This window comes from Podarcis bocagei, assembly GCF_964188305.1.
Source record: "Podarcis bocagei genome assembly, chromosome: 4".
NCBI classification, from domain to species: Eukaryota; Metazoa; Chordata; class Lepidosauria; order Squamata; family Lacertidae; genus Podarcis; species Podarcis bocagei.
In genome coordinates this window covers 99,838,389-100,126,746 of record NC_138128.1, presented here as the reverse complement: position 1 = coordinate 100,126,746, position 288,358 = coordinate 99,838,389, and the positions used below count along the sequence as shown (strand labels likewise).

At 44.1% G+C, this 288,358-nt stretch overlaps 3 protein-coding genes and 2 long non-coding RNA genes across 23 annotated transcripts in view; 3 read left to right on the top strand and 2 right to left on the bottom strand.

Moving 5' to 3' along the window:
• PHF21B (PHD finger protein 21B) overlaps nucleotides 1-82,940 on the top strand; it is a 188,451-nt gene extending 105,511 nt beyond the window's left edge. For 3 of the 12 annotated variants that reach the window (XM_081191695.1, XM_081191697.1, XM_081191698.1), the window contains 11 exons: nucleotides 40,081-40,173; nucleotides 54,969-55,322; nucleotides 58,201-58,323; nucleotides 63,999-64,050; nucleotides 68,768-68,844; nucleotides 70,120-70,174; nucleotides 72,351-72,373; nucleotides 73,669-73,827; nucleotides 75,642-75,717; nucleotides 76,438-76,541; nucleotides 79,783-82,940. In XM_081191695.1, coding sequence (XP_081047821.1) covers nucleotides 40,081-40,173; nucleotides 54,969-55,322; nucleotides 58,201-58,323; nucleotides 63,999-64,050; nucleotides 68,768-68,844; nucleotides 70,120-70,174; nucleotides 72,351-72,373; nucleotides 73,669-73,827; nucleotides 75,642-75,717; nucleotides 76,438-76,541; nucleotides 79,783-80,010 — 1,344 coding nt within the window. In that variant the 3' untranslated portion in view covers nucleotides 80,011-82,940. Of the gene's footprint in view, nucleotides 1-14,077; nucleotides 14,399-15,110; nucleotides 15,133-40,080; nucleotides 40,174-54,968; nucleotides 55,323-58,200; nucleotides 58,324-58,890; nucleotides 58,969-61,440; nucleotides 61,469-63,998; nucleotides 64,051-68,767; nucleotides 68,845-70,119; nucleotides 70,175-72,271; nucleotides 72,374-73,668; nucleotides 73,828-75,641; nucleotides 75,718-76,437; nucleotides 76,542-79,782 lie in introns of those variants that run through there. The other 9 variants (XM_081191692.1, XM_081191696.1, XR_014007554.1 and 6 more) reach the window with 8 other exon arrangements.
• A 17,953-nt stretch (nucleotides 82,941-100,893) lies between these two features.
• Nucleotides 100,894-146,409, bottom strand: LOC308585737 (rho GTPase-activating protein 8-like). Of its 2 annotated transcripts, XM_081191793.1 has the most exons (13): nucleotides 146,242-146,409; nucleotides 135,163-135,267; nucleotides 132,637-132,777; nucleotides 130,992-131,079; nucleotides 130,528-130,659; nucleotides 128,903-128,989; nucleotides 124,540-124,638; nucleotides 120,897-121,007; nucleotides 119,580-119,653; nucleotides 109,635-109,712; nucleotides 108,159-108,287; nucleotides 106,745-106,848; nucleotides 100,894-103,299 (listed from the first exon to the last, which is right to left on the bottom strand). In XM_081191793.1, the coding sequence occupies exons 2-13, from the start codon at nucleotides 135,206-135,208 to the stop codon at nucleotides 103,102-103,104; spliced, it is 1,287 nt and encodes a 428-aa protein (XP_081047919.1). In that variant the 5' UTR covers nucleotides 135,209-135,267; nucleotides 146,242-146,409; the 3' UTR covers nucleotides 100,894-103,101. The 2 variants fall into 2 exon arrangements, with proteins under 2 accessions (XP_081047919.1, XP_081047920.1); XM_081191794.1 differs by lacking the exon at nucleotides 108,159-108,287.
• Nucleotides 145,498-176,839, top strand: LOC308585823. 5 transcript variants are annotated; one of them, XR_014007591.1, is made up of 7 exons: nucleotides 145,498-145,590; nucleotides 149,439-149,640; nucleotides 151,790-151,865; nucleotides 156,669-156,787; nucleotides 161,050-161,957; nucleotides 173,492-173,677; nucleotides 173,952-175,545. It is a non-coding gene; the product is annotated as an uncharacterized lncRNA (long non-coding RNA). The 5 variants fall into 5 exon arrangements; XR_014007588.1 differs by lacking the exon at nucleotides 145,498-145,590 and adding an exon at nucleotides 147,287-147,689 and having other exon boundaries at nucleotides 173,952-175,551; XR_014007589.1 differs by lacking the exon at nucleotides 145,498-145,590 and having other exon boundaries at nucleotides 149,042-149,640; nucleotides 161,050-161,108; nucleotides 161,850-161,957; nucleotides 173,952-175,551.
• On the bottom strand, nucleotides 162,217-230,636 carry PRR5 (proline rich 5). 3 transcript variants are annotated; one of them, XM_081191803.1, is made up of 10 exons: nucleotides 230,506-230,636; nucleotides 208,002-208,124; nucleotides 194,644-194,884; nucleotides 181,463-181,543; nucleotides 178,631-178,679; nucleotides 176,749-176,806; nucleotides 175,558-175,649; nucleotides 173,754-173,894; nucleotides 166,387-166,525; nucleotides 162,217-164,503 (listed from the first exon to the last, which is right to left on the bottom strand). In XM_081191803.1, exons 3-10 carry the CDS (start codon nucleotides 194,772-194,774, stop codon nucleotides 163,950-163,952), a joined length of 1,245 nt encoding a protein of 414 aa, XP_081047929.1. In that variant the 5' UTR covers nucleotides 194,775-194,884; nucleotides 208,002-208,124; nucleotides 230,506-230,636; the 3' UTR covers nucleotides 162,217-163,949. The 3 variants fall into 3 exon arrangements, with proteins under 3 accessions (XP_081047929.1, XP_081047930.1, XP_081047931.1); XM_081191804.1 differs by having other exon boundaries at nucleotides 194,644-194,757; XM_081191805.1 differs by lacking the exons at nucleotides 208,002-208,124; nucleotides 230,506-230,636 and adding an exon at nucleotides 194,963-195,192 and having other exon boundaries at nucleotides 194,644-194,757.
• On the top strand, nucleotides 178,028-190,502 carry LOC308585865. The gene is made up of 3 exons (XR_014007647.1): nucleotides 178,028-178,179; nucleotides 188,454-188,573; nucleotides 189,541-190,502. It is a non-coding gene; the product is annotated as an uncharacterized lncRNA (long non-coding RNA).
• Nucleotides 230,637-288,358: the final 57,722 nt, after the last annotated feature.

The window sequence follows — 288,358 nt, the reverse complement described above, 5'->3', positions numbered from 1 at the left end:
CATCAAAGAGCTGTAGCTCAGCAGTTGAGCTTCTGTCTCACACGCAGAAGGTCCCAGGTTCAATCCCCAGGTGAGAGAGCCATACCTGAAACCCTGGAGAGCAACTGCTAGTGTAGTCTGTGCTGAATTCGATGGGCCAATGGGCTCACTCACTTTGAGGCAGCTTCCTATGTTCCTATGATTTTTCATCCCTTCATTAGTCAGTAGAGATGGGTGAATCTGTCAGTTTTGGTTTCTCTGTGTGCCTCATTTTTCCAATCTTCAATTCTCCACATTTCCACTTCAGATGCATTTTTAAAAGTATGCATAAGAGTTAACCAGTATTTTATTGCAAATTTCTCCTACGTATACATTTTTGTATGCAGTTTGATCTAATAAACAGATTCTTGTGATGTATTTTTCACCAATAGCTGGTTTCATGCACACATTACACCAGTATATGCATTTCTGCACATACTGCTTTACTAGAGAATGTTGTTTGGAGATTTAGAAGGAAGATGGTTGTTTCCAATCAGGCATAAGGAGAGTAGTATTTCTCTGTCTCCCTGCCTTCTTCTTGAGTGCTGGATTTTTGTTTGCTAAGGAGTAGGGGTGGGAGGAGTTTGCTTGGATTTGAGCTACTTTTCTCCTTTGCAGAAATAAAATTAATGCACAGCACACAACCTAGATCCCCCTCTGCTGTGCTGATTGGATCCCCATGCCGATTAAATATTTCACACCGATTAGAGGAAGCTGAAAGCACTCAGCTGGTAATTCAGCATATACATGACTTGTACAAGAACCAACTTTTGGGCTTAAGTCAAACACCCCAGTTTCTGGCAGTTTGGATTAGAAGGCGTCATCTGCATTAAAATCCTTCAGCCCCGTTCCCGTAAAGCCTAATTAACAGAGGCACATAAGGGGAGGGGAAAAGAATACATTGCATTGCAAATGTAACCCTAAGAAGTATCTTCTGAAAACAAAAATCATCAAGAACAAAAATGACTATTTTAGTTCTTTCTTTAATTAGGATCTCCTCCAGGACCCTTCTGGAGCAACGCTTTTTCTAAGATGCCTTATCCTCACCCTGCCATCATCTAGTCTTGCCAGCTGAAGGCCGAGAGAGAGTAAGAGTGAGAGAGAGTGTTACTCCCACTTTGTTTCGGTAGGGCTTTCTGAGTAAACATGCATAGGATCAGGTCCAGTAACTTTTATTTCTGTTTTCACTAGTTCTTGATATTTGCCAAGGTTTCTCTTTTCTCAGTAAACTGGAGGTAAAATATGTATTAATAATCATGCTGTTACCTTCTATGGTCCACTCCATATCCTTTGGTATTGCAGCTAATAATAATAATAATAATAATAATAATAATAATAATAATAATAATAATTTATTATTTATACCCCGCCCATCTGGCTGGGTTTCCCCAGCCACTCTGGGCGGCTTCCAACTGAATATTAAAAACAGTACAGCTTCAAACATTAAAAACTTCCCTAAAGAGGGCTGCCTTCAGATGCAATTTAGTGGTAGGAGGGTGGGGCTTGGTGGAATTTCTCTCTAACAGTGCAGTCCTAATGTGTTTGAAAAGGCTTAAGTGCCCCTTGCTTTGTAGAACACTGAGCCAAGAGGGTGGCTTCCTCCTTCATCTGCACTAGTATGCTGAAGTGGGCTCTCTGGAACCCTTGTTAAAATTGCACCATCACATTTAACAGAAGGTTCAGTTAATTCTGTGCCTCTGATAGTGCCTATTGTCAGTTTGCAACATGCTCTTTCTCCCTTACTGTCCCTTCTCCTGATCCCTTGCCACCCTTCCTGCCAAATTATGTGTGTCAGGCTAAGGATGACTTAAGGTTCAGTAGAACAAGGTCCATTTTTACCCACCTCAGAGCAAATAAATGCCTTTGCCTCCTGCTTTTTTTAATATCCGCATTTAAAAACAAAACATACATTGTTTCATTGGGCCAAACTTCCACCGCTTTGAAGCAGAAGCAGGGCATGAAAGCACAAGCCATATTCTGTCTTTGTCCCCAGCTTCTAACATCCAGAAGTGCTTCTGAACATGGAGAATCCTATTAACTATTTTTGATAACAGCAGCTTATACATACACCATTCATAATTGGTCAAATTGTCTCTTAAAGCTATTTAAACTAGTGGTCATCACTGTATCTTCTGGCACCGAGTTCCATAGAGACCAATCTCTGTCTCATACCACAATTAAATACCAAAATGGGCCTATTCTGGAACAGACCAGGATAGTTTCCGTTTGAAAGTATACATCTGTTTCTGTTTGTGGGTGTTTTTGAGAGATACACCCATGGAGTGAAAGAAGGAAATACAACTGATTGACGGGCCCTTCCCCATGCTTCCAGTCTTGTGTGAAGGGGAAAGCACCATGTTGACTAATCCTGTCTTGATTACGGAGAAGTGGGGCTTCTAAACCCTATTGGCAAAGAGGCCACTCTTGTCTGGTTTAAGAAAAAATGGAAAAACTTTTTTTTAAGATTTATTTTCTCAAAGCCTAAGAAAAACATGTTGGAAGGGGTCCTAAGGATCATTTAGTCCAGTCCCCTGGAATGCAGAAATCTCAACCATACATGACAGGTATCCACCCAAGTGTGGCAGGAAGGTAAATGGCGTTTCCATGCGCTCTGGTTTCCGTCACGGTGTACCATTGTGCCAGAAGCCACATGACCCAGAAAGCTGTTTGCAGACAAATGCCGGTTCCCTCAGCCTGAAAGCGAGATGAGCATTGCACCCCATAGTCGCCTTTGACTGAATTTAACAATCCAGGGGTCCTTTAGCTTTTTTATGATTTTACTGAGAAATTATAGAGGAATCATTTTTAAATTAACAAAGCTAATTGTCAATGTATATAAAGAAGATTATAAGGAGAAAGGAGAAGGCAACAAATTACTCACGGAAACTTCCATATCAAATCCAAATGTAAATCTAGCTCTTGATAGCATCCATCTGTCTCAAGAAACATTGGAGTGCACTTCCGGAGGTGAATCCAAACCGCTACATTAGTTACCTCCCTGGGGCACAAGCCTGGGCAATATGTGTGGAGGTCCTAGACTGCCCAGACAAGAAGACCCTCTTCTGAGCCTCCCTATTGAGGTCCAAAGGAAAGCAGAGCAATATGTTTGGCACCAGCTTGGTTGCAGGAATTTCCACAGCGAGGCATGCAAGGATTTGTGTAGGGTTTACTCCTTAGCCTTTTCTTCTCCTGAAGATATCCCATGAGGCAACAGAAGTTCAGGGTCAGAGTTCCTAGATGGACTGCCTTCCCAGGTTGACAAGCCCCATCTGCCCCTCACTTCCCTCTACAACCGCCGCCTTGACCATTGGACCCACTATTGGTCTTGTCCACTCAATCCACTGGAGCCTATCTTTGCAAGCAGGCTAAGTCCCTAACTCAGTGAGGGTTTGAGACCCACCAGCTACCCTCAATTGGTTTAGCTGCCCAGTAGAAACCGTTTCCCAGGGTGTGGCCTCTGTCACATGCTGACAGCTTCTAGGAGTCACAGGTGAGAGCTGAGTGCAGGGATGGGACCAAAGGTGGACAAACTACCCCAGAAAGAGTACAATGTGTCCCCCACCACAAGTATTACCCCTCCCCTAGCATCCCATACACCCTAATTAACTCCTTTTATCTGTTTTGAGTAGAGTCTTAGGTTTCAATTTGTGGTCAAAGTTCCTTATAGAAAAGATTGTCCCTGAGAGCGTTAGTCCCTTGTAGAGCATCTCTGGCCATTTGATTCACATAGGTCCAAAGAAGACAAAGGGAGTGAGATGGGGCCTCACATACCAAAGGAAAAACCTGCCTCCTTTTGTAGATAGTGTAATAAACCAATGGTGAAAATACTCAATATCAGGTGAAAATGGTCCAGGCAGTCAATCAGAAATTTACTTGCAGGATGGTCCCACCTTTCCAATGGATTTGAACTTCCATTACAAAACAGCAACTCAGTTCAGAACAGCTGGGCTACCATAAAAAGTGGGTTAAACTGGGTAAGAGGATTATTGCTGTCACACCAGGGTTCTCAGTAGGGGTCTAGATGCTCTAGCCCAGTGTTTTTCAACCTTTTTTGGGCAAAGGCACACTTGTTTCATGAAAAAAATCTCGAGGCACACCACCATTAGAAAATGTTTAAAAAATTAACTCTGTGCCTATATTGACTATATATAAAGTAACTCTCTTTAATAGGAATCAAATAAACACAAAGAAAGTGTTTTATAATTACTTTATTATGAAATAGTAAGTAAACAGAAATATGAAAAATTATAAAATACTTTATTCAGTGCGCAACCTGGGCCTGTTTGGCTGAACACAAAGCTGATATTCTGGCTGGAATCGAAGAAATACACACACGTAGCTCTTCGTCAACAGCTCTCAGTCTCTCTCTGTATTTAGTTTTTATAGCAAATGAAGGAAGAGTAAGCAGGCTGGGGTGGGTTAAGTAAGGGCTGAAAGTGCCTAGATAAAGTGGGGGAAGCTAGAGAGGAGGTACATTCTGACGTTTGAGGATAGACTAGGTTCTTTATGTGAATGATAGATGAGTTATTTGACAGATCGAACTGAGAGCAAGGTGTGGCTTGTGTAGCTGGTGTGGACATGAATGTTTGGGGTGCAAACCCCAGGCCGGCCAGGTCCGAGGGGGGGCAGGGAGAGACGGGCCTGCCTGCCTCTGCCTGCGCTGTGGTGTGTTTTGCCCCGACCAACGGACGGACCGACCTGCCAGCTGTCTCCGCAGTAGCAGCGCGGACTGGAGGTCCGTCATTCTCCCCGCCGGTGCCCGGGGAGGGGAGTGTGGGGCGGCCGCTGTGGAAGCGACGGCGTGCTCCTCCTCCTCCTCCTCCTCCACTTGCCGGGCTAGAGCCAGCCGGCTAGCGCTCACCCCTCCTTGCTCGAGCCGACCCCGCCGCCGGGGGCCTTCCCGTCCTCTCAGCGGCGCCGCCTCGCTTCCCTCGTCCGGGGGTTGGGAGGGGGCTGGGGGGGAGGAAGGGGGCGAGGGGGAGCAGCCGCCGCCGCTCCTGAGGAGATTCTGAGGCGGTGGCGGGCGACACGTGGCGGAAGAGGAGGGGTCCCGCCAGCCCCGCGTTTCTCTCTCTCTCTCCCTCACGGAAACCTTCCCCTCAGCTTCTGCCGCTTTTTCTCTTCTTTCCCTCTTCCTTTTTTTTTTTTTTTTTAAATGAAAAATCTTTCCTTTCTCTCTTTTCCAGCCCCCCCCCCCTCTTCACGGAATTTCACTGCACTCGGGCGCCGCGGCGCGCAGGCGCACTGCTCGCTCCTCTTTCCGCGCAGGCGCCTTCTCTCGCTCTTTTGCCTCCTTTTCTTTTTCTCTCGATGGTCCGCCTACAAAGGAGCGAGGGAGGCGCCCGCCATGTTTGGATTTGCATCCAGCAGGAGATACCGCCGCCGCCCCGCCTCTCGCCGCCCGACTCGCCCGCCTCCCTCCCATGGCACACCAGGCAACGTCTCGCGGCACACTAGTGTGCCGCGGAACACCGGTTGGGAAACACTGCTCTAGCCGACACTGTTGTTCTGATCAGAATTTAGGGATTCATCACAGGATGTAGTTGCAGAAATAGAACGTACTTGAATGTATAATGGTCATGTGGAGTCCCAATTTATACCAAACTGCTTTCATGTGGTCACCAGGTGCATGACAGTTCTGAGGATGAGGTGTGCACACTCATGTACATGCTGCAATATCATTTTTCCATAAAGAGGACCACTGGCCTACAAACAATGAATACACGTTGTGTACATGAATATATGATGACCATGTGGTTTTTTTATACGGGTAAATATTTGCCTGGCTCATAGAAGAATGAAGCTTGGGGGAAAAGATCACACTATAGCTGTCAAAGTCACTATTCATCTAAGTTCCAAACGCTGTAATGTTTTGAAAAGCAGGACTGAGAATACGTTTGTGGTTCATTTCCGTTGAAGGACAAAGATTGTTAAAATGTGTTTACTGTGAGTGGAGGGTAAATTAACAAAGGTCAAGACCCAGCCTGGTTGAAGAAATAACTATTTAGCTCTCTCAAAATGCTGAATTAATTTGAATGCTTCCATTCAAACATGATTGCTATTCATTTGTGAGCCTATCAAACTCTCCGAGTTTCACAGAATATTCTTCTCTAGACTAGAGTGTTATGTTCTGCAGAAATATATAAATGAAAAAGAATGGATGTTGCTGTGAAAAGGAATTGAAGGATTTTTATTTCTATTTTATTGCCTCAAAACCTTAGTGTCAGGGGAATATTGTTCTGGAAGGATTAATAGAACCAAGTGCATGTCCAGAGCATGTTGGAGTTGTAATATGGACAGTGATGGACAGTGAATTCTAAATCTCACTTAAACAGATCACTTCTCTCCACCCCCATCCCTGAGCCACGAAGGGATGCTGACAGCCTCACATCAATTTAAAGTCACCACCACAGGGAAGAAAACGAGTGTCAGAAAATAAAGTATTTACAGTGTGATCACACTCTTATTCAATGATTCCTATATAGACATGTGTGCACCGGTATCTGCATAATAGGATTCTGCTCAAATGAAGCTGTTTAGGAAGGATGACGATGTTGGAGTAGAAAACAGATGAAGCTGAATCTCTTTCAAAACATGAGATAAACATAAGCTCAAGCATGGGAAGGAAAATGCTGAGGGAAACTTGAGCATCAAATTATATCCCAAAATGTGGATATAGAACAGTATCGGAGAGCAGTTGGTAAAAACAAGTACTTGCAAATGATAATACAGGTTTGTTAATGTAAGTAATAAATGTGATACAAATTCCATCGTTGCTGTACCACAGTCTAGGACTCAGAGGACCCAACTAACAAGGCAATCCTAACAATATATTCTCAGAAGTCCTACTGAACTCAATGGGGCTTGCTCCTCAGTAAGTTGAGTTAGGACTATATCCTAAGTCATAGAGTAGGCCAATTTAAATAAATGGTTTTAAGTTACTTCAGGCCATTGATATCAAATTATCTACTCTGAGTATGACTGACATTGGACAGCACCCAAAGTCTTTTACAAATAAATTCTTTTCTTGTTGTCAAGAAGTCTAGTATATCTTTTTGTTGTATTTTTTCAGCCACAAAAAGCAGTGCTATAGATTACAACTATTTATGACCTGCAGGGACTGGCCGGGTTTAGACATACTTTTCTTAGTTTATTAAGCCATGGTATGTATGATCTTTGCATTGCCCCATACTTCCTGCATAATTAACCAATGTTTCCCATCACATGTGAACCAGAAAACAATGGATAGCGGGTTCAGAACAAACCAGCATCTTACATCAGCTTCAAACCATGGTTTATTAGGCCAAAATAATGAAATATGTGTCTATACCTCAACATGTGAAATTTGTATTCTCCATTTATGCAAAATACAGCTTATATATCCAGAGAGCTATGCAGACCCCTGTGTACAATCAAACTGTGGAGGTCAGAGTGGAGACCAACAGGCGCAATTTCCCTTTGTCTCTTTGCAAAACTCTTTTGAGTTTATTGGATAATTTTTTTAGCCTTTTTTGAGATGCCACCTAAATGCAAGGCATCGTCACCTTCCTCAGGTACTGACATACCAAAGAAGCAATGAGTGGTGCCCACACAGGCGGAGAAACTGGAAGTGCTGGATTGTTTACAAGAAGGTGTGATCATGTGTGCTGTGGCATGCAAGTATGGCAGGAATGAGTCCAGCAACCATGCCATCAAGATACCCGAGAAAGAAATCCAGGCAGCAGTGGTAGCGAGTGCACCTACAACTGCCAAGGTCACCAGCTATGTGTGGAACAAAGCTCTGGTGAAGACAGAGAAGGTGCTGACCCTGTAGCTAGAAGACATGAACTGCCAGCATGTCCCCACTGATGGCAACACCTTGCGCAAGAAGGTTCTCCATCTGTATGTGCACTTCAAGTCTGCTACTGAAGAGGGGGAGTGGGCCATGAAGGAGCTCTAAGCCAGCTCTGGTTGGTTGGTTCAATGAACTGCTTCAATGATTGCTTCAATCTAAAGAAGCTCCACATCACTGGTGAAGCTGTACCTGCAGACACAGAGGCTGGCGGAAGCAGACCCCTGTGAGCTGAAGAGGCTGCTGCAAGAGGGCTATTTTCCAGAGTGGGTCTTCAGAGCAGACAGAATGGGCCTGTTCTGGAAGAAGATGACTGAGAAGGCAGCCCCTGGATTTAAAGTTGCGAAGGATCAGGTGACTGTGCTGCTCTGTGGCAATGCGGTTGGGCACCTGATCAAGCCAGGCATGCTGTACAGGTTCAAAAACCACTGTGCCCTCAAAGGCAAGAACAAGAACCTGCTGCCTGTCTACAGACAGTCCAGCAAGAAGTCCTGGGTGATTGCTGAAAGCTTTCTGGACTGTCCACAATATTTCAGCTGGGAGGTGAAATGTTACCTGCTGGAGAAGCGGCTGGAGTTCAAAGTACTGCTGCTAGTGGTGGATAGTGCTCCTAGTCACCCACAGGGACTGTAATTTCCACACAAAGTTGCTCCCCCCCCCATACGTCTTCACTCATCCAGCAAGGGTAGCGCTGTGGTCTAAACCACCAAGCCTCTTGGGCTGGCTGATCGGAAGGTCGGCAGTATGAATCTGCATGATGGGGTGAGCTCCCGTTTCTCTGTCCCAGCTCCTGCCAACCTAGCAGTTCGAAAGCACACCAGTGCAAATAGATAAATAGGTGCCGCTGCAGCAGGAAGGTAAACAGTGTTTCCATGTGTTCTGGCTTCCGTCACGGTGTCCTGTTGTGCCAGAAGTTGTTTCGTCATGCTGGCCACATGACCTGTCTGTGGACAAATGCCGGCTCCCGTGGCCTGAAAGCAAGATGAGCGCTGTACCCCATAGTTGCCTTTGACTGGACTTAACCATCCAGGGGTCCTTTACCCCCCCCCTTTTTTAAACTCATCTAGCCTTTGAATCAAGGGGCAATTAACTGCTTCAAGGCTCATTACACCAGACTCACCTTTGCCTTGCAGATCAATGCCATGGATGCTAGGCCACATCTCAACCTTCTGGCATTCTGGAACCATGCTGGCCTGGTTGCAGGTTGGATTGGGCCCTGCTTCCTTCAGAACAGTAGATTTTCCTACAGGATTACATTTCTTTAGAGCCAGTCACAACAATTATCCTTCTGTACTTTGGTCATCAGAACCTCATTTGCGTAAACAGGGTATACAGTTCAGTGTGGACAGTAGGTGAGGTTGACAATTGACTATGTATTGCGCTTCCTCACTCCAAACGGATTTTCTATAAATGCACTACAAATTTTCATTTTCCTAATTTCACCATCTTGAGGCAGTATTCATGGAACCAGGCTTCTTTGATCCAATCTCACAACTTCAAAAAAGCCAGTCCATTGTTTAATAGCTGTGCAATATGGATATTTAACAAGCTGGGTCCTGATTATTCCCTGCTGAGGTTTCATTTTAGCTTGTTTTTCTTCTTCAAGTTGCCAAACCACCATTACTACTAGCAGAGACCTCTGAGATAGAGTGCCTTTTGCTTTTTGAAAGTACGTAAGCAGTAGCAAAGCTATTCGGCTGGAGAGGCATATATTGGCTCTGCTTTGTATAGTTTTAGATTTATGAACAGGACTCAGCCATGTAGAATACTGGAAATCACAAACAAGCAGCTGCTTTTCCAGCACATTGAAGTGTGTTTGCATGTGACTGGCATACATATTTCAAACTCCAGTTTGCCTGTGGCATCCTGCCGTGAAAATGAAAGTTGTGTTGCCACTGAAAGGCGCTGCTTCAAAAATGGGTGTATTGTGAGGACTGTTATGCAGTATGTGAGAAGCAGGGAGCTGCTTCCCAGCATTTATAGAATGTTTTTGATTGGCTCCTCTTTTATGACATTATGTTTTCAACTACAATGCCCAAAGCAAGCTTAAGAGATCCTTATTACTCATTGTTCCAAGAAGAGTCAGAGAACGTGTTCTGCTGACTGATTCCCAAAATGGAGATTTTCTCTCTTTTAAAAGGAGGATATTCTTTTTAATTAAATTTGGCAGAAATATAACATGGCAGATGTAGCTTTTGTTTGAGGATTTTTTCCACCTCTCATATCATAATCTTTGTTGTTTCTGCCAACACCCCTTTATCAGGCTCTCCATAGGGTATGAAGTCAAAAAGAAAGAAGTTCATTAAAGAGGAAAACCAAACTGTTTCTCCTGGCAGGAGAATCTAATTAAGAAAGATGTTCTGCTATGTTTGATCAATGCATTTTTTCATGGAACCTTTCAAGTCAGCCACTGTGGTGGCCTCAGGACTCTCATGTTCCAGTAGGTTTGCCAGCAGTCAGGGTTTGACCCAAAGTTTCAGGATTTCAGTCTGTTTAAAAAGGTTTCCCAGTGGAAAGGAGCACATCTAGGTCTCCCTTGTGGGCCTCCCTGATCTCCCCCACAAAAATATGCCTTACCTCCCGTGCCCATCACGAGTCACCACACACCTGCTTTCCTTTCTCTTAAAGTTACTTAACAGGGAGGTCTCCACTAGTAGAAAATGTATACAAAATCCCCACCACAACAGATTAAAAAGAATGGCAAAAACGCCAGTTGGCGTTCATGCAACGCCCTGTGTGGAAGCATCAAACAGTAGCAGCAATCTATGGTAGAACATTATGAGCCATGGTTGGCATTGCTTGTTTTGTGCCTAGAACACTGTTCAGGAATGTTATGGAGGTTTCGCCGTGAAACCTTCCTGTTGTTGCTGCTGTCATTGCCACTGCCACCAGGAAAGTTTGAATGGAAAAGCGAAGGAGGTGACTGTGTAGACATGGTGGGGTGGAATAGCCTGTTGTATGCCTGGGCCAAGTCCAGAATTCAGAGGTGGGTTTGGGTTCCACTTATAATGTACTCAGCTCAGGGGTCCAGAATTGGAAAGGACACATCTGAATCACCCCCGTTTTGAACTTCAACCACCAATACTAGTTTCTTTTTGTTTGTTCATTGGTTTTTATGTTGGAGACTACTAAAAATGCAAATGCTCTTCCTACAGTCATTCAGCCCAAGAACTCTGCTGCTCTTTCATAAATTTCCATAATGACCTAAAATATAGTGTTAAAAGTAAGTGCCTCATAAGTTTGTTTATTTATCTGTTTAGGCTATAGAACTAAGATTCCTTGCATGTATATTGTTAGAAAAACTCTCTTCTCCTTTGACTTTTCTTTGGCTTTATGTAGAATAAACATCGTAAACCATGATGTTAAGTAGAGCAGACCATGTACACATTTTTGTTTCTTGGTTTCATGGATTTGTGGATCAAGTTGTGCAATAAGCATTTGGGTCTAGTTCTCAATGGGCTATATTAGTTCAGACTACATGTGTGTGCTCACACGATGGAATGCTCACCCACACAAATACAATTGCCGGCAGGTAAAAAGCTCATCAACGAGAAGGTCTCCAGCTTACCTTCTCTCTGGCATGCTGTTCTTAAAATCTTCAAAAGCAGTTGCAGCTTTCCACTGTGTGAATCCCCACCTCCAGTCTGAAATGGTGTGCAGCCCAGACACATGTTTACCACACAGAATCACTGATGCCCATTTATGTTGAAAGACATAAATGCTTGAGTTAAGTCTTTATGAATAAAGGTTCCAGATACAGATTAATTGTGACTTTTTCTAAGCACCGCTATTCTGGCTAAACAGTCTTTGAGTCTGTGCTCCTTTCTCTTCATATGTTCTCCAACATTTCAGAGATGTAAACAGGGACATTTTTGCATACCAGTTGCATCACCCCTGCTCTCTCATTAAAAATTGCTGTCTGAATGCTGACCTCTCCACTCCACTCCGTACATTGTACATTGTTTTTTCATTTGTAATTAAAATGACTACCCCACACAAGTTTATGAGGGAAGGTGAGTTAAACTGAGTGTTTAGAATGCTTAATTCCAACATGGATCTGACAGTACACTAGAGAATTGTTTCATCTCAAACATATACAGCAGCATTTGCTGAATCCATAGGCTGTGCCCTGACTAAAATGGTTCCTGCAGAATTTGATTTGCTCATCATATCCACAGCATTTAAACACATCATGCATTTTTAAAGGTTCCTCATTAGCAGATCCTACTTGTAAGTCAGTTACAGTACATGATTTGGGATCAATTATAAGCAGCTCTAATGCTACTTTTGTGAGTCACTGTTCAAGAGCTTTTCTACCCTGAAAGGCAGCATAAATATAAATCTCTCCCCCCTTTTTTTTACTAAATATATTGAAAGAAATAAACAAAGGAATAGAACTATCACTCTAAAACTGAAATGTGATGGCAGTAGCATTAACATGTAGTGTCTTGCCTACCTAACATGGTCGTTATGAGGATAATATGGGGATAGATACCATGCACATATCTCCCCCCACTCACTTTGGGAGAGTATGATAGGAAGCGTATGAAATAATATGAACACAAGAAGTCTCTAAGCATCAGAGTACCAATATCTGTCTACTTATAAATGTGCAACTTACATAATTTCAGATTTCTGTAGTGGGCCCCCCTGAATGTACAGTGGACGCTTGGGTTGTGAATGTGATCTGTGTGGGAGGCACATTCGCAACCCGCAGTGCCGCATCTGCACACACGTGGGTTGTGATTCGGTGCTTCTGTGCATGTGCAAAGCGTGATCGCCCAAACCCGGAAGTAACCTGTTCCGGTGCTTCTGGGTTTTGGTGTGTCTGTAACCCCCCAAAAAGCAACCTGAAGCATTTGTAACCCATAGTATGACTGTACACTGGGATTTTTTAAAGGGAAAATATTCAAACAAACAATATTTTTTTTTTTTGCAAAACAAAATTCTTATAGCTGCTATACTTTTACAGTACAAAAATATTTAACTTTTTACTGTTCAGTTTTGTGTGCTATACTGTAATAAGCATGTTTAAAGGGGTTGTAAAACTGGAACTTCTGCAGGTGGAAGAAAGAAAGCCCACTAGTCAGAGTTGCACTAGATGACAAAATTAAGAAAACACAGACAAAGGGTCACAGACATTTTGGGAAGGAGGTGTGAAGGATCTACATCAGGAACAAGGGGCAGGGGAGGAATAAAAGATCTATTGCCCCCGCGGATCCTGCTGCCTGAGGCCCTGGGCTCAAGGCTGTGGTCAAAAGGGACTGAAGACCTGCAAGAGAGAATTCGAAAAGATCCCATGCTCCAAGCAGCAGAAATCTTTGCCAAAGAACTGGGGCGGGTAGAGGATACATGCGCTTCTTAACTTCTAAAAGCCTGTTATCCCGGAGCGCACAAATCTTGAGGCTGCCTGGCTCTATCCCATGCACACTTATTTGGGAGTAAGCCCCACAAAACTTAGTACGACTAGGAGGTAAATGTGAAAGGGCAGGCCTTGCGGGGCGCGCTATCCTGGGGAAGTTCTCTCGCGCAAGTCTCATTCCAATGAGCAGGAGCTGCACCGGAGCGCCCGTGCTCGGCTCCCGCGGGTTTCCAAGGGGCATGCGCAGAACTTCCCGGTCGGCCAAGCCGTGGCTTTTGTTTGGCTGCCTTCCCTCGGTCCCCCGGCTGGGGCTGCTGCTCGACGGGCTGGTTTTCCTCGAGTCCCGGCGGCCCCCCAATGTGTGCTGCTCAGGGGAGGAAGGCAGGGTCGGGATCGATAAACAATTAAGGCACGGGCGATCCGAGTCAAGTGATCCCAAGATGCTCCCTCGCTTAAGACTGTGTGTGCGAGGGAGGGAGGGAGAGAGAGAGAGACGCCCTGAATTAAACCCAGGTCCGCCGACCCCGACGGGGCTCGCCAGCGCCCTCCGCTCCCCCGACAGACGGGCCACTCCCAATGGGCCGCGCTGCCCCGCTCTGCTCTGCGCCAAAGGCGAGGCGGAGTTGGCCGCCCCAAAAGGAAGCCTGCCCGGCCCTCCGCCTGCAGCGCCGGGGGTCGCCGACAAGCAGGCGGGCTCCGGCAGCAGAAGCCCCCGCGGAGCCGAAGGCAGCGCCGCCGCCGCCCAGCTCGGGCTGCTCGGCGGGGAGGGCGGCGGGGTTCCCGTCCTGGGGCTGGGCGGGGGCGGGGAGAGGCGCTTTCCAAGGCGGGAAGCCTGAGCGCGTGTCGCCTTCTTTTCTCCCCTGCAGAAGCTGGCCGTGCGGAGCTGCTCGGCCGCGGTGCTGGTGGGCAGCGCAGCAGCAGAGAACGGCGGCGCCAGCGGCAGCACCAAACAGCTCCTCCAAGCGCCCGCCGGCGGAGGAGGAGGAGGAGGCGGCGGCGGCCCCAGCTCCGGCCCTCCGAGCGTGGCGCTCTCCGTGCTGCCGCCCAAGGGTCCCGTGGCCATGGTGACCGCACACCTGAACGGCGGCCTGGGCTGCGGCGCCCAGCAGAGCGCGCCCATCAACCTGCAGACCAAAGGGGGCTGCAGCGCCCGCCGAGCGCCCGCCGCGCCGGGATCCCAGAGCCAGGTGAGCGGGGGGAAGGAGGGCGGCGGGAGGGGGGGTGCTGGGCGGGGGATGCAACGGGAGTCCGAAAAGCTCCAGGTAGACGCACACCTGTGTCTGCTTTGGAAACCCACCTTGCTCGATAGTCCTGGAACTGTGAAACTTTGCTCACGGGCTGGAAGATCGTTGCCATCAGTCGCTAATCGATTTATGATGATTCAAGCAATAAAAATAACTCAGGTGTGGAAGTAAGGAGGTAGAGATGCTGGAGGAATTGACGGGGGTGGCCGCTCAGGTCCGCATTTGAGTACTCAGGGTTGTTTAAAAGGCTCCAGCACTCTGGGTCTCTGAGCATACACTGAATATCGCCATGCAATCTAGTGAATCGCTGGCCAGTCCGACCCAGTTTGGTCAAACTCGTGAGTTCAGCTTTCCAGAGTCTTGGGCAAGACACCCTTTCAATCCAGCTGCCCGAGATCTAACTGAACTGGAGACCCCTCAGCCTGCAGCTTTGTATGCAAAGTATGTGAGGTCTTGCTTCTTCCCAGCTGCAAAATGAAGCCCAACCTTTCCTTTGGTGAAGTGAAGCTGCGCCTCTCTTTGATGGTGTATGTGTGTTTCACTGGATGCAAGATTCAGTGACAGCGAGCACATGCAGAGTGCCTTTTGTCTCAGACGTTACAGACACGGGGTCATGTCAAGGGTGAAGAGAATAGAGGAGGAAGAGGCTGGAGCAATGAGGGAGCAGGAAGATTATGGTAAGAAGGAACCTTCAGGCGGACAGTGATGACAATGGGGTTTGGAGGCTCTAAAGAGCAGCAGGGAACAAAAGGTGGGGGCTACACACAGGGATGTCTGGAAACAGGAGAGCCTGCTTACAGAAAGAAGTAATGGGTAGTCAGTGATGTCGGTTTTCCAGAAAATTGTCCTATGGATAATTTGTATTGAAATATTTTCTGATGCCCTGGAGAGTGATCTAGTTTAGCATGTTTATTTAACTTGCAATTTAGTAAAGAAAGATGTGAAACTACCAGGCTTGCCAAGCATTTATTTGCACTGGCACCAATTCATTCCTACTAATGAACTCAAGAAATTGACACTCCTCCCCCCACCCCAATGTATTGATTATAGAGACCTTTCTAATAATGCTGTTGATTATTCAGAGTTGGGGCTTCTGCTGATTTTATTCATTTTGCTATGTTGTTTTTAATATTTCCTTTATTATAGAGAAGCAATTGATACATTTAAAAATATTTAAATATTTAATTGATTTAAATGTCAGTTTCTGATGGGTTTTCTATCTTTCAGAGGGGAGAATAATGTTCAGTGTAATTAGTGCTGTGTGTAGTGCTGCTTTTGAATAGTCGCAGACAACCAGAGGAATGTGATACTGGGTGCAAAGGCCGGATTCCAAGATTTCCGGTGGTGGTGGTGTGGTCTTCTGTGCCTTGCTCCTCATAACTTGGATAGGAAGTATAAATTATGCAAAATTAAACATGCAAGTAATTCATATGCATAATGTATACAGTTAAGAGAATTCAGATAATCTTGGCACAGAATTTAGTTCTTCTTTAGGTTCAAGTTGTGTTTTAAAGCACAGAGTACATGCCAAACAGGTTGGAATAAACTTCTGTCTTCTTGACAATTTCTTTCTTTTGTTCCTGTCTGCTCATAAGACTGAAAAAAAGAATATAGTTCAGATCATGTTCTGCAAGGCTTCCAGAACCATTTGGGAAAATAACTTTAGGAATATGAAAATCCATTTTGACATCTGGCTAGCTAGAGACGTTTTGCAGTGCACATGTTTACATCAGTCGAGCATCAGTGGCCTCTTTTTAAACAAGCCATGCAAGCCAGTACTTTTGGCTAGGCATTTGCCTGAAGCCTGCTTTCTAGATTCCTTATTCTGGAAAGTCTTGTTGCAGCATAGTGAAATGACAGTTGTATTATCTCAGACAGGGAGTAGTTAACCCAAAAACCTGTGAAATATGCATTGCTATAAGTATAAAAAGTAAAGGACTCCTGACAGTTAAGTCCAGTCGTGAATGACTCTGGCCAAGGGAGCGACGTTTGTCTGCAGACAGTTTTTCCGGGTCATGTATAAGCTTAGATGACCAAAATGCAGCACAAAGTGTCTTAATTTGTATCATCACCATCAGTTCTTATTTGTTTGTATCATCTCAGTCAGAAGAGGCTTGCAGGTTTTAGAGCAGACATAGGCAAACTCCGGCCCTCCAGATATTTGGGACTACACTTCCCATCATCCCTGGCCTTGTCCTGTTAGCTAGGGATGATGGGAATTGTAGTCCCAAACATCTGGAGGGCTGAAGTTTGCCTATGCCTGCTTTAGGGTGACTGTAGTGACAAGCTGGCCAAAAGCAAAAACAAACAAACATAAAACCTGAGACAAGATGGGTGGTTGACTATGGGTGGTTGACTCCTCAGTTCAAGAAGTGGTCAGATCGCTTATTTAGGATGGCACCACCCTCCATCCTAAATGAGCAAGTACATAGTTTGGGGTGCTCCTGGATCCAGCAATGTTCATGTTGACCATCATGGCAAGGAGACCTTTTGCCAACTTCAGTTTGTGTAGCAGTTAGGGCTGTTCCTGGGCAAAGAGAGCCTGGCCAGTGATTCTCGCACTGGTAACCCAAAGTTTGGACCCTGCAGCAGGAGCAGAGTGTGGTGACATTACTATTGTCAAAGAACAGCACTGCCTGGCTGTGTGCTTAAGCCAGGTTCAGTGCGCTCCTTTGACTGTCAGGGATTGGTTGGATGCAGAGAAGTGGGGGGAGGCACAGCTGGGGAACCTCTAAGGGCAGAAGGCTCAGAGCCAGGGGTTGGTGGTGGGACAGTGATGAGCGGTCAGAAGGAGAAGGTGTTGGAAACTGGAGAGGGAACAGGGTTTAGTGAGCAGGGAGAATCTGTGTCAGAGAGAAGTCCAGGATCAGAATCATAAGCTGAAGGAGGAAAGGAGGGAGTCCAGCTGGTGAGAGGCGTGGGTGTCTCCTCAGGCAAATAACTTTTAACATTTCGCTACACCTTTTAAAATATTGTCTGACTCTGTTTTATGGTGCTTCTTGAGACCACTTTGTTGTTCTGCTGTTTTAATTTTAAACTGCAGTTTTATGATATTGTGTTACTCTTTTAATTGCTTTTTATTTGATTCAAAAGCCACCCTGAGGTTTTAGTTGTTGTTTTTTAACTGAGCTAGAAATTCAGTACATAAATAAATATGCTTGTGGCATTAAATAAGTAATGAAAAAGAAGAAGAATGGTTTTATTTGCATTGTGGCATTCTCAGAGCTGTAGCCACACCCACAGAGTTTGCAGTGCTGATTTACACCATGCCATTCATTATCAATCCTTGAAATTTCAGATTTGCCTAAAGGAGGGTTGTTGTTTTTGTTGTGTGTGTGTGTGTGTGTGTGTGTGTGGAAGCAGCACAACCCTGATATTGCCTTAAGCCACAGCATGGATGTTGGTAGCTCAGCTGTTATATCAAGTTATTTAGATTTTCTTTTTGATGAATAAATAGAGGCATGAAGTAAATATGCAAGCTACACTCCATAATATGATTCTAGAAATGTTGCAGTAAGAACCGCTTCTCTGAGCAAAGGATGCTGGTGCAAGCCCAGTAGGCAAAATATATAGTGTGCCCATGGAATGGTGAAATAAGCATCCTTCATCCCAAGAGCCACATTCCATCATGGAGAACCCGGGTTGGCGGGGTGAGGAGGGTCAGAGGCAAAAGCTGATGGGGCAGTGAATGTGACTCTTACATTAGGTACAGTAGGCCAAAATACCTTTTGGCCAATGTAAAAGCCGGATAGTTCTGCACACACAGCTTTCCATTCAGGCAAGCAAGAGGACACATTCTAGCCTGGCAAAAGCTCTCAAGGAAGACATGGAGAAAGGCTAACGGGGGCCGTGGTCCCAGGGAGGTGCATGACTTAGCGGGGTGAACTTCATCACTCCTGGTGGGTAGTTTAGATTTCTATAGAATTATTTCTTTTGTTTAATTTCTATCCCACCCTTCCTCCCTGAACAGTGCCTTGGGTGGCTAACAGCATCATTAAGAACATATCCAAAACCAATCAAGTAGCAGTATAAAATTCTAAAGGGCTTGAATCTTCCAATCTCTTTCCAAAGGCCTTGACCAGGGGTAGGCAATCTAAGGCCCGGGGGCTGGATGCGGCCCAATTGCCTTCTCAATCGGGCCCACAGACAGTCTGGGAATCAGCTTGTTTTTACATGAGTAAAATGTGTCCTTTTATTTAAAATGCATCTCTGGGTTATTTGTGGGGCATAGGAATTCGTTCATTTACCTCCCAAAAAATATAGTCCTGCCCCCCATGGCTGAAAAAGGTTGCTGACCCCTGGCTGAGACATTGTTAGTCTCACACCAAGTACAATGCACAGTACTTGCATTAAACCTTCATTTGGTGGGGTAATACCCCAAATCCTACACTTATTTTTAGCAACTTATTTGGGGCAGCTGTATAAATTAGTAGGCAAATAAATATGGGGAAAGCAAAATGTCACTTGCTACATTGGTATCTTGCTAAAAGAAGTGTTGGGTTTTGGATATTACCCCGCCAAACCAGAGGTAGAAGTAGGCATAGGAGCAAACAGCAGGTGTGACTCTTCACCATTGTTTAGTGGTCTGTGTTCCAGCCATGCAAAACTCAGAGATGTCCTGTATATACTGTGTGTGTGCGTGCGTGTCCGTGTGCATGCACATCTAGGCAAGTAACAGTTATCACAATTAAAGAACACATTCCAGCTTTGCAGCAGCACTAGGATGCACAGCAGGGCATCTCCACCTGGGAATTTGCAGAAACCAAAAGAGGTTGTGATTTTTCATTGAGTAGTTTTAATTAGCGAGTTGGATCCATTGTGTCAAAAGTCAGACAAAGTCGCATTTTGTTCCATCGTCTTGATTCAAAATGGCATCCAATCACCAACAATGACCGCTCAGGAACCCTTGTGCGGAGTTTGGTAATAACAGATGGACAGACAGAGAAACCACTTTCCTAAATACATAGTAGATAATAATTTAATCAGTTGAAAAAATAAAATTGCAACCTGGTACCTGCTTTCCTAGGAGTACCTTCCCAGGGAAACTTCTGAGAAGACATAGGATTGTTCCATAAAATACGTATTGGTTTGCTGCACAGACTGGTGCACAATCCGTGGCACAAGATCTTACAAAATCAGCACAGGCTTACTGAAAGCAGATTCCAGACACTAGATTTTATCACTGTCCACAGTTCTAATTTTTCAGAAATCATTTCATATACATCCAGACCCTCTAAGTGCCCCTATTTTCCAGGGATAGTCCCGGATTTTCAGAAGCTGCCCCAGTTACTGATTATATCACGGAATGTCCTGCTTTTCCTTAGAGCATCCCTGTTTTCATCAGAGAAATGCTGGAGGGTATGTAGCTAGAGACTTAAAGCAACAGAGTAACAAATTCTCAATTTGATTCTTTCTGCAGACAGAAAACTACAGACTATGTGGAACATTTTGGTGTCTGCTTTCCAATATAGAAGTAGTCAACTGAAAATTAAAAACAACAAAGACTCTGCTCAAGGGGAATTTATCCATTTTGATCTAGTAATTTTTCAATTTGTGTTTGTAGTTGATCATGCTGTAGCAAGGAATAATCTTGATTGTATTCATGGATGTCAAGTTGAATTGGGAGTACCCATTTTCAAGTCTAGTTTTAAATTCCTTGCAAGCTATTTTCTTGTCGTTTGATTGAAATAGACTTCTGAAAGGCCATATGAATGCAACAATGTGAACAACATTCTGGTGCCAAGAAATCAGATTAGATACTTCAGAGTAAATTTGCTCAGGGAAACGTAATTTTGAAAGTGTTTCTCAGGGCATATTGATTAGCTTAAGCCAGTTTTTGAAGACTGATAATGAATCTTCAGCCAAGAGTATTCCTGTTTCTATTCTCGGAAGAACAAAGAGTGTATGCTTAAAGATCTATAGAATGGTTCTCAATATTTTATATTTAAAAGAATTTGAATAAGAGATCCTAAAATTAGGGCCCCATTGTGAAATGCTGCAGTGCATTTCCAGCTCCTAATATATTTCTGTTCAGGGCTCCAGCATTGTTTTGAGTTCACAGGGAATGGGAATTCCAGGAAACGGCACCTTTTTTCTCTCCCCCACTGTGCTAAAGGACTCCGGTTTGGGGCTTGACTGTCCACTGCAATACTTATAGCTTATAAACAGGGTGCTATGATGACAGAGGGAAAGGTGAAACTGTTGTTTTTCATAGTTTTTTTAAATACTCACATTAAATACATGCCCCAGACCCTATTTTCCACCTCCAAATTTGTTAGTATAAAGGGCCAGCTCCTTCTTCACAAGGACTTTCCTTTCCCTGCTACCCCGACCCACACCTTCAGCTTCCTGCATTTCAGTTGCTGTTAGTGTTCAATAGGCACTGAAATATCTGTTTACATAGAATCAGCACCTACCACTGTATACCAAATTGTTTTTACCTAAATCTCCATGGATCCCATATTCACTGGGTGCCTTTTCGCTACACCATAGCATAGTTTATGTTTTCAAAATTTAAGCTGTTTGTAGATGGTGTTTCTTTGAGCCGTCCATAGACAAGTATAGTTCAAGATTGCAGAATTCAGTAAGGTTGCTTAAGGAATCTGGATTTACAATATTCCTGGAAATGTCTCCTGGATTGGAATGTAATTATTTGGAATCAGCTCCCACCCAATAAATTGGTTTGGGGCTATGGAGCTCTTTGACTCCCTTGTGCACGTGTCTCCATTGAATTGTATGGGGGGCCGCACCCCCCAAAACTACTAGTGAAGAGGTGATGACTTAGTATTGACTTTACAGGAGCCAGAATCTAGTACTAAAAGGGTATTGGAACTGATTCAAGAATTTGGACAGGTAGCAGGTTTTAAGTTGAATAAGATGAAAACTAAGGTTTTAGAGAAAAACTTAACTGTGAATGAGAGAGAGAAGTTTCAGGAGGAGACAGGACTAACATTGGTTAAGAAAGTGAAATATTTAGGGGTTAATATGACTGCTAAAAATGTGAATTTATTTAAGGATAACTATGGAAAAATGTTGGATTGAAGTGAAAAAGGATTTAGAAATATGGACAAATTTGAAGTTATCATTGTTAAGCCGAATTGCTGTGATAAAAATGACTGTGTTGCCAAGGATGTTGTTTTTGTTTCAAACATTGCAAATTTTGGATAAGATGGATTGTTTCAAGAAGTGGCGGAAAGATATTTCCAGATTTGTTTGGCAGGGCAAGAAGCCTCGAATAAAATTTAAGATATTAACTGATGCTAAAGAAAGAGGTGGATTTGCCCTGCCAGACCTTAAACTTTATTATGAATCAGCTGCTTTTTGCTGGCTGAGAGAATGGCTGCTTCTTGAAAACACTGACGTGTTGGATCTAGAAGGCTTCAATAATGCATTTGGCTGGCATGCATATTTGTGGTACGATAAGGTAAAAGCACATAAAGCGTTTAAAAATGTTTGGATAAGATATAAGGATTTGTTAGAAAAGAAAACCCCAAGATGGTTGTCACCAATGGAAGCGAAGGCACAGAAAAAACTCAATATGGAAGCCAAATGGCCGAAATATTGGGAAATTCTGGAACAAGATGGAGACAGAATAAAATTGCAGAGCTATGAAAAATTGAAAAACAAAGTGCAAGATTGGCTCCATTATTACCAAATAATGGAGGCATACAATTTGGACAAAAAAGTTGGTTTACAGGTGGAAAAATCAAAATTGGAAACAGAATTGTTAGATCCAAAAATCCAGAATTTGTCAAGAATGTATAATTTGCTGTTGAAATGGAACACTCAGGATGAAATGGTGAAATCAGCCATGATTAAATGGGCACAAGATGTTGGACATAACATAATGATGGCTGACTGGGAACAGTTATGGACCACGGGTATGAAATTCACGGCATGTAATGCCCTAAGAGAAAATTTAATGAAAATGATTTATAGGTGGTACATGACACCAGTCAAGCTTGCAAAAATTTACCATTTGCCCGACAATAAATGTTGGAAATGTAATGAGACTGAAGGTACATTCTTTCACCTTTGGTGGACATGCCCAAGGATTAAGACATTCTGGGAGATGATTTATAACAAAATGAAGTTTCCACCTTTGCAGAAGGCCTCAATACTCCTGTTCTGTTTGTTTGAAGGAGATTTTTTACACAGGAGAAGGAATTAACATACTCTCGCTTAGCTACCTTTTGTGCCTGTTACTTGGCTAATTTGCATTCAGGATCATATCATGAAGAATTACCTTTTGGGACAGAAGGATAAAAATGTGCTATTAAAAGATCTGAGGCTGTGTCCATATTTGTTGAGCTGTGGCTTTTAAGTGAGGGGAAGACGCCTCTCAATCTAATAGGCAAGGAGACTGTGGTGGTTGCTGCTGCTGCTGTTGAGAGAACTTTGATTGCCCCTTTACTCTAGGAATGCAATGACAAACTAAAAAAGAAGGAGGTGAAGCATGTGTCAGGACTCAAATGTAACAGTATTTTATTCATCTTTCTATGAGCATTGTTATATAGCACTGTTATCTGAGCAGCTCACAAGCCGAAAAGAGTGAAATACAATCAGAATGCAATATGTTCTCATTGGCTCTTAAAGGCTAAAAACAATAAATTCCTTACTGGAATCTAAAGTGCCCCTGCGATTTAACATTTCATAGTTTAATTTACATAACATTTCCAGCAAGCTGAGAGACAAATTGACAGCAAATGTTTAGATTTTATAAGTGAAGAACTGCCATCCTTCCCTTGTTGCTCTCTGTATGAATGTTGAAGCAACCAGCCTTCACTGTAGTAAATTAAGGTGGCTGTTCTTAAGACTTTGAGACATGTTGACATTACTCCAGACAGAAATGGAGAAATATTTGGCATTTTTGGTGAAAAATATAAATTAGTTAGCAACATGGAAATAGGGCCTGTGTCCCAAACACTGATAACTAGATCATTGTGCATTTATATGGCAGAGCTTATTTGCTCACGATTATCATTTAACTTCCTATGAACTACCCAATACCTGAATCTCCTATGGGCTGCCCTCCGGCCTTTAACTGCAGGAAAGTTCCAGCCATTGTAAGCAGGCCTTCAAATTTCATCAGTGCCTGACTCCAAGAAACTATTTAATATTTATGTAAAAGTGCAAGACATTCTTTCTGTACCTTAGAATTCCAACCTGCTGTCTTCACTGACAAAGTGGAGAGGATACCTCTCCTGTGTCTGAAATGACTGGTTGTCATGGCTCTGTGTAAGTACACTGCTAGGTAAGAGTTTCAAAAGAATGAAAATCAAAAATTTAGGTCCTTTGTTGTTAAAATAACCACACTAGGTAGCAAGTCTTTGAATATTAGAATGATGTAATTTTTTGAACAATAGTTAACTGCCAAAGAAATTAATTTTAAATGTGGATTACTACTGTCCTCACAGGACAGAGTTGAATCATAAAGGAAAGTTCATTCTCCAAATAGTCTATGCCCTACAATTCTTAGCAAGAAGACATTTCCAGTTAGTGATGGACAGGTTCAAAAATAATGGATTTGGAGTATGAACTTTCCAAGCTTGTAATGCAAATATATATTCCAAGGAAAAGTGTCACATCCCAAAATTTATCACTTCAAATTTCAATTGGGAATGTTATATGGTTATATGCTGATTTTGCACCTGTACCATCCAAATTCATCATGCTAGACGCTCAAAGCAATGAGTCATTGCTGGCGCATGTTCAGATGATGATTAGCTTTTAAGTTTTGACTAAGCTGCCTGGCCCTGGCAAAAATGACCCACAAGAAGCAGGTATGGCAGAGGACTGCAGCAGATAGGAAGAGCAGCAGGCCTATAGGTTAGAGCAGCTTTTCTCAACCTTGGGTCCCTGTATGTTGTTGGACTACATCTCCTATCACCCCTGACCACTGGTCCTGCTAGCTATGGATGGTAGCTGCAGTATAACAATATCCGAGGACCCAAGGTTGAGAGAGGCTGAGCTGGATTGTGTATCAAATTGGAGATTGAGAACCAGAAACAAGGGTAATCAAAGAGTCCTCCAGAATCCTGCACTGGTCCTAGGGAACAAGCAACTTGCCCGAACATGCGCAGAATGTTAATTGAATCTGGAGCTCCCGCACTCCTGGCAAGCCACTTTGACAGATGGGTGGGGCCTGTCAATTATCAGATGCTCCCCCTTCCTGCGCAGCATGGCTTAAGTACACACTGTGCTGCAAAGGAAGAAGATCCCTGCTGATCCAAGTGGGGCTTGGACTCTCTGCCAGTCAGTGGATAGGCACCGACCTCAAGCCCTGTTTTTGGCAGGGATCAGCTCCACTTGGGAGTTCATGAGTGGGAACCATTCCTGGCTGGCCTTGCCTTTGGCACCACATTTAAAGGCACCAAATACAAGTTCCACTTGCCAATGAACAATTAGGAGTGCGTTTTAAGTCTCCCTCTTGTTCCTTTGCAGCCACATCTCCACTTGCCCTACAACTGACACCATATATTTATTTATATGTACTTAAATAACACTTAATATTCAGAGTATCTAACTGGTGCACAGAAAATGGTGCTGCTGCTGGTGTTTTTTTGAAAGAGGTGGCTGCAGCATGGGTAAAATGGGAGTGCCGCTGTCTCTGCCAGCCTTCACTATCCCACTGTGATAGAGGCCCAAGCTCTGCTGAAGTAGCCTGCAGGAAGGTCCAAAACAGGGTGCCATGGGTGTAGGGCCCTGGAAGCTTCAGATCTGCAGGGTCCAAAGTGCTGGGGATCCTCAAAAGGCACGATTGGTGGCTGTGCTGGTTCATTCGTCCCTGGCTCCAGTTGGGATTCCTCTGTAGGTCCAGTCTCCTTTGCATTGCAAAAGCTCCCTGTTAGTCAGATGAATTATGACATATAAATTATGTAAAATTTTATCAGTAACTAGCAACAGAGAAATAGCAAGGGAGAAATAGTGGCACTGTGGTCTAAACCACTGATCCTCTTGGACTTGCTGATCAGAAGGTCGGCGGTTTGAATCCCTGTGACGGGGTGAGCTCCCGTTGCTCTGTCCGATCTCCTGCCCACCTAGCAGTTCGAAAGCCCACCAGTGCAAGCAGATAAATAGGTACCATTGCGGCAGGAAGGTAAACGATGTTTCCATGTGCTCTGGCACTCATCACAGTCTTCTGTGAACCAGTAGTCATGCTGGCCACATGAAAGCTGTCTGGACAGACTCCGACTCCCTTGACCTGAAAAGCAAGATGAACACAGCAAACCCATAGTTGATTTTGACTGGACTTAACTGTCCAGGGGGACGCGGGTGGCACTGTGGGTTAAACCACAGAGCCTAGGACTTGCCGATCAGAAGGTCGGTGGTTCGAATCCCTGCGACAGGGTGAGCTCCCGTTTCTCGGTCCCTGCTCCTGCCAACCTAGCAGTTTGAAAGCACGTCAAAGTGCAAGTAGATAAATAGGTACCACTCTGGAGAGAAGGTAAACGGCGTTTCCGTGCGCTGCTCTGGTTTGCCAGAAGCGGCTTAGTCATGCTGGCCACATGACCCGGAAGCTGTATGCCGGCTCCCTCGGCCAATAAAGCAAGACGAGCGCCGCAACCCCAGAGTCGGTCACGACTGGACCTAATGGTCAGGGGTCCCTTTACCTTTTTTAACTGTCCAGGGGTCCTTTACCTTCACCTTTACAGAGAAAGAAACAAAACTGTATTCAGTGCAGTCCCTTAAAGTTCCATTTGCATGGGTTCAGAACAAAATCAGTTGGCTTTCTTAATTCAAGAGGACAGTGATTTGTGTCGGGAAGTTGCAAATACTTCCATGCTGAAATAATCTAGTACTTTTCCCCCCCTGACAGTGGTTTTAAACCACAGCTCTTGAATTAACAGTTACAGAAGTGTAAGAGTGAAGGTGGAATGGGCGTGTTTTCCCCATGAAGCATTTTATACTAAAAAACAGAAACAAAACACATACCTAAAAGGAAACCCCATAAAGAGAAAGTTAGGATTCTTCTGCTCAAATGAATCCTAGGAATAGCTCTTCATTGTGTTGGTGCCAATCAAAATAACCCCCATGGAGAGCTTTGATTCACTTCAGAAAATAAAAGGGCCCTCTTTAAAATGGTAACGCATTGCAGCTGTTTCATTGTACTTGGAGGTTGTTTTATGCCTCATGTAAATTGCCAGGCTAGCATTCATGAAAATGTCAATGTTTTTAAAAGTTAGCTCTGTTTACAGCTCTGGAGGCAATGACAGAAGGGGAATAAATCAACTATATGAAGACTGATTCTGGATGGCTGGAATCTCTAGTAATGCTAAGATGTACCAGCTTTTTGGTTTGTGGCCGGGTGGGGAATCTCTTGAACATGATCCAGTCAGACACATACACTTTTAGGCTGCAATCCTATTCGTTATTGTTCAGATGTAAGCTCCAGTAAGTTTAGTGGGGCTTACTTCCAGATGAATGTGTATAGCATTACAGCCGATTGATTTGCATAAGTTTATTAATCACATTTAAATCTTTCCCACTGAAAATAACTTGTTAGATGAACCCTCCCCCACCTCTTCTTAAGAGCAACAGAGTATGAGATATGCTTATCCTTATTATTCTTATTCTTATTTGAATTTATATACTGACCTATACCCGGAGGTCTCAGGGCGCTTCACATAAAAAGATCACAGTATATAAAAGCAATAACCTAATAATACTCCCCCCAAAAAGAGCCACATTTTAAAAGGGTATGGGATGTTGATCAGGTCAACCAAAGACCTGGTTAAAAAGGAATGTTTTTGCCTGGTGCTTAAAGGTGTATAATGATGGTGCCAGGTGAACTTCCCTGGGGAGAGCATTCCATAGACAGGGAGCCACTGCAGAGAAGGCCCCGTTCTCGTGTTGCCACGTTCCGGACCTCTCAAGGAGGAGACACACGTAGGAGGGCTTCAGAAGATGATCTCCTACGTGTGTCTCCTCCTTGAGAGGTCCGGATCGGTTTAATATGCTCAAGACCGTCTTGCTCCGGTGAGCAACCTGGCCGCTGAATTCTGCACCAGCTGAAGTTTCCGAACTGTCTTCAGAGGCAGCCCTACGTATAACGCATTGCAGTAATCTAACCTTGAGGTTACCAGAGCATAGACAACATTAGGTTATCCCTGTCTAGATAGGGGCATAGCTGGGCCACCAGCCGAAGCTGATGGAAGGCACTCCAGGCCACAGAGGCCACCTGAGCCTTGAGTGACAGCAAAGGATCCAGGAGTACCCCCAAGCTACAAACCTGCTCCTCAAAAGCAGGCAACCTCCCACCCATCTGGTCTAGGGAACAGCCCCTCAGTCTTATCTGGATTGAGCTTCAGTCTGTTGGCTCTCATCCAGTCCATTACCGAGGCAAGACAACGGTCCAGCACTTCGACTGTCTCACTTGCAGATGTAAAGGAGAAATAGAGCTGAGTGTCATCAGCATACTGCTGACAACATACTACGAACCTCCGGATAACCCCACCCAGTGGTTTCATGTAGCTGTTAAACAATGTGGGGGGATAGGATTGAGCCCTGCGGAACCCCACATTGAAGGTTCCACAGGGCTGAAAAGCATTCCCCAAGTAACACCCTCTGGGAACGACCATCCAAGTAGGACTGGAACCACTGCAAAGCGGTGCCACCCGCCCCCCGCCCCTAGTTCGGAGAGTCGCTCCAGAAGGATACACAATTTTCAGAAATGAAAAGCTTTGGAATTTCCCTGGTTGCCTTAATTTTATTGAAGAAGAAGAAGAAGAAGAAGAAGAAGAAGAAGAAGAAGAAGAAGAAGAAGAAGGCGAATACTGCCCTTCATCTGTAGATCTCGTGGAAAAAGGAAAAAACAAATCAATGATCCCCCTCCCCTTATCCAGTAGAGGCCACCATATACCTGCTGGAGAAGGTTGTAAGGGATTTGAATGATTCATAACTGGAATGTTGAATCCTGGGTGCATTTTGGGGGAATTGCAGACATTTCTACTAACTTTCTTTTCTAAGATTTCTTTTGAAAATAGAGGCATGGCGGAAGAAACACGAATCCTGATTCAGCAGTAGTGTGTTAAATGGCTTTGGTTCTGAAGCTCTACCATGGTGTTGAAAAACATATTTAAGTTAATTGGACAATTGTAGTGGGAAACAGACTTTGGGGCACTTGAGAGCCAAAAGGCAGTATCTAAATTATTTTATATATAAATATAAATTACAATCTTCTGTTTAAATTTCATTTTAACACATTACTAGCTGATAGGGGGGGCCAATCCTCCATGTTATGTTATAATCCTCCATGTTTTACAATACTCTGTGCTTTTAAATTTTACTTATTTATTTTATTAAATTTATACCCCTCTTGATTGTTAAGAAAAACCTCAATGCAATTTACAAAAAGATAAAAACAATAATTTCAAGAGAGAAAACCACAACCCTACTTTTAAACATACAAAAGTTAAAATACTAAAACAGGTTAAAATTACCTCAGCTTTCTAAGCATCTGGGTAGACTTGTCTAAACAAGAATGTTTTAGCAGGCACCAAAAAGAGCACATTACTGCTTGATGTCAAGAGGTAGGGCGTTCCAAAGTTTAGTGTGTGCTGACATACTAAATGATCAAGTCCTTAGAAATGTGGAACCGGTATTATGTGGCACCTGTAGTCGTGTCCATTATAAATCAAAAGCAGCCTCATCAGACTATGAAACTGAGCAGGAGGAGGATGGACATGGCAAAGCTTCAGTCTGGGAGTTGCCTTGTACAATTTACGTCACAGAACAGACCACCTGTTCCCATCACGAGGGGGGAAAGTACATGAGCAAAAGAGCACTACATAGGCAAGTACGATGGGGCAGACAAAATGCAGTACAGTGGTACCTTGGTTTACGAAATTAATCCATTCTGGAAGTCCGTTCTTAAACCAAAGCGTTCTTAAACCAAAGCGTGCTTTCCCATAGCAGCAGGGGACTCCATTTACAAATGGAACACACTCAACATGTTCCAAGGCAAATTTCAAAAACCAAAACACCTACTTCTGGGTTTGCAGCATTCTTAATCCAAGTTGTTCATAAACTAAGCTGTTCTTAAACCAAGGTACCACTGTACTGAGATGCTGGGTGATAGTTGTTCAGAGATACGTTGCCTAATTGAGGTTTGGTAGAGGCATCATCCAGTAAACGAGAGAGATCCCAGGGTGTTCGTTGAGAGTTTGGCAATTCTTTCATGGAAACCGATTTAGATTGTCTGGTTATTGACAGCAGCATCTTTGTAGACAAAGAATGGAAGTGTAAAGATCTGTAAAATTCCTTTGTTGAGGAGAACTGTACCTCATTTGAACCACAGGGAAAATTGCATCTCTTCTGTATGCCAAGAATGGTGGTGATAAAAATGCTAACTTAAAGTACCTGAAGAAAAATGTTCAACTGTTTTCAAGGCTTATGGTGAATTGGGATCATGACTGTAAAGCAGTTCTTTAAATATGAGAACTGACTTTTTCTTACGGTGCTCTCCAGTTTTGGTGAAGAAGTAGCTAGTGTCACTTTTAGCAAGGAAGCACATATGATCAGAATCATCCGATCTATTGAAGTTACTGAGATACCATTGTGTACAAGGGAGCAACTCCTACTCATGCTTTGAGTCACACAAGCTATGCAGAGAGTTGCCTTTGACATTTTCCAGCTTCATATCTGCAAAAACCTCATGGAAGCATCTTGACAGGTTGATCATAATATTTCCAACCTCGGCTCCCAAAGGGGTTTCCTGCCCATGTTCTCAGATATTGGGAATGCTACTCAAAAGCTCCTGGGGTTCCAGCCCAATCCCAGAGACAGTAATGGCGGTCGCAGAAGCTGTAGGGGCCACCACAGCCCCACTGGGTTGTGTTCTGCTGCCCCACTGGAATACACAAAGCCTTGAGATGAGAGCAGAGCTCCTGAGGGAGGCAGGACCTGAAACAGTGTACTATACTATAAAGTGTATACTATACTATACTATACTATACTATACTATACTATACTATACTATACTATACTATACTATACTATACAGCAGTGGTCCTCAAACTTTTTACTCTGGGCCACATTTTCAGAAGAAAAAATTGCTTATGCCACACTGAATTTTGAAAGAAGAGGAAACCACTCCTACCAGAGCTTGATTTATAACATAGCGCACAACTATTTTATCATATCATCACAGGACACAGAGAAATTGTGAAACAATGGGGCTACATATGAGCATGAATCATTCCCATAAGGTAATAATGGTTGTAACTTGGATCCCTGACGCCTTGCGACCCGAACATTTTGGCTCCCAAATGCTCCCGAACCCAGAAGTAAGTGTTCTGGTTTGCGAACGTTCTTTGGAAACCAAATGTCGGACGCAGCTTCTGATTGGCTGCAGGAAATGCCTACAGCTAATCGGAAGCCGCGCCTTGGTTGCCGAATGTTTTCGGAAGTCGAGTAAACTTCTGGAATGGATTCCATTCAACAACCAAGGTACGACTGTATAAACAAGCCTCTTACATATGTTCGCATACTCAATGAGAGAAGCAAGCTTGCTTTGGCCAGGTAATCTTATTTATATAGGTCTAATTTGAAACAAACGAGGTCTCATCTCTTCAACACTTTCTCTTTTCTGATCTTTCACATTTGTCAGAGTTGAAAATCCCCATTCACAACAATAAGCCATGGGGAACTGTAAAAGAATAGCCAGCTGTGATGTAATTTGTGATATAATCAGCTAATGCTCCTGAAGAGAGGCGTGGATATTATACTACGCTACACTGAAATGTTTAAATGTTTCTTTGATTGCCCTTGAATCTTTCCACACCTTTTGAGAACCACTGCTGTAAAGAATTTCAACCCTCAATAGACTCCAAATTAGTATTGGAACAACATAAATCTTAACATATAAAAAGGGTTTAAGTAGAAAGCAAACTACAGAGGTACCTCTGGATGCGAACGGGATCTGTTCGCATCCTGAGCAGAACGCAACCCACGCGTGCGCGGGTCGCGATTCACCGCGCATGCACATGATGTCATTTTGAGCGTCTGCGCGAGCAGCAAAACCTGGAAGTAACCCGTTCCATTACTTCCGGGTCACTGCGAGACACAACCTGAAAAGATTTAACCTGAAGCTACCTTAACCTGAGGTATGACTATATACCATATTTTTTGCACCATAACACTCACTTTTTTCCTCCTAGAAAGTAAAGGGAAATGTCTGTGCGTGTTATGGAGGGAATGCCTACGGGTGGCATGCCTACGGATTTTCCTCCTCTAAAAACTACGTGCGTGTTATGGTTGAGTGCGTGTTATAGAGCGAAAAATACGGTACATAAGATTGAATAGTAACATGGAAACTTTCAATCCCAAAATTAGCAAATGATCGTGTTTCTATAAATTTATCAGTTTGAATTTTGCTTAATCACTCAGATTTCATAAGTCTCCATGGGTGGATCAACCTAAGCAGTCCCCTTACTCCTATGTAAGAAGTACATAGGGGAGTTGGGAACTATCACCACCAAATCAAACCTTGCCGAGAAAAGTAAGCTCACAAACTTACAGAAACATGTTCCTTTGTAAACTTTTGAAATGAAAATTTCCATGATAATATTTAACTTTATGTCCTGTGAAAATGCATAGTTTGCTTTTCATTTAAATCCCTGTATAAGTTGTAACATAAGTAATATAAATTGAAAATCAACACACTAAAAAGTTTTTTGTCTCATGCAGATTGCTGTAGTATGTAGCAGATTTCTTTTAAATCTTTGAAAACGCCTGGGTTAAATTCTTTTCAGAATTGGGGCCTGAACTGGTGCTTTCTTTTAAGAGACATCGATATGTTAGTTAAAACTTGAAAATCACGTTCACATTTGTGATAAAGAGGAGGGAAATGTGGCTTTCCACATGAGGGAAAGGAGGAGGGAAATGTGGCTTTCCACATGAAAGGCTGTGTTTTTTTTCTGTGAATAAAAATAGTTGCAATGCTTGTGGAAAATAAAGCTTTCAAAACAAAGGGCGATCACTGAGTTCAGTTCCTCAAGTTTTTAAAAGTCAGCTTACATTTAAAGGTTGCATTTAGCACTTGGCATTTATATAAATCAAGCTCAAGGTTGAATTCTGTGTTCGTTGTAAAATGAATGTAGAATGGGTTTTTTTAAATAAATAAAAAAAAACCCACAACAAAACCAAACACCCTGCAATTACTTCAGTGAATATCCATTCAGGTTAAGAATTTTCATCTTTGCTGTTGCCATAGTAATCTGTTCCCCTGTCAGTACCACATTACAATCCATTCTGTTTCCAATATTGAACATGTAGCAGACAAAAACATCTTTAAAATAGCTTTAGGTGTCTTTGCAGCAGGAAGCAGTATTTGCTTGTAGAAATGTATACATACTTTGAGAAAATGATTAGCAGTCACAACATCAGATTTTTACTACAGTTATTCATGAAAGGTAATTTTAACAATCTCATATTTTTTTTACTGTGGGGAAACACCCTCAGAGAAAGCAGATTCATATACCGGTATATATTTTCAGTAACGGGCTGATAATGAAAAAGTTTGGCAACTAACAGCCCCTTAACCCTTTGGCAGGGAACTGATTTCTTACACCATTGCTGATTATTATTTGGTGCAGTTTGAGGAGCACACTGCTTTTTCCTTGAAATGGATTAGGTTTAAGCAAAAGAGGCACACTAAAATTTATCTACTGTTGCCTTCAGCCATGACTTGAATTTCCATCTTGTAACTGTAGAGAATATATAATCAGTACTAAGTTATTCCTCTCTTTTTGCACCTGATACTAAGTTTATTCTTGAAGTAACTGGAAATTTTAGGACGAGGAGGGATTTTTTCCATTGTATTCTGATATCTGTCTTTTTTATATGTCTGGGTACATTTTTGTATTTGCTTAAATTTTAAGAACATTCATAATTTAAAAAACTTGTTGAACTGGGCAGTATTCAAGCGCTCAATTTTTTAATGTCTATGAACAAGTAAGCATGCTGTTGGAAAGAATAATAGAATCAAATGAGTTTTAGTTTACTTTCACTTTGTTACACAATATAAAACATTTCCTTTATATTCCGTACATTCAGATATTTTGAATTTTTTAAACCTGTAGTTGCTGTCATTTTAGTGTTTTTATCAACTATGGCTGTAATACTGATGTTGAATCAGCTACACTGAACTCACTGGAACTTGCTTCTAGGAAGACATGTATTGGATCACACTTTGATTTTAGTGCTTTTATGTTTTGTTAGCTGCCCTAGGAGCTGAACTTGTGTTGTGTAAATGTAATAAACAGATAAAAAACTAATTAACCTAGAGTAGCACTCTGTCATTTGTGCAGCATTTGCTTCTTTCCCCTTTCTGGTTCTTTGAGGGATTTGCACTGACTTGAAGGAGCTGGTGCTGTCTGTAGCACCAAAGTCCCTTCCTTCCAATTCCAGTACGCTGGTGACAATACCGCCCCCACCCTAGTTAAAAAGGCCTTAGATCAGTGGTGTCCAAACTTTTTTCAAAGAGGGCCAGATTTGATGAAGTGAAGGGCCGTGAGGGCCAACGAAAGTTGTTAACCTTTTCTTAGGATTTTACCCCAAAGTTGTTGAGCGTTTTTTTAGGATTGAATTTGTTGAGTTTAGGATTGAACTTGTTGAGGGTTTTTTTGGATTTTACCCCAGGAAATAAACTGCCACAGGGGCTGGGTTAAACCAACCGGTGGGCCGGATTAGGCCCCCGAAACAGACTTTGGACATGGCTGCCGGCCCCTGTGGCAGTTTATGTCCTGGGGTAAAATCCCCCCCCCCAAAAGCCCTCAACAAGTTCAATTCTAAACTCAACATGTTGATTGTTGAATTAGCCCAAGGCCTGGGAGCATGTTTTTGCCTAGTGCAAACGAAGGGACCCAGCGGGTCTCCCTGGGGAGAGCCTTCCACAAGCTCTCTAGTTACATCCCGTTTGGATTACTGTAATGCACTCCAGGTGGGGCTCCCCGAAACTTCAACAGGCTCAAAGAGCTACAGTCAGATTGCTGACCAGGGCAGCGATCCCTCTTGCTGTTCTGGCTTCTGGGATAGCTGCGCAGCCTGCATTCGCTCCATAAGACGCACACACATTTCCCCTTACTTTTTAGGAGGGAAAAAGTGAGTCTTATAGAGCAAAAAATACGGTTATTGTTTTTAAATTATCATTTCCCCTTTATTTTTATCTGGAAGCTGCCTCAAGTTCCTGTTAGGGAAAAAGTTGAGGTATAAATAAATATATGAAAACTATAATGGCAACAACAGGAGGAGGGGAAGGAAATCATGCTACCGGCACAAGATTGTGGTTAGCACAGGTCTAAAGGTGTAATGCAGGTTTTGTAAAAATAATATATTTAGGCAAGGCTCCAAGCTGTTAGTTTCAGCCCAGATATATTTATGTTTTGAAAAATCTTAAGTACTTCTTAAAACCAATGTATTAAAATATGTATGGGGAAAATATTTTATATATGCTCCTTTTTTATACTTTCAGTTTTGACATCTGCAGTTTCCAAACAGTTTCTGCTTGGGATTATTTTGATAGCGTCCTTCTACCCTCCACTACCATTCCCCCTTCTATCTTTAAAGTGCACGGCAATGTAGACATTTCAAGGGGTCAGTATTGACTGCATGTAGGCTGCAGATAGAGAAGAGATTTGAAGTTATCTTTTGATTTTTATAGTCCTTTTTTATTAAAATGCTTAGTGCCGTAAATGTAGTAATAAGAAACTCATTTATCTTGACGAAAGTGCTGCTATAAACTATTCTGCACTCATAAAATAACCTTTTAAATTATTGTTTCTGCTGGTATCAATAAATTCATACAAAGTGCTTAAAGGTCAGGCGTTGCCAGAAAAATGTCTTTTCAGCTTGTTAATTAAAGGTTCATAAGAATGTGCACAGGTTTGCTCCTTTTGACAAATGTAGAGGAGAGGGAAAATATGCCTATTTTCAGAAACGTAAAACAGAGGTGGAATGGCAGCAAGGAATGACAAAAAGCTGCAGTTGAAATGACTGACATGAGGGAAGTGCCTACATTATTCAGGTTGCCAGGTGGGGGTCAGGAAAGACAGTGGGTGATAACACTCCCCACTCCCTTCTGGGGATGGGACATGACTTGACGTTCTGTTTGATTGCATTCGGATATTGCCAAATGCTCTCTGAAGTTAAGAATGCCTGTGTAGGTGTTGTGTTCCAGACACCAGATACCTTGGGCAATGATGTCCATGGAAATGGGTCAGCAGGACCGCATCTGAGAGTCGCCTGAGATCCAGTCTGAGCAAGGGCACTCCGTAGAGCACCCTGAAGAAGAGGATCTGACACCAGATTGAGGCTGGAGGCTCAGACTTTTTAGATGATGGCGCAGGCTCACCATGTTAGGCTGCCATGATGGTGCTGTGTAGCCTTTTTCCGTATGCATCCCAGGAATTCTTGGGACCAGTGATGGTTGAGAGTATGCTTGTATGTGTGGATGAAAGTGTGTGGGTGTAGATTGATGGAGGTATGGATATGTTAGTGCAGGGATAGCCCATGGGGTGCCAGCTCCCATCATTCCTGACCATTGGCCATGCTGGCTGGGACTGAGGTCTCATCCTCTGATGGTTCCACTGCGGAAAAGGCATTTGGTTGATAAGAAGTTAGTTGCTTGATCTTTCTGATATATTTAGTGCGCAAGGTACTGTGTAGGTAATGTTCAGTGTTATTGGTGTGTTTGATTTGCTTCTTTCATGATGTTATCGGAGTTTGCTGCCCAGCTCTCTCTGTTCTTTGCTATTAATAGTTTTATTGAGGTACTATTGGTTTTAAATGTGTTAGCTGTCTTGGACATTGCTTATGGAAGGGTGGGGTACACATTTTTTAAATAATAAACAAGTAAAGAAGGGGGACTGGAGGGGTTCAGTCACACCTACCCAAAAAGGGGCGTGCACAAATGCTGGGGGCTCACCTTCTCTCACCCCAGATGGTTCTCCTTTCATGCTGATGTTTTGCTGCTTCTCTGCCCCTTCAAAGTATTATCAATCTGTTGTGTCTGTTTTGGACAAATGTAGGACTATAGCGCTTATTATGCCTGAGGTGGGGGGATCAACCATAGTGGTACAAAAAAGAAATAAAGGTGATTTGGACTGTGCAGTCATGGTTAGCACTACACACAGAAAAGGGTTTGTTGTGTTTGCTGTTCTACCAGCAAAAATGATGATGTTTTCCTGTCTCTAGAGATAGGTTACAATTAAGTCCACATTTCCAGGTGACGCCACTCAAAAAAGGACCCTGCAGGAGTTGGTGTGAAGAGCCAACTGGGTCTCATGACTTTGTAATGGTTTTCCTGAATATAATCTCTTCCTTATCCTGTGAGGGAGTGGGATTGAAAAAAGATTATATTTCAAATTTCAGCATGCAGCTTCAGTGTATATTTTCAGAGTACTGCAGTATAAAAATGGTGGCATCTTATCCCATAATTTTAGTTTTTTAGTGTTGCATTCTGGGCAACTTCAATGCAATGTGGGAGTGCATTAATTCAGATTTCTGGCCCTTTTGTCTCTACTCTTTTTCCTTTGACCCTATGTATTGAGGACTTTTGTTTCCTCAATAAAATAAAGTGAGTTAAGCTAACATGTTGCAGCAAAAACTGCTTGGAAATTCTTATGGGAGACTAACTGTATCTGCACTCCCTGTTCTTCATGTAAATAATTTATTTAGTGCTGCCAGAATGCTGACAAATGAATTATTTTGAAAGAAATATGAAAAAACTAAATCCCAGCACACAAACTAAATCTAGTTGGCCCAGAAAGCAGCAGCACAGCTTTTCTCTGGTACTAAACTTAAGGAACATCACACCGACATTAGAGCTCTGCTAGGTATCAGTTGGGTTCCGTAAAACATTTAAAATACGGGTTTAAACCCCAAAAATAAACCCTAGACAACCTTGGAAATACCTTAGGAAATGCCTCCCTGAGTTGAGAGCCGTAAATGGGCCTCTGAAGTAAGACTAGCTTGATACTAGAAATAGAGCCTTTGGGGTAGTGGATCCTTTTTATGGAAATCTCCCTTGTGGGAAGAACACCAAGTCCACTCGATAGATTTTTTTAAAAAAGAACAACAACCAGTAAATACTATTGTCTTCTGTCAGGTTTTGTTACCTACTTCAAGGTATTGTTCTAGCCACTCTGTGTTTACACTGTTTTTGTCAGGGGTGAGTCTGAACATGGTGCTGCGTAGAGCATCCCATGTCCCAGGTCTCATTGGTTCTCAACTCAAAATACTCTTAGGATTGGATCAAGCCCCTGAGTCCAGTCCAGTCCTAAATGGGGCCCACACACCCCATGATATTATCTGCATCACTACCTACCTTTTCCCAAACTTACCTCGGTGGAGAATAAAACTAGAGAGGGCTTCAGAGCGCCACTCTTCTATCAAGGTGTGAAGATTTTGTTACATAGAATCCAGATACTGTAGCCAAATTAAGGCAGTTAACATTAAAAATAAAGAGAACGTGGGATTTCCACTTTTGCAGCATTTCATTGTTTCAACGTGGGCTTGCATTGCCTTTGAAATATTTAAACCATCAAGCTTTGATATTAAGAGGCTGATAAACATTAAGCATGTATCGTTCGGTACTAAAAATTTCATAACTGAGGAATACCATAATTTGTTTTCATTCTCCTGAGAGGCAGCTACAGTACTCTGAACTTCTTCAGGGAAATAAATCGACAGTGTTTTCTGAAAGCGTAGGTGACAGGACTAATGATAGCTTCATTGGAAAACACAGCCAGCACTCCTAGTCCACAGATACTAAGAGAAATGAACTTGGCAGTACAATGAAGCTGTCTGGCTGTTCCTCTCCCCTTCAACTCCCCTTTTTTATTATTTTTGGCCGCTGTGTGTGTGTTTAACAAACAAGCAAAGCTGTTTCTGTTTTATAGAGCTAACCCATGGATGCAACTCGTGATCGAACAGTTTCTAGAGTTATGAGTTGTGCCAGATAAATGCACCATGGTATTGGGGAAAGGAGGCAACTGAAGAATAGAAAGAGGAGATTTGATACATTTTCTGCTTTTTATTAAAGCTATTAAATATTGGTAATTTCTTCTGATTAGATGTGAAACAAGGAAAGGTGGTATGTGTTTCTTAGGGTTGCAGCACACAAAATATTTCTTATGTGGATATCACTTTTGTGTTCTGTGCCATTGCATCAGGTGAATTAACACAAGTCTGTTATGTTGTACAGTGGTACCTCGCTTTACAAACTTAATCAGTTCCAGAGGTCCGTTCTTAAACTAAAACAGTTCTTAAACTGAGGCGCACTTTCCCTAATGAGGCCAGTGCCCTTCCACCATTTGGATTCTGTTCTTAGACCGAGGTAAAGTTCTAAAACCAAGACACTATTTCTGGTTTTGCAGAGTTTGTAAATGAAATTGTTCTTAAACCAACTGTTCTTAAACCGAGGTACCACTGTATTAGAATACCACAGGCACCCACAAAAAATCAGGATTTTCTCCTACAGTGAAACAGACTTATGCGATGCTGTTCTTATGTGTGCAGTAGACATATTTTCCTATGTGAAAATGATACACAAAAATTCATACTGTGTGAGGCAGACATAAAAAAGGTTAAGAATTCAAAATGCAGCATTCCAATGGAAGTAGTATTCATGTTTTTAAACTACAGTCTCTATCTGAAGGAATCCTTTAAAACATATGCAGTTCATAAAGTTTGTCTTTCATTTGTCTAACCTGAACCAGCCCTTCTTCTAGGCAACTTATGGTGGCAGGCAGGGGGTTTATTCTTTTTTTGTCATTACATCACCAAGTGAAGCCTGTGGGGCTGAGGCTTTGGATGGAGCCTTCTCAGTGATGGCCCTCCAGCTGTGGAGTAACTTTGCCCCTGACTGGCACCAACTTCAATTAGTTTTCAGTGCCAGATAAAAAACGACATCTTCCTCCAAGCCTTTGGAAATGGAGGATGATTTAAAGAAGCCACATGTTAGCCACCTGGTTTGTCTTAGGAAAGAACAGAGGGAGAGAACTTAACACCACCATGCTGGTTTTAGAATCAGAGAATTGTAGAGTTGCAAGGGACCCCAAGGGTCATATAGTCCAACCCCCGCAATGGAGAGATCCTGCCCACAGATGTCCTTGGGTGACTTGAACCAGCCATCTTCTGATTAAGTGTGTCACAGAGAGCACCAAAGGTTTCTTTTGACTTTCTGGTGTACGGTGGTACCTCGGGTTACATACACTTCAGGTTACAGCCTCCGTTAATCCAGAAATAGTACCTTGGGTTAAGAACTTTGCTTCAGGTTGAGAACAGAAACCAAGCGGCAGCAGCGGGAGGCCCCATTAGCTAAAGTGGTGCTTCAGGTTAAGAACAGTTTCAGGTTAAGAATGGACTTCCAGAACGAATTAAGTTCTTAACCCGAGGTACCACTGTATTTTTACTGTTGTGACCTTCCCTGGGATCACTTGATGATAAGGGTGGAATATAATAAAATAAATAAATATCCTTTTTATCTTCCCAACAACCCTATGAAGTAGGCTAGACCATGAGCAGCGGTAGCTGGCCCAAAGCTGCAGTGAGGCAAAAACACGTGTTCATGACAACTCTCTTTGGACTATTTCAAATCCTGAAAAATTCATTTCTTCTGGCAGGCTTTGGGAACCATTGCAGCTGTGCCGATTACAGTTCCTCAGGTGAGCTCCTTGCAGAGGTTGGCAGGACAAAGACCAGCAGTGCTACCTCAGGTAAAAATACTGTTTTCGTGAATTGTCTGCCTTTATTAATGGGCTGTGTGTTCTGATATTCAGAGAGTAAATCATTTGTTTAGGTACCAGCAAGTCAACCCACTTAATCGTCCGGGCAGCCATTCACCCAAGGAAGCAAGCTGCAAACACACATAGTCCTAGCCAATCCTGCATGTGCATAATCACAAATAGTATTAAAGCAAGAAATGTGACTGAAAGCAAAAGAGGAACTAACATCATCATCAACAGCAACAAATGTACACAACAGGCTAGTACAACAAAAATAGAAGACTGAGTATGCTTTTAAACACAGAATGAAATAAAACCCATTTGTGCCATGGGTGGGGTGAATCTTAGAGAAGAATATCATTGATAAGCAGAGGGGGGTGGCAGACTGTTCTTCCTTATCGACGTATGTCATAAAATCAATCCAAACCTCTGCCAATCTTTTACATGGTCCCTTGGAAATATGTAACTGGTTGCTCAACTTTTCTAATAAAGCAAGTTCCCAAACCCTGGAATACTAAAAAGAAATAATGCTTCCTTTCAGATCTCTACAGAAATGAGCCAATGCTAATAACATTCATCTGTCATTCTGGAGAGGGTTGGATTTAAGTGTGCGTGTGCCCCTGAAGAAAAATTGCTTGGTGTGATTGTCAAGTATCTGAGAGGCCTGAGTCCAAGCCACTTGCCGGCTGCATTTGTCCATTGTTGGACTAGGGCCAGTAAGGTCTTTTGGTAAATCACTGCATTTTCCTAAACCTCTGGCGGTTGTAGAGTTGAGAATGGTCATGCCTTCCTGACTGGAAAGCCATCACTTAAGCAGCAGTGCTGTTACTATTTAATAGAAATGGCCTTACCTTTGCATGTTCTCTGTAATATGGTTGTGTGACCATTGCATCCACCTTTTCAGTAATGCCTGTGACCACTGGAGAAACACTATGTGCTTTTAATGCTCTGTATCCTGCCAACCTAGCAGTTCAAAAGCACATCAAAGTGCAAGTAGATAAATAGGTACCGCTCCAGCAGGAAGGTAAACGGCGTTTCCATGCCAGAAGCGGCTTAGTCATGCTGGCCACATGACCCGGAAGCTGTACGCCGGCTCCCTCGGCCAATAAAGCGAGATGAGCACCGCAACCCCAGAGTTGGCCACAACTGGACCTAATGGTCAGGGGTCCCTTTACCTTTTTTTATCGCTGCAGAGGCAGCAGCCATTTGGGTTTTTGGTGCTTCTTTTTCTGACCTCCTCGCCTCTCCTGGGCACATTTCTCAGCAGTGAGGGATAGTCAGACAAGACAACAAAGAGGAGGGGGAAAGCCAAAAGTGTTTCATGAGGCTTCATCCTGAAGCATGCAGGTTCAATGGCAGTTCCTTTTGTGAGATAGGCAGCCTGCCACAGGAGGATTTTCAGACTCCTTTGCCACGCTTACCTGAAAACGATGCAGTTTGCCCTATGCAAAGTCATGGAGATTCACAGCCAAGCAACGGCCGGCTTAGGGCCTCTGCCTCATTCTGGGCTGCAGGGGAAGTTTGGGTGCATCTCTCCACGCATGGCAGGCATGTAGCTCACAACTGTCAGCACAGGCTCCTCACAATTTCAAAAATGGTGGTTAGTGGTTCAGTGATGATCAGCGCATGGCAGGCTTTAAGAGCGTCGTTTCTCAACCTGTGAGTTGTGACCTGCCATAGGGTGACTGGCTTTATAAGTAAACCCAAATATTAATTCCTTAACTGCTATGATTGTTTGCTTGTTTATAAACTCACATCCAATATTTCAGCATGCAGGACTCAGAGCAGCTCACTATAATAAAATATTGCAGAAATTTAAAACATAAATTAAAGCTACAAAATTTAGAATCTCGAGAATTTAAAAGAAGAATCAGTTGGTTCTGAAAATACCTTTGGTGGAGTTTTACTAGTATTCTACTAGCCATTTCTGCATTTATAGTTCCACTGCCACTCTTAAAACCGTGGCCACTTTTGTAGCAACTTGTGCAAATACATTGAAGGTCCAGCATAGGATCAGCTCCCTAATAGCCCCTTAGTTAGCAATGGCAAGGATTGTCAGAAGGAAATGTGGGTTGCAATTAAGGTTCAGTCTTTAGCGGAGGCTGTAAGATCTTCTGTAACAATTAGTTTGGGGTCGTAGAGCCTGTTTGTATGATAACGAGCAATTCCTTTTCATAAGATGTGAAGGGAAAATATTGTGGCTAATTAGATTCCTGTCATAACATTCAAGAGTCATACAAGAGGTACATTCTTTTAACATTCAGTTCAAAGTTTTGTGCTTGTATTCAAAAGACTTGGGTCTGGACCCTTTGAGACATCTGAGACATCTGCATCAGTGGTTATAGAAAGCCGGACTATTTCAGTTGTAGTGCCCTTCCTATGAGTTGCCTTGCTTAGAAAATTTCACATAGGCATTTCTTTGGAGTCTTTTGAGTAATTGGTAAAAATCAACCTCTTTAGAAAAGCTTTTATATCTTTGAGGACAGTGGATGGCACTGATATTGATGTTACCTGGCTTTTTGGTTCTTACCTTGTTCTGTAGGTGTGATGTTTTGCTCTAATGTGTAGATTAAGCATGCTCACCCCCATGAGAATATATAATAGGCTGATGTCAGGGCTGCCACTCAGTCCCAGCTCACATAGGACCACGTTAGCCAGCGTTCAGGTTAAAAGAGTCTTTATTGGATTACAGGTTCCATTTCCAAACTACAACGTGCAGCCCTACTTCTTCTAGGTCAGACCGGCGAAGACCCGTCTGAGTCTCCGCCTCTAGCACACCAGCTTAATATCCTAGCCTTGCTCCACCTCCTGCGCCTTTCCTTCCGTCTCTGGGTCCTTCTGCCCCCCGGGGTCTCTTCTTTCCTACTCTCTTCTGACGCGGACCCCCCTGACCCTTCCGCCTCCTTGCGGCGGGCTTTGGGACCTGGCTCACTCTCTGGGCTGCTTACTGTGCCAGCTTCCGCTACATTTGAACTTGGCGCGCGCGCCCAACTCTCCACCTTCCTCTTGATCGTTTCGTCGCTCCCCGAGGTGGGCGTGACTACTCCTGACTCATGCCCTCCCTCCTTCTGAAAGCCTCCGGAACCCGATATCTGGTCCCCTTCCTCCCCGCTGCTCCCGGCTGGGTACGTGGGTCCCGATCTCCAACTGCTGCTCTCTGATCCCTCTCTGGACCCTTCTTCCTGGGGTGTCCCCCTGTTTTCCCCCCTTGCTCTGACCGCTGGCGCTCCCTTCTGGGAATCCTCGGACTCACTGGATAAGCTCGGCGATCTCGGTTCGTCATCCCCACTCATCTTTCCTTCGTATTCCTCCCCCTCGCTCTCTGTCTCCTCCCTTCTCTGCGTCTCTGCTCCTGAACCCCTGACATCCATCCCCCCCTCGAAGCCCCCCCTTCCCCCCTCCCCACTTTCAAGGGTGGTTGCTGGGTGCTCCATCATCACAGGAGTGAATGCCGGATACAGTTCGCTCCTCGTCGCTGGCCGCCAACTGAAGACCTCCGAGTCTTCCTCCTCGCGTTCGTCAACGTTGAGCTGCTCCGCCTCCATTTCAGTGCCGCCGTGCTCGAAACCGAGATCCTCCCCGCACACGTCCATGTCAGTCTCTGCGTCGGTCGCTTGACCTGGCATCTCCAGCCACCTCCGGCGCCACTGCTCCTCTGGCCGATCGTCCCACCAATACGAGGTGTCGGACGCCGAACCCTCCGGTGACCCCTCTGGGGAACGTGTGCACTGTGCGGGCTCCCCGTCCGAGTCGAAGCCATGGAACGTGCTGGAGGAAAGTGTGGGCGTGAACAACCAGTCGTCGAAGAAGCCTGCTGGCATGGGTCTGTGTGGGAAAAGGGCATGAAACTCGTCCTTGAGCAGGGGTTCCTCCAAAGCGTAGTCTGGCACCCAGCTATTAGCACTTGCCCGGGTGCCCTCTCTGGCTAGGAGGTATTCCACTCCGTCTTCCCCCCATCTGGAGTCCAAAATCTCCGTGACTTCGTTGATGGGGTCCTGCTGTGGCAATCTTCCCGCCTCCGTCCGCTCCTGAGACGGACTCGGTGCTGTTCCTGGTTCCTGGAACCTGTGAGGTGTCCTGTAGGGAGTGAGCACCGACCTGTGGAACACCGGATGCATCCTGGAACCCTCCGGTAGCACCAGCCTGAAAGCTACTGGGTTGATCTGCGCTTCGACTTGGTATGGACCGAGTTGCTTGTGCCCCAACTTCTTTTTGGCTAACGATCTGGTCGGCACTGCGTGGGCTGCCAACCAGACCCAGTCTCCCACTCGGATCTCTTCGCCAACCCGCCTGTGTTTGTCCGCTTGCACCTTGTATGCGTGCTTCGCTATCTCCAGCTGCCGTCGGAGTTGATCGTGGACCTCCTGCAACTCAGACGCGAAAGCGTCCGCCGTCTGCGGTTCCCCTTCCCCCACTCTGTCCAGTCCCGGGAAGGTTCTGGGATTCCTCCCATTGTTGGCGAAGAACGGCGTCACCCCTGTGGACACGTGCTTCGTGTTGTTGTAGGCGAACTCGGCGAGCGGCAGGTAATCCACCCACGTCGCCGGCTGTTGATTGGCATAGCATCTCAGGTACTGCTGCATGATGGCATTGACCCTCTCCGCTTGCCCGTTGGTCTGTGGGTGTCTCGCTGATGTCAGGTTGATCTTGACGTTCAGGAAGCCCATCAGCTTCTGCCAGAAATTCGAGATGAACTGGCGACCGCGGTCGGACAGTATAGACCGCGGCAGCCCGTGCACTTTGAACACGTGATCTATGAACAGTTTGGCTGTTTGTTCTGCCGTGGCCACCTTCGCACACGGTATGAAGTGTGCCATCTTGGTGAACAAGTCCACCACCACTAGTACAGCTGTCTTGCCTCTCGAGCTGGGTAGATCCGTGACAAAGTCCAGGGCCACCCTCTCCCACGGTTCAAACGGCGTTTGCAGCGGTTCCAGCAGTCCCGCCGGTGGTTTGTGCACCGGCTTGGCCCTCTGGCAGGTGTCGCACCTCGCGACGTAGTCCGCGACTTCCCCTCTCAGTCTGGGCCACCAAAAGTCCCTTGCGACTAGTTCCACCGTTTTTTCCATGCCAAAGTGCCCGGCCGTGGGTGCGTCGTGCAACTGCTGCAGTACCTTGGCGCGAAGTTCATCTCCCGGCACGTAGATGGCCCCTTTACGTAAGAGCAAGCCGTCCCGTATCTGGAACTCGTCGCTCTTCGCCGTGCCCTTGTGCACCTCGGCCATCTTCGCCTGCGCGAATGAGTCGTCCTGCAACGCCCGCCGCACCGCATCCAGGTCTACTGTGGCTGAAGCGCACGCCCACGCTGTTGGCGCGAAGATGTGCATGGCTGCCGCTGGCGTCGCCTCCTCGAGGTATTGCGGTTTGCGGGACAGTGCATCCGCCATGATGTTGGTGTCGCCTGTGACGTACTCTATTCGGAAATCGAAGTCAGCAAAGAACTCCGCCCAACGTATCTGCCTCTGGTTCAGGAACTTCGCCGTGCGCCAGTGCTCCAGATTCTTGTGGTCCGTGCAGACCTGCACCGTGTGCTTGGCGCCGATCAGGAAGTGTCTCCACGCCTTGAAGGCTGCATGAATGGCAAGCAACTCCCTGTCCCAGATGGTGTAGTTCTGCTCCGACTTGCTGAGCTTTCTGGAGTAGAACGATCCCGGCCTCCAGACCCCCTGTGGGTCCCTCTGCAGCAGGACAGCTCCCACTGCTCTATCGGACGCGTCTGTCTCTACCCGCATCGGTCTGCTGGGGTCGATATGCAGCAGTTGCTCTTCCGACGCGAAGAGACGCTTGAGTGCCTGAAAGGACTGCTCCGCCTGCTCCGTCCAGATGAATTTCTTTTTCTTGGAGCTTAGCGTGTCCGTAATAGCCGCCGTCTGCATCGCGAACCCTTTGATAAACTTGCGATAGAAGTTGGCGAAGCCGACAAACCGCTGGACCTCCTTCCGGTTGCGCGGGCTCTTCCAATCCAACACCGCCCGAACCTTGGCGCTGTCCATGGCTAGCCCCTTGTCCGACAACTTGTAACCCAAGAAATCCACCTCCGTCGTGTCGAACTGGCACTTCTCCAGTTTGGCGTACAGTCTATGCTGCTGCAACCTCTCCAGCACCTCCCGAACGTCTTGGTCATGCGCTTGCTGCGACTCGGAGAATATCAGGATGTCATCCAGAAAGCAGACGCACTTCTTGTAGAGGAGTCCCGCCAACACATGATGCATGAAAGCTTGAAAACAGTGAGAACCGTTTTGCAATCCAAACGGCATCACTCTGTACTCGTAGGTGCCCAGAGGCGTGAACATGGCTGTCTTCCACTCATCGCCCTCCCTCATGCGGATGAGATTGTACGCCCCTCGCAGGTCCAACTTGGTAAACACGCGTCCCTTGCGCACCGTCGCCAGTAGGTCGTCAATCCTGGGCATGGGGAAATCAGAGGGCTTGGTCATCTTGTTCAAGAGGCGAAAATCCACCACCAGCCTTTTTTGGGGCGTGTCCTTCTTCTTCACAAAGAAAACAGGACTGCCCCCTACTGCTCTGGACTCCCGGATGAAACCGCGCTCCAAATTGTGATCTATGAACTGTTTGAGTTCCTGTAGTTCATCCTCAGACATGGAATACAGCTTCCCCTTCGGTAGCGTCGCCCCTGGTAGGAGGTCAATCTTGCAGTCATATTGCCTGTGCGGTGGTAACTTGTCTGCCTCCTTCTCGCAGAAGACCTCCAGAAAGTCTGCGTATTTGTGGGGGACTGCTTGCAACGTTCCCAACTGCAGTTGTGATTCCTCCTCCTCTCCCTCCTGTCCGGGCAGGATGCAGTGTTCTGCGCAGTAAGAGGAGCCGAAGATCAGCTGTCGCTGGTACCAAGCCAGTGTCGGACTGTGCCTGTCCAGCCAACTCATGCCCAACACAATGGGTGTGTCCGACAGTCGGGTGACGTTAAAACTGATGACTTCCCTGTGGTTGCCAAGGCGCATCACCATTGGCGGCGTTTGCTTCACCACCTGCCCCCCCAGCAACTCCCTGCCATCCACTGTGACGACTTGCAGGGGCAGAGTGGCCGGTAATAGCTGTATAGCGTGCTGCTCCACAAAATCCTGTGCTATAAAGTCTGCGTTGCTTCCAGAATCCACAGAAAGCGGCACTTCGATAGTGACGCCATCGGGCAGCTGGAGAGATGCTGTGAGTTGCACTACTGGTTTGGGTGGGAGGGGGTCCGTGGGTTGCAAGATCGCTGGGGACTGCTTCAGTGATGCGTCTGGCTGGGCCCCAGTGCCTCTGTCTCCAGCCAGACATCGTCGTTTCCCTGCTGGTGTTCGCTGTGTTGCGTGGCCGCTTTCACCGTTGCGGAGGCTGCAGTGTGCTTGGAGCTCCTCTGGGGACACTCTTTCGCCAAGTGTTGAGAGCTGTCGCATATATAACACTTCCTGGTCCCTCTAGGAGGTTTAGTCTTGACTGCCGCACGCATCCATCGCTTTGATAAAGGCATCTGCATTCTGAAGCGCCGGATCTTTATCCCTCCACAAATTGCGTAGCCACGCTTTAGCATCCCCATGCAAATGGGATAGTATAAACCCCACTTTCTCTTCCTCATCCCTAAAGTCTTTCGCCAGCAGTTGCAGTGCGCACATTACGTCTGCTCGAAAATTGGGGTACTGTTGTAAATTCCCATCGAAGTGAGCCACAAGCCCTCCTGCTCTCCGTGCCAACCCAACCCCCTCCGGTCTGGGTCCTGGCTGCCCATGCTTAACCAATGCTTCAAACCTGGCGTGGAGATCTCTGTAGGCGGCTGCCGCATCCTCCTCCCTTTTCTTGGATGCCTGTACCTCCGCGTTCAATTGGGTCACTGCCTGTTGCAGCGCTGAAATTTTCTCTGCTTCCGTCATCTCTGCCAACCGTTGTGAGCTCGCTCCCAAACACCAATTTCCTCCTCTCGCTGCTTCTGCCTCCGCTGCGAGGTATCAGGTGTCCGAAGCTTTAATGAGACGGGTCTTACTGTCAGGGCTGCCACTCAGTCCCAGCTCACATAGGACCACGTTAGCCAGCGTTCAGGTTAAAAGAGTCTTTATTGGATTACAGGTTCCATTTCCAAACTACAACGTGCAGCCCTACTTCTTCTAGGTCAGACCGGCGAAGACCCGTCTGAGTCTCCGCCTCTAGCACACCAGCTTAATATCCTAGCCTTGCTCCACCTCCTGCGCCTTTCCTTCCGTCTCTGGGTCCTTCTGCCCCCCGGGGTCTCTTCTTTCCTACTCTCTTCTGACGCGGACCCCCCTGACCCTTCCGCCTCCTTGCGGCGGGCTTTGGGACCTGGCTCACTCTCTGGGCTGCTTACTGTGCCAGCTTCCGCTACATTTGAACTTGGCGCGCGCGCCCAACTCTCCACCTTCCTCTTGATCGTTTCGTCGCTCCCCGAGGTGGGCGTGACTACTCCTGACTCATGCCCTCCCTCCTTCTGAAAGCCTCCGGAACCCGATATCTGGTCCCCTTCCTCCCCGCTGCTCCCGGCTGGGTACGTGGGTCCCGATCTCCAACTGCTGCTCTCTGATCCCTCTCTGGACCCTTCTTCCTGGGGTGTCCCCCTGTTTTCCCCCCTTGCTCTGACCGCTGGCGCTCCCTTCTGGGAATCCTCGGACTCACTGGATAAGCTCGGCGATCTCGGTTCGTCATCCCCACTCATCTTTCCTTCGTATTCCTCCCCCTCGCTCTCTGTCTCCTCCCTTCTCTGCGTCTCTGCTCCTGAACCCCTGACAGCTGATTTTCAAAAGATAGACATTCTAATGTAAATAGACGTTGTGATAAACCATGGCTTACCACGCATAAATGGATCTCATCCACTTTGTTCTTCCCTAATAGATCTGGGGTGAAACAAACCACAATGCCTGATTTAGTGTTAATAAATCATGGTATGTACCCAGGTTTGTACGTTCATGGTTTGATCATGGTTTGTTTGAGTAAAACAAACCACAGTCTGTGGTTTAGACAGGACCAAGAGTGCAGGATCATGGTTTCATTCCTCTGCATGCTAGAAGCCCAGATAGGTAGATTCACATAAAACCATTAACTATAGTTTACTGTGATGTGTGAATGGAGCCAATTCTCTGCAGCTATACAGCACATGCCCCTCCATAGAAACAAACAAACAGACAAAAGCTCAGTTTAGGAAAGCTCTGCTTCGAATGTGCTCTTTCCCGCTGGGCATCAAAATATAGATATTGTTGAGATTTTGATTATTTTCAGCTTCTGAGGCATCAAAACAAATTGAGCTACAACATACTATGTTTGAAATCATTATATACATAAATTCAATAGAGGTTTGACATCTGTCATATCCTAATGAAATGATACTTTGCTTTCTCCAGAAAAGCAAAACCCACACTAATTGCATTATGTCCAGCAGTTGTAAGAACACATTTCTATTTATTGCTGTCCCTTCTCTCCCAATCCTTATGATGCCCTCCTGGGGTATATTCAGTGGCGGAGCTTCATGCTCCAGAACCAGGGGTGGAGAGCAGGCGGGGACGGGGCTGGCACGCGTCCCGGGGGTGGGATGCGCCGCCCAAAGGGGCTTGGGGCGTGTCCTGGGGGCGCGCCGCGCCGCCTGCAGGGGCTGGGCGCCCAGCATGGCGGGGGGCAGCCGCGATGGAACCCCACTGGGATCATGCTGCCAGGGGTGGGGGGCTCCCCCACCCCCCTCTTCCTCCACCAGTGGGTATATAGGGCGCCACTTACCATACACCGTATTTTTCACTCCATAGGGCGCACCGGACCATAGGGCGCACCCAGTTTTTAGGGGGGGAATCAAGAAAAATAATCTTATCCCCCCCCCCAGCCCCAAAGAGCAGCAGTGGATGGATGGATCCCACTGGCTGCTTTGGCTTCCTCTTTAGCCCCACGCAACCTCTCCCTCCCGGGAGAAGCTGCGCGGGGCTAAAGAAGCCATAGCCACATGCAGCCTCTCCCTGCCGAAGCCTGGAGAGCAAGGGGGGTCGGTGCGCACAGAAACCTCTCGCTCTCCAGGCTTCAGCGAAAGCAACGCGGCCGCCATCTGCCTCACTCGAGTATAAGCCAAGGGGAGCTTTTTCAGCATAAAAAATGTGCTGGAAAAGTCAGCATATACTCGAGTATATGTGGTAATTTGTGTTACCTATGAGGCCTGTTCCAATAGGAAGGAAGAAGGATTCTAATTTTGCAGTGAAATTAGATGTTAGGAGAGAATCAGCGTGCAAACCCAAATGAACCCGCTTCATTTAATGCCCATCTGTGATTTGGCATCACATCTAAACTCAGCCTGAAAGTTGATGTTAGTAAGAAGTATTTAAAAATATGAGAGGTTACCATATAACACAATTTTATCTGGGAATAAAATTTGTTGGATTGCCAACTTTCTGTTATCAAAGTGTTTTGGATTTGTTCATGTTGCAGTAGATACAAGCTCTCTTGGTGTGTAAGGAATATTTGTCTGACCCCCTAATTGTTGCAAATAATTTGTTCCAAGAATGGCAATGGTTGGTGCTGTGTACTTAACCTGTACTTTGTATTTTATCATCATCTAGCACATTTTTGCAGGATATACTGCTTAGCATTTTTTCTGCATTTTTTTTAAATTAAAAAACTCTAATCCTTTAATTGTCTGTTTTAATGCTTAATGTTTTGCTGGAGAATGTGGAGATTAAAGCAGTGTGTGGGATAATGGTTTCTTGTTCTATGTTCTGTCAGGGGTTCATTTCTTGTGGCCTGTAGGCAACTGTTTAATTGTTTCTTTAACTTGTGCATGGGGCACAGTTAGCAAGGCAGTATTATTTTTTATTTGTAAAAATGAATTAACTTCCACATTAAGTTAGTTTGAGATTAGGTTAGGGCAGAAGCCTGTGAGGGCTACGTAATTCTGCTGAGTTATCACAAGGGGGCAGAAAAGACCCAGTGTTGCCTTAGCTTAATCCTTCATTTTGAATAAGAACACTTAATTTGGCATTGTTTAACACTGGTATGAAATCATGCTATGTACATTTAGTACACAGTGGCACATGGTGAAATGCTGTGCATTTAAACAGGCTACAACAAAAGTAACTTTAAGTCAAACCTAATTGCAACGCTCACAGTGCTTTGCTATAAATGCAGCTTAATCCAGAATTAATTGTTCTATTATCTCTAATGGAATTTTAAATTCATACTATACTGCACCGAGGCAAGGAAGTCAAAGGTTAAGGCTTCCATTCTGACTACTGAGGGCAGGATTTGACTGTTTTGCACATTCCTGATATGTCACATATAAACTGAACTCTGCCTTTGCTCTGCACTCAGCCAAGACTTTTTGCCATCAATTTTTATTATTTATATAGTGCTGCTTTAAGAGAGTTTCACAAGCAGAAAAGACAGGCTCTTATCTCCAGGGATCTTGGAATCTACATGTTGACAGTAGGGAAGACAGTCAAGCGAAGGAAGAGCAGAAAGGTGTAGAGGTTTGAGGAAGGAGTCTTATTTATTAAAAGGGCAACAGGAGAGAATAAGAAAAGTCTTTTAAGAGAGGAGCTTTGAACAGTAGAAATGTAAGAGACAAAGTTGAGAGCACTGACACAGTGGGACATAAAATAGGAAAAACTGTGGCAAGGACTTTGGTAGTAAGGATAACACAAAATTAATAAAGAATGACAGCCCGTGGATGCCACCATCTTTTTATTTTTACCATGCCAAAGCCGTTTTTGGGCGATGGGCTCCTGGAATCTTTATCAACGACTTGGATGATGGACTCAAGGGCATCCTGATCAAATTTGCAGATGACACCAAACTGGGAGGGGTGGCTAACACCCCAGAGGACAGGATCACACTTCAAAGCGACCTTGACAGATTAGAGAACTGGGCCAAAACAAACAAGATGAATTTTAACAGGGAGAAATGTAAAGTATTGCACTTGGGCAAAAAAAATGAGAGGCACAAATACAAGATGGGGGACACCTGGCTTGAGAGCAGTACATGTGAAAAGGATCTAGGAGTCTTGGTTGACCACAAACTTGACATGAGCCAACAGTGTGACGCGGCAGCTAAAAAAGCCAATGCAATTCTGGGCTGCATCAATAGGAGTATAGCATCTAGATCAAGGGAAGTAATAGTGCCACTGTATTCTGCTCTGGTCAGACCTCACCTGGAGTACTGTGTCCAGTTCTGGGCACCACAGTTCAAGAAGGACACTGACAAACTGGAACGTGTCCAGAGGAGGGCAACCAAAATGGTCAAAGGCCTGGAAACGATGCCTTATGAGGAACGGCTACGGGAGCTGGGCATGTTTAGCCTGGAGAAGAGGAGGTTAAGGGGTGATATGATAGCCATGTTCAAATATATAAAAGGATGTCACATAGAGGAGGGAGAAAAGTTGTTTTCTGCTGCTCCAGAGAAGCGGACACGGAGCAATGGATCCAAACTACAAGAAAGAAGATTCCACCTAAACATTAGGAAGAACTTCCTGACAGTAAGAGCTGTTTGACAGTGGAATTTGCTGCCAAGGAGTGTGGTGGAGTCTCCTACTTTGGAGGTCTTTAAGCAGAGGCTTGACAACCAACCAACAACATTAGGAATCACCTACCTGCTGTAGTGTTAAGCCACTGCGAAAAGGCCCTCCAGCTGCATGGTGGCCTGGAACATCATCTTTTGCTTATTTTCTTCAAGCTTCAGCAGCTGAAAGCTGCTTTTGCTTGCTGAAATTCAAAGCCTTTGGGGTAATGACACGGACAGCTGTTTTCAATACCAGATTATTGGGAAATGACAGGGCTGAGAGCTTTATTCCCAAAGACTGGGAGTGCAAGAACTGACAAGTGCAATATGGCAGCTGGAATGGAAGGAATAGAAGTTGAGCTAACTATGTAACACATTAAATTATTTATGCTTAATCTTGAGGCGATGCTTAACACATTGTTAATTTAGAGCCATGTTGACAGGATGGCATTAATTACACCAGTAGAAGGTATCATATCATCAGAATGCTGTCCTTGGAGACCTTCATTTTAATGTCTCATTTGTAGAATGCAGGCTGCTGCTGCTGCTACTTCTTGGCACATTCTCTAATTTTGGCAAAGTCCCCGCCCCCCTTTTCTGGAAAGCCATCTTGCATTAAAGACTCCTAACTCCAGCGGTCTCAGAAGTGGCTTGTAACTTGCAACAAATAAAAAGTGAAATCTAGCACCCATTTACTGCCCTTCAAACCTAAGCAATCTGCTTTTTGTCATAAACTCATCACATACATAAAGGAAAGATCTTTGCTTAGTATCCTTCAAGGCTCGAGACTTATGGCTTAAGGGGCGGGAGAAATCCTGCAGCTGATTTGTACATTCGTGAGGATCAAGTTTTAAATTCATTCCTAGACCCTACAACTTTTAAGTTGCAGGAATGGGATACAATGTCTGGATGCTTCCCCAGGTGGAAAAATCTCAATGCATTAGCAGAACTTATCAGTGAGATAAAGGCAATCTTCTCTTAGATATGTTGGTTTTCTGTGGGCAAGGAAACTCTCCTCTTCCCCGCAGTGAGGAACATTCAAATTGCTTGTAGGTCAAGGCAGGAGCAGAATTGGTGCTTTCAGGAGCAATACAAACTCAAGATCCGATGGGATGAGCAGAGTTTGGAAGAGGTGTATTTCTGGCTGAGCATGGGGTCAGGCTGGACCACGCCAGCTGAAGCCACTCATCCCGGCTCAGCCAGAGATACGCTGGCATATGTCCTCCATCCCAGCTCAGGAGGAGCTCATCCCCCTCTGCCAAGGCTGGGGTAAGTCATGGACAGTATAGTGGAGGGGGTGGGAAAGGGCAGGAGGAGACTTGCCCCTATTCTAAACTCTGTTCAGCTTAATCATATGACCAGTGAACACAGCAGAAATTGCACTGGCAGAAAGGGTGCTGTAAGTCAAACTATTTCAAAGGCTTCTTTTCCCTCTACCAGATTTGGGGGGCTCAGCCAGCGCTACCCCTGCTTCTGAACGGAACTTGGGACAAGAGTAGATTATGCCAGAATAATTTGTCCCATAGTTTGGATTGCTGTGCCCGTGAGCGATTGGAGAGGATACTGCCTGAACCATAATCTCTAAAAACCAAACTGAATGTGACAGAGAGTTCCCTGTCTTGTTTAGCTTTAGTAAGATCGCTGTGGTCAATAATAGCAGCTCCTAGGTGAGTGGGTGACTTGTTATTATTAAAATTTCTATATTGCCCTTCATCCGAAGATCACAGGGCAATTTACAATATAAAAACACAAAAATACACACTATAATAGCAAGAGCAAACATAGGCTTAAAGGCCATAGATTGCTCTTCTCCCAGGCCTTTGGCTAATAAAACAATATTTTTGTCTGGCACCTAAAGCTATGTAATGAAGGCAGCAGGGAAGAGAATTCCACAAGCAGGGTGCCAATGCAGAAAAGGTCCGTTCTCGTTGTGTTGCCACGCTCTGGACCTCTTGCAGAGGAGGCAGGTGAAGAAGGGCCTCAGATGATGATTGCAGGGGCCAGGCCAGTTCATATGGGGAAAGGCAGTCCTTGAGATATTGCGGTCTTGAGCCGTTTAAGATTTTATCTGTCAAAACCAGAGCTTTGAATTGGGCCCGGAAACTATTTGGTAGGGGAAAAAGCACAGTTGAAAGGGATTAAGCACTCCTCCCCAATTTCACTTCCTGAATCAAAGTAGCAACTCTAGGCTGCTGCTTTGAAATTAAAAACAACCACACCCTCTGCCATGGGCCCAGACCACCTGCACTACCTCTGGTTTTCTTCTCTATTCTTTTAAAACTGAATTGAACATTGTCTTTTCTTCCCTGCAGGTTAGGCCAAAGACTCTGATTCCAGACAGCCTCCCTATATCTCCATGCAGAGACCAACCTTCCAAACAACCTTCTGCGTTCCAAAAGGCAACTGTAGTCAGCATCAAAAACCCCACACCCGCCCTTCCCACTGCCAATAATACTGTTAGCCATGTACAGACACCCAACAGCCAATCACAAAGTGTCACTGAGTCTACAACAACTGTGTCAGCGCCCCTGAGCACCACAGGTGTGGCCTACGCCATCATCTCCACATCCCCCCAAAATGCAGCTCCTATCAACACCAGTGCCGCTGTTTCAGTGGTTAATGAGGGCATTAAAGTGCAACCACTCCTCATCCGGGCTGACAGCAAGGTAAGTTTCATTATTGAACTGCCGTTCTTATTGCAGGTTTACTAACTGCATGAAGGGCACAGGTCTGATATATTTAGCTGCATTTCAAAAACTCTTTCCCCACCACTCTTCTAGTGAAAGTACAGGAAGCTGTGTGAACTCTTCAGGAAACACATGGAAAATAATAACCATTTAAATTATCCATGTGCAGGATTGGATGTTTGTTTTGGGAGACAAGATGATAGAAATATCAGTTGTTGTTTAGTCATTTAGTCGTGTCCGACTCTTTGTGACCCCCTGGACCAGAGCACGCCAGGCACTCCTGTCTTCCACTGCCTCCCGCAGTTTGGTCAGACTCATGTTTGTAGCTTCGAGAACACTGTCCAACCATCTTGTCCTCTGTCGTCCCCTTCTCCTTGTGCCCTCCATCTTTCCCAACATCTGGGTCTTTTCCAGGAAGTCTTCTCTTCTCATGAGGTGGCCAAAGTATTGGAGCTTCAGCTTCAGGATCTGTCCTTCCAGTGAGCACTCAGGGCTGATTTCCTTCAGAATGGAGAGGTTTGTTCTTCTTGCAGTCCATGGGACTCTCAAGAGTCTCCTCCAGCACCAGAATTCAAAAGCATCCATTCTTCGGCGATCAGCCTTCTTTATGGTCCAGCTTTCAAATATCAGAGACCAGCTCTACAGCTATAGGCTTTGCTATTTGGTTCAAATGTATAGGGTGTTATGCTGCTTTGTGGGCATGGTTCCCCTGCTGGGTTCATGAACTCAAAATGCTGCAGGCACAATAGGCAGAATTCTTCCCGGGGTCTAGATACTAAACTTAGCCATTGCATCTCTTGTGCATCATCCTTAGTCCTTCTGTAGCTCCCTTACTTTATGTACCATATACTCCCTTATGACCTTAACTGCTATAATGTTTCTTCAGAGCTCACCATCTGAGTAACTCAGTTTTGTGTCAGTTTCCAAAACAAATGTGCCTTTCTCAAGCATTTTTCTCACCTCACCTTCCTTTTAGGTTTCTCTTTCTCAATACCCTTCCTTCAGCCCCATTCCCCATGGTTTCATTCTTGCAATCTGGTCTCAGTGTTCACCTTTCCCTTTGTGAAGTTTAATTTCAGCTAGTCTGACAGCTTTCCTTTCTGCACTTTAAGCTAGACTGCAAAGTATTTAGTTCTCTGAGCAGCAGAACATGCTGTACCTCAACATCAGCTCAGTTAATCAGTTGCACAATGTAGATTAATATATATATAACAACAGCATCTTTTTACACAAATTTGCCTTAGGTTGTTAACATAGAAAGTCAAACTTTTTAAATCAAACAATTTATTACTTCACTTCAGTATAATGGTTGATTTTCAACTTTACACTCCTGAAGGCAGCATCAAGTAAATGTTTAAACCAGTGAAATCAAGTAAAACTATACAACAGTAAAACAATAACAATTTCTATATTTCCCTCCAAGGGAATAGTGGCTGATTACCAGTGAGTGAAAATATTGTTCTGCCCTGTGGTGGGAGCCCATAATCAGGCCTCCTCAATAAACCTTAGTTCTCTGACAGGTCCACATGGGTATATCCAAGACCCATGCCATTTAAGTGGAAGCCACTGGAACTCTGAGTGCCTCACTAGACAACTATCAGACCAACTTATTCTACATTAACAGAATGCTCTGAGTTGTCTTTGAGTGCAAACCCACGATGTACACATTACAGTAGACAAGTCAAGAAGCTACCAAAGCAGCAAGTTCCTTCTTATCAGTGTGTGCAGCTGACATGCCAGCCAAAGTTGATGGCACACACTCTTGGTCATAGGCACTACATGAGCTGGCTCCTAAGCTCTGCATCTTGGGTGACTTCCAGTGATGCCCATACACTTGTTGAATGGCAATTGGCTCGGGCAATGGAACTTCCAGTCTCTCTTCTTCCCTGTCCTGCCTCCTTCCCAGTGTGCCTCCAAAAATTTATCCAGAAGGTCTCTTAATTCTCCACAGCAGATTTTGGGAGTGTTTGGGGATCTGGAGGAGGGTGAAGAGCAACAAGAAGCCCACTTGTAGCTTCACCCCTTGTTTTCCATGTGGAATGTGATTGCATGTGGCCATCGTGTAAACATAGAATGTGTTCCACCTTTGCTAGATGGACGCAGGGTTTGGGTTGCTTTTTTCACCCTCATCTAGTCCATTACTGACTGTTGCACTGGTGTCTGGTGGAAAGGAAAAACAAAGCAAAGTCCCGTCTTCCTCTTGACACCCACCTCATCACTCTAGATGACCTCTCTTAGCAGTTTTTTCATACTTGGTATAGAAAGTCCTGTTAATGCTACAGGAGTAATAATTATCTTTCTCAAACACAGAGATAAATTTGCACTCCTATGTAGCTCTGCTGAACTCAGTGAGACTTGCTTCTGAGTAAACAAGCAAAGGATAAGCTGAAATTGTGTTGTTGTGGACCATGCCATGGAATTGTGTTATTGTGGACCAGGACATAATTAATAGGCTAGAAAAAGAGGGACCGGAGAGAGATTGAGATGCTAGATTTAAAAAGGAAACTATTCTACCATTTCCTTTTGGAATATTAAAAATCAGGCTGGAGACCCCAGTTCTGGCAACTTCTGTGTTGCGGGGATCCCACGTGGACCACCATTCTGAGACGTGCCAAGCGATTGAATCAACTAGGTGTAAGTGAACAGTCTCTGAGAACGGTGCCTCTCTTGTTTATAATATTTGTAAAGATTCTGACAAGAGAGTCTCCAGATGCCTGCTATATTATTTTATTGTCTCTGCAAGAAAGTAGTTGACAAAGGAGCCCTTTATTTGAAGATTCTGTTTCTCTGTTTGAAAAATTGAATCCCTTTCAGACTGTGGAGCAATCTTCTTTTCATTCACCCATTTGTTTTGCAGGTCATCATCATTCAGCCTCAAGTTCAAACCCAAACAGAGAATAAAGTGGAGACAAAGAAAGCTCCCGAAGAGTCAGCTCAGGGACCCCCTGCTACCAAAAAGAAAAAAGAGGAAAGTCCAGAGGTTAACAAAATCTTATTTTCTTTATAAACGTGATATTTCATATACATAGAGAAGCTCACAGAACGTCTCCTCACTCCAAAGGTTAAGCTGCTGCTTTTAGAGCATACAGTCCCTTATTTACTGACGGGGGGGGGGGGAGGAGCTGCAACATGCTTGCCTTAGTTTTATTTATACCTTTTGCAAAATACAGTTTATTACAAAACCCACAAAATATGCCCAGAGCAGTTTGTCCTTACTAGCCTTAGTTAAGTGTTATAGTTCTGTGTTTTAACAAAGTAATGGAAGTGCCCATTTGATCTGTGTTTATTTACATATTTGTGTAAAACACATTTTTATAATCCAGTGTGATTAACAACAACAACAATAATAATAATAATATTCAAATAATTTGTAAAATCAACCTAAAACATGAATACAATAACATCTACAGAACCAGAATAATGTGCAAGACTGAGTATTAATAATCAGAAAAAGTTTGGGCAAGCAAGTATCTTTTTTAGCCAGTGCCTAAAATTAATTACGTTTCTGCTCCCCTCATTTTGGAGGGGCGGCTCTTTTGCAAGCCAGGTGTCTCCACAGAAAAGGTCTGCTGGTTTACTGAGGACCTCTTCTGAAGATCTTAGTGCCTGTACAGGGACTTTTAAGGTGTTTTATGAACTTGTGCAGCACCGAGGAGAATTGGCTACAAAAAAGAATAAGCAATCAGTTTCTACTTACTGTATGACAAATAGTTCATGTCACACTCTTATTGTTATAAGAAGCAATGGGAAGCAAGTGCAAGGATAAATGCGCTTCTTTTTCATTGTTCACTGAGAATTTTCTGTAATATCGATTATTTGCAAGCCATCTAGATGGATAAGACAAGGTTCAATGAATAGCTTGCAAATGCAGAGAGGAGGGTAGGACTTGATTATTAATATAATAATAATACCAAGCTTTAAGTGGTGCTTTAGGTCAGAGATGCGAAACCTGTGACTCCCCACCCCATGTCAGGTGTTAGCAAACTGCAGTTCCCCTTATTCCTGGTCATTGGCCATACTAAGTGGGGCTGATGGGAGTTGGAGTCCAACAACATTTTGATACCTGCTTCCTGTGATGCAGCCAACATGGCTGCATACATATAGACCTGCTGTTATAACTATTAATGCCACTTCAGTTTCCCTGCAAGGTGTTCCACACACCTGATTTTTAGTGTAGAGTTCACTGCAAGCTAATAAGCTTGTGGCAAAACAATTCCCCTGCTCTTAGAAAACAGACCTGTAGAACTTCTTGGAAATAATACTTTTAAAATTACAGGTAGTAAATAGTAAAATGGGACCTAATGCTGTGAGATATGCAAGAGCATTTCAGAGTACTCTAGGAGATAGTAGAATTGTACCCAATTGTCATTACTCAAGTTGAATAATATTAATAGCTGTCTTTGGAACATTGCCTAGACAGAACAGTCTTGTGCTCATTTTTTCCTCTGTCAGCAAAAAATACTTTACACATAAGACTTGTCCATAAAATTGGACGACTGCACCAACAATATTCTTATTTTTTTCATGGAACAGTACCAACAATTTATTCTTATTTTTTTCATGGAACAGTAACACCAGAAATGACTATAATACAGGATTTATTGCTTACCGTCTTGGGTAACTCTTTGTTCTTTATGTTCTTCTGATGGCAGCGGTGGCTGACCTGTGACCCTGCCAATGGCGTTGGCCTGCAGCGCTCATAATTCCTGACCATTGGCCCTGCTGGCTGATGGGAGCTGGACTAAAACAACATCTGAAGGGGCCACAGGTTAGCCACCCTGGTCTTGTGGATTGTAAACTCTGTTCTATTATTTTCATTATTAGTAAAAATTCTTAATAGATGATGCTCAGCACTGCATGAGCAGACATCATAGAATTGTAGAGTTGGATGGGACCCTGAGGGCCATCTAGTCCAATCCCCTGCAATCTAGGACTTTCAACTAAAGCATCCATGACAGATGACCATCCAACCTTTGCTTAAAAATCTCCAAGATCCAAGGGAGCTCTTAATGTGAAAGGTATTCCTGCAACATAACTTCCCTTTCCTCTCTGCCACCTCCCCAGATTTGCTGCAGAGGGTCCCCCAGCTCTCGGGGGGGGGGCTCTTTGGGGGGGGCATGTGGGGAGGCTGCAGGGTAGAGAAGGGGAAGTTGAGTTCCACCGTCAGACAATCACAGTAAAGTATTACCCAGTGTTTATCTAGAGCTTTATGGCTGTTCAAAGCACTTCATTTAGTCCTCAAAGCAACCTTCCTTCAGATGATTGCCTGCCTTTCTTACATGCACAACCTTGCTGTTTCAGCACTTCTTCCAGTTTTTACATAGCCATTCACTGTAGATTTATACCTCTTACAGGATACTGACACTGTTGCTGTTTTGAATGGCCGCATCACTGGGCCCCCTTCTTAACTGCCTCACTAAAGTAAAATATTGCATTTGGTGAAGAGTTATCAAATATAAAAGAGCACACAAAAGGACGTGCCTCACGTAAAAGAACGTGACTCGCTTAATTTAAGTCCATTAGATATGTAAGAAATCTGCTCAGCTCAGTCCACACTGGTTCAGAGCCTCAACACCTTTTTTTCTGCCCACAGCAGCTATTTTTTGCTGCCATCCAAGGCACTTTTATCCATATCTGAATACTAGCACCTCACTTTTTTAAAAGCCAAAAATGCACTGCTTATATATCATTCCCCCTTGAGTTGATGTCAAATACTACTTACTTATGTATTTCAAAATGAACTGCCCCCGATATATTCTGTTACATGGCTGCTTATCTGAACATTAAAAATCTCCAAGTCTTGAGCTTTGATTTCCTGTTATTTCTGTAAACAAAGCCACTGGGGGATGAGTTGTGTGGCTGTGGTTGTGTTAGAGAGATACAAGTTGTTCAGTGTGGGAGACCAGAGGATTTGCCTAGTAGTTATGCAATCATGGTATAAATGGAGCCTCAACAAACACAGCCAACCTACCCATCACATGTTGCCATAACAATGCTCATCTTCACCCACCTTTCTGAAAACAAGCCTTCCCCCTCATTGTAGCTTAAGTAAGTAAACCATTTCCCTCATATTTGCCTTTGTGTTTTTGATCCCTAGACCCCTTCAGTTCATTCACTCGCATCAGGTATGAGACGTGTTTTTCACTGAGATGCCATTCTTTTTTGTGTGGATCACCAGTCTGTGCTGATTTAATAGTCATTTTAAAGAATACATATTTTCTGGCCTTGCATGAAATAGCATTCCAGGGTGTGGTTGGGAGACACAATTGGAGATTAAGAAGGTATTTTAATATCAGTTTTATTTTCAAATTAGTTTTTTATTCCTTTCTGCATATTAGAGTAGAACTGATGACTTAACAGGAACAGTTCTGCTAGAAGAACCGTGTGGTTATCAGGCAGTGCAGACTTGGGGCGTAAGCATGAGGTCTGCTTCTGTCTTGCTTTCTTTGTGCACTAAAGAAAAAGTATTCATTATAAGGCTCTGGGTTAATTTATTTTGTTCTTTGAGTAAGCTTTAGTTGATTAACATGCATTTATGCAATTAGTGTAATTAGAACTAACTGTGTAATTAGTGTAAATGCATGTAACGACAACTAGAACATATAATTACAACGTGAAATGTTGTTGTCTTTTTTTTTAAAAAAAAATCCTTATTGAACTATGCAAAGAGAGAAGTACTGCAGATTCCTTAAGGCATTTACTGATATATTTAGTATGAACAGAATTCAGAAATATAGATCAAGAAAGCTTGGCATTCAAAAGCAAAAGAATAGGTAAGCAGTAACCTTGTTTGAAAACAGCAAAGCAGCTAATGTAGGAGTTTGAGTTGGATTTGGAGGAAGACGGTGGATCCAGGGACTCCCAGGGACTGTGCTATTGCAGCCAAAGTGCTAGGTGAGCCTTTAATTGGTGTAATGAATGACATTTTTCTTTAATTAGGTTGTTAAGTCTTCCTTTCCCCTTGAGTAGTGGAGGGCTAGGTCCAGACATCAGGCTGGCTCCTCTTTGGTCATCACTGAGAAAGATGTGCCAGGCATGTTGGCTGCTGCTTCCCCTCCATCAAGCAAAGAAAGTGCACAAGTGGTGCTTCCTTTTGCCCCAGACTTGCAGTATCAGGTCAGGGACAAAAGCCTCACCACAAAAGACAGAGACAGGCGGACACTCTGCCAAGGGTCAGCTTTACCCCCACTTGTTGTGCTAATGACCTTCCGTAGAAAAATCCTTCCTCATCTGTGCTTTAATCTCACTTTATTAAAGGCATCATGACTTGATGCAATCAATACAGAGAGGCAGTTCTTTGGGCAATGCATGTTTGCAGAAATAGATTTTCCATAAAGTTGGTTCAAGGCAGCAAATGTTCAGATTTTGCCATGGTTATCACACCATCCCGAGTCTTTTGATTTTTGCAAAAAAAAAAGGTCATAGCTCTTCACACATTAATCCATAGTCCAGAACCACAGGGTATGTTCTACTGAGTCACTGAGTGCAGGTTGCAATTGTTTCTCCATCTGCATTAGATGGCTGAATCAATAGGTTGGTTGCCCCTAACCGGCTGCACATTTTGCTTTATAGTTTTAATTTTAGGTGGGTTAGAGACTCATTCCTCCCCCTCCCCCAAAATGAAAGCTCAGAATCCAGGGGTCTTGCAAGTACATTAGCTCCTACCTCTCAGTGACTTCGGCCATCATCTTCTTCCCCCCTCACGGACCACTTTGTGGCCAGTCACCAGTGTTGGAACTGGTGCTTATTCTATGTACTCTGGACATAGAACCAATTTCTTTGGTATACCTTCATATGAGACGTGAGCTGTAATGTCCAAAGACAGCAGGTCAAGTTCTTGCTTTCTGAGAAGGCTCATGTTGAACTTCACGAAAAGTGCTTGTCAATTATCCAGTGATATAAATGTCTAGACTCAGATTTTCATATTCCATTCTGCAATAGAGAATATTTAAAACGAGTCTCGCTAGGGTTGCCATATGTCCTCTTTTTCATGGGTAGAGTCGTCATAGTGATCCAAAAGTAGAAGTCAGCAAATGTGTCTTCTTTTTTGCTTTTCAAAATATGGCAACCCAGCAGCTGGTGGTTGGGGTGAGGTCAGATTTTTGAATGCTCCTCTTAAATAAAAATCTCTCCACACTTAATTCAACAGGCAGCAGGTTATGCTTCAGCTTTTCTCCCTGACGTGCCAGTCTTTCGTGTTTCTTCATGGGTTTTTTTTTTTTGGGGGGGGGGTTAGAATTGTCATTCCTCACATCCAGTCTGAAGCAGTTACATTCCATTTGACTACTTCATTCTGTTACATGTATAGGCCAGACTCTGTCCACTGTAATTGGGATCAGACAGAGAGTTTATTTTCCATACTGCTCACTTTTAAACATAGAAACAGGAAACCAATGAAACAATATGCACAAATGCAGTACAGTACAAATCAAACTTTTGCAAAAACAAATCTCTGGCCCATCTGCACATGTTTGACACTGCTTTGAGGAATTCATCTGAACATAGATGTTGTGGTTTTTTATAGAGGACTGAAGGTCCTGAGTTAAAGAGTTCATGCTGTTAGTCTTCAAATGGAGGAATTTGTAAAGCCCTATGGTGCAACTGGAGGTCTTTCAGCAGTAATCAAAGTAATGTATTTTTTTATTTCTTCTCTAGAAAATTGCCTTTATGGTAGCATTAGGCCTGGTTACAACAGAATACTTGGAAGGTAAGAACGCTTTTATTACTACAGAAATGTTTTCTGTTTTGGGGAGAAAGCAACTTCTCAATGAAGGTTGGAAACTTGGACTCTTTATTATTAAAAGTCTTGGGGGGACTGGTCCTCATGAAGTAAGGTATTGTGTGTTCTTTGCCAGCTGAAGATCTTGCTCTGATGTTCAGTAGCTTACATATACTGTACCAACAAAATGTCATGACTGGAATGTGTAGAGTATACTGCAAAGAGCTACAGCCAAGATATACTATATAACAAATCCAAGATGGCATTTAATGTGACTGATGTTTCTTAAAAAATAATAGCATCCATGTGTGTCAGTCAAGATCAAGACTGTTGTAAAGGGGGCTTAATCCTTTCCCCTCATACCATGATCTCAATGATACTCACTTCTCAAAGCTTCATCGGGACCATGACACAAGAGGAATGGGGTGACCATTGTGATCTCGTCCCATGCTGGTGGTTAAACATCCACCTCTGTCACATACTCAGCATATTGTGTAACTTCTCTTTTAAAATATCACTTACATTTTCTAGAATGTGAAGAAGCTGAGGTAATAGAGCACTTCAGAATGCAGTCATATCCTTTGTGAGGATCCCCTCCTATTGGTCTTGCTGTTTGTTTGTTTGTTTGTTTGTTTGTTTGTTTGTTTGTTTGTTTTCCTCAGAAAGGCTCAGAACTTTATAGGTGCATTTTGGAAAATGATTTCATGCCTTGATGAATGGAAATCTAAAAGCAGTTTACAGAAAGTTCTAAGTCATCAGCATTCCTAATCCTTTAATGGCAAGAGATTGAAATGGAATTTACAAAGCAACAGTTTTACCAAGAGGCTTGCATAATACAAATCGTGTGGATAATAATCCCACAACTTGCCTGTCTAATCTTTTTTTATGTCAAGAAAGTAAGAGTAATAATTTAAAGCTTGAGCACCTCTGAATAATATCACTGACTATTGCTACATTGAAAATACCAGCAATCATCCAGGCAATTTTTCTCTTCTGCCAGTAGTTTATTAAGATGTTTCAGTATCAATAACAATAAATAGGAATGGGAATGGATATGGATTATAAATATAACATTAGAACAAAGATTTTTTTAAAATATGTTCTTCCTTTAGGTGATACAAAACTATCGGGAAGTGAAAAGCCTTCTAAGCTTGTTACTAGAGGGGCTGCTTTAACTGGGCAGGAGTCGGATTATCAGGTCACAGCAATTGTGGCCAAAACTCCGTATGCCTTTAAATTTGTGCAGGATGCTCCTTCATATGTTGAGATATGTATAGAGATGGAAAGGCCTGGGAAAAAACCCCTGGGAAAATTGAAAAAAACCCCAACCTAGGTCCCCCCCTTTTCTGTTCCCCACCCAAAGCCGTTTTTCCCCGGGGAAATTGAAAAAAAAAAACAACCCACAACAGTTTGATATAGTTTGAATATTCAGCACACTTTTTTCTCTCCATTTTTTCTGGGGGGAAAAAGGGCTTTGGATAATTAAAAAAACCAGGGGAAACATTGGTTTGTTTGTTTTTCCATTTTTTCCAGTTTTTTCCCAAGCCTTCCCATCTCTAGCTATGTATCACTTGTTCTCAAGATGCCACTACCCAGTCATCAATATCAGGTGGAGCATGGGATTTCCAAGCTCATGTAGCCAGTCACTTAGTAACTCTCTAAATCCAAGATACATCAAACTTATTTAGGACCCATGGAACGGAGTAACCAAACCAAGCACCATATGAGGAAATCAAATACAGAAACTAAATTCACCAGGTTCTCCCCTGAAGAGGCACAAAGCATAGAAATGCTCTAGTTCTTAAAATCTGAGAGGCTTCGGGGAAACCAGAGGGACCTGCTATTTGGGCAAGTCCTTTGAGACTTCACTTGTCCCTGGGAAGCCCTGGCATTTCTTGCAGCAAGTCCACATTCTGTGAAATCAAGGAAACAGGCGGCAGTCATTCAGCAGAGTCTTCAGGAAACCATTAGCACAAGCATTTCTGCTTGTCTGGTGGAACCATCTTTCCTCTCCTCGCCCCACATGCTGTCCTGTGGGTTCTCCCAACCCTCTAGAGCAGCTTGGGGGGAGGTGGGGGGAGAAAAGCGGAGGGGGAAGCCCACTAGTGAAATGGGTTGGTTGAATCTGGCCCCATCATGCGTTTTTCCTCACAAGGCAAGTGCTGGGGGAGACACTTGCTGGGGAGGAATTAGCAGGAAGGCGGGAGCACCTAACTTGTTGCTCACTCACTGATTCTCCCCTGCAAATGCCCCCCCCCCCAGTAATAAAATTTTCCCAGACAGATTTTGAAACTGGAAGAAACCCAGCTAAGAGGAAGTGCCTAGTGGGTACATAACATCTGCACTGAAGACTTGGCAGGTGTGGGAGGCGTTAAGCACCTCCTGCCAGTTTGCCTTACAAATGTCCCCACCATCTCTGCATTTGTATCATCATCATCATCACCATCTATTTGTTTGTTTGTTTGTTTATACATACCTACATACATACATACATACCTATCCTTTTTCCCTGACAGGGACTCAATGGGCCTTAAAGATTTTTTTAAAAATTAGGTACTTGAACAGCAGCAGCAGCAGCTGTTGACATCTGCCAGCTGCCATACATTCTGATGACAACATATTTCAAAAGACACAATCCCTTACAGGGTCTATGGGAGGCCAGTCACTGAGGCCAGGTTCAGACATTTCATCCCTTCCTCCATTTGCCATGATGTTCTCTACATCTGCCCTCTTCACAAACTCCAGCCATTTCACTTCTTACAAAATACCTCTAAAAAGGCAAAGTTGATGGCCGTTGTACAGTCTTGTATATTTTTAGTACTTCATTGCAACTGACACACATTTGTTACGGCTGATTGCAAACTGGTTATATAGGCTACCAGTCTTGCTGTTCAGGATGCCTTGCAGAAGTTAGCCCTTCTTGCAGGTGTTTTCGCTTACATGCATATGAATGCAGCTTTTGCAAGAGGGATAGCCATTGCTACCTATAGAAATCTGAACTCTTTTTGTACTTTTATAACTAGAATACACAAACACTGTGACTCCTCAAAACATGACAACTCTCCTACAGGCTGCTTCAAAGAAGAAAGCAAAGCAGCTCCTCAAAGTTAGCCTGTGTTAATATTATATTTTAATGATGTAAGTTGGGGGCATAAATCTGGGTTTCTTCACCTTTTTCTAAGCGAGGTTTTGAACCAAATACGTCTACAAATTCAGCTTTGATATTTATAGTCTTTCTTTCCCCTTCTCTATGAAGGAAACAAAGAAAACTTGCAGTGCCTTTTGCAACAGCCGAGATACAAAACTGTGATAAGGATGTGTTTGTTAATGTGCATAGAGGCTTGAGTGTTAATGAAGCTTTTCATTCTGACCTTGTTGTCCAAAGCGTTAAAAAGCTTATAACTTACTTAATAGCTCCGATCACTGAATTCTTTTGTCTGGATGCCCCTTTAATAGGATACTAGTTGGGCTCTTAGTCTGATTTGTTATTGGGGTATTGCTGGTTTTTGTTTAAAGAAACGAATCCTTGCAAGATTGCAAGCTGCTATGGCTCCAGGAATATAAGGATTGCCTTGGCAAATTAAAACAAGGATTGGAGGGCCCAGTAGGCTGTCTCCAACCGTGGCTGACCAAAGGCTTCTGGGTGCTCAAGAGCAGTGCCTGGTGGCGAGGGCCCCCCACTCCAGTTTACCCCAATGTCTGGTATTCAGAGGCATATAGCCTCTAATATAGTTGTCTAGTCAGGTCTTCGCCGTCTTGTCTTCAGGAGAAGAAAAGGCTAAAGAGTAAACCCTACATAAATCTGGAGTGTGGTCTCCAAGACAGTTGGATGGCGCCTTGTCTGCCTCCTTCCGTCAACTCCTGCAGCCAAGCTGGTGCCAAACATCTTCCTCTGCTTTCCTTTGGACCACATCAGTGGGGCTGAGATGAGGCCTTGTTGTCTGGGTAGCCCAGGACCTCCAGACACACTGCCCAGGATTGCTCCCCAGGGTGCAATATTTGGTGCTGCTAATGCAGCAGTTTGACTTCACCCCCAGAGCTGCAGTCCATTGTCTCTCGAGATAGACGGATGCCAGCAAGAACAGTTTAGGTATTGAGCTATGCCAATTGTTATTAGACATCTGTGAATCTGTCTGATAATCAAAGGATTCTCATTTAGTAGCCATTATACCAGAAGTGTGGAACCTTTTTTCATCCCAAAGGCCACAGTCCTTCGTGGGTGACCTCCTGGGGGGCACAACAGCCATGTACAGAGCCAGGGGCAAAAAGTGGGCAGAGCAAGAGGTGCAATACTTACCTTTAAGTGTAGGTGGCATTCCAGCCTTACAAAATGCCCACCCCTCCATCCATCTCAAGGACACAGTCTAGCCAGGCAAAAGCACTTGAGGGTACAGAGCAGGCTGGTGAAGGGGGTGACCTGGGAAAGCTGCAAGGGCCAGATAAAGAAGGCTTCAGGGCCATATTTGGCTTCAGGCCTGAGGTTCCAAACTGCTGCGTTAAACCATATTGTGAATTTCAGAAATAACTTCAAACACAAAATCTGACAAATTATCAGGGCCGCTGCCCAGACAAGCATTAGAAACTAAACATAAGGTCTAAGCAGACCACAAGCGAAAAGTCATCTGACTAATGAGTTGTATCTGGAAAAAATTGTTTTCAAATGATCACACACATACAGAGATAACGTTTCATCAATTGATTACAGAAATCCAAAGCAAGCGTCAGGAGAGGAAAAGAAGAAGCACAGCCAACCCAGCCTACAGTGGGCTTTTGGAAACAGAGGTACGTCTCTTGTCTTCTCGCTTTTTCATTCCCCTTCACTTCTGGTCCTTGTTCACGTGACGCTAGAGTGACCACCGTAGTTTCCCATTACAAAATAAAAGCACGTCCCTGTTATTAAACAAGACTTTAAAACAGCATAGCTGCCATGGTTTACTGTATTATGAAGCTGTTGAGAGAAACACTTACATTGTCAGTGTTTCCCTGGTTGGGAGCGTGACAGTCTGATCAGTTTCCTACTGGCGTAAATGTATAGGATAGGCATGAATTTCTAAACCCAGTAGCATCTTAACATTAGCTCTGTGCATTTACCACCCACAACTCAAGCTTATTTCATGGGGAAGGAAAGGCTAAATCTATCCCACCATCTGCTGTTTAGGAAAAGTGAGATTTAGGGGGGAAGGGAGACTTCATGGTTTTGATTCGCCAAGGAATGGTTCAAATTAGGATTGGCAATTGCAAGTGAAAGTAGAAAACACTTTAAAAAGTCCACACACACCCAAGCCCAGTAGTTTCTGATGAGTGTTGCATGTTCAGTAAAGCAACCTCAATAAATGTTTCCTGTGATGCCGGTTTTATCTAATTCAGTTACAGCTAATGAACTAGTAATGGGATCACTTATTTCTTTTGTATGTGACTGACATAAATTTAATCTTTGCAGTTTTGGAGAAGTGGAAATACAAATTATGTACATTTCTTCTTTTCATGCTTCTGGCATAACATATGGTGAAATACGTTGTGGACTTTAAAAATACAATTTTGTTAAAAATCCACTTTTGAAAAGCACACATTTATGCCAGGAACTTGGGAAGATGAAACACAAGGCACTGTTTCTTTAGGCTATTTAAAGCTGACATTTGATAATGACGTTAGCTGACATTCATTGAAATACTTATTTATAACAGCATATATTGCCTTTTCTTTTGTAAAAGGCCCTGATTCTCACATCAGCATATATATATATTTAAATATATACCTATCCAGCTAAAACAACTCTCTTGCATGGAATTCCTTGCTAAAAAGGGAATGCTCCTGAAGGAATTTGTGTTTAACCCACAGATTTAACACAGAATACCACAACTGCTCCAGGAAATCTTATGTTAATTTTATTATGAGATCCCCCCAACACTCTGATATAGAATCCCCTTTTTTAAAAGTATGTATGTGCATATTACTGACACCCATGTGTGGATAGCTCCTGATCATGCCCTCTCAGTTGGACTTGGTTGTTGTTGGAAGAAATGTCTTAGTCAATGCTATTCATGTTATCTTTTGCAGAGGAAACGTCTTGCATCAAATTATTTGAACAATCCCTTGTTTCTGTCCACAAGAGGTAAGATCTCTGAATTATTGGAATGGAAATATAGGTTAGTACTCCACACTTGAAATAATTACAGTAAAATTGGTTTTTTTAGCATCAATAAACAACAGGAAAAATAAAATTAATTTTACATTATATATCTGTATCCCCTCCAGAAGGAGTTCTGAGAGGTCAGAGGACACACCTCCTCTTTATGACAATTTACATGAGTCAAAAAAGGGAGCGGCACTTTGTAAAATTTACCCTATTGAAGTTTAGCCCTAACTACTAGATCTGTATGCCAACTTTTCAGCTAACAAGGCAGAAATTATTTTGAGCTAAAATATATGAATATTTGAGAATTGGACTCTAGCCTATGAGAACTCATGTCATAAAAGTTGTTGATCTTTAAGGTGCCCCAGAACTCCTGCTTCCTGAAAAAAAATCATTCTTGCTTCACTTTTGTAAATCCATTTCTTTGGACAAGAAATTCTATTAGGTGTCTTATTGGCCAAAGTACATATATTCTGCACCTAGTTCTAGAAAATGTAGGTTTGTTTCATATTTGAGCTTTTAATGCAAATTATACAGTAAATCATCCTGAAAAATTAGAAAGGAAGAAAACCCTGAAAACTATGAAATGCACTGTAGATTTAAATAATAATTGTATATGCTCCTTAGCTTAGATAAAGCCTGAGTTTTTAATATCTAACTTCATTCAGTCTAATGAAACTGTTACCTGTTTTGAAAATGCATATGATATTGTTGTAGTATCATAGTGGGACTGGGCTTTACAATTGGCTAGTAGAAAATTATGGCTGGCTACCAACACTGATCAAAATGTATGTGCCACTGCTTTGGTCTATCTACCCCAATTCTGTGCACTCGACTGTGTGGTCTTAGGTAGAAGTTTTCCCAAGCTCTGCTCCCTGAAACCCTTTTAGCAAACTCATGAAAATTGAACCCAATATTCTATGTATGCAAAGCATGCACTGCACCCATGGTAGTAACAACAGCAGCAGCAGCAGCGTACTGGAGTACCTAGACCAGCACAATGTTTGAGCAGTGTGCAGCACTAAATAGCAAATTACTATTTAACTCTTTCTTGCTAATTTACAGGATAAACTCAGTTTTCCTATTCAGCCGCTGAAAATATGTACACAATGCTAGTATAGTCTGCACTTCTTTCCCATTTTTGCCCCAGATTAATATTGTGGTAATGGGACACGGGTTGTGGTAATGGGACGTGGGTGGTGCTGTGGTCTAAACCACTGAGCCTTGGGCTTGCCGATCGGAAGGTCGGCGGTTCGAATCCCCGCAACGGGTTGAGCTCCCGTTTCTCAGTCCCATCTCCTGCCAACCTAGCAGTTTGAAAGCACCTCAAAGTACAAGTAGATAAATAGGTACCGCTCCGGCGGGAAGGTAAACGGCTTTTCCATGCACTACTCTGGTTTCACCAGAAGCAGCTTAGTCATGCTGGCCACATGGCCTGGAAAAACTGTCTGCGGACAAATGCCAGCTCCCTTGGCCAGTAAAGCGAGATGAACGCTGCAACCCCAGAGTCGTTCATGACTGGACTTATCTGTCACGGATCCTTTACCTTTTTAATATTTCTAGTTTCTCGGGGCACTTCCATACTAATATTTTTTGCAGATGATCTTCTCCCAAAATCAGAATATTGATCAGCTGCAGGTCATGTGTTCAGGGGAGTTATCCCCATCCTGATTGTTTCTAGCTCACACAAGGGTTGCTATGAAAGACAGAACTAACATTTAAAGCATTGGTAGCTTTACATTCCAGCAGTGGGAGGTTTCTCATTAATGAAGCACTCTTGTTGTACTTCTGGTTATCCCTGCCTTAGATGTTTCCTTAGAGCAAATGTTAGTACCTCATTAAGGTGCTGCTAACCTACTTGGGAATAGGCTGGGCAAGTGTCTGTATAGTCCTTCTCCTTCTCCTTCTCCTTCTCCTTCTCCTTCTCCTCCTCCTCCTCCTCCTCCTCTAGAGGGAATGCAAAAAGCTTAGTATAAGGATAAACTAAAAAGGGGGGAGTGCATGTAGGGTCACTTGGACAGACATAGCCTGGCTGATTATAACCTTCTGCTCATACTTAGTGTTCTTTTATCATAGCCTACCTAAAATCCCACCAAGCTGGGGATCTAAGCCCAGTGCTCCTAACCTGTGTTCTGCCCTTCTTTCATAATGCTAGCCAATGAGGATCCATCTTGGCAGGTATGTTTTACCACACCTTGTATATTGCGAGGGAACAGGGTCTTTGTTTAAGCTTTTTTTTAAAAAAAGATATTGTGTTGTTTTTTGTCACCCTGGGCCTTTTCAGTTGTCACATACCAGAGTGTACATTTGTAAGTACTATTGTCACTTCCCCACTGCTGTCCAGGGTAGTTTTGCCAAAAATGCAGGCAATGCAGTGGTCAGAGAAATGACTGGAAGAACAATACTCGGGTTCACACGTCCTCTGTCCACTGCAAAGAACATTTTGTTTTTATCTCTATGCAGAACCTCCCAGGTTCCATTACTTGTCTCTCCTGACTTATTAAATCTAGCTGAGGGGGTCTGACTGATTTGTCCCTGCTCCCTTGAAACAGCCTAAAGACCCCTTTGACAGGAACAACTATTGACCAGTCACAAATACCCCCTTTATGGGAAAGGTGGTGGAAAGGGTTGTGATGGAGCAGCTGCAAGCATTCTTGGATGACACAGATTATTTGGAGCCATTCCATTCTGGGTTTAGGCCTGGCCATGGAACTGAGTCAGCCTTGGTCTTCCTAATGGATGACAATTGCAGAGAGGTGGACAGGAGAGTGCAACCTTACTCCAGATTCTTGAATTCTTCTGATACCATTGGCCATGGTATACTCCTGAACTGGCTCTGGGGAATGGGAATTGGGGGAACTGCAGTCTGGAATAGATCTGCAGCCTGAAGATTCACCACCGCAGTCTAGTGATCACACACGGAAAACAAACAGACAGCAAATCGGAGAATTCTAACCTTAGATTTCAGTATCCCATCTATCAAGCTAAATGATGCTTCCAGGACCACACAATTATGTTTTTCACAATCACAGATTCTTCCACAGCACTGTACTTACAATCCTACATAGATTATGAGTGATGTTGACAACCTTCATAACACAGGCAAGTTAACATGCTGACAATATGTCCACCATAAACCAAGAGCCACTGAAGACATATTGTTAGCAAAATCAGTTCATCACCATAGAAACAAATCTCTTCAAAATAATTATTTCCCTTCTGTTTAGAATGATGGCCCCTGTCTCCAAGATTTTCATGCTCAGGAACAATGTGTAATAGTTGGGTTGGTGCTGTCAGGCTTTGAACATTGATATGAAGTAGGAGTACTACAAATATACTAAGGTCTCATTTTCATCTATTTAATTGGACTTGTTGGCAAAGTGGTGAGTTTATATGGCCACAGTCTGCTTGTGGAGAGCTCCTTCTGTAGATCAGCTGAACAACCTGCCTCCTTGTGCTTTTGTGTTTCCCAGAATGAGGTCAGCCATGATGAATATTGTTCAGCATGTAAGCGCGGTGCCAATTTGCAATCCTGTGGAACATGCCCCAGAGTCTATCACCTCAACTGCTTGGACCCTCCCTTGAAGACTGTCCCCAAAGGGGTCTGGGTCTGTCCTAAGTGCCAAGAAAAGGTGAGATACGCCTTTACACTGTAACTATTCAAACCAGATCTGGGAGTTGAGTTGTGTACAGATATAAATTTGATGAGCTCTGTAAAGGTTGACCACCAGTGCAGCTGAAATTAGTCTTCACCAAGTCCCACTAAAAGTAATGGAACTTAAATATCACTTACTTTTTATATTGATTTTTATATTGAGTAACTATGCTGGATTCAGTCCTTTTAGTTGGTAAAGTATCCTCCATATCTTATTCATTTTGTAAAAAATCCTAAGTCCATTAGTACTGATGTGCCTAAGGCTACACAGTAAATTCACTATTGCTCCCTGTTCTGTGAATATCCCACTGAAGTAATTTTTGCACAGCAAAGTTTAAATCATTCACTTTTGAGTATTCAGGGTAAGAGGAGAGATAATATCTAAATCTAATCACCTGAGAAATCCCAGGCTGCTCATCTCCTGGAAGAACTTCCAGAAATATGGTCTATGGTGTAGTCAGTGCAACTCAATATCAAATAACCCACCATCTTTATGGTAAGTTGATTTCAATGGGATAACTTTAAGCACATGCTTAAGTCTCTTCCAATGAAATCATTGAGTGACTTAACATTAGCTTCGTAATGATATCATATCCATAGTAGGACAAACTTAGCCCCCCATTCATAGAAAAATTCACTGTTATCAGTCTAATATACCCAAGGAAGCTATAACCAGCACCATTAGTATTAATATTGATATTAAGCATAACACCACTTGCAAGTTAAAAATAATGCCTCCACTGATAATTTTCTCTTTTATTTATACAGTATACAGTGGTACCTCTGGATGTGAACAGGATCCGTTCCTGGAGCCCCGTTCGCATCCTGAGCAGAATGCAACCCGCGTCTACACATGCGCGGGTCACAATTTGCCGCTTCTGCGCATGCGCGTGACGTCATTTTGAGCGTATGCACAAGTGGTGAAACCTGGAAGTAACCCGTTCCGTTACTTCCGGGTCGCCGCAGGACACAACCTGAAAAGATTTAACCTGAAGCGTCTTTAACCCGAGGTATGACTGTAACTGCAAAGAGAGTCATCAGCGTCAGTAATAGCCTACAGTATAAAGCAGTGCCGACAGCTCAACACTTACTCTCCTTTAAAGATAGAACAGGTTCTACTCTAGACATAAAGAACAATTAACTGCATTTGATCCCCAGCCCCTCATGAGAGGGGAAGGACCCCAAAAGCTGTGAGACTGGAAGCATCAGTTTTTTCCTGGGTTTGTGATAAGGGGACTGCAATCCCACATAGTAATTCATCATGGTTGAGGAAGACATAAACATGAAGTTTTGGAAGACTTACACGAACCTTTAATGCATTTTTTTCAGCACTGTCATGGTACACTTGGCTATCACTAGAGGGTTAAGCCATCTTCAGTGATCATGGATGCTAAAGAAACTGCATATGCAATCGTATAAATTCCCTCCATTTGCTGACCAGTTCATGCAACTTTCTGTTTGTATGATTTTGTGACTGCATATGTGAGCATGTGAAGAAATTTGGCGAGGTGAACCAGTCTGGTTGTATTACAGATGACATTTGCCAGACTTACCTTGACAGAGAGTTTTGTTCTCTCTTTGTGGAAAGGCAAAATATAATTTCTAAATATATTTCCATGCTTTTCATTTTACAATTCGGCAAACTAACTACTCTTACGGAGCTATTACATAGTCCTGATATAATCAGCTTTTGAGGAATAAATTGGAGGGTGGCAATTCTAAACGATTGTATGCATTATAACATAAGTGTGCCCTTGACTTGTTTGAATCCGTTATTTCCTGAAATTGTAGGTGTTAAAGAAAGATGAAAATGTGCCATGGGCTGGAACTCTGGCGATTGTTCAGTCCTACGTTACTCATAAAACAGGTACGAACTGTAGCAATTGATTATAAGAAATGGTTTCTCAAGTGTCAGCAACTTCCAAATGGAGTCGCCTCAGGGGGTGGATTGCAAGGGTCTCGGAAATAAAGCATCATCCGAACACATCTGTACTTGTCTGATGGAAGGGTTTCCCAATTACTGTTCTAACACATCTGAATTGAGAGTTCACAAACTCGGAGGTGGACTAGGGGTGTGTGTGTGTGTGTGTGTGTGTGTGTGTGTTTCACATAGGAGACAAATACCGTTTTTCGTTTGTGGGTCAGAGGGGGGAATTCTCACTATAACCTTTCTCCTTGAAAGAGAGAAGGTCACAGTGAATTGAGGCCGTCTGCGAGCCCATTCATGCAACGGCATTCTAATTAGGTGGGTGCTTTCTGTTCATTGATGACTTTGCTTTTTGTCCTTAGCACATGAAAACCCCTTGAGTCCTTGAGCCCAGTGTAAAATATGCACATCCACCACCACCCATTATGAATATTTTACTTGTGTCCTGTGACTTTTGTTGTTTTTACTGTACCTCCTTCAGACTGAGTTGTTAGCACTGTGTGCACTTGTTTATCAGCTTAACATATTTGACAGTATCACCAAATGCCTCTTCACTAGGTGGGTCGTAAGGGCCACTCCCAAGGCATCTCTTACACTCCTCTGTTACATTTTCCATCTTAACAGCCATTCATTGCCTGCTTTCTTGCCTTTGCTTCACAGTCAAAGAAGAGGAGAAGAGGAAGTTATTAAAGAGAAGCAGTGAACTGAGGGGAGAACACAGGAAGCTAGAGGAAAAAGAACACTTTCTCAATAATGCAATGAAGGTATCGTTTCTGGCTTATGGCTTATCCTGAAAAATTGCCCAGGCACTTGCTACTTTTGAAATCAAGAGAAAGTAGCTCAAGTGGACAAATCTGAATGTTTCTTTAAGTTTCTGGACAGCAGGTCACTGAAACCTTACCTCCTTAAACTTGACCTATGGGTGTGTGACAGATGGGTGGGGTCTCTCACCTGTTAAGTCACATGGCATCACAGTGGCATCAGGTGGTATTTATTTCGCCTGTGTGGTTTGAAATCCTACTGCACAGGCAGAAGATGTGTGTGGTGCTTTGCGAGTGCTGACCATCAGCTGATTTGTAAGGCTTGTGCTCAGTGCCCAGGGAGAACTGGGTACAAGGCTGGCAAAGCTCCATGATTGGCGCTTCCCAAACACCAACAAGCAGCGAATCCGTGGTGCCTGAAAAGCCCCCTTTTGCCCGAGCTCTGTCTTTACCTTCCCCATAGCTGGCATCAAGTGTGGGGCAGGTGGCCATGGCTTGGCTGAACCTGCCTCACGGCCCCAATGTGGGGAGCTCCGGGAGGCTTCCCTATCCTCGTTCCACAGAGAGTAAAGAGAACTTTGCAATCAATCACAGGTAGTTGGACTTAAGCCCAACTACCTTTTCGTGCATGCACATGAAAGCTTATACCAAACTTAGCTGGTCTCTAAGGTGCTACTGGACAATTTTTTAATTTATTTCGACTGCGTCAGACCAACACGGCTACCTACCTGAATCTTAAGCCCACTAATTTCTGTGGACATACATGGTAGATTGTGGCTACTTTCTTCTTGTAGAGTAAGCAGGCCCCAATTGGCTAAATCCAGCTGTGTTGGCTAGTAGGCTATTAGGAAGGTGTAGTGCAGCAGCTGTGCTAGTCCACCATCAAGGAAGTCATTATGCCACAGGATCACTGGGAGATTCTCTGATCTTGAACTTTTGCATCCTAGTGACTTTCTCTGAAACATGAGCTTTGCACTGGTTTACAGCCTAAGGCTGCAGACCTATGTGAACTTATGTGAGAGTAAGTCCTGTGGAACTCAGCGACACTTTACAGTTAAACTGCATAGGATTGTGGTGTAAATAAATCCTTGTTCTTTGGAAGGTAGACCTGAGGTCTTTTCTTCCTCCTCCCATCTTCATTGTTTGTTCTCTATTACTCCAGTGGTCACTGGAACCTTAATCCCAAATGCTATACATTCAGCAAACCATATTCTACAACACTTGTTGAATATTGCTAATGCTAGTGAAGGAATAACATGTTTAAATATTTGCCCATGAACATGAGGGAGAAGTAGTATGGGGGGCAATTGTGACTTTCGCACAGATTTTCAAAGAGCTAAGCCCAAAGCACGTTCCAAAATAAAGAAGCTAAGCAGTATTACAAAGGGGACTTCAGTGTTGCGGATTCTTGCAGATAATTAATTACGAATAACACAGATTAGGAAAATGCTAAATTTCTACAATAACAGCAAACATGCTTTAAGGTAGATCAGCCCTAATATTGGAGTTGTTGTTCTTGCTCAAATGGGAATTTGGAAGGCCCACATTTATAGCATAGGTGCACCCCCACAATTCAGAAGACCAGTGAGCAATGTATGAGGTTTGATCATCTGGTGTGTGTGTATATGTATTACATTTATTTTGAAAATTAGAAGTAGCATTTGCATCTGTAGCTAGTCACATTTTGTTCAACTGCTGCTCTCATTCAGGAGGGACACCCATCAATTTTTCATGACATTTAAAAGAAAATGGGAGGCAAAGTAATAATTTATTAGAAGGCGACTTCGTGGGGTGTGTTCCCTTTAACTGTGCAGACTTAGTAATATAACCATGTACATGCCCAAGTCCATAACGGCATGAGCTGAAGACTCAATAGATTTCTCTGTATGTGCGACTGTGTTATGTTAGGTAGAGAGTAGAATTAGAAAATGAAAAGGATGCATACTTCATTGTTCAGATAGAAGTTTTGGCTGTTGACTGCAGCAATGCAATTCCACATAAAGACCTCAACTGATGAGAGCAATCAAAAATATTATGCTACAAAATGGCTTGGTTCCTGAGGTTTTCATTAAATTAAAATGGAGCAATTGAGAGCCTAGATCCAATAAAATGGAGAATTAAATTAAAAAGCAATTGAATTAAGTGGGACACATAGAGACCGAAAGGTAATGGGCCCTGCACTTTGCAGTGTGAAATATTACATTGCAAAATTTTATATTAAAGTATAAAATAAAAGATAACTTATTCAAGGAAGCTTGTGGGAGATTGTGCCTGGATATTTGCCTTAGTGTTAATAGGGGATGCCTGTATTATATTTAAAGTGAATGCGTGCAGATAAATCCCATTTTCACTGATACTACAACTTTTGTGCTCATATAACATGTGAAAGTGATGCAAGATAAGAATTTCTGTCGATGCATCCAAGAGCATGCACACTGTAACCAGTATTAAACTAAATAAAGTTTAAACGGAGGATATTTCTGACTGGATCTAATAACAGGAGGAATATGTTTGTCAATTACATGCACGTGTTTTCGTATGAGGGTGTCATGTCCATTTCACTTGCTAAAAATACTCCTCCTCCTCCATAAGGGTCAACCAATATTCATGCCAAAGTGTGTGGACTATATTAAATAAATTCCATTTGTATGTAAACCGACATCATCTGTTCAGTCTATCCAGACTGAAGGCACAGTCTTCCACAACCTTCCTTGAATAAGTTATCTTTCATTTTATACTTCAGTATAAAATTTGGCAATGTAATATTTTCCCCTGCCCAACCCTTAGAAGAGCAAGTCTCCGTGCCATATCACTAACTGCTTCTGAAGGTCTCTTCGCTTTCAGAAGTGATTTGTCATCCGGTGTTGGGAGTAGTGGGCAAGAGAAGCGGCCTTTTGAGAAATCCCTTTGGGCATGTAGAATTAATAGTGCGGGTCTTTGGATTCCAGCCAGTGGAAATAAATAAAATCATAAATCTTTGTAGATTGTGCATTAATTCAGATTAGACCGTGGCTTTGACTAGAATCCCCCTCTTCAATCAACATAAGCATGCATTCAGGCAGGGCTGGGGAGGGGCGGATGTATCCTTAAGCTCTACCCTTCGAGCCCCCGGCTTGCGATTCCGACAGGGGGGCCAGGGTGCAACTCATTTATTTGAGCTTGCCCACACAAAAGCGTGTTTGCAGGGAGAGTGTTTTGACACCCAATGGAATGTGTTCTTACTCTTTCTTTCCGCCTTTGACAGAAGTGCTTAGAGCGAAAAAACAGCCTATTGGCCCAGCAGAAAGGGGTTCAATCATCGCTGGAACGCCTCAAAACTCTCATTAGACTGATACAGAATGAGCAGATGATTCAGGTTACCATGACAACCACCACCACCTCCTCCCTGCTAACCGTCCCCTGGATCAAACCGTCTTCTGCCTCAGCTGCTGCCGTACACAAAGCCTTGCAGCCGACACAGGGGAACAACTGACAGGGGCTGCCTGAAAACCTGGTTTTTCTTTTTTGAAAGAAAACAAAAGGTGAACTTTAGATAGATGCAAACACAATAGCTGTGGAAACACTGCAACTGCATCGAGAAGGAGACTTGAGGGGAGGCAGGGGAACAGAAAGACTTTGTTGTCAATTTTTATTACACCAGGAGGTTGGGTGAACCACCCGGTTGACTTCGTTGGTGTCATGGCAACTTTCTACAAAGCAGATCCTGCTGCAGTTTTCTATTGCTGAGATATTCTGTACTTAGGATATTCTTTCTTTCTTTTGTTGCATTGGCCTTAAAGTATTCAATGGATAAGGAAAATGAAGCGGCATATGTTGGCCAATGAGGGGAGTGCGGTGGTGGAATGGAATGGAGCATCCTTGGGGAGGGAAGGTGGACTTTAAAAAGTTCTCATTTTGAAGGGAAAATAGTTTTAAAAGCAAAGAGATAGTTAGCTAGTATGCAGGTAGTTGGTAGGGGGGGTGCAGGAATGGTTAATTGGTGACAGTGAAAAATGGAATAGCTTGGAAATCAACATGGATTCCTGATATTTTTCTTTTAAATGAACAAGGTCTGCCACATTGATTCAGGTTGAACTGGACAAGGGGCTATTTGAGAAGAATTGCATTTGTGGGACACTCACAGAGCCTTCAAAATCAAATCATTTTTTCAGTATTATAGTTGAGAATTACAGATATTTAAATAAAAATGTATGAAATTAGCATTTCTAGTGAAATATTGAAGTATTTTCATGCTGATGCTTCTTGTATATGCGTTCTGAAGTATTTAAAGAGGTATGCCTGTAAAACCCCTTAATTTTGCAGGACCTTTCAACTTATTTTGCTATTGATGTATTTTTCTCATGGAGTTTTTTGTGCAAGGTTTAGCATAAACCATAATAGTGACAAATATCTTCAGCAGGTTGGATCTTTATTATTATTTTGAGCGGGGACGGGGTCAGATTTTTTTTAAAGAAAGAAAGCAAATAATCTTTTTTGCTGCTGCTTTTTTTTCCTGTCAAGACAGTACAAATGATATGCCAAAAAACTTTACACTTTTGTACTGCATTTTTATTGTAAAATAGGGAATGTGAAAAATGATTATTCTTTATTTTGTTTTATTTCACTTGCAGAAGTATCTGCTAAATAGTACAGGAAATAAACTGCCTCAAGGGGTTGTTTCATTTATTGGATGTATCAGGAGCTGCGGGGGAGGGGTGGGCTGTCACATTCTAAGTAATCGGTTGCTTTTTGGAAAACCTTTTCTTTTTATATTGCTTGTTGATTTTTACCACATGTGACATGTTTAGCACTAGCCTGAGAAAATACTGGAGAAATGCTTTATTCCCCCTCCCCTCTAGCTAGTCTTCCGATGCAGCAAGCTCAGTCTGGCCCCATCCGACCAAGCGGCCTCTGCTGGTGCCCTGAGGCCTACCTCAGAAGTTAGTGGTGGACAAACCAGTTTCCCCTTAGCATAACTTTCCCATTCTGTAACCCTGTGAGGAGCACCATGTCGGATTCCAGGGGTTGGGGGATTCACTCTTGAATATTCAGGATGCAATCTTATACGTGTCTACTCAAACGTTGGTGCCATTGATTCCCATGGTACTTTTTCCCAGGTAAATTTACATAGCAGAAGCGATAACCTCTGGTTTGGGGGGGGCTAATCTGGCTTCCAAGACAGTTTTTCTGCACCCCAAAGATTTTGCCAATTTTTTCAGCAGTGACAAACTTTGAGAGAGGGAGTGTGTGTGTGCTGAGATGGGCAGAGCTCAACATGGAGGAGGATGCAAAAACCCCTCCCCAGGAAGGGGGCAGCAGCCTCTTTCCTCAGCTGATCTGCTTGGATTAGCTGAGGAGGGAGGCTGCAAGTGTGTAGGACTGCAAAGGGGCCACACTGATGCAGCCCCTGAAGGAGTGGCTATGAGTAAATGTGGCCCTCGGGTCATGAAGGATTAGCCAACTCTGGTGTGTAGGATTTGAAGTCCTATATTACAAAGGAGCAGTGTATTTTAACAGCATTTGTTGCATTACTTTTAGTAATTCACAATTATAGCATCTTTCTCAATACTAACACAGCTTTGTTTGTTTGTTTGTTTGTTTGTTTGTTTGTTTGTTTGTTTGTTTGTTTTAAACAAATGGATTTGTGCCTTTGGCATGCATACCTAAGACGCAGACCCATTTTAAATATATATATATGACAATAGTAAGTCAGCCTGTAGAACCAGCGATTTGGCCAGAAATATAAGTGCTCCTGAGAAATAATTTGTGTGTGGTCAAAACCTCAAGGAAGGGCGTAGGGTACTCTGCCCACTGGCCCTCTCTAAATGTTGCCCCTGTGTTTAAGGAGGTCTGAAGCAAGAATCCATTTCTGCATTCCACAGGTGAAGCATCTCACAATGGCCTATCACACGGTGCCAATAAATCAAGGGATTCGGCTTTTTATTGATTGATTGGGGGGTCACCCAGCACTAGGCAGCACACGGTCCCTTCAACCATTTTCACAACTCCGGGAGAAACTGTGCAGTACTATACAAATCTATTTTAATACACTTAACACTCTGTTGAACAAGATTTTTATATTCTTTTATTGACAAACAAAAGTGAACTAAGTAAAACACGGTTGTGATACATTGGTTATTGTATGCCAATTTATGCATTCGAACGTGGCTTGCAATGTAAATGTTTTCAGGTTTAATGGTTCTTTTTCTCCTTCTAAGACGAATTTAAAGAAAAGGGGAAAGCACAGAAAGTTGATTTAATGTGAAAACTTTCTGAAGTGTTTTTCTGGGACTGTTAAAAGTAGTTATTTTGGAAAAGGGACTGTCCCGTGGATAGTGTGCATAGAAAACAAAGTGTTTGTCTTAAATATACCAATGTAGTTTACTTCTTTATGATGAATTAAAACTTGACTGACAGATTTAATCTTGGTGTGGTCCCTGGAATGTGCATGCTGCTTCCAAACACAACCTGTGCCGCCCTGAACAAGGCCGAAGTCTGTTGCTGGGCCCCCGCATTCCTGCCTCCCCTCACCATCCATGGCAACCCCCTCCAACAGTCCTCATGGGAACTCTGCCCACATGGCATCATAGGTAATAATTTCTTGTTCAATAGAAATGTCATTGTCAAGATTTGGTTTTTCACTCACCAATTTACACACCAGAATCAAAATGGTCTCAGAAATAAACTGTATGCCTTAATTTGCCCTCACATTTAATTGCAGTGCATGAGAGAGGGGACTTCACTACTAAAGACAATAAAGAAAGGAATAAAAATGAAAACTGTCATTATTACAATACCTTTAAATAATTCTGTGCTGCAACCACACTGTACACTCTGACAACCAGAACTGTGCACAGTATTTCATCATCACATCTCAAAAAAGATAATGTAGCACTACAGATGGTAACCAAAATGATCAGGGGACATTAAAGCCACTTGTCATCTCCTGGGCAAGTAGCTCAAGCAGATGTTGACTGTTCAGCTCATGAGGAGATATGACAGCCATCTTCAAATATCTCAAGGAATGTCACATGGAAGATGGAGCAAGCTTGTTTTCTCCTGCTCTGGAGGGTAGGACTCGAACCAATGACTTCAAGTTACAAGAAAGAAGATTCCAGCTATACATCTGGAAGAACCTTCTGACAGTAAGAGCTGTTTCAGGGTGTAGCAGACTCGCCTTCCTTGGAAGCTTGTAAGCAGAGGTTGGATAGCGACCTATCATTTCATGGATGCTTAGCTGAAATTCCTGCATTGCAGGGAATTGGACTAGATGGCCCTTGTGTGCCCTTCCAACTTCCAAGTTCAATGAGACTTAACACACACGAAAGTAAGTTTCTGTTTTGCTATTGCAGTGTCCAGCAGCTTAAGGCACACATTCAACAGCTAAATGTGGATTCTTTATGGTTCCACTGAGTTCACCGGGAGAAGAATCATGAACCTGCTCTTAACTCTCACCTTTGATAAAGAATTGCTTGCTGCTATTAGCATTCCCAGAATGAAGGGCAAGACGATGCCCTTCCTTTTACATACCCCACCAGAGTGTGAGACTCTTTTGCCAGTTTTTTTTTATTTCAGAGTGTTGTAACTATTAAGCTATGATAACCCATCACCACCCATCCTCTCTGTGTATGGATTTTATCGGGGGTGGGTGGGCATCATTTATGACATCATGTCAAATTCTGCCTTGCCTTAATATTTTTTTAAAAAGCAAAGAGCCTGCTGTTGTTGAGGCCTATGAAAATCTCTTTGCCGTAGAAAGAAACAGGGAGCCCATTGCAATACTCTGCATGATGCCTTGGTAATGAATATGGACACAGGGATGTTCCGGCTTATGCTAGCCTTTCATCATTGGCAGTATGTTGCACTACGCTTCTCCTGAGGTGATTTGGGAACCCAAAAACAGCCGCTGTGGTCCAAGACATCTGTAGTCCCAAATGCATCCTTTGAAAGGCAACAAACACCAGCTCTGCCCCCCTGGAAAGATTCCGCTTCCGCCGGCCACCTTCCATCCCTGCCAGGCCTTTGCTTGCTTCTTGTCAGTCAACAGAAAATCCTGGCTGTCAGCTTTTGAATCTTTATGCGTGCTCTTCGTAAGTAAGCACTTTGGGGCAGGGACCAATCTTTTTAAAAATATATTTTATTAAGGTGATTTCAGCTAAAGGAAATAAAGTGATACAGGCAATATAAGGAGGGAAAGTGTTTATATAGCTCTGTAATGCTGACAGTGTTGTATAAATAAGGCTCCATTGGGGGAGGGCAGGAATTGCAAGAAAGAAATTGTTGATCCTTCAGAATTAATGTGATGACAAAACATTGCTAAAAAGATTTATTTATTGTAAATGGCAGTTTTTGTTCTATGTTTCTTTTCATGTCTCTGCTTACTGGTTGATTTCATCTCCCAAACAATCAGGTTGTTGAATTGCACACCTTGCAGCCCTGCCCCCAACCAGACAAGGATATGTGTGCAAAAACCCTTTTACGGCTCTGATTGTTGCCCCCCACCCCAGTCTCTGAGCAGTGCAAGATTCCAGGGGTCCAGGTGCTGACTCGGGGTTCAGGTTTCCTTTGGAAATGAGATATTCAGAGGGTGAAATAGGATAAATTCTATGGCCACATTGCTGTGCAACACCTGAGAAGCTGTTGAATGCCTTTCCTTCTCTGGTTTGTTAACACATCGGAGAGGTTTGCACATTCAAGCAATGAGATGCATGTATGAAGACTCACTAATGATGAAACACTGAAAAAAAATCCCCACATCAAGTCAAAGATGATGCAAGTTCACCATGAACAGAGACTCGTCTGTTCTGCAGCCAACCAGCCATCATGTCAAGAGCTTCATTGCTAATTCTATAGGCAGAAGGATTATTTCCTGACTTTGATAATAGTTTTTTTAAAAAAAAATTAAGTCTGCCTAACTTCCTACTTTCTTCTTCAGAGAGTGTGTTTACAAAAAGGGACATTATTCTGAAATGAAGCAGAAACAGCTACATCAGATGGAATAGCATTTGCTTTAATCAATTTTTACCCCTATGAAATGAAGCCCCAGCTCCAGGAGAGATGGATTGGTGTAAACAGAAGCCACTAGACTGCCTCTCAAGCGACTTTTAACTTAACCAGGGTGAATCCCATTAAAGCCTGAGAATGAGTTGCTTACATTAAAATTGTCATGATGAGAAACTACTTGCAAGACTTTGAAGGAACTCCCAGCAATAAATAAATAAATAAATAAATTTTAAAATTGCTTGTGTTGGGTGTTTTTGGAGTACAGAAATACACCAGGTCTTTGATCATTGGTATTCATCAGAAAGATTTTACAGCTTGTGTATTCCTTCGCTTTACCATTTCATCTATGTAATTTAGACAAAACTTTCATCTCCTTTTCAGGCTTTGACACAGAGAGTCTTTGAAAGAGTTTACGAGTGTTGATATTAGACAAAGTAGCCACATGCTGTTCTGTATTCTAAACGCTGCTGTGCCAGCAATTTTATACTCCTAATGCCATCCCAAATAATGTCCAAATGATCACTTAAGGATACATAGCAGTTTCTTTGATTATGCTTTAAAAAAAAAACCACCTTGAAGGATATATAGATAAAATAAAGTTATTCTTAAAAGCTCACACAACTAGAGGCCTGAAACATGCTGTGTTCTATACCCAGTAAAAAAACCCAGTAGACTTACAGTGAAGTAAGGTGGATGAGAGCCAAAGAATAGCATGATTTCAATGTAGAACTAATAAGTACCCTTACAGTGGCACCAGGGGCGTAGCGTGGGGGGGTGCAGGGGGGCTGGCCGCACCGGGCGCAACATCTGGGGGTTAGGGTTAGGGGGCGCAAATCCACGGGTTAAGGGGCGCAAATTACTTGCCTTGCCCCGGGTGCTGACAACCCACGCTACGCCACTGAGTGGTACCTAGGGTTACATACGCTTCAGGTTACAGACTCCGCTTACCTAGAAGTAGTACCTCGGGTTAAGAACTTTGCTTCAGGATGAGAACAGAAATTGTGCAGCGGGAGGCCCCATTAGCTAAAGTGGTGTCTCAGGTTAAGAACGGACCTCCAGAATGAATAAAGTTTTTAACCCGAGGTACCACTGTATTTGGTTGAAATTCCAGGGTGTAAACTCCATAAGAAGCCTAAGCACTGTGAAATTGCATTTGACGTCAAACTAAAGCCCCTTCTGGTCCAAGAAAATAGAACCAGTTGACTGGTTACCCATGAGGGTCATCTAGTCCACCCCCCGCAATGCTGGGATCTCAGCTAAAGCACCCATAGGAGATGCCCATCCAGAAACCTCCAAGGAAGGAGAGGCCCCCCAGCTTCCAAGGGAGTCCGTTCCACTGTCAAACAAATAAGGGTACTTATTAGTATCACACTCGAACAGAGCATGCCTTTTCAGTTCTCTGCTATTTCAGGCAGTATTTCCCCCTGCCAACGGCCGGCTTACAAAATAGCTGCCCAATCCCCTCTAATGCCATTAGGGGGAATGCTAAGTTAAACTGTTATTGTCAGGACAGCTGGCCATTTTGCAGATTCACCAGGCTTCATGAAGAATGTGCACTTCATCTATGAAGTGGGAGTTGTGCACATTCCTGTAGATTGTACGCAATTTCCAACAAGCCTTGGAGAATGTGCATATCTGAACTACATTTTGGGCATTTTCCAGCCAATTAGCTTGGTCCCCTTTGTACATTCTCTAGGTAACAGTCACATTCTCTGGCCAGTGTGCATTGTCTATGAGAAAATGCATTTCCCCCTGTTTCTAGTTCAGGCATGTGCAGTCTCCCCACCTCAATTGCTTCTGACTCCCTGCTTAATCTTACATGGCCCACAACCTATTATCCCAATGATAAAATTTTCAGTCTCCTTTTCACCATTCATAATTGTATCCTACAGTCATCTCCGTAGCACAAGGAGGTTCCTTGCCCTCCTACAATCCAGATGGAAATAGGACCTGGCCCCACCGAGGACACCTTGCTGCTATCAAGCTGAGAAGCGCGGGGGGGGGGGGGAGAGAGAGAGAGAGAGAGAGAGAGAGAGAGAGAGAGAGAGAGAGAGAGAGAGAGCATGAAGCCCCTCTGGTGCCACTCAGAACCATTTCTGTCCTTGTCCACTGCTGGCAGCTTACCTCCAAGAAAACAGCACTTGACAGAAAAGAATGGCTGTTAACTTCTCTTATTACTGAGGTATTTTCAAGGCTCAAAGATTGGATGTTGGTATGTTAGAAACACTGGCTACGTATGCATAGTCCACGCTGAATACAAAGCATGCCTTGTTTTAAAAAATCATAGGTAAGCTGCATATGCAATGCTCTCTAAGCAGCAAACAAAAAGATGCAGAAATTAACAGATGCAGAAAGTGGCTTATTGCCATACTGTTCTCCAAACAAGTTTTAAACAGGCCTGTGCTTCCTCCAGAATAACCACAAAACAGCAATCTCAACAACAATATGCTAAATCCATTAGCACAGAAACAGTCATACATACTCGTAACGTAATACACGCCACTCAGGATGGACTGATTTAAATCAAAACAATTTAAGACCAGTTATTTAATTCAGTCCACTCTGAGTGAAATTACATAAGCAGGCAGTATGTGTTACAGTTTCTATGCAAATGGGCTTGTCATATTGTTGAATTTGCAGTTTCGTAGCTCCCCAGAGGAAGGATTGCTGTGCTGTGTCAGGAGCTAGTTAATTTACATTATTATGATCAGCATAGACAAAATATCAGTTCACATCATTGGTTTTAATTACTTTTCGCACTGTCTAATTCACACATTTCCTAAAGAGAAATTAATACCGAAATCTTTGGATGTACAGTCCACATGCCTTTTGTTTTTGCTGAGAGACAAAAAAGGGCAATTGTGAAATTAACAGCTCATTATTTGACTCCCAAGTCCATCATACGCACTCAATGTACTCAGGCAACTCCGGGCCCCACACACCCGGACATTTCTCCCAGCATCCCGTTTCCCACAGCAGCTATTGAACAGACAGACTGATCTCACTGAATGTGTCCCATCGCCTCTTTAAAGTCTTCCAAGTTGATTACCATCACCAAACTTTGTAGCAGCAAATAGTTTGGCTTGGCCGTGTACTGCATGAAAGGCTCCACAGGTAGGATCCACAAGGGTGAATCAGAATAAACTAAGCCCCAAATTCAGAAGTAAGGCACTTGCTTATAAAATTTATTTGAAATTAGTTCTAGTTTCACAACTCTTGGCCCCAGCTCTGACCAATACTCTGTGCTGCTGTTTGATTAACTGGATGCTTTCATATATGACATCAAGGACCAAACTGGACAGGATGTCAAGAGATGTCCTCTCACAGCTTAGGAACATAGGAAGCCGCCTTATGTTGAATTGGCCCATCTTGTCCAGTGTTTTCTACACTGACCGGTAACAGCTCTCCAGAGTTTCAGGTGATTCTCTCCCAGCTTTACATCCATAGCATGGTTTCTGCCTGTGCTTCTAGAGGGAAGTGAGGTGTAGGTGGGGCTCATCCACCTGGGAAGTTAGCCCATCTAGGAGAAGAAAGACTCTGCCCCTAAACCTCCACTTGCAGGACATCTTTGGGAGAAGAAAAGACTAAGGAGTAAACCCTACACAAATCTGGAGTTGAGTCCTCAAGATGGTTGGATGGCGCCTTGTATGCCTCCTTGTGGCAACTCCTTCAGCCAAGCTGGTGCCAAATGTATTGCTCTCCTTTCCTTTGGACCACATCAGGGTGGTCTTGTCATCTGGACAGCCCAGGACCTCATAGAATCATAGAGTTGGAAGAGACCACAAGGGCCATCGAGTCCAACCCCCTGCCAAACAGGAAACACCATCAGAGCACTCCTGACATATGGTTGTCAAGCCTCTGCTTAAAGACCTCCAAAGAAGGAGACTCCACCACACTCCTTGGCAGCAAATTCCACTGTCGAACAGCTCTTACTGTCAGGAAGTTCTTCCTAATGTTTAGGTGGAATCTTCTTTCTTGTAGTTTGGATCCATTGCTCCGTGTCCGCTTCTCTGGAGCAGCAGAAAACAACCTTTCTCCCTCCTCTATGTGACATCCTTTTATATATTTGAACATGGCTATCATATCACCCCTTAACCTCCTCTTAAGGTGACCTCCTTACACACTGCCCAGGTTTGCACCCTGGGGAGGTCACTTTGGTGCTGCAAACACAGCATAAACAATGTGGGAGGCAGCAATTACAAGCGACTGGTCTCTGCAGCCACAGCTGGTGTTGAGATTCTCCAGTAGTTTGACTTCACCCCTAGAGGTGCACTCCATTGTCTCTCAAGACAGACGGATGCCAAGGATGATGACAACGATGACAATAACAGTCTCGAGATGCTGGGGATTGAACCTTTGGCATGCAAAGCAGATGCTCCGTCACTGAGGTATGGCTCTTCCCATAGCATTGTTGTATGTGTCTGGGGGAGGGTATCAAATGAGTAGCATCACAAGGTGAGATTCAGAGCCTTTCCTTCAGTCTGTCAGTCCTCTAGAAGGGTAGCTACTCAGCTACCTTCTGCTGGGTTGTGAGACACTCAGAAGCCAAGAGGAAGCTTCTTGCTGCTTCTGAATGTGTCCCAACTGGACATGAGATGAAAGGAGGACTGTGGTCCTGGTCTGAGGGACAGGCTCAACATCTCACCTGGTACTGACCTGGGAGGCACTATGTATTCTATAACCCCAGCTTCTCAGTTTTCATTTCAAACCATGTGCTGGAGGTGACTCCACTTCCTCTCCTCCCGCCACTCATCCGTTCCCCGCAGCTGCTGCTCCCCTTGGGGTCCCTTTCCAGCTCTAAGATTCTATGATTCCCTCATCCCCATGCCTGATCTCCACTTTCAGACAATGTTATTTATCAGAATATTATTATTATTAGTAGTAGTAGTAGTATTAGAATTTATATACCCAGAGGTCTCAGGGCGGTCACAGAACAAAATCAAAATACAAAATCACAAAATACACACAACACCCCAATAACACCCCCTCCCCATAATGTGATGTTTAGCTGATGATATATCACAATGTTGAAAACCATATATCACTCAGCCTTAGTCTGTTTTTTTTTTTTAGTACACCTAAAATCATTTGCTTATTAGGGGCTACCCCACATTTTGTTAAAAAAAATGCATTGCAGAGGTAACTATCTTAGAGTTATCAAAATTTTCAAAAGTAGGGGGTCCGTGGCTTGGCTTTTGAAAATTAGGGGGTCCTCAGTAGTTAGCTAATAGGGAACCACTGTGCGAGAGGACTGGGGGAAGGTGGAAGTGACCACAAATAATGAGTTGGCTCCTAAAGCTCGCCCAGATGGTGGAGCCCATGCTGATCTCAGCACTTTCATAGCTGACATATAATGCTATTTAGTACCGAAAGTTGACAGTTTAGGAGATTTAATAGGTGATTAATTCCCATTCCCTGCAAAGAATGAAGATATCAACAAGTCTGAATGACTTTGAGTCTGAAGTTTGAAATATAGCATCACATCCAATGTGCTATTTCAGATTTTGAGTGCGGACTCATTTAAAATTTGAGACACAAGATTGGAAGCAAAGTAAATTATAAATATTGGTGGATAGTTCACAATTCAGTCCTAATTAGAAACAGCACTGATACTATAAGCACACTCAAGTAGAAAAAAGTGTGTGATTTTTAATGCTATTGGCACATAGGGATGCTTATATCCCAATTAACAGTGTCATCGAAATCTCACATCAGTCAAGTCAACTGTTTCAGCTTCTGCAGTTCAGAGGTTGACTCCCAGATGTGCCGCAGTGCGGATCATTATTGGAAATATATGCCAAAGTTCACCAGGTTAACACCTCCCTGCCCAAGGTAACGGCAGCCCTCTGGACCTTGTGGATCTATAATGACTTTCAAACGCTGTTTCAGCTCTTTGTGGAGCAAACCTGAGCAACCTATTTTTAAAATAAGAATAATGATAATTCTGCTGTGAAAATAAGCAGATATGGTTCTGGAGGTAGCACTAGGATGGACAAGAACGAGGAAGCTGAAACTTAATTCACACAAGATGGGGAAACCAGAATCTCTGAATGGGGGTTTACAAGTCGCCTTGAAGGTCTCACGTTCCCTGAAAGACCAAGCTCAGAGTTTGGGAGGTTCAGGTGGTGGCAGTGGTCAGTCACTGGCCCTTTCTTAACCCCTTCAGCTGGTACACCAGCAGCGGTCCTGTCACTTGGCCGGAACAGCCTCACCCTTGTCATCCATGCCCTGGTCATATCACTAGACTCCATTCTTTGGAGACTGCCATAAAAATGACAGGTGGTATTGTGGCAGTGTGAATACACTCAGAATACCCACAGTATTGCTTTATGGCTCTTGTTATCACTGACTTTTAGGAGAGATGGCTTGTATTGCGCCCCAGCACCCCAAGTCTAAAGAAGCTCCTCAGCTCAATACCCTGTAGAAATGGTGTGTGTGTGTGTGTGTGTGTGTGTGTGTGTGTGTGTGTGTGTGTGTGTATTTTAATGGAAGTGCAGATTGTAAATAATAATAAGAGCCAGCAGAGGTTCCAACTTGAATAAAATATTGGGGTGGGGGCGTATAAGCCCTGCTCTTCATAACCGCTCACATGATGAGGTGCACCCATACCATTTGAATGGAAATGCCGATCAGCTTGGGGGGCAGCCCCCTAAATTTTTTGTGGGGGATGAAGGGAGTTGGCTTCTATGGTAGCCAGATGGTGCAGTTTTTTGTTCTTGATAAAAGATGGTGTTTGTAATCTTGCAACATAATAATAATAGCAACAACAACAACAACAACAACTTATTTATACCCCGCCCATCTGGGGCTGGGCTTGCCACTCTGGGCAGCTTCCAAAAAAATATTAAAATACTGTAATACATCAAACCCGATCTCCACCCAGCCAAGTACCCATGTTGATCTCTGGGTGCTCATCCATATCCAGAGGGAGCGGGGATAATGAGTTTGCTCATCCAGCGCACGAGAAGCAGTGGATGTACAAAGTATGGCAGTAAGGGACAGCAGAACAGAAAGTCTGTAAAAGTATCAATTTACATCACAAATGTTTTAAGAGAACTGTTGCAATGGGGAGATAAAACTGTTGTTTTGCTTTCTGACTACTGGTGGTCTTCTGTCCAAACTGGGGCAGGTTTTTGTTCTGTTGGCAAGGCCCCTTCTCTGAATTAAACCTGATAGCTGAACTGAAGTGTTGCTTACTGTAAGCTGTTTAGAGAAAAATGAAGGAAAAAAATCTTAAGAGTGAAAAAGATTTTGCTAGGCTTCAGAGCACCAGCAGGATTCTAATCTAAATACTGTTTTATTGCATGTTGGAATAAAAATGATAATTCTAATGCAGCTTTCTTGTCATCATGGAAAATGTTTTAATACAACATTATACTTCCTGCATCAGCTGTGGCTGAAATACACATTAAGAATCAGTGTGGTGTATTTTCCAAGACATTGAGCCCTTTGAAGTGAGAGAGAGAGAGAGAGAGAGAGAGAGAGAGAGAGAGAGAAGCAGCGCTCCACTTTTCACACTCATCATAACAGTACTGAGATACTATTACAATAAAAAGTGTAACCTATTTCTCAGAATCACAACCTAACTATTTATTTCAGGGATGGTGGAAATGTGTTCTGGGGCAATTTCATACTCACTCAAACACTGTGGTAGGAAATTTCCTGACAAATTCAAAGCTCTTGAGGTTTTGGGTTCAATTTATTAAAAAATGTGCAATGCTAGGAAGGCGTGCGGGGGGGGGGGGAGAGCCAGAGTGATGCCCTTCTCCCTCTCTCCATGGAAATTGCAGCAAATTAAATGAGTGACAACATAAGGAAAGGGAAAGAAAGTGGAATTAGCAGGACTACTGTTAAATAAATAAATGTTTTGCCTATAAGGAGGATTCATGAAAATTCAAGAAATACTTTGGAGTGCAAAGATTCATGGAACATACATGGTATTGCACACACAGAATGCATGATGGGGGAGTGTAATTGCGCACCTGTGCCCTTTAGCCTTACCTGCCCCCCCCACAGGCCTTATCCACACCTTTCTTCCACTTTTTCCAAGCACAGGCCACAATTTATAGCTCCGTGTCCAAGCATCCTTTTTTGACTCCGGAAAACTTGATTCCGGAAAATTTATTTTGTTGCTCTTATTGGTATTGTTATGATTTTGTGGGGTGCCTGGACTCGCCTTCCAATTTCTGGGTGCCAGATGCAGGATTTAGTGTGTTAAAATACAAGCCAGGAGCCCGCCTGGTAATGGTCTGCTAAATATGAGTTTGTTAGGCAGTGGTTTTCAACTTTTTTGAGTCCATCGCTCCCTTGACCAACCACATCCTTTCAGTGGCTTCTCTATGGGATACGGGGAATCCACACGTGTGTTCCGTACGAGGCCCATTTTGCCCCCTCCTTCTGCCCTTGCCCATTTTGGGCATGCATGTAAGCGGAGCGCACAAATGGGGATTACCCTTTCAGTTCTTTTTACTAGCACTTGCCAAACTAAAGCATCTTTCCACATTGCTTCATTTTAAATTTAAGTGTGGGAGACGGGTGCAAGAAATTCAGGAAGAAGAAGGAATAAAATAGCAGGAAACATTAGGCCAAGAGAGACCCTGGGAGACTGCCTGGAACTCCCTGGAATCTCACACCGCTCAGAGATTGGGAGGGGCGTGTAACAATATTAACGTGGAAATAGTTCGATTTGGCTGTGTTTTATTTATTGTTTACAACTACTTTGTTATGTTTGTTATGTACTGAAGTTCTCACCCTGGGCCAGCAGGGGGATACTGTAGATAGCTATGCAAATGAAGGATCGAAAGTGACGTTCAGTGATTGGATAGTTTGTATGCAAATGAAGGATCGAAAGTGACGTTCAGTGATTGGATAGTTTTAGAAAGTTGCTACAGTAACATTGTACTGGAGCTCTATATAAGCAGGCTGACTGAGCCCTTCAGTTCAGTTCTGTTCTGGCCTCTGAATAAACAAGAGCTGTTTGAAGAATCACTGTGTCGTCTGATATGTTCACCCACAACTTAACAATGTTTGTAGTTTTGCAAATCCTTTCTTGTTGTAAGGTGCCTTGAGCATGGTTTTATCAATGGGAAGGCAGCATACCTGCCTTTGCCATGGTAATGGAAATGAGCTGCAGCCCCACTCAGCCATGAAGCTCATGTGGCCCAATGCAGCCTGAATCACACACACCAGCACAGCGCATGCCTTCTGTTAATGGAATGACTTTATTCGTTACATGCATAAATACTTTTAGTTCACCACTAAGGGCAAAAGTCCTCTCATGGTGGCTTATATCTGTAAGTCAGTGTTTAAATCAACACCAATGCAATTAAATGAAAAAGACCAGCCCAGTTGCTGCTAGAGCAAAACAAACAGCTCAAATACAGTCTCAAAATAATCCACCATACCATGAAACATTGGAAGATATATCCTCAGCTGACATCCCTATTAATGATTTGGAAGAGCAAGAAGCAGCGGAGAACGGAGCAAATATTTAAGTGCAGTACATTTTGCAAATAACACGAGTTGTGCAGCATGGTGGCAGCCATAGAAAAAGCTTAATCTGGATCTGAAAGAGGCAACAGACATTTGGATACAGTATGGTGACTCCTCTAAGCCCAAACATCTCTCCACCTTGAACTGCAACAGCACAGCAGGATTCTAAAAGCACCTTTTCAAAACATTTTCACTTTATTAACTAATGCTGCCACTGGATTTTCAGTTCTGTTTTATCAATATTATTGTGTTTTCACTCTCCCTTTGTCTTATCATTTTAATTCGTATGCTGCTTTGAGACGTATTGTAACAGGCAGCAAATAAACGTATATCTCATTTTGGGGAAGGCAATTCAAGAGATGAGGGTTGGTTGCAGAGGCTGGCAGGCAAAGTGTTAAGCACCCCTTCCTGCTCAAAATTTCAGCTTCCTTGCGCAGCTTTTCATTAAAAAGAAATGCTTCATTACACACATTTGCATGTAATGGTTAGTTTGCCCCAGAGTTCAGGAATTACAGTGTTTGAAGTGAGGATCCCCATCAGCCGTTCTATATGGATGTACGCTTTGTCACAGGACACCGCTGAGCAGGTGTGCAGGTGTGGACTTGTCACATATGATGAGCAAGCTTCTCTCTCTCTCACTGCCCATGCCAGGAGGCCCTGTGTGGCAGCAGCAGCAGCATCCCTCAGTGGGTACACATGAAACCAAACGTGTTTTTATTCACATGCACGGAGAAAGAGTGATAGCGCTTCAGTGGGGGCTGGGGGATTTTGTTAGAAGTAGGTCCGTGGACCTACAACCTCATCCCACCCCAAAGCTGCCTGTTAACTTCCTGATTCGAAGCCTGTGCGGGGGGGGGGGGGAAGGTGGGGGCTGGCAGGAGAAGTAAGAGCTGCTTTGGGCCTTTTGAAAGCTTCATATTGGGGGTGCCAGATGGCGAGGCAATGATTTCACCCAGTCCAATCATGGTAGGAATGTTTAAGATCAGGCATTAAAGATGATGCAATGTGGTAGATTTTACTGCTTCTTTTTATTACCCCATTAATTAACAGGATAATGTTTGCAGGAGGGGAATATGAGGCAATAAACTGCTTTTGTGGGTGATTAAACATTTGAATGAAACTAAGACATTTGATGGTGCAAAAGCAGTTTATTGAAAAGCACATTCCCACTACGTATTAAACAAAGACCAGATTGCAAAGGCGAGGTGGGACGAAGAGGACCAAATTCTGAACTACAGGCAGTTTCAGCATTTTCTGGACAAGCAATAAGGGAACAGATTATTTTATATATGAATTTTCAATCACATGGTATATGCAAGTAAAGGGAGACGGGAAGGATCACATAAGCACTCCATAAACAAATCAGAGTGAATGCTTAATAAAGCCCGGACACGGTCAAACTGCTGTGTAGGCTTTGTGCCAGCAAATCAGGATGAATGTTCAATAAACAGATCCAGGGGAGCCCAAAGATAAGAAGAAACCACCGTTTAGGTAATTTAAACTTGCAGAACGAAACTGAAAGCTGCCATTGACTTTAGCTCAATAGGGTCGCCCCCCCCCCCATTACATACAGTACATTGAAATTTACATTTTAGAGTTGCAACCAGAATTTAATGTCTAAATTTGAAAGTCACCCTGCAAATCCAGGAGGTGTGTTGGGGCAGCTGTGGCTCCGCAATGGTGAAGCTGAGGCAATTCTGCATCTGGTCGTGGCATTTTCTTCTTCATTTTAACACCACACATTCCAGAGTAGATTAGCGGCACCGAAACTACGTTCTCACTGGCCATTAGACGTGCTTTAAAGTGCGGGCAAAAAACAAGCAATGAGTATTCAGGATAAGTTTTCAGTGCTTTGTATAGCTCTGCACTACATATGACTTCATAGATGCCAGGAAAGTTCTAATGGAAATAAATGCATCAAATCTTGGAGAAAAAAGAGCCTTGGTCCATATACAAGTACATATAAATAACAATAAATTTCAGATATATCTTTAAAAAATCTGTAATTATTTCAGGAATTAAATACTGCTGTTTCAAGTCTTCTATTTTTACTACCTATTTTAATTACAATTCTTTATCCAGATATATTAAACTTTACGATTGCAATACTAAGTTTATTTATGCCAACATTTTCTACAGTGCTAATACTGTAGTATTGATATGGCATCCATAATTAATCTATATCCTACTATCTTAACATTTTTTTTGGGGGGGGGGTAATACCTCAATTCAATTTTTTCTTTTGGCAATCTCACCAAATATATCTAAATTTGGTGTGCTCTTGCCCATTTTGGTGCATGGCTGAACAAGAGAGGTGAGCAGATCCTTTCTGTGGTAGGGTAAAAGATTTCCTCCTCCTTCAAATATTCTGATTATTTTTACTTTTAGTTAAGCATTTTTATTTATTTACTTGATTACGGGGGCGGACAGCTGCCCCCTCCCCCGGCCACGCCCAGGAGCCCAACCTTACACTTAGTTACACAGATGAAAGTCCAGCTGTGGTCAGCAGGCTACAAGCTCTGACAGTGTAAAGACTAACGTATTTATCGTGACAAGCTTTTATGAACTCTGTCCAGAACTCTTGATGAACCTATGACTATTTCTTGCATTCGCTTGGCCTTTAGGCCCTACTGTGTAAAAAATTGTTTCTTACCCCCCCCCATCTGCCCCCTCAGTCTGCCCCCATCTTTCTAGATCATGCCATGCTTTTTACCAATGGTTGGTGGGTGTAGGCACACTGTTCCCTTTCATTTCTACTGCAACATACTACTCAGGATACTCTTTAGGAATCAACATTTCTGTCTACCCTATTTGAACTCACAACACAAAAAACCCACTACCGTTTTGGTTCTAGTCTTTTCTAACTGCAGACACAGGTTTTGAAAAGACTGCCTTTTGTTTTCCTTCAGAGAATAGTAAAAGTGTGTGATGTTTTTCCTTGCTGGAAGCATTTGAGGAACAGACAACTCTTGTGAACAATTTAAAAGCTGCAACAGTTCAACTGAACTGCAATATTTAACCCATTTTATTCTCTGCCTATCACCAACATTAAAGGCAAAGCTTTGATTCCACATTTTATGATTCCATTTGTTATTGTCTTAAGCCTGATTGCAGCCTGTGTGTTTCCAGCAGATTATCTCTGGTAATCACTTTCTTTTCTGCAATGGAAATGATCTGAAAATTGCTCTTTGATAACCAGGGATGGGTTCATTGAGGCCACGATGCAAAAAGCAAGAACTGTGCAATAATCATTTGTAAAGAGAAACCGTTATCAAAGGAACTGTGGGGGACATCTCCAGGACTTCTCGGGCGAGAAATTTGAAACATATATTTCTCACACAGGAATTTCGCTGTAAACTCTGAATAATGCATGAGACTTGATTTAACGTCACAGTTAATCCTGGCATTTGCCGCTGGAAAATAGTACTCTTAGGGTACATCAGATTGGGGGTAGGGGAGAGGAGACGGGAGCAGCGCAGAACTAAAATCTGTTAAGATAGTTGTGGCGGAATTCCAAGCAGCTTGATAGGAAGATGCTTTTTGTTGGTAAGAGCCTTCCTTTAATGATGCCCACCACCAGCTGCTCCCATAGCAGGAGGAAAGGGCAGTGCCCACTCAAGTCTGGCTTTGCCGCTGACTGCACCAACTCAAGAAGGTTCTGCTGTCTCCCTGACTAGAGACTGTGTATAGAAAACACAACTGTCACATCCACATATTTTTAAGAGTGACTATTGATGCTTTGGATCCACGGAGTACTTTTCAGAGTTCAAAGCATGTGTACCTTCACAACAGACTAGCAACTGTTTATTGTGCCGCAACACATCCATTGGTGCAGCACTTCTGGCCACAATACAGTTTAGCCTGGAGAAGAGGAGGTTAAGGGGTGATATGATAGCTGTTATGTACTGAGTTGAATAGGATTCAGAATGCAGCAGTCTGATTGGTCCTAGAACAATAGGATTCAGAATGCAGCAGTCTGATTGGTCCTAGAACAATAGGATCCAAATTGCAGCAGTCTGATTGGTCCTAGAACAATAGGATTCAGAATGCAGCAGTCTGATTGGTCCTAGAACAATAGGATTCAGAATGCAGCAGTCTGATTGGTCCTAGAACAATAGGATTCAGAATGTCCTAGAACAATGCAGCAGTATGATTGGTTGGCAGGAACCGCCCAATCATGCTCCAGATATAAGTGAATCCACAACCTGATTGGCTTACAGTAGAATTCCAGAATTAGCCAATCATGTGCAGCCCATTGTGTAAATAATGTATATAAAGCAGATACTTTGAGGGGACATTCATTCATTCCTCCTCACCACTATGAGCTGAATAAAGAGCATGAAATCACTTTGCAACTCTGAGTATATTTCAATAGCCATGTTCAAATATATAAAAGGATGTCACATAGAGGAGGGAGAGAGGTTGTTTTCTGCTGCTCCAGAGAAGCGGACACGGAGCAATGGATCCAAACTACAAGAAAGAAGATTCCACCTAAACATTAGGAAGAACTTCCTGACAGTAAGAGCTGTTTGACAGTGGAATTTGCTGCCAAGGAGTGTGGTGGAGTCTCCTACTTTGGAGGTCTTTAAGCAGAGGCTTGACAACCATATGTCAGGAGTGCTCTGATGGTGTTTCCTGCTTGGCAGGGGGTTGGACTCGATGGCCCTTGTGGTCTCTTCCAACTCTTTGATTCTATGATTCTACAGTATGTATTATTTTTTTCATGATGCAGGTTGGGAGCTCAGGGTAGCAGACATGGCCTTGCCTGAGCTCTGCAAAGGCGTGTGTGGTTGAAATGAGACTGCCTATCCACAAGCAGGACAGACTTCAGCTCTTGCAAAGAGACTTCCCCTGGTGTATCCTCACTTCCTTGTTAGTCTCCCCCCAACATGCTCTAGTGGGTTGGGGGACCCTCTGGAGCAGATTGGGGGGCATGTTGGAGTGCAAGGGGAAGCAGACATTCCAACATCTGAGCAGAAATTGGCTCAGGTGTTCTTGGATATCACACATGGAGCTTAAATGCACTAGGGACGATCTGCTACCCCAGAGTAATGCTGCTGCTTTGATTATGTTGAATTTAATTTATTCACATTTTGATCCTGATCTATTCCTTTGCTGTCTGCTACGTATTAATTCATGAAAGCTTTGTTAGTTAAGCAAACATGAATATTTTTTCATTATAGTCATTCTTAATTTATGAAAGGAATTGCTTTTTTATCTATTCAGAAGAAGTTTAACTGGAATGTTTGCTAGCTAGTTAACGTGGATATACATTTACGGAATGTATCTAATCAGCTGAGTATATTTATGTGTTGTTTTGCTGCATCTACATGTTGATTTGTTTTACTCTTTCCATGAGCCGCTTTGAGTATATTTATGGGAAAGCAGCAAATAAAGACACAAATATAATTAATAGCAAACAGGCACCTGATTCCTGCACTGCTCTGCTGAAATCAGAAGCTCTTGGCCACGCGGAAGACCCTGCAGCAGATGTCTCCTATGCCAGCATTACTCAGGTCTTGAGCAATAAGTGCAAGCCATAGCATGGGCTTTTCACATTACCCAATAGCATGGGAAAGAATCACATTGCAAATTGCTTTTTCCACCTTACAAACATGAGCAATGGGCCTTAAATTACACCTAAAGATGTAACCTGTGAAGTGGCCCTGTATTTACAGCTGATGCAGTAAAAGGATGAAGTTCATCTTAATCAGAAGTTCTACTTATTCCTGCTCCCACCTCCTACATGGGATCAAATTGGAGCAATTCTCAAAGAACAAATCTGATGTCTTCTTGTAAAAGACTTAGAAATGGTAGGAAAATCCAATACATCACTGTAACTTTGCAAACACAAAACGCAAACCCTCACAAAAGATTAATGTGTGGTCAAAGTATATCAATCAATTTTTTATTGCAGTCCAAAGACTCACCAATAGATTCCAGTACATAAAAAGACATAAAACATACTTACTACTTGGACATCAGATAAAACTAAGCTTTTTTCAGACCTTTAACTAATACAAAGTGCTCTCTGATCCTGTCCACCTTAGAATGAAACTTGGCAACTGCCAAAGATACACTGGGAAACCTATCCTCTAATAGGTACCTAACATAAAATTGTGTAGGTCTTCCTGGAAGGTTTGCAATTAAAGGGAATTACTTTTTGTTGTCAGACCTGCTTGTATAGTCTGCAGGACAGTAGAATATGCTGCACAGATTCTACTTCCTGAATTGTACAGGGGCATAATCTAGCAGAGTAAGGAAATACCTGCAAATCTGCCTTGGAGCATTTTAGAAGGAAACACATTCAGTCTGGCCTTGGTAAAAAGTCTGCGGTAGTTGACCACTGTCAAGTTCTTTAGATATTCAGCTATGTGAAATGTCCCGACATACTGTAAACTCACAGCTCTTGGTGAGCAGGATGAGTATGAACAGGTCTGCAGATCACCATAGGCAACGGCCCACAATCTTTGTTTTAGTGATTTAAAGGCTATGTTGAAGCCCAAGTGTTCAAGAAGAGATGGGGACGGCCCAATTAAGGAAGCTTTTTGGGTGTTGCACTTGGACCAGAAACTAACATACTCATTCTGCGCTAGATGTTGTAGTAGTCCTGTCCCCAATATGAAAACACCGACTTTAAGCCAGTATCTGAAGGCTGCCCACCAGGCCCAGGTCAGTAGCGGGCATTCCCAAGTTTCCAAGAAAATGACTGAGGTAGGCACATCTGGGGATCTGGAGGACAGCCCTTAAGAATTTAGCCTGGAGATCATCCAACTCAGATGTTAATCCTCCACTCCAGATATTAGAGGTATATAGTAATTCGGCAGCTGTCCTGAATATTTTGATGGCAGGTGGAATATACTGGCCCCTTTTAGTAAAGTGGCCAATTGACTAACTTGTGCTTTCTGGAGGGCTGCAGATCTATGGGAGATCCATGTCATTATGTGATGGAATGTCAGCCCCAGGTATTGGAAGCTTCTAATCTGATTGAGGGCGTGCTCATCTAGTGACCATTGGCATTGGGAAAGATTCTTTTCAAAAACCCAAATTTTAGATTTCCCAAAGGTAATTTTTAGGCCATTCTGTACACAATAAGGCATGAACCTCTTTAGTTGATAATTGAGACCTGGTCTGGAACATGAGAGAATGGCTGTGTTGTCAGCATACAATAATAATGGAGTCCTCCTGACCCCAGGTGGCCAAGTGGCTCCTCTAGCACATCCTCTCGGTCATTTATAAATTTGGTAAACAATGAGGGGGCCAGGATACATTTATAATTATCTAGTGGCAGCTAAAATAGCAGTATGTACTTGTTGCTAGGCGCCAGTCAGTAGGCTGTCAGCCATCAGTTTCTGAGCCAGATGATGAGAGATCAACTGAATTTAGATTTAGACCAAATCCATCTTTTTAGAGGAGGACTCATGTGACTCCCCTCTATCAACCCATGCCCATGAACCCTTGGAGGAGGGATTTCACATACAATAAACACTTACTCTACAAAAATCCATATATACACAGTTTATACAGCATTGCATTCATAAATGTATAAAGTGTTCCTGAGAAAACATAGCAAAAAATATTTCTTATTAAATTTATATAATGTCCTTCATCCAAAGATCACAGGTGGGCTACAGTATAAGTAATTTAAGACTGTATGCAACTTAAATGCTTTAAAAGGCAGACATTACTAAAGGAATGAAATCTAAATCAACTGTTACACCTTGCGCCCTCAAAATTACTTTCTAAGATTTTTTTGTACTGATAGCTTTGTAGATGTTACACAGTCATGTGCTTTGAAAAATTTAAGAGAAATTTGACTGGGAGCACAGCTCAGTGGAAAAGTGCCCTGTCTTGTATGTTAGTGGTCCCAGATCCAATCTCTGGCATCAACCAAGGGAACAGAGGTAGCAGATTTGGAAGACACACACACCTGGCACCTGGAGTTGCCAGTAGGAATAAGCCTATTTTGTACAAGGCTTCTTCATGTGAAGCAATTCATTTCTGTATGCACTGAAAATAGATTCAGTGGAGTCTAGCGCAGAATAATGAGTGTCCTTCCTAGGGGTGCATCCCAGTACTGTATGTGTTTTCAAGGTAACTGCTCACCAGGTACACTTCGAGAACTGAAGATTGAGGGGTAGAAATCTATCAGTAACCCAATGAAAATATTTATCGGTACCAGAGTACTGAAAGAAGGAGTGCCTTTGGGTGACCAGATTAAATTCAGGCCGAAGACGCAAGCCAGGTTGGAACCAGTCATTTTGTTGAAAATGCTTTCCTGTGACACCTGGAAAGAGGCAACACATGCAGATCATTAAGCACAAAACACACAGAGGACCAAACTGCTAACTATTCAGAACTGGAGGCACAGCTGCCTCCACTTTAAAGATTTCATTCTGCACTCTGCTTCCCTGCCAAGAAGTCTGCCCAGCCTCTTATTATTTTACAATAAAATAAGATAAACAATTGACGCAGCATTTGTTTACTAGCAGGTATAGTGGAATTGGTATACATAACTCTGACAGTCATCTGATTCCAACTCTGAACAGCAAAGTAGAGATGGAGTTAGGGGAGTTTGACCGGTTTGCCTGCCCATGAGGGCACTGCAGGGAGCACCACAACAATGACAAACAATGGAAGGCGGGGGGGGCACTGAATTTTGGTGTTGCCCGGGATGCTGCTGAAATTTGGAAACCCAAAGCACCACAGCCAGGATACGAACTCCGCAGGTTAAGCCAAACCCATTTTCAGCCCTGCCCACCTGCCCAAGGCCAGTCCCGAGGAGAAGGTTGGCTCATGGAGCCCAAAAGGTTCCTTAGCCCTAGACTACGGGGATAGAGAGCAGGGTCGGCCTACGTGAGCCAGGTCCATGGGTGCGTACAGCAAGCAGAATCCACATTCACAAGGGGGTAAGTTGCTGAAATGCCAAGGAGTTCTTTGGGTTCTCAAGAGATGAAGAGACATGTGGTGCTATGTAGGACACCAGGGGAAGGCTCCTTCAGAAGCATCAAGCTGCCTCATTCCTTCTCCTCCTTGGGGGCCAGGGATGGAGGCCAGAGCCAGGCCCTCAGCTTTCTCCTACCCCGGGGTTCTCAAAGTGGGGGTCCATGGACCACGAGTGGCCTGCTAGCTTTATTCCGGTAGTCTGCAGTGGCGATTCCCAGGGATGGGAGTCCCTGGGATAACTCAGTCAGTAGAGCTTAAGATTCTTAATCTCAGGGTCAGGGGCTGAGCAAGAAGATTCCTGCACTGCAGATGGCTGGACTAGATGACCTTGGTGATAGCTTCCAACTCTACCATTCTATGCTTCTATGCTGGTTATACTTTTATGTTGCTGTTAAAAATTTAGTAAATTGTGGTGGTAGTGGATGTTTACTTTTCAGTGTGCCTGCCAATAAAATATATTCATTACAAGCCAGATGTGCTTGTACTGATCTCATTTGTAGCCATGCTCACAGAGGTAAGAATGAGATTTATTAGTAGGCTCTAGGACTTGTGGGATGGGAGTTGTCTTTGGAGCAAGAGACACTCCTAAGTAGGCGAAATCCTTTTCTGAACTGAGACAGTGTCCAATGTTTCCATCATATATATCAGGAACATTCTGCGCTCATCACCTGAGTCCACTGCGGAGGACTTGCAGCTTTTCATTTCAAACAGCTGTGCAAGGGAGGCTCCCTCTCTCTCAAGCCTTCCCACATGAGCACCTTCACAGCGTCCCTTTTGCCTGCCTCAGACTTCCCCAAGAGCCCTGCTTAAATCAATAATGCCCCCGGTGCTGGGGTGATGGCGTCCATACCCATCCTTTGGCTTGAAATGTCTAACTTTATTGACCACCAATGTTGCTGGCCACAAGCTGAACTGCACAAAGCCGCCTGGTGTTTATGTCAACTGGAAATCTTCAGCTGCCCTCCCAGGATGTTCACACTACCTTGACCTTTCCAAATGTAAAGTGTTCCCTCAGACAGTGAAGATGAAAAAACAAGGATCAGCAAAAACTGCAGATCTGAGCACCAAAATCAACTCAAGTCTGCACTTTACATAATAAGGGACACTCAAAAATAATTCTATGTTCTGTTATCCAATTACCAGAGACATCACAGAGTACTTTTGCACACCTCATTAACACCTTGAGCGTTGAGAAGTGTGTTGAAACGGCATGTCTATTACTGGAACAAAAAGTCACTTAGATCCATAATGCTGAGGAGAGATATTTGTAGCTAAAATAATAGCAAATGAGGTGAGGATTTTCATAATAGCTTCTGGAGATTATATTAAGCAATGACAGATGAAGGTATCTGATGCATTCTGTAGTACTGTGTAAGCAGAAATGGCTCTATTATAAGGGAAACTGAGGCAGAATGAAAGAATCACCTTGCTGCGTCACAGGGGCCACTTAGTCTAGTTTTATATATGTTTTATATATGTTGTGAGCCACCCAGAGTGGCTGGGGAAACCCAGCCAGATGGCCAAGGTATAAATAATAAAATTATTATTAGTAGTAACCCGTCTGCAACATGGTCCACGCACTTCTGCTTCTTAAAAAGGTGCAGCCTCTCTGGGCTCAACAAAAGCAGAGGCGTTCAATGTGATGAAGGAAGTGTGAATGCCAGCAAGACAACTGCCTTAGGAGGCAGGTTTATTAGCCTCCCCCCATTTACAACAGAGAGACAAACCCCTCAAAGCAATGTTAATATTATATCACATGCAGCTGAATAAATGTGTATAGAAATGGTGTGCATGCTCTGGGCAACTGTGACGAACTGGAGCTTCACAGCCATGTGTATTTGCAGCAAAACTGTCCCTTGCTATGATCAACATGTGGATGTCATTCTTTTTTGAATGTGAAAAGACTTCCCACACTGGAAAAAGTGGTCAGAGTGCAGCAGATTTAAAAGATAAGCACACATACTTCAATAGGTGCCACTGGAAATTGGATGGTTGCAGGTCTCCAGACTGCTGTTATTTTGTTATTTGGCTAGATATGGCTTTGAAGCTGGATTAAATACATGTTATAGTGGTCACAAGGAGGCTGCTGAAAATGAGAGCCACACAGTGAGTTAGTTCTCCACCCACCACTAGCAGGTGACTTGCTGTGCAGTTGGCCACTGTCCCATGGGAAGACAGCACACCCCTTTTGCAACCTGAAGCTTAGGTTTTAGGAGGAAATATCTTGCCACAGAGACACTTTTCCTTGTGGCACCCTTGCAGCAACTTTAACATGCATTCCAGATCTCAGTCCAGATCTTCTGAACATACTTAACAGTAGAGAGTAAGTTAAGGCAAGGCAAGGTACACCTGACAATTCTTTGCATTGTATCATTTAGGCTGCAGCATCCTTTGACAGACTTTATAGTTTTGTTTTCACAGTGGAAAAAGTAATATTTATGTTCACACGTTTAAGGATCTAGCCTACAAATCAAGGGAAAGCTTTAAGAAGTAAACAAGAGAGGCTTGTAAATGCTTCTTTTAAGCGGTTCAGTGGATTATTTGATTTTATTTGGATTTACATGGCACTATGGGTTATTTATGAAAGGGGTTTATACTAAAGTTATCATTGGGGTCATTAGTCTGCTCTGACTTTTATTATTACTGGAGACAGCAGCAGTTTGTAACTGCTGTTTTGGCAATTAATGTTTCACAGCCTCCTTGCAATTTTTAGAATTAAAACCAGTTGTTGCACAACAGTTTCAGAATTAAACAGCAGCAATCATGAGGATTTAATTCCTACTCACCATATGGAGAAAGCATATAAGAAACTTCAGAACAGCATAATTTTGCTCAGGAAGTCCATGTACAATTTCTCTGCAGTTCATCACCCGTAAGCTACTTTCTACACCTGCAAGAACACAGAATTTATTATAACTAATGTTGATAAAGAGTCAAAGAGGTGGCATTGCCAGAGAGGAACAGTATGTCTTTGTTTGATCCCAAATGATCTAATCTGTCAAGGCTTTTGTCTGGTACAGGCTAATAAAGGAGGACAAAATGCACTTGCAGTTCCAGTTTACACCCTCTATTGAAACTGCCTGGGAACCCTTTGTCCAAACCCAAATCTCTTCCATATCCAAAGTCAATCTAAACAAGACTGCACCACTTATCCATTAGCTAGTGGGAACCTGAGTTCTAATGTGATCTTACCAAAACACACGCAAACACAAGCTGCAACCCAACACACCCCTCACCCTACTTCTCCACACAATGCAGAAGAGTCACAGGTTCACTTCATGCCAAGCAAGAGTGACAAATGACATTCTTTCCTCTAATCATTTGGCAGATGCAGAGCACTTGGCACCAAGGAGGGACCAGCTTCTAATTTCGTACCACCCTTTGCAGACGCTTCGAAACAGCAGGGATAGAGTTTGGCAATCTTTTGTAATATGGCGCCCTTTGTGAGGCCAAACTTTGGTGTCCCCAAATGTCTCTTCTCCCTCTTGGCTTGGCGCCCTGTGCGGGGAAAGCATTTACACTGCTCTAAATCCAGCACTGGAAACAGCAAAATATTCTTGCTTCTTTCTCGGTGTCTGCACAGTCCCGTGTGAAATGGTTGACTCCTTGCCTGTATCAAGTTCCACGACACTTGAGGGAGGATCAGGGCTGACTATAAAGCCCAACCAAAATATGTGAACCCCTGCAATGGGAACTTTGATTTCACTTGTAGGCCTGCAAAGTCTTTCAAAGAAAAGCATGTGTCTAACTCTCATGGTTCATGTAGACAGATTTGAATACTGCATCGCATGTCAACTCTTCCACAGAAATCCATGGGACTTGCAAGTGCTCAGTTCTGGCAGTGTTTTTTGGACGGCAGAAATCACAGATAAATCAGAACCACATTATTTATTATTATTATTACAGTGGTACCTCGGGTTACATATGCTTCAGGTTACAGACTCCGCTAACCCAGAAATAGTGCTTCAGGTTAAGAACTTTGCTTCAGGATGAGAACAGAAATTGTGCTCTGGCGGCGCGGCAGCAGCAGGAGGCCCCATTAGCTAAAGTGGTGCTTCAGGTTAAGAACAGTTTCAGGTTAAGTACGGACCTCCGGAACAAATTAAGTACTTAACCCGAGGTACCACTGTAGTAGTAGTATTATTATTATTATTATTATTATTATTATTATTATTATTATTATTATTATTATTTACTCACTGGTAATTCCAATGATTTGATCATAGGGTTCAAAGGTCAGTAAAGGCTCTGGGAGTTCCCTGAGTAAAGTCTTAAGTATGACAGCAGGAATATGGATATCTCCATAATCATCGAAATTAACAGATTTTCCTACGTTAAAAAAAAGCCAAATTAGCAATATAGTTTTACAACCTATTTACGGTCTGTAGGCAGACCAACATTGCATTATGAAGATGTCTGCAAACATAACATGAACCCTGACCGGTGGGAATTTCTTGCAGAGGATCACAGCACCTGAAGACAGTCAGGTCGTATATCCACATCAGTGACCAGAGGAAGAATGATCGCTGGGAGGAATGCAGAGAGAAGCAACCAGCTGCAATAAAACATGTCTCTCCTGTATTGGTCTCTACAGCCACAATAGGCGCTGTAACTCTCCAACCAATTGATTTCACCCCTTTCATGACATCAGGTAATTATTCAGTATTCTAAACATTTCAAATGCCTACTGTTATTTCACAGGTTGTTGCTGCCTATCTTAATGTTAGGATGACATATTGCCCTTACTTCAACCAGTAGATTTGTCAGCTATAGCCTGGACCCACAGAACAGCTCGTCCCAATTCCCAAAGAGTCTTTTGATTTGTGTTTATGCAAAAGCAGCCCTCATGCACTTAAGAAACATAGAGGACCTTCAAATGGGTTTGTGATATGGAATGTAACTTTGCCATTCAAAGGCGGAGTGAGTCAAGACATAGAACTGCCTTATAGTCAGACAACTGATTCATCCAAAACAGTACTGTCTACTCCAGGGCTAGCCAGCATCTTGTTGGGCTACAACTGCCATCTCCCCTGACCATTGGCCATGCTCACTGTTGCAGTCAAACATTTCAAATTAACTAGTCTGTGAAGTAAGGGATCCTCTTAAGTGACAATTCTAGGGACCGAGCCTGGGACTTCATGGATGCAAATCTTGTGCCCTAGCAAGAGGCTGCCTAAATCCAACTGAGTACACCCATTGTAATTCTTTTGAGCTTGGCTAAAAGTTTCAGTTGATTAACTAGCATGGACCAATTTCAATGGATAAGGCTAAAAATTAAGATCCTGCTAGTTTATCTATTAATTGTTTATTATTATGGTTCTGGTAGGTTAGTGTAATACTGAATGGGAAAAATAATTAAGGGTAGCCTTTACTCTTGACAATGAGCTATAATTTATCATTAATTTATCATTTAGTATACAAACACAATCTCAAATTTCTTTCAATTTCCCCAAAGGAATCCATATCTGGTAATATGCACATCTATTTAAATGTCATCAATTAAAAGGCAGATGATTAATCAACTACTCACTGAAGACAGCCTTACACAACATGACATTTCATGTTACAAATCAGCTTATCATTAACCAATAGAGTAATAAGGAATCTATGCTCACCAAAATAAACAATATTTTAAAAATCATTATTATCTTTTGATTATAGCAGATGAAAACTTACCCTGATTATAAAGTTTCTGAATTTCCTTAATACTTTGTATGCTAGCTGACCGTCTAAACAGTCCTTCTGCTTTGAGTCCTGTAAGGAGGTGGGGGTGGGGAAGCATTAATAGGATTCCTCATAAAATTGCTGTTCACAAACATCTTTCTGCTGGTTCAGATCCCTAAGACTCCAGTGCAAGAGAAAGGGATGTCTGACTAAGTATGCTCACAATCACAGGAGCTGCACCCTGGTGGTGGTTCACGTGAGTACAGGAGTGTATTTTTCAGTTGCTCTGCTTATGTACACACTGCTGTCAGGAAGGGTCAGGCTTATTTATTATGACCTGGTTTTCTGGATATGTACCCTCACAAGAAAGTTTGCAACATAATCACATAGCAACGATACCCTAAAATTCTGAATTCTAACAGTTAAAATGATGTTAAAAGATGGCAGCAAGAGATAAAACATTTGTTAAAACACAGCATCGTAAAATTACTCAACTGGATGAAAGAACTCTTTAAAGCTTTCCTAAAGGCCAAATATACAGGATCAAACCTATTTCCAGTGTGGTGGCGGCTGTGTTCTGCAAATGTGGGGTTGTCACGGAAAAGGCATCGTCCCTGGTACTCACTAATATAACAGCTCTCAATGGTGGACTACAAAGCAAGGTCTCAGATGCTAATATTAAGGCAGGGCCATAAGGGTGAAGATGGTCTTTCAGAGAGGCTGCCCCAAACTTTAGGGTATTCATAGGATAATACCAGTAGCTTAAAATGAACCTGCAAGTGGGTCAGATTTAGCCGGGGAATTGTTGAATCGGCATGCCATGCACTGCCCACCAAAGCCTTGCTTACCCGGGTTGTGCAACTGCACCTTCCAGGTTCCAGTGAGGCCAGGCCTCCTCAATATTCCTCAGCTACGTGGGCTGCAGTGGGCCCTGCCCTGGCTGCACCAGGCTCCCTCTACTGTGAGGAGGGCAGCCGTAGCAGGCCCCTCTGGGCCTTTGGGAGGGCGCGCCAGGGCTCCTCCCAGTGTGTGACATCATGTGCAGCATGCGTGACTTTGTGTGCACCAGGCACCCACAATATTGGGTGGAACCCGGCACTCCTGGCAAGATCGCACAAGAGCCCCATGAGATCACATGGAGGCTTCAGTTTGACTGGGTGGGGCCGAAGTCTCGCCACAACCAAGAAGCTGTCATAGCTGTTTCTCCTCACTTCTGTGGTAGTGGCAGCAGTGGGCATGCCTGTGGAGGCACCCCTTCAATGTTGCAGTCTGATACAGCTGCCTCAGTCTGCTTCATGGATGGGATGGCCCTGACTGGGAGTTGTCTCCATGTAGTTGGCTCATTGGGCTACTCTAAACAGGCATCTGAGTTGACCCATAAATACAAGAGCGTTTCCATCGGTCCTTAAAAGATTGTGAACTGATTCTGATGAGCATGAGAATATTCAGCTGCATGAAGAAGCCACTCACACAATCCATCTATTCATGTGAGCTGTGCAGCACTGGAACCATGAGCTTAGCAACATTGCGGCTCCACCATGCATCTTTTAAAAAGTAGAAATGGGAAGTGACTTTGTCACCAATACACAGCTTGTGTTGTTGTTGTTGTTGTTGTTGTTGTTGTTGTTGTTGTTGTTGTTGTTGTTGTTGTTGTTGTTGTTCAAATGAGTTCTCTTTCAGATTTCCTTGCTTGGGTCCAAGCTTTCTTCTTTCCCAACTATCTGGAAAATGTGGCCTTATTCTTTTTCCTGTCCCAAATGACAACTTTCATTCTCATTCTCCCAATTTTGTTGTGGGCAGAATAGTTTGCCCTTATCTTCTACAGCCTAGACAAGTTTCACTTGGGATAGATTTTCGAGCAGTCAGTCCTTTGGTTCACGAGAGTTTATATAACAGTTAATGCTCTTGTCTGTTGAAGATCTCCTTGTGTAAAGTGCTGCATAATAAATGTTTCCTTTTAGCAGGCTGGGTTTTTGTTTATTTTTTCCCGGTATGCTTTAGTTTAAAGTGACTTGCAGCAAGCCTTAATTGAAGACATTAATCTGAATTACAGACAGCAGCTGTGCTTGTCTGGAACGGTTGTTTGAGACTCACATCTTTCTTACTTTAGCAGTGCCATAGCATCAAACCTTTGCCGGGTAGCCTTCCTGCCAGTCTTGAGGTCAGAGCAACATTTAACTACAGCATAGAAATATGAAATAATGGTCTGACCTATTATTCATATCAGAGATCGCATTAATCAGGCAGCCTGAGATGTGAGTGGATATCCCTTGGTCTTTTTGGAAGATAAATATACAAAATGGTTGATTGGTTATCTGAACACGAGCTTTTCTGGGTGTGGATTTTAGAGGTCTGTGTTCAAATTCCTGGCTAGACATACAGAATAGCCTTGGGCAGTTCAGTCTTCTGCCTTAGCATTATACGTATTCCAACAAACCCAAGGTAGCTGAAACTATCAACAGAACTGTATGGAACAACCTTACATTTACAGAGCAAAATATCCTCTTGAATTATATCCCCAGCACCTGGAACCTTACAAAAGGACAATGCGAGTGGACTCTCCTTACCACAGCAAAAAGACTGATACTGATGAATTGGAAAAATTTAAATGCTGCTCCCTTCTACGATTGGATTGGGGACTTATACAAACTCACAACATTTGAACAACTTGCATATAAACACAGACTTGCCATGGACAAATTCAATGATATTTTGAACCCATTCTTACAAATACTGTAATAGCTTAAGATCTGGTGAGGCACAATAACAACTTTGTAAAGTATACAGTTTTGGGTCCCCCCTTTATTTTCCCTTCTTTTTCTTCTTCTTCTACTTAAGAATCATAGAATCATAGAATCATAGAGTTGGAAGAGACCACAAGGGCCATCGAGTCCAACCCCCTGCCAAGCAGGAAACACCATCAGAGCACTCCTGACATATGGTTGTCAAGCCTCTGCTTAAAGACCTCCAAAGTAGGAGACTCCACCACACTCCTTGGCAGCAAATTCCACTGTCGAACAGCTCTTACTGTCAGGAAGTTCTTCCTAATGTTTAGGTGGAATCTTCTTTCTTGTAGTTTGGATCCATTGCTCCGTGTCCGCTTCTCTGGAGCAGCAGAAAACAACCTTTCTCCCTCCTCTATGTGACATCCTTTTATATATTTGAACATGGCTATCATATCACCCCTTAACCTCCTCTTCTCCAGGCTAAACATGCCCAGCTCCCTTAGCCGTTCCTCATAAGGCATCGTTTCCAGGCCTTTGACCATTTTGGTTGCCCTCCTCTGGACACGTTCCAGTTTCTCAGTGTCCTTCTTGAATTGTGGTGCCCAGAACTGGACACAGTACTCCAGGTGTGGTCTGACCAGAGCAGAATACAGTGGCACTATTACTTCCCTTGATCTAGATGCTATACTCCTATTGATGCAGCCCAGGATTGCATTGGCTCTTTTAGCTGCCGCGTCACACTGTTGGCTCATGTCAAGTTTGTGGTCAACCAAGACTCCTAGATCCTTTTCACATGTACTGCTCTCAAGCCAGGTGTCACCCATCTTGTATTTGTGCCTCTCATTTTTTTTGCCCAAGTGCAATACTTTACATTTCTCCCTGTTAAAATTCATTTTGTTTGTTTTTGCCCAGTTCTCTAATCTGTCAAGGTCGTTTTGAAGTGTGATCCTGTCCTCTGGGGTGTTAGCCACCCCTCCCAGTTTGGTGTCATCTGCAAATTTGATCAGGATGCCCTTGAGTCCATCATCCAAGTCGTTGATAAAGATGTTAAATAAGACCGGGCCCAAGACAGAACCCTGTGGCACCCCACTAGTCACTCTTCTCCAGGATGAAGAGGAACCATTGATGAGCACCCTTTGGGTTCGGTCAGTCAGCCAGTTACAAATCCACTGAGTGGTAGCAGAGTCAAGACCGCATTTTACCAGCTTCTTTACAAGAATATCATGGGGCACCTTGTCAAATGCCTTGCTGAAATCAAGATAGGCTATATCCACTGAGTTCCCTTCATCTACCAGGCTTGTAATTCTGTCAAAAAATGAGATCAGGTTAGTCTGACATGACTTATTTTTCAGAAATCCATGCTGACTATTGGTGATCACAGCATTCCTTTCTAGGTGCGCACAGACTGTTTGCTTAATGATCTGCTCCAGAATCTTCCCTGCTATTGATGTCAGACTGACTGGGCGGTAATTATTTGGGTCCTCTCTTTTCCCCTTTTTGAAAATAGGGACAACATTTGCCCTCCTCCAGTCTGCCGGGACTTCGCCTGTTCTCCAGGATTTCTCGAAGATGACTGCCAGTGGTTCTGAGATCACATCTGCCAGTTCTTTTAATACTCTTGGATGCAGTTCATCTGGCCCTGGAGACTTGAATACATCTAAACTAGCCAAATATTCTTGTACTATCTCCTTAGTTATTCTGGGCTGTGTTTCCTTTGCTGAATCATTTGCTCCAAATTCTTCAGGTTGGGCATTGTTTTCTTTATCGGAGAAGACTGAGGCAAAGAAGGCATTGAGGAGTTCAGCCCTTTCTGTGTCCCCTGTTTGCATTTCACCATCTTCTCCTCTGAGTGACCCCACTGTTTCTTTGTTCTTCCTTTTGCTATGAACATACCCATAAAAGCCTTTTTTGTTGCTTTTAACCTCTCTAGCAAGCCTGAGTTCATTCTGTGCTTTAGCTTTTCTGACTTTGTGTCTACACGTTCTGGCTATTTGTTTGAATTCCTCTTTGGTGGTTTCCCCCCTTTTCCATTTTTTGTACACATCCTTTTTTAATCTTAATTCAGTTAAAAGTTCTTTAGATAGCCACCCTGGCTTCTTTAGGCACCTTCCATGTTTCCGTCTCATTGGTATTGCCTGACGTTGTGCTTTTACTATCTCCCTCTTAACAAACTCCCAGCCATCATGAACTCCCTTTCCTTTTAGTATTGCTGTCCATGGGATCTCACCCAGCACTTCCCTAAGTTTTATGAAGTCGGCTTTCTTAAAGTCAAGAAATTGAGTCCTAGTATGCTTGGCTGCTCCTTTCCGCTGTATAGTAAACTTCAGAAGAGCATGATCACTCGCGCCTAATGATCCTTCCACTTCTACCCCACTAACCAGGTCATCAACATTGGTTAGGACCAGATCTAAAATGGCTGTTCCTCTTGTTGCTTCTCCCACTTTCTGGACAATGAAGTTGTCTGCAAGGCCAGTGAGGAATCTGTTTGACCTTATGCTCTTGGCTGAGTTTGACGTCCAACAAATATCCGGGTAATTGAAGTCCCCCATTACTACTATCTCCCTTCCTTTTGCATGCTTGGCCATCTGTTCCAGGAAGGCATCATCTATGTCCTCCGTTTGGCTTGGGGATCTATAGTAAACTCCCACAATGAGGTCTCTGTTATTCTTCTCTCCCTTAATTTTGACCCAAATGCTCTCACATTGGCTTTGAGGTTCTAAATCTTGGATCTCTTCACAGGTATACACATCCCTGACATATAACGCCACTCCTCCTCCTTTCTTGTCTGGTCTGTTTCTCTGAAATAGATTGTATCCCCCCATTATTACATTCCAATCGTGGGACTTATCCCACCAGGTTTCAGTGATGCCTATTATGTCATATTTAGTTTGCTGTACCAAGAGCTCAAGCTCATCTTGTTTATTTCCCATGCTTTGCGCATTAGTGTACAGACATTGAAGTCCATTAATCATTCCCCCGTGTCTCTTATTTAAGGATTTTATCCTCCCACCACTAGGTCCGCGTGCTGTTTGCTCCATTTGGTCTATGACATTTGGATGATCATCTTCATTAATTGATAGACTTCTACCTTCAGGAGCACTGTCTCCCTCCCCCACATTAGTCAGTTTAAAGCCCTCCTGATGAGGTTTCTGAGATTTTTGGCAAAAACATTCCTCCCAACCGTTGTGAGGTGCAGCCCATCACTTGCCAGAAGTCCATCTTCAAGAAACTGCAGTCCGTGATCTAAGAATCCAAACCGTTCCTGTTTACACCATTTGCGAAGCCAGCTGTTCACTTCCACTATTTTCCCCTCTCTCCCTGGGCCACGTCGTTCAACTGGGAGGACAGACGAGATGACAATTTGTGCATTTAGTTGCTTCAATTTCCTGCCGAGAGCCTCGTAGTCTCTTTTGATCTTCTGGAGGCTATTGCTTGCAGTGTCATTGGTTCCCACATGAACCAAGAGGAAGGGGTATTTGTCAGTGGGTTTTATGATTCCTTGCAGTCGTTCAGTTACATCTTGGATCTTAGCCCCGGGGAGACAGCACACTTCCCGAGACATCTTGTCAGGCCCACAGATCACTGCTTCTGTTCCCCTCAGTAGGGAATCCCCTATCACCACTACACGCCTCCTCTTGGGTTTGGTCGGGGTTCTTCCGTGAGCTGTCCGTTCCAAGGTCGCCTGCACATTCCCTGAGGACTGACTTTGCTGCTCGTCTTCATATACCTGATCGACTGTAATGAGGGAGAGATCCTCAAATGGAGTCTGCTCTTCGTCTTCCATGCTAGGGGAGAGGACCTCAAAGCGATTGTGTATTTCTAAACAATCAGAGTGAACCCTGGGCCTCCTACTTCTTTGAGTCACGTTTCTCCATATATCTGGCTCCTGTGTTGATGAACTAGCCTCCTTCTCAGGGGAGTCCCCTGTCTCCTCCTTGGTGGGGACGGTGTGCTCTGTTGCTTCCAAGAATAGCTCCAGCTCTCTAATTCTTTGGAGCGTAGCTACACGTTCCTCCAGTTGCTGGACTTTGTCTTTTAAAAGGGCAATCAACATGCAATTGCTGCAGGTGAAGCTGCCTGCAACCTTTGGCAAGATGGCAAACATTGCGCAGGAATCGCAGGCGACTGCAGCTGTTCCCTCCCCTTCCATCTTGAGATCGTGTTGTTGGGGGTGGCTACAGAGGTCCTCCATCATAAAAAGCTTGAAGACAGGACAAATAACTTCGCCCACAAAAAAAAAAAACCTAGGTCTCCCCCAACAAACGTTTGAGACTAGCTCCCCTAAATCTAAAAGATGGATATAACTGCGCGCGCCGCTAGGCGCGCACCGCTGCCCTACAAACTCTGATAAGCTCCTCCCACAGCTAATCCCCTGCCTCAACAGAAACCCTGCCCCCTCTGACCTTTACACAGGGAAAAGAGCTAATCAGCCACAAGAAACACACACACACCAGAAAACCCTTTTTGCTCCTTCTTCAACTGCTGCCCTACAAACTCTGATGTTGTTTACTTGTTGTTGTTTAGTCATGTCCGACTCTTCGTGACCCCATGGACCAGAGCACGCCCGGCACTCCTGTCTTCCACTGCCTCCCGCAGTTTGGTCAGACTCAAGTTGGTAGCTACGAGAACACTTGTCCACACGGGTGCTATTTCTTTTTGTCTCATCATGTTTCGTGCACATATAATTATGTACTTTTTGAACTTTCAATAAAGAAGTCTGGGGGGAAACAAAACAAAAAACCCCTACAAACACACCCAAACATTGAAATCCTGTTGAGCTCAGTGCGATTTACTCTCAACTGCATGTTCTAGTTCCAGCTCTGGATATGGACAGAATACTGGCATAAGTTCTCACACATTCAAAGATAATAAGGAATTTTTAAAATGTACATTTAAGAATGTAATTTCAAATGCTTACACCCCCCCCCAATCCTTGACACAGGATAGGGAAAATAAATATTTACGTAAATGCAATCCAAATCCAGCCTGCCCTAAGACTGGACTTGGATGAGAGTGAATGAGGCTTGAATGTCCCCTCTGGCCAAAAGCTCACTGGGTGACCTCTCTGGTTAGCTTCTCTCTCTCTCTCTCTCTGCCTAGCCTACTTAAAAGGAGTGATGTGAGAATAAAATAAGCCCATGTTTACCACTATGATTAAGTATCTGAAATATAATGGGAGAGCCCAACAGGACAATGACAATAATCCACCAACAGCATACAAATCAATATGGCTAACCTGATCCAAAACACCCACACACCTCACCCACACACGAAAACAAAGATCACCACAGCCAATCACAAGCAAACAATCACACCCTAGGCCAACCCCAACCTCTCTTACCACCAAAGGAACACAAGTGAACAACACAAGCACGCTGACACCAAACTCTACATACATTAAACATAATAGAAACACCGCCACCCAACCCCACCCCATCCATCTTCCCTCTCTCCACTCCCCCCTTTCTTTTTTCTTTCTTTTTCTTCTTCTTCTCCCCCTAATGCCTCAACAAATGAAACAGATTTGTAAAAATGTTACATGGGGGGAAAAAACACACACGAGGCACTACACTTCTGTAAAACAAGAAAATCCTTAATAAAATATTGAAATATAATGGGAGCAATCTAATACCTGCTTCACATTTGCTGCTTTTCTGTATGTCAGTTTAACCCACATTCAAAGGTGAAATACAAATACAGTACACAGTATACACCGCATATACACAGCGGTTCTGAGTTGTATCTATAACAGGACTTTGCTGGCTGAGCAGCTAACAAATGCACCAAATAAAGAAATAAATCACCACTGTGGATGTCTGAAAACAAGCAAATGACATTTGCATGTTGACAACCCCAGATGAAATTTGTGACGGTCCAAATACTTAAAGGATGCACCAGTGAACACTGACAGTCACATAAGCTTTTGAGGGCTGTCCCAACAAATGAAGACAAACACCAGGGAATGCCAACGTTCACAAAATTTGCCTGAGATTGCCAATTTTCAGGTATGAATGTTGATATTTGCCACATTTTGAATACTCAAAGCATTGAGTGGTAAAGCAGCTTCCAGTACACCATTGGCAGGGGAGGGTAATTGCTGAGCTGAGTGATGCCCTGAAATTTCACCTTGATAGCAAAGGGATGGAAGGATTCCGTGAGATAGCAGAAGGTTGACAGAAACTGCTGAAATGCTGGAGGCAGGGTTTTCAGAAGTATGAAAGGGTAGCAGAGAAAGAATGACAGTGTTGGCTCTGAGAAGGAAGGCTCAAGGAGGATACAAGCACCTTTCTAAATAACCAGCGGTGGTCAGTGGGTGTAGTAGTCCCTGCTCCTTTCTAAGACAAATTTTGTGGCTTGGATGCAAGGGCCAAGAGAAGAATGAAAGCAAGGGTGTGCTGCTTAATAGCACATGAACAGAAACTAACGACTTGGGAATGGCTCCTGTGTTTAATCAGCAATATGCACATGAAAAACACATATACAGTAGTACCTCGGGTTACAGACGCTTCAGGTTACAGACTCTGCTAACCCAGAAATAGTACCTCGGGTTAAGAACTTTGCTTCAGGATGAGAACAGAAATCGCACGGTGGCGGCACAGCGGCAGTGGGAGGCCCCATTAGGTAAAGTGGTGCTTCAGGTTAAGAACAGTTTCAGGTTTAGAACAGACCTCCAGAACGAATTAAGTTCTTAACCACAGGTACCATTGTACATATTTTACAACATTGCATTAACAGAGTAGCCAGGAACCACAGTCCTAAGTCCAACTGACAGGTATGTGTATGTAACTCTTTTATTTAAAAGCATATGCAAAGGGAAGGGAGAGTTGGCTACAGACATTTCTATTTTGGAAGCAGAGTTCCTCATTGATTCTTACGGGAAGTTCTACTTAATAATCAATGGAACAATTTAGCCCAGGATGTGAAGAGAGCTTCACTTGCCATTTCCTGACCTTATAAGCAAAAAGTCACTAGTGCATGGTGTGTGGGTAAATGTGTTGTATAAATATTCAGACCACTGTAAATACAGGGCCTTTATTCAAGGAAGCAGTGAAGCTAGATGCTTAGAACAGAATGCATTTTGGGTTCTTTCATTTCACCCACGTGGCTCTGTGGTCTGATCCACTCCATCCCTACAGCTGCTTTTCACCGTGGAAACTTAATGCTGGAATTCCCTCCCCATCCCAGATATTTATCACAATTTTTTTTGTCTAAAACCAAAGTAAATCCTTACCTTTCCTTTTTAGATAAGACACAGTGTGCTTCATTACTGGTGGGATTAATTCACCTTTGTTTTTAGCTTTGAGACTGTTGGAGGAAAGAAAAACAAATCTGAACAAGTTTTCTCACAGGGTTTCCATACCATTTTCTTACAGGGACAGCTCATATTTGAATCAACTGATTACTGCAGCATTGTGTCCTGTGTGAATAAGCCATCTCAAATAAATTACAAATGAATGAAAATTCAAAGCATTTCCAAGCACCATGCTGCTCAATGGAGTCTGTTCACACGCTCAGCTGTGACTCAGCAAGCGATGAGTAATCAAACTATAACCCAGCTCATCACTGAAACGCTCCTGATCTGTTCTGTAGTATCCAGATACCAGGAACATTTCTGTAGCTAATCTTGTATTCCACAGGGGCCCATAATGGTCTTTCCAAGAAAGCAAATCTTTATTACCACCTTGCGGTAAAAAAGAATGAATAGGAAGGAAAGGGGTTTTTATCCAGTGTGGCATATGAATTGTGGCAGTCCTAGATGAAGGCAGAGGTAAGCCCTCTCATCAGTGATGGATTTCTGTGGCTGATCCAAACCTGCAAAACAGCATCTGTTTTCTGGTTCTTTAAAATAAAAAGAAATTTGGTTCTGTATAAGGAATGTAGGGGTAGCTCTACCTTGAAACTAATGAAGCTTAAGCTTCAGCGCCCCTAATCCCGGATGGGCCCCAGAAGTGACTTTATTCCAAGTTGTTTACATATTTTGGGTCTAGTAGACCCAGTTAGTTGCATGACTCAATTTGATAGGTTCCTCAGCAGATAGGTCCATGTGGAAAGGATGCTTTCAGGATCTGGCAATGTGGCATCAAAGCCAGGAACCCAATGCAAGCACAGTCTGAAATCCAGTTGGCCCAGACCAGTTCCAAAGTCAGCTGGGGGTTGGTCCACACATAATTAACAAAATATACTAGTGTAAAAATGGTTTTGCCTCACATACAAATGCCTGGGATTTCTCATTCCTATAGATTGTATTCTACAGATTACTGAATGATTTCATTCAGTATGTAGTCATTTCACAATAATTAAGAACAGGCTTCCTTACCCTTCCTTTCTTTAACGTCTCAAAAATAAATCTGTTTCTGAGAAACCGTAGACCATGAATGTTCTGAGTTCTCTGTTGTAATGTAGGCACTCATAACTGAAGGAGTTTTAAGCATTGTGAGGAAGAGAGACTGAGAAAGAGAACAAAGAAACACATGGCGACTCATCCAGATTGAGTAAAAAGAAAACTCCTTTTTTCCAATAACATGTGACAGAAATTTGTGTGGCTTACTATTGGAGGCTGACACCAAACTGCTGGGTTGGAAGAGGGGGTCTTGGTGGAGGGATCTTCACTGCAGTAAGTGGCTTTTTCTTTTGTTTAGTCCGAAGATTTTCATCATGTCTAGTGGAGAAAAGTACACATAATATTCAAGAATGATGTTTGAATCATTCATGTTTCTCAAGAAAAACTTACAAAGACGTATAACAAGTTCTAGAAGTTCAATCACATTGAAATCTTAATTTCAGACTGTAATCTCTTCACAAAATATTAAAACATAAAATATCAACAAAATGTACCACTTGCTATTCTCAATTCCCCACTTGCTGGAGTACACTTCATCTTATCCGATAGCTGACATCACTTGGTATTCTATTGTATTGCACCAATAAGGAATACCGTAACATTACTGTTTATCTTCAGGTTAGAGTTTGATTTTTTGTTTAAAGAACATATTTTAAGGAATATTTGTGAGACACACCTTAGATTAGGGCTGCCATATTTCAAAAGTGAAAATCTGGGCACCAAAGTTGTTGAGCTTTTTTGATTTTAATCTCAACAAAAAAACAAAAAAATGAAACTTCTGACATGGGTTGCCATACGTCCAGATTTTCCTGGACATTGAAGTGATTCCTGCCCAGACTCTTGTTTCTGATGGCCGAATCCCAGTTATGTCTGGGAAATTCTGTACATATGGTAACCCTACCTTAGATGAGATTAACCACCTAAAGCATGCAAAAGTGCAGCCATATTGTGTCTACATGGATTCAAGGCCTAGGTGAATTCTGCTAGAACACTTTTCTCATGGGTACATCAGGTCTAAATAATGTTTTTGTTTTACAGTGGTACCTCGGGTTACATACGCTTCAGGTTACAGACTCCGCTAACCCAGAAATAGTACCTTGGGTTAAGAACTTTGCTTCAGGATGAGAACAGAAATCGTGCTCCGGTGGCGCGGCAGCAGCAGGAGGCCCCATTAGCTAAAGTGGTGCTTCAGGTTAAGAACAGCTTCAGGTTAAGAACGGACCTCCAGAACGAATTAAGTACTTAACCCGAGGTACCACTGTAGTTTGAAAGCTGCAACACTAATGCTGGAATCTTGGTTCTCGCAATGACCTTGAGGAGGGAGAGTGTTGTATTTTGCCTGTTTATTTTGACATCCATTGCCCTGAGCTCTTTTAAAGGGGGGAAGATCTATAAATATTCTGAGTCAATAAAAATAGAAACAAAAAAGTAAATAAATGCCTTTAGCCCTTTAAGATCACGAGAAAGAGAGAACCAGGAATGCAACAGCACAACAGTGTCCTGCGTGTGTCCTGCCCTCCCTCTTTTCTGTCATTAAAGCTCCACAAGAGTAAGATGAGAAATAATTTAAGAAGAGCCCGGCTAGATCAGACAAAAGCCGCATCTCCTCCATCATCCTGTACGCAGGGTGACCCACCAGCTGCTCACAAGCCGCATATGAGCACAACAGCCCTCTCCCCGCTGGTGCTCTTCAGGAACTGATACTCAGAAGCATATTGCCATTGATCCTGGAGGTAAGGATTAGAGGCCACTGATAGCCCCCATCCTTTAAAAGCCATCCTGGTTGTCCACCATAACCACATCTTGCAGGAGCAAATTCTTTTGTTTAATTAGGCTTAACTAGTCAGCTTGTGCATCTTGGTTCAGAGGCTTCCAGTGCTGGATTAAACCCTGTGGAGGCCCCAAGGCAGACAAAATCTCGGGGCGGGGGGCTGCCAAATTATCTCCAGATATATTTTTGTAATTTTCTGTCAAGATCAAATCAATATTCTTTGGCTCTTTTGTCACAGGGCCCCTAAAATGCTGGTGCCTATTCTGGCAACCCGGCACTGGGGGCTTCTAACAACAATACGTTCTAACTCTCCTCCAAATGCAGTACCATGGCAGCTGCAACTGCAATTCTTAGCACTCTTTGACTCTATTCCTCTGACTTTATGCCCTTCATACACCTCACACTTTTGAACATCAAGAAGAGTGGACCTCTAGATTGCTCTCTCATTTCCTCAGTTGTGGGAGGTCAGCTTCTGGGCAGAAAACCTGGGAAGGTGACCACTGTGCAAGGCTGGACCAAAGGGCCATATCATACACCGCCATTGTTTAAGTGGACAGCTAAGATACTGTACACATATATTTGAATATTTAAAGTCGTAACAACAAGCATGCATGGGCATACTTGTATTTACAAATACACTTAGCATACATAGACACAACGCTTGCTAGGGAACCAGATTGGCAGCTTCTGTTTGCAAAACAGCTGAGTTAAAATCGTAATTCTGTCACTTTTACAAGATGGAAGTATAACTCCTCCTGTACATTAACTGCATGGTTATTTATTAAGCAGGGAGGCATATATGAACGTTTAATTGTTATATATTTACCTACTGGTGTTCAAAAACCCATTTATATAACAGTGATGCAGCACCAGTACATTTTGTTTTATTTTATTGCTATGGCTAGTGGCTGATGCAAATAATGATTCTTCTGATCCGATCTGCAACACCAGCTTCTGTCAGTCAACCAAAGCATGTAAAATACTCTCACGAAGCATTTTATAGATACTTCCCTCATCTGGAGAGTCAAAGTACTTTAAGGAAAATAACAGTGGCTGCAACTGGGAGTTCTGGTGACATGAGAATTGCTGGAACACTCCACTGGTAATCTATTGAGGCTTCTGGCCTTTATGGCTGGATAGGCTTGAAAGTGTGAGTAATCCCTGCTGAAAAACCAGAAGTCAGAGAAGAAGCTGGTTGCCCGTGGTTTAATGCAGGGGCTTAGTGTGCTCTGCAACTCCCCTACAAGGAAAAGTTGCTGCATTTTGGACTTTTTAGTTTAGAGAGAAGACAAGTCAGAGGTGACAGGATAGAAGTTTATAAAACTATACATGGCATAGTGAGAGTGGTTAGAGAAAAGTCATTAGCATTAGAACTTGTGAAGCCGATGGCCGGGAGATTCAGGACAGATAAAATAAAGTATTTCTTCACACAGTGCAGTGTTGAACTAATGGAAGATAAGGCTGCCCACAGCTACTAGCCACGATGGCAATGTTCTGCCTCCAGGGTCAGAACCATTATACGTCTGAGCACCAGTTGCTAGCGATTGCTCATGCCCTGCTTGTGCGCACCCCACAGGCATCCATCTGGTCAGCCATTGCAAGAATAGGATACTGGACTAAATGGGCTGGATCCAGCAGGCTCGTCTTACATTCATATCTTATCACAATGAAGTAAAATAAGTAAAGTAGGAACACATTTTGTCAGTTCACATAATTTGAAGAAGTTGCAAAAACCAGCTTTTCTCGGTCCACGGTTTGGATTACTGGAGGCAGAATTTCCTTTTCCTTTTCAACGCAGAATAAATACAGCCCAAATGATATTCTGGTCCACGTGTAACCCCTGCAGATACCTATTTACTTTCTCTGTGGTGAATCATTCAACATTTCTTAGATGTAATTACTGGTGACAATGCACTTTGTACGATAACATGTAGCCAAGAATAGATCGGGTATATCAAACATTTAATCAGACAGAAATTTAGTGAAGTTGTCTGAAAAAGGAAAACAATATAATATAAGACCTCCCCCCCCCCCTTTTTAAAGAAGAACCTTAAGGACTGTTTTGAACGTGTTACATACCGAATAACTTCTTGAGGGATCTTAAGTTGGTCGTATTTAAGATGGTCTCTCAGGTCACTCAGGTAATTCAGATAGATTACCTTTTTTCCAAACTTGTGACTAAAAATATAAGAAAATGTATACAAACACAGGAATTAGGAATATTTCCTGAAAGTGTTACTTTAATATTATGAAACCTGAATGTCAACGTGAGTGCCAAAAGTGGACTATGATTAAAGCAGCCAAGGCGCAAGATGCATTCATTTTCATTTGATCAAACATAAACATACCATGCTTGAGTCCAATTTGAATAAAAATGACTGTCTTCCATCCTAATGTAACTGCTATTTGCATAGATATAGAAACCATTGTTTTGAGAGGGAAACAAAAACCTTTATTTTAATGCAGCATTAAAAATGTATGGAAAGAGTATGTTCTGTTAAGCTTTCTATGTCAATAGTTAAGTGGAAAAAATAGACCTTATTGCTGGCAAAGCAATTTGTGCCTTGCTTTATATGGAAAGATTAAATTGCATGGCAGCAGCTTCCATAGGTCCAATTCTTCACTGCCTTGACAGAATGGAAACCGCCTTCCCGCTCCTGCTAATATCTGGATGTAGGTGTCAGTGCTGGTTGTGTAGTTTCCATTCTGCTGCAGCTCGGATTCCAATGAAAACCAATTAATGTTGCTATTATTAGGATATTCCACACTATTCTTTTCAATGCAAAGGAAACCCAATGCAAATTAGGGGGGAGGGGAATTACCAATTATATATCATTTGTGGAATGAAAACAGCAATGAATACCAACTGTATTCACTGGATTGATTTGTGTGCCAGATGCATGATGAATAAGTAAACACTGGGAACTTCCACTCCCATTTCCATTGGAATTCTCTGACAATCCCACATGTGTTGCAGGAATAATTTGATGTTGTTGTTTTTCTGACGAGAACTTTGATCCCTAGAAAGGGCTACACTTCCCAAGCAGAAATGATCTTATCTGCCCCTTCCACATGGTTCCTGCAGTCAGAGGGGAATGGGATAGAAGCTTGGAAGCTTTTCCCGTACAGTGGTACCTCAGGTTACATACGCTTCAGGTTACATACTCTTCTAACCCAGAAATAGTACCTCGGGTTAAGAACTTTGCTTCAGGATGAGAACAGAAATTGTGCTCCGGCGGCGCGGCAGCACGGCAGGCCCCATTAGCTAAAGTGGTGCTTCAGGTTAAGAACAGTTTCACGTTAAGTTTGGACCTCTGGAATGAATTAAGTACTTAACCTGAGGTACCACTGTATTGCTGCGATAACATACGCTACAGACGAACTTGATGCAGCACAACACAGTCTTCTCTCTTTTTTAAAGATCGTGTCAGAAGCAGTTCATCCAGTATTCAACGGGACTGAGCTGAAATTGTTCCAAGAAAGATGATTAAGGGTCTGGAAACCAAGCCTTATGAGGAACAGTTGAGAGAGTTGGGTGTGTTTAGTTTGGGAAAGAGGAGACTGACAGGAGATATGGCAGCCATCTTCAAATATCTCAAGGGCTGTCACGTGGAAGATGGAGCAAGCTTGTTTTCTCCTGCTCCAGAGGCTAGGACCTGAACTAATGGCTTCAAATTTCAAGAAAGGAGATTCCGACTCAACAGCAGGAAGAACTTTCTGACAGTAAGAACTATTCTACAGTGGAACAGAGTCCCTTGGAAGGTGGTGGACTCTCCTTCCTTGGAGGTTTTCAAGCAGAGGTTGGATGGCCATCTGTCATGAATGCTTTAGCAGAGATTGCTGTATTGCAGGGGTTTGGACAAGATGACTCTTGTGGTGCCTTCCAACTCTACGATTCTATGATACTGGGATGATTCACATCAAAATTTGAGAAAATGTTTGCCTATTGGTTTCCATTACATCCACTCAGGATAATAATAGCCTCAGCACTCCACTCCTGTATGGTGTGTGCTCACTAACCAGACATTTACTCACTGATATTTGGGGGTCTGTAAATCAGCAGAATTGGCTCCCACTGCTTTTGGGATCAATATCCCAAATTATCATGATGCTTTGTCCCTCCCACAGTTGTCCCTATGCGCACGGGACTCTGCGGCTGGCAGTCTGTGCAAGAGCATTTCACACAGGGAAGCACAAATCTCTTTGTCTCTTGAACTACACGTCCTAGATTAACAGCACACTCTCCCTTTTGTAGAGAAGGATTTGGGCCAGAAACTCACTGTTCAAAATACTGATCATTCTGTTCAAACTCAGCTTCTGATTGGCTCCAGCATACCTTACAAGATCCAAACACTATGAACATAGGATAGGATATCCATAAACATAATCAAGCATGATCTAGAACTTAATGGTAATGGAGGTAAAGTCTCAGATCTCTGGGCCCCAGAGAGAGTACCCTTTCATGTATCCCTTACTTAGACCCTGAAAATAAGACACAAATTGGACTAACATACTGTTAATATTATTCCCATTTCTGTAAATTATTCTGCAGAATAACATTGAAAGTCCAGCTCTCCATGCACCAGCACCCTCTAGTGGAAGACAGCAGAAATTTTAATTAGCAGAAATTAATTAACTCAAAGAGTTGGCTTCTGCTGTCAAGGAAGTACTTTTACAGAATTAACACACTTGATCCTCAATGTGTACAAACCTACTTAGGCCTTCCAGGATGCTCTTCCATGATAAAATGAAGCATTTATGCCAGCCTATTAGCGAATTCCAAAAGAAAAACACACACGAACAACCAAAAACAGATTGCGTTACCCATGGAAGCAGTGCCTTAAATAATTTGCTCTTCACCTCAGGAGGGCTTCCTGTTCTGCAGAATCTGCTACCTTGACATTAACGTTTTATGGTTTTGCTGCTTTCTAATGGCATGAAACCCAGCCCTTTCACTCTCTCCCTGACTGGAAAAAGCCAACTTCAAGGATGGGGTGGAGATAAACATGAGTGTTTCCAATCACTACTTCTGGAAAAGGCACCCGACTCCTACTCCCATGAACCTCTAAACTATTCTTCCTCTCAGCTTGAAACAGAAGAAAGCAAGCACTTCTTTTCAGGCGCCTTGTAAGTTCTTGGATTTGGAAACTTCTTGAACATTAAACACACACACACACAAATCTTCTCTGAATCTCAGCCCACCAGCTGCAATCTAAGGGAGGGGACTTTTAGCAAAAGGAGCTCTGAAGATGAAAAGAACTCCACTAGATCCCATATGTACCTAAGCACCACACTAATGGAGAGGATCTGGACCAGAGTGGTCCATGTTTTCATACCAAGTGGGCTGCAAGAGTACTTTGACATGGGACCTGCGGGCCACACACTGCCTTGTTGTGTGGGAGGAGAAGTCATTACCTGATGCCCCAGGGCTTTGGGAAGGAGGTGCAAGGCTCTGGCAGGGTCCTAGAGCCCTCTCACCTCCCCCCCAGCTAGGAAAGTGCTAACTAGGCTTTGGGAAGGAGGCAGGAGTACTCTAGGACAGTGTTTCCCAACCTTTTTTGGGCAACGGCACACCTGTTTAATGGAAAAAATCTCGCGGCACACTACCATTACAGCCCCGTGACGTCAGCGCGCAGCGTCACGCCGGGAGGGACGCACGAAAGTGAAAGTTTTTAATTTTTTCCCCTCCCCCTTGCCGGGGAACCTCCAAGCTTTGGGGGTGGGGGGGAGGAGGCAGCAGAGCGAGGGACTGAGGGACGGCGGCAGCTGAGGCGGCGGCGGCTGTTGTGGTGGTGGCGGCGATAGCGGGCGGAGGAGGGGGCGGCGGCGGGAGTTGCTGCTGCTGTTGTTGCTGCTGCTGCCCGGACATGCCGGCCTCCTCCTCCTCCGCTGTCTCGCGCTCCTCCCTTTTGCAAGCGCTGCCCCGCTGCTCGGCACCACCACCGCGGAGCCGCCCCCGGCTCGATGCGGATCCTCGCCGCCACCGCCTCTCACCGCCCGACTCGCCCGCCTCCCTCCCACGGCACACCAGCCGACGTCTCACGGCACACTAGTGTGCCGCGGAACACCGGTTGGGAAACACTGCTCTAGGATGCTGGGAAGTTAAGTCTTATGAACTTATTGAGATTTGGTTCCATCAACACATGTTTAGGATCAGACAGCAAGTAACAGAGGAGAAAGTATCTGACATCAACACAGTGAGCACAATGGAACAGAGTGGGAAGAGTGAGAACTCTGAACACAGTAGACAGCAAAGTTAAGAGGAAACATAAAATAAAATAATTTCACGTACTCATGCCAAGTCCTCATCACCCATAATATATTTCATTGGCAGGCTCCCCAAGTATTTTTACCTTGTGATTTCTATAACACAGATGTTTCTAGAAATCGCAAACTACCCTTCAGCTAAGCACAAAATTGTCTTCAGCAAACCAATATGTACCTGATTAGAGGTTTAAAAATGTTCCAAATAATTTTTATGAAATTGGTTGGATGTACAATGTAGAGCGCTTTCAGATTTTTCTTATACCTGCAGAAAAGAAAATTAAATTGTTAGGAGACTTCTGAACGTTACACGCTGTAGTGGAGTGGAGCTGCAATTGAATGTGGGGGGAGTTTTTATTACTGGAACATTATACAGTATTCATTTCAAGTACATCTAATTCAGAGGAATTGAATGTAAAATGAAAAGAAGAAATGGTCAGTCCTGATGGAACTGAAGTAGGTGAAGATTATACAGCGATTACATTACAAACCAGTATCTGAATTGTTTTGTGGGTATAATAATGGTGGGAAAAATCTCTCTAAATGGAAAAAAAGTGTGTGGGAAATGGAGAAAGAAAAAAGGTAGCAAGAAGGGAGAAGATCTTTAGAAATTCAAGAGATGGAAACCATTATTTGATTCCAATTTCTGTTATTCATTCATTAAAAAAGAAAGTTTCACACTGAAATGAATTTCCAACTTAATCATTTTCCTTTAAGTATTTTACTTCGCATTCTTAAAGATACCCGGAATATGGCATTGACCATAATGATATATGATCAGCACAGCCCCTGGTGGAAGCAGTTAAGTCTCTCAAGACCTTTCTTTATAGTAACATGTTGGAGCTCATTAGTAACAGAGGAGCTCATTAGGATGCGCACACATCCATATGAGGAGCACCAAGGCAAAAGCAAGTTTAACAAGTGCCCTTCCTTGCCCTGCCCAGTGCTGCTACTATTTCCCAAAGTATTTTTAAACCAAGTTCATAGTAGACACAGGGGTTGCTGGGTGGGCTAGGTGCACCCCCACCCTGAATATCCTTTGTTTTACACCTCTTCTGTGTAGACCTGTCACTCCTGAGCTATGTAAGATGTGGGTGGTTGGAGGCAGGAAAAATTAGGTTAAATCTGTTATTGATGTGGTGCTATGCCAGTGCGAAAGATTTCCAGGACTTTGTAGCACTGCAAGGCAAATCCAAAGGAGTGAATACTCCTTTGTGCATTCTAAGTTCATGGTGGTCGGGATTCTAATAACAGGTGCAGGTTGCCTTAGAGTTTGACCGATTTGCCAGGCATATGGAGCTTCCTGCCTGTTCGCTACGGACAGGGACAAACAGGTGAATTTCTTGCAGAAGTGAAAACATCACTATGGGATCCAGCAGCTTGCACTCCATCAACCCAGGGAGACTAAAGAAAGCAATTCTCCCTCTCCTCACAATGCTATTTCTACCCCGTGCAACAACTGTAAAGTCAGAATGCTTCTGATATGCCAAAAGCCTGGTAAATATTGTTAATCCGTTCTAAATCATGCCACCCTAATCATATAGGACAAAGTTCATCTAGATCTCCTCCCTTCTGTGAAGGAGTGCCACAGGCCTTTCTGCAAAGGCAGCTTAAGCTCTAGGTTATTGTGATGACAAAAATAGGAAGACCAAATATGTGCTATGACATGCCCTAGGAAGGGGCGGGCAGGATGGAAATGCAATCAATTTTTAATTAAAAGTGGGGAAAACCTGGCCAAACTATGCCTTTATAATGGTGATTTTTTAATTTTTATTTTAAAAAAGCATAATTTAGAAAACATACTTCCTGTCAAATTCTTTGTAGGCGCTTTGTAACCAACTCAGGGATGGCTTGTTCTTACTGTTCAGTCCATAGTGAAAGTAGACCACTGTGTAATCATTTTCCACATACTGGTCCAGTGCATACTTTAAATATCTGGAATAAAAGCAGGATAGAACACACCAATAAATACACTGTATTTTCACTGTGGTTCTTTAGCTCTAAAGAAGAGAAGGAATACAGGTGCCCAATGGCCTGATCCATACTATTTTCATGGGATGCTCAAGCCCAAACATTGAACACCCCCCATAGGACTTGCTAGTATTAAAAGCTTGTTCAGAGATCATTCAAATACAAAGAAAGAGCATAATTCAATGATGAAGTGAATGATGCTTGATTTTACGGCTGACGATTGGAAGGCTATAATGGATGTAGCCCCCACCCTGCCCTGCCTGTTGACACATGAGTGAAAATAAGAAAAGACTTACTCTAATAACCGTCTGTGATTAAGTTGATAGGAAGGAGGCAAACGGCAGCAACTGAAAGCAATCACTTTTCTCCCCAAATTATCATCACCTGGTAAACCAACAAGAGTTTAGTTATCAGGGTGATAATTTCACTCTAAATGCACATGTTTTAAATGCAAAGCTTTACATACTGGAGGACAAAAGTTTAATAGGAGGATGTAAGATAAATTGAGAGTGGATCAGCAATTATTAAAAACAAGCTGTTGTGGGGAGCTACTTCTCCCCAAATATCATGCAGATAACCATGTTCACAAGTGGGGCTTCTGGGCTGCACCGACACAAAACCACTTGTTGCTAGAGCTTCTGAATCTATTGATGGGCCCTGCACTCCCAGCCTGGTTTGCTCCTCCTTTGGGGTGGGATGAGGAGAGGGAGAGGAAGAGGGGAGAAAAAAGGAAATGAAAGAAGTGAGAGGTGGTTTCTCCCAATGCCTGCCCTATAGGAGCAGGGGCGGGCATTTGGAGAGGATCCCTTACTTGGGGGAGAGAGAGAGGCTAGCAAGACAAACTGTGTTCAATAATCAATACAGGACACAGCATTTTACACTGAAATATAGGAAGATACCGTATAATACAGGATGAGTGGCAACCCTACATCTGAATATCTGACCAAGGGTTGATGAGCCAGTAAGATTGCTGACTTACACACGCGTAAGCTGAGAAACCTCCAATAGGATCTTTAGCCCACTCCTCTGTGTGTGAACAACTTGAGATGCTCTCCTCTGTTTTCACACTTGCATAAGCCAAAATATATACATACATAAACACATGAGTGAACAGCTGAACCTCAAAATAAGGGACTGGTCCTGCCAAAGCTTCTCTCAGTACTCACACTGTGGGCAGGGACGGAGGGGGTGTGGCAAAATACTATGGGGCCTGCAGTGCACCCGTCACGCATGTCTCCTGGGAGAGATGTGGTGACTTGGGCACAAGCAGGCTCCCTGCTGCCCAAACAGTCTGCCTGCTGCCTCCCCCCCCCCCAAGTGTAGGACGGCTGAGTGGGAGGAGGCAGGCAGAGTCCAGAGGCCCCACGGTGTGCCCCACTCCTATGGGCAGCTCGCCCTGCCCCTGGGTGCGCCGCCCCAGGCACCTGAGCGGCTTCCTCCACCGCTGACTGTGGGAAAGGTGAGCCCTTTGTCTGTCCCTTATCATCACACGAAAAAAAGCTACACAAAGTGAGAAGATCCTTGGGTATTGTTGCTGTTGTTGATTTGTATCCCACCTTTTCTCCAAAGTGTTCAGGGTTTGTTTTTCTCACATTTCTCCCCTTCTCCATTTTATCATGCCAACACCCCTGTGTGGTAGTTAGGCAAACAGACAGTGACCAGCCCAAGGCCACTCAGTGCGCTTCATGGCTGAGGGATTTGAACCCTGGTCTCCCAAGTCCCAGCCTGACACTTGGACTGGAAGCAAGATGCCAGAGATCAGTCCGAGTGAGGGGCTGATCTGGTCACCCATTTGCGTTTCCTTCTATTTGCAGGCTTCTATTTTTGCCCTAATCCTCCAAAGACTGTATTTCTTTATTATGGGTTAAATAACTTAAAGCAGAAAAATGAAATGATTTGCAAATACAAAGAAGATGCCAAAGAGGTTTTCAGCAAACATACCTACAAGGTGAAGTATATTATGTCTGGCCACATCATAATATGGGTGTGTTGGGCTTATTTCAGCATCACCATTTGACACAGCGGCAAATGATACCTGGCTCCCTTCAAGATCTGCATTTTCTGCCTCATCTTTCCTTAATTCTGAAGCAAAAAACATATTTAGGTACATTTACAAAAAACAACAACAACCCAGTAACTCAGGACCAAAGAATTAAAAAAAAGAATACTGTTCTTTATTAATATATTCCAGTTATTCAGATGCCAAGTACTTCTTGTCCAGATTCCTGTTTGCTGGCAAGCAAATCCATCTGGGCAGCTCACAACTGGGGCTTGAAGGCTGCCACTCTCCCTTGCTGGGGTTTCCAGTATTGACAGGTCTGTGACCACTGCTAGATGGTGAAATTGCCCACTCCCCTTTTAAAGCCATATAAGCCAATGACAATCACTGCATTTTTATGGCAGTGAATTTCCAGTTTTGGGTTTTAAATTTTGTCTATTTTACTTTTTTTAATTTATAAAATTTCTATACTGCCCTCATTCGAAGATCAAAGGGCAGTTTACAATACAAAACACAAAAATACATACAAGAATAACAAACAAAACCAGTAACCCTCCCAGACACAGTTATTTGTTTTTATTGAATCCGTGTTCTTACAACCGTTATCCAAAATGCCTACGTATTTGTTATAAAACACTACTGTTTGATGTTGCGATAGATCAGTCTGTAGTGCATGAGACTGGTGCATGACTGCATGGTTTGAGTCCATGTTGGACAGACGATTTCTGCATTGCAGGGAGGTTGATTAGATGACCCTTGTGGTCTCTTCCCACCCTGCAATTCTAAATCTATGCTGCATTGCATTGAATATGGCACTAATGAACCCGTGCTGATATGAACAGCTGAAGGGGGTGGAGCTGTAAGATGTATCAGGAGTGGGGCAGGGGACAACTTCACGCTAGTAATGGGAACACATCCTTATTGAGATTTTCAAAATGTGTTCCTGGAGTTCCCTAGAAACTCATTAAGGATTTCTTCTCAATGAGAAGACTAGCTGCTCTGAAAAACAACAGTCTGCAACTGCCTATCTCTGTACCGTGTGGCCACAGGAGAGAAATGGTGAACCCCAGAGTTCAGTCCATGGCCCTACAAACTGGCTACACCTGGTGTAGGAATCAACAATGTGAGTAGAATGGACTGGATATATTTTCTTAAGACGACAGCTTCCAATATATTTTCCCACAATGAGGGAAAGCCTTCCTGGAGAGAGAAACCACTGAAAACTGCTCCTTTAACATAGCATTATAATAGGAATGTGTACAAATTAATGGAAAACATTGATATTACAGTTGTTACTGTGGAGATTTTCTGCATATCTGGTGAACAGGCCCTCTAAATTTTTTTCGAAGGAGATGGTTAAGCACTAACAGCACTAATGCTATTGGCACATCACATTTATTAGAAAGTTTAAAGAGCAGTGTAACGATCCTGAATAACAAATTAATCATTAACTTTTAATTAATAATTCATAGAATTATTAATACAGCAATAGTTAACTATAACAATGCCAATTTTCACATTGCATAAAGCATAAGCCATAGCACTTATGTTAAAAGTGACATATTTTAATAGCAAGGAAGAAACAGTTTTATACAGACACTATTTTGTAAAGTTAAAATGTAAAAATGATCAGGCATTAACTCTAATGGAAATCTACTCATATTAAATATTAGCTTATGTCATCATTTATCAAAGTGAATAGGCAATGCTTACTTAATGGACCGCTAAACACTGTTAGTATGTTTAAAAAGTAAGAATTATATTATTTCCGCGTCACATTAAGCATCCCTCTAGTCCAGCAGCCCACCAGATGCTTCTGGAAGTTCCTGAGCAGGGCAAGGGGGTGATGGCAACCTGCTGCTACTACTTGTTCCAGGCATCCAAGCACTCAAAGGTATACTGCTTCCAACTACAGAGGATTGTTCTTACACGCTATGATTTGTGTGCAATTTCCTCCCTTTTATGTATAAGTGGTGAGGTGCAATTTATGTTTTCTGAATAAACAGGGTTTTCAAAAGTCAAATTTCTATATTATTATATGTTAGAATTGATTCCCCCCCCAAAAAAAATGATGGGCCCCCTAATGAGTTGGCCATATGGTTATGTTCACTGGAACATCTTCAAAAGATAACACACAATCAGGAGGTCTCTAGCCTCATTCAATACTTGTCTGTTTAGAGTAATGACTCCCATTTGTGCCACAATATGTGATGATAGCATTATTCCAATAGCCTAGAATTTCACTGGGAACACATGCCAATAATTCATTTAAACTGTGTGTATTAAACTAACCTTCAACCTTAATAGCTTTTGATAATAAGGTACATGCCAGTGCAGCGGTTGTAACTCAAAAATATTACACTATCCTGGCAAAAGTTTTTCACTTAGGGAAGAATGTCTTCTAAATCATCTGGAAATATATAGAAGATACCACTTGATGGGCAGTAATAGATCTATCTATAATTTACCTATTTCAGCTAACTTTTCAAAATCGATTTCTGACATGCCTTCCATATACAAAGCTATCCAATGCAGACAATGCTGTCTTCTAGTTCTTCAGTCCTTGAGCAACCCTAAAAAACAAATTATTATTAGAATCAGAGAAGGAGAAAAGCTTCACCAGAGCATATTTTTAGGGCTCAGTTCCAGAGACATCTTGTTGCAGCTGTGCTAGGCACTCAGCATTGCATGACCTTTCTGCAAGTTTCTCTTGTAATAAAAAGAAGGCACCTATCTGCTTATTTCTTATTAAATTCATCAAACACCTTTCCAAGAGTGGGCAGATCAGTATGGATCTTCAGGAAACTGTCTGAGTGATCTGCAGTGGATAAGCAACTGTTTCCAGCTCACAATGCTTTTAGCAGTGGTGATGAGAAAAAGCATTATTTTTTCTCTCTCTCTCTGCTAAATTGGGCTGCTGGAAACTGGTGCAGGAGAAGAGAAGAGAAGAGAAGAGAAGAGAAGAGAAGAGAAGAGAAGAGAAGAGAAGAGAAGAGAAGAGAAGAGAAGAGAAGAGTTCTGGTGTTGAAGGAAACTCCTGGGCTGACAATGGGCTCTGAAGCAACTTGTTCTTCCATTCTATGTCTCCCTTCCTGATCCACTTTGTGTAACTCAGAATTCTAGTGGGAAAACAAAATAGATTCTGCAATCCTAAGGTCTGCCCAGTCCTGATGTACATAAAAATACCATTAAAACCCTAACCTGCAGCAAGAAGAGAGCAGGTATGGGAACAGCAGAAAAATCAAATATCTGGATCACAGCCCAAAGTGGACTTAAAACAGAAATGTTCTTGCTTGCCTCCTTGTAGCGGGATGACCAAAGCTAGGCAAATGGGAGGTTAGTTTTGCCTACCCACATGGGAATGGACTCTGGAAGACTCCGGAAGTGGGTCTTTTCCTCAGCACCAAATTGACCCTGTGTGAGTTATAAACTGCCCCCACCCACTCTGCCCCACCAAAGGTCTAGGTAAGCAAATCCTTCAGCCTAAGTTTATTTCCCAGATTTTCTAAACAGTGCCAGAATGCCCCTGCAAAAAAATCAGAAACAAGTTAAAACACGAAGGGAGATGGAATCATGAAAAGAGAACATCTGCCCAGTTTTCAGCATATTGTTCCTGAGGGGCTCCAATTAGAAAGTTTCCATTTACAAGAAAAAATTACTGTAGCACCCTAGGAAATTAATTTACCCCTGACCATAGCATTCTCTGTTCCTAAGAGATAACATAATCTCCTTAATAGCATTTGACGCCAAGTATTACTGTTTATAGTGAACTGCCAGAATTAACTCTTCCTCAATGCCTAATGAAGGGAAATGTTCCACAATAAAAATTTGGAAACCTTCTACAATAAAGCCCAATTTGTATCATTCATGAGTGCTACCTTTTGACAGCCTAGAAAGATTGTTGCCATGTAGGCATTAAAAAAAATAATGAAACTGCAAACACAACAGTTAAAAAAAATAAAAGAACCTGCATCAATGGATAGATGAAACAAAGCCAAAGGATTCCTTGCAATGTTTGTTAACTCTTTGATGCTTTCCCTTTGTTCCTCTGGCTGTCAGCTACACCTCTTATTTAAATGTAAAGCAGAAAGCTATTGATCTGGATCTTTAAAAGGGAGGGAGATGCCCATCTCCACATGCATCTGCCCTCCACCAATAACTCTTTGTTTCTTCTGAGATGCAACATGAAATATCAGGCTACTTTAATATGCAAAGTACATTTTGCATTCTTTAACATCTTGAGAGAAGCTAAAGTTTCAGAGAACTTTTTTTTAAAGATAAAAATATCAATATTAAATGAAACCTGCATGCTTACTATAAGGTACCAAGAAGAGTAAAATGGGAGAGAGCAAAAGAGCTTGCATGTCATTTTTATGAATTCTCTAATTAATGTCTAGGTTTCCTGTGCTGTGATCCTCTGGCCCCCGTGGCAGTTTATTTCCTGAGGAAAAATCCAAAAAATATCTCAACATCATCAATCCTAAAAAAGTTCAACAACTTCAATCCTAAAAAAAGGTTAACAACTTGGGTCAGCCCCTTTCACTCTTTGAAAAAAGTTTGGACACCAGTGCTCTAGATCTCCCACTCAAAGGTTAGGCAGAGAAGAGAGAAAGACAGCTCCGGGAGGTCTCTCTCTGCCCCATGGAAACCTCTGTGACGCTTGCCTCGCTGGCACTGGAGCTCTGGCATCAGTCGTCCCTGTAACCTCACTCCTCACACTGAGGGAACACCCAGAAGGCTCTCAGAGCTGGACCTCAGAGTCTAGGATCAATAACATGCTCCTTTAGGTATGCAGGGCCAAAGCCGTTTGGGGTGTTAAAGGTCAGCACCAGCATTTTGAATTGTGCTCGGAAATGTACTGGGAGCCAGTGAAGATCCTTTGTTATATGGTCCCAGCGGTGCTCAGTCACCAATTCCGGCTTAGGTGTAGTTTCCGGGTCACCTTCAAAGGTAGCCCCACGTAGAGCGCATTGCAGTAATCCAAGCGGGAGATAACCAGAGCATGCACCACTCTGGCGAGACAGTCCGCAGGCAGATAGGGTCTCAGCCTGCGTACCAGATGGAGCTGATAAACAGCTGCCCTGGACACAGAACTGACCTGCGCCTCCATGGACTGCTGTGAGTCCAAAATGACTCCCAGGCTGAGCACCTGTTCCTTCAGGGGCACAGTTACCCCATTCAGGACCAGGGAGTCCTCCACACCTGCCCACCCGCTGTTCCCTCAGGTTTCTGAGGTGTGCAACCAGGTGGCCCCATGACAGGCTTCCTCATCGAGGCTGGAGCTGCGGGGAACCAAGCCAGGCCTGGGCCTTCGAGGCTAGCACTGTGCTTCTTTCTCCTTGTGGTCAGCAAAGGGGCCTGGGCCAGTTGAGAGGGAGGGAGGGAGAGCTCAAGCGACCGCCATTTTACGCAGACTCCTGCCATATTCTCAGGACACGCTGAGGGAGCAGAGAAGGGGCAGCTCTGCAACTCTGCACCATCCTTCATCATCCCTCCCCTGGCGCCACCAGCCAGTCACCCCCTGCACAGGTCAGCAGGCACCGGGGTTCTCCAGGCTGTGTGGGGGCAAAGAAGGGACCCTAAGAGAAGCTTCTCCTGAGGAGAAGGGAGCGGGCAGGGAGAAATAGGGGGAGAGTGGGAGGCCGCCTGGTGCCCAGCTAGTTCTTGCGGGGTGGGAGCTTGGATCAACAAAGGAGGCAGATGGCAGCGAGGAGCTGGCGGCGTGCTTCTCCTGGCCATTAACCACTCTGCACGGCAGGTGCTCCTAGTCCCATGGAGTAGAGGGAAGCAAGGAGGGACCCCATAACTCGTGCAGCCCTGCTTGCTGCCCGCCCTCTCCTACTAGGGGCTCAAGCTGCCTCATTGTCCATGTGGCAGTGCCATTCATTGGCCACGAGACGCCACCAAGGGGGGGTGGGACAAGTTGAGGAGGAAGAGAGGAAGGAGCAGGGCAGCCGCCAATGCCAATGTGGCTGCCCAGTGTGTGCCCCTCCCCCAGCTGCCTAGTCCACCGGGGGGTGCAACACTTGCCCCACCCTGGCAGCCAGCAACCCACACTATGCCCTGATGTATAGGCATAGTCAAGGGAGGGCAGGGGGCAACTCTCCTCCCCCAGATCAAGTAAAATAGAAATAACTAACTGACCAATCATGTTGGTTCTGCCCCCCAACAAAAGTCCTGCCCCCCATGCCCATGCCCTGGTGCCAGGTGTGGGTTGGGCATGGATCCCAGGGGACAGAACAAGGTGTAGCCTCCTCAGTCCTCTGATACACCCTCCCCTTGGAGGGTGGTTATTTTCCCTCTAGGTGGGGCTGATGGCAGCTATAGTTCAACATCTGGTTTTGAAGGCATATGTACCAATTGCTTCAAGGTCCTATTGATTTAAATGAAGAGTTAACTATATGCTTACATTTCTTCTGTTGAAATCAGTGGGATTTAAGTGCTTACCTTTGACTTTTGAGGACCTTTTATTATTATTTTAAAAGCAGAAATTTCACATCAGACCAGAGAAAGATAGCAGGTCTCTTTCCTTTTTTTTTTTAAATGTTCTTTAAAAGCATCATGTTAGATATTTTGTGGATTCTAAGCTTTGGCTTTTGGTGATAAGATACAGGACAGAGAGGGGCACACAGAAAGGTTAATTTCTGAGATGGACTCAGATGCAGCCTTGGGAAAGTCAGGATGAAAGCAAGACAGACGAGCTTTTGTGTGCTATCATTCCAGGTTACACACTGATCAGACAGAGCAGATATTTTGGAAACCAATTTTCTCCCAGTCTCATTCATTCAACATTTGAGTTGAGAGAGAGAGAGAGAGAGAATGTTGTTTTATTTTCAAGAAATATATACTATCCAGAGCCAAGGAAGAAATCTAGCTTGGGCATTGATATTTCAGAGTTTAAACTCAAGCAGTTACAGACACCATCCTGAAATACCTTCTGAATTATTCTACACTGAAACAAGGGCTTCTTAAAGTTACATTAATATCCCTGCAGGATGGTGTACACCTAGAGACACATTTTCCTTAATGCTTGAGGTAGAGGACACATACTGAAAGAGTGTGAAGCTAATGTACCACAGTGTCCCAATGCAAGCACACTCTAACGCATGGGTAGGCAAACTAAGGCCCAGGGGCCGGATCCAGCCCAATCAGCTTCTCAATCCGGCCCACGGATGGTCTGGGAATCAGCGTGTTTTTACCTGAGTAGAATGTGTGCTTTTATTTAAAATGCATCTCTGGGTTCTTTGTGGGGCATGCCTGGTGTTTTGACATGAGTAGAATGTGTGCTTGTATTGAAAATGCACCTCCGGGTTCTTTGTGGTGCATAGGAATTCGTTCATTAATTTTTTTCAAAATATAGTCCGCCCCCCCCACAAGGTCTGAGGGACAGTGGACCGGCCCCCTGCAGAAAAAGTTTGCTGAGCCCTACTAAAGTCATATCATATTATTGTTCCAGTTACAGATAGGTAGCCGTGTTGGTCTGCCATAGTCAAAATATGAAAATTCCTTCCAGTAGCACCTTAAAGACCAACTAAGTTAGTTCTTGGTATGAGCTTTCGTGTGCATGCACACGAAAGCTCATACCAAGAACTAACTTAGTTGGTCTTTAAGGTGCTACTGGAAGGAATTTTCATATTATTGTTGTTGTTATTACTATTATTCTAAAGTTTAAAATGGAAAGATTGAGGGACGGCATCATGGTATCACAACAAATGACCAATAGGAACAGCCAATTAAAAAACAACAACAATTTTAGTCACTGTTCACAGGCTATATACTTTTTTATTATTCATTCTTATTCCTCATTTCTGCTGACATAAATTATTTTATGCTACAAACTGTGATTTTATAATATTAGTTTATGTGGACCACCCAGAAAACAATAGTACTGAGCAGTCTTATATAAACATAGTAAATAAATAATAATATAAACAATGTATTGTATTAAAAATGGAATATGTGAAGTGGTCTTCATAGAGAAAAACAACAGTTCAAAGATGAACTGTAGGTGATGGCATTAACTCTCCCAAGGGCTCCTCAAAGCATCCTAATAATGGGGGGGGGGGTGAGGGAGAGAAAGGAGGTGGGGAAAGTCTTAGGCAACTCATTCTATCAACTGTTTACTCTCTGGTTCAGACTGGGAGACTCCTCATACTTTACCCTCTGATGCACTTTGAAAAGTAAGAGAGCTGCAGGCTACTATTTCAGTTGTTCTGTCATGTTGTCATGTGTCTCCTAATGGTGAAGCAATAAAACTGCTAGCACCTTTGCAAAGCTAAGCAGGGTCCAGAATCGTTTCAAATTGGATGGGATTCCTGCACTGCAGAGGATTAGATTAGATGTCCCTTGAGGTCCTTTCCAACTCTATGAATCTAGTTCAGCTCACAAAAGTTAGCAGTGTACTGGTCATTTTTGGCACACAGACACTCCAGCAACTTTCAAAACCATCTCTGCCTTGTCATCTAGAAGCAATTTTATTTGCCACAGGCAACCAGGATAGTAGTTACTGGTACTACCTGGCCTGCTCTATTCTAGTTTGAGTCTGCAGAGTTGTGGATAAAAGCAGTTGCCTCTTCACACTTCTGAAAGGTGATCCCTCCTGGTCACAAGACCAAGTATCAGTGCCACTTTTATTTTTATTTCACTAAGTTTTTGGGTCATGTGAACGGGCTCTTAAATAAGTCCAAATGGTGGCTGGATTACAGCCAGAGCTTGGCATAAAACAGACAGCAAAATCTTATATTTGCTTGAAGCAGTGCATGTGTTTATTGGGTAAGGATGATTAGCTGTTAATCACAATAAACATTAATGATCAACCGTTTTATGAAATCTGCTTTCTATTAAATTAACTAACTGTAAAAGGAAGCAACAACAAAGAATTATGTTAGGCTAAATCCACACTCAAGCAGAGATTATATCCCAAGAGTATAATGCTTTGGATCTTAGACTGAAATATATTTTAAGATGGCAGCTTTAATTGAATTAAGCTGGCAAGCTAGTGGACAACAGTCTGGAGTGTAGTAACTACATATTTTTAACTGCAAGAATGATCCACAGGGAATCATTCAGCTCAAATAAATTAGCTCTTCATAAAGAATATTAATATATTAAATAACACAGGCTTGAGTTTCTTAAGCATAGCACACAATAGCAGCAAAGAAACACAGAGCAAATGAGACAACAATGGCAATCAGCACATTGAAACAATGCAGATTCCCACATCAACAAGGGCATGGAAAGGTTCACCAAGTTCCCAGTGCACCCTATGAGATGAATTACATGTGGGTGGGAACAGGCACCTTGGTCCAGGGCTACAAATTACCCACAACATAGTGTGACTAGAGCTAGATCAAGACCCTTACCTTTATTTCAATCAAGTGCTGTTTAAAATGGTAAAATGGTTCTAAAATTGTGAAAAGACCTTCATGCAGCTTGCCTGCTCAGGAAAGGAACCAAAGAAAGCCAGTGTGCAAAGTCACAGTGTTTCCTCTGGGTTTCCTATGACCTTCACCAAGCTATGCAGATACAAAATTTAAGTACCAAAATGGAAGAAGTGAACTGAAGCAGAAACACACAACTCAACCCAACCAAGAAGAAACTAGTACTGATCTTAACAGGACTTCAAGTATGTGTAGGAATCTAGTTTTAATGAGATAACAAACACAATAAAACTTCAACCAGCTGTTCAGTCAAAAAGCAGGAAATGTTTGTCAGCACCACACAAGCACCATGTAAAGCTGTTGTGTTGTAGAGAACAGGGAAGAAAACGCAAACACCGTGGAGTCATTCTTTTAGTAAACTGAAGTAAAGGGTACAAAATAAGGGTTTCCCACTTGCTCGTAAGCATGAGGAGAGAGCAGGAGGGTACTTGCCCTCCAAATCTCCTCTGGGGTGTCAGCTACCCAAGGACATTTTTAATCTGCTTTCTTTCCAAGTCCTTAGAGGAAATCCTGCTGGACAGGTAGAGAGGGGTGTGTGTGTATATATATGTGTGTGTGTGTGGAAAGCATACATGGTTAGAGGTTAAGCACATTCCTTGCACACACCCCTTGCACTTCCTATGCAAATACCCACCCCACCCTTGCAGTTGTCTGATGTGCACACACCTCCCACTGTCACTCCTTCCCTCTCCTTCATCTTACACAGTACAGGAGATGAAGGTTTGAGAATACCTTATTTGCTCCATTAATTATGAAAAATCTAAAATTTTAGTTTTCGAAAGAAGCTTCTCCCGGTCTAAATGGGTGCTGGATGGCCATAACCTTGAACAGATCAAATACTTCAGTTATCTAGGGCTCACACTCCATCATACAGGATCTTGGAAGCACCACTGGCAAACCCCCCTTCAAAAGACGGAGATCACAAAGCTAGCCATACTCAGATTCTTTTTCACAAAGGGCAGCAAATATGTTCCAGCAGCCTTAAGGGTTTTCAACGCAAAACCCGTTTCCTAACTCCTGTACGCTGCAAATGTCTGGCATAATGGGGACCTGCCAAAGCTAGATGGCTTTCAGGCAAAATTTCTACGATCTCTGCTGCAGGTACCTAACTGCGTCCCCAACTCCATACTTCTGTTAGAAGCTGGTGAATGCCCAATTTCAACTAAAGCGTGGTGGGCTGCCCTAAAACACCGGCTCAGGATTTCAGTGTTTGATCTAGGGAAGGGTTTGTACCAACTCCTGACTAGCGAATGGCAGAAAACCATGGCTAAAAAAGCCACCTCTATTGGTCCGTCACCCCCCCCCAACTGTATTAGCTGGGTTATGAAGGCGCCCAAAAGACGTTAAAGCAAAGATTATGGGATAATGCACACAGTGACTTGCGATCTCAATCACACGCAGTCTGTAGTCCACTGGCAGTAGCAGTACAATATGGGTATGTCTTTAAGTTAACATCTTTAAAACCTGACAGTACCAAACTATCGAAGGCTTTCCACCAAAGCCAGACTAAACGTCTTTCCTTCTGCAGTGTTGGATGGCAGGTTGAGAGGAGTTCCCTACCAGGACAGACTTTGCTTGTGTGCTCAAGACATCGATTCCATAAAACATATTTTGTTGCACTGTGCAAAATATGAGCAAGCCAGGGCTGAACTGATACTACCCTTGCTGGTACCTTTCCCGGGAAAATCAGAGGCTCACTATGTCAGATTCCTATTGGAAGACCAGACAAATGCTAGAACATTAGCAGCGGCAAAGTTTTTATTGGTGGTTGCAAGAACCAATGATCTCTATCTTTTGAACAAAATGCTTGTTTAACCTGGAGGTAGGCTGTATGAATTGTGTATTGCTTTGTAACGATGTGTTGGGTCTCTGGACCGTAATAAAGATTGTTGTTGTTGTTGTATTTGCTCAGGTAACATATAATTATTTTCTCAGTGCCAAGCTAAATGATAAATATGTGTATGCACTCAGATGTCTTGTTTTTACTTTGAAAACAATAGCTCGGGGATAACCCAGACTGGGACCATGGCAGGCAAGAAGGAAGGGTTTAACCTTCTTTACCTATAGCACAGTAAAAGCACCCCCCTGAGCTGCTGCTTTTCCTGGGAGAGAAGCAGGTACAACACTCCTATGCTATATTCAGCTATATCTCACCTAACGCTAAACTGAGTAGGCTGTTCAGTGTTTATAGGCCTTGAGGTTGTTGCAGGAGGACAAAGTCTTACCTTTCAAAGGGTCCTTCTTCCTCTTATTCTCAACCCCTTTTTGCCTGCCTAGAACCCTCCTTGACAGGCTCTCCAGTTAGTATCACCACCTACATGGTTCTCCCTAGCAACTGCATGTGATTGCTCATGTGTTTTGTTTACCATATCACACAAGCAGCACCTGGCCTCTTGGGATGTATGTTTCTTGTGTGGTAAGGAAATTGTGACATCAGAGGAACCAGAAGCCTTTCAATGTACTGAACTGGTACACAGCAAACACTGAGGTAGTAACAGTGGTGGACTTGGGGCTTTAAAATTTCAGCAGTGTCCTGTGCAATGCCAAAATTGGGTGCGTGCCCTACCTCTTGCCTTCAATTACTCACCACTGTTGCAGTGTTACCTGCGGCACCCTCTCAGCTTGGCGCCCAGTGTGGGCAATCGGGTCTCACTCCCCTAAATCCGCCTCTGGTGATAATAAATCAGAGTGGTTTGGGCAAGAATGATGGGTCTTTTGCACAGATAAGAATTTCAGCAATCATGCATCATCATGGAGGTCTGACAAACACCACCTCTGTTGAATTTTTCTCATTCACACCACCAGTAAGTGTATAGGAAGCCCTGTCCTCCTTTCCATCCAGGCCCTCTAAAATGGACACGAATCTGATTATCAAAGGATCCAACTTCCAAGTAAGTATGTATAGGTTTACAACCTTACAGCACAAACTGAACATATTTAGACATCTTGCAGGTCAAGGGGACTTATTTGCAAGTAAATTTGGAAGTAAGTCATGTTGAACTCAGTGGGACTTGCTTCTAAGTAAACTTGCATTACAGACAAATTCAGACACTGAGGGAAACACCACTTTGCAGTTTACCACAACCAAAGAATAAGTTTGCAGTCTTATAGCCCTTAACCTGGAAGTTAAGTGCCATTAACTTTGATGCAACTTGCTTCTGAGTACCTTGAGGGCCGCTTACTCTGAAATAACTCCCAAGTAAGTTCAACAGGGCTTATTCTGAAGCAGAGGCCTACAGGATGACAGCCTCATGGGCTAGTCATATAAATGTTAACTAAGCAGTAAGACCCGTTGACTTTAGTGTGACTTTCTCCCACTTGAGGCTCACGTTATCCGGAAGGAGATTCCAGAGGGTCAGCTGTGTTTGCCAGAAGGAATGAAGGGAGAGCAGTCTGTAGCAGCCCTGGGCTGGACCCAGACTTGAGAAGAGACACACGGACATCAACTGGGTTTGTGTTAGTCATAACTCTTATTTTATTTCAATGGATCTACTCTAAGCAGTCAGCCTCCTTGGAGGTGCAATGGCCATCTGTCATGGATGATCTAGCTGAGATTCCTGCCTTGAAGTGGGCTGGACTAGTAGTGGGTTCCAATTCCACGATTCTGTGGTTCTGTAGGAAAGTCCCTAAGGAAGAGCGGAGCTGATTCCCCTCGCTCGGGTGCGCAGCGATTCCCAGGGCGCAACTCCCGCGTTCAGGAAAAGCCTTCCCAAGAATATTGGCTCCACCCAAAGGCACAGATTCCTTCGACATTGTAGCGCTGCTGCTCCCAAGACGCGGGTGGCAAAGGCGGCGACCCACATTAAAGCCAGCCTGCGCCCCCCCCCCCCGCGAACAACCACCACCGCCTCTCGGCGAGGAAGCCCAGCTCAGGTCCCGAGGCCGACGGAGGCCTACAGAGGAGTAAGCCCCGTGCTCTCAGTGGGCCTTCCTCCCCGGGGACCTGGGGCGGGAAGGTCCTCCGTCCGGGCAGGGCGGCGGCGGGGGAGGCTGCGCTCGCCCACCTGAGGAGGAGGAGGAAGAGGAGAGCGGGGCGCGCGGCCGCCGCCCCTCGCTCCTCTCCCCGCTTTGGGGCGCGCGGCGGAGGCTCACCTGGCGGAGGCTCACCTGGCGTCTCCGGCTCCCCTGCCTCGGCGAGGCGCGCCTTCCTCTGGCGCCGCTCCTTCCGCCTCTGGGCCGGGCCGGCCTCCCGGGCTGCAGGAACCGGCTGGGACGGGCCTCGTCCCTCGGGCTGCAGGAGGAAGCAGCCTCGCCGCCCCCGGCCGGGAAAGGCCCTTCTGGGGAGGAGGGGGCGCCTCTTCGCACCTCAGGGAGGACCCGGCTCCTCACGGGGAGCCTCTGAGGGGCCACAGCCTCATCTTCGCAGGAGACTTGCTGGAAGCTGCTAGGGGCTCTTCCCCCCTCGATGCCCTTCATGTCCTGTGTGCTCCTTGGCCGTGGCCAGGATCCTTTGGGGACAACAGAATTGACAAGTTGCTATAATTATGATTCTCCATAATTTTTTTTTTGAGACTACAATTCCCATCATCCCTGACCGCTGGTCCTGTTAGCTAGGGATGATGGGAGTTGTAGTGCCAAAAACATCTGGAGGGCCCAGTTTGCCCGCGCCTGGAATATTATGTAAGAAATGCTGCCTTGTTTTTAGGCGGGACAGTTTTGGTTCCAGGTTGTTAGGTACTCAGCCACGGCAGTTCACTGTGATGCCTTTTCTAAAAGGGTCAGTTTCTTTTTCCGGTATCAACAGTTGTGTTTGGGGGGGGGGGTGGAGCTGTTACAGGATACTTTGGAGATGGGTCTGATGAACTAGGATTAAGGGGGCACTACTAAGGACACGGGTGGCGCTGTGGGTTAAACCAGAGAGCCTAGGGCTTGCTGATCAGAAGGTTGGCGGTTCGAATCCCCACAACGGGGTGAGCTCCTGTTGCTCGGTCCCTGCTCCTGCCAACCTAGCAGTTCGAAAGCACGTCAAAGTGCAAGTAGATAAATAGGTACCGCTCCAGCGGGAAGGTAAGCGGCGTTTCCGTGCACTGCTCTGGTTCGCCAGAAGCGGCTTAGTCATGCTGGCCACATGACCCGGAAGCTGTACGCCGGCTCCCTCAGCCAATGAAGCAAGATGAGCGCCGCAATCCCAAAGTCGGTCACGACTGGACCCTTTACCTTTGCCTTATGTATGATTAGCATGTTCTTAATATCAGAATGAAGTTTATCACAGGTGCACCAGCTGACCCCCTAACATGTTTGGCTGAAAGAAAAATGGCCTCTGCACAGCTACATGCATACCAGCTTCCCAACCTATTCGTTCACAGCATCAAAGAACCAGGCTTTGAGCAAAGTTTCAGCCTTGGGGCCTGTAAGAATTGTAGAGTGTAATTTACTTTGTTAGGGGTGGCAAAGAGGGAAAGTACGACTCTCCAGAGAGGGAGTTTTACCCCCAGAGGTGTCTTGAAACAGAATAAATCAAATAAGCTGTGACATTTTTTAGAACTTATTCTGCTGTGTGTGGGTTTTTTTCAGCTGAGAAAAGTCTAGCAAAAGGGTGTATGAAATGCACAGGGGTAAGAATTTGCCTTATATAATCCACCATTTTGAAAAATCCCCTAGCTGCGTGCATGATAACAAAACACTTAAACATATGGTATTCTTATGCTTTGTCACAGCCAGCTCTCCAGGCAGGCAAAGGCCCATGAAGGAGAATTCAAGCATATCGTCTTCACCCATGCCCACTAGCACCATCAAGTGATAAAGTGCTTGTTGGACTCTGCCCATGAGTGTACGTTGGATAGCAAGGCGCAGCGAAGCCACGTGTTTGTCACATTCATGCTTTAGTTTATTTATTTAATAGCATTTTATATCTTCATAATATCACAGTGAAGTTTAACGCAACAAATACATTAAGGCAGAAACAAGTGCAGGTTCACGAAGCACTAAAAACTCAGCCATATGTGACCTTCGATGAGTTGACACCTCTCAGCTGAATGTGCCTCACTGGGATGGATGTCGTGAGGATAAAATGGAGAGGCCACTTAGAGCTCCTTAGAAGGTGCAATATAAAATATATAAATAAATACATAAATAAAAATGTACTTGTGAAAAGGCTTCTTTTCATTTCTATTGAGTGCTGCCTTTTTGCTTCATAAACAGAAATGTTTATGAAGTTACATTTTACTAGATTTACTCAAGAAGAAAATTCTGCAGTAGCTAAACTTTAAAAAGGAAAAACAGCCCAATTATGCCCAGAGTGTGATGTCTCTTTCTTTTGTCACAAGCTTATTCCCCACCCCCGAGACCCTCTTACCTATTACCGTATTTTTCGCCCTATAGGACGCACTTTTCCCCCTCCAAAAATGAAGGGGAAATCTGGGTGCGTCCTATGGGGCGAATGCAGGCTTTCGCTGAAGCTTGGAGAGCGAGAGGGGTCTGTGCGCACCGACCCCTCTCGCTCTCCAGGCTTCAGGAAGACATCCGCAGCCTAGGCAGCCCTGCGGGAGTTCCTGCAGGGCTGTCTAGGCTGTGGATAGCAGCCTGCTTCCCGGTGTGAGGGGCGCCCTGAAGCAGAGCGCCCTGAAGCAGAGCGCCCCTCGCGCCGGGCAGACATCCGCAGCGTGTTGGAGCCCTGCAGGAGTTCCCCGCAGGGCTCCCCACACTGCGGATAGCAGCCTGCCGCCCGGCGCGAGGGGCGCAGAGTGCCCCGCGCGCTGGGCAGACATCGGCCAGCCCCACAAGCTTGGGGGACAGCAGGGAGGCGCAGCACCGCCATCCCACTGTTCCTCAACCTGTTTCGGTTTCCCCGACCTGGTTTTGGGGGGGAAATAAAGGGAATTTCCCCCCCCCTTTATTTCCCCCCCAAAAAACTAGGTGCATCCTATGGGACGGAGCGTCCTATGGGACGAAAAATACGGTACATACCCTGAGGAGAATTCTGAGTTCCTCTAAAACTTTGCAGCTTCATTTGCTTTAATTCCCTCAGATGAGCACACATGAGAAGATAAATCTATGTTGTGTTCTCAAAATAGGTTTTATGGGAAAGAATAGGGTAAGCAATAACAAGACAGTAAGCCATCAGCAATCTGTGCTGATCAATGTAGCCCAAAGCCAACCCCTGCCCATTGCAAAAAAATAAAATAAAAAATCATTGTGCTGACTAAGGCAGGACCTTCAACTTATCTCATGATGTGGCCAGGCCAGCAAGTGACAACAGTTCATTGCTCTTTGGGTCACTGCTGGGCTCATTTCATGGGACTTGTGCATGAAAATACCAATGATGTTTAATTAACTTTGCCTCATATCTCATTCTTTGCACACAGTTAAGCTACAGAGAGAAACTGGTCTTTCTCCTCTCTGTGATCATATAAAATCTTAAGCACGTCATGTAAATGAGCAAAGGTTCCTGTCCAGCTGGTTGGGGAAATGGCGAGGATCCAGGAAGGCCTGCAAGGAGTGATAAAAGAAACTGATTGCAGCCGTCAAATGCAATGCTGTTCATCTTTCCTGCTGGCCCATCAAACAGTAAGTATCCTTTCTGAAAGAAAAGATAAACACAGAATGCTCATATTTTTCCTTTCCCTAAATAGACTTCTGCATGGGCTCACAGGCAGGCGTACACACACACACACACCAGCATCCTGGCACGTGTTGTTGTTTGAAGATCCCCAAATGCAGGGGCTTTTTTTCCTCCTTGAGCAAAGGCAGCTGGTGAACTATAGGAAAAATATTAAAACTTTTCACAGAAAGGGCTTAATCCACAATCTGAAATTCACAGAAGCATTAAGTCATTATTCAAATGAAAAGCTGCATTTGCCCATTAACATATTTTCATCAACCAAAAAGCAAGATGCTGATACGAGGGATGATCTATGCATTCCTATTTATATGGTAATTGACTGGTTAGGGAGTTTTCTCTGTTATTTTCCTAGGATGTGCTACGTGTCAATTAAAACAATGTTTTTAGCTACCGTTCTAATGAAACCAGACATCGTTAAGAAACCATTTCTTATGTGTAACCACTGATGGAGAAGTGGGGGACATCTAAAGTCAAGCATTTTGTGCAACCTTCATAACTATCAGCTTTTGACTTAACTATGAAGGAAAATGGCTAATTATTATTTTTGCCCGGTCAATGTTTTCTGCCTGTCAAATTTGCTGTAAATAAGCATAAGAACATTGCCTCCCCTCCTGTGCATTTACATACTGAGAACATTGATTTCATTGAGGAACCCCCCCCCCACCAACTCTCCCCTCCCACAAAAGCAAACAAGCCTCCCTCATATCCAAGATGTAATAGTTCAGTGGCTTGAGTTCTTTTGCTGTTGTCAATCAGGCTTCATTTCAAGAGGGGAAACATCTTTTGAGAACAGATTTGCAAGTGAAATTCCATCATGTTCAAAGCTTTGCCTCAACTCATCATCATGCAAGAGATGAAACATAGCATCCAACATTAATTAAAATGGGCACATTTCATCATTGCCATACTACTGAGGAATGTGGCTCAAGCATGACCAGGAGGGATGCGTGGCACAGGGCAAGGAGGAGCCCTGGGTGCTGCCTCTGAGTGCCCAACCACCAGGAGTTATTCAGAAAAGAAAGGGGTGGGGCACATAACTGGCACAGATCATCTTCCAGAACTTTTCTGCTGTTGGAAGCCACAGTCTTTTCCTCCTCTTTGCTTCATATGTGGGTACACGTTTCTCTCCTGTTACAGATAGGTAGCCGTGTTGGTCTGCCATAGTCAAAATAAAAAAATTCCTTCCAGTAGCACCTTAAAGACCAACTAAGTTAGTTCATACCAAGAACTAACTTAGTTGGTCTTTAAGGTGCTACTGGAAGGAATTTTTTTATGTTTCTCTCCTGTTATGCATGTGTTTTTTTCTAAATAAATAGATGCTACAATAAAACACTACATGCTAGAACACTCTTCACCTATGGAAATTAGAATTAAGTTCTTTTAACTTCACTTAAATAAACAAGACAGAATTATATTATAACTTCTTGTAATGTGGATGAGGTTTCCTATAGTTCATGCTGAAATATATGCTTAATATGTGAGCCCCAAAGCAGACTAGAAACCCCACTCAATTCTATGTCTGTCACCTTGCAACAATAAATGAAGCACTCCATTTCTAGGTGGAAAGGTACTGGTACATGTTTTTAATAAAAACCATCACCATTTAAACTTAAAGTACTGATCAATTACATTTCTTGCTGCATTGCCACATACCCAAAACATTATGGCCTGATTTCCATATGCATGCATGTCACTTGATATGGGCAAGATGAGGCCATACAAAAGTTCCGTCTGTGATGTAATATCTATGACAGCCCATTCATATGTGCAGATCATCATGAATGCTGCAATCATCCAAATGTGACCAGCTGTGAGCTATATAGGCCTTGCTATAATGCTACAGCAACCAGTCATTTTAAGAGTCACAGCATTTATCTTGCCATGCAATGTAAACAAGTCTAGTCACTTCCCTCACAGACGGTGTTTTGATAGACACAGAAATTTAACCCCAAGAGTTAGGTTAAGGTTTATACTGTCTTGATATGCATTCTGTCAAATTCCAAGGTGTAGTTGGAAGCCAAAATTACTTTAAGTGCTGCTTATTGAGTTTAAACACTGTTCTGTAGACTGTTTTTTTTACTATTCTCATTGCAGCGATGAATGCTGAACAGAAAAACTGACAAACAAATGAAAAGACTAACAGAGCCTAGAAGTCAGTGAAAGCAAGCTGGTAATTGATGGGCTGATTGATATACACTTGAGCAGTCCAGGCTGTTAATAGGAACTGCAATCACAACAAATTGGCTTTGTGACCAGCCAAAAATAATCTGCTGGTCTCAGCAAAGCAAGCTCATTGAATTTCCCTCCACATGCCTAGGAACTGGTGCCAAACACAAGTATACATACCAAGAATTGTGGGTGGTTGTTAAAGAAAGTGCAGAGCTGCAAATTTTGCACACTTATGAGGAAATTATGCCTTTTGCTAAGGTTGTCACCTTTTGTTTCTGGCAGGTTTTGTGCCCTAAAGTGCTGCACATCTGACAGAAATTCAGTAGCTGCAGATTTCCCTGCAGGGATCTGCAGGGATGGGGAAGGCTTTATTTGTTGAATTTCTGCCTGTTGGAACTGCATACTCCACCCTGCCAGAGAGAGAGGCGGTAGTCCCATTCCATTGCACTAAACAGACAACTACTCATTGTGTAACAAGAGCTACTCGGCTAGAAAAAACAACCACCCCTGTGGGAATAGAATGGACAGCGGTTGACAAAAGGTCTGGATGTATGCTGGAAATCTTCAAGAGGGATATAGGTAGCATTCCATGGTAGACAGGAAATGGACTTGTTTTAGTCTGTGGAAGGTGCCATAAACCAGTCTTCTCCAACCTGATGCTCCCAGATGTTTTGGATGACAGCTCCCACCAGCCCCATCTAGCATAGCCACTGATCAGGAATGATGCAAGTTGCAGTTGAAAACATCTGGAAGGCACCAGGTTGCTGTAGATAGGGCAGTGGGAAATGCTTAGCTACACTTTGATGTGCTCAGCAGCTGGATGGCATCCAAAACTTGTGGTTTGCCTAAACCACAAGTACCAATTATCAAATATCCAACTGGGAATGGCTGTTTGATGGCAAACATACCGTTTTTCGAGACTTCCCCAGTGGAAGGAGAAACAAGCATGAATGAAAATGAACAGTAGGTTATGACTGTAGCATTATCTTTGCTGCCAACTCTGCTTTGTGATGCCATTCAGTCGGCTTGTTGATTTAGAGCAGTTTCTTCATTTATCACCAGCAAAGTGCTGTTCACCCTGTTGAGAAGTAACTTGTGCTATTTATGCAAGAATGCAAATGTGGACAGGAACTATTTATCAAGCCAAAATATTAGCTTTGTTTGGGACCATGGGAGTTAGATATTAGCCACACAACTGTAATTGCAAAAACCCACTGAAGAGCCTGTCTTTTTGAAATGATTGATGTTCATCATAAACCATAAACCAGCAGCTTGAGAGAGCTGGACCAAACCAGACACAGTCAGGTAGCAGCAAGAGAGGAGCATTGAGGGAGCGGTAACTGCGGCAACAGGGTTTGCCATCCACTCGGGGCATAGGTGGGGCTGTGACTCCCCATTCTCCATTCCTTCCTGAAAATGGCTCTCACCTAAATCTAGCTGCTGCTGAATACCATAAACCAGGAGCTACAGTTCAACCATATCTGGAGGGACACAGATTAGCCCCCCGCGTCTTGAACTGAAAGTGTGCATTGGAGTAGTGAAGGTGTACTAAGCACTGTTCAAGGCAAGTGGAAGGCTGCTCTGGGTTCACATCCAGGGCCAGGCTGAGATTTGTGGGCCTGCAAAGGGATAGATCTTCACTAGGACCTCTCATTGAGCCGGCAGTTTGAAATACAGTGTCATAAAGAACAACTATGGGCCACCTAGAACCAAGGTTCTTGAAAAAATGTTGGACTAAGTAGACCTTGGTCGGATCGATGAAGGCACTCCTTGTGTTCTTGAACACATACTCAGGATCTCTTAGCACTTTGTAATTGTGTCTTTAGCTCTGAGAAATCCTGATTATTCACTCTTTTTTGCAAATTCAAAACATACAAGTAGACCACAGAAGAATTCTAGTAAAACCAAAAGCCAAACAAGTAGGCCACCACTAACTTAACACACCAACTGAAATATCTTTTGATGGTACTTTCATTGCACAAACTATTGTGTTCACTGGCAGCTCTTTCAGCTACAGGAGAGAATGAGCTGGCTTTGAATACGAACTTCCCAGGCTGAACCACAGCATAGGAGGGACACTGGCAGTTCAGCTGCAATTACCTTGCCTGTACTATCTTTGTGCTGTAGATAAAATAGCTCAGTCTCCAGGGAGTCTTCAATTTTTATACTTCTTCAGCATTACATTCGCTCTAAGAAAGAAAGCAAAGCACGATATACCCTTCTTTCCCATGAGATCACCTTCTGCCAGCACACTCCTGGATGCTATTTTGCTAATAAAATGCTTAGACAACCGTTCTCTCCCAGACCATTCTTGAGCCAGGCTATTCCTCAGTCATGTTTTGATATACACTCATTTCATCCAAAAGGAAGCTGTACACCAGGGATCCAGCCTGTACAATGAGACCATCACACATAGTTTGCTGACAAAGACAGAAGAGGACACAAAAATCATGTGCAGCTTTACACATCTCATCTCACTTTTTGCATTGCTTCTTCCTGACAGCATTGCTATGCGCAACCAACTTCAAATGGTTCCACGGTTGCAACTTTCACTTGGGTTTGGTTTCCTTTGGAAAGGGGTCACTGGAGGCTTATGGCATTTTGTAAAAATATGACTTTATTGACAAATAGGCAAGTTGAGCATAAACTTAAACAAACCAAAAGACAGCCTAATCTACTGTTCCACTTCAGATTACAGGTATCCCCAGCCATCTTCTCTCTCCAAAACTGTACTTTTTGTCAGGAGCACAGCCTACCCTCAAGTAGGACCCTGGCAGAGACACATGCCTGACTGGCATGTTCTCTCCCTCCTGGTCTTTCGTCCGGGAGCTTCAAAAACTTTCTTCTGCCTGAACATCACAGCGACCGATGCCAACAGACACCAGCACACTTAGGGATCCGCAGAGTCTTCACGGCTTGTGTGACAGACCTCAGGAACTCAGCATTTTGGCTAATCTACTTTATTTAAATATAAACACACACGGAGCACTGCAACATGGCTCCCTCTCTCTAGCATCAGACAGCAAAGAGAAAGAACAAAGGACAATAGTCCCACTTCACAGAACACAGTAACACAAACATCCTGTCTCCGTCACTTCCCACTTTTTTGGAGTCAAAACATAGACCGTGATAGACAAAAAGCCCATGACTGCAGTCACGGAGCAGGAATTCTAACACTTTTGTTCCTGTCGCACACCCTTAAGATTGCAGCATACAGTGGTACCTCTGGATGTGAACGGGATCCGTTCCAGAACCCCGTTCACATCCAGAATCGAATGCAAGCTGCATCTGCGCATGCGCGGGTTGCTGCTTCTGCGTATGTGCGTGACATCATTTTAACCGTCTGCGCATGCGCAAGCAGCAAAACCCGGAAGTAACGCATTCCGTTACTTCTGGGTCGCCGTGGAGCGCAACCTGAAAGTGCTCAACCTGAAGCAACTTCAACCCGAGGTATGACTGTATTTAACTAGGGAACAGGAAAGGTCTGGTTTTGCCATATTCAGAAGATACAGTGAAGATCCGGCTATGAAAGCAATCATCTAATGATTAGCTTCCATGGAAACACATCATGTAAATATCCCAGGCTGTTATTTGTTAAGTGCCAGAATCTGGCCAGGTTTTGGCTTAAAGCAACCCACACTGATAGCTCTATTCACATAAATGTGATAGTAAAACCCATTACAATATAATATCACCTACTGAAGCACCCCTTAGTAGAAATGACTGAGGGATTGCTTCAACGTGCCTCATTTAGAATACCTGCTACACTAAATAGGCTGGACCACTCTCCTTTGGTACTCTGGAATAATTTATACAACCAGTAGAATCCAATCTTTTTTGGACAGTACTGCTTCAGGAGAGGCTATTAAATGTACCCCCACATCAAAGCCTTGTTGGTAGAAAACTTGCTTGCTGGGGAGAAAGTTGAGCTTAATTTCACTCAGTGAGATGCACACACAGCGGCAGCAATGGATGTGGCACACTCCTTGGAGGCCGAATCTGCTGCTTCCTCGGCAGCCAATGCCGTCTCTACAGCAGGCTCTCTGCAGATCGGAGGCCCTGCTGGTCTCCTCCCAACCCAGGGAGGAAAAGGCAGGGAATGCCCTCTGCGGTCTCCTGGGCTCTGCACCCACGCAGGAGGATTCAGATCCGGCCCACGATGACCTTTGATTCCTCACCATGTTCTCAATGTGGAGCTTTATTTCCCCCTTGTTTCCCATCTTCACTCACCCTTTCTTCCATGGCAGGGGCAGGGAGCATTCTACGGTTCACCTCAGGTGCTAACATGTATTGAGCCGTCCCTGATGGGAGAGCTGAGTGTGGTGCAGTCCAGAAAAGAAGCCTGCCTTCTTGATCTGCTGATTCTATAAACTAGTTCTCTGAGTTGCCTTTAGGCAAGACAATTCTACATGACTGAGGGCTTGTCCACACACCCACTTCTCCCATGCTTTCTTGGCCTGCATCTGAGTGGTTTTGCCTTTGCCTTGCCCCTTTCCCCCAGAAAATTTGCTTTTTGCACTAAACTGGAATGAACGGCAATCAGTAGGAAACCCAGCTGCCGTTTGTGTCAATTCAGTGCTAAACCACGGGTTTTCCTTGGAGAAAGTGGTGGGGAAAACAGAAGTGTGCATGAGTCCTGAGTCATAGGTTGTGTACACACCATTTACTCTGGCTCCAGTGCGCTCCCACCATGGGCACTTGATCCTTTATAGACATGGTGTGAGCCACAATTCATATCTATTCTGCAGTTTCTTGATAAATAATGCTGTTTGATGTGCTTTTCCTCAAACCAGCTTCCATCCAGTTAGAAAATGCAAGTCGCAGGTAAGCTCCATTTGAGACAGCTGTTGCCTATGTGCATGCACAGATGACATCTTCATGACAGTTTGGAGGAGGGGTTGCAAGCGTGGAGGAACTGAGCAGGTGATGTGCCCCTTTTTCTTTTTTATGATGTGCCCCTTTCTGGTGTGTACAGCAACATGCAAATGTGACTTCAAACGCAGCACAGAAAAGCGACCTTGCTGTATTTAAAGCAGCTAATGCATACATAGCCTCAGTCATTTCTGTTGCTGCCTGCTGCTTTTGTTTGGAGCTATGGTGCATTCCAGTGGCCAATATGGTTAGCAGCAATGTGCTGCCTCTTGGAGAGGCTTAAAACAGTTGTAGTCTCAGTATTTCTGATGAAGGTCTATGGACAAGTCTAAGGAAGGCAGGGTTCCAAGATAAGCTGAATGAAGGAGAAATGCAGAAGATCATTAGACATTGATAGAACAGGCAGAGACTAAGGGCAGCCGGTAATTGGAATCAATACATATTAGCATTTTAAAAGCCATAATTTCATAGCACTTCAATTAGCTGAAACTGAAGCAGGAAAGAAAACAGATTAGTTCAATCCACGGAAACATAGTGGCTTGAAGGTTGATGGGTAGAAACAGGCAGGTTGTGATGGTGTTGATTCATCTGTCAAAGTAAGCAAAGAGGAATCACATATTCAAAAGAGAACATTTGCCATGGTTCCTTTAGGACAGTTTGTCTGTGGTGGGAAGATAAGTTGGATAGACCCAGAATGGCAGTTTTCAGGCCAAAGAAACTGATTAGCAGGAAGATGCAGGACAGACCAAAAACAAAAAACAAAAAAGAGTACATGTTCATGAAATGCATATTTAACTTTCGAAATTTGCATCCACAGCTTGTGTTGTTGACAATAACCTAGATTACTTGAAAAAGAATTAGTCAGATTAATGGAGTGATAGAACCTCTATGTTTAAGTGCAGTGTACCTCTGAGTATCAGGTGATGGAGACAAACAGCATGCCTATTACAGTCACTTCTGGGAAGCCCACAAGCAAAGAAGGTGGGGTTCCCAGAAGCAAGTGTGCCTCTGAGTGTGCAAAGTATTTTTTAAAAGGCCAAAACACTCACCTTTGAACCTCCCCCCCCCTTTTTATGATTTTTATTTTAAAATATATGTTATCCTTTTCTAGTACAAAATATAACTGATTAATACATTAACATGATTAGCATCAGGATGGAAGAGGCAAAGTCAATTTTTCTTGTGATGATGCTATGATTTAAGTGATCCCTGTAAGACCATGAAGTCTACCAAGTTGCTCCACTGAGGGAGGGACCATCTTGGTTTTCACATTCATTTAGGGCAGGGTGTGAAAAACCTTCAGCCCTCCAAGTAGAATGGTAGAATTGGAAGGGACCCTGAGGGTCCCCCAGCAATGCTGAATCCCATCATCCTTAGACACTGACTGTGCTCGTATTTGTAGTTCAGCAACTTCTGAAGGACCAAAGATCCCCCACATCTGGTTTAGGGAAAAGCTTTCTCTCATCTGGGTCTCCCTCCCTGTCTCCTTCTCTGATGTGTGTCTCAATTCTGATGCTCTTCTGCTCCACATCCTAATTAAACCGTACTTCACACACTTAGACAGTTTCTATTATTTGATGCCTCCCATTTGTGCATTTAAATCAACCCCCCCCAACCTTGTGCCCCCCAGATGTTGTTGGACTACAACTCCCATAAGCCCAGACAGCATGTCTAATTGGCAGGAATGATGGGAATTGTTGGAGGGGTTTGTGCTGCTTTGGATTATTTGCTTCAGTTTCAAGGCACGATTTCCGCTACCTGCTTACCTGCTTCCTCAACATTCTTGGACCCCAGCCTTGAGAGAGCAACTCATATTTGTTAGGAAGGCACTCTGCTTTGCTGTCATCCTGAGCATGTGTCTTGTGCCTAACTCTGCACACTGCTAGGCAGTCACACAGCATGTATGGTGGTACCTCTGGTTTCGTACTTAATTCGTTCCGGAGGTCCATTCTTAACCTGAAACTGTTCTTAACCTGAAGCACCACTTTAGCTAATGGGGCCTCCCGCTGCTGCTGCGGGAGTTCTTAACCCGAGGTACTATTTCTGGGTTAGTGGAGTCTGAAACCTGAAACGTATGTAACCTGAAGCGTATGTAACCCAAGGTACCACTGTATTGGAAATTTGCTTATCCTCATTACCCAAGGACTCTGGATGTACTGTATCAAATGCCTTATTCTGCACTTGACTCTTTGCCATATGTAGACCCCACAGGGGCTGGCCTATTGTTTAGTTGTTCAGTAGCCCTGAGAACAAAAAGCAGCCTCGGCTGGTAATTTAGTCAATCATTTACATTAGTAAAGGATCCCCACACCCAGGTCTGCACACTGAACCCCTTTTGCATGAGATGTACCAGAACCTAGTCTTCCTATTCTCCTTTGTATATGGTGCCTTCCCCTTTCCACTCATCACCAGTGCCTGAAATTGTGTGTCCTCAGTGAGCTTCCTGAATGCACCTACCTTTTCTCCTCCTTTTTAAAAGAGCATGCAACTTCCATGATAGGTCACCCCTCTCCTCATGAAACAGAGTCTCTTCTCCAGGAGACTATGCCGCTCAATTCAGTCTTGCAGTCCTCTCCTAGGACAGACTGCTCCACCCTCAGCTTGTTCCCACCTCCTCTGCCCCTTGCCTCCTCCCCATGTTTATTGTTTTATTTTGCTTTAGGTAGGACCCAAAGGCAGATATCGCTCTTATGTGATTGTAATTGTGGGGCACCGGAATCGTTGCATCACATAATCTTTGATTGTGCTTCTCACTCATCGGCCAGGAGCAAGTTTCTTGATCCATATCTAAAGGGAATCTCCGATGATTCCAATGAAGCCAAACTGAGATATCTACTAAATGGTGAAGACCCCCTAAGATCACTCACGGTTGCCAGATTCTTGATCAGCGTCCTATTGCTAAAGAAGAAAAACGGACTCCTGTGTGGCTCAGATAACCCTTTTAAACCATGATATATGTTTTAGGATGTAACTAGGTGTTATCACCACTGATGTCTTTTATTAATTTATGAGCAGAGGGCGATGTTTAAGTTGCAAATTTCTTGTAATGTATGTTGTTGGTCTTTTGCTTATTTTGCTTTGGTTCTTGTCGGTTTTTGTAAGTTTTTAGCTGTTTTAAATTTGGAGGTTTAAGTATATATATGTTGGTGGGAAACTGTTGTGTGACGGGCCAGTGGCCGTAATAAATATCAATCAATAGGACCCAAAGGCAACACAAAACCTTGTGCTCTCCCTTGAAGACATTTTCCTGTGTTTGCACCAAATTGTTTGCCCAAAGGCTTGCTTACCTTCCCAGAGCACTCTGGGCTCCTCGTTTTTTGTTGTGTATAACATGTGACTGGGGATAAATTTAACACATTCCACCCCAATATACTGATAATTAGATCCAGTACCTTTGGGCATTAGTATTTATTCCTGGCTGCTGCAGCTGAAAAGCTCTGGCAGAAAAGTTGCCCTCCCCCAACTCCAACTCCCATTTCAAATTCTAAACCTGAGGCAAGAAGGAGCCTCACAAAACACTCATTTGTGATGACACCCGCTTCACCTGCCTTCTGAGAGCATCTTTGAATATATGGACGGACAAAGGGAGCCAAGGAAGGTGGCTGGTTTGTTCCTGGTCTTTCCCAATACAAATGTTGGCAGCTTCTGTATTCCCAGGACTATTCTGTTCTCCAGGTAAGAGTGGACATGTAATCAGGTTCTGTAATTAAGTTGGTGCCTTCTAGCAGCAAATGTTTCCCTCTTACGAAGCACGTGTGCTGAGATGCAGCTTGAACATGGCCTACGAAATCCTAGAGAGACAAGAACGTTAAGTAAACATTGTCTCTTGTTTCTTTGACCCAGACAACACTGCATCTTTTCCTTACAAATGAAAATTGCAGGAAGCTTTATATTTCACTCTGATGAAAATTAGATAGGGCTGCAGATAGACAAACCAAATAGTTGTTTAATGAGAGGGGGTGTGCAGATCTGACCTCTGAGACTTCGCAGGGTCCATCCTCACGCTTTCTCTCGTATAAACCTGGTCTACTTTATTACTCTAGCAGTCAGTGGCTTTCCATGGTGTTGGACAGAGGCTTCTCGCAGCCTTGCTAGTTGAGATCCTATCTAGTTGAGATGTTGGGGCTTTAACCTGGAACAGTCTGCACACAAAGGATACAATCTAATATCAAGCTATGGCTCTTTTCACTGCATCCCCCTGCTCCTAAGGCCCAGTTTCCTAAGCTATGCACTCCTCTTCAAAATGCTAAGATAGATTCCTATCACACCTCTTTAAAAATCTTGGTGAACTTCTTCCCTATTCACGTTTTTAGGCTGGCCAAGACTCTTCTTCTGCCAGAAACATGAATGTTGTACGAACTGTGTGTTTGCCGTAAGTATTCAGTTCACTTTAAAATTATTCTACAAAGGTCTGTAAAGTTATGCTACATTAATTTGTGTATAGGATTTCCTCTGTGTATCATTTTAAGACATATCTGGAGTTCAGTTCCTAATGTGGAGGGGGGTTGGGTGAAAGGTGGAAAGTCTGGTGAAGAGAATAAAGTCTGGGTAGTACTTGAAGGTTTATCCCACAGAACTGTGAGGGTGTATTATGTTTTCAGTGTAATTTAAATGGCATTCTTGTTATTGGTTAAATGAAGCCGAGTTAGGTCCTCAGCCATCAGTGTGGAACCTGTGGCCCTTCAGATGATACTGGACTCCAGTTTCCATCAGCATGGCTAATGGTCAGGAATGATGAGAGTTGTGGTTCAGCATCTAGAGGGCTACAGTTCCCAGCCGCTTACCTAGATAGTAAGTTGTAACTTGGTGCATTCAGTACACACAAATTATGTAAGCACAGGAGTTCTCAATCACTTTGCAAAACACTTCTTTCTAAGGATGTGTGTACACTGGATCAATTATTAAAGGGAGGAAGAGTGCAGGCTGAATGGGATTTACATATATCCAGCATCCAAATTGTGGAATAGCGGAGCAGAAAATGGGGGGGGGGAGGAAAAAAGGAATCTCTCTCCCTCTCCTTTCTACTTATGAGCGTGATGAGAGGAAGAAATGGGAAGAATAGCTTCAGGAGATGAGCTCTATCATGCCTCTCGCTTTGTTCCCGCCTTGCTAGTGTGGAAGGGCCAAAGATCCTCAAGATACTTGTTTGGACTTCTTGAGGAACACTGTGAGAAAAGGAAGCACACCCAGCAGAGCTCATGACAACGTCATACAATTGCAGGTATGGATACCCATCACTCCCACTAATGGGGGACCAAAGAGAGTTTTCCTGAAGCCCAATTTCCCAACACACAGTACATACAAATCAGGAATGGGATGGGTTTCTATATATAGATTGGTCGTGAGGACTTAACTTAGCTTCCGTTAGCACAAGTGAAATGCAGTTTCTGGCAGTGCTTCATGAGACGCATCTGGCTATTTCAAGAATTACGCTTAAAAAAATTATTGGTTTTGTAAGAAAAAACACACAGGAAGCGGTCTCTCAACAGTGCTATTCATACAGCACGCTATTTATTTAAATTTTGTTTAGAACTTTCACTCACTGATTGGTAAAGGGAGTGCTGATGTAGTGAGAAAAACAACCAAAATGGTCATGATAAATCATAAGATTTTACTATTACCTGGCACAATCTTTTTAAAATTAAAACAGACTTTGCTGACTTCTGAATCCTAAATAAATGTTATTCTTCAAAGAACCTAGCTTTTGTTTTTATGGAAGTGTTTGTAAGTAACCCCAAAAGGACGTGTGGCAGGCGGTGGTGGTGGCTGTTGCCATCCAAAAGGATTTAATAGCAGGTGTGGGAAATGTGTACTTAACAAGAGTGTTTGATGAAGGAGACAAAGACAGCAAGAAGTCTAAGGGCAGAGTCACACGGTGCATTCTCAGGCTTGTGTTGCAGGCCGGTTCACACATGCATGCTCAGGATGACCGCAACATTAGATGATGACTTCAGAACTATGAATGGGCCTTCACAGATCAAGGACCACAGATACCTCCTCACTTTACTTCAGATTTAATGGCCCCAATCCAATTAAAACGAACGAGGCTTAAGTTAATTGTCACTAATTTGGCACAGGTTTCCAAAGGGTTGTCAGCTAGGCACTATGAGGTGTGAGTAATCCAGCAATAAGCCAAGTGGTGCACATGAGCCCACAAACCGGCCCCTGGTTTGCTTTTCCAGGGCATCAGATTCACGGTGTTTGGTCCACACTGCTTTGCTGCTTGTTTGCGCCACAGACGGGGCAGCCACTGAGGATGCGTCTTCTCCCCTTTGCAATGCTGGCATGGAATTCTCCCACACCTCAAATACCCTGTTTCTTCTGAAACTTCTTCCTACAGCTTTATGTGAAAGCATCAAATTGGGAAACGTGGAGATTCTCATGCACTCAAATCCTCCAGCCCAATTCATCCGCTTCCCGTTTGTTGCAAGGACCACTTCCATCTACTTAGACCCCAAACCACATTGATAACCTCCATCAATAGGAATCACATAGGCTAGAGGAATGACATAATTACTTTCCAAACCAGTAATCGCCCCTGCGATTTTTTACTTTTTACTGATGCTATCGCTGCACTGTGGAACACAACCATGCAGAAGGAGCTTTGATGGCAGGGAGGCAATGTACACACGCCAGGCCTCAGTGGTGGAAGAATGGGAAGGGGGCAGGATTCCTCTAAGGAAAGTGTGCCACAAGTCCAGTCCAGAGAATGAGAGAGTACTAGTTTTGTGTGCACTATAGCACATGGACACAGCTACCCAGCCCACTATTCCACCAGGTCCTTCACTGTGGGTTTTCCTCTGGTCTCTTGATCCAGGGCAGCAGCAGTATAACAGGGCAGAGGCAGACTGGAGACCCCAGGTTCGTGCTCCCTTGCCTGCCCCCCATGTAGCACCTTTGCCCCAAGCTGCCCTCTGATGGAATGGTGCCGCTTTCAGGGGTTTGACCGGCAGCTGGTGCCACCTGCCCAAGCTCCACTGAAGTCTGTGGAATAGACAGAGACACTTTCCCACAACTGAGGTTCAGTGGTATTACCATTATCTAAACCACGATGATCCATCCCCCCCCCCCGTGTCCCTCCTATGTCATTCTGGTCTGAGGGGCATTCTCTTTATCTGAATTTCTAGCTGCTCAAGAATTTCATATGACCCCCTCGCACCCTTCAGTTATCCTGTGTTCCTAAGCACAAACTAGGATTCTTATCAAGAGTGCTTCAGACAAGGCTCTGCCTGCTCACATCCACATTGTACCCTGATGAACTTGAGCAGCTCTGGCTGAAATCAATGAAAATCCCATCAGAATCTGACTCAATAGACTCCAAAATTTGGTCCACTATATTTTCAGGGCTGGCTGTAGGGGCTATGGCAATCAAGTCTGAGTCCCTGGCCAGCTCAAATGCTCTCTTTTGGTCATCTCTTGCGTAAAAGAATCCCTTCTGTTGCTCAGGCGCATTGAGGTTGCTGGGGCACTGCGCTGAGCTGGCAGAAAGCCTCTCTGACTCTCCTGACTGCGAATTCTTCATGGTGATCATGGAGGTCTTGGAACCATTGTCTGTGATGGTTGTGAGGTTGGAGTAGCCCTGCGTCTCTGTGCAGGAAGTCATTTCGGAAACAGAGTGCCTTCGGATGCCAGTGCCATTGGGGGCCACGCCCTCCGTTTCGTACTCAGCTACTGGAGTCAGCAAAGGATTGTTGTAACTTTTGGATCTCACCACAGGGTTCTTGGTCAGGATGTCCCCCGATTTGGATCGCCGGAAGAAACGTTTTTCTGTTAACAAACATGAAGACCAGTTAAAACCTGTACACAACCCTACACTTTTCTTGTGAGCATCGTTACCATCACTGCTACTACCACCATGAGAGGCCTGTGGTTAAGTATTTGGACAGTTGCTTCAAATCAATATGTAAACATCTGGCTTAGCCTCACCTCTGTCATGTGACCTCTTCTCGCCCCCCCCCCACCCCATTTCCCCCTACATATTTGGACTCTTCCCCTTTTCCTCCTCACTCTTCAAACCCATTCTTTCCTAAACTTGCCTGACCAGGTTCAGACACTTGGCTGTATGTGCTTGATGAGTTGCCATTTCAGGTCTCTGCCTCCTTCCCTTCTTGGCCTCAGCATCTTCTGCTTCCCTCTCTAGGGCATGTGCAGCAGCAGCAACAACAACAAAAACCTTTCTGCCACCCCCCTCCTGCCATTATGGCAGATCAGCCTGGAGACTCTCAGCCTGGAGACGGCCACAGCATCTCACAGTGCCTTACAGTATAGATTATTTGGACACAGAGACCCCAAATTGGATTGGGGGGGGGAAGAGACTGCATGTTGAGATTCCTGCATTGAGTGGCTTGGATTATTTGACCCCAGGGGTTCCTTCCAACTCTACAATTCCATGACTCTAGGCCTTCTCAGACTAAGGTCAAGTGATCTCTCAATCAGTTTCAGAGAAGTTTCTAACTTCTATTATCAATTTCCTCTTTGGGGGGAAATAAGTATATTCAGTCCTGTTCTTCCTTGAAGAGCTTAGGTGAGTGAGATGACAGTGGTCACAACTTTCAGGCAGCTGAGGCTGTTCAGCTGAGTGCTGTTTCATCAAAATAGCCACAAGGAGGCAGCAGCTTAAAGCTGTCACATGCAAAGGAGCAAATGCCAGCTCCTTCTCTTGCAGGTGAAATTATTTTCAAAAAGGGTATAGCGTGACCAGCATCTTTTCCATAACCAGAATCTGCCTTTAAAGAGAAGAGCTGACACAGGAGCCCTTTTCTTTTTAAGCGTCTTTTACTTCTTTCTACATCCTGTCTAGCTAGGATGTTTGTAGGATTATTTCTGTAAATTACTTTGGAATCTGTCTTAACAAATGATGGCAAATAAGAAAAAAAGTTGATGATGTTGTAGATTCACCTTTCTGACTCTTTTTCTATGTATCCCTAATATTTACCTGACAATCAGTGGCAGAAAAGGGGAAAAGGAAATGCAGCAGCGCTACTGGTTTGCCATGTCAGAGGTCACAGCCCCCAACTGGGGGGGTAAAATTATTATGGAAACTTTGTCCAACAGACAGCTTCCCAAACTCGCCCCCGTCTGAGAGCAGGGGAAGTGTTTTGTGGAAAAGAAGGTTCATTTCCTCTCAGGCTTCTCCCTGGTAGTCAACTGCATAGACAGAACAGTCCATTCCTCTTCCTAGGCTGGAAACACTCTGCAGGTCTGAACCACGGAGGCACCGCAGTGCCATTCTCACATCCTTGTACCAGTATCAGAAAATATCTGAGGCTCTTTTCCAGCACCCACTGAATGTTAGCCCTAGTTTGGCATGAAGTTCTCTAGCCTAACCTACTCTACCAACGTGAAGTTGGGAAACCTCTGGCTTGGTCCTGGGCCACGTTCATGGAGTGAGATTTTATGATGCATATTTTGCTTACCTCAGACAACCTCTGCCGTCTTCCAGCAAAGAAGTTGCATTGGCACAAAGGCCCTGCCCCTAGTTTATCATCCAAGCAAAATCTCCTAAGTAAGCTGGTTATGGAGGACATTTTAGACAGATGCCTAACTTTGGTATAGTTGTGCAGTCCTAGCCAGAAAATGATACCATGTTTTGTGGACAAAAAAGCACTTCAGCAGACATATTGTATATTAGAAGACAGTGTGAACATTACCTAAAATGCAGGATGAGTGTGGGATAGGCCCATCGCTGGAATACAAGCCATAGGTGCCCAAGTAAGGAGAAACAACCTTCTGCAACAGGTTTTCCAGTTTCAAATAGTCTTCGGTCACCCCTTTTGATTCATGAACACCCTGAGAAACACATGGGGGAGGGGGGGAGGAAACACAAACGTCAACATTTCAGACTTAAGCTATCAATCATTGCAAAGCGAGGCTGGTGTACTTAATTGCTGTCAGGGACATGCATTGTTTAATTACAACTTGTGTGTCACATTCTGCAGGATTTGAATGAGAAACCTTGTGGATTCTGTTCTGGATCCTTGTGATCCTCAGATGAAGGGCGGGATAGAAATTGAATGAATCATAGAATCATAGAGTTGGAAGAGACCACAAGGGCCATCGAGTCCAACCCCCTACCAAGCAGGAAACACCATCAGAGCACTCCTGACATATGGTTGTCAAGCCTCTGCTTAAAGACCTCCAAAGTAGGAGACTCCACCACACTCCTTGGCAGCAAATTCCACTGTCGAACAGCTCTTACTGTCAGGAAGTTCTTCCTAATGTTTAGGTGGAATCTTCTTTCTTGTAGTTTGGGTCCATTGCTCCGTGTCCGCTTCTCTGGAGCAGCAGAAAACAACCTTTCTCCCTCCTCTATGTGACATCCTTTTATATATTTGAACATGGCTATCATATCACCCCTTAACCTCCTCTTCTCCAGGCTAAACATGCCCAGCTCCCTTAGCCGTTCCTCATAAGGCATCGTTTCCAGGCCTTTGACCATTTTGGTTGCCCTCCTCTGGACACGTTCCAGTTTGTCAGTGTCCTTCTTGAACTGTGGTGCCCAGAACTGGACACAGTACTCCAGGTGAGGTCTGACCAGAGCAGAATACAGTGGCACTATTACTTCCCTTGATCTAGATGCTATACTCCTATTGATGCAGCCCAGAATTGCATTGGCTTTTTTAGCTGCCACGTCACACTGTTGGCTCATGTCAAGTTTGTGGTCAACCAAGACTCCTAGATCCTTTTCACATGTACTGCTCTCAAGCCAGGTGTCACCCATCTTGTATTTGTGCCTCTCATTTTTTTTGTCCAAGTGCAATACTTTACATTTCTCCCTGTTAAAATTCATCTTGTTTGTTTTGGCCCAGTTCTCCAATCTGTCAAGGTCGTTTTGAAGTGTGATCCTGTCCTCTGGGGTGTTAGCCACCCCTCCCAGTTTGGTGTCATCTGCAAATTTGATCAGGATGCCCTTGAGTCCATCATCCAAGTCGTTGATAAAGATGTTGAATAAGACCGGGCCCAAGACAGAACCCTGTGGCACCCCACTAGTCACTCTTCTAAATGAATGAATGAATGAATGCTGGTGCGGGAAATGGAGGGAGGAATTGCAAACAGTTCCAGCCTGGTCTGTGGATTGCAGTGAGCCAATCCCTTGTTTCTGCTTGATCTAAATCTGCTCTCCCTAGTCTTGACACGATAGCTCACTCAGTAGAGCACGAGACTCTTAATCTCAGCAATGAGGGTTTGAGCCTTATGTTGGGCAAAAAGATTCCTGCACTGCAGGGGGTTGGACTAGATGACCCTCGTGGTCCCTTCCTACTCTACAACCCTGTGATCCCATGACATTCATAGCCAAGATAGTGCAGTGGCACTGGAGTCCTGGACAAGGACCCAGGTCTGAATCCCTACTAAGCCACGATTCTCGTGGGGTGATTTTGGAGCAGTCCTTTCTCTCAGCCTACTTTACCTCCTACGGCTGTGCAAGGGTGAAAGGGGGAGGGGGAGTACCATGTCTGCCACCCAGAGCTCCTTGGAGGGAACACATGTTCACAAACTCACTCACACAAGAGGCCCCCATCTTGTAGATAAGCCCATGTTCCAGTCCAGTAGTATCATTGTGACAACCCTATATTCCAGACACTTTCCACATTCTGTACAGAATGCAATGCCCCATCATAGTTCTCAAGATGTTGCACTATTGCCATGGACCACTAGGTGTCAGTGCAATGCAAGGGTTTGGGTTTGTGCTAATTCGGATAAAGTTATAACCGTAGAAATCCCCCCTCCCGGTTATTAGCTAGAGCAAAGTTTTTTTACTTGTGGCAACCATATTAAGGATGACAATTTTACATTTTCAGGGATGCCCTGAAACACTTCCAGTAAACTAAAGAATTATTTTGTCTTACTCCTTTTTGTGAAGATCAGTAGTAAAGTGAGATAATCATAGTATTGGAGAGTTGGAAGGGGACCAGAGGACCACCGAATCCAATCCCCTGCATTGCAGGAATATGCAGCTGTCTCATACGAGGATCGAACCTGCAACCTTGGGGTTATCAGCAGCACACGCTAACCAGCTGAGCTATCCTGTGCCTTTAACAGCAGCCTGACACGCGGAAATGAAGCTGGCAAACCTTTTCCCAGCCCAGAGACAAAAGGAGGGGAAAAGCTTTCAAAAAGAGTCACAGCCTTTCTTGTCTCATTGCAATCTACTGCCACAACCACCTGCACAATTCCTTTCTGGCCAACTATTGCCGTAGATCTTCCAGAAATTCCTGGGAATGGATTGGTCCTCTAAGATTTTAAATGTGGAAAATTTGTAGCCGTTTGTATATACATACATAAGCACCCCTTGCAAGTTGTTTAACAATGCCAGTGCATGTTTTCCCATGATGACTATTTCAGGTCCAACTGTTGCACGGGAGTACGCAGACTCTAAATGAATAATGTGGACTTTTAAATCCAGAAACTGAGGGATTACCTCAGGTCTGTAAATAGCCACTTGCCAGGTTGTTTGTACCAAGGAAGAATCACTGAAGTTGCCTGCAGAGATTGCTTTCAAAGTGAGAGTCGGTTCCACTTTACTTAGGGAAATCTAAGCAAACGTTATCCCTCTTTAATGTTTTATTGATTCTTTCACACAATGTGGCAACAGACTTGCAGGTGATAAGGAGCTGTAACAAGTGTTTTAAATGTGCAATGAAAACACTCACAAACTGTTTACAGCTATTCAGAATGATAGCTCTGTTAAAAACAAAGCACACATGCACCATTGCTGTGGCATACAGGAATGATAAAAAATACCTGTAATCTGCTATATATAGTCTTACTCCTCCCCCCTGCCCCAAACTGATGTTTCGTCAGAATTAGAACTTGTGGGTCTCATAGTTTAACTGGAAGCCCCTAGACTTTAGCTGCAGGTCAGGGGGCCCAGCAGGAAGGAGTTAAATTACTCTACCCAAATGCAAAGTGCTGCCTCCCCAAGTCCCTTGCTAGACACAGTTCTATGATCTCAGGTAGGCTGCTTGGAGGTTTTGCAGAAGGCAAGGCTCACCTGCTCTTATTCTCTCCCATTTGCTTTATTTAGTAGGGGAAGTCAACAGCTTTCTGGTGCGGAAAATCTCAAAGACATACTAATACCAGACATACCAAATCAGTCCAAGACAGCTTTTTCTAACCAGCATTAGCTCTTTATTTATTCAAGATCATTTTTATTCTTCCTTAACATGTGCATGTACACAGAAGGCATTGTATCTAAAAATATAAAAGCATAAGAGACTATGCCAGATTTAAAAACCACGGAGTCAAAAACTTATAGCGGCTAATGGAAAGCTCACCTAAAGCAAAATGGCACAGGCTGAGGTTTTGGCCCGTCTTGTGATACGAGACCTTAAACTGGGATGCCAGGGGCTGAGACCTTCTGCATTCAAACCACGTGCTCTGCCCCTGGTGTTTTCCCTAAAACTTGCCTTATACTGCGTCAGACCACTGGGCCAGCAAGCTCAGGATGATGCACTTTACACCTTGTTAATTTAGAGATGGCAGTGACCCTGAGGGTCATCTGGCCTGACCCCCTGCAATGCTGGAGTCTCCGAGCTATAGCATCCATGGCAGATAGGGCACAATGTCACAGGAAGTTCTCCTCTGCAAGTTCCACTGAAATGTAGCTGCACAAAAGAAACAGCTCCAAAAGCTTAAAATCACTATTTGGGGGGGGGGGGAGATTTCCCCAGAAAAGCTCTACAATTTGGCAACCCTTAGAATTAACAAAGCTATGCTAGAAGCTTTAGAAAGCACGTTTAAAGAAAAAAGCACCAACGTACATATTTCTGCACACCTAGGGAGTCCACCAAGTATGGGCACGCCCTTATTTTTGGGTGGCCCTATTTCACTTCCAAACAGAGATGTGCTTAGCTACCTGAGTTTAATGTGTGTATATCTCCAAGCAGGAAGTGGAGGGATTGGCAAGAATCTACTTTAAACGGCTAAGTTTGGCTTCCTTAAGTTTCTTTGAAGAGATATCCTATGCAGTGCTTTGAAGAAGTATGAATGCTGGCTTGACTGCTGTCGAGCGCTTATTGAGGATAACACCCTCCCACCCTTTCACACCTATGTTCCAGGACTAAAACATTCATGAGTTTTTCATTTTGATGGATTTCAGCTTTCAAAGGCATTTCCACAGCCTTATCCTCTGTGAATAACTAAATCAGTTTGACTGTTTTTTTCCTTGCTTTTGAAGTATGACTAAAGAAGCAGATAGGAAATCTCTGTAAGGTTGTAAAGAGCAACTTTTTCTGGTATCTTAATAATTAGGCTACTGCCTTTTAAGCTAACACCATCAATTATTTTTATTAAGAATACAGTGATGTTTGCTAAGGGCAAATTCTTGTCTGTCACATAGAAGCCTGGGTGCTTTTTAAATACATTTAAAGGCACAATTTCCTTGCAGCTGATTCTCCACGGTGCGTTCAACCCATGCGACTTCCACAATCACTTAGGAAGTGCATGTTTAAAATTACATTAATGTCCCTTTAAACACTCAGGGCCAAACCACGCAAGGCACCACACATGAAAATAAATGCTTAACATTGAGGCACCAATAGCAGATTTTTAAAAAAAAGATGCATAGGGTACCGTGGGACCACAGTGCACCCAGGAGTCCTAACCTTTCCTCCTGATGTCATGATCCTGACGAAAACTGCCACCTACACCCTACTGTTGGTGTCAGTGTGAGTTAGTCCTGCCCAAGGCTAACAGCAGCAAGGAAAGGCTGGGATCACTGGGATCAGAACTTGTAAGAGTTAAACTTCCCCTGCCTGTGCACTGGTGGTTCCAGGGAAAACCGCTCGTCCCTCATGACTATTATTCGTTGCTTTTTCAAACATCCTTGATGAACTTACAAGTGACATATTTAGGATCATGTCTTGTTTGATCCTCAGAAGATAAATCAAAATCTTTAATACGGTCAATGACCAACAAGCAATTTATAAAATAAAATAAAATTGGCAATATGAGTACTATTGTACTAAAGATAACAGTGGAGATATGGCCAAATCACAAAATTGGTACTCAGAATTGTCACTAGTTGTCTCTTCTGAGGATCACAAAATTGATCCTCAGAAGAGACAACTAGGAAAGTCTTTGGCCCTTCTAAATATTTCATAACAGCAGGCAAATGTACAAAAACAATTGATCTGAGTCCTACCCATGCACCTTTGACTGAAAGTAGGCCCTACTTACATTTGTCTGGGGGAAAAGGCAGATAGATGTATTAGGTGCAACAGAGGGAACTCTATGCCTGCCTTTCCACATCCGCACACACTGAAATTGCCTTCTAAGGAGCAAGCGCCACTGAATGCCAGTCCCTGGCAAAGGCTTCCAAGTAAATATGCATAGGTTTGGGCTAGTAAATTTATATGACAAAAGGTTATTATAGGATGACCTCTCCATTAAGAAGTTTCTTGCAAAAAAGCACACCTTGACGTGTGCTTTATATATTGTAATTTTATGTTGTGAACTGCCCTAAGATCCAAGGATGAAGGGTGGTGTTCAAATTTAATAGATAAATAAATACATTTCCAGTTTATGGCTTCATGAGATAGCCTCTGAAGGGGGAAACAATGCCTGGAGGCGTCATTAGCTTGGTATGAGAGACTACAAACTCAGCCCTTCCTCCTAGGAATGAGCTCAGGATCGGGGGGAGATTTCCTTACTGTACAACTAGCACTTTCCATCCTCTTGAACTTTCAGTGCTGTCGGGGGACTTCTGTGGCTGGCTATGGAGCTGGAAATTGCCCTTGGAAGTGGAATCCGTTCCAGCTTGACCTCGTCCTCTCCTGAGCTGTTCCTGGCCCACTTCCAGGCATTCACAACGCAGGATTCTTGCGTTCTTTTACACTGTGAACAGAGCTTCCAGTGTTCTCCTAGCATGTTATCTGTAATCAGGGTTTACTCTGATGCCACCGGTGACAGGCATCTTCACTGGCCTAATGGGAAAGAACTCTAGCTTCGTGCTCTGCCTTCATTCATGCCCAGCTGCACAAACAGCCCTTGCTATTTAATGCAAGGCTCAGTTAGCAGAGGAGAGCATTCAAAATGAGGAACTCCCATGTGCAGACTGAACTAGTACAGAACATCCTACCACTTCAGGAGTGAATCCCACCTCCTCCTGTTGCAGGTGGCCTCGCCCAAAAAGGATGTTGTTGGTATAGTATGGAACAGGAAACTTTGACTGCAATTGAACCGTGAAACTAAAAAATGTAACTTTTATTGACTCCTCCATTAGGATTTACAGAAGAGTCACCACCATTGTTTTCTCCATACACAACACTGAACACAATGGTGGTAGCTGCTGACATGACATTTCTCCCTGATAATCTTATAAAGCAGAGGCGAATACATACAAAGGGCCCCAAAACGCTTTTGATATGGTCTCCTCTCTATTACAGGCCACACACAGCTGTTTTAAAAGTACAAGCCTACAACAATGACAGAGCCCAGTGTGAAGTTCTCCTCCTGCCACCAGGCAAGATAAGAGCAGATCAGGAGCAGCTCGCTTGCCCTGCCTGCCTGCCTGTGTGGTATGCCACCATATAGTAAATGGCCTCCTTTGTCCACATTTTGTTGTTCACGTAAAGGCAGGTAAAGCAGAGGAACAAAAGAGCATGGCCTTCCTGTAGCCATTTGGTTTCCTTTAACCAGTTTCTGTTTTCTCCACAAAGTGGTTTATAAGACAAGTGTATTTTGTGTGATAAACCAACTTTATCGCTAACCCACTTTTTCTGTTTGCAAACCATCCCTTCTCTGGTTACTTCATAGTAATTCTTGCATCATGGGCCACCAGATACATGGGTTCTGGCTGTGCTGTGTGGTGCAGGTGGCAATAATGACATCTTGCCCCAAGAATCAACATACACGATGCCCTTCTCAATGAATGGCTTCTTGCTACACGGAGAGTCACCAAACGGAGTAAACAAAAGCATCTTCTAAGAGGGGTCAACACCAGTAAGTCCTTTTGAACAGTGCGTTACGCTAAAGTCATGCACAAACACAGATTTATGTATCTGAGAAAAATCCGTACCTGTAGGATAAGTAACATCTGAATAATGGAAGGAGGAACCCTCGCTCGGGAACGGGACAAGGCATCTTCCAATTTAATATTGAGAGTTATAATATTCCTGAAGTGCAGCAGAGACAGTTGTCGGACAGAGGGCTCCTTTCCCTAAAGAGACAATTGAATGAAAGTTGTTTTCAACACTTGTCGTTTGCTTGCTTTCAGATTTATTTGTGGAAGCCAGTTAAGCCTGCTTAAGTCCTTTTGATTTAATGGAAGATTCCCTAATTTAGTCTCAGCAGTAAGGAACACAAACTTTATGTACAATCAGGACAAAATGGAGATTCATAAGCTTAAGAACAATGAACAGATTCTGCCTTTATAATATTCCAAATAATTATGGGGAAATTACCATAGGAACCTTTGTGATGGTATTTACTTTCATTTTTAAAATTTATATAACCCATCAAAATGGCTGATTTCTGCCATATATGTTTCATAATGTAAAAATTAATGCAAATATGATTAAAATATCAAGACTGGTTATATCAATTCCATTTCTAGTTTTCAATTTTTGGGAGGGCATATGAATTATGGAGCAATCCCCCCCCCCAACTATAATTTCAGCCACAAGAAATACATTGGCTCCCAGTACGTTTCTGAGCACAATTCAAAGTGTTGGTGCTGACCTTTAAAGCCCTAAACGGCCTTGGTCCAGTATACCTGAAGGAGCGTCTCCACCCCCATCGTTCTGCCCGGACACTGAGGTCCAGCTCCGAGGGTCTTCTGGTGGTTCCCTCTCTGACAGAAGTGAAGTTACGGGGAACCAGGCAGAGGTGCCCTCCCTGCGGAATGTCCTCCCTTCACATGTCAAGGAGACCAAGAACTACATAACTTTTAGAAGACACCTGAAGGCAGCCTTGTATAGGGAAGTTTTTAATGTTTGACATTTAACTATGTTTTTATATGTGCTGTAAGCTGCCCAGAGTGGCTGGGGAAACCCAGCCGGATGGGTGACGTATAAATAATAAAATTGCTATTGCTGCTGCTGCTACTACTACTACTACTACTTTGGGTAAGAGTTTGGTTAAGGAGATGGATATATATAATAATAAATATTTGTTTTTGTATGGAATGTGATGACATTGGAAATGCAACAGAAGTATTTTGGGCCCTCCAAAAGTTATTGTCCTGATCTATTAATCCTTAATACTTGACTTTCTGTAGTTCTATAGAAATCCTATAACTGACTAATTCTATGAAAATTTCTGCCATTATAATCTGGATCATTTTATGTGGGGATAGAGGTTTATCGAAATAATATTAATCACAGTGGTGAATTTAACTCAGGATATTGCATTTAGGAATATTTTCTTTTCAAACCTCTCTAAAGTTACAAACTTCTTTGACACTCCTCTTAGTTTCGAAAGTGGCTTGCGATAGTCACAGGATTGATGAGTGGTGGTGTAGAAAGCTAATCCCCAAACCTCATAACTCCAAATAGCCCATGGAAATGCAAAACAAATCAACTGATTCTCTGGATCCTAGCCAGTTATTTTGGAGGTACTGGACACCTCTAGGCTGAGAAAGTGGTGGGACTTTTTGAAAGTTCAAGCTATAATTTTCTAGTGACACTGCGAACATCATGCTATGAAGAGAGACACGCCTACACAGGCACTTCTCCGTAATGAAAACACTCCCCCTCCATGCGTTTGGCAGAAGTATTTCCTCATCTGTTATCCTGCTGTGATGTCTAGCTCTTGGCTGATCAACCTGCAGAGTAGCTTCTTCTGGTTTTTCCTGATTCAAAAGTAACAGAGCAATATTTTACCTGCACAGGATAGAATATAGCCTGAAGCATGGGCAGGACATCACTGAAAAAGAAATCCCACGTTTCAGCCAAGGTATCCAGAAGTTTCTGTCCTACAAATTAGGAGGGGGGGGGGAGTTAGTCCAAGGGCTCATACTGAAGAGTTCTTTTTAAAAGGGCATTTTGTACAAAGGTGGAAAAGCAAACTACCAAATATATGCATTATGTGCCACATCAGAACTGTGCATACGTTGAGCTTCTTGTTTCTTTAAAATACATGCGAAGGAGGGAGCTCTTTTCCATTTTCCCTTTGCATACATTTGAAAGACAAACAGCTAAACACACAGATGAGCTTTGTGCGGCACAACCATTTAGTTCATGGGTACCGTGGATGCACGAGATGGATATGGCATACTCACTGTAGAGTCTTGTGTTCATACCACTGGGAATCTCCTTCAAACATGAAAGTTCATGCAGAGATACGGGAGATTTATTTGCTGTGCAAACTGTGAATCAGGCCTCTTGAGTCAGGTAGATTTTGTTCAAGCTCCATTTGGTGAGGCTCGAATAATTTTGTACCAGTTCAACGAAGTGTGCATGAATTAACGACTGTTTGTGTGTACCCTCCTTTTTAAAAAGCAATAAAACCAAGCCCCTGAAAGGCAGCTGATTAACATCCTCTCCTAAATTAATAAGATTCAAACTTACTTTTTTCGCAGGTGTGTGAGGGGAGGGGAGATTTATGTGCAGCCCCAGATATGTGCAACCCCTGAGACATGCCCCCACCCCGCTTTAAAGTCCCAGAGAATGGCCTTAAGTCACAGAATGGAGTTCCAGTGCAGAAGCTAAGCAAACCTGGATGGGAGACACATGGAAATGGCTATGAGCTCTTTGACAGAAGAGTGGAGTCTAAGGGAAGGAACATTCTCAGTGAATTGGCTTCTGCAGTTTTTCACTGATGTTCACAGGACTATTTAATCATAAAGAGGTTTATAATTTGAGGCAAAAGGTAAACAGCCACACGGGAGGCTGCCGTTTCCTCAGCTGATGTGCCAGACCAACTTCATTTCCTTGTTCAGCAGGCAGGAACATTAAAGGACTGCTGGGGCAGAAGCAGGCTGTTGTTCTGGTCTGAAGCCAGTTGAAGAAAGAGGTTTGATTTGGATGCGCTTTTGGATCAAGCTCCCCAGGCACAACTGATGCCTCAATTACCTTCATAAAACCGGATCTTGTCCCTCAGGATCACCATGCCTTTTGTAAGCAGCTGGTTCTGCAAATACAACATAAAACAACTTTCCATTTATGTTATGCTTCTACCCTTGAATCTTTGATAGATTATTACTTCCATATTTTAACCACAAGGTATTTTGGTTTTTTTTAAATGGCAGTTCATTAGAAGAGGATTGCTCACAGCTTCTACTGGGATACGTGAATAGTAATTGCAATGTATGGGATGCCCCATCTTAATATTTATGGTGCTGTGAAAGCAGGAAAATTAAACCTGGAAACAGACAATATGCAAAGAAACTAGAATTACATAGTGTGGATTTTACTGGACTGCATAGCCTGGGTCATATCCTGCTTTCCTTTCAACCCCTCACATTACTCACTGGGGAACCTTTAGTGTAGGATTGTTTTAAAAACCTTGTGCTAACTCACATGACTGGGCTGGCTTAGAAATCACACGCTTGTATGATTTTTTTTGCCACTTTCTAATTTTTGAGCTTGCAGAAAAACAACCACATATTCTTGCAGTTCTGAGGTGCAATAGCAGAAGATGCCACCAGCCACTGTCGCAGCTCCCTTGGCAGAGTCTGCTGAAGCCAGCAGTTGCAGAGCTGTAGAAACAGTTGCCAAGGCAAAAGGGAGGCAACTCGCAAGCATGCAAGCTCCGGATGTCTTATGAGGAAGTTGCAGGGGGATGAGATCCGTGAAGCTTGCTGCTAGGTATTTAATAGCCAGCAAGCTAGGGAGGACTCCTCTGCAACTGTCTCAGCTACAATCCACACAGAGCTCAGGGAAAGTGAGGAGGAGGAATTAGCCAAGGATAAATCCTGTTTTCTTTGAGCATCAAACCACAATTTATGGGAGGAATTCACCACAGCACCAAGGAGATTGCTCCATCAGTGCAAGCCCTATTGAGCTCGTGGAAGTCCTTGCACAAGCTTCTACTATTGGGATTAGCTAGTTGAACCCAGCCCTATGGCTAGCAGCCATGTCAGGGTCCAAAACATTCCTTAACCTTAGGTGTGGGGCTCCCCTAGTTTTCATTGCAGCCACAGTGTGTAGGGAGAGGAGGTTAAACTCCTCTGGCCTGAGCCAGGATCACTACAAAAGTGCCCCCCGTTAGTCTTTCAATGTTATGTTGGCCATCTTTATATCATAATTTTGAAAACGTCCTTCAAATATTACCCCCCTAAATGTTAGATACATGACTTGAATAAATAAAATGGAACTAATTTATAGCAGCATCTTCTGCATGTCTGTTCAGGCCCCTCAGCTGTGCCAGACTGGAGCTGGTGCACCAGAGTGACAAAGCTCCTACCTGCACCTTCAGCCCTGACCAACAGGACCTCTGCTATGGTGGTGGATCTGCTGCTCTGCTCCGCCCTGCTACTCCCTGACCTCCATTGGAATTGTTCCGTAAGTCCTATTAAGTTCAATGGAACTGACTCCCTGCTAAGTGTATACGAGATTGCAACCTTGGTTGCTTTTGCAGTTACTCTGGGCTGGCACTAGTGTGCTTTGTGTAGGTCTCCTTCCCCTTAATGGAAAGGGCACTCAGCCTTGTAAGCTGCCAGCTGCTGCCTCAGTTGACACAGGTTCACCACCCCTGTGAGAATTAGGCCTCGGACCCTACCGTCTATATAAGCAAACCGAGGTCCCTCAGTATTCTTTTTGAAAACACTTGCTTTAGAAGTGAAATGTCTTCAGGTCAGGTCCAGTGTGAACAGGCAAACAAACTTTCATGCAAAGTTTTCATATTGAAACCTCTTAGGGTGGAAGCGTCTGCTGTCAATAGTTTTGTTCAGCAGACTGCTTCAGTGAACAGCGTGAGGGAAAAGTAAAAGACTAAAAAGCAAACTGTACCAACCTGTAAATATTCAGTAAAAAATGATCCCAACTCAGTTTTCAGTAGTTGCCTGTTCCAAAGAGAATAATAATAATAATAATAATAATAATAATAATAATAATAATACTAAAAAATCATGTGACCATCACATTGTGCTGTACATGCACCGTACTTTATGGCCAGTGAATGTTCATGCAAGAGTAAATGTGTTCGTCTATCAAAAATGACACAATACCTTGTTAGATCATAGTTGAACCACATAACACTTACTGAAATAGTGGCACTGGACAAAATGAGCAATTCCACATGGGAATGCTTATTCTGAAGTAAAAACAAACAACAAAAACCTGCAGATTGCATCCCATCTAGTTTGCCCCTCAGTGTTGTTGTTGTTGTTTAGTCGTTTAGTCGTGTCCGACTCTTCGTGACCCCCTGGACCAGAGCACGCCAGGCCCTCCTGTCTTCCACTGTCTCCCGCAGTTTGGTAAAACTCATGCTGGTAGCTTCGAGAATACTATCCAACCATCTCGCCCTCTATCGTCCCCTTCTCCTTGTGCCCTCCATCTTTCCCAACATCAGGGTCTTTTCCAGGGAGCCTTCTCTTCTCATGAGGTGGCCAAAGTATTGGAGCCTCAGCTTCAGGATCTGTCCTTCCAGTGAGCACTCAGGGCTGATTTCCTTAAGAATGGATAGGTTTGATCTTTTTGCAGTCCATGGGACTCTCAAGAGTTTCCTCCAGCACCATAATTCAAAAGCATCAATTCTTCGGCAATCAGCCTTCTCTATGGTCCAGCTCTCACTTCCATACATCACTACTGGGAAAACCATAGCTTTAACTATACGGACCTTTGTTGGCAAGGTGATGTGAGGCATTAAAAGTAAGCCGAGCCTAACTTTCCTGGTGCCTTCAATTTTAATTCAGAAAAACAAAAGTAGCTTAGGTATTCAAAACTGCCATATACAAAAACCCTGATGAAAGAGGCAGGAGCTGCCTTTGTATTGGGCAACAGCCACAGCAGAGGTTAGCAAAGCAATTCTGCAATGTGCTTTGTCTGTTACCAGCATCTGGAAGCAGCTAAAAATACCTCAAAGCTTGAGTCACTGATATCCTGCTTTATCACAATTTCCTCTCTCTTCTTGTCTTCCTCAATTTTTCAGCAGGCTGCTCACTCCCACTTGACTTACTCTTCCAGCTCCATTCCTCACCCCCTACAGTCTAGCTTCCACCCTTTGCACTCCACCAAAATGTCCTTGCTAAGTTCACGGACAATCTTCTTGTTGGCAAGCCCAAAGGTCTCTTCTCTCTCTTGCTCTGCTTCCTTTGTTGCCTTTGACACAACTGATCCCTCTCTCAAGTGTGACCCTCTATGCCTTAGACTTCCACCACTCTGACAGCTCTTTTCCCTATGCATCAGCTCATTCATTCAACAATGTTAAAAGCGTATTTGTTATCAAATTCTGTTCTTCTTATACAGTAAATATCTGAAATTCTTACCAACGTAATCAGTGCAGGGGGGAAGATATGTCTGCTCCAAAAAATATAGCACAGGAAAGAACAACAATTCCAACTAGCCCTTAGGAAATGCAGCAAAGACCTTCAAAGGACAGGCTTGTTTCAGCTTTACCAGCCATGGAAAGCTTTTCATGGTCTTATCTTCCTATCCTTTTACCCCACCCATACAAAGTCAACCCTAGACTACAAAAAATAAAAAATAAAATATACCAGATTTGTTTAACTCCTAAAAGTGGCCCAGTAGAGGATGAATAGAGTGTTCTTCAGTTCTTTGCCAGCCTCGCTTATAAGTAGAAAACAGAGTAGGAAAAATATAGAGCAAATATAGAAACCTGGTGAAGGAGACATGGAGCGACAGACACCTTTCCTGCCAGCTCTTGGCTTTTATGCTGCCAGTGTAGAAATGCAGCGGGCTGGCAGGGGAAGGGCAGGGGCATGCGGCGCTCCAGGCGTTTGCTGCAAGCCTGCTTGATTTGATGCTGGGCAGGGCGAAGGCACAGCATCTTTGTCCACAGCCAGCAGATAAACAAAGAAGGCTGCTGGAGGAGGGGCAGAGAATTCTAGCCTCAGTGGGCATCAAGAAAAGGATAAAAGGCATTATCGCTTATAGCAACCACATAATGGATTTTACTGTAAATATGTCTCCTTTACCTACAGCTAGGGCCGGCCAGCCCACCCATGAGGCAGCCTGAGGCAGCTGCTTTGGGTGGTGAATACCTTGGGGCAGCACCCTTGCCCTGCCTGCCCCTGCTGCCCCAGACAGGAGAAAGAGCGAGATCTTGCAACCCCAGTAAGTGAGGCTTCAGCCAAGGGGCACCAGCTCCTTGTCATTTCGCCTCAGGCAGCGAAACAGGACTGGCTGCTGCTGTCTAAAGGAGGGTTGATGATTAGCCCTGCTGTTTTCTGGCACCTCTGAAAAGTTGCAGGGCTAGTATGAAAAGGGAGAAGCACAGTGAGGTGAAGGAGGAAGCTAAAAAGAGCACTGCATCATCCTCTCTTCAACTGTATGAACTTTTCAGGGGCAAAAATATGGTAACTACCCTCTTGCACCCCAGGGAGGTCACTTTGGTGCTGCTAAAACAGCCGTTTGGCTTCACCCCTGGAGGCACACTCCATTGTCTCTCAAGAAAGATGGAAGCCAACAACAACTGCAGAACCTACGTTAATTCCTTGAGGATGGCTTGCCTTTGTGCACATCTCTGCACACTGTCATTAACACCAGTGCCACTATCTCAATAGTTGGAATAAAGTAAAATGGTACAGATCACTTATGAAACAATGACCCTCCGTGGTGATGACTGTGTCTTGGGACAGGTGTATAATTTGATGATCTGACTCACCTGACTCCTTCATTCAGATTGTAGAGCTCGTGTTCTGCAAGACCTTTTCGCTGGAACACAGCTATGACTCCATTATGGATACTGCAAGAAAAGGGCACATTTGTGACAAGCTGCACAGCATTTAACTTAAGATTTCACAGCCTTTAGTTTTTAGGCATTCCTAACAATTACTTCCAAAGCACAGAAAGTGTGGGGTAACCCACAAACCTGCTGCAAGTAGCATGGTGAAGAAGACAGAACAGATGGAAATCAGGCTGGAGGAAAAGATGGAGAAGTTCTAACTTCTAGTTCTTTTTCATAAAGCATGTAATGGATGGAATACTGGACTAGATCAGGGAAAACTTGGGTTCAAATCCCTGCCCAACAATGACAAAACTGAGTGACGATTTGAAAATCCCTCTGTACAGACATAACCATCAACTATGGCTGGGTACACATTACGAGCTTAAAGCTCTGCTAGATTATAGAATAACTGTAGAGTTGGAAGGGACCCTGAGGAACTTCTAGTCTAGGCATAGGCAAACTCAGCCCTCCAGATGTTTTGAGGCTATAATTCCCATCATCCCCGACCACTGGTCCTGTTAGTTAGGGATGGTGGGAGTTGTAGTCCCAAAACATCTCAGTGCTGAGTTTGCCTGTGCCTGTTCTAGTCCAACCCACCTTGGATCAAACCTGCAACCTTGGGCGTTATCAGCACCACGTTCTAACCAGTTGAGCTATTGTTCTTCTTCTCCATTCAGACTGAAGCTGCTTTAAGGAAAAAATGCTGCAATTCATAATACAGGATAGATATAGATTGAGGTTGCTTGAAGAAGGGCAGGATACACGTGATATTTTATTAATGGTAATACTGCAATATTTGATGAAATATATAAAAGATGCAGTCATGAGCAGAAAGCAGTCTTTGGCAGAGCTTTCCCCTTGTTTGCCTCAGACAGACCCAGGGAGACAGCAGGTGAGATGATGATAATGTGAGGGCCCTATTCAAGCCTCTTTGGCAGAGGTGCCAAAGAAGTCTTTCCCTGGCACAGGAGAAAGGATCTGAGATTCACTGGAGGGAATACGGGATCAAGGGCAAGACAGGAAGCTGGGCTGAACCCCTGGATGGATTGCCAACCACCTCTCCTATTCTATGCTTTAAGGGGAAAGAGACTGCAGAGCGTTTAGTCTGTTATGCTACTGTATTGCCATTCGTATTTTGCACAGTAGAGAAAGTCAGCACTTCAATCATGCCGCACACCTTAAAGGACAAAAAAGAGTTCCTGTGTGTAGAGGAAAGTGGTGGGATTCTTTGCTTCAATAATTGCTGTGTTTGCATGACCTTTTGCCGCGGTCGCAGCAGCTCATCACCAAAACATGCTTCCAGTTTCATGTTGAGCCTCATTGTTGAGCAGCAAGTCCGGCCTCATCATCCCATTTACAGGAAACCGTAGCTGGCAGGCCAGGGCAATGAGGCCACTACCTAACCATGCAGAAATGCATGAACAGATAAAAATAGAAGCTATTGCTTGGTTTTTCTCTTCTCTCCCCATTCTTCTTTCAGCTGATAAGCGTTTCAAAGCTGGTTCAGTAGCTCTTTGTCTGAACTCCTCTCTCAGAGACACACAGAATGGAAACACTGGTCAGCAGGTTTGGGACAGCATGTAGATACACTCAATGGACAATTTGAAAGATTTGAGGCTAGATGTCTCTGCAGACAGCAGTACAACTCAGGCGCAATTCAGTTCAGAGAGAAAATGAAATACATTCAGAATATGAAATATACTTTCTGCCACCATCTTGCAAGCATTTGTTAATTTTAATGGAGGTGCTCAGATTTGTTTGAAGACAAAAGGGTTTGTTTCCACCAACAAATTCTAGTAGGACATCTGGGGTACGCAATTAGGCCAACTAATTATAAGTTACTCCACTGCATTCCATCCTTTGTGCAAAGAAGCCATTTTAGTCTAGGTTGAGAGAGTTCATCAGCTTCATGAGTAAGACAGGATCTGAAACTGGGTCTTCAAGTCCAAAGCACTCGCTCAATTCTTTTGCTTTGGATGAATCAACAGGACTACAGTTCTCTTTGTTGTTGTTGCTCATCCTGTCTGTCAGATTTAAATAACAACCTAGGTAACAGAATTCTGCTTCTGAAGCTTATAGGATTATAATTTTCTGATCTGTGATGCTTTGCATTGCATATTCCTGCTCTGTGAAACACTTTCGATTCACTGGCTTTGGGAGAACAAAGTTCTCCTTCCAAGGAGGGATATAATCTGCTCTGGATATGTAATAGTCACAGCATCCTAGAATTGTGAAGTTGGAGGGGACCCCTGAGGGTCATCTAGTCCAACCCCCTGCAATGCAGAAATCTCGTTTAAATCATAGTCCAGTCAAAAGCTGATCTAACTATTTAGCAGGTAACGTTAGACTGTGCGTAGAGGTTAGCATTTTTTAAAGTCCTTCACATCCCAAGCGAAAAATTTGTTGCACACATAAAACTAGTACAAAATGTGGGAGAACATTAAAGTAAAATCGACTTTCTTCTCCAACTTAAAAGGAACTCTTCTGTGTGTTTCTTGCTGAACATAACCCAGCTCAAAATAACAATGCTGGGAGGTTGTGTTGCTTAAATGCCAGGTCAGGTCACAATCCAAAGGTCTTCACAGCCAATTCCACGAGAGGAGTGCAGCTTTGAAGTCCCCGTTCAAGAAGCAGCCCCTAAAATTCAGGGATCTTCAGAAGTGATCCCCATGCAGTCTGAAAAGCTCTTCTGGAAGAGAAAAGATCGAGACAGCCCCACTACTCAGGCACGAATTCTTTGGACCAAGGACATGGGATTAGGATCTCTGTCACCATTGAACAATTTCAATATCCTTTTCTTATTTCTTCCACCAGCAAAATGTTCCTCATCATAATGTGTGGGTTATGTATTATATTATTATGTGCATATAATACATCTTTATCCATTACAAAGATGGTATAATTACTGTAAAGCATCAGATGAAACACTACTCAGGCCCTCCTAACTATTATGACTTAATAAATTAATGGGAGGGGTGTCATTTGTCCCTCACTTGTTCTAAATTAATCGGGACCTTAAATGGCTCACAGATCTGGGGAAGTAGTGAGATGCTTCAAGGCAGAAGTTCGTTCTCTCTCTCTCTCTAATGAAAACTCTGATTTCAAGGAACACATTTCAAGGAACCATGGGCCATGCAGGCAGACTCTTCTCAAACTGGCCCAGACACCAAAATCCCTGTCCTACCACCACACTTCATGAAAACCCAGCCATCTACCATACAGTACAGGTGTGGTTTGTTTGTGAGCAGTACCTGAGCTGGGGTACCATCCCAAGGCAGCATGGTGAGCAATGTGTGTCACTTAAGTAAACTTTCCTTCTTGAATTACCAGCTTGGCTTTAGTTTTCAGAGCAGAAGGGAATGGAAAATCCCTGCCCCACTCCTCCTAAAGCAGGTCTGCGTCTATCTACAGAACCTACAGGTTTTTCTGCCAAATGGGGATTATACAACTCTGCCTCAAACTGCTGGACATATTTTTAAGCTGATTTTGTGCCCACCCCCTCGCCTGCGCCCCTGGTGGGGGCCCACCGCACCACCCCCTAGCTACGGCCCTGGCTGGATCCTGAGCTAGTCCTGCTACCATTGTGTGATGGAAACAGTCCAAATCCAAGCATGTCCACTGTGCAAGCTTGTGAGCTGGTGTAGCAAATCAGCATTCCCTGCCCTCTCAAGCAGGGTTCAGGGTCTTTGAAAGACGGCATTTCCTCATACAAACCTATCTGAGTTCTGGGATCTTTGGGAGAGACCCTTCTCTCAGTCCCACAACCCTCAGAGGCAGGGCCGGCTCTGTGATGAGGCAGAGTGAGGCAGTTAATATAATGAGGATGATGCTGATGCTGAAGCCCTGTTGCTGCTGGCTCCCAGTTTCAACTGCTTTGTCCCCACCCTTATTTCTGCTCCCAGGGAGACCACTCTCCCCGCATGCGCTGGCTCCCCCCTTCCCTCCCTGCAGACAATGTTGGGCAAGTGGAACCAGCTGACTGTGGAAACTCTCATTAGCCACACAGAGCTATCAAAAAGTGAGGGTGACAAATTTGCAAAAAGAGTAAGGGAACAAGAACTCCCAAAAGTAATAGCATTCTTCAGCTTTAATAACTGCCACTTATTCATAATTGATCAGAACTGCGTAAGAGTAAGATACTGCGCAACACTTGACATCTTCTCAAGAAACTATACACTAATTATGGTAATGTGAAGATGCTGAAGTCAGCAAATTAGCCCCCCAGCTCATTTATATGCACAAGACTTGTGATTAACATACTTTGCAAATCTTTCCTGCCGTGGGCCCCAGTAAATGACTTGCAACCCAAGATCTAAGCTAGGGGTGCTCTGACGCCCGCACAAACTTAAAATGGCTGCAGCTACGACATGAGGTGTTGACAAGGATTCCTTGCAGTCTCTGCTTACGGTTTTTCATCAAGTAGGACTCAGTCTGCTACTATCTGCATAGTCCCCATTCTTACGGACACTAAAGTATGAAGGAATGGAGGGAACTGCCTTTCTATGCAATATATGCACACACAAAAGATGAACATCTCACATAAAAGTAATGTTGCATAGATTTCTTGTGCTTTGAGGGAAAGAACTGACAGAAAAACTATTTTGATTTCACTTCTGCTGATCCAGGCCTGGTTTCTTTTGAATGGGTCGTGTCCTTTGCTGCTATGGTTTGTTTCTTTGTTTAGGGAAGCTTTTAATGTTTAACAGACCACTGCATTTTAATACAGTGGTACCTCAGGTTACATACGCTTCAGGTTACAGACTCCGCTAACCCAGAAATAGTACCTCGGATTAAGAACTTTGCTTCTGGATGAGAACAGAAATTGTGAATTCCGGGATGAAATTTACGGCATGTAATGCCTTAAGAGAAAATGTTATGAAAATGATTTACAGGTGGTACATGAACCCAGTCAAGCTTGCAAAAATCTATCATTTGCCGGACAATAAGTGTTGGAAATGTAAAGAAAATGAAGGCACTTTCTTTCACCTTTGGTGGACATGCCCAAAGATTAAGGCTTTCTGGGAAATGATATATAATGAACTGAAAAAGGTATTTAAATATACCTTCCCGAAGAAACCAGAGGCCTTTCTCTTGGGTATTGTCGACCAGGGGGTGTTAAATAAGGATAAAACTTTTTTTATGTATGCTACAACAGCAGCAAGAATACTCATCGCAAAGTACTGGAAGACCAAGATCTACCCACCTTGGAAGAATGGCAGATGAAGGTGATTGACTACATGGGTTTGGCAGAAATGACAAGCAGAATCCGAAACCAGGGAAGAGAAACAGCGGAAGAAGATTGGAAAAAATTTAAGGACTATTTAAAGAAGTATTGCAAAATTAATGAGTGTTAAAATGATGTTGGATTAGAAAATAAGCAGTTACTAGCGGTAATGGATAAGCTAAGGAGAATAAGTAAGATTAAATCCAAGTTAAAATAAGGGAAGGATTTGCTGAATAATTGATTAGAAATTGGAATACAGAAAGGGGAAGTATGAGGAAGTCGGGGAAGTAAATTATAAGAAAATAAGATTTTGAAATTGTACTTGTTTTTTGTTCGTTGTGTTTATTGTATTGTATTGTTTTGGTTGTTATAAAAATTATGGAAACTCTAATAAAAAATTTATATAAAAAAAGAGAACAGAAATTGTGCAGCGGCAGTGCAGGAGGCCCCATTAGTGGTCTTCATGTTAAGAACAGTTTCAGGTTAAGAATGGACCTCCAGAACTAATTAAGTTCTTTACCCGAGGTACCACTGTACTTTGTTGGAAGCCACCCAGAGTGGCTGGGGTATAAATAATAAATAATAAATTATTATTATTATTATTATTATTATTATTATTATTATTATTATTATTATTATTATTCTCATTTGTTTTAACCTTGTACAGTGGATTATTCTGTTTCCCTGAACTGTAAAGAAATAACCAAACTAAGGATGTCTTTCTCTATAAGGACCTGGAGTTTGGATCCCATGAATACATAAGATAGCGGAGCTTTTTAAACCGAGGTACCCAGTTAAGGAATATCCATTTAAAACTGGCTTTGCAGACCTTTTAAGCAAAGGTCTGATTTTACAAGATTATTTCATATACTTCTTTAGAATCCATGAAATGCAGGATATCATACATAAACAAATGCTCTAAGTAACATGGCCGTACTTGGTACGTTGCTGTCTATTGTTTTGCGGAAAGGGAGGAAACTGGTTTTCCGGGACTTCTTTGGAGGTCTTTAAGCAGAGGCTTGACAACCATATGTCAGGAGTGCTCTGATGGTGTTTCCTGCTTGGCAGGGGGTTGGACTCGATGGCCCTTGTGGTCTCTTCCAACTCTACGATTCTATGATTCTGTGACTGGGGGAAGAGGTTAGAGGTTCCAGCCATAATCCTGCTCTCCTAACGTCCAACAACAAGCCCTTGTCCCAGTCAACTCACAACAGAAGCAGGGAAAGAGCAATGTGTTGTTTGTGACAGGGAAATCCAGGACTCTGTCATAGAGAACTTGGGGAAGTGGGTGAAGGTTTGAGGCATCACTGAAGAGTCTCAGTGGCAAGGAGGCTAAGTGGTTAGACCAGGTACCTGTGGCAGCTCCTTCCCTCAGATCCTGTTCTTCACATGCAGTTCAGCAGCGAGGGCGGATTTTGGCCTACATGATGTGTAAAATGTCTACTTACTTGCACTGCTGATCAATTTCACCATTTTAAGACACTTGTCTTTATTCAGGTTTATATTCTCCTTCTTTCTACATCATTGTCTCTTCCTTCCACCCAACCTCCAACACTACCAGTTAATCCTACAAGCAGCCACTGTTTTCAAGGGGCACAAAAAAGGAAAACAAACAAATATCCTATCCTTTTGGTCTTAGAAATTAGGCCAACGATCAGAAAGCCTGGAATTCATTTTTGCTATTATTATCTGTTCTGTTTTCAGCACTCTAGAGCTTATTCCATTCCTGCCCCACTTCAACGAGCAGCTAAAGACTTCACAAAGAAAGTAAAGAATCGAAGTTATTTTAATCCTATGCAAATTTTGAGTGATTAAATGAAACTGGTAGGTAATGTAATTTATGCTTATGTTTGCTGTTAGGTTGGTTTGCTTGTGTAGGCTGTGAAGCAGGCAATGTAAGCTGTTTTGAGGATTCATGGGAAAGCTGAAGAGGCCATGAAATTATAAGGTATAAATTTGCACAGCAGAAACTAGACAGAAGGCTTGCTTTGATCTGACAGTTTCACATTAGCTTTGGAATCAAAGGGAAATCCCTGCAGAGAATGAAAGCATGCTAGGAATTCCAAAAGCTGAGCCCAATTGTGAATCTTAGGCAGGCCTGGGGAAGGGACAGGTGCCAAAGCAGCTGCCAATCACCTGATGTCAATCTTGTCACAACTAGAAGTGGTGTGAAGTCAAGCCACAGCTTCGGAGAACTCAAGAGTGTGAAGGAAGATGTCAGGTGAGGCTCTGAGTTGGAAACTGCCTGGTGAGCCTGATCAGTGCCTGGGTGGAAGGCTCTTCATCACTGCATTTAATGCATTTATTTTATCAAATTTATATGCCACTTCACTGTAAAAAACCAAACAAACCTCCAAGTGGTCTTTGCATCAAAATCCCCCAATTTCTGAACCAGGTCTGCCAAAAATTCTCATTCTGGTCCTTGATCTGCCAAAGCTTGTCCTTGGCTCTGCATACGGACCAGGAATTTTCAGTCACAAGCTCACATCCTTAATTGCAGCCAAGAGTGCAACTTTTTTTTAAGATTACTGAAAAGAAGTGGAGAGATGAAGCACTTGCAGAACACCATTGACGGTCAACAGGATTTTTTAAAAATTCTAAATGATTTGGGGAACTTTTCAATTTTGGGTCATTTGCAGTTCTGAAAATCGATATATTTTAAGTGGATCGTCTTGTTGATGTATAGCAATTTATAATGAAATAGCCATTGGCCACAAATGATAAAAGTCTGACTGACTGAAGCAGTTGCAGCTCCTCTCTATTTTATCCTTATGTTCTTTTCTCCCCATAGGGTGGCTGGATTCAAAAGAAGACGGAAGTTGATCAAAAGACACCAAAAGCCGTTGAAATTTGCTCTTCCATTTAACAATACAGGTGCAGGAGCCCTGTGTGATTTTACAACTGACCACCCAATGGCTACAGGGTGATAGGACAAGTAAAAGAAAAAAGTAGATTCCATAGACTATAATGCACTGTAACTTTCTGAGAAGACTGCCCGAAAGACAGACATATTGATGTCTTCTTGCTGAAAAGCTTTTAGTGTGCTTGTATTTTCTGTCAAGTAACTTTTAAAATCAAAAGTTAGTATCTGAAGTTGGTATCTGAAGAAGTATGCATGTACACAAAAGCTTATACCCAGAACAAATGTACTTGGTCTCTAAGGTGCTACTGGACAATTGTTTAATTTATTTTAAAATCAAAGTTTGCTTTCAATTGGAAACTCGGTTTGTCCAGAGAGACTATCTTATGGCTTCTAGGAATACTACCGAATAGAGATGGTAAAATGAATAGTTGACAAACTGGGACATTTCCTAGGAAACCACTCTACTGCTTGTTAGGAAAGGTATCTCTCTCAAGTTTTGAACTGGATTTTATGTACAGATAATCTAGTCAGTATAATAAATATATTTATTAGGTCTGCAATATTGAGTTAAACATTTTAAAAAGTCCCCTGGATTAATCAGGCGACAATCTGGTTTTTTGTTGTTGTTTTTTTGTTTTTACAAAATGACTTTTTATAGCAGATGTACACAAATTTTGAGAGGCACTTTAAGGAGTGGCATTGCCTCTTCTCTGCTGTACAAGACAGAATGTCTCTTCTAAGACGGTGCTTGCTGTGGCCTGGGTGTGAATTGGGTAAAAACAAAGTATGTTTCTCCCCTTCCTCAAAACTTGTATGCACACACATTTACTTAATTTAAGCCATTTTTTCTGTAACAAACAGCATGCTATTTTTTGCTGCAACAACAGGCTATCATATATGCCCAATATTCGCCTGGATGCAAATTAAGTGAGCAAAGGTCTTGCATCTCACAGGTCAGTGTCACTTCAGGTGGCTAATCGAAACAGCTAAGTAGTGCCATATGCCAGGGGGCATTAGAGCAGCTTACCTACAAGGCAAGAGAAAAAATAGACCCCAAGTCCAAGTAAGGAAAGGCTGGCCGCTGAGGTCACAAGGCTTTACCGTGGTGTTTGTGTGTGATTAAGGAGTTTGTCAAGGTGGATTCACAGACTAGGGAACAGCAAGCAGTAGCTCCAGGGCCAAATCAAGTCCGCTATCAGTAATGCTATTTTCTTGCCCCCTTTAGTTGCCTATGCCTACCCCTGACCTGTTATGCTCCATCTCATCCTTAAAGTGGCCCTCCAATGAGAGGCTCAGAGTAAAGGAAAGCAGAGCGAGTATATTGATTTGAGCCAGTGGTTCTTGCTAAGCTCTGCAGGGCTGAAGGACCAGACAGCTCTGCAAGGGTGTCTAGTTGATTTGGTTGGTGCACAAACCAATGCCCTGGTTGACCTCCAGAAACCAGAGATGACCCAGACAACCAACACAATCACTTCTTATTCTCAGATCTGCTAAGACAATGAAATGGTTGGGTTGAGTAGGACTTAGGTGGTGGCAAACTCTTACAAAAGTATTAACAGTGGCTAGAAACAGGTGGGCAGATTCTTCTAAAGAAGACCTTCCTGCACCCTGGTGATTTCACCAGCTATCACTGAGTTGCAAATCTCCTTTTCTTGGTTCAAAGTGTGTAGATGTGAGGCTCCAGGTATCCTGAATGACACTCATTTTCTGGAGCCATTTTTATCTGCCTTCTTCTAGGCAGATTGGGAACTGAAGTGGCTTTGGTCAGCCACTGGTCAAACTGTAATAGGAGAGTGACAGAAGGCATGTGTCCATTCCCTGACACCTCACATCAGCATACAATCAGCCACAATATTTTTCAGAAATGCCTGTCTGGTTTGGGTACACTGCTTTACACTTATTCCTACCTGATGATCATTTGCAGAATGTTGGGCTGGGTGGCACCGGGGCAGCTATGCTACAGTGCTCCACAGACTTCTGCACTGCCCCCCAGGCTACCTATCAATTATATGAAACCACTGAAAGAAGTAATCAGAGGAGCTGGAGGTAGATTTCATTATGGAGATAACACCCCCCCCCTCTCTCTCTCTCTTACATGTGGTCCAGATGTAATCATGGATACTCTGTGCAGATGCCTACAGTTAGTAACAGGCTAGATGAGAGCTAAGAAACTGAAGTTCAATCCCAAAACAGATTTGCTGCTAATATTATCAATCTAGGAAAGTAGTATTCAGCCTATTCCTTATGGGGACCACCCCCTCTTAAAGACTAGGCGTATTAACAACCTCTGCCCTGTCACAAATCCCCCCCCCCCTTTTGGGCAAGGTACTTGAAAAGGTCGTGGTGACACAGCTGCAGGCTTAAAGGGGAGTGAAGGGATAGTGTAGATGTGACCCTGTGACTCTTAATAAATCTGTCATTGGCTTTTGATACAATCGATTATGATATCCTTCTAGGTTGTCTATGGAAGATGGGATTTGGGTGGCACTGTTATACAGAGCTTCCTGTCTTATCTCCAGGGATGGTTACAGCACTGGCTGAGTGCTTCTCAGTCCCCTGGGTCTTGAGCTATGGGATACTACAAGGTGCTATGCCGTCTCCAGTGCTACTGAACACTACATGAAGCTGCTAGGAGTGGTCACTAAGAGATCTGGCACAAGGTGGCATCAGTACACCAATGATATCCAACACTGTTTCTCTGTAACATCTGAATTGGGGATAGCTGAGATGACTGGATGCCGCAGTGGGCATGAAAAAAAAACAACACGAGTGTGAATCCTGGCAAGATGGAGGCTTTGCGCATGTTTCCTGGCTCTGAAAATTTGGTAAATTGCTTGCCTTGGATGGGGTCACACTCTCCCTGAAGGAGCAGGTGTGTAATCTGAGGGCACTCCTGGATCCACCCATCCCTGGATGCACAGGTGTCTGTGATGGATAGGAGTGCCTTTTACCAACTGTTCCTGGATTGGGACAGCTTGGCCACCGTTGTCCATGCACTGGTAGTGCCAAGTTGGACCACTGCCATGTGCTCTATGTGGGGCTGCCCTTCAGGTTGGTGAAGAGGCTGTAGCTGGTGCAGAATGCGGTGGCCAGGTTGCTTGTGGGAACCTGCATGTAACATCTTGCTTCTGGGAGTTCCACTGGTTGGCAATTTAAGAATAAGAGCATGTGGCCTGTCTAGCCAAGCAGGACCTGCGCGCAACAGCCCTCTCCCCGCCTAAGGTTTCCAGCTGCTGGTATTCAGAAGCGTACAGTGGTGCCCCGCAAGACGAATGCCTCGCAAGACGGAAAACTTGCTAGACGAAAGAGTTTTCCGTTTTGGAGGTGCTTCGCAAAACGAATCTCCTATGGGCTTGCTTCGCAAGACGACAATGTCTTGTGAGTTCCTGTGGGGGTTTTTTCCTCCCCCCCCTTTTCTAAGCCGCTAAGCCGCTAATCAGCTGATCCGATCAGCAGATAAGCTGCTAAAAGCCGCTAATAGCGCTAATCCACTAATGGGCTTGCTTCGCAAGACGAAAAAACCGCTAGACGAAGAGAATCACAGAACGGATTCTTTTCGTCTTGCGAGGCACCACTGTATAGTTTCTGACCATGGAAGCCGAGTAGAGCCATCGGAGTGAGCAGCCACTAACTGTCTTCTCTGCTACAGACTAAGATAAAGGTGCTGGTACTAACATATAAGGCCCAATACAGCTCAGGATCAGGCTAATTTAGAGACTGTGTTATCCAGCAGGTCACTGCGGTCTGCAGAAGAGCTGCTCCTGCAAGTTCCATAAGATCAGAAGCCCACTCCCTGGCAACTCAAAGCAGGGCTTTCGGCATGGCTACCTGTTCTGTGGAACAGCATTCCTGTCGAGATTTCACAAGGGACCACTACTTGCACTTTCTAGAAACGGTTTAATACATTTTTTTTCATGGTGTGGTTTGCCACCTGGATGAATGGGTCTCTGCCATCGCTGTCTATTTTTTTCAAAAAAAAAATCTGCTGATTTCTATCGCACATGGCCTTGAGAGACTTGTGTAAAGAGGATGAGTAAATTCATGCTCCTCCTCCTCCTCTTCCAGGCTCAATTAAAGGTGCTGTTTTTGGCTTTCAAAATCCTAAACATCCTGGGGTTTGGGTTCCCAAGGGACTGCATTATTCCACACAAGCCTGCCCAACCAACCAACCATTGGAGGCCCTTCGCCCCTGCATTCAGCGCCCAGGAGAGTGGCTAAAAATGAGAAGGCCTTTTCGAGGGGGGTGACAATTTAGAGTTCCCTCTTCCTTTCCCAGACCACCACTCCTCTGCTTTCAACTGAATGCCACCCCCACCACAGTGTTTCTAGCCAAAAATATTTTTAAAAGTCTTTTGAGGTTTCATTTCACACACGTGCATATAACATTTAGTAAGGCCCGGATTGAGATTATAGTCGTAAATTGGTCTGCTTCTCTCTTATTTCTTCTTCAAATGCCAACATCAATAATGGTTAAACCTTAGTGATAACATAGGGAACTCTGGCATTTTTTATTTGTATTTTTTTAAAAAATGGCAGAGATTCCTTCAGTAAATCTCTCTCCCCGTGATTTATTTCTAGCTACAAATATACTTAACAACCCACTTCAAGTGTTTCTCTCCCCCGCCCCCCAAATCATCAAGACACATGCAGTTTTTCCTGTTCCATAAACAAACCACCCTCCCCTGGGAAAGGAGAAACTACACCCACTTTCTCAACAAGCAAAGCAACCAGGAGACATAATAAGCCAGCAGAAGAAGAAGATCTAGGGTTCCCTAGATCTTAACAGTCATTGCCAGTGAGAATGAAATGAGTATGAGAGAAAACTGTGTATGTCAGCACTAACAGAAGGGCTAGAAGCATGAAAAACCTGGAAGTTTCCTCTCATATGAAAATCAGACTTCAAACTGTGTTGTGCCTTGTAAAATCTGAGCCAGAAGTGATTCTTTGCAGTGTTAGCTGCGTTGGCTGTTGTGGAAGAAATTCCTGGTGCCTGCCTGCCTGTGTGCGTGGGGGGGATGTGCAAGCCCGTACCTGTTCCAGGTGGCGTTGGAGCAGGCCCGTCGCTGCTGGGTCCCCCGCTCATCCAAGGATGCCGGCTCTCTCTTGCCCAGGTCACTGAGGCTGGGCGAACTCATGAACTTCAACCTGCGAAGAGTCCTCATGGTCAAATGTCTTGTTTTGTGCGTGGCAGCTAGAGAAAGACCATCCTTTTTACAACACACACACACGCAGCTGGAGCAGCAGCTTCTCCGTTTGCTGTTCAAAAATGAAACTTAAAAAAACAAAACAAAAAACAAAGAAGAGAGAACCAGTCTCTACAAAACACACCTCGGCCAGCAAGAAAACAAACCTTTAATCAGATCAACTCTGACGTCATAAATTGTGGTTAATAATTTCTCCAGCCTTTTTTTTTTTTTTTTTAAAGCTGAACTCCTCATTGCTGTCCTTCACATATTAAGGGGCCCTTTAAACCGGAAGGTTGTGCAAAACTTTTTCTCATCCCCATTGTAAAAAAAACCCTGAGAATCTCATTCCGCATGCATGTTCCACCTGCCATAGTAGAAGCTTCACTGAATTCTCAAGAGTCCCCCCCCCTCTCTTGTAACCGGAGCCAATAAGGGAGGGGGAATCAACCCACTAAGGGTGACGTATGGAGGGGGTTGCATAGGGAAGTTTCGTAACCACCGATTCTTTGCCACATTACAACACACAAACTCTCTCTCTCTGTGTGTGTGTGTGTCTTTCACCAGGGCAAATAACAAATCTGCTTGTCTAAGAGGTTGCTTAAGCTGAAAGCACAAGATAAGCCTCGTGGGCAAAACAGGAGGTCTGTTTAAGGAGATGTGGGTGCTTTTGGAAAAGCATTTCAAAGATGTCCTGCAGCGCTGGTTGCTGGGGGCGCTTCCACTACATAACAGCTTCAAAGGCGAAGTTTTACAACGGGGCGGGGGGCATATTTGGTCTCTAAAACACCACAACCTGGAGAAACAGACAGAGATGACTCAGCTTGAAATTTTAAAAAGTGGGAGGAGCTCAGCAGCATATATGACAGAGCAAAGCCGTTTGCAGTTGAAATAGCCTAACAAGAGCTTCTGCTCTTTTTCTAAGACAGGGGTCAGCAACCTTTTGCAGTCGTGGGCCGGTCCACTGTCCCTCAGACCATGTGGGGGGCCAGACTATTTTTTTTGGGGGGGATGAACGAATTCCTATGCCCCACAAATAACCCAGAGATGCATTTTCAATAAAAGGACACATTCTACTCCTGTAAAAACACGCTGATTCCCGGACCGTCCGCAGGCCGGATTGAGAAGACGGTTGGGCCGCATCCGGCCCCCGGGCCTTAGGTTGCCTAGCCCTGCTCTAAGGCAGGCCGTGTATCCACCCAAAGTGGGAATTTAAGTATCCTGGCATCCTGAGATTTTCCATTCTCTTGTAAAAATATTCTACAACACTCTAGGTACACTGAAGAGAGCCTATAGGCAGTTATCTGGTCACAACACTTCCCTAACCCCAAATCACAAAAAAAATGCACAGCGTTAGGGGCCCCTCTGCCCCCAAACCACTCACGTTGAACAGATCTCTTGCAAGAACAGTTTATTTTGGTAGGTAAGTGCCAAAAACATCTGCACCTGCCTCTCAGCCCTGATTTGCATGTTACAGTTTAACAAACACATCATATGTCAACCTTGTGCTTTTGCGGTAAACTCCAGTTGTCTAATCTACTCAATTTACTATACAGTGTCTAATGCTTATAATAATGATATTAATCACTATGAACAAACACCCCATAACATGTAAAGAAGCTACTGGGATTTACTTCAAACAAAAACAAAACCATCATTTATAATCTAGAAACAAATGCAAACAACTGAACGAACGAGGCCCCAAAGGAGAGCCCATAATAAGTGGGGTTGTTAGGGGAGGCTAACCTGTGCCTTTGGAAGATAATGTACAGGGATTCTAAGTTTCATGTTCAAACCTCTCCACCCCAAGGCGGACTTCACTAAACATGATTTTGAGTGGGCACATTGAGCACTACCTGCCAGGCCAAAGAATGTGCTCCCCAAGCCCTGCTCCATTATGTATTTTGTGAGAGTCACAAAAATGGATTGAGATTCCTGCACTGCAGGGGGTGGACTCGATGACCCTTGGGGGTCCCTTCTAACTACATAATTCTATGAAATTCTAGGATTCCATAAAAGGAGATCTGGCAGTGGCCTCGCTCATTAAGGAACGTTACATATAACATACAAAATCCCAGAAACTCTTGAGAAAGTGCAATATGTTTAGAAGGAAAGGATCTACTATAGATGGGGCTTCCCGTTTTAGCTATGCTTGGCAAATAGACAAAGGATGTATTTTTTGCTGTTTGGATTGATTTTATTAAATGCACTAATCAAAGTCACAACACCAGATCATATCTGTCTGTGATCATATATGGCGGAGAGAGAACAAATGACATGCAAATGTGACCAATGGGCTCAAAGACAGCATAAATACCCCTGGAGACTAACAATAAAATGCTTCAGTAAAAAACAAACAAAAACAAAGAACAATTTTGCAAACTGCAGTACAATAAAGAACAGTAACAAAGCAAGCAGTGACTGGTCTCTCATGCGTCATTATTCCAGTATTTGACTGGAAAGAAGTGGTATCCATTGAAATCAGGTTAGCGATAGTACAGCCCCTCCATAACCCAGCGTGGGTAGTTGAGAGGTGATGAACTCTCAAGAAGTATTTATGAAAGTTAGAAACGGAAACCACACCATGTCAAATATAGCCTGGCTCCTTGCTTTCCACATATCATGTGCTAATATTTCCATGAGAGCAAGATACAAAACATGCTTAAACCAACTTGCAACTGAAAAAAAACAGAGGACATTTCCCAGCCTCTAGCTTTTGCTAATCTGCCTACAACCCCTAGTGGTGCAGCAAGAAAACTGCTGGCACATTTGCAAAGCTAAGTTTCAGATTAGATGAGGGACCGTGTGTCGAGATCTCAGAGTCCTGCAAGTTCCCAGGAGTTCCAGGCACTTACCCCGAGTTTGGTTTCCTTGGATTGAGTTTGCTGTATGATATACAGTGGTACCTCTGGTTAAGTATTTAATTTGTTCCGGAGGTCCGTTCTTAACCTGAAACTGTTCTTAACCTGAAGCACCACTTTAGCTAATGGGGCCTCCTGCTGTTGCTGTGCCTGTTCTTATTTCTGTTCTTATCCTGAAGCAAAGTTCTTAACCCAAGGTACTATTTCTGAGTTAGCGGAGTCTGTAACCTGAGGTACCACTGTATGGGTTATGTGAGTTAATGATATATGGTTTATTATCTAGCTTATTTACTCATCTAGACCACCTGAGTCTACAATTGAGGGGCTCACATAATACCCCAAGAGGGTCTTGCTGCTCCCACAGCCACAGCCTTGGATCCCAGCAAGAATCAGGCATGACTCTGTTTCCCAGCTGCCCAGCCTACAGCTTGCAGTTCTGCCCAGCCTGCTTCTAGCTTCACACACAACCCTGCTTTTGTTTTTCTAACTAGCAGACAGTTATTCTCTGGTACAGAGCCACTTCCTTTGTTACCTTAATGACCCACACTTTGAAGGCCATTATGGTCCTTGACTGGCTAATGCAGCAATTGAATACCTGCTGGGTCCACAAATTCACAACACCAAGTTTTTTATGGACAAGGTTGGGGCAAGTGAAAATATAGAAAGGAGAGCTAAAGGGGCTGCTTTTGGGACCACCTGGTTAGTTAATTTAGAAAAATTATCTCAGAATTGTGCCAGATGCTATTGAATATGACTGTTGGTGATTTCCAAGGTCTGCAGAGTGAGAGACAGATCTGTTTTCTGATTCAACCTGAGAAAGGAACTCTTTGGCACTGTGTACCATACAACACAATCTCAGCACCACTGAAGCCTCTCTGAAACTAATTTGCTGTTGGTGCTTCACTCTGGCAGAATTAAGTCATGCTAACCCATCCCTATCACCTTCATGCCTAGAGGAAGATGAATAAAATGAATCTGGATCTTGGGAAGACAACGGGTGCTGTGGGTAGATGGTTCCTATGCCTGTTTTGGACAGAGCTATACTCCCTCTAAAGGAGCAGTGACATATCTTGGGGGTAGTCGTGGATTCATCCTTGTCTGCCACTGCATTCAGGCATGGCTCCAGGCCACTTCCAATGCAGATGTTATGGAGAAACGGCTGCAGGTCATCAGCGTAACTGGGTCCTTCTGGACAGAAAGAAGAACAAGAGACATTCCAGTTCAATTTGAGGTTTGCTTGAGGAGGACACACTTCCTGGGCTCTAAAGACATGGAGGTGGGGGTGGGGGTGGCAGTGCTCACGTGACCCCCAGTGCCCTTCCATGACATCAATAAGCAGTGAGGGGCTTAAGGAGGCGAATCCACACCTTTCCCCTCATTTTCTGTTTTTCTTCTCCAACTGACGCAACACCCCAAGGCTCCTGGAGGCAGCTGAGCATGCTCAGTTATTCCTGGGGTCTTTGGGGGGGGGGTGCCCCACTTTGGTTTGGTGTTTCTGCATACCTCAGGCCCTAAGCGGTCACCCTCCTGCATCTTTCTCCTGCCCACTGGGCGCCTTCAAAATTCCACCTCACGGGGAGGGAAGTGTGCATGCTTGGCTCTCATTGAGCTTTCAGTTTTTTTCTTTATCGTTTTCTGCCAAGTATGCAGAAATCCCTGCCTAGTCTGGTCGCGTTTCACTGCCTTGATGACAGGTACAGGACCACCAAGTTTGCTATTAGAAGGGATGGTGATAAAGAAGAAGATGATTTAACACTTCACAAACTCTGTCCAATGTGCAGATACTTTTAAACTGATGTATAAGATCAGGGAAAGTTCATCTAATAACAACTGATAATGAAACAGTTGAAACTCCCTGCTCACCTCTGTGCTGTGTAAATTGTTCCTTAGCTTGCCTACCTTGCAGAATGTTAATTGGCTCTCTGAACAGGGCGACCTTGAAGTATCAGCCGGAGAACCACAGAACTGTCTCCTATGCTTATATATGGTGCGGGGCCTGCTATTGCCTGGGAAATCAGAGCTGTGGGTTGTTCAGAACTTTACTTTCCCACAGCCCTATTTTACAACTCAAGATTATTCTTCTTAAAGGTCTTGATTTTAAAAACCACACACACAAGTACCCACACGGCAAGATAAAGATAGGCTACGAAAACGGCCTGCCAGAAGGGGATGGAGCCAGCACTTTGGGAGGGAGAATAAAAGGAGCCGTTTCAGAGAGAGGATTCTGATGGGGAGATGGTTTAAGAGAGAGCAGGAGGGAGAGAAAGAGAGTTGGTCCTGGTCTCTGTGTGTAGCAACTACCCTGGGGCAAATATCTACAGCTAGAGAAAGGAGTCTCTGAGCTTAGATAGGAAGACAGTGTTGCGTGTCTTGGGAGAGCATTCAGACAGGAGTTAACCGGAGGGCTGAGTTGGAGCCAGGAGAAGGAGAAGCTGTGAGGAGACGGTCTCCTTGGGTCTCCTTCCAGTCAGGAGGGGAGAGATCTTCCAGAAAGAGAAGACTCCCAAACCAGGAAAAAAGGGGTGCGTGGGGATCCCCTGGGTCTGCTAGACTGCCAGAGGTATCTCAGGAGTATGGGAAAGGAGTATCTCAAAGGCTGGGAAACGGACAGAAAGAACCAACGTATTAAGCTGTAACACCTACACAACAACTAAGTTAAGGAACTGTAGTGAAAGAAGTGGAAATAAACTGAGCATTTACCATCTAGTCTAGAAACCTGTAACATCTAACTGAGGAGTAATAACTGAATTAAAGCAGCTGACATTTAAAAGAAGCTGTGCATTTATTACCTTGTTTAGAAGCCGGTATCATCCACTAGATTAGATTAGTATAATTATTAATAAGTTAACTGTTTCCTGAAAGAACATTATCTCCTGACACATCCTTTGTTTTATCAACTTCGTTCTGTAAACTAAATCTTTCTTTATTGGTCCAGCTCCCGCCTGAGTCTTCAAGGATCTAAGTTTAACCCCATAGAAAAACCAAGATATACCTTGTGGTGGTTATACAGGGTCTACAGAGAGGGGATCTGCCTCCTTACCTCCCTTTGGGAGAGAGGAGGAAAGGGGAATCGGCGAGAGCTGCCTCTTCCCTCTCCACGCTTTTCTGCTGGTTGGAGGGTCAGGGCATGGTTCCAATTGTGGCAGCAAACAGGACATCAACATTTACATTTAACATTTGCAAGCCTGTTTGCAGAATATGGGATGGTGGTAAAAAGCAGCCACGCCTGAAGTCTCCTTTTTATCCTTTGAGCTTCCCGTTATCTCGCTTTCAGCAACCTCCTATGCAAGACCTCAGGTGCTATGTGGTCTTCAGCGCATGAAGGAAATGCAACCCTAACACGCCATTCTTGGCACATCCTGTCCTTTTGCTTCCAGGAAAAATGTCTCCTTATTTTGTTTTCAAGCATGAGCAATCTGGAGTGCATGTACACTTATGGCTTTAAAGGAAGACGAGAGCAGTTCTTAGCGGAGAGGGCTATGGCTGGCTACCAGCTGTCATGGCTCTGCTCTGCCGGTTTGAGGCAGCCATGTTTCTGAATCCCCGTGGCTGGAAACCACAGGAGGGGAAGAGTGCTGCTCTTGTGATCAGATCCTGCCTGCTGGTCTGGTCAGCCACCGTGAGCACAGGATGCTGGACTAGATGGGCCTTGGGCCTGATCCTGCAGGGTCTTGTGTTCTTATGCTCATGATCTCCAGATATCAGGTTTAGGGTTTTCTTGTGGAAATGCCTCCCTCTACTGGAAGGATGGCTTTGAAGCAACTGAGACCCACACCTTTCAACATGAGAAATGATATACACTTGAATTGTTCTAGGCTCTCAGCACCGAGAAAATGAAGAGTACATTTTAAAGTATCTTGAGAGTATACTGAGTGTGTGAGTCTTCTGGGCCAGATTCAACTAATGTGATGTGTCAGCAGAGGGCAGTGGAAGGACTCCCGCTAGGGCAGAATGAGACCCTGTCATCATAGAACACCTCTACTCAAGAGATCTAAACTGGATGCCCATTTGATAACAGGCCAAGTCGAAGGCGTATATAAAGCAACCAGTTTACCTGAGGGATTGCCTTACTTCAGACATGCCCACTTGACCACTTTAACAGAAACATGGAATCACAGAGTTGGGCTCCACTGGTCATCTAGCCCAAGCCCCGACAATGCAAAATCTGGCACACTTACAGGTGCCACATAATATTCATTCCATGCTTGTAGGAAGTCAATATTTTAATGTAGCAGCATCTGCACTTCAGAACTCACAGCTTATTGACATCAGGCAGGAACCTCCACTCCCTGCTTAAAACAATTTTGTTTAGGCAAGCCTACGCAGTCATATGGAGTTTACATGTTTTATTTCTTGCTAGCTACTGTTGATTTTAATCACCTTTTGAATATTTTAAATATCTGCTTTTATCAATATTTTTTTTTCATATTAAGCAGTATGAATTTTGGACACCCACCCACTTTATATGTAAATTTATAGGCCTCTTAACCTGGCATATGACCCTCAAAGAAGCTTAAAATAAAAGCAACCATAAACAGAATTTTGATGCAGCAGTATAACAGAAAAAAAGCTACGGTTTAGGGGGAAAAAACCACTACTGAGAATGCAGAAAGGCCTGTTGGAACATCTCTTGAGGAAATTCCATAACGGGTGCATCACCACTGAATAAGTCCTGTTTCTTGGGGCAGAAGATCTTCATCTTAGATGGCTGGTGGCATCCAATACAGATGACCTCAACTCACAATTTTCCAAGACCTGGCTGAATTAGAAGGTATTTCCTGCTGCTGGGATGATAGCAAAGAAGGAGAGAATTCTATAATATGGGCGCAGCCACACACAAAAAAGCCCGCCTCTCATGCCACCACCAACTGTGCTGCTGATGTTGATGCGGCCGAGAAAAGGTGACCACCCCAAGGATCTCCACACTGGGCCAGGTACGTATAGGGAGATACGATATTTCAGGTAGTCTGGGCCATATAGGGCTTTATAGGTTACTTTGACTTGTGCCCAGAAATAGACCAGTAGCCAGTGACGTTGTTTTAACTGGGAAGTACGGCAATATGCTCTCTGTAACTAAGCCCCTGTCAGCTGAAGCTTCTGAACACTCTTCAAAGGCCACCTCGCATAGAATGCGTGGCAGTGGTCCGGTCAGGATGTACCGTATTTTTCGCTCTATAACACGCACCCAACCATAACACGCACATAGTTTTTAGAGGAGGAAAATCCGCAGGCATGCCACCCGTAGGCATTCCCTCCATAACACGCACAGACATTTCCCCTTACTTTCTAGGAGGAAAAAATTGAGTGTTATGGTGCAAAAAATACGGTAACTAAGCCATACAACATTGTGGCCAGATCCAGCATCTTGCAGTTGGTGCATGAGCCATCATTGGGCAAATGCCAACCTGGCCACTGTCAGAATCCAGGAATATACCCAAACAGTGAGTCCGAGTATTCAAGGAGACCCCATCCAACAGTTGTTGAATTCCTGTTCCCTAATCCATCTTCTGCCTCAGTCACGTCTGGATTGAGGCTCAACTTGATCAGCTGACACAGCTTCCTTAGATTGTTTGTTTGTTTAATTCATTTACTGCCCATCATCATAATATCTTAGGGTGGTTCATAGAATAACACACAGGATAAAAACACAAGTAAATAATTAAAACAAAAAAGCAAAACAACAACGCTCTCTTCCCACAGACACATTTAAAAGGTGGGAGAATGTTAATCAGCCAAAGACCTGGCTGAAGAGAAATGTTTTCGTCTGGCACCTATAATATATAATGAAGGCGCCAAGTGAACCTCCCTGGGGAGAGCATTCCACAGACAGGGAGCCACTACAGAGAAGGCCCATTCTCGTGTTGCCACCCTCCGAGCCTCATGTGGAGAGGTGAGAGGCAGGGGGCGCCGAATTCTGGCCTCGCACAGGTGCCACTGAAATCTGAAAGGCCAAAATCCATGCCTGGCTAACCTCCTTTTTCACTACCCTATCTGCCAAACTATGTTTTAGTTTTAAGAAAGTTGAACCAAACTTATGCAGTGTCTCTGTCCCATCCCCATATAGCAAAGCGAGGGAGGGAGGGAGGGAGGGAGGGGCATTCTGTTACTGGCCATTGTCCCCTTTGCTGCCTGTGTTTCTCACTCCTTCAGAATCAAGGGGATGGGGGTGGTGATAATAGCCCTCCCCCCTGCAGGCCACTCAACCCTCCTCTTCCTCTGAGTACATATCTCACTCTCATGCGCCTTCTCTTCCCTAGAAGGAGTGTTGGCAATACGGGATGAGTTTTTTGGGGTGAGGGCACGGGCAAGTCAAGGGGTACTTGCCTCCCACTTCCCCATCACTGGTCTCTGATTCTCTCCCTTCCAACAGTGGGACCTACAAGTCACCCCAGGATCATCTTCTCCCCATAGGGCACACCCCCAAGGCTCTGCCAGCAGTTGACACAGAGCTGCAAAGCAACTCTCACCCTATTTTCTAACACTGAGCCATGTACAACCTACCTAGACCTGACCACCCACCTGCTGTTGTCATTACTGCAACCCAGAGTTCCATATCCAACTGAGCCTGGCCTAAACCAGCGTGCAATACTCCAAAGACCCTTCAGGGCAGCAGGTGGGTCTCAAACCCTTAGTGAGTTAGGGACTTCTCCTGCATGCAAAGTCAGGCTCTCGCGAATTGAGCGGATGAGACAAAAGTGGGTTGAACGGTAAAGAGGGCACTTTCTGCATGTGCTCCAGAGGGAAGTGAGGGGCAGATGGGGCTCATCTACCTGGGGAGGTGGCCCGTCTAGGAGAAGGAAAACTCATCCTAAACCTCTGCTACCTTGTGGCCATACTCATTCATGAGAGAAAGGCTTCGGGAGTAAACCCCGAGAGGAAATCCGTACCCACTGCCTTGTGGGACATCTTTGGGAGAAGAAAAGGCTAAGGAGTAAACCCGACACAAATCCCAGCAACTCCTGCCACCAAGATGGTGCCAAAGGCCTTGCTCTGCTTTCCTTTGAACCACATCAGCAAGGCCAAGTGTGTGTGTGTGGGGGGGTCTTGTCATCTGGGCAGCCCAGGACCTCCAGACACCCTGCCCAGGCTTGTGCCCCAGGGAGGTCACTTTGGTGCTGCAAACACAGTGATTCTGGAGGCACACTCCATTGTGTCTGAGATGGACAGATGCTAACAACAACGTCAGGACAGGACACCCACCTTAAGTCTCTGGTCTTCCACCTTATGCCTCTTCTCCCCTCCCTCATGGCTCCCTGCCCCCATCCCAGTGCACAGGCTTCTCCCACAACACCCTCACTTTCTCCCCCTCCCCGGGCTGCCAAATGTCCCAGAGTCACACTCCAAAGGTCTCCCATTTCTCCTGCTCCTGAGCCTAGTGAAACATTAACAAATGTAATGCTTCCTGTTGTGGAAGCCAGTAAGGGGGGGTGGTATCTGATAGGGTGGCAAGCAATCCCAGTAACTCCCCACCCCCTCTGCAGATGGCAAAAAGGAAGCCCCACAGCCTGCAGAGCAGTGCAGGAAGAGAGAGAGAAGTCTCACATCGCCTAGGTAACCAGGCAACTCTCTGTCTTTCTGCGCTGTGTTGCAGCAAAGTATGGGGTGGAGGGGGAGAAACAAAACAGCATTGACGTGCATATGCCACATCAGTTGTGGAAAGCATGCATGTGTAAATTGGTGCCCTTCTTTTTAAAACACACAAAAGAGACCGAGAACTGGGGTTCTCGCTTGTGTGTATCTAGCAAACTGTATGCATGTATTTTTTAGAGGACAACCATTTCAGTATTATCCAGAGCACAGGGTCAAACACGCTGCCCCTTGTGTCCCTTGAAAGCCCCGTCTCCCATTGTCCATACCCTGCAAGGGGAGGGGAGCCTTCTCTGAGCACCGAGCCCCTCGGGATTTAGGCTGCACCCACACCAAACATCCAGAACACTATCAAGCACCTCACAGAGCTACAATCAATCTCTCTTCCTATGGAACTCGGGGAATTGAGGGCTCCCGTAACGACTTTCAGCAGCCACAACCAACTACAGTTCCCAGAGTTGTTTGAGGGAAGCCAAGGCTGTTAAAGTGGCATAATAATGCGTGTATTGTGTCAATGCAGCCATGGAACTCTTAGTAAGTCAAGGCCATTAATCTCTTACTGTGAAAATGCCATTTTAGCTTAGAAGTTTTCCAGCTAGGCTTTAATAAATATCTTTTTTTTTTTTAAAAAAAAAAAGAAGTTTTCCAGCTAGGGTCCAGGCAATTGTTGGAAACTTACAGGGATTTCTTAATTAAAAATATCAGTAATGGCAAGTGAAACTCTCTTATAATTATATAGTTTTTATTTATACCCCGCCAATCTGGCTGGGTTTCCCCAGCCTTGAAGAGTTTCACCTGGCAAGCTAAAACGCATGCACTGATGGAACAATTGTAATAGTGTGACAATGAATTCCGCCCTTTGAGAATAGGTTGTAGATTGCCACAGTTTAGAACTGGAACAGAAAATAGAGTCTAGGGTCACTACACATAATTCTGTGTCACACTCTGCTCAAGGCAAAGACATGCACACATACACATGTTTTGGGAAGTTACATCATGAAGCAGACGTACACTAAGAAACCTTTGAAAACAACAACTAAGCCCTGTTAGGTTTGCACTGCTCATGAAAACTATGAGAAATATGGAGCTGGTTTCAGGAACCAAAGTCGCTCGGGCAACAAAAAGAATCTTTTCTTAAAGTGTAAAGTACTGCATTTGTTATCCAAAGCAGCCTCTATTCTGCTTTAAAAAAATAAAATAAAAAATTAGCTGTGCTCCACTGGCCAAGGCATTCATGCTAGATGTGAGAGAAAATTGTCTCCCCAAATTATCTATCCTACTATTTCGGTAGTGAAATTGAGGGTGTTACTTTGATTAATATTCTCAGGGAATTTGTGGGCGAGAGGGGTGGAGAATAACTTTTCCAACAGTTTTTGGGGGGAGTGAGACTGTTTAGCAGCAGAAGCAGAAACCACTGTGTCAGCATCCGGCCAAGCTGTATGACCCACGACACCCCAAATCACGTTGGGCTGGTGGTGTGGGGTAGCCAGCAAAAAGAAAGGAAGAAAAAACCACCCAGTGCAGAATTTTTAGAGAATCTGTAGGATGGGGCAGGGCAAAAAAGAAAATTATCTGACATTTTCTTCTTCTTCTTCTTTTTTTTTTTTGCATACCTCCATTCACAACAGTAGTAAATGTTTACATCAGTGATGTTGTAATTTGCATACTGCCCTATACCTACAGGCGCAGAGGTCAGGTCTGAGGGAGAGATTGAGGGGCAGCAAACCACACAAAAGTGTTCATTCTGCCATTCCCTAATGCAGGTCCACCCAACTCGTGACCCATCAAGACGGATACAGCCCCCCAGTGACATATACCGTGCCCTGCCAACACACACATATGCAGCCCCAGGAAAAGAGCCAAAACAGATTTACTAGCAGGCATCGTGCATTCGCTGTATCTGCTCAGCATGGTGAGTCACGAGTTGTGCAGGTGTGTCCTGCTAGCTCAAAGGCAGGAGCTGAGGCATTTTTGAAAGTCCAGCTACATCCTGGACCTTCCTTTCAACCACGCAGGCTGGCTCTTGATGTTCTGCTGCTGGAGGCAACAACGCGTTTTGCCATTCTATTTTCTCCTGGCTGCAGCTCCTTTTCCAATTCTGAAGGGAAGAGACTGTCACTCTGCCGCTGGCTTTATGCTGCCCTTAAGATTTTAGGACTATTGCTTTTATTTTATGGGGAATGAATTTGTCATTTCCTGTAAGCCACCCGGATGACATGTTGTTATTGGGTAGAATACAAAGGCAGAAAGAAAAAAATAGATCAATTCATTCCATTTACAGTGGTACCTCGGGTTACATACGCTTCAGGTTACATACGCTTCAGGTTACAGACTCCACTAACCCAGAAATAGTACCTCGGGTTAAGAACTTTGCTTCAGGATGAGAACAGAAATTGTGCGGCGGTGGCGCGGCGGCAGCAGGAGGCCCCATTAGCTAAAGTGGTGCTTCAGGTTAAGAACAGTTCCAGGTTAAGAATGGACCTCCGGAACGAATTAAGTACTTAACCCGAGGTACCTCTGTACGTGCTTGCAAGAAGGGCTGCAATCAGGGCAGCTGCTTGCACACTACAGGCCCTCATGTCCAAAGGTTTGGGGGCAGGTGGAAAATGGTGCCCCCGAGAGGATTATCATTTTCCTGGAACCCCCAAGACAAAATTCTGCTGCTTACAGAGTTGGGCTGTCCCTGCACAAATACAAAGCTCCTCTCAGGAGCATCACATCTGAATAAACTGCACCAGAACTTTAAGAAACAACTTACCTGCTGAAGAGTTCAGAGCAAGGGACTGAATTGAAGTGATCAAAAAATGTAGTAGTTCACTATATCCATGTCACAACTGGAGATTTCGGGGAGTCTAAAGAAGTTGCATGAAGCCATGTAGCTCTGCAAGAGAAGATTTAACATGTTACACTGCAGAAAATTCACTTGCTAATGACATACCTTTGAGCCTTTGCCCAACTACTTTGTTTCTGAACCCTGATCTGTAACTCAGCCCATACCTGCAACCAAAACAACTGTATATGGCTTGCCTGTTTACCCTGCCTCTTACTAAGCTCCCTTCCACTATCGTTTCTCTTGTAATGAATTTTAGATTGCAAGCTCCTTGGGACAGTGATCTGTCCTCTTTCACTCTGTAAGATACTATTATTATTACTTACCGTATTTTTCGCTCTATAATTTTTTTTTCTTGTTCTCCCCCTCTAAAACAAGGTGCATTATGTGCGTTCAAGGTGCGTTCACCCGAAGCCTCCGGAGTCCAGCGCGAGTTCCCTCTGGGCTCCGAAGGCTTTGGGTTCCTTTCGACCTGCTCTTTGGGGCTGGCGGGGGGAAGCGCTACTTTCCCCCACCGCCAGCCTCCAAACCAGGTCGGGGAGCAGCGCGAAGGAGTCGCGCGCCTTCCCGCTGCCCCCAGAGCTTGTGGGACTGGCATTGCAGCCTTCCCCCCACCTTTGTACAGCCTTCATATCCTCCATCTCGCTGTTCTGGCTGCGGGGACAGCCTTCGTAGCCTCCGCAGGGCAGCGGGGTGAAGCGGAGGCTTTGCGCAGCTAACCCCAAGCTAGAACAGCGAGACAGAGTGCTGCGCAGCGCTCCGTCTCCCTGTTCTGGCTTTGCGCTTAGCTGCGCAGCCTGCATTCGCTCTATAGGACGCACACACATTTCCCCTTAATTTTTGGAGGGGAAAAAGTGTGTCCTATAGAGCGAAAAATACGGTATATGTTGCCAAATACAAAGCATTTCTAGGCAACTTACAAGCACAACTGAAAAGCAACCATAAAGTTAAATGGTAAACAATGCCCCCCTCCTTCCAAAGACACACATCCAGATCCACCACCACCCACTCCAGGTGTTATCACAATCAGTCAAAATGCTGGGAGAAAAGGTATGTCTTGACCTAGTGCCAAAAGCATGTAAAAGCTGGTACCAGGTAGTCTTTCCTGGGTAAAGCATTCCACCAGCAGCAGCATTTGTGTTATTTTTGAGCGTTCAAAGCACTTCCTGTACATTATCCCAGGGATCATATAGCCACCATGTAAGGTAGGTTTGAGTTGTTATCCAAATGTTGCAGCAGTAAGGCTGAGGGTGAGAGAATGTGCCCAAGGCCACAGGAAAGACACAACAAACATTTCCAAATGTACCTGAAAACTAGGTCTACCAGCTTCAACTCACAGTTGAGGAATCTCTGGTCTGTGGCTTAAATTAGACCAGCCAGCAGTTCCAGTTTCCCCCCAAGGACCATCTATATGACATCAGGTGTGAGGCAGGTACAGTACAGTAACAGTTGCAAAGGAACAACTGGGAGCGTTAAAGCGCATTCTTGATTCTTCCTTTGCCAGAATGGCTTACATCTGTGACGGTTAAATTTGGCACAAAATACAAGCCCTACTAGGTTCAGCTACATTCAATTTCGATCCAACAAAGTGAAATTCAAAAGTAAACCCACAAATATCCATCAACAGACTCCCTGTCCCCAGGGCAGAAATCAGTGGTTGCATCTGCTGCTAGTCCTGCTCAAAGCAGACCTACTGAAAACAATGGGCATAAGTAACTTAGGTCCATTAACTACATAGGCTCAATCCTGAGCCCACTCTAGAAATCCCAAGGGTTTTACTCTGGCATTAATGTGGGACAGAAACTTCCTGGTCAGCTGCAAAGGACACCCTTCTCCTTTTCAGGGACTGCAGAGAGGAGGAAATAGCCTTGAAGAAGATGCTTTTCTCACATCCACTCTCCTCCCACTATAGGCAAGGGGTCTTGAATTCAATCTAGTAGAGCGCCTCCACAAGACTGTCATTAGCTGAACAGCTGCACACTTAGTCTATGGAGCAGATGGCGCAAAATTTCTATGATCCCTCCCCACCCTCCATGTTACTTGGACTTAGGCATGCACAAAAGAGCTAAAGAAATCCTTTCCTGGGGTCTTGTGCATTAGAAGCAGCAGAAGCAACAACAACAGGTCTCTAGGATGACAGATTTACCATCAAACAGCTGTTTGGAGATGTCAAGCCTGCCAGATTTGTGACAAGAACCATGGATGTTCAACTAAAACACCAGTGAAACACAGTTGTTGAAGGAACAACTGAATATCATCAGCTGACACTCAAGCCGTAACTGAGTTGACAGTAAGAAAACTGATAATATCAGACCCACTGCTGACAAAACTTTATATATTTTTAAAGGCCACTTCCCAGCAACCCATCACGCTTCAGGAGGATAGAGTCCTGCACATACAGGCAAGGTTATGAAGACAGCTCTCCCAATGCTAAGGGAAAAGGTTGGTCTCCACCTCAGTTGTGTCCCTGAATGCAATTCACTCATAGAGCAAAAAGATGTATTTGAGGAGAGCTTTGTTGTGAGGAACTTCCAACCTAGTGCCAGGGAACCTGGCCTTCACTGGCAGATCTGCCAGTGCAGGCATAGGCAAACACGGCCCTCCAGCTGTTTTGGGACTACAACTCCCATCATCCCTAGCTAACAGGACCAGTGGTCAGGGATGATGGGAACTGTAGTCTCAAAACATCTGGAGGGCCAAGTTTGCCTATGCCTGTGCCAGTGTATTGGTAGACATGGACTGTCACATCTGCTTGAAGGTTGGTTACAAGCTGTAACTTCCGTGCAGGAGAATCCCTGGGCTGTTGTAATGATCTCAGGCAGGCAAGTGAGTCTCTGGCAGTTTTATGTACGTTTATTTACAATTTACATCCGGAGAGCGGCGCCAGGCCTGCCGGCATTAGCTACAAGTTGGTCACTCTGAGTCTTCGCCCCTATCACAACATGTAGGGCACCAAAGTCCAGTCCATCCTCTTTTGTACTTCCGTTGCATCTTAACCCTTTCGGCTCTTCTGGTTCAAGGAGAAGATGGGTGAACACCCCACCCCCCCGTTATCAAATGACAATTCCTCCTTGTTGCATCTCTGTCTCCCTCCTTGTTGCATAGCAACCCCCTCAATGTCTTCTGTCTCCTCCCCTTCCTCTGCCTGTGAGCTCTCCAAGTCTGGGAACACTTGATAAAGGTGGGCCGAACTACCCCACTCCTGCTCTGACTGTGGCTGCGATCTCTCACTTCCAGAGTCAGACTTTGTCTCCCTTTGTACAGGCATTCCTTCATCTCGAGACTGTCTCTTCCCAGGTGTTCAATTCAGCCACGTCCCTGACAGCTGTTAAGGATATGCAAAAGGGAGTCTGAACTGAAGGCAGGAAAGGGGGCTAGTGCTGGTGACTTGTGGAAGTCAGCTGGTAGTTCACCACCCCTCATATCAGCAGAGTCCTCAGAGATTTCCTGCTCCCAGCAGACAGCTTCTTCCAGAGTTCCTGGTTAAGGGGAAACTCCTCTCCCACACAGTTCAAAGTAGCAAAGTCTTTAATGTCTCCAGACACAAGATAAAACTAAGCACTGCTATCTCCTAGATGCGGTTCTTCTGGCCTTTGAAGTAAAGATACATATGTACAGTGGTGCCTCGCAAGACGAAAATAATCCGTTCTGTGATTCTCTTCGTCTAGCGGTTTTTTCGTCTTGCGAAGCAAGCCCATTGACGGATTAGTGGATTAGCGCTATTAGCGCTATTAGTGGCTTTTAGCGGCTTATCTGCTGATCGGATCAGCTGATAAGCAGCTTAGCGGCTTAGAAAAAGGGGGGGAGGGAAAAAAACCCGCAGGAACTCGCAAGACATTGTCGTCTTGCGAAGCAAGCCCATAGGAAATTCGTTTTGCGAAGCACCTCCAAAACGGAAAACTCTTTCGTCTAGCGAGTTTTCCGTCTTGCGAGGCATTCGTCTTGCGGGGCACCACTGTACAAAGAGAGCCACTAACACTATCAACATGCTAGCTAATGCTGTGTAAATCGTGCAGCCTCTTCCCTTGACTCTCCAAGATCCAGAGTCAGATCCTGACAGCAAACAGGATAGCAAAACGGCCTGAAGCAAGACAGGGACAACAGGACAGGAAACAGGAAGCACATAAGGAAAGCAATGCCCTGGAGACTATTATACCTGTCTCTACACGTAGGCATATTTCCTGAACCAATGGGAGGGTGAATGACTCAGCAAGTCATACACTCAACCTCACTGGTGTTGCTATGGTAACCCAGTGCACCTGGCACCCTTATCTCAGAATACCCATATGTGGATGATGTGCTCCTCAAGACATGAGACTGAGGACTGTGTAGGTCAACCCATTGTCCTCATGACACCAACAGATGGCTACACAGAAGACACAACAGATTGGCTGGAACAGCTGCCAATAAACTAAAGAGGCATCAATGTCATGGACTGGCTGGATGCAGAGGAGTGGGGGGGGGCAGCTGGGGAATCCCCAAGGGAACCCCCAGGGGAAGAAGGCTCAGAGCCAAGAGGTGACAGTTAGTGGTCAGAAGGAGAAGAGGGGGCAGACTGGGAGAAGGAGGTGTCAGAAGAGGTAAACAGGGCTTAGTGAGCAGGAAGAGGCTGGGGAATGGAGAAGTCCTGACTCTGAGGCAGATGAGGACGGGGGCCAGGATACAGAGAAGCAGCTGAAGAAATCAGGGAATCTCCCCCTCCGGCTGCAAACAGCTCGGCTCTGCCCTGGTCTCCCAGAACATTCAAAGAAACAAGGGCAGAGCAAAAAGGGCAGAGCAAAAAGATGAAGGACCCTGAGATTGCTTGGGAAGGACGGGGGGGGGGGGAGTCTTAGGAAGCGTTGGGAAGCCTCCTTGCAACTGCTTCACTGGGGCAAGACCTACTGGAAAGAGGTGCTGGGATCTCCAGGCCTGCACTGTTTTGGTTGCTTTGAATAAAGAGTCAAGTTCCCAGACACTGGTGTTTTTACTGCTGACTTGCTCCTGACTCCGGCTGCTGACAATCAAGGACTTTCACAGTAATATCATAGTGGCAGACCAAAGATCACGACCCTGGCCGTGTTTGTTTGCATGTAGAAGCTTCTAGGAGAAGGGGGGGCTGAGCAAGGAAAGCAGGCTTCTTGACCCAGCAGTGGGGAACCACTGACCCACAGGCCTAACAAGACTGTTTTGGCCAAGCCGCATCCACCAGCCTCATTCCAGTTGAAATATTCCATGCTGTGCCTTTGGCTGCGTGGTTTGATTTCAGAGGAAATTGGACAGAGGAAGACTGTCCACCTGCCAACATTGGCCTGCAAAGGTAGGAGATGCAGGGACCCGGATACAGAAAATTTGAAGGCAGTGTGGGGAAAATGAGCTTGCAACTATATGGACCATTGCAATACTCCCATGTAAGCTAGTAGAGAACAATCAGCTGAGAGGGCTCTCATTGGCTTTCATATACAGTAGTCCCATGGAAAATACCCATGTTAAACCATTTCACCAATACACATTTAGGCATTCTCATTTCGGGGTCAATTAAACCATTATACTTAACATTTCTGTGTCTGCATGTTCTTTTTGTTATTATTTCTTTTTCCTTCTCTATTCCTGCCCGCCCGCCCCCCCCCGCCCCCGCCACGCCTTTCTGGGTTTTTTGGTATAAAAGTCTTGGTTTGGTTATTTTTCTCTATAAACCTTAATAAAATCTTTTTTAAAAAAAACAAAAGAGGGTGTTTAGTATGAAGATAAGAGAAAATGTGAAGCGTTATTTTCTTCTGTGTATAAGCTTGAGTAAGCCATCATTTTTATTTTGTTAGTTCACCTCCCGTTATTAATATACAGTGGGTTCATTTAATAATGTAAGGCTTCTTAAATAATTCTTCAATAGGTAAGCATTACCATTTAATGTGCCTCACATTCCAAGTCTTGAAATATGAAACACGGAAGCTCAGCTGCTAACGGCTCTCTGGTTCTTTCCTCCCTGCGCAAGCCATTTGCCTGGATAGTCCTTTGGACCTTTTTACACTAGTTATGGTCTATATTTTGCATTCCTGCAGGCACCGCTGCCCCAAGCAGAGAGCAGAATTGACAAAGGCATTTTAAAGGTTTCCATTAATTGAAGACAGTTCTGTTTCTACGCCATGCTCCCTGTGGGCTGCGCATGCCAAGTGGCTTGACCACCGCAAGCTCCGTGCGAGCCGTGCGCCCCAAGTGCCACATGCACAACACTGGGAAGAACCTCTTTCCCCAGCAGCCACACGTAGGCCCAGCGAGGTCCGCCATAGGCAGCGGAATATTGAGGTTGCCTGGCCCCCTCCAAAGAAAGATGGGGGGGCCTTTCACACACACCCCAATGTTGCCCCTGCCCCCTGTGCTTGAATTTAGGTCCACTTCTCCCAAGGAACAAGCCTTTAAGTGTGGCAGACCCTCCCTTGTAGAACTCCTTGCCAACAGAGGTCCAGCAGAAATCACCCTTGCCATTTCTGAGACACCTTTTGAAAACTATTATTTAGACGGGAGTTTGAAAGATGAAATTGTTTTTGTCAACCAGTAGTTACCGATGATCTAATTTATCTTATTGTAACGTTTTGTTTTTATGTTGCGTACCGCTTTGCTATATTTTTATGGAAGGGCAATATACTGTATTTTTCGCTCTATAGGATGCACTTTTCCCCCTGCAAAAATGAAGGGGAATGTGTGTGCGTCCTCTGCAAGCCTTCGGAGCGCGGCGGGAGTGCCCGCTTGCGGATAGCAGCCTGCAGCCCGAAGCCTGGTTTCAGGCAGCTATCCACAAACCTTCGGAGCGCTCCCCCAGCCCGCAAGCTCCGGGAGCGGCAGCAAGGCTGCTCAACCTTGCCTCCACTCCCGGACCTGTTCTGGGGGCTGGGGTCAGGGGAAGCTCGGGCTTCCCCTGCCCAAGCCCCAGCCCCAGGGCTAAAAACGAAGCTGCTCACAGCCTCTCCCGGCTGGAGAGGTTGTGCGTGGCTAAAGAGGAAGCCAAGACAGCCAGCGGGATGGATGTTGGCTTTCTTGGCTTCTTTGCTCTTTGGGGCTGGGGAGGGGAAAAATAATTCCCCCCCTTTATTCCCCCCCCCCTAAAAACTAGGTGCGCCCTATGGTCCGGTGCACCCTATGGAGCGAAAAATACGGTAATTATTTCTTTTAATTTTACATTATCAATTATTTTAATTATGTTATTTTTTAAACAATCCTTCTTGCATACTGTTCTTTACACATATAATTCTGAAAAAGGAGATTTCCCATGATTTTTCACAATAAAGAGGCAATAAGAGCAAGCCCCTAAACTAACATGCATCTAGCTACCTTAACTAACAAGTATAAATGCTCACATGTGAAAAACCCAGCTATGGGCATGGAAAAGATGAGCAAATGCACTTATCTTTGCAGAGGATCTATTCACCTTCACCCATGTTATCTTTCCATCTCTGCTGACTTTCACGGAGGTGCAAACACTATGAACACTTTCGTAACACATGAAAAAACCCTGGAAAGTTGCCAAGTTAGTTACCACAAAGGCCTGTTTAAAAATAGTCACACATGCTGGAGACTTTACTGAGAAAGCAGCAACCTGCAATGTTTGCAGAGGTAAAACTGAAGCTGCAATTATTGAAAACCCGACGAGAGAATAAAATATGCAATGACTATAGACCCTGGAAGATTTAAACCCTGTAGGAATGTGGCCCTGGATTTATACCCCTTTGTTGAATTTTTTGCCATATAACTTTTGCCCTGTAACCTCCTAATTTCAATCTTAACCAAAGCCACACATTGCTAGCTTTGTTTGCTGAGACGTTTGCAGGATGCTCAAAGTTCCTGTCGAGCACACAAGGTATCTTAGAATAAATTAGACAAAACAGGTTATTGTATCGCTTCTACCCCCACCCCACCCCTGCTTCCCAAAAACCCTTGTCTTGGCTACAGGTGGCAAAACCACTGGTTGAGAAACTGGGTGCCCTGTTAGGAAACATGCTTCTCTCAACTTTCGAACTGTGGTTTATTGTCAAGGTGACTGGTCAACATGGGAGACATGCGTTTCTACTGGCTGCACACTCCAGGAGCATACAGTGGTACCTTGGTTTAAGAACAGCCTAGTTTATGAACAACTTGGATTAAAAATGGTGCAAACCCAGAAGTAGGTGTTTTGGTTTGTGAACTTTGCTGTGGAATAAGAACATGTTCCACTTCCTGTTGAGTGTGTTCCATTTGTAAATTGAGTCCCCCACTGCTATGGGAAAGCACGCCTTGGTTTAAGAACGCTTTGGTTTAAGAACGGACTTCCGGAACGGATTACGGTAATTCATAAACCAAGGTACCACTGTATTGGGTTACTGGAGAAATCACAAGGGAGCAGTGCTCACAGAGAAGTGTGAGTCACAAGGGAGGCTGCCATTACAGATTAACCAGCCCATTAGCTCTCATACATAGTAAGAACAGCATTCGCTAAGTGTAAAACACAAAGAATCTGGCCCGGGGAATCTGAAGATAGTCACGTCCAGTCAGGACTGGGAGCGGCGGTTCAGGTTTCTAGTCTCCTACGCTGTGGGGTAAATATGAAACCAAAGAAACTTTAAAGCAACAGATTACAATATTGGCATGGGGGGAATTTGCTCTTCAAGGTCACCTGAGCACACCCAAGGGTCGGCGTGTGCATAAAATCTTGGCCAATGGGACTGGGGCTATAAAACAAACCACCCACAAATGGCCTTTTGATTTGGAAGAGAAACCCGTAGAAAACCCGATCAATCGGCAGCTCACCTAGCTATTTAAATGGGTACAAAAGTCCCATTCACGGGCTCAGCACATACAGCAGTCACACCAGTTCCTACTAATATTGTCTTGCAGGTCAAAGCATTACCTGGCAGTGAATTTATTCTGCTACAGGGATGATGCCAGGGCAGAATTCCCAGGGATAGGCTCATTTTGCAAATGTCTACAAAATGATGCATTTAGTTTATGGTCAGACCCCAGAGCCCTCTGTGCACAGAGAGTAGAGAACAGATGTTAGTTCCTACCAGCATTAGTTCCTACCAACTGCACACAGTGTAAAGCCACTGGATTGGCCAGACCAGGTATAAATACTGGGTGCCTATTTTTCTGCCCTTGCCTACTCAGCAGATCCATATCCTCCCTCACTTTGCACTTCAGACTCTAGCTTCCAGCCAAAGCCACTGAACTCCAGCTAGAGAAATATATCCACCTTCCAGATTCAGGTATGGCCACCCATGGCATATTTGCAAAGAGAGAGAAACACCAGTTTTAAAACTGGGTATTTATGGCTTCCTCGAATAATGATACTTGCATTTCTGTACTGAATTTTCCAAAGTCAATGAAATAAGAATATTGAGGGGTCCCTTCATGGGGTTGTTCAGCTTCTTAAGGAAGACTGGACCTTCAGAGACAGCGGACCTTTTAAGGCTCTAACCTGTCGAGAAATGAACAGAGACCAGACCAGGATATACGAAAGCAAAGCTGCTATAAGCCTGATCTTTATTAAAGCTGCTGCAACAGGGTACTCCCCCCACACACACACAGGAGAGAGGAGGAGGACCCAGAGCAAAGGTGTGCAAGCCCTTATATAGACTTTGAAATTTCCCACCCCTGTAGCTCAGTACCATCCCCCAGATACATCATACCTACAGCACAGAAGGGGTGTAGCCCAAGGCAAGACATCAGAGAAGGGGCGGACTACAACAGAAATCTGAGTGCATTTTTTCTTCTTCTCCTGTCTGCTAGGTTACCTGATTGGATTACCTGGGCATCCTGGCCACTGTTTTGTTATGATAACTACTCAACTCCTGAATCCAGGTTACAGGTCACAGGCTCACCCTATTCATATCTTAAATGCATAGCCGTCAACTTTTCCCTTTTCTTGCAAGGAATCCTATTCGGAATAAGGGAATTTCCCTTTAAAAAAGGGAAACATTTTGACAGCTATGCTTAAATGTGCCCTTGAGACAGGGTTTGTGAGCAAAGAGACAATGCAGAGAAATATTTGACCTTGCAGAGAAATATTTGAGGTGAATTTGGAAGAGAGAAAATGGTTTCAGGACTTTTTTGTGGGTTTCAGACATGTGGTTTACATATTTGTATATGTTTGCTTGGTACATTTATGAACATCTATTTTATATACCGTACCTTTGCGCATTCCTCAAAGTAAGTGATAGCACTGTGCCCTCAACAGGATGGTGGAAATAGCATTTGTGGTTTTGGACTATCAGCTCTAAAAGGATTAACCAGTGTGCCACAAATTAGACACCCAAAACAGTGTTGTAGCAAACAGCATTGATTAATGTGCATGTCTGAACCTCAGACGTAATGGAATGGGAGGCTTCAGGGCTGGTAAGACCTGAGTTCAAATCCTCCCTCACACATGGAGATCCTTGGGGTGACATTCACCAATTCACTTCCTCTCCACCAAACCCCTATCACAACTCTCTGTATCAGCTAAGAGTAATACAATAAGCAATTTGCTCTACTGCTAAGATGACAAATGCAAACCATCTGTTTAGACTCTCTTGAATTTACAATCTTTCAAGTTATACTAACAGGCATTTTTATAAAACTGTAACACTGAGGCAATTTATTTCTGTGTTTGCTTTTCCACCTAAGTGATGAATGCCTGTTTAGTTGTACAAGACTTTTATAAGACCTCCCCAGCTAAGTTTGTAGAGATGCAGAATTAACAGTAAAAATAGGGATTTCACTGTACATCAGCTGTCTGTTGAATTATGGAAAGGGAAAAATAACAGTGGAAGAAGCAAACTTAACTCAATAACATAAATGTAGAGATAAATAATGCTGATCTCTTCAGTTCGTGGGGATGTCGACAGAGATTTGTCTTTATATGTGCAGATCTAAACTGAGGTATGGTAGTCAAATAGCTTGAATCATAGCTATTGAGCTGAATTCATTTGATGAGAATGGCTATTAAATAATATTTTAGTGACTAGCAGCTCAACATCATACATGTTTACAGTCATCCCTTGGGTTACAGACACTTCAGGTTGCGACGTTTTCAGGTTGCGCACCGCGCTGATCCCGGAAGTACTGGAACGGGTTACTTCTGGGTTTCGGCGCTCGCGCATGCGCAGAAACACTAAATCACGTTTTGACCATAAGCACCGAATCGCCACCCGCGCGTGCGCAGACGCGGCGCTGCAGGTTGCGAACGTGCCTCCCGCACAGATCATGTTCACAACCCGAGCGTCCACTGTACTTGCAAGTAGGGTGGATAAAAATCAATGATTTAAAAAATAAATTTTAAAAATTGGATTTTTAAAATTTAAATCCAATTTTTTTAATTATTTAAATCCGATTTTTTTAATTTAAATTGGATTTTTAAAATAAAATGCTTTTGGAGGAAAAATCTTTCTAAAGATAGTTTTCTACTTAAGTTACATTATAGTCCAAAGGCTATTAACCAGGAAATAAGGATTTGTTTTAAGTTTTTCATGTGTGCTAAAACTCAGTCTAAGTTTTTGTTTTGTTTTTTTAAGTTTAACCACATCAGTTATCAAACATGGATACATACGCTATAATGTTATTGTTTTAGTTAAATGAATTGTTATTAAAGAAATGGTCATTTTTCACCTTCCAATAAAGTACAGCAGAAAAGTTGTCCAAATATAAACAGTTAACTTATTAAACCTCACAATAATTTCATAATTATCTGTCTATGTATTTCTAATAGTATAACCAAATCAGTAATTTTTGATAGAACTGTAAAAACTACTCTGAAAATTTATTATTCCAAAAATGAAACCTTCATCTGGTTGTAAATGTTAATTTTTCTGTAAAAAATAAAATAAAATTAAACCAAGTCTTGCTAACTAGTGATGTAAATTGTGATTTAAATCGATTTGATTTAAATCAAATCCACCCTGTCTCCTGGGCAGTTTTCCTTCCTCAAGAACACCCACAAACTCTTTTTGGCAGTGCAAAAATCTGCCATCATATAAAAATGGATGTGAATCACAGGAGTTTCTAAGATGGCAGTGGCTGGCAAAAGAACAGTCCCTGGCTGTATCTCCTAACATATCTCTCTACACAGCTGTAGATGACCATATCTGATCATTGGCAGCAGCCGGGCAACTTAGATAAATGGTCAGCTTGTATCCCTTCTGTAATACCCAAACACAGCACATTATTCCGTCGTCCCCCATATGATATCCATGGGTGAAAGTACAGTGGTGCCCCGCAAGACGAATGCCTCGCAAGACGGAAAACTCGCTAGACGAAAGAGTTTTCCGTTTTGGAGGTGCTTCGCAAAACGAATTTCCTATGGGCTTGCTTCGCAAGACGACAATGTCTTGCGAGTTCCTGCTGGTTTTTTTCCTTTCCCCCCCTTTTTCTAAACCGCTAAGCCGCTTATCAGCTGATCCGATCAGCAGATAAGCCGCTAAAAGCCGCTAATAGCGCTAATCCGCTAATCCTTCAATGGGCTTGCTTCGCAAGACGAAAAAACCGCTAGACGAAGAGAATCACAGAATGGATTCTTTTCGTCTTGCGAGGCACCACTGTAAAGGGAACCAACTCATGGAATCAATGGATAGAACTTAAACCCACCTGGGTGTAGCAGTGACTGAGCTCCGTGTCAAAATGTCTTCCTTTTAATCGAGACTCAGTCTGTAGCTTCTTTACTTTGGTCCCATAGAATTAGACGGCAGCCATTGAGATCTGATCCTGCCCCTTTCCCACACACCCCACCTCTTCCAGCTTGGTCTCCACTTCTTTATCTTCATTCAAGCGATCCTAAGTTTTATTAGCCATCGTAAGACAGACGGAACAAAAGCTGATCACGACAACTGGCAAGCAAGCATTACAGCAAAATAGCCAGTCGCCCCCCTGCTCTCTACAGTCATGAATGGAGTCTCTGCTCCAGAACTTGGGAGGTCAGGTGGATTGGAACTGGAGACAGGATCTTTTGAATGAGGACACTCCAGCATCAGAAAACTGCACTCTCCCCAGGGCTGTTTCCACGGAAAAGGAGGCACCAGCTCAAGGCCTCTTAATTTGCCCAAGCTCTTAAGAAACAGCAATTGTGAATTTTTACGGCTCTTCCTTATCTTCAATTTCTTGCATTTCTTTTATTGGTCCTTTACTATTAACTGTAATAATGGTCATTATCAACTGTGCCATTGTAAGCTGCCACCATAGGCACTTCTAAAATCTGAATGTGTGATATAAATATTTAAAGTAACCATTAAAATAAAGTTTGGGGGGGGGAGTCGTTGGATAAATTTACCCTCCCCCTTTAATCCTAGGTATATTTACGCCAAGCAAAGTCTAATAGGAGGGGAGGAATTCAACCTAGTTATTCTAGCAGAGGAAGGCTCCAGACAGCTATGAAGCATGTTCTCCAATTTAGCTGCCAGGTTGCATTTAGCATTCAGTGCTGGTCCTAGAGATTTTGCTTGCCTGAAAATGTAAATGCAAATTAATTTGGATTGGTGGCTTAGAACGAGCAGTGAAATATACTTATAACCACAATTCTCTCTTTCAAATCTCTACACCCACAAACCTTTCCACCTACAAAGCAAAATTCCAAAAAACGATTGAACAAGGACCAGATGATTTTTGAACAAGCCAGCCCTTATTTGCAACTGGAATCTGCAGCAGCCTTCAGCAGGCTCTCTGCCTCTCAAAGGGCAGCTTGGATAGGATTGCATCTGTCTTTAAAACAAAACACGGGTGAATTTCTCAGTTGGTTCAGGTTTTCACAAGTGACACTAAAATATTTAATGGTCTCTGTGCGCTTTGCAAAGCCAGGCATGCAGATTCTCCACTTAATTTTTGGATATGTATCACCCAGCAGGGAAAGTCACATCATATTCAGATTCTAAGGCAGGGGTAGGCAACCTAAGGCCCGGGGGCCAGATGTGGCCCAATCGCCTTCTCAATCTGGCCTGCGGACGGTCCGGGAACCAGCGTATTTTTACATGAGTAGAATGTGTCCCTTTATTTAAAATGCATCTCTGGGTTATTTGTTATCCCCCCCCCCCCGTCAAAATATAGTCCGGCCCCCCACATGGTCTGAAGAACGGCAGACCGGCTCACAGCTGGAAAAGTTTGCTGACCCCTGTTCTAAGGGCACCTGCAATTGCCAATTCAACAAGGTACTTCTGTAGCAGTACCAGAGGCATTCTGGGGAAACGAACGTGGCACTTGGCTGCACAGTCTCAACCGTGGTTTCAGCCTGAAGCAAGCCTGGCCTCCTGGCAAATACATTGTTTAAAAGCATTTGTTTAATTTCCAGAAGCCTCCCAGGTATCAAGGTCTCCCATGGGCACCTTTGAGAAGGCAGCACTAGAGCCAAGAAATCAGGAGAGAGAGAGCGCGCACATTTCAAAGCATATTTTGGCCTCATGTGTGTTTTTCAGCAGTTGCACCAAACAGGAATAAAGCAAATGGCTATTTGAGCTACACTTGCTAAGGCAGACCAAGTCAGCAGGAACTTGGGCACTGATTTAAACGAAGAGAGGAAACCTCCAGATACAAAGAGATATGTTTATTGAACCCAATGCATCCATTAATTAATTACCGTATTTTTCATCCCATAGGACGCTCCATCCCATAGGACGCACCTACTTTTTTGGGGGGGAAATAAAGGAAATGTTTTTCCCCTTTATTCCCCCCCAAACCAGGTCGGGGAACAGTGGGATGGTGGCGCTGCGCCTCCCCGCTGTCCCCCGAGCTTGTGGGGCTGGCCGATGTCTGCCCGGCGCGAGGGGCGCTCTGCTTCAGGGCGCCCTACACGCCGGGCGGCAGGCTGCGGACACCTGTGCGAAGCACGGGGCGTCCTCCGGAGGGCGCCCCGTGCTCCGCGCTGCAGGCTGCCACCCGCAAGCCTTGCGCTCCTGGGGGGAGTTCCCACCGGTGCGCAAGGCTTGCTGACACCTGCGCGAAGCACGGGGCGTCCTCCGAAGGGCACCCCGTGCTCCACGCTGCAGGCTGCTGCCTGCAAGCCTTGCGCGCCCGGGGGAACTCCCTCCAGGTGTGCAAGACTTGCGGATAGCTTCCTGAAGCCTGGAGAGCGGGAGGGGTCGGTGCGCACCGATGCCTCTCACTCTCCAGGCTTCAGCGAAAGCCTGCATTCGCCCCATAGGATGCACACACATTTCCCCTTCATTTTTGGAGGGGAAAAAGTGCGTCCTATAGGGCGAAAAATACGGTGATTTGCAACTAAGTTGGAGACCAAAGAAATCTGAACAGGGTGAAGCATTCTAAAGAGGTTCAACACGTTGGCTGATTTTGCAATTAGTTGGTGGTAGCTATAAATAATATCTTACCTTAAGATGGTTCTAAGAAGAAAAAAATGCTAACTTTGCTAACAGTGAGTTCCAACAAACCTAGTGTCATATCCCCCCCTGCATTTCCCCCCATTTTGAGGACCTAAATGCAGCTCTTCCCAGTCAGCTGGTTGTGTCAAAGCAAAGCATTCAAATGGTCAGTGTTTAACCCTCTGGAGTTCTATACAGCCTATTGGGGGGGGGATCAAAAGCCCATTTTAAGGCTGACTTTATGGCTTACAACATGTGACAAAGAACACTGCACTAAACACTTTATCAGTTGTTATTTTACAGTACTGCTTCACATTTCCCATAAAGTAAAATGACTACAGACACCTTACTTAACAACTGCAGATAAAAAATATTCTTTATATTCATATAAAGAGAAGGCAAATACAATCCCTCTCCCACCCCAGTTACACCATTTTGAATTTTGAGAACGTTAGGAAGGCTTCTCTCTCCCTCTCATGCTTTAATCCCCAAGTACACAATTTTAAAGCCACTGTACTATTAGAATTAGATTTCTCTCACTGTTATCTCAATATATTGTTGTGATATCTTACTTAGGTGTAGAATGGAATGATATACAGTGGTACCTCTAGTTGCGGACATGATCCGTTTCGGGGTGCAGTTTGCACCCCGAAAAGTCCGCAACTAGAGCGGCGTTTCTGTGCAAGCACGGAGTGCGATAGAGCACTTCTGCGCATGCGGTGAAACCCAGAAGTATACACTTCCGGGTCTGCCACGTTCGCAAGCCAAAAAGATGCAACATGAACCTAACGCAACACGCGGTACGACTGTATTCCACTGCACCTCATTTTTAGACTAACAAGGTTATAACAATGCCCCAATGAAGATATGCTTTTGAATGCATGGACAGTGCCAGTCTGGTGAAATCTCAGAAGTCGCAAATGTAAATACAGTTTCTAGTCATCCAGAATGCCCTGTATTACTTCCTTGTTTTCCCCCTTCACTAGCAAAATTATGGCAATAATTGTACAGTGGTACCTCGGTTTTCGAACATAATTCATTCCAGAAGACCGTTTCAGTTCCGAAATATCCGAAAACTCAGTCAGGGAGCCTCAATACAGAAAACTCAATACAGAAGTTGTGTGGCATGTTCGACTTCCGAGGCATGTTCAAAAACTGAAGCATTTACTCCCAGGTTTACAGCATTTGAAAACCGAAATGTTCGAAAACAGAGACATTTGAAAACCGAGGTACCACTGTATTTGTAAACTTTGTGCAGGCTACAGAATTCAGCTTTTCCTGAAGCAGAATTTTTAGTGTGGTGTGCATGCAGTTCTGCCTTTACAAGCCTAAAATAGAGATTTTTCCATGCCTTGACTTTCAGTTTCAATGTTGAACACAGTTTAGGTGTTTGGTCAACATTTCAACAATGTTTTCCTATGCATTCAAGTCATAGTTTGTTAATCCTTTCCACATTAAATTATTAGAGGTAATTTAGATATCTTTCACAGGAATTATATTTTACTTCCACAATATTGCCAAGTGAAAAGAACAGAACAGAATGGAACGGAAAACCATTCCGTCAGAATATAAAGCATGTAAGCAGAATGAGCCAAAGAATAATTGTGGGTTTAGGTTTCAAGACAGGAACCCAGCCAGATTTTCAAATACATACTGCCGCAAATTGGGCCAACAATTTCTAGTGCTATATTGCCTGCTTGACTATATAAATATCTGCAAGATTTAGAAGAATGTACAGCTCACACAAATACACCTACTCAGCTCCTGGACACCTGAGAGAAAATCCATGGATGTCTTCTGCTCATCCCACAGAACTAGGAATTCATGAAATGGCTCAGTTAACAACAGAACCACGAAATGGTCCAATTATAACATGGTGGGTTGTCTATATTCAATGGTGCAGAGCAGGAAAAACAGCAGTTCTACGACTGCAGCCTCAGGCACACTTACTCGGGAGAAAGCCTCACTGTACCTAATGGGACATAACTTCCATAGACAGGACTGAGCTGAACATAATATATGCCCTGTTGCAACAGATAATAGGGGTTTATGTTAATAATTCATTTTATGTATCAGAATTCAACCTGCAATACGGCAATAATACTGACCTACTTTACAAAGTTGTTGATTGGAACACTCTAGAAAGCATTAGGGGAGATCTACACCTAGGCTGGGAATGTGGGTTCTGCCCATAGAGTGAGCCTGCATAGAGAACATCACATCTGGCCTATATAGCAATGATTGCATGCTCATACACATCATATTTCCTTTTCTAGTTCAAATTCCTGCTCTAGCTAAAATTTGTCAGTTCCCTCTATAATACTAATAAGATTTGTTATCAATTTGTTTCTAAAACTCTTATTCAGACCTTAGGTTTTCCTCAGTTATTGTAAAGCAATTGTCATCATGGTTTATTTTATTTATTCCTTGCCTTGATATCCCACCTTTTTCTCCAAGGAGCTGGACTCTCCCACACCCCCTTTAATCCCTACAACAACCCTGCGATGTAGGTTAGGCTGAGAGGCAGTAATGGGGCCAAGGTCACCCAGTGATCTTCATGGCTGAGTGAGGATTTGAACCCAGGTCTTAGTCCAACACTCTAACCACTGCACCACACTGCCTCTAGCGCAGTGTTTCCCAACCGGTGTTCCGCGGCACACTAGTGTGCCGTGAGACGTTGGCTAGTGTGCCGTGGGAGGGAGGCGGGCGAGTCGGGCGGCGAGAGGCGGGGAGGCGGCGGCGAGGATCCGCGTCGAGCCGGGGGCGGCTCCACGGTGGTGGTGCCGAGGTTTCTCTCTCCATTCTCCCCTCACACACACACACACAGAAAATAACACAGGATCAGCTGACAGGACCCAGCCAATGGGGCGGCGGCGGGGCAGCGCGTGCAAAAGGGAGGAGCGCGAGACAGCGGACGAGGAGGAGGCTGGCATGTCCGGGCAGCAGCAGCAACAACAGCAGCAGCAACTCCCGGCGACGGCTCCTCAAGCCCCGGGCAACCCTACTCCCTCACCGGCCTCGGCCGCCCTCCTGCTCCACCAGCCGCCGCCTCCCCCGCCGCCGCCGGCCACCTCGGCCCCGCCGCTGCCCCCTCCTCCGCCCGCTATCGCCGCCCCCACCACAACAGCCGCCGCCGCCTCAGCTGCCGCCGCCCCTCAGTCCCTCGCTTTGCTGCCTCCTCCCCCCCCCACCCCCAAAGCTTGGAGGTTCCCCGGCAAGGGGGAGGAAAAAAAATTGAAAACTTTCACTTTCGTGCGTCCCTCCCGGCGTGACGCTGCGCGCTGACGTCACGGGGCTGTAATGGTGGTGTGCCGCGAGATTTTTTTCCTCAAACAAGTGTGCCTTTGCCCAAAAAAGGTTGGGAAACACTGCTCTAGTGCACCTCCACTGCTGCTATTCTAAGCCTTTTGCACACGGCATTAGCCACAATCCGTATGTGGTTTCTTGAGAAATGCTGCTGTTGCAACTTGCAACATGTGAATACAACTTGAAACCCAGCAAGGGGAAATGACCTCACTGCGTTTTAAGCTGTGAATGGGTACATCGCCTAAGCCTCTTCGTGGTATTGCTGATGGCTTGGTTACTCTCTTCCACGGTCCCTCTGTTCATCAAACACAACTCCTATTAAAGCTCCACTTTCTTCTGCTATTTCTTGCCTTCTCTCTTGTGGCCCCTTATATAGGAAACCCTCCCCTCTGAATATGTGGCTGACCTCTTTTCTATCTCACTTGATTTAAAAATTCAATTTACGGTAAGTGAGAAGCAAGCTGGTCATTTCTTTTAAGGCCATAACTTAAGGCTGATACAATGTTAGCTCTTCTGCTATGCTCACCCTTCCCAATATTTGCATCTGCTCAGGTGAGGTTTCTCAGGTGAGTAGCAACAACCTGCATCACAAAACCAGCTCTTAGATACCTATGAACCCAGAGCTGTTTTGAGCTTGTTAAGCAAATGTCCTTTCAAATCCCACTATCTGAGATCCATTTATTTTGCCAAAGCAGGGGGAATTAGATACAGGGGACCAAACACGAATGTCACAGTTGCCTGTATTCAGCATATAGCATATAAATACAGTGGTGCCCCGCAAGACGAATGCCTCGCAAGACGGAAAACCCGCTAGACGAAAGGGTTTTCCGTTTTGGAGGTGCTTCGCAAAACAAATCTCCTATGGGCTTGCTTCGCAAGACGACAATGTCTTGCGAGTTCCTGCTGGTTTTTCCCCCTCCCCCCCCTTTCTAAGCTGCTAAGCCGCTTATCAGCTGATCCAATCAGCAGATAAAAGCCGCTATTAGCGCTATTAGCGCTAATCCGCTAATCCGTCAATGGGCTTGCTTCGCAAGACGAAAAAACCGCTAGACCAGAACGGATTCTTTTCGTCTTGCGAGGCACCACTGTAAAGTAAAAGGCACCTTCGCTTACAGGTGTATGCATCCGACCAGTGGCGTAGCGTGGGGGGTGCAGGGGGGGCCGGCCGCACCGGGCGCAACATCTGGGGGTTAGGGTTAGGGGGCGCAAATCCACGGGTTAGGGGGCGCAAATTACTTGCCTTGCCCCGGGTGCTGACAACCCACGCTACGCCACTGCATCCGACCCCATTTTGCCTGCACATCATGAATGAGAGGGGTCACCTGTGTGAAACTGACATTAAACTGAAAAGTAATTAGATAAGTTTTGAAGAAGCAACACACAGGCATTTACAAACGGATCAACAAAAACGACTGCTCCATAAAGACACTGTCAGGAAAGTCTGAATCCACTTCAGCCACCCTTTCCATACCCAACAACAAATATTTAAAACCTCAGCAGGAGGAATAGTAAATAAGAATGCAGTTTGGTGAAAGTATTTCTGAAAAGCTTCATCTGAGGCTAGAGCTGCTCACTATATGCGATGCAGTCAAGGTACCCCCATGTTGTGTTCTGCTACTCTCCTCTGTGATATTTAGGAAACAGTCACCCCATGTTCATCCCACCAGTATCAACATGGGTGGGAAAACATGCAACACAGCACACATAAATCTCTGGTCATTGAACGTTACAGGGGAGAAGCGAAAAACTTCATGTCACATGTAATGTGGATTATCAGTCTGACTCTGAAACAGCCTCAGAGCCACTGGACAGCAAGGGTCACGGGGTGTTTTACTCTGAGTAGACCTACTGAACTTAATGAGCAGAACTAAGTTAAGTCCATGAATGTCATTAATTTAAAACGTCACTGAATGCTCAACCCACAGGGTTTTAAGCCTTCTGTGCAGCTGTTTTGTGCTTTTTATATTTTCTAACATAAATATATTGGGTGGGGAGGGGAAGATCAAGAAATCTGAAATGGCAAACAGAACAGGAAAAACATGTAAATGTAAATTTAATGCATATGTTGTTCTAAATTTGTTATAGCAGCGGTGAGGAACCCCCTGGCTTAAAGGCCTAATTTGGGTAGCCATTTAGCTTGCAAGACTGTCTTCTTCAAATCACACCTCCCTGCCCTGCACTAGACACCACATAGGGCATCAGATGTGGGGCAGGCGGAAACTTCCAAGCAAGAATTGGGAGCCTTAAATTGCTCCCAGTTTTTCCCTTGGCCAGAGGGGTTTTCTGTCTTTGCCCTGTAAAATGTGAGAGGTGACTGGTGATGGGGAGGGGCATCTGATTAAATATGGGGTGTGTGAAAGAGGGACTACAGTATAATAGCTATAGTACTATTGGAAATGCTAGTTTGGCTCCACCAGTCCCACTCTGACCTTGACCCCACCCTGGTAAGAAGCAGCGACACCACTGCCAAGAGGCCAACTCTGTTGTGCTGCCCCGCCAGCCTCTCAAGACCGGCAACACACATTTACCGCAAGGAAAGCGACTAATAGAAAACATCCCTACACTGGTGGAGGAAGAGGAGTGCGGGGGGAGCGCACCAGGCAGTGCAATTCCGGCAGGGTGCCATTGCGGCTGCCCCCCTGCACTGGGCGCCCTGCCCCCAGGACATGCGCCAGCCCCGCCCCCACCTGCTCTCTGCCGCCCCCCCCAGCATGACGCCACTGTCCCTACAGTAATCATAGGATCAGCTGCCCCACATGCAATAAAACAGGGGTCAGCAAACTTTTTCAGCAGGGGGCCGGTCCACTGTCCCTCAGACCCTGTGGGGGGCTGGACTATATTTTTTTTGGGGGGAGGGGGAATGAATGAATTCCTATGCCACACAAATAACCCAGAGATGCATTTTAAATAAAAGGGCACATTCTACTCATGTAAGAACACGCTGATTCTTGGACCGCCTGCGGGCCGGATTTAGAAGACAATTGGGCTGGATCCGGCCCCCAGGCCTTAGTTTGCCTATCCATGCAATAAAACATATCTCTCCCAAATCAGTATCTACAGCCACAGCAGCTGTAACTCTCCAACGGTGTGACTTCTCCTGAGCCAGATGGATGCCAGAACTGTAGAGCTGGAAGGGACCCCAGGGGTCATCTAGTCCGACCCCCTTGCAATGCAGGGATCCTTTTGCCCAAGGTGGGCCTCGAACCCAGGAGCCAGAGATTATGAGTCTCATGCTCAACCAACCCAGCCACGAAAGATAACCAATTATATGATTGTTTCCAGCCATCAAACTCATGGGCTGCAGCTCACCATTCTCTCTCTCCATCAGCCTCGCGGGGGTTTTCCTCCTCGGAGCAAGAGGGGCGTCAATGGGACCAGTGAGGATGCGCTGCTCCGAGGATGCTCCGAGGAGAGCCTGCAGGGTCAGGCCAGCGGCAAGGCGGACCGAGGCGCACCAGCCACGCTTCCCCCGCGCTCCGGAGCGCAGCCCGGCCGGAGCGGGACCCCGACGCACCCAGCGCCACCCCTCCCCCGCCGCCCCGCCTGGCGGTTCCCGCTCAGGTCCGCTTCCTGCACCGAAAGCCTCTCGCCCCCCCGCCGGCTCACCTTGGCCGGCGCGCGAGGCCAGCAAGCCGAAGGACCCCGCGGCCTCCCTGCCGGAGCCCAGCGTGGCTTCCGCCGCAGCAGCAGCCGGGGGGGGGGGTCTCTCCGGTTCCCCGCCCCCCCCGGCTCGAGCGCGGGAATCCGGCCCGGAGACCCCGGCCAGGGATCCCCCGGAGCAGATCCCTGGAGCAGGAGACGCCCTCTCCCTCCCAGCCCCCCCCCCAGGCGCTGGCTGGGCTCACCGGGGCGGCGGCGGGGGAAGCCGCGCGGAGTGGGCGCGAGGTGGGTCTCCGGCCGCCGATGCCGCCGCCTCTCGCTGCCGCCATGGGAGCCTCCCGCCCGGCCTGGCCGGCTCCGCCGCCTTCGTGCCTCCGCTCTGCTGGGGGTTCGGTCCGGCGCGGCGGGCGAGGGCGGTCCGTGCGCGCCGAGGGAGATGCGCTGCGCCCGGCCGGGAGGGAGGGAGGAGGGAGGGAGGGAGGCGGCGTCTTCCTCGCGCGCAGAGGAGGCGGGGGGCCAAAGCCCAAGGCGGGGGGAGGGCGAAGCCTCGCTCCACTTCGTCCCCCGCCCCAATCCAGCTTGTGTGTTTGCAGGATCGTAGGCATGGGAGCGGCTGGTGCTGTGTGAAACGCGCATCTTCCCATTGTAGGCGCGGGGGGGGGGGCGGTGGATCTGAATCTTGCTGTATTGGCAACTAATAAGAATATTTGCGGGGAGGGAAGCATGTGCCAAAGTCAACCAGTGGGGAGGAAAGTTTAAAGCGGAAGAACAAGACATCCCTGAGCATCTGCAGAGTGCTGGAGGGCTCCAAAAGGGCAGGCGCCTCCCTTCCTCCGATTCTATAATCAATCACAGAACTGCAGAGTTGGAAGAGACCTCAGGGGTCATCTAGTCCAACCCCCTGCAATGCCAGGTCTTTTTGCCCGATGCGTGGCTCGAACTCGCCACCCTGAGATTCAGTTTCAAGCTTTACTGACTGATTCTTGGGACTTCTGTGGAATATGATTTTTAGCGTATCTTTCTTTCTGCAGAAGCGGATTCAGGGCAGCACTACCGGTTGCCCAGCACTGGGCTCTGATGCCCAGGCAGAGCAGAAGGCAAGGGGGGTGGGCACCAGGTTTTGGCCTTGCGCAGGCTGTTGCTGAAAATTTGAAAGACCAAGCGAACCCCCCCCCCCCCAGGAAATGGCATTTAAATTAGTCAGCTGTTTTTGTTTTTTTTATATTGTGATTTTATGCTGTGAACTGCCTTATGATCTACAGGTATAGGGCAGTGTACAAATTTAATAAATAAAACAAAAGGCATTACCTTCACGTTTCCCTGGATGGGAACATAAGGCTGTCAGTGCCATGGCAAATGTGTGGCTGTGGCATCTTAACTCAGCACCAGATCATGCTCTCGAAAAACAACAACCCTGAGTTAGAATACTGGTTGACTGCTGGAAGGGGAAGAGAAGGAATGGAATGGGATCCAAAACAGGCCAGCTGCAATCCTGAGCAGGAGTACCTAGCTCTGTCCGCAAGAGTCAGCTGGAGGTGCCATTTGTTATTAACTGCTCAATAAGACGGAGGCTCCACAATGATGGATCCCGGTTCCTGCAAATTCTTTTTATGGCTGGGCTAGTGATGGAAACCACCCAAGTATCTAACATAGGCAGCAATTGTATGGAAAAGCAAGGCTTTCCAAGAGACACCACACACCCATGGATTTCCATGAAAGGTCTTTACATTTGCCCAGGATTTAAAAAAACTTTTCAGTGTATTATGCTGCTTTCTCAAGTTCTGATATTTTAATGCTGCTTAATATTTGTTGTTTTTAGTTTGTTTCTTTAATTTCCCAGTTGTTTCATCACAATTGTTATATGCAGCCCTGCAAGTGTGTGTATTGAAGAGCAGTTCTTGCATACATACATGATGTGGTGAGGCGAAGTGGAGAACTCTGTGGACTCCCTTAGTTACAAGAATTACCGTATTTTTCGCTCTATAACACGCACCCGACCATAACACGCACGTAGTTTTTAGAGGAGGAAAATCCGTAGGCATGCCACCCGTAGGCATTTCCTCCATAACACGCACAGACATTTCCCCTTACTTTCTAGGAGGAAAAAAGTGAGTGTTATGGTGCAAAAAATACGGTATGTCTCTACGCAAGTGCATGCATGCAACAGTTTTTGCTTTTGGTTGTTTATTGCTGTTTTACAAGAGCAATTCCAAAGATCAAGTGCGGTGATTACATTGCTTTCTGCTCTGCTGAGCTGTGGCTTCGTCGCCACTGGACAAGGTAGAAGGCGGGAGAGACGGTGCAGAGGAAAGAGCACAGGCGGAAATATACCAAATAGTCCGCTAACAATTTTTTTTAGCAGAAATGGATGTGTTTAGCCAGCAGCTTGCTGTGCTCAGTAACCAAGGCACACACGTCTTTTGTTTCCACAGTTTCTGATTTTATCATGAGCTGGGATATTTTGAGTTAATATTTAAAATGTTTAAAACATTTTCATGCTTGTGGGTGTTCTGTGCTTACTACAGAGATTCAAATGGTGGGCAAGTTGGGGAAAAGGAACTACAGGATTGCAGCACGTGAATATGAATTGCTTTTCTGCAAGCATATTTAAGTTAGGAGAAGCGTCAGAAAATCCAATCCAAGCAAACTCCAGAGCCCACTGGGATAAAAAAAGGTGAGATTTATTTAGTTATATATTTAATCAATCAATCAATCAATCAATCAATCAATGTCCAGGAACATATTTCTTGAGAACCAGAGGAGAGGGCAGAATCCTGAAGAACAACACAGTCACATAACAGATTAAGTCAGATACTATTTTATAAAATAAGTCTGAAGGTTTTGTATACTCCTGCATGCTATTATTTTTACTACTATTAGTATTTTTAATGAAATTATGTATAACTTGTATGAACGTGAGAAGATTGAGAGAATCTTTGAAAAGGTGTCTCTGCAAGGAGTCAGGAAAATCAAGCTCCAGCCATGGACAGCTACAAACACGAATTTGTTTTAAGTAAAACATCAGATTAAAGGAAAACATTCATTGGAAGAGGAAACTCTGCATTGCAAGGCAGCTGTGCCCATTTGCCTGGACCTCAAAAGTTGTGCAGTAAGGCCTTCAAATACAAAATCATAATGATAATGGCCCTTCCTTAGTCAAGTGCCAGGCAAAATGTTCTAATGGGGCCCGGGGGGGGGGCAGAATTGCTACACTAGTTTCCTGACAGGTGGGGTCATTGGTGCTTACTGGGAAGAAAACTGGGAAGGGCAAAGCAGTGGGGGGTTGGAGCAGTGTGAACACACCAGCAAAGCCAATCGTGTCCACTGCAACAACCTCGCCACTGCCTTGCCCCTCCCACTTCCAGTAAGCAACAACTATGCATCTGCTAGGAAGCAACCACAGTGGCTCTGCCCCAATTGGGGAGCCACTTCAGAGAGACCTCCCGGCAGCAAACTGATGTGGAAACTGGGGAAATCGGAAACCAGAACTGACAGATTCATCCATCCAGAGCCAAGGATTTCGCTGCTGCTTCCAAGCCACCTTGGTCATCCGAGAATGAAGGTCAAAGCCTCCAATGAATGACTCTGTGAAATGAAACAAATGGTGAAATTCCTGGTTTGGGCAAGATCCTTTTTGTTTATGCCATTAAAAAATAAAAGCCAGTTCCCAACATTCTGTTCTACCCTTGTGGCACAACAAGCAACAGAGATCAAGGTGTGCAAACGGAAAAGTGAAGTGCCAAACTTGGATGAAGAAGAAACCTTGTCTCTGCTCTTGACAATGTCGTGGCCCAGCCCTCGCTGAGATGGCTCCTGCAGGAGGTTGCGTCCCCAGAGAGCCCTTTAATAGACACGCCCTCCCTTTGCACATGTGCCGCATATCAGAAGGACAGGCATTTTGCTGGTTAAGAATAATCTCCAGTTGGTGTTGATAGAGCTGCTTTGTGAGCCCATTTCCCTCCCGGAATCCTTGCTCAGTAATTTTCAATGCTGCATCAGCAGGAAAGGAAAGCGAACAGAAAGAGAGGGAAGGGCGCACTCACGCTGGCCTCCTGCTGGGAGGGATTTTTGAGCGCTTCATCCCAGAAGCCGGCCAAACTCCTGAACAATCCCACCACTCAGGACAGCAGTTCATGCAGCTGGTGAATTGAGCTCATGCTATCATATATCTGTTAAGTCTCTAAGGTGCCACAAGACTTTTGGTTATTCGTGCTGCAGCAAAGTACTGTAACATGGACCTCTGGAAATGAAAACAAGAGTTTTGATTGCTGTGAAATCCATAGTCCTGTCAGTGAGAATGGCGCTGCGTGGACAACAATGGATTGAATGCTTAAATATTGTACCTGGATATATCGGATTCTTCCCAAAGTCCTCATACTTCCAAACACCTACGTGCCAAAATGAAAGACTGGATATTCTAATTACTTTGGGGGTTGCTGGTAATCTTATCTTTTAGAAATATGTTTTGTCTATTTTGATCGACGCGGGTGGCGCTGTGGGTTAAACCACAGAGCCTAGGACTTGCTGATCAGAAGGTCAGCGGTTCGAATCCCTCACGACGGGGTGAGCTCCCGTTGCTCAGTCCCTGCTCCTGCCCACCTAGTAGTTCAAAAGCACATCAAAGTGCAAGTAGATAAATAGGTACCGCTCCGGTGGGAAGGTAAACAGTGTTTCCGTGCGCTGCTCTGGTTTGCCAGAAGCGGCTTAGTCATGCTGGCCACATGACCCGGAAGCTGTACACTGGCTCCCTCGGCCAATAAAGTGAGATGAGCGCCGCAACCACAGAGTCGGCCACGACTGGACCTAATGGTCAGGGGTCCCGTTACCTTTACCATTACTGCTACTGGCTGTTAATACAACCTACTTACTACATATTAATTTTATTGGTTTTATTTAGGCTGGTTAATTGGTTAAATCAACCTGTTTTTAAGTTACATTCTAGCAGATTTACATATTATCAAATCCTTAACCTAAATTTCTTTTTGAGATACTGCACTTTTATAACTCAAAGTTACCATTAATTCTTAGATGGACTGTTTCAAGAGGTGGCAGAAGGACATTTCGAAATTTGTCTGGCAGGGCAAAAAGCCCAGAATAAAATTTAAAATATTAACGGACGCAAAGGAAAGAGGGGGATTTACCCTGCCGGACTTAAAACTGTACTATGAATCAGCAGCGTTTTGCTGGTTGAAAGAGTGGATGCTCCTCGAGAATACAGATATCTTGAAGGTTTTAACAATGCATTTGGTTGGCATGCATATCTATGGTATGATAAAGTTAAGGTGCATAGGGCCTTCAAAAACCATATTGTCAGAAAAGCACTATATAATGTTTGGATAAGATACAAAGATCTGTTGGAAAACAAAACCCCTAGATGGTTGTCACCTTTGGAGGCTAAAGCGTTGAAAAAACTCAATATGGAAGCCGAATGGCCGAAGTATTGGGAAATTTTGGAACAAGAGGGAGATAAGTTGAAGCTACAGAGTCACGAGAAATTGAAAACCAAAGTACGAGATTGGCTCCATTATTATCAAATAATGGAGCTTTACAAACAAGACAGGAAAATTGGCTTCCAGGTGGAGAAATCAAAATTAGAAACTGAACTGTTAGAACCCAATACTAAGAACTTGTCAAGAATGTATAATCTGCTGCTGAAATGGAATACACAAGACGAAACAGTTAAATCAGCTATGATTAAGTGGGCACAGGACATTGGTCATAACATTATGTTTGCTGACTGGGAATGGTTGTGGAACACCGGGATAAAATTTACGGCATGTAATGCCTTAAAGGAAAATATTATGAAAATGATCTATAGGTGGTACATGACCCCAGTCAAGCTAGCAAAAATCTATCATTTGCCTGACAATAAGTGTTGGAAATGTAAAGAAACTGAAGGTACTTTCTATCACCTTTGGTGGACGTGCCCAAAGATTAAGGCTTTTTGGGAGATGATATATAATGAAATGAAAAAGGTACTTAAATGTACCTTCCCTAAGAAACCAGAGGCCTTTCTCCTGGGCATTGTCGGCCAATTTGTGCCAAAGAAAGACAGAAATTTTTTTATGTATGCTACGACAGCAGCAAGAATACTCATCGCAAAGTATTGGAAGACACAAGATCTACCCACCCTGGAAGAGTGGCAGATGAAGGTGATGGACTATATGACATTGGCCGAGATGACTGGCAGAATCCGTGATCAGGGGAAAGAGATGGCGGAAGAAGATTGGAAGAAATTTAAAATTTATCTTAAGAACTATTATAAAATTGATGAATGTTAAAATGTCGAGGTTTTGAGAAAGAAAAGGAGATTACAGCGACATAAGATTAAGTTAAAGAAAAGAATAAGAAGAAATATATTTGATAAAATTATTTAGGATTTGCTGAAATAATTTTGGAAATTGGGATGTAGGAAGGGGAGGTTTGGGGGAGTCCGAGAAGTGAGGGATATGAAAAAAAAGGTTATGAAATTATACATGTTTGTATGTCTTTTTATTTGTTTGTATTGTTTAAAAAATGTTGTAAAACCAATAAAAAATTTATAAAAAAAACACAAAGTTACCATTAATTCTTACCAAGAAGGCCAATCTTCCCCCATTCCCCATCACAGTAACACATCAAATCCAAAATACCTACAAATAAATAAAAAAGTACGAATAATTAAATACTTCTCATTCTCCTTACCTGATCTCTAGCAGCTGCTACAAGCTGCTCAAGGGAGGAGGGCTGCGGCCATGGAGAGGCCATGGGATGCCCCCATTGCAGCCACCACTGGCGCCACCACAGTTGCTCAGATGAGCACTGACTCCTCCTCATTCCTGAAGTTGGCAGCAGTGGCACTTACTGGAGAAACAGAGACATTCAAACCAGAAGCCAGGACGACTTTCATAATTCTGGGACTGTCGCTGGAAAATAAGGGACACTTGGAGGGTATTTAATCGGCTGCTGAACGGAAAATAATATAGTGCAACTGACTGTACACAGGCTGTACATTGACAATAAAGGTATTATTATTATTATTATTATTATTATTATTATTATTATTATTATTATTATTATTATTATTATTATTATGTGCAGGGGCTCCTTGGCAGGCAAGCTGATGTTGCAAGGGGCTACAAACATTTGGAACCCACTGGTGGTGGCAGGCCTCATCAAGCAAAGCACAACACAAACCTTGTACGTCAAGTTCAGGAAATTGCAGGCAGGCTGAGTACAGATGTGCACTAAAAGAAGAAATGTTCACTTGCAATCCATGTTTCATCCCACTGCTTATGAGTTGGTGGATTTATGCTGATTTAATGTATCTTGATAACACTACTTTGCAAATTATTTTTAGCTCGCTGTACATTATCTTTCCTTGGCCTGCCACATGGCACTGTTTCATTTTTATGGGTTGTAGCTTAAAGTGCAGGCATCTTCTTCTTCTTCTTAGTCCTTTTATTTAAATACTTTTATCATTGCTGTAGATCATTCCATGACAGCCGGCCACAGAAGGCACATCTATTACCAGAAGCAATGATGATGAGCGGGTTAAGGGGGGTAGCTGGCCTTTTATGTACAAGTCTAATGAGTTTGTCATTTGAATCTCCCAGCTCCCTTATTGCTTTGCTGGCTCGGTTGAGAGCGCTCCACCACAGGAAAAGTGTTTGTTATATAGCAACAGAACATGGTATCTGCATGAAGCTTATTCACTGATCCACCATGTGATGGAGGAGGCCCTGCCGCAGCAGGGAAGACGAGGTCTGGGAGGGAGCTAAGTCGGTTGAGGGACGTCAATGTCTGTGCCATTGGCACACACACACAAGGTGGGAAATGGAGCATGTGAACACCTTCTTGAGCAGCAGCTACAGTTAGCTGTGAGTAAGGAAAAGGAAACAGCAGGGGAGTCTGGGGAAATACTGATAAAAAGCAGAGGAAAGAAGCAGCTCAAGAGGAAACCCTTATCAGTCTCTCCTGAAATGAAATTAACTGTGAAGGACTATCTCCCTGTTCTTTCTGTGTTACAAAATAAAAATAAAAAGAGCTGTACTCAGCTAGTCAAAATTATGAGCTAAGAACTGCTAAATTCTGCACCATGCATCATATATGAGCATTTGCTCCCACAATTTGTTCTGGTTTTGCTAATCATGGGGAGGAACAAGGAGCCATCGACGCCCCGCTCCCAAGCACACCTTGCTGCTTCCTCACCAGCAGACATTACCTAAAGCACACCTTTGAAAGCGTATATTTGCAACCAGGCTCTAAGTTCATTCTTTTGTTTAAATGGCCATAGTGGTGGAGGGTACTGTGGGATGTGGGGTTCTGCACCTAGTAGCACATTTCCCCTTAGTAGCACATGTCCACAAAGAATTGCCTTGGGCAACTTTCTCAAAATCTCTGCTGCTGTTCACCTCAAGGAGGCTAAAAAGCTCAGTTTGGTGTGACTGAGTCAGTGGGTGAAGCCCGTGTTGCTGACTCTTCAGCCTTTGCTTAAAACGGGGCTCATTGGACTTCATCTACCGTCACCCCTCAGTCTGACCTTTCTGACAGGAGCTGGTGGGAGTTTGGAGTCCCACCCGAGTTGGAGGGCTGCCAGCCCCTGGCTTAAAGCAGCCCCCCTGTGCAAGATTACTTGACAACTAGAGTGACAGTTCCCATGTCAAAACAACTGTGGGTGTTGCACCTACAACTATGAATAACGTTGATCCCAGACTAGTAAATTTCCTTTGTCTCCATCTGTTCCCTTAACATAAATATTATCGGAGCCAATGCTGTTGACGCACAAATGCCTGCAGATCTGTGCTAGGTCTTCTCCCACCCCTGCCATCTACTTCTGAGGTTCAAAAGCAAATGTTTGTTTTCTGAAGGAAGAATTGGACCCGTCTGTTGCGGGCAAGCAATGGGAGAGAAGTGGGGTGCTCTGGTGAAAGGTCATTCAAGCCCACAGAGGGGACAGCTAGAATACAGTAGAAGTTCATATCAAATAGGAGAAAGGGAATCATTCTTGCTAGAAAAAAAACAAGTATTTGCAGAAAAACCTCAGAACAATATATGGGATTTTTTTGTATGAAATATGAAAACATGGCAGCTGTGCTGCGGCTCCCTGGCACATTCCTGGGTGCAACCCTAGCCATGATTACTCAGAAGTAAGACAATCAGATTCACTGTGAGGAAAAAAAGAAGAGAGGTGCAGGAGGAGGTAACTTGGAGTGGTCTCCACATCTAACACCTGATTTTGCAGCTCTGGGGTGAAGATTCCAGCTAACCTGGCAATACTGCAGAGCATCATTTTATAGTTATACAGTGGTACCTCGGGTTACAGACGCTTCAGGTTACAGACTCCGCTAACCCAGAAATAGTACCTCAGGTTAAGAACTTTGCTTCAGGATGGGAACAGAAATCGTGCTCCAGTGGCAGTGGGAGGCCCCATTAGCTAAAGTGGTGCTTCAAGTTAAGAACAATTTCAGGTTAATAACAGACCTCCGGAACGAATTAAATTCTTAACCCAAGGTACCACTGTATTTGATGAAGTGGGCTTTGGCCAATTAGCACAACAAATTCGTTATCTTCAAGTTACTACAAGAGTTGTTGATTTTTTAAAAAGATGACAGTTTTCTGTACATTCAGGGCAGAATCTATTTTGGAAAGAAGTAAGCCCCTCTCCCATAACTGATCACAAGATGTGGCACATGCACACAATTTGAATGGCAATGCCCATAAACGGGGGTGGGGGCTTTAATATTTTATGGGGGTGGCAAAGAGATCTTGGCCCCTAGGACTTGGCTCCTCCCTTAGCAAAGAAGTCTCTAGCATCAGGCTCTGCCCCAGTACATTGCAGAACCGCCAGCTGATTGTGATCCTGAGTTTAGATTGCTTAAGTGTGAGAGCTTCTTGATAATGCCACAACAATTTACCACATGGTAGTTTTGAAATGTAAGAAGCAGCCCTTCCGTCTTTAGGCTGTAGGCCCCATGTAGCAGAGCTTACTTGCAAGGAATTTTTCTCTTGCCCATTGTGGGCATGAACCATGGCTGCTGAATATCATTTGATAGGAAGAGGGACAGAGTGTCCAAATTCCACCAGATGGAAAAGGACAGAGTATTTTGAATGCACCATGTGTGTGTTTCTTTCTATCTTATACAGTGGTACCTCGGTTTAAGAACAGTCCTGTTTACGAACGATTCGTAAACAGTTTGGTTTGTGAACTTTACCTCGGTCTAAGAACGGAAGCTGAACAGAGGAAGGGCACCGGCGGCAGGAGGCCTCATTAGGGAAAGCGCACCTTGGTTTAAGAACAGTTTCGGTTTAAGAACGGACTCCCAGAATGGATTAAGTTTGTAAACCGAGGTACCACTGTTATTCCTTCCAGTACATGGTATAGGCAGGTTTGGTGATAGTCAGCTTTATGAAGCCAGGAACCAGTTCTGTGGCTGCGCTTTCCTTCCTCGCCCATCCTCTTCTTGCGTTCTTTCCCATTCTGAGTTGGAACAATGAATTAGTCTATTTTAAATTTAAATAAATGATGATGATGTTCATGACTGGCAGAAACAGGTACATGTGCAGTTGGCTGAAATTTGCCTCCAACCTTCAGTTTCCTGTCCTGCATCTCCAAGTCCAGAGGACAAACTCATTACACATTGCGCAGCTACAGCACCAGCTAGAATTAACTCAGTCACCACCATCTGTTTTAATGAAAGATTTATTGCTGGTGTCTGTTCTGCTGTGAAAACCCTGTGGTTCAACAGGTTAATGGCATTTCCTCAGCTTCAAAAACAATAGCCCACCTGTTCCTGATATTCCTCCATGGCACAAGTCTATATCAGTTTACACAGTTTGCATGAAAAGAGACAACTGCAAATGTCAATTTCCCAAGCACTTCATGGCGGTCAAATATATACTTGGGAATCTAACAGGGCTACCAACTGATTTGGAAAACATCTCCATCTGGCCTGTTCTTTTCCTTTGAAAAGCAGTTGTGCTTTTAAAGAAAATACTTTTCACAGCATGGTATTATAATTACTACTCACACCACCAGCAAAGGGGGACAAGACTCCGGTACATTCGAATACTTGTTATATAGAGGGGAATTTCTTCAGGTGCAGCTTTTCTCACTGGGGTGCAATGAGCTGTACCTGACAAAAAATTCCCCCTTCCTTGAAAGGTGCAGATCCTGCAGGGATGGCCTGGGACATTTTGCTGCTTGAGCTGAAGCAGAACATGCCGGCCCCCAATATGACGCCTGCTCCTCTTCTGCAGGCCCTGTGGAAGAAGAGAGGGAGGAACAATATAGTTTGACTATGCACTTAAATGCTCCTCAACACTTAAACTTCCTCCTACATCTAACTTTAGCCCTCCTCCTCTTTTATCCTGGCCAAGCAAGGAGACCACAACTACAGGTGGCAGTGAAAGACCTGTGGGTGATATCTAATCCATTGATCTCAATGATTCAACTTGGAGTACGACTAACACTGGATTTTAATGGTACATGTGACCCAGGGCTGGCCCAAAACAATCTGGCACCTGAGGCAAACCACAAAATAGTACCCTCACTCCAACAAGGAAGAAGGGGTGAGTGAAGTTCTACATAAGGAACAGGTTTGGGGGTAAAGATAAAGATCTACAATGGGAATGGGGGGGGGACCAGCAGCACCTCCTATACCTCCTATTCACCAAGAGGCTGCTGTAGAGACAGCATTGGCAGGGGGCGGGGGGGGGGGAGAGATTTGGCTCCACAGGCAGGTCTGGGACAGCAGGAGCAGGTGTTTCATTTCTTGAAGGCCAGATCTGCTGCCCTGTGGATCCAAGTTGCCTCACCTTGCCTCATGGGTGGGCCAGCCCTAATGTGACCCATTCCTTCGTAAAGGGGGTGTGATTTGATGAAGGATAAAAGTTAAAGACAAACCCTCCTTCCTCCTACCTGCCGCTTTCTGCTCCTCAGCCCCAGCCCCAGCCAGCTGGAGGAAAAGGACTTCCAGGAATGCACTGCTTGGTGAAAGTGTGTGCTGTGTGTTTGTGAGTGTTCAGTAACCCCCCTTTAAATCACACATCCACCCTGCTTTTCACGTGTGTAGGGCAGACCTCCACTTGAAGATGCTGTGCGATGCCGCTGGTGCTGAGTGCAACCCTGACAGTCTGGCTGTGCAGACTAATTAATGCATTCATGTCAAAACTGCTTTGAGTGAAGTATTGCCTGCCACATGTTGATCAGATCGCCTGTGAACAGAATTAGTATGAAAGCCTCTTTTTCATCAAAGGAGATGCCTTGTGGCATTTAGAGTGAAAAAGCCAACCCTGTTTGAAGTGCAGAAAATTAATATTCAGTAGACTTTTGAGAAGCAGCCGTTCTTACTATTGGATCATGCCATGAAGAATATAGCAGTTTCCACATGGATATGTACTTCTCTTCTTCATCCAGCTCAATGAGCCCCTACATCTTCAGATGTTACCACCAGTTACTGTGGTGCACAAATCACAGGGGAAGACTTTTGAGTGTGGACTTCAGGGCACTTGGACGCTTGGCTTTGTGTTCAGCAAGAATCTTCCTTAGATACTCTCATCTCCCAGATCCTAGATATGGGTAACAGAAAAATAAAAACAAAGCTGTACAATCCCTCCTTTCCCAGAAAGCCAGAAGATACAGAGAGAAGCTGGAGTAGGTCCAACACGGTTATACCCAAGTGCCCAGCACAGTACTAAGATGGCAGGGACCGCCTAATACTTTATATCTCAGCTCTATCCCCAAGATCACCAGCAGGAGTGTCATTGGTTGTCCCCTGAGTCGACACCAGCACAAAACAGAGCCTTCAGCACCATCAGCCTAGTATGATGGAAGTGTCTGGCCATGAAGATACAGCAGCACCTTCACATGCCTGCTGACCACTCTTTTACTCCACCAGGCTTAAGCAGGCAATTAAGAACACACAGTTCCATCATAGTTAGCTGTTGGTCTCTGATTTTAAATGCTTACGAGTTTTCATTACATATAGAAATTATTGTAACCAGTTTGAAGTTCTTTTATGATATAGGGGTATGTAAATATCTTTTTCAAATAAATAAATAATATTGATTCAGCAAAGCTCTCTCTACTGGACCTGGACCAAAAGTGCATGTGATGTTAAATTCATGGCTCCCACAGAAAACAAACAGCAACCATGTGTTTAATTTCCTCACGCCACTCCGCAATGCCTAGGGGAACTTAGCTGTGTCCTGATGTCAGGACCTCGGGCACTTTCCCAAACCGCCAGTGGCGGATGAAGGGGGTTGCGGCCCACCCTGGGTGTCATCACTGGGGTGTGTGTGACAAAATGAGTTAAAAATAAAAAATTGGGCTCACAAAACTTTTTAGGAGTGACATGGTGGCTTAGGCACCTGCAGGGTCCAACCTACCTGAAACGGCAGCGTGGGAGTTGCATCTGCCTACTGCCTCTCCCTCAGCTGCCCTACAGCTGAGGGGGATGTGACGGAGAGGTTCCAAGCGCCGGAGAGGCTCGCCCTGCCCCCATGGGCAGATCACCCTGCCCCCATGGGTGCAGATCGCCCTGCTCCCTGCTGCAGGACATGCCCCCGCACCAGGCGCCCGAGTGGCTAGCTATGCCACTGCACTGCACACCCCACTGGCTGCCACTGGCAGACATGGGGGAAATGGTATTGGGACACTGATAAGCTGACCTAGATGTCACAGAAGAATCAAGTGCATGGTTGCTATTTTCAGCATAGTCATGAATTTAACATAATGTATAATTAGTTCTACTCGAAGACATTTACAGCTTACAGTTGGAAATGAAAAAGTGGGGACAACCTGGTTTTACTGTTGCGCATACTCTCAATGGAGCCAGGGTTAACTGTGGCTTCCTGTGCGGTGCACCTCCAGCAACCAGCCCGTGGTTGGTGCTGTGCAATGTTTGCCCAAATGTCAGAGCTAGCCACGGTCATATTGCATTTGGACGACTGTCATGTGCTCTATGTGGGGCTGCCTTTGAAGGGTGCTCAGAATGCCACAGCTGGTTCACAATGCCACAGCCAAGCCGTTGACTGGAGCTGGTTGCTGGGATCATGGGACTCAGGTTACAAGAGCTGCACTGGTTGCCAATCTGGATTTTTAGGTACAGTTGAAAGGGCTGTTTAGGTCATGACTTGGGATGGGGTTATCTGAAAGATCATATTCTCCCATCCCACCAACATCTCCAATGTGCTTGATGGGATCTTGAAAGATGGATTTCTTGGTGGCTCTAGGGATTCCTGACAAAGGAAGCCCTCCTCCAATCACTTTCTGTTGGCTGGCAAATATATATTTTTATTTAGAGACTCTTTTGGCCTTGTGAACTTGTTATGGCTGTAGTAAATGAGCAGTTTGGCTTTTTTCCTATTGCTTTCATTGATGGTTTACCAACCTGCTGTTATGTTTTGACTTTTATTTTTCCCATTGGCGGTTGCCTTGAGCACTATTTGGTGGAAAGGTGGGATTTTGGATGCTAATTTAACCAACAAATCATTTCTGAAAAGGCTTCCAGATTGCCATGGCTGGGTGGAAGCTGGTAACCAAGGTTACCCGTTTGCTATTGCTGCTACTGTGTCTTTAACAGCCACGTGATGTGCTGAAAGCAGAATAAGCCCTTTTCCTATACCGGAAAAATATTACCTCCTTATTTCTGCAGAACAGGCTGCCTGCTAAAAAGTGCAGTTGCATTAAAAAGATATGGGGTCCCTCCTAACAGCTCTTAGAAAGCAGACAAAGGAGCCACCTGACAGTATCTGGGTCCTGGGCATGTGTGGCTCAGGGAATGGGCTGCCTCTCAGGTCCTCTCCTGCGGTCAGCTGCTACTTCATCCAAGCAAGAAGCAGTGCTTTTGGCAACAGCTTTATCTTCACATATTAGCAGGTGTTGCTAATTATTCTTTATACTGTGAAATACTTCACCTGCTTTGTTGTTGTTAATTTAACTGTTAATAAAAACATTAAACATTAAAAAGCTTTCCTAAACAGGGCTGCCTTCAGCTGTCTTCTAAAGGTTGTATCTCCTTATATCATATCCTTGGCTTGGGAGTTGCGTAAACTCCACACCCTCCAACATTCCTCCATTGAAAATAGGACTTCCCACTATCCCATCCAACATCTCTCTGACGTCCTAAGGAATAGCAGGACATTCCAGGATCAAAGCAGAAACCAGGACAGCTTCTTTATTGGGTTGTCTTCGTTCTTACTTTTATTATGTATTTTGTGTTTTTTATATTGTGATTTTATGTTGCGTACCGCCCTGAGGTCTATGGGTATAAGGTGGCATGCATACTAAATAAATAAATAAGTGCCCAGTTGCTACATGTAATAATAGAGAGAGGGCTATTCTAAACCTTTCCGCTTACTGTAGAAATTGCCTACCTGGAGTGAGTCGTGTGAAGAGGGAGTTGTCAAAAACAAGACTTTATTTGCTGTCTCAAGCAGCAGAGTTCAGAATGCAACAGTGTTAATCCACCACCATTCGCCATAATGTATAGATCTCTTCAGCTTTGCAGAATCCATCTGGAGGGAAGAATTCAGCCAATGTTGTTCTGATCTCTGGACAAGGACAGAAATATATTTGGTCGCCTGAGCAATGTTCAGTTTGTGCACAGATATGTGTGAATATTATACATGCTGGGCCTGCCCACAACCTGTATGCACGCAAAGACATATACCCAAATGCACCCATGCCCTGAGGGTGCCCCCCTCAGCGCCCTGTTTTTTCAGGGTACAGACTGTGCATTGAGAGAGCAAAGCACATGTTTGCCCTGTGGATGGGAGCTCAGATATGTTGGGGGGGGGTTGGGCCTGACCCCACCCTTCAAGCATAGATTTCAGTATTTTTTGACTGCCCACCCAGTGCTTTTTTGTGCACTGAACATAAACACAGGGAATTGGAAACCTCTGTTTATCCCAAATATTAAACTGTTTTCCTTTGCAGCTGAAAAAAATGCTTCCTGTTCCTCAATAATAATAGAAGCACAGTTGCTTCAAGTCACTGCAAAATGTTACACCACCAGTAATTTATATTTCATGAGATCGCACTCAAGGGGATGACTAGTAAAAGGGTAGCCTGTGAAATATTTAAGAATCTGCTATATTTCAAAGATCCTTCGGGATCTGGCAAGTAGCATCACCTGAAGAGTGATCACTCTGCAGCCAGAATGGAATAAGGGACAAATCCCCCACAACCTGTCACCTACAAAGCCAAATGTCAATCACAAGCCATACAGGATGAGCTCAATAAACAGTCTGTTTTTGCAGCTTTATTGGGAGGGCAAAAGAGGTGTGTCTGTGTGTGTCAAACACATGGCAGCCCACAACATATGCCTGGTGGGTTGTTTTCTGATTGTCAACCTGAATTTGACACAGAGGAGGAAAGCATAGCATTACTGTGTCTGCTGCCCCATTCCTTCGTACATAATAGTAGCCCAATATACAGCAATTAAGCTGGTGAATCTTAGCCCATCCTTTTATCTCAGTGCTTGGTGCAAAAGCTTGATCTGCCTAATTTCTGTGTCTCAAAGGATGCTCTGCTTAAAGGCGCAAGTGCAGGATCAAACAGAGAGTTGGGCAGAGTGAATGGAAAGTCACTGGTGTTGCAAATGTTTACCGGCTCCTGATCCTTGGCAGCTTTACCTGCAGACATTAATAGGTGATTGTGCCCATATCCATGCTATGAGAGGCTCCATCGACTCATGTAAATCAAGCTGCTGTCCAGGACATAAGAGCAACCAAGCTGTGCCAAAAAAATTCTCCCACATATTTTGGCAATTGCTGTTAATTAATGAGAAAAGAAAAGACATTGAAAATGATCAAGGGGGGGGTATTCAGTGAAATTTTCATGGGTGCAGGGGCGTCAACTTGGGCCCCAGATTATGGGTGCCCAGTGGCACCCATGATGTAATGTGATGTCATGACGTTGTGACATCAGGGCCTTGGAGGTCACGTCCGGGCCTTGTGAGACCTCCAGCATGGCTTCCAGTTTCTACCGGAAGTCGTATTGGAGGCTTCACAGGGCCTCGGACGTCGCCTCGGAGGTGGCACCTGGTTGCCTTCTTCTGAAAGCGCCCAGCTGCTTCTCCAGTTAGAGCTAAGCATGAAATGCTGTGTTTGATAAAGGGCTTGGAAGGGTGACTTATTCCATGGGGGGAGGATAGGAAGAAAGAGCAGAGAAACATCTCAACAGCATGTCCTGCAATTTGTGTGTAGTGAAAAAGACCCGGGAGCTCTGGAAGCCTTACATGCAGGACAGGGATGACTTGAGATTTGGAAGGAGGGAAGAAGATTTATTGGTAATTCTTGGCTTTTTAAGCTTTGTGTTTAAGAATTCTACTCAAGGTGTACAGCTGATTAAACATAGCAGTTTCTATTTCAGTCTCAAAAGTTTGGCGCATTGCCTTGACAACCTTTCCCCTCTTTTAATGCTCCTTAGTTCAGTGATATTTGCAGCATTAATCAGGATATTAATCAGGATATTACATTTCCTGATTACTAAAAGAATTGTTAATTTTTAAAAATGGCTTTTATTGTACCTTGAAGCGCTATTGTGATATGAGCTTCCCAAGGAATCCAAGTAGGTGAGATGACAGATTTGCTACCCCAAATCTCTCCCTGCCACTTTCCCTCCCCTCGGACGCTGACCTTCCTTCTCCCTCCCACTTGCTCAATGATGCTGAGAACATAGCTCTGGAACTCCATGCCTCAGAGCCAGATATTATTACCTGGGTTGCTTGCTGTGGCCGTGGCAAGCGACTTTTAAAAATACTGCATAAACTGTAATAATGGTTGAAAGCTCATGATTTATTAGTGTAGCAGGAACCCCCCCACCCCAATCATTCTGTTTGCACAAACTTCACACACACTCACACTCACACACTACATACGCCACATTTCTGTTATAAATTCATAGAAAATCAACCATACATCGGATTTGCACTGTTCCATTTTTTACTCCATGTGACAAGGACTATCAAAGGGGGGTGCTTGGTTTCTGGTCAGCCATAATCTCTTCAGCATACCAGCACATCCACAGGAGCCCTGCCCAGTTGCTGTGTCAACCCTGATAATCCCAGACAGAAGACAATCAAAATCACAAAGAACAGTGGATTCACCACAGGCTGAAACAAAGGACAATGATCAGATCTTCCCTCTGGGGGCAGGAAACTGCAAACTCCCCTTTGTCTCCTGGAAGTGAATCATGGGGAGGGGGAAAGGAGGAACCAGCCAGGTGACTGGACACTCAGGTTACCACCACAACTCCTCCCTCAACCCCTCCTTTCTGTAATGTATGCATGATGTCAACCCCTTCTGTAATGTATGCATGATGTCAACCCCTCCTTTCTGTAATGTATGCATGATGTTTCTGGGGGTGGGCTTGACCTGGAGGAGGGGAATTTCAAAAGTTTTTATAAGGTCTTGCAGCCCATTGTTCTGGGTCTTTCCTCTCTCCTGCAAGTGAGGGGAACACCCTGATGCATCAGTTCAATAAAGGCCAAGCCTACAGGCTGCTGTTTGCTCCAAGTTATCCTGGTTGGTGTCTTTGTTCTGTCCAAGAGAGCCCTCGGATTTTTCCGTTAACAGTTGGCGACCACGAAGGGACACTTGGTTCTCCTGTAAAGGTGAGAGGGGAGATAGAAGGGATCGGGCGCCACTGGGCAACCTTAGCCCAGGGATCCTTCTTCCTCTCCCTGCCTCCTCTTTGCGGGCGGTAATCAATCGTCACCAAAAGCTCAACCAGGGGAGCAAAGGCGAGGTCAAGCCGGCTAAAAAAGAAAAGGATCCTGGGATTCGCGGGGGGACATCTTCGAACGTGAGTATGGTTTGAAGTAAATACATTGGGAGGGGGGTGGAAAAGTAACGTCCCCACGACAGCCAGACTTTCCTTCTTTCATTTCTGACGTTACCCTTCGGAGTCGGCCGGGTACGTTCTCTCTCTCTCCTTTTCTCCCCCGATTCTCCCCCTCGGAGGGTGGCCAGGGAAATCGCGGAACTTTTCTGTCTGACGTTATCTCTCGGGGTCGTCTAGGAACGTCAAAACCTTTCCCTTTCTCTCCCCACAAATTCTTACGCGGTGCTTGGCCGGGGAAATTGTGGTACCTTTTGCTGTTTTCCGACGTTCCCCCCGGGGTCGTCCAGGAACGTCTTAATCTCTCTATCTCTTTTCTCCCCCGTTTTCCGTCTTGGAATTGAGTCCGGGAAAGCGTGGCTCTTTACTGTTTTCTCTGACATCCCTCTCTCGGAGTCGTCCAGAGGAGTCTTTCAAGTATTCTCTTACTCTCCACCTACCCTAACTCTGCAAATGAAGCTGCCCCTCCTGCCTGGTGACCTTTGTTAGGGATGACCCGGGTATGTGAGAACGCAAGGTCGTTTGCTCCCCTTTCAAAACTTTGTTTTCTCGGACCCCCAATCTGGCACTGCACAGCGCAGGCGTCCAGTAGGGAGCCCAAACTTAGTCTCAAAGGCTAGGCAGGAGGCTGTTGTGGAGGGTAGAAGGGGCGGTTCACAAATTGGGGCCCCACACTAGGATTAGTCTTGTGAACAGCGCTGAGGTAGTGGAAAATATATATATCCTGAAACTTTCTCGGGCCAAGGTGTCCCGTGGCAGACGGGCCAAGGTGTCCCGTGACTGAAACTTTCTCGGGCCAAGGTGTCCCGTGGCAGACGGGCCAAGGTGTCCCGTAACTGAAGTTTTCTCGGGCCAAGGTGTCCCGTAACTGAAGTTTTCTCGGGCAAGGAGTCCCGTGGCTGAAGTTTTCTCGGGCAAGGAGTCCCGTGGCTGGAGTTTGAGTTCATGTATAGGATTTCTTGAAATGAGTTTGAAGCTTGTAGATATGTAGGAATTGTGTTAGTCAAGGGTACTTTGAGTACTGAAAGGATTTTTTTTCTGTCCCCCCCTTTCTTTCCCATTGCCTTTCCTCCCTTGTGTGTGTGTTTCCACTCTTTCTGTCTTTAGCGTACTTCGTTAACAAAAAAAAAACCCCCAATAATAACATATGAGAGAATGGGAGCTCACTAAACACCCTAGCTGGACTCCTCCTGGCAACAAAGCTTCCATGAAGCCTTTTGCCCCAGAGAGGACTCTAATATGCCCCTCCAGCTTGTCATCTCCAATTAGAGAAAAAATAGAAATAAAATAAAGGGGCAAAATGGTCTTTCCAAGTACAAAGTACGAGACCGTTGTAACTTTAGTGGGTGGCTTAGGCCCACCACCTAGAACCCAGGGCACAGTGGCCACCTCAGGGATCCTTCAACAAAATCAGGGTGTGAACTCTTAGGGAGAGCTTTACATTGGCCTTGGCATCCACAGACTGTTCTTAAATGCACATAGTTTTAAATTGCAAGCTTGCTTCAAAATTTTAAATCTAAGGAAGCCATGTTGCGCCTTATCGATCTTAAACAAAACAAAATGGAGAATGGAGTGTGCAAATGTTTGTTATTTGAGAGAGGCTCTAAAAGAGAGTTTCCCTCCCAAGTGGTGAAATCCTGTACACGTGCTACTTGTGTTCTGAAAGGGGGATTACCCCACCTCTTTCTTCTAGTTTTAAGTGAGGAGGGTGATTTTAAGTCTAATCGTAAATGATGTTTTATTGTAACTTTGAGTTTGCTCCAGTCTATTTTGGAAGGAGAAGTTAACCTAATGTTTCTGCTGCAAAAGCCTAGTTGAGCACAACTGCTCTCTCAAGCTAAAATGCAGTGTATGTATTTCATTAAGCGTATGCCTATAAAAGTATGGTGTTCATTCTAAGAAAAAATATTTGAGTCCAGTTTTAACTTTGATTTGGTTGGACAGAAGAGTTATTGTAAGGCTCCTGATATCAGTCTCTATAAGACTTCATGGCCTCTTTTGTTAGAAAATGCCCACCCTCCCCCTTGTTTCACTCTGCCTCTTTCAGTTGTTTTCTCCCTTCTTACTTCTGTGCTAGGTAAATTTACTCCCGAGTAAGCTTCCTTTAAAGGAAACTGCAAAGAGGGGAGGGGGCAACACTTGTGTATTCCCTTTAAAAAAATCAAATCTAGGGCTGCTTTAACTGTGCTTTATAAGAGATCCTCTCAGGAGTATAGATGTTTCCTTTCCCAGCTGTAAATCTGTACTTAAATGTGTATGCCTCTTTGGTAGTACAAATCTTGCTGTGAAATCTTGCTGTGAACCCTATATTTTGGAGGGTTGGACTAGATGACCCCAGGGTCCCTTTCAACTCTCCCAATTTGTGGCTGTGTGGAAGACCATGTGTCTGCAAGCATTGGAGGGTAATTCTTAAATTCTGGTGTGGTAATGGAGTTGAAATTCAGCCTAGCTTTGCTCTTTAGTTTTAAAAGGTGAGAGGTGAAGCCCAACTGGTAATATCAAGCATTTGAGTGATTACAGTGTTTATCATTTTGTCTACTATTTAAAAATCAGACTTAAAAGTCTACTCAAAGTTTAAGCACATACAAATGAATAATCAAGTAGAATTAGCCTTGACCATTCCTGTAAATAAAGGGCAGGAAATAATAATATTAATAATAATAATAATATTTTTTGTCTGCAAATGGTAAGGCTGAAATGGCTGAGAATGTTAAAAAAAAAATAAAATTCCTATGAATTCTAACTCTGGCCATTTTTACTCATAAATAAGAGAGCGGTTGATTGTTCCGCGAATGGCCAGAGGGATATTAGCCCTTTCCTGTACATAAAGGAAGCAGTCTCAGTTTGCTTGGGCTGAAATTGCTAGCTTTGGTGAATACTTAAATTGCTGAGTTTCTCTTTTTTGTTTAAAATCAAACCCTGTTTTCAAAATCTACTCCTTACCCTTCCTTTCCCTTATTCAAATGGTAATTTAGCCAAAGGATGCAACATTTTCAATAGTATAAAAGGTTTGCTGAGACATGAACTCTGCACATGCACAGAGGCTAGATCAGCTAAAGAAGAGAGAGAGAGAAAGGGGGGAACTGTAAGGGGGGAGAGGAGGTTTAAAGAAAAGAAAACTTGGAACCATTGAGGGAAATCACCCTTAATCTGTCTTTGCTCCAGGGGCTACTTAAGACAAAAGGCTAAAAACAAAACAAACAAACAAACAAAAAAAACCTAGCCCATCAAAAGTCAAGAGCTTTCAAAGTTCCAAATCTTAACATGCCAAATTCTTTTCACAGGTAAATATCAAAGCATTCCCCCCTCAATGGGAATTTTAGGAACAGCATTTCCTGACAGGCTTCTCACATGAAATAAGTTTCCCTTTTAACAGGATATGTGAACCCCGATAACAAAGTGTTTGTCCCTTTTTCCTCCCACAGCAACTTTCTTTCTGTTCTGTGAAACAAGTCTGAATCCCTGCTATATTAGTGACTTCCATCTCTTTGTGGCTTCGACACTTTTTTAAAGTTACAAATAATCTGTTTTCATTTATTTAATCTGTTTCTCCATGATGTCTATGAAGTTAATCGAAGCACAACCAAACATCGTTTGTGGAATGGTATTTGTTTACCTTTTTGCCTGAGCATTTCTTATTAATTCTGTCATTTTGGCTAGTGCAAGGTACCTGCACAACTTTAAATTGCCATTCATTTTTCTTGGTATTAACTCTTTTCCCAGTATTCCGCTATATACTTCAGGTTACTTCAAGTTTCTTATTAATTGCGTGTCTTAGCATTTATTTATTTTTGGTTCCTCATAGGTAATTTTGGGTGTGTGTTCTACTTTGGGGACATGTTCATCACATGTTGAAAGTCAGTTTCATGAAGTTCTTTTATCAGATAGCACATGGTGAATTTAAATTTTCCCCCCATGGTTTTCCCATTTTTTTCAGTCTAGTAGTAATCTCCGTGGTTTTGATAATATATTTAATAATTCTTTTCTAAATCTGATGTCTTTGTGTCAAGTTTGTTTTCATCTGACTGGTAATCTAATTTTTTGCTTTCTTTTGTATTTTTTAACCTTTGTATTTTTTACAGTTCTCTTTCTCTCCAAAGTGAAGGAAAGCAAACAAACTTGGCAGATAATAACAGTAGTTATAGGAAAATGTGATAATAATATTGGAATGAATGAAACGCTTAATTCGCTAAGATTTTTATTATTTGCAGCTTCCAACAGAAACCGAAGGACATCCCTTTTGCCTTTTGCCCCCTCCCTTTTCTAACTGTCTTTAAGCCCCAAAACCCTGCCCCTTACAGGATATCACCTATACAGATGTGCAATGATGAAAAGCAGCAACAACCCCTCAACTCAGTTCTTCCGTCATCACAAGACACCAGAGTTTTCAAGTGCCCACAGCTATCTCTTTCAAAGGATATAGACTGCCAGGGGAGTGGGCCTGACAAAAGGGGGTGGAGTTGACTTGCAAGGACATCTTTTCACTTGAACCTCAAGCCTCTGTGCTCCAGGATTCAAAAGATCACAATTGTGTCAAGATATGCAACTGATATTTAATTAGTTTGTTTCGTATTAAGTGTTATTATGTAGGAATGTTGAAACAGTGTGTTATTTCCACAAGGGGGGGTATTTTTGTGTGTAATTTTTACGTTTAATGTCTTATTGCTTGCACACCAATTCTCATGCATTTTATACCTTCTGATAGCTCACACTATTGTGTAGTCCAATGTTTAGATAACCACATTTCATTGTCCCACCTGGCACTCTGCCAACTTTCCCTATCCATTTTAAAATGTGCAAAAACTTGCTTTACCAAGGAGAAGCTTATAAGATACATGAAGGTGCATATGCTTTGGTTTAGCAGGAATGATCCCTTATAGAGTTAAATTGTCTTATTTGGACAAAGTGCCCTTTTAAGAACGGTTTTCCTTTAACAGACTGGTTTGAAAGGTTGAGAACCATGGGCACATAAATTCAAATTGGACTCAGTTTGAATTGGGCAAGTGTATCCAGGCTGCAATTAGCTTTTTGGTCCTTAAAGTGCAAGTGAGCAACTTCCATGAGTGCGAGACCACAGCCTATAATAAAATCCCATAGCTAAAGGCCAAGGCGAAGACCTCTCCCTCACGAGATGCCCAAACCTGTGCCAGCTATGGTGAATGCCAGGCAACATGGTTAATTGAAAGCCCTGAGGGGATTCAACAGACAGGATGTGTTGCTGTAGCACTGTCGGTGTGAGACCACAAAACAGCTACCTTGACACCTGAGAACACACAAATGGCGGGGGGGGGGGGGAAAGCAAACTGCACTTTTCAGTCATTAGTGGACCTTCCTGCCTAAATGTAAAGCATAGATCACTATTGAGAAAATATTTCTTCCAAGGTGCTAGTATACCACAAGTAACTGAGCAGTGCACTGTTACACCATTATATTTCCATGCAAATATCCTTAAAGTAGCATGATATCCAAGTCCCTTTCAGGTTCACATGGACACACACATCTGGGATGGAGAATATTTACCACCTTAAATTGTGCGGAGAAAAGGATTGCAAAGTAGCCACCTTTGCAATCTTATCTCCGAAGGGGGGAACTGTAGCAGGAACCCCCCCCACCCCAATCATTCTGTTTGCACAAACTTCACACACACTCACACTCACACACTACATACGCCACATTTCTGTTATAAATTCATAGAAAATCAACCATACATCGGATTTGCACTGTTCCATTTTTTACTCCATGTGACAAGGACTATCAAAGGGGGGTGCTTGGTTTCTGGTCAGCCATAATCTCTTCAGCATACCAGCACATCCACAGGAGCCCTGCCCAGTTGCTGTGTCAACCCTGATAATCCCAGACAGAAGACAATCAAAATCACAAAGAACAGTGGATTCACCACAGGCTGAAACAAAGGACAATGATCAGATCTTCCCTCTGGGGGCAGGAAACTGCAAACTCCCCATTGTCACCTGGAAAGTACTCATGGGGAGGGGGAAAGGAGGAACCAGCCAGGTGACAGGACACTCAGGTTACCACCACAACTCCTCCCTCAACCCCTCCTTTCTGTGATGTATGCATGATGTTTCTGGGGGTGGGCTTGACCTGGAGGAGGGGAATTTCAAAAGTTTTTATAAGGTCTTGCAGCCCATTGTTCTGGGTCTTTCCTCTCTCCTGCAAGTGAGGGGAACACCCTGATGCATCAGTTCAATAAAGGCCAAGCCTACAGGCTGCTGTTTGCTCCAAGTTATCCTGGTTGGTGTCTTTGTTCTGTCCAAGAGAGCCCTCGGATTTTTCCGTTAACATTAGTACCTGGCCATTGACACGGCTCAGGGGTGTGCAGGGGCACTCCAGGCAGCCTTGTCCCCAGTGAGGAAAAGGAGCAGCTGCACTGGGCAGCCGGTGGGGGGTTATTCTGAGTGGCTGGGGGGGAGAGAGGAGGAGGAGAAGTGGCTGAGCAGCTGGATGGAGGATGTGATGCAAGCAGAGGGGCAGGAAGGAGCAGAAAGTGCAGCAGGAGGAGGAAAAGCTACCACAGTCTGCCTGGTGGGAACTGGCAAGAGGATATTGTAGTTCTATCTAATCCTCTAGAGACCCATGGGTGTGGGTTAACAACAAAAGGAAAAATGGCTGGGGCCTGTTTTTAAAATGCAGGGCTTTACGGTTTCTCCTACGGGAGAAAGCGCCGCCAAGCGAAATTTAATTCCCATTGTTAAGCAGTTTAGTGAAACTTATGAATATAGGCTATTAAACCTCATTTAATAGCCTGCCTGAGGCAGCTGACCCCCTTTTACCCTCTTTTCAATAAATAAATCACAGCCTGTGGACTTGCGCGCGCGCACGCACACACACACACACACAGAGAGAGAGAGAGAGAGAGAGAGAGAGAGAGAGAGAGAGAGGAACAGGCAACGGGCAACAGGCATCAGGCATTACTTCCTCCCTCTCAGGAGAAGAAGGGACGTGAGCTGAGCCTGCTCTAGAACTTTGTGGTCCTTCATCCCTTTGTATATTGACGAGCAAATATGCATTGTTAGGTTTGGCGGCAAAAATCTCCCACACTGCCTGACTCAGGCCGTGCTATTTTGCTGGAGACTTGGGTCCCACCTGCACTATATATTGAAAGCAGCATCATACCACTTTAGATAGTCATGGCTTCCCCCTAAAAATCCTGGGAACTGTGGTTTGTTATGGGTGCTGAAAGGTGTTAAAAGGTAAAGGGACCCCTGACCATTAGGTCCAGTCGTGGCCGACTCTGGGGTTGTGGCGCTCATCTCGCTTTACTGGCCGAGGGAGCTGGCGTACAGCTTCCGGGTCATGTGGCCAGCATAACTAAGCCGCTTCTGGCGAACCAGAACAGCGCACGGAAACACCGTTTACCTTCCCGCCAGAGCAGTACCTATTTATCTGCTTGCACTTGACGTGCTTTCGAACTGCTAGGTTGGCAGTTGGTGTTAGGAGACCCTCTATTCCATCATAGAGCTACAATTCCCAGAGCAGTTTAACAAACAAATCCTTTTTTCATGGCACAATACAGGCAAGGCCAGATAAATGTAACATCAGCATTCAAACGACCCAATCTCCCCGTAATGATAATAAAAAAGAAACAAGGTATTTTTTCTTTTATTGTCTCTGCTTCCATCTTCTACTGTGTTTAATGTTAGTACCCCAAAGTGTGAATTGGTTTCCAGACACATTCAGTTTGGTAGAGCTGACCCTAACAGAATATCACTCAGGAATACAGTCTACCCAGAAATTAAGTTAGCCTTCAAAATAACAAGTCTTCTTTTAATCATCAGTTATTGTTTTTTTAATAATCCAAACAGAATTACCGGTATGTGCTTCTGTCTGCATACTTTGCTTTTGCATTGCAAATCTACCACTAGGTGGCATTGCAGCAGCAGAAATCATTTGAGGATGACACTCAGCAATTGTTTTCATATTCTGTATTTTGAAGGTAAACTTGCCTGGTCTTCAGGGTCCTTCCCCCGCCCCTCGGGGTCTCGGGGCAAAGAGCCAGAAGCATGGGGGTGACCCGGAGGGCCCGCCTTCAGCCTTATCCGCCCCTCCCTTATTCACCCCTCCAGCCTCAGTCTCTTTCTTCTCTGTGGAAGAAAATGATGGTGAGGCCGCCACAAATTACATGCCTTGGTAATACACTGGAAATCAGTTGATAATTCTGTACTGGAGATCGTGAGAAGCTGGGATGGAAGCTTTAAATCACTTTGGAACAAAATGAAACAAGTGTCACTTCTCCCCCAGAAGCAAAACCCCTCTTCTCAAAATTTGGACATTTCCAGCAAATACTTTGACTTATGTGTGTAGGACCTTGTGCAAAGGGGAATTTTGGACACAGGTTGTTGGGAAGAAACCTGGTTTCCCAGGGTAATTTCTACCCTGCCTGGTCCTTTGGTGGGTGGAGTGTGGGAACTCACTTTGACCGTGAGGGGGCAGTGGCTGACTGAAAGTAAAAGAGCACATTGCCAAAATATTGGCAGGAAGATGAATCTTAGGAAACACCCAGATTGAGGATATTAGTTATTCTGAGAAGAAGAGAGGAAGCTCACTTGGGGAAAATTCAATGAATTTTATATGTTCGTTAACTTCTTTCCTCTGTAATAATAAACTGATACATGCTATGAAATCTTTGACTGTAAGATCAAGATGGCTTTCATGCCCCATGAAGATTTTAGTCTAAGAGTTGTTTCAGATCAAACTGTGGCTCTGGCAGCCCAGTGCAACATGTACCCTCCATTTCCCCAAGGTACAAAGTAGGGATTGTGTATGTGTGTATGTTTGTGTGTGAAATTCATTCACTTCAAATTTTACTGTGCATCTACCTGATTCATACTTTCCAAACCAATGCATAAGCTGAAACACAGTTATCCCTGGAAATTCGCACTTCTCAGAATTTTGTAATGCAATTCTCAAGTAAAAAGATGCACATAAGAATGTATGTATTAGTGAAAATAATGTTCAAAATTACATTATGCTAGGGGGAATTGCTTGCAAAAATGCAAATATTATTATTTAAAAAGAAACTATTCAGAGAAATCATAATTCTTGTTTCCTAACGGTATGTCCTATTGTCCTTTATCTGACCACTAGAGAATTCCCATCTCTCTTCTCCTGCTTCTTCTTCTTTCCTTTCCCCCTAAAATAAAAACCTGAAACATCCGTTGCTCTTAGCACATTATGCCCCTTGTGGTTTGGCTCGTCCTTGCTGGCCAAATTCTGAATCACATGATGTTGTTGTCCATGAGCGGCTGCCTTTTAACAATATCATTTCATCCCCTCCCTGTCTTTCTCAGAATGGTTGTGACATTTCTGGGATGGATACGTTCTTTAAATCAGTGAACTGCAAAACGTCCTCCAACTAGACAAGAGCGCGATCACTTAGACCACTGACCGGAATCACAAGAGGCTGTTGGTGCTGAAAGGCCTGGAGGTTTGTTGCTGTTATCTGAGAAGACTGCGAAGAGCTAGGCTTTCAACCTTATTTTTAAACTTCTCCTTTATCTGAGGCAAGGTCAGAAGAGGGAGCAACAGGGCCAGTTCAGGTACTGGGACGTGATCTTTCGCATGGAGTAGCTGCGGGGAGGTGTGGTGAGAGGCCGGAGGCAAAGGACAAGACGGTGCACTCTTCATCACACCCTAGAGCAGCAAGCTAGCTGAGGGGCTGCAGGGCAGACCACCTGCCACACATTTGCAGCCACTTTTGCCGCCTGAAGCAGCTGCCTCACGCTGCCTCAGAGAAGGGCCAGCGCTGGTGAGAGGCTCCACTTCCCAGAGAGAAGGAGGCACCCAAGCAGGTTAGTTGCAAAATGGGCACAGAGATGTGTTCACAGGATACCACTGCAAAGCAACACCTGCATTCCTTACCAATAATGGAGGCGGGGCGGGAATTAAATTTCCCCTTGCTGTGTACTGCAGCCCTGGTGATGATGAGCTCAGCCGCCATGCCTGGTAAGGGCCATTTAACTTTAAACAACAACAACCACCACCTGTCCATGCTATTTTAGGCAAGGCCCTTGGCGAAAAAGCATCCATGGAAGGATTTCTGGTGACTTCATGTGCCTGCTATGAAAAGCCTCACCTGCTGAATTTTCACTTGTCACACATCTCTTGAAGATGCAGAGACAATGGCAGAAAAAAATACTTAATATATCCAGGAATAGATCTCCTCTCCTTTTCCTACCTTGGTGTGGACACATAGCACATCTGCTACTGTAGCATAAAGAAAATTATTATACAGTGGTACCTCTGGTTACAAACTTACAGTGGTACCTCGGGTTACAGACGCTTCAGGTTACATATGCTTCAGGTTACAGACTCCGCTAACCCAGAAATAGTACCTCGGGTTAAGAACTTTGCTTCAGGATGAGAACAGGAATCGTGCTCCGGCGACGCGGTGGCAGCAGGAGGCCCCATTAGCTAAAGTGGTACTTCAGTTTAAGAATAGTTTCAGGTTAAGAACAGACCTCCGGAATGAATTAAGTACATAACCAGAGGTACAGTGGTGCCTCGCAAGATGAAAAGAATCCGTTCTGTGATTCTCTTCGTCTAGCGGTTTTTTCGTCTTGCGAAGCAAGCCCATTAACGGATTAGCGGATTAGCGCTATTAGTGGCTTTTAGCGGCTTATCTGCTGATCGGATCAGCTGATAAGCGGCTTAGCGGCTTAGAAAAAGGGGGGGGGAGGAAAAAAAACCAGCAGCAACTCGCAAGACATTGTCGTCTTGCGAAGCAAGCCCATAGGAAATTCGTTTTGCGAAGCACCTCCAAAACGGAAAACTCTTTCGTCTAGTGAGTTTTCCGTCTTGCGAGGCATTCGTCTTGCGGGGCACCACTGTACAACTGTAATTCATTCCAGAGGTCCGTTCTTAACATGAAACCATTCTTAACCTGAGATACCACTTTAGCTAATGGGGCCTCTCACTGCTGCTGCGCCACTGGCATGTGATTTCTGTTCTCATCTTGAGGTAAAGTTTATAACCCGAGGTACTACTTCTGGGTTAGCGGAGTCTGTAACTTGAAGTGTTTGTAACCCAAGGTGTTTGTAACTTGAGGTACCACTGTATGTCAAAGGAAATCCATACAGTTGCAAATTAAGCTTCATTTTTATTTTTATTTTGTAATTTGCCAGTCACTCCTACAAACAGGTTCTGAAAATGCCATTTGTTGCATTTTGTGATTAATGCAGTTGGTGTTCCCATATGGATGGCAATTTATCATTTGCTCTGTGTTTCTGGTCTGGAAGGGATAAGTTATTAGTGTTTGCAGTCATGTTATAATTTCTGTTATGGCTTTAATGTATTTTCAGTAAGGGTTGGGATAACAACTGGGCACTTTTGCAGACTGGCAGTCTGACGCTAAAACATTTCCCCTTCCTCACTGTGCAACATCTGCAGTGTGTTTCTCAGTATTGTTATTAGTTTGTGTTAAGTGTTTGTGGGTGACAACCGCTTAATCCCTGGACCCAGAAAATGTTAAAAGCTGTGAGGCCCTCCATCATGGGCTCAGGTGGTGTGCATGTGTAAATAAACCTTATAGCCCCCACGATGCCTCATTCCCAAAAGGAAACATGGACCCTGGGTCAGCTGCCAGGAGCCCCTGGAATCTCGCATTGCTCAGAGGTGGTATATTGCCATGGCAGGCTGAGAAAGCACAACACGGTCAGTCCACAAATGAAATCAGACAGAGCAAATGAACCAGGCAAACATCAGCAAGAAGAGAGGTACAACAAACAGATCTGTCCGTGGCCACTTAAGCAGCTGACACTTTCTCCATCTATAGGCCAAATAAAACTTCAACCTCTTAAATTCTTTAGGTCAGGCTATTTAAAAATAATAATTGATACCCCACCTCTGAATTGAATGGCATGTTTATTTTTATCTTTATATATGAATGTTTGTATATCACACATGTCAAAAGTGCAGTTTTCAGTATTCAGCTTTCAGTGAATGCTGAAGACCCACCTTGCCCTTTGACCCTTGAGATGTGCGTTTTCAGGGGGTCCCCATTCATGTGACTGCTTTAAATTCTGAGTTTCAAACTGTGGTGACCTCCCTGGGACCTACTGGTGAAGAGAAGTCGATAAGATTCACAACAGCAGCAGCAGCAATGCAGACCTGCCATTGCTCATGTTTAAACATTTTTTCTTTTTGCATCCCATAGTGGCACCTGCTTTTTCAAGGAGGTTGTATTGCTTCAAGTTCAACTCAGGAAGAGCCAAAACTAGATTTAAAAAATGACTGCAGCAAATATATATATAGAGAGGGAGGGCGAGAGAGAGAGAGAGAGGATGCCAACTGGTTGTGGAGTAGAGCCTGTTAGATGGCGTTAGTTAGTGCCTCAGATGGCTAACATATATTTCTTTGATCTGAAAAAAGTTGGAATATCTGGAACAGAGGTTTAATTCTTTTCAAAATAAAATAAATTAAAATAATAACAACATGAAATGATGAGTGTTGTTGTTGTTGTTTAGTCGTTTAGTCGTGTCCGACTCTTCGTGACCCCATGGACCAGAGCACGCCAGGCACTTCTGTCTTCCACTGCCTCCCGCAGTTTGGTCAGACTCATGTTTGTAGCTTCGTGAACACTGTCCCACCATCTCGTCCTCTGTCGTCCCCTTCTCCTTGTGCCCTCCATCTTTCCCAACATCAGGGTCTTTTCCACGGAGTCTTCTCTTCTCATGAGGTGGCCAAAGTCTTGGAGCCTCAGCTTCACGATCTGTCCTTCCAGTGAGCACTCAGGTCTGATTTCCTTAAGAATGGATGCGTTTGATCTTCTTGCAATCCATGGGACTCTCAAGAGTCTCCTCCAGCACCAGAATTCAAAAGCATCAATTCTTCGGCGATCAGCCTTCTTTATGGTCCAGCTCTCACTTCCATACATCACTACTGGGAAAACCATGGCTTTAACTATACGGACCTTTGTTGGCAAGGTGATGTCTCTGCTTTTTAAGATGCTGTCTAGGTTTGCCATCGCCTTTCTCCCCAGGAGCAGGCGTCTTTTAATTTCGTGGCTGCTGTCACCATCTGCAGTGATCCTGGAGCCCAAGAAAGTAAAATCTCTCACTGCCTCCATTTCTTCCCTTTCTATTTGCCAGGAGGTGATGGGCCCAGTGGCCATGATGAGTGTATATCCCCATATAAGCTAAGAAAAAAGTGAGGAAGGATAGAATTTACCCCCTTCCTCTGTATGGGGCTAAGGGAAGAGCTGGAATTCTGAGCAGAGGAACCGTTCCATTTCCCGGGGAAGGGAGGCTTGCCAGGTTCTTCAGCAGGGGAGCTGGGCTCCCCAGACAGACAACGCAGGGGAGGCTGAGGCATTCCCATTTCAAGGCAGAAACCTGGTCAACCCCTAAGCAGAGTGTGAGGGAGTGACAAAAGAAATTGGCTCTTGCCATTCTAAGGCAAGATGCTGTAAACATATTATATTGACAAGGAAATGCCCTAGAACTTAATGTCATCTTTCTAAGCCTTCCAGCTCTGCTCGTTTACTTTGATTGCCATGCTAATTATTTCCCCATATATTTTTGTCAATTTTGATAAAATTCCATTAAAACCCAATTTAAAAGCTTTCATTTCCACCTGCAAATTCTATTTCAAACCCGAGGGATTACAATGCAATTTCTGCAATTTCAAGTCCTACTATTTCTGATTAACTACTTGTTCCAAGAGAGGCCAGAGAAATTAAATGTACATCACCCATCACTACAGCAAAACCTTTCCATTTAATCCAGAAACAACAGGTAGCAGAGATCAAATTTAATGCAAGTTGGTGAAGCTTAGCTAGAATCCATTAAGTCCAGAATGGGGTAATAAAAGTCTCATTTAAACACAGCAGCCTGTTTGACTTTTGAGCTCTCTGTTTTACAAATATATTTGTTCTCTCAGAACTTCAGTTCAGCTGGACATGATTCAACGTGTCTTTGCTACATCACATTCTCATTATGTTTAATAATTGCAAAATGAAATAAATACTTGAACACTCATTTCCGCATGACATAGTGCATGGCTGTTTATACACACACACACTCCAGATTTAGGGGGAAATGTCCTATGTGAAACAGGTCCCATTCTGATTTTCCTTAAAGTGCACAACTGAGCGTTTTCATCCCTGATTATATTGTTGCAAATAACCTTGGCTCAACCTTTGGTTCAGGCAGTGTGTCCGAATCATTTCCCTCCTCCCCCAAAGTGTGATTAGCATATATTATTTAGTCAAGATGGGTTACATTTACTGGGTAGTCTATAGGCAGGGGGCTAGACTGGATGACCTTCATGGTCTCTTTCAACTCTACGATTCTATGAAAGAGGCTTGAAATTAGATAATGGCACACACGTTCCTGTGCAGTTTCTGTGATGGTGGGATTTTCTGCACTGTCAGCTCACATCCTAGCAATAAAGGCGTGGCTAGTTCTTACTGGAAGTGTTGACTTGCTTGCTATTTCACAGGGTGCCAGGTCCTTGTGCAAAACTCCCTTTAATTGCGCTTCCTCCCCCTTCCTTCTTTTCCACAGTTTTACGGAAACAGTTAGGAAGCCTCCTCCTTTCTTCTCCAGTCATTGTAGTCCTCAGCTGCATGTCTTCTGTTACAAATCACAGTGTTTCTTCTTCACTGATTTATGATAACTGCTCAGAAACTTGTCGGTCTCTTCCGCACATATATGTGCAGCTACAAATATATGGCTTTCACTTTGGAAACTAAGAATCATGGATATTTGTTGCATTTCTAATTTGGCCTATAACAGCTGCCCAAACTTGATGCAGCATCCATTCCTTCTATTCATTCCAAGGAATATCCGCCTGGCACATCTGACATATTCTGTGCATTTGATTCCTCCAAGCCATCTCTGCTTAGTGAGAGAGGCCTTTTAGTTTTTCCTGTGAAACCAATCAGATAGCTAAAAGTTTTACAATTAATAGAATTTGCCTCAGGAGTTGCTCAGGTGAGTAACTTCAACTACAGGTTGAAGAGCTTGATCAACGTTTTCTGTGATTGGAGTTTACCTGCACACTGTTTGAACAACAGCAAGGAAGCTCATTATGCTGGGTAATTTCTTGATTGCAATATAGACAATGGCTCATGATGACTGACCAAGAGATAGCTATTATAGCAATTTTGTACATTCATGAGATCAAGTGGTAACTGCAGATACAGTTATGAATAAAATGTGTGGCTACATTCACATAATTGATAAGGCTTCTTCAACAAGCACATGTACAGAGGTGCTTAATGCTCCATTAATGGCAAAGATGGTGTCAGCATGGAAAGGTGTTGTTATTTCAGAGCTATGGTGGAAATCTGGTGAAAACCTTCAAGCATTAACACATTTATGGAAGCTAGCTGGATGGGTCAGAGGTGTGACAAACACAATTGAAGAATAGAGTGTTGCCTGCTGCCCTTAAAATCATGGCTGGCCCAAGACATTTGGCACCTGAGGTGAACCACAAAATGAGCCACCAGTGAAGAAGGGGCGAGTGAAGATCTCTATCGGGAACAAGGGTGGGAAGAGACCAGCAGTGCCTCCTATTCAAAAGAGACCACACAGAGGTGGCATGATGGAAGTTTGCTGGTGAGGTGGTAGACCTGGCTTCCCAGGAACACACTGCAGCCATTGGCAGCAGTGGCAGAAGCAGTGGGCGATGCATTCCTTGGAGACATGATCTGCTGCCCCTGTAGATCCTGCCACCTGAGGCGGTTGCTTCACCTTGCCTCATGGGTTGGCCGGCCCTGCTTACAGTGATGGGGATCTACTTCTTAAGAAGCCCACTGTAGACTTAATGGTGTGTAATAACCATGGATCAGTCAGCAACACCCCTTTCTGGGCAAAGGTGGGTGGTTGTGGAGCAATTGCAGGTATTGCTGGATGTGACTGCTACAATCTGTGTTCAGACCCAGCTTTGGACCTGAATCAGCCTTGGTGGTGCTTATTGTGAGAGGGACGGCGGGGGGGAGGGGTAAGAGACCCTGTTATTTTGCTATACATGTTATCTCAGTGGCTTTTGATGCCTTAGACCATGATACCTGCTTGGATCATCTCAGTGGGATGGGTATCAGAAACACTGTATTACAATGTTCTGTTCTTATCTTTAGGGCTGTGTTCAAAGAGTAGCACTGGTTGAGTGGTCCTTGGACCCCTGGCAGCTGTGCTATGAAGTTCTTCAGAGTACTATTCTCTCCACCTGAAGTCAAATAAAGTGGAGCTGTACTGTACATTTATATTAAGCCAAATAAAGTTAAGAGTACTGGCTATACTTTGCCCCCCTCCCCCAATTCTGAATGACCACCACCCACAAATTCATATAGATGTTGAACAGCGTTGGCAACAACTGTGCTTTGCAGTACACCATAGCGCAAGAACCTTGGGACTGAGACACAATCCCCCAGCACTACTTTCTGAACATGGCTCCAAAGGTAAATGGAACCACTGCAAAACAATGCCCCAACCCCTGTACAACTTGACACTTCTGGTTCGGGGAAGGTTTTGTGGTCAGGTGTTTCCAAAGCAGCTGGGAGAATAAGAAGCAAGAGAAGAGTTGCCCTCCCCCTGTCTTGCTCTCAATGCTGTGTCCCCATCAGGGCCACCAAGGCCATGACAGAAAGGGCTGGATGAGTGCTTTGCAGATTTCAGTGTGTCCAGAGAAAGAGCAAAGCCCTCTGAGCCTATCATGCAACTCATCTCTGTTCTGTGAAAAAGCCCTAACAGTGCAGTCTTGTTCTTTCTTTATTTTTTTAAAAATGTGTTAACTGTACAGCAACCCATTTCTATACTCAGGACACTTCTCCATGGCTGTGCATGTGGTTTCTTTTACTTTAGACAGCTGAAATCATGGGTGCTGACTGCACCCCTCAGGGCATGCGGTTGCTTCCATGTTCCAGAGGCCAGTCTTCCACAGCTGGTGCCATGCCACTGTTCCATCTGCCAAGACACAGAAAGCGAAGACGTGAGACTTTGGTTGCGGCCGAGTGAATTTGGCTTAAAACAAACGATGGCAGCCCTCTTGCATCTGGTACACTAGTGCAGCAACTTCAAGGGATCTGAGTGACAGTAATGAGCTCTGTTTGTATACCTCCAGGAAGCCTGTCGGTATGCTTTGAAAACACAGTAATTGGAGAATTACATATTGAATGTGAGCACTGTCATGGCTCTTGTCAAAGCTGACAAGTTTCTTTCGGGCAACATGCAGTGTGATCCCATGCATGGCTACGCAGCAGTAAGCCCTGTTGCGTTCAATTGCGCAGTCCCAGGTAAGTGTGTACAGGATGGCAGCCTTATTTATCTGTTTGCCTCACTCAAGGAAATTAGGTTTCCTCTTATCCCTCTTGTTTCACATCAGAGATGTAGTCCAGGTGGTTGAGTCGAAGCAGGGATGGGAATTAAGTGGGATAGAGTACTGAGTGTCGGTTGGCAGCGCCTCCGCAAACGTCTGCTGTGACAGGCCGGCAGCAGCTCCCAGGGATGATTAGAAGAAGCTTGCCTCCAGAAGCAGAAGCTGAAGGCTAAAGAAAATCAGACCGACAATGCAGGCTGATGGAAGAAGGAGGCCGTGCCTGATTACTGCTCCTGTCCTGGTTTCCTCTTGCCCTGCCTTTGCCCAGGCCCTTGGAGTGGGGAACGGAGAATCTGCTAGTAGGAATGGAAGGTTCTGTCAATTTTGGTCCCTTCAGTTTTTTCATTTTCCCATTTTTAAAAATAAAAAATATTAATTTTTCATTTGCAGATTTAATAAGCAGAAGACAAAGAGAAAGGGAAAGAGAGGAAATAAAATTTAAGTGGAAAAAGAGGGAAGAGAAATAACAACAACAACAACAACAACAACAACAACAACAACAACAACAACAACCAACAACAACAAAACTCTCTCTCTCTCTCTCTCTCTCTCTCTCTCTATATATATATATAGCACATTGCAGATACAGTGACCATCAGTACAGTAAGATTTTTCAAATTTCCACATTTCTGAAGCAATTTGCAATTTCTGCAGCAATTTGCAATTCATCAGCATTTTAGAGCAAATATCTCCCAACAGGCGCATTTTGTGTCTGCAGTTTTGACGAAGGTAACCATTTTTTAAAGCAATTTCTCCGAATAGGATGCACCTTTGTATATATTTTTTCACCAAAATAATATTTTTATGCACATTTTTGCCCACATTATGCATTTCTTTAAAGATTGCTTGGTTGGTTGGAGAACTGCATTGCAGGATGTGAATAAGCGCACATTCTGAAGGAGGGTCGTGTTTCAGTTCCCATATAGTTTAGTAAACTGCAAATTTGACAAATTCTGCTTTACATGTGAGCAGAACTTTAGTTCATTCCCAGCCCTCTCTACCAGGACCTGGAGTTTCACTCCCCCTTTCTTGCTCCAGATCTCTGTCAGCTACATTGGCAGAGATGGTGCTGGCAGAATAGACATCCTGATTTAGGGAACCTCCGACACTCCCCTGGCTACAGAGCCACAATTCTTGGAGTAGTTTAAAACCAATCTGTATTCCCAGGGAACTCTGGCATCTGCAGCTAAAATTTCCAGGATTCCTTAGGGGAAGCCATGGCTGTTTACTATGGTCTGATACTGCTTTGAATGTATAGTCATGCTCCCCCAAATCCGCCTCTGAGGGAAGTCTGGCACCCACAAAATCATGACAGCATAAAATATTGGAAGCGGAATGAGTTTTCTGCAGGAACAAATGGACCCCTACAAACTCATCCAGGTCTTCATTTGTTTTCAGCTATCGTTGCCCAGGTTGACAGCGATGGGGATGATTATTGTACAGCCAGAGAACTGACAGCCCTGTCAAAAGTAAGTTCTGGAAGTCTTCCTTTTCCTTCTGCTCCATGATGCCCCCAAATTGCAATGAGAGCAGCTGCTTCCTAGTTCAGACTTCTGTGATCGAGGAGTCGGCTTTGATCTTTCACCAATAAACAAATAAAGGAAAAGCTGCTTCAGTGGATGGAAACAGTTTCGTATCCAGGTAACCATGTCCTTTCCTCATTGATCACTATGGTAACCCGACTCCCTCCTTCTGCTCCCTCGAAATGAGACAAGCATGTTTCACAGATAACAGGGAGGGAGAATCTTTGATTTTGCTAATCCATTCCTTGACTCCTCAGCAGTGAACGGTCAACCTCTGTTTCTAATAAGGGGTTTGAACTGAAATCACTTCAAAACAAACACATGCGCCACACACAGTTCAGGCGAAAAGAAATCAAAGTGACTGAGAATGTTGTTTGGTGAACATTGGGTCTGTCACACAGACATCGATATCGTACACTTGACATCCACTTGAGGACAGTCTCCTGAATGTGCAAATTGGCTCCAGAAGAAGAAGAAGAAGAAGAAGAAGAAGAAGAAGAAGAAGAAGAAGAAGAAGAAGAAGAAGAAGAAGAAGAAGAAGGGCAACAACAACAACGACGTTTCTGAAACCATGGGAAAATTTTGTCCTTCTGGTGTGTGATCTTTGTGGGCGCATGTAGAAAACATGCAACTCTCTCAGTTGCTGTCCAGCATTGTCACAGACGATTAGGCACAGACACACAAGCTCAGATAACTCGGAAAGTTTGCAATGAACTAAAGATGAGCTTGCAGGATCATCAGAATCATGTGGTCACTCAATAAATTTATTCTTGGATCTGCTGCCCATTGGGCAGGAAAGAGAATTTTTCCAAATGATACCTGATGTGGTATTGTTGTTGCTGCTGCTGCTGCCAAACAAAACAATACCCCCCACCCACCCCAGTTTAACAGACTATAGATTGCTTAAATAAGCCAAAGGTTTGGTTATAGAAAGATGTTTTCACCTGGCACCTAAAGATATAAAATGATGGTGCCAGGCACGCCTCCCTGTAGAGAGAGAGACCATGGAAAACACCCCCCCAAAAAACTTCTGGGGGCCCTTACAATGGAATTTGTTGCTACAGGACACATTGAGAGCCATTGACACAGATGAACGAAAGGATGCCTCTCCGCAGCAGTTAGTCTTCATGATGGGGAAATGGAACTTCCAAATTCACAGGTAATATTTCTCTCTGAATACCAGACACTGGGCTGCCCCTTTCATGTCCTGCTTGTGGGCTTCTGGAAGCTTCTGCCTGGCCACTTTTTATTTTTATTTTTAAAATTTAAATTAAATTTTCCATTTTAACATTCCAATCAAATCACATCATATATTCCAAATTATACAAATTATTCAATAATCAAACAATCCAAATATTATGCCAAATTATAAATTTTTCGGGGAGACTTCACCATTCTCTGAGGTCAGAGGGGATCTGATCATCCCATACTTCTACTGCTTCTATTTCCGATGGTTCCCATAAGTCATTCTGACGGTAATCCTCATTATTTTCCACAGCCTCTGAGTTCTCCCAACAAGCGAGATAAATCAAACAATATGTTTCTGTGTGGTTTTATGTCCAGGATTCCCCTATACAGGTTCGCAGCGTCTCTTCACAGGCTGGTGTTTCTGCCAAATCAGTCCAAGAATCCTCCCATTACATGCAGATGCAGATGTCCACTCTATTCTGTCCAGATAAAATCCAGTCAAGTCATCCGCCCCATACTTTTCCCATACCAGTTGTCATTCAAACGTTAGCCTTTCCAGGGAAGGGTTTTAGTTAAAAATACAAACATAGAATATTGAAGACTCACCTTCCCCTATGACTATACACTTTAACAACAAACTGGTCTGCACTTCTGTCCATAATGGCAGCCAATTAAGATTGCATCACAAATCCCAGGCAGTCATCCTGAGTTCTTTGGCATCTCTCCAGTTGTCAATGAGATGTTGCTTCTATGCCAATATTGTAAATCAAACCGGGAAATCTTTTCCCAACAAGCCAAAAGTCAAAATCCTTAGTTTTTTGTTTAAAATAATTGTTGTCTCCACACAGTTGATAATTGTTAAACCCATATTATATCAATAAATACCAAACTTATTCAATCTCACTTGCTTCACAGTTAATCAAGTAGCCGGACCTTCTAGAAGGGATTTTGCTGAGTAGCATAGTAAAATAAAGTATAATGAAAATAATAAAGCTCTCTCACACCCCTTTCCGTTCAGCATGCCTCCAAGCAGATAATAGTCCTTCTTCCGATCAAATCCTTTTTTAGCACCTCAGTGGCTGGTAATTAGAAGAATATTTCCCCCCTCCTCACTCAGAGCATGTCCATAACTTAAATCCATTTTTTCATCTTAAGAAATGGAAGTTTGTCGCTCATGGAGACGGCTTTGGAGAGTTGCCAGGAAACTCACTGTGCTATGCATCCAGCGCCCCTGGCCCCTCATTCCTTCCAAATTTGGGGCCAGGTGTTGGACGAACTGAGGATGAGAATGCCCCTCCGAACCTGGGGGGGGGGGGGAGGTTGGAAGGCTGATTACTCTCATCTCAGCCTCTAACTACCAGTGTGAGCGGCTGCGACAGAATTTCAGCCATCTTGGTGGCGACAAGCAGGAAGTCTCTGTCTTCTGCCTGGCCACTTTTGGAAGCCATGGCGCTGGGCTACATTGACCTTTTGGCTTGATGTAGCAGGAATCTATTTATGCAGCATTTTAGATGCAGGAGAGGGAATTCTATGTTTAAATGTTCTCCTACAGAAAACAATCTCCCTGTATATGGAAGACCAACATCTTGAGGAGAAGCTAGTCAGAAACCCAACTGCCTTGACTTCTGGACATTGTCTTAACTTCTGTTATATGGGAACCACTCTGGAAATAGTTGTAAACAGAAACATAGAAATGCCTTGAATGAGATGTTGTTTGTGTGTTGGGTAGGGGAATAGTTTAACAATATCTTCTCATATACCAGAAAGCAGCACATCCTCATTAAGTTCTGACTCAACAAGGAATTGATAACCTGATGCAAAGTAGGATATACAGTACATATATTTACTACTTTTTTGAAAGTAAAGTGCTGTGTTTTCAGCTGAAATCTCTTTGACCAGAATGTCAATGATGCTGTGCTCGATCCTCTAGCAGCTGACCTGATTTTTACAGACCTATCACTTTTTGTGTTGTAAACCACCATGATCTACAGATGAATAGAAAGAAAGAAAGTGACAGGATACTTATATTTTGGCCATTTCCTGTTTCAAACGCAGCTTTATAGGGTCAGATGAAATCTTATTGGTCCTCATGTAATTTCAATTCTGCTGGATCAAGAACTGTAAGAACTCATTAGTTATCTGCAGTGTTGTTGTTGCTTATTAAATTTATATACTGTCCTCCATCCAAAGATCACAAGGCCGTTTACAATATAAAAAGACAAAATGAAACCACAAAACACATACAGTAACATATTAGTAAAACAAAAAACATAATACAGAAAGCCATATCTCCAACACATTCAAAAGGCCATAGGTTGTTTAATCAGCCAAAGGCCTGGGTGAAGAAAAACATTTTCACCTGGTGTTTAAAGATAAATAGTGAAGGTTTCAGGTGAGCATCCCTGGGGAGAGCACTCCACAAATGGGGAGCCACTGCAGAAAAGGCCCTGTTCTTGTGCTGTCACTCTCTGGACCACTTGTGCAGGAGGCACCTAGAATCATAGAATCATAGAGTTGGAAGAGACCACAAGGGCCATTGAGTCCAACCCCCTGCCAAGCAGGAAACACCATCAGAGCACTCCTGACATATGGTTGTCAAGCCTCTGCTTAAAGACCTCCAAAGAAGGAGACTCCACCACACTCCTTGGCAGCAAATTCCACTGTCAAACAGCTCTTACTGTCAGGAAGTTCTTCCTAATGTTTAGGTGGAAGAAGGTTAGTTTATCTGGGGTTTAAGGCATTATCTGGTTAGTTAGTTTATCTGGGGTTAGTTTATCTGGGTTTTAAAGTTAGTTTATCTGGGGTTTAAGGCTGGTTTTAGGTCAAAACCAGCAATTTGAATGGGGCCTGGAAACTGATTGGCAGATAATGCAGTTGGGCCAGGATTGGTGTAACATGCTCAAATTATGTTGCCCCGGTGAGCAACCTGGTTGCTGAATTCTGCACCAGCTGAAGTTTCTAGACCGTCTTCAGAGGCAGCCCCATGTGTTGCAGTAATCTAATCTAGAGGTTACCTTGTGTTATTACGGTAGCACAAGAGCAAACAGGGCAGCAGATCGCTCTCCTTGCATCCTGCATGGGGAGGCCAGTGGCATGCTGGGTAGAGTGCCTAAGAGCATTGATTTTAAAATGTAATACTAATGCAACAACAACAACAACAGTACTACTAGCAGTGATGGTATGATGTCACAATTCAGAATGTGCAAAGTGCTTTACGTGCATTTTGTCAGCAATCCTGTCAACAGCCTGGAAAGATGAGTTGCTATTCCCATTTCCTTATTGTGAGATCTGTGTGTGTATATCAAGAGATCTTGCCTAAGGCTTTGTGCATCCACAACTCTTGTCTTTTAGTTCTGTGTTGCACTAGCCATATAAAACACATGCGCGTTGTGTACATAAAATACTGCTCGGCTAAGGTGGCCAATTATGCAGAGCCAAAAAGGGGGCACAAATTGGCAGAACATTTGCATATGGTACTTTGTACAGAAAGACACAATTTCCCAAGAATTATTATAATTTAGACAGTGATTCAATACATCTCACCACAACGGGAGAGCAGACTCCTGCGCCTGCTCAGTGTTTTGACTGTTCATGGGCTCCAGCCCTACCTTTTTATGGCACAGCCAGTGCTTTTTCCCCTAAAGAAATGTTTAGGGGTACTCTCATTCTGACTCAGGAAAACCACCATTTTATAGTTCAAATCGGGGAAAATAAATACAGTAAATGGACAAAAGTACTAAGATTCACAAAATGTTTAGGGGTATGCGTCCCCCCCGGAAAAAAGCACTGGGTATAGCCATTTAAACTTGCCATTCAAATAGGGTACATCTTCACAGAGAGGACTGTTCTCTGACATCCCTACAAAATAGAGGACGGTCATGTGCAAAATAGGGCACATGGCCACTCTTTGCTGGGGCAAATCTGTGCTACCAACTTAAATTGGTTTAACCGTTAATAAATATATTAGGAATCCTGGAAACTGAAGTTCCCGTATAAGGGTGAGCATAGGAGCCAACTCCTAGGAGCCAAGGTCCCTTCAGCCCCCATAAAATATTTGAGGGGGCTGCCCCCCACAAGTTGAGGGGCATTGCCATTCAAATGGTGTGTGCGTACTGCATCTTGTGGTCACTTATGCCTTCCCTCCCCAAAAATATTTTATTCATTGTGGCACCCTGGGGTGTTAGTGATCTCTCACACAAGTGTCAGCAATCTACAGTATCCCCAAGATACCGGGGGGGGGGATTATTTGGGGGGAGCCTGAAAACTTAAACAGGTGTAAATCCCATATAATTTGGAGGTCTACAAACATACGATGCATTCTGTGGACAGCCCTTAACTTCCTTCCTTCTTCCTTCTTCTGGCTTCAAATCTATTTTGAGGAATACCACCATTGGCTTTGCTGAAGAGTGGCACAGTATGGTGCTTTCAACCCACCTTTTAAATAAAGCAAGACAATGACTTGCTTTTTAAAATAAAGTAAGGAGCCCATATTCTTTATAGCCAGTTTATTGCTTTTGCAAACTATTGATCTCTCACAAGGGATGGCAAATGCTTCCGTAGGCAAGGTGGAGTTACTATTGAGCTGTTTTACTGTTGGTAAAAGAGATGCCATTAAGATGAGTGTAAGAAAATAGGAACATGGGGGCATTTTAAGCAGAAATAATAAAGCTCTTTAATGCCTCCAATGCAACTCTAAAGATAATATGAAGTGATGAGCTCTGCAGTCAATGAATTTTATGATCTGTGCAATGCTACTGAAAGCATTAATATGGAAACTAATAGTGTAGCATAGAGCAATCAAATCTACAGCTGCTGTAAAGTTTCGCAGAAGCCAGTGGTGATGTGCTACAGCTATAGAATGAATTTTTCCTTCCATTGGCAACAGCCAGAGGTGCTGTGGGGGGCTGGACCAGCCCCCTCCCCCTGACCACTTCCCCAGCTCTTAAGGCCACAGCAGTTCCTAACTATCTACAGACAGGAGTGGCTGGGATGTCAATAACCACTTGCTTTCACCTATGGTGACAAAAACACGTCTTCTGGACTGGCCATGTATGGCTATGCCATACAGATGGGCTGGTTACATATATTTGGACCAGTATATATTTACCACTATTGATTTATCGTTACATTTATATCCCACCTTTCGTCCAAGCAGCTGAAGGTGGCACATGTGTTTCTCCCCTGATTTAATCCCCACAACAACCCTGTGAGGTAGGTTAGGCTGAGAGAATATGACTGGCCCGAGGTCACCCAGTGAGATCCATGGCTGAGTGGGGATTCAAACCCTGGTCTCCTGGTCTGACACGCTAACCATGACACTACGCACTTCTTTGCAAGGTTGCCATGCAGATCCATTTGGGCCAGGACCATTCATTCCTGATCCCACCCAAAGTGTCCCATCTTGGTCAACATTTGTTAGTGAGAATTGTCTTTGGATGCCTCTGAATCCCCCCCCCCGCCTGCTGTTCTTTGCTTCCTGTTCCCTGTTTGCTTGATCATGCATAGCTTTCTCAGGCACCTCCGAAGGTGATGTGTTAACCAGAATAATTTGACTTCCCTAATTCAATATTAGAATTGCCATGGAAACCTCTTAGCAACACGGAGGAATAACATGGCTCCAAAAGATAACCACAGGAAGCTCACATGGGGATGCTTGGAGGGGGGGGGGAGAAATGTTACTTATACATTCCAGCCTCTGGGCAACAAAAACAGCAATTGCAACCCCCAGTATCATTTTTTGGCTTTATAGCAAAACAGCTCTCTTTCAGAATCCTCATACTCCCTCAGCAACTTTTTGCAATGAAATTTTGCATCTGCAATTAATTAATAATATTAATAGTATTAGCTGCTAACTCCACCTCATTTTCTGATACTGACAAAGCAGCATGTTTTCTTGTCTCTGGTCATCAGGCAGGCACCATACACACAAATTATCCTCTAATTGTCTTAGTAATTATGCCTTTTTTAATACTAAAAAACCAAAACATGTTAATGGGAGGGACCAGGGATGGAGCCTGGGATGGGAGAGATAGCAAAGTCTCTGGGCTAATAGGATAGATCTGCTCCTGTGAATAGCAGGCAGGTTGGGTTGAGCCAGAAGATCCAGAGGTTTTTTATGAGTCAGACTGTCCAGCTAGATTAATACTGACCACACTGATTGGCAGCAGTTCTCCGGACTTTGGGCAGGAGTCTCTCCCAGTCTCCACCTGGAGATGCCAGGGGGGATTGTCATCACTGACCAGGAGAGGTCTGAAACGTCTTTTACTCTGACTTACTTAAATCCAGATGGTTCCAACTCTTACATAGCAAAATCAGATCCATTGGTATTGACTTGTTGGAGCTCTTTTATAATTCAAGTGAGCAATATATTTATCTCAATATTCATACCAGATTAAGGGACACTGAAAAACAAAACATTGAGTCAGCTGTAAATAATATTTGCTCCCCCAAGTTTTAGGGTTTAAATACAACAGATAACAGCGTCACTAATATCTCAAAATTAGTAATTCCAGTCCAACCCAAGGCCTTTATGTCAGCCCAATGGAATATTTCCCCCTCAGCTTTTGTCAAAGGCAGATATTCAAACACCCCCAGAAATGATAGATATTGCGGATGTTCTTTGAATGTGCCAGACACTGTAGAATATGTCCTTTTCTACTGTCCATTGTACAACCAGCTGTGTAAACACGTGTTATCCCCCTTTTTGGGGTAGTCTAACATCACGACACAGTGAAAATACAGTGGTACCTCTGGTTAAGAACTTAATTCGTTCCGGAGGTCCGTTCTTAACCTGAAACTGTTCTCAACCTGAAGCACCACTTTAGCTAATGGGGCCTCCTGCTGCCACCATGCTGCCACCGCACGATTTCTGTTCTTATCCTGAAGCAAAGTTCTTAACCCGAGGTACTATTTTTGGGTTAGCGGAGTCTGTAACCTGAAGCGTATGTAACCTGAAGTCTCTGTAGCCCGAGGTACCACTGTATAAGATTCTATCTGTCTGACATTAAGCCAGAAGTGACTGCAAGGGGGGTTGGTTTTTGTCAATAGTATCTCTTAGAGTAGCGAATGGCACCATATAGCGGGGGAAAATTCCAATGAAAATCCTCGCTATTACATATTTTACATGGCTGTTTATTTGTATATATTTTAATTTTTATATATACTGTATGGATGTTTTATGATGCCCTGTATTTGTAATGCCTAATAAAGGTTTGGCCAAGCAAGCAAGCAAGCCAGCCAGCCAGCCGGTGGGGACTGAAGCTGCGACCTCCTGCATGCACCCACTGCCAATGCCACCTCCATTTCCTTCCAGCCATTGGAGTTTTCGCTTTGCTCTCTGAGGAGGAGCAAGCAAGGAACTTCAGACGTGGCTGTTTGCCTTGCAGCAGAGGGTGAAATGGCTCACTGTTACTGAGCTCAGTGACCTAGTCATCTTACATACATGCGTGGGCTACACAGATCAAGAACAGGGCCGTCTTAAGCATATCTGGCACCGTGGTGCAAGGCTCCCTCCTGTGCCCCCTCCCCATTTCCCAGAGTTTTTTAGGGAGGACGGTGCTGCTGCCGGGGCTGGAGGAGGTGGGCAGTGGCTGGAGGGCGGCTCCTCCAGCGGGGAAGAGGCGGAGGCTGGACGCAGCGCCTCCTGCCTCAGCTGGCTGCTTTGTGAAGCGGTGGCCATGGCCGACAGAGGCTCCTGGCGCGGCGCTGCTTCGGCACGGCATGGTGGAGGCGGGCGAGGGTGGAGAGCTGATGCTGGGAGGCACCGTGTCCAGCCCCCGCCTCTTTCCTGGTGCCCTCCAGAACTTGGCGCCCTGCGCCACTAGCCTCTATGAGTAAGACGCCCCTGCTCAAGAACGTGCACTAAATGAAAAAGTAGAAGCTGACTTAAAAAATAATAATCCTTCAACCAACTCAGATTTCTAGACTTTGCACACAAAAAATCTGGCAAGTGGCCCAGACATCGAAACAAAACAAAAAACAAACCCTGAACAGTCAATGACCTTTTTTCTGGCTGATTGACAACCCTATTTTCAGATTTTGTTCTAACGCTAACACACACACACACACACACACACACACACACACACACGTATCCTTAACACCTTCCTTTTGTGACCAGCGTGCTAAGTGCTACATCTGATATTTTAGGAAAACTGGGTGCTATGCATTTAAAGAGCCATTATTTCAGGGGCATCTCACAGAGGAGAATTGGGAAAGAAACCATTTGATTTTTAACCTGCTAAAAACAGGTGAAAGCATTGAGGGTTGCCACCTCAGTTCTAGATATTAGTAGCCAGTAGTTGCTCATGCAATACATGCGTTTAGTCCTAACTGTTCTGAAGTAGGTAACATAACAGGTGATTAATAAAATAATAATAATAATAATAATAATAATAATAATAATAATAATAATAATAATAATTAATAATAATATTGGGCAATGTTTAAGTAGGCAAATGTATTGTGTGAATAAGACAATATATGATGTCAGCCAACCTGGAGGACCAGGAACATACCATCCAATTCACATGTTATATTTCTAGTAGAAGCCACTAGCACTCTTGAATCTGCTTTCAGCTGTAAGACCTCTGCATGTTAAAAGCATACAGAAAGGAGTAATTCCCTGTGCGCATGGAGATTACAAGACACTTTTATTTCAAAACATCAGTGCCACAGGCACTCATTCCCTTTTGTCTCTTTCCTTGCACTCCATTTGTCAAGCATTGGTTGATCTGTATGCATTATTAGTAGTTCTCACTTCATCATGTCTTTTAGAGAAGGATTTTATAGACATTTAAGGTAATTGAATTAGGTCTCTCTTTAGCTGTGTACACTAAACAGATACATATATGGCCAGGTGGTTGCAGGCTGCCTTCTTATGGATGGAAATAAGTGAGAGATGGAACGGAAGTTCAGGAACGCCCTAGGCCAGTGCTAGTTGGCTCTCTCCCATCTTTTCCACTCTGGATGGGTTTCCTCCTGGTTTCTCTCCTGGACTTCTTTGCCGCTTTTGAAACTTAGTAGTAAAAAAGTCCAAATGGTCTGCTAGGAGAGCAGTGCTGCCAACTCCAACAATGATTAGTTAGTCCATTGCTGTCATTATCAACAGCACTCCTGAGTGATCAGGAGTTCTTTGGACTACAGTATCGGTTGGGATGGTATTGGCTTCTCAGTCACCTGACGAGTTCAATAGCATAATGGCCAGTTAGAGGACGACATGTCCTAGTCATAGAAACATAAAATTGTAGAGTCATCTTGTCCAACCCCTGCAATGCAAGAATCTCAACTAAATCAGACATGACAGGTGGCCATCCAACTTCTGCTTAAAATCCTCCAGGGTGGGAGAGCCTACCACCTTCTGAGGGCTGTGGTCCCAACGCATTTTTGAGGGGGCGTGACCAGGTGCCCCCACGACAGGCTCTCTCATCAGAGCCTGACTCCGGCACATGAGGGAGCTGTGGGGGCACCTTCCTCATGCAACAGCCCAATGCCACCAGCCTCAGCTGCCACCCACTCTCCTTGGCTGTGGAGTTCATGCCTGGGCACAGCTCTGTTCCCAGGTCAGGTCTGACCTGGGGGCAGAGAGCAGGAGGAGGGTCGGCGGCAGCTTCTCGTCCCTCTGCTCACCTGGACTGTGGCGAAGGAGAGAGCTGCATGAGATCTTGCTGGAAGCTGTTGCCTCTGCCACTTCTCTGCCTCCAGTGGGGCGTCCACAGGGGAACTGACTCTTCGGCTTCCACTTCATGAAGCAGCTGCCTCCACCTGCCTCATGGGTGGGCCGGCCCTGCTGTGCATGCTTCACATTAGAAGCTCTCCACTTCATCAAACACCCTCCATACACTTGCAGGGATTCAGCGCCCACCAGAGGAATCTGCTACTATCAGGTTTACCATGTTCAGCCCCCGACTTCTAAAGTAGCTCCTCTCTTCTATGGGGTGGGCGGGCTGCTCATTGCACAGCACTCTACAGGTTCCCAGTTTAACCAGCCAACAAGCCCCCCTGGGGAAGCCTCTGTTCCATTTCTTCTGCAGCCATTGCTGGAACCGCTTTCTTTCCCCCAACAATTGCAACCCTGCTGCCTTTGCAGAAGGCAAGCCGGAGCAGATTTCAGTCTCTGGATGATTTCCCTCGCATTTCCTGACAGCAAAGGATAACATTGTATGCTACATGAGAACAGAATAGGTGGTATATAGGCTGTGACTGATCACAAGAACTGTGCAGCTAATGATCATGAAGCTGATGGAAGAAGGGGCCAGGGAGGGTGGTGGTTCTTTTTTCTCTTTTACCTTTTCCTAATATGAGGCAGAAGAGCAATGAAAGCAAGGCAGAGTGCTCAATAATAGAAAACTGGTACTGGCCACCCTGAAGCAAACTGTCACACATCCAATCAGAGGCAGCAGATGTCACTGAAATATATGTCACTTATCTGCCAGGGCTTCTTTGTGCCAGGGTGATTTGTCAAAAAAACCCGCTACAAAAACCTGACAGCAGTACAAAGCACACTATATGGCAGTTTGATCATAAATAGCTTCTTTTGTGACAACAAGTTCCCAAAGCAAGGTGGAGGAAAAAACAACACCCATATTGTATGACAAATCAGCTTGCATTGTGTTTGCCTCGTTCTAATTAGCAGCCTTGTCCTAAGGCAAAAGGAATCTCCAGCCCATGAGCAGAGAAATCCTGTTCTAGTTTTTTCTCTCATTACTGCTTCCTTCTCAGCTGAAGAGATGGGTTTCACTCTTCCATAGCAGGCAGATCAAACCAACCAATATGAACAAAACACTTTCAGCTCACAGGGCTCCAAAGATCCAGTGGAGGAGCTTCATGCTCCGGGGCTTGGGTGGAGAACAGGCAGGGGCGGGGCTGGCATGTGTCCCAGGGACGTGGCACGCTGCCCACAGGAGTGTGGCGCATGTCCTGGGGCGAGGCACGTGTCCTGGGGGGCGTGGCACCCAGCGCGGGCGGGAGGGCAACCGCGATGGCACCCCACCAGGATTGTTCTGCCGGGGGTGGTGTGCTCCCCCCCCCATTCCTCTTCCTCTGCCAGTGCAAAGATCCCACCCGAATGGTTTACAGTTTTCCATTGGTGGGCACTTTTCTTTAGTTACATAAAGAATTGAAGCTGTTCTTCCTAACAAGAAATGTGCATTGAAGGAAACTTGTGACAGGAAGTGAAAAGCAAGGGCACCATTTCAGGTGTGCTGAGGGAAGAGACTTTGGGGGCGAGAGGAGATTCCAAATTCCCTTCTTTTGCAACACACACTGCAACACACACTGCATTTGCTGCAGGTACTTTAAAACTTACACACGCTAACAGCAACATTTTAAGCACCAACAAGACCCCCTCCCATTTGGTTTTGAAGCCAAGGTTGCATGCTCACTATACATTTAAGGCACACCCTCGCTCCAAAGAATTCTGGAAACTATCAATCATCCCCTCACAGAGCTATGACTCCCAGCATTCTTAACAAACTTCAGTTCCCATGGTTCTTTGCACCCTGCATGCGCTTTAACTGTACGGAGAATATGGAGCCAAAGTGATTTTTGCCTTCTGTGGGCATCTCAAAAGTATGAGCAGAGCTATGCATGCTCTAAAAAATGTTTTAAATCTGCACTCCGAACATATTAGTCCACTCTGCTTTTGCCTAACTTATTCTTCCATTTTTACTGTCCTGTATAGTTTGTTTCACGTTGGCAAAACTTGGGGTTCAGGCAGGAGCCATAATCCACTTCAGGGATTCCAACAGGCAATGCTCATGCAGTTCCAAGCATCTATTCACAACCCAAAAGGATAAGTTAACATGCTCAGAAAGAAAGACAGAAAAAGCTTTCACTCCTGAATTCTGCACATGCTGCGGTAATTCTGCGGAACGGTGGCATATGTGTCTCCTCTTATTCAACATCTATACAAAACTGCCGGGAGAGCTGTCATTCGGGCATCTGGAGCGTATTACCATCAGGACGCTGATGGCTCTCAGCGCTGCCTCTCCGTTCCATCACAAGCAGAGAGGCTGCGAAGGGGCTGGATTGGTGATGGGCTAAGAAACAGAGGCAGAAGCCTGACAAAGTGGAGCTGCTTTGGGTGGGTGGTTACCAGGTCTGGGGATTAATGTACAAGCTCGTATTGGAGGGGTTCTACTCCTCCTGAAGGAACAGGCCCACCCTGTGAAATGGGGAGGTGTTGCCTGCCCCCATTGCATCCTTGCTGACTGCAGCTGCCACTTCTCCTTACTCGTCTAGTAGTGGCAGAGGTGGGGGGCACCCATGGGATTCTTCTGCCCCCAGCAGCTGCATCACTTCGCCTCATGGGCCCTGTTTGCCACAGAGATTGGCGCACTCACTGGCTTTAATTTTGAAAGGAAGTTTCACAACGAATAGTTTTCAGGCACACAGCAGGCCACCTCCTTTCCTTATAGAAAAGGCCAGCCATGCATGTCATGGGCTTTTTAGGAAATATGGACACCAGGGAAGACTGCAGAGTGCAGACAACCAGAGAGCTGATTTGCAGACACTGACAAATGCTCCAGCCGCCTTGAAAGTAAGGCAACAAAGACCCTCCAACCCCCTATGAGAATTCCATAAAACTTATCCCCTACCTTTTGATACTTTTTGAATGCATTTTCTTTTCTCATTAATTGATGGAGAATGGTGGGGGTAAAAAACGCAGTTGAAATTTTCAACACAGCACTAACGGTTTGCCTTCTCAGCAGTCTCAGTGAGCAGGGAAGATAACAGCCTTGTTGTAATCACTTTACCGTCTAAAATATGAAAAATGCTTCAATCAAAAGCAGAAAACATCTCACCAGCCATCCTTTAAAGTTTCCAAAATTAATTAGAGCAGACGACTAATTAGTCACTAAGTATATTTACTGCCTTATGCTCCAAATAATTAGGTAACATTTTATCTAGCCAGAACAACCATGGAATTTTCAGCCCTGCTTCATTAGTTAAATTGCACTATAACTATTTATGTGAGCTGAAATTGCAATCCATTCTCTTGTCACTTTTATTACTTATTGCATTAAAACTACAGAAGATCTTCTTTGTCCTCATGACTACCTTGTTAAGTAGGGCAATTATTATTATTGTATTTTTTTACAGTGACTGTGAGAATAATTTGCAGAAAGCATTGGTAAAGCTGAACACTGGTTTTCCTGGAGCTAAGTTTATGGTGTTCTAATAAATGTAAGATACCGATTAAGAGAGTCTCAATATGAGAGGCAGGATGTGCGTGGGGAGAGGTTCTTGCAAGGATCCCTGGAGGTAGAGGGCAAAACCCCTTCCTCCCATCACGGGGTTAATTTGAATGAGGTCCATGCCAACCTGTGTTGGGGGGTGGGGTTAATTATCTGTGAGTCAGCAGAAATTGCCCCCCCCCCGCCCTTCGGTACAGCTTCAGGCATCTTGTGACTGTCTTATCTGAGTTTCTGGACAAACTAGCTCAGGATCTAGAGCAGCGGTCAGCAAACTTTTTCAGCAGGGGGCCAGTCCACTGCCCCTCAGACCTTGTGGGGGGCTGGACTATATTTTGTAGGGGGGGGGAACGAATGAATTCCTAAGCCCCACAAATAACACAGAACTGCATTTTAAATAAAAGCACACATTCTACTCATGTAAAAACACGCTGATTCCCGGACAGTCCATGGGCCGGGTTGAGAAGGCAATTGGGCTGGATCCGGCCCCCGGGCCTTAGTTTGCCTACCCATGACCTAGAGCATCATGGCTAAAACAATGTGGGTCACAACAGGAGCACTACCACCATGAAAATATATGGCAAAAGATTACAAAAGGTCCCCAAATGCATATTTGGGTTCAGATTGGATCCTGGGTTTGGAAAGGTTGGAGATACCTGCTGTAGAATGAGCTTTCCTAAGGGTCATCCCCAAATTGCCAATGAAAGCATGACCCAACCTCATTATAACAAGTGCTTAGGCCAGGGCATAGTGGGACATTATAAGTGATGGATGGCTTTCCCAATAAGTGCATAGCCAGAGGTGGGCAGTGGGTAAGGTGCCAAAGCAGTCACAAGGGTCGGTGAGTCCTGCAGGTGTTGAAGCTCTAGCTAATAGGAATCAGAGAACCTAAGCATCCTTGCTTTTCAGGAATAATGTATGGGAGCAATGCTTCAGAGGCACCTGTTGGTACCACTTAAAGACATATGCTACTCTGATCCATTGCAACTTAGCCTAATCAAAGCCCCCAATTTTCAAAGAAATAAATATGATTTGAAAAATCAAAATATTAAATAAATATAAATCTAAGCTTTGGTACTCACACCCTGAAGCATCTTGTATATTGCTTTGCTTTCCACAAGAGCAGGCAAGCAGCAAAAAACAGGCAAAAGGAATCAGTATCCTGTTAGTTTAGTGTCATGATTTCTGTGGGGACCTGCTGCGCCTCTTTCCGTTATAATATAGGGTTTCAGGATTCTTTCTGTTTTTGCTTGTATGAAAGTAGAATTCCCTCTTGCCATAGATTTAAAAGCGTACATTTCTTGATTACTCAAAACTTAAATGTCTAGCAGCTGATGTGTGAACTCAATTTTAAAAATACTCTGTTTGAAAAGATGAGAATTCTCATGACATATGAGGACCTGGTTGAGTTTTTCTAAAAGTTTGTTTCAGACCAGCTGCTCTATCTGCAACAGAGCACTGTCAGTACATTCATAGCAGCATTAGTAAAACTCAGCAAAGCAAGTGGTGTGAGGAGATATGAAGCATCTCTTTGTGCTGTGGTGGTTTATCAGAATAGGCCGTTCACACATGCAAGTCCTCATCATAATACACGTGATGAACACTCTGGTGTGATCCAGGGGGAATCTAGACACATATAAAAAAGTTTTGAAAATGCTTTTTTAAAAAAAGGTTTTGAAAAATATATTGAATTTTCCATAGTTCACCATTGCCATCCAGTGTCACATTTGTATAATGTACTTTACAACACACTTGAAAAGTTTTATTTGCAGCTGTATAGCTGAGTCCCCAGTCCTTGGTTCAAAGTGCACTTAGAATGTTAGGACTGAATTTAGTATCTTTTCACATTGTAATAATGAGCAGTGATCACATGTTCACTATATATGAATGTGTATAGTACAGTGGTACCTCGCAAGACGAATGCCTCGCAAGACAAAAAACTCGCTAGACGAAAGGTTTTTCCGTTTTCGATTTGCCTCGCAAGACGAAATTTCCCTATGGGCTTGCTTCGCAAGACGAAAACGTCTCGCGGCTTTGTTTCCTTTGTCTAAAAACAAAGACATGTTTTGTTTATAAAGTTAATTTATTTTCCCTTCAGTTTTTGAACTGCTCTTTACAGTATGTGTGACTTTAAAGAGCAGTTAATAAACTGTTGTTGTACCAAATTTGGCTTTTTTTCGACTTTTTTTGACCATAGGAACGCATTAATTGATTTTCAATGCATTCCTATGGGATTTCGTGATTCGCAAGACGAAAAATTCGCTAGACGACAAAAATTGCGGAACGAATTAATTTCGTCTTGCGGGGCACCACTGTATACATATAAGCCTTAATTGACTATTTCAGCTATTCCTGGGAATGCACTTCCTTCAAAGAGCCTCTTTGAGTCCTTTCATTAGGCAGGAGTACATTAATGCTGATTACACAAACCAGAGCATATCAATGCCCTGAGGCTCTCCCAGAAGAATCAAGAAACACTGAATTCTTCTAGAAATAAATTCAGTATTTGGAGTAGAGGAAACAGAATGCCAATAAAGAAATCAAACACCACGGGCTTTTGACTTTTAAGGCAACAAATACCTTTTAAGCAATATAAGTTTGAAGATATCAGCCTCATTCTAAGGCAGTCATATTTATGGTGGCCTCAGTTCTGATGTCATGGAACAGTGTGAGTGTATTGTTCAAAAACGGTTTTATCTTTGCTTCTTGCACTGTGGCAATTCCATGGCATTCTTCATTTAATTTGAAGCATTACAGCTTTTTGTGGATTAGATACTTTGAAAAGCAATTAGAGTTGTATCACTTCCTTCTCTTTGGATAAATTACCTTCAACAGCTGTACTGATTAGGTGGCATTTTGGAAAGCTGCCATTTTGACTGTCAAAGGACGAGCAAATAACTGTGTGTATTCTCACAGTGGCAAGTTCAGAGACGCTTTGTAAGCCTCTTTGCGGAAAGTGGAATATAAATGTGATATGTGTGTGTGAGTGTGTGTGTGACGCAATAAGGTTGCATCATTTACTTACCGTATTTTTCACTCTATAACACACACCCGACCATAACACGCACGTAGTTTTTAGAGGAGGAAAATCCGTAGGCATGCCACCCGTAGGCATTCCCTCCATAACACGCACAGACATTTCCCCTTACTTTCTAGGAGGAAAAAAGTGAGTGTTTCTCTTGGGCATTGTCGGCCAATTGGTGTCAAAGAGGGACCGAACATTCTTTATGTATGCTACAACAGCAGCAAGAATACTCATAGCAAAATATTGGAAGACACAAGATCTACCCACCTTGGAAGAGTGGCAGATGAAGGTGAATGACTACATGGGATTGGCTGAAATGACTGACAGAATCCGAGACCAGGGGAAAGAGACGGCGGAAGAAGACTGGAAGAAATTTAAAATTTATCTTAAGAAATATTGCAAAATTAATGAATGTTAAAATGTTGTGAAGTAAGTTTAAGGAAAAAAAGGAGTTGAAATTATACGTGTTTGTTTGTTATTGTATGTATATCTTTGTATTGTGTGTATTGTATGTGTTTAAAATTTGTGAAAACTTAATAAATATTTATTAAAAAAAGGAAAAAAGTGAGTGTTATGGTGCAAAAATTACGGTATCTCCCTCCTCCCTCCTCCCCTGGTTCCTTCACTCAGCCTCCTTATCTCCCTAAATTCTCCCCTAGTATTCTAAGTGAGAATTTCGTAACAAGTTTCATTCCTTCCTTATTTTTTTCTACTGGGAGGACTGGGTGGGAGCTGTACATGTTCATGGTAGGTAGACTGTGTCCAGGGTTTGTTAATGAGAGCAACACGTTTTCCACGTTTCACAGCCATTATATTATTAATTATCTGCCCTTCACCCTGATGTCCTAAAATGGGTTACAGCAACTTAAAAGACAACATTAAAAACTGTTTTAAAACTTAATAATTTTTTAAAAATACAATCACAAAATGCAAGGCAAGTCCTGGAAATATCTGTTTCATCCTTGCAATGTACTCTAGGTTAGGCTGAGAGATGTGCCCTAGGCCGTCCAGTGAGCTTTATGGCTGAGTGGGACCTTAGACCCTGGTTTCCAAGGTCCTAGTCTGACACTCTAACACTATACCATACTTTTTCCACTCAAAAATGCAAAGTTTGCTTCTCTGGGTTCTGACCTGGGAAACTAAGCAGGCACCTCAGATTTTGATCAGTAAAATTTATGATTTTTACCCATGATGTTGTTATGTATTCTTCATTCAGTAAGTGTATAAATGGTCTTCTCCATTCATTAAACTAGATGTAAGATTTGTCATGTAGTTTGTGTAACTGATTATATGTATATATTCAGAATTCCCCACCCAGAGCTTCATCTGAAGCCTTAGCCCACTGTACTTGCTATTCGTAATGGGATGAGATCATCCCAGTCCAGCTCATGGCTTTGTGCTAGTCACTTTCTAAAGAGAAATCAATCTCCATACTAGCAAGTGAAAGCCCCCACCCTGAATTTGAGTGGAAATGCTGTTTATTTATGACAATTGCACTTTAATTATTCTAGATCAGGTTCTTGTAGTCTAAGCTACAGCATCAATTGGGAACAAGTGCCAGGAGTTAACATACCATCTGTGTTACATATGAATCAATTGAGCCTGAATTGCGATAGATAACCTAGCTACAGAGTTATGTTAAGAGCAGAAAATTGAATCCTGAGGGTAGTCAAAATATTGATGGAAGCTGTAGATTTATTGAAGCCAGCTGGTTTCATAATAGAATCATTTGCAAGGCATTTCATTTACATTTCTCCCATACCCCCTCCCAAGCATTAGTATTACAACTGAGTATTTATTTGCCAGCTCAGGGCATTCATGAGTCTACTTAATTTCTCATTTGCAGGCAATTAGATTCCAGTTTACATCTTATGGCTTCACGACCTCCTGCTTGTGGTGCTGTCCTTGGAGATATGAGGATACAGGGAAAGTATCAATTGCTTTTCCAACTGCAGGTGGATACAAGAAGCAAATAATGCTGTCCCCACCTGTAAGGTCTGAGCTGTCAAAAAGTTGCAAAAAAACACCACTTGGCAGCGCAGTCACAAGCAGCTGCAGGGAAAACCTGGATGGAATTGCCATTAAGTGAAAAAGGACATTGGAACAGCAGTCCTGCTGCAAAGGCCTCCTGAAACAAAGGTGTCTTAACGGATGCCGGGAGCTCCAAATGTGAAGATGAGCACCTTCAGAGGGGCCAAAGCACACACTCTCGTTTCAAGGAAGGACTATCATCATAGGAGCCAAGGTCCCTTCTGTCCCCAAATAAAACATTTGAGGGGGCTGCCTCCCCAGTTGATGGGCATTGCCATTCAAGTGGGGTGTGTGTCTGTGTGCTGCATCATGTGGTCGATTATGTGGGGTGTTGTTTACCTGTCCCTCCAATATTTTATTCAAGTTGGCACCCCTGCCTATTATCTTAATGTTTCTTTCCTCCATCTTCTCTGCAATCCCAAAGTAGGAAGTCTTTGTTCTCTCTCTCTCTCTCTCTCTCTCTCTCTCTCTCTCTCTCTCTCTCTCTCTCTCTCTCCTGCAGTGTCAGTAGTGACAGCTAGATGGAAGGCACAGTACTGTTGTCAACTCAGTACCTTCAGAGACCTCCCCATCACCTCATTAGCGTGGGAATCTATATTTTAGGCTTTGCAATTAACCCAGCGATGCCTCCAATTTCCATGCTAAGCTTTCTTGATGAAGGCAAGAGTGAGTGCCAGGGCCACTCTCTTCTCTTCTGTCATGTAGCTCTTTAGACTTGTGATACTTAAGAGGAAGGCCTGGTGGAATCAGTTTGGATTAACAGTAGCTCTTGTGTCTTGAAATGCTCTCGGGAGGCAGGTCTCCTTAGAGCTGGGCAGAAATGGCTTCCCAAAAGTTTTTGCCTTATTGGTGAAAAGCGGGCAGGCGGGGGGGACTCATCAAGTATCCTTGAGGAGGAGAGATTTGTCCAACATTTGAGAGGAAAAGGGGCTGGAGAAGAACCTTCTTGGAAAATGCAACAGACAATACTCTTCT

What these genes read in the sequence shown, in the direction of transcription:
- LOC308585737 (XM_081191793.1), bottom strand. Translation starts at nt 135,208, where the DNA reads ATGGAAGGCATGTCAGAAATCGATTTTGAAAAGTTAGCTGAAATAG. An exon ending in TACAAAGAATTTGACAGGAA is followed by an intron (nt 128,990 to 130,527) that starts GTATGTTTTCTA and finishes TCTTTTCTGCAG; the next exon opens with GTATAAGAAAAATCTGAAAG. An exon ending in ATCCCTCAAGAAGTTATTCG is followed by an intron (nt 121,008 to 124,539) that starts GTATGTAACACG and finishes TTTCTCCACTAG; the next exon opens with ACATGATGAAAATCTTCGGA.
- PRR5 (XM_081191803.1), bottom strand. Translation starts at nt 194,774, where the DNA reads ATGAGGACTCTTCGCAGGTTGAAGTTCATGAGTTCGCCCAGCCTCAGT. An exon ending in CAAGATCCGGTTTTATGAAG is followed by an intron (nt 175,650 to 176,748) that starts GTAATTGAGGCA and finishes CCTAATTTGTAG; the next exon opens with GACAGAAACTTCTGGATACC. An exon ending in ACACTCATCCTGCATTTTAG is followed by an intron (nt 164,504 to 166,386) that starts GTAATGTTCACA and finishes GTTTGTTAACAG; the next exon opens with AAAAACGTTTCTTCCGGCGA.